Source organism: Antedon mediterranea, chromosome 1, assembly GCF_964355755.1.
Source record: "Antedon mediterranea chromosome 1, ecAntMedi1.1, whole genome shotgun sequence".
Classification (NCBI taxonomy): Eukaryota; Metazoa; Echinodermata; class Crinoidea; order Comatulida; family Antedonidae; genus Antedon; species Antedon mediterranea.
In genome coordinates, this window is record NC_092670.1 from 21784260 (window position 1) to 22028052 (window position 243793).

The window sequence follows — 243793 nt, forward strand, 5'->3', positions numbered from 1 at the left end:
AAAACATGACATTTGATCATTATGTAATCATACTAAAGTTGAAACTACACTTGTACTATTACTAATACCATGGAGCTATAAATTTATTCTAATTTATAGGTCCATGCTGCTGCTACAGTAATACTGTACTACAAGTGTAGTTTCAGCTTTTTTAATGCCATTTTTACTGCCATTAGAAGACACATCAACTAATGTGCTTCTGTTATAACATTGGGCTACATGTACTTTTAGGCATTGCGTTGTTATTATTAATTTTCAAAACAATAGAAAAGATTTTTTTTAATGATTTGGAGTCTAGACAATCTGTAAAATGAGAGGAACTCTGGAACCACTAGTTGTTCTTGCAAGGTCTTAAATGAAACCTGATTGACTGACAGGTCAATGGAAGAGGGCGCCACATGCAGAGGAAAGCGTGCCTAGTTTGATGTTTACCAACATAGCAATCACTCCAGAATGAAACTTCATCTCAACAAATGTTTCTATTTATAAAGTTTGATCAGATGAAATGTCAGGCACGCTCTAATAAGGTTTACGACTTAAATCGGTTTGCAAATCTATTTATGATAAGTTATGCCAACGATGTTACCATGGCAATGACACAGTTACAACATCTGGAACTGATTAATTAAAGATATTTGCAAATAAGTTTATTTTCAAACATTTTAACACTAGCAAATAGTATTTCCTGTAAACAGAGTGTGGCATTATCTTTGTAACACACTCTGTTTAAAATCAAAGGAACTTCTAATATAAGAAGATTTGGTTTCTAATAGAAATTGTTATTTTTAGTTAATAAGTTATTAGTTAGTTCTTTGTGCATTTTCATAATAGAGTTTAAATTCTTTTTGAGAAAGATTACCTTTTGCTTAAAGCAAATCTATTTTCAAAATACCGCTGGTGGAACAAGGGAATAAACTTTTGAATTAAAGTGTTAATTTGAAAACAATTTCGGCGAAATTGTTGAAGCAGAAAATTGCTTGTCGATTAGGTACAGATGTCACTAAAGGTTGTTTCCAATGACCAGAAAAAAAAGTCAAAAGGGATTATTTAAGAGGGCAATGACAAATTTACAAGTACATTTATCTCTTTTGCATCTGTTCTTTATTATCTTCGTTGTCAGAAATACTGAAAAATACAAGTTTTTTTTTTATTGCAATTACTGTACTTTATTGGCTGTGTAGCCCTACTGAGCCCTCCTGCATGAATATTTAGTATACTGTAGTAAGACCAAATTTGATTAGCCTAAAGGAATCGCACAAACAAATTATTATTTGTTGTATAGTTTTATTTACAAATTTGTTAAAGCACTTTACACCAAAAAACATAAGCTGTAGACCAAAAAAAAAAAACTCCTGAATTTATTTTATAAGTAAAGTTATAATTCTTGAAAATGAAAGAATTAAGTCTATTACATGCTTCACATAACTAATTACTCAGTTTATTTTGTTGACTTTTAACAGTAATTTACTTAAATTTCTCTTTACCTATGGATATTATTAAAACTCAAAAGAAGGATTAAAAAGGCTAATTGTTCTACTATAATCTACTTATAAGTAAAGTCATTCCGGATACTTCCCTCACATTCTTTACTCTCGTTTTTTTCATTAAGTTGCAAGATTTTTCGCTCAAACAATTTGTAATTGCTTGTTTGAGTTCAGTGCAATGTGGTAGAAAAGTTTATTGGCCTAAAAATTCAGTGCAGGTGTGTTTGAGTGATAGGTTAATCTACCAATTTTCCTTTGCACTTTTGGAATAATTAGAAATAAAATGATGTCACTGAGATCATGTTTCTTATTTTCTATTTCAATAGTTTCTTTATCAATTTTGTTAGAACTACTGCTGGTTTGGTTATTTTTAGAATCAGTTACAATTGATTTAATAAAACTGTATTTCACATTTGTTCGATTTTTAATATTACTTTAAAAGAAATGTTTCACAAGCAAAACATAAAAAAACTAAATTTAAAATTATTAAAAATAATATCTCCAATTTCTTTAATACAATGATTATTAACAGCAAATTCTTTGCTCAAAATCAATCCCTTCTATTACTTAGCCTTGAGGAAATGAACAAGAAGCCAGACTTATTGGCTAGAAGAGTGTGTTCTGTAAGCCTGATTGTAGGCCTGACAAACCCAATTACAATCAGCCTAGGAAGTTCATAAAACAAGGGAAGGAGTAGTCTGAAAATGGCATAAGAATTTCCTTTCATACAGTATAACATATGAATGAAATTTCTCATAAGTAATTTAAAGAAAATGGTATTTTTGGTACTGTTTACTTTCCTTGTTATAGACTAGACAAAAATGTTATCAATTTCCTTGTAAACATGAACATGTTCCCATTGAATGTTCACATTAATATTTAATAACAAAATGATACCGAGCCATAACCAAGTCATTTACAACTTTCACTGGGGAAAAAACAACTACTGTACATGTATGTCAGAAACTTTATTCTAAAGAATAAATTAACAAAACAAATGCTGTTTTAATAAACAAAATTTAATTGCATCTTTTCATTTAACAATAAATTTCACTATAATATAATAGTTATGATTATAATTATTAATTAATTATTTTAATTTAACTTCATGTGACAATAAAAATATTTTTGTTCTATTTCTGTAATACCTGGTGGGAATATACATTTATTTTGAGAGAAAACTAATTGTTTTGATAAGATTTTTCTCAAGATTGTTGATATCTCTGTTGATCAACTTTCAATAGAACTCCTGCTAATGGGAACCTTGTTTCTAACCTTTGACATTTACTGTACCAAAATCTAAATGTCAACGTTTTTTTTAAATTTGTCAATTGTTTGATGACACTTGCATCATATAATGATCAGTTTCTGTTGTCCATCATTTATTCATACCTTTCTGTAAATTCTTTCACTTCGTCAACTAAGAAGACTTTGTAACAGCCGCAAAGTGTTGTCTAATGACATTGTTTCCTGGAAAGGATTCTTCCGTCACTTTGCCATTCTTTCGCTTTATCAAAAAAGTGACATTTCATAAAGTGAATTTTTGATTTTCTGTCAACTAATTTATATCAGTCTTCTTCCAGTAATTGTCACCTTTTAAAAATGACATTTTTCATAAAGAGTGGTTCTGTAGAATACTGTTGAATTTTTCACTTATTCATATGTTAGATTTTCATAAAAATTGATACTTTTATTGTGTTTTTTTATTCCATTAATTAGTGCCACTTTGTTAAAAATGCTGAAATTGTGTAACTGTGATTATTTTGTATTGCATTCATACCACATTGTTGGCAGTTTATCAAAGGATGACATATTTTGAGTCACAATATTGGCTGGTCTTCCTATGTCATTTGCATTCAATTTCCATTCTATTTCGGTCATTTTGTCAGAAATATGGCATGTATGTTTTTGAGTCAGCACGTTGGCTGTGCCACCTGTAGTGTCATTGATTGTTCTCTTTGTGGATTGTTTTTACTGTATAAACAATCTTATTGATTCTAGTTTTTAAGTTTGCATAGACAATTATTTATCTATATATTTTTATACGTTTTTTCATTCAGTTTTTATTCTACAAATTTCCGTTTTACTTTTGGTTTTAAAGATTTTTTTCTTAGGATTTACTGAGGCTAAAATTGAACAAAAAATATTTGTTGGAATAAATGTAAATCTTATGAAGATGTTATTTACTGTACAACAAAAGAAAAAGATCCCCCCCCCCCCCCCCCCCCAAAAAAAAACAAAACCACAAAAAAAAACCAAATAATATCATATCTGAGTATGGAGGAATTATAAAAAAAATCCTTGATGAAAAATGTAAGTGTTTATATTATTGTAATCTTACTAGGACTTCAGTTGGTTGGCCGGTGGATTTTTACCTATTGTTCTTTTATTACACTATCTAAGTACTTCCTAACGATAGTATCATCATACGCGACATAATCACTATAATATTCTGCCTTAGGCCTCAATCCATTTACCAATTTCCTCTCTACGGATATACCTCTTCCTTAACGTCTTTTATACAGGATCTCAATTGTTATTCTTTGCAATAAAACTAGACATTGAGCCGTGGACAAACACTTACTTAACACTGTCTCGTTTAGTCACAATACCTCATAAAATATAAATGTTAAACAATGAAGCAATTATGACGAACATGTGTTATTACAATGCAATTAAACACGGTATCTTTATACTACTTGTTACTGTAATGTCAATGATTGACTTATCAAGTTCGATACTTTAGTTATTATTATTATACTGTAGTACATGATTGATATATAATTTTAAAAGATATTGATATGCAATTTGTTTTACTGACTTATCACCAACATAAAGTCAATTCTTTGCAAACCACTTGACTGTCCTAAAAGCTTGAATTTCAGAACACATTAGTCATGTGTTGAATAAGAAAAAATTTATTTGGAAAAGGCAAAACCATTTGTAAAATCACTGATTTTGAGATAGTTCATATTAATCATATATATTTACATTTTTTTCTTCGATAGATTGCCGGCCTTGCAACGATACAGAGTTGATTCGGGCATTCTGCTCCAGCGATTTTGGTAAGATTTTAGTTTCCCATACATATTCATCATATCAATCATAAATCTTAACAAATTCCGTCTGGAAAATTCCAGAGTTTATTTTGCTTCAGATTCATGATATTAAAAAAATAAAAAATGTTGGATATAACAATTTTTAAAAGGCCCTTAAAAAAATAAAAGTGTAGTACAGTACAGCACCACACAAAAGATTAAATTAACAAAGGACATGCATTTTTCGATTTTGTACACATGAATTTTACTAAAACCGACGCTTGGTGTCACTTTGTAGTCATCCACTCAATATTACTGTTAACAATGCCCTTGGCTTTCTAGTTTTGTTGGGGTTGAGTTATGGGGGTGTTTACACTAGATATTGGTACGCTCAATTCCCATGCAATCTAATTCAATGTTGCATAAATTAGGTCACAACAGCATTGTTTAACTTTTTTGCTAGAGAAAAAAGGTATTTAAATAAATGCTATGGTAGCTTTAGAGCATGTCATATACAAAGAAATCCTTGGTTGGTTATTGAATGAGTTTGTTTAGTACGGTAGTGAGCTCACAGTAAAAAATAATTCACAAATATCACATCTTTTGTTAAGAGTTGTCTGAGAAAGCTACTATTCTAAAAAAAAATATACTGTACAAAAACAAGTTATGAATGAATTTAAAATTATGAAAAGCTTTAAAGAAGAAGGCGAATTTATTTTGAGTTTAATAATCTTTGCAACTTATGACTCGAGATTTTCTTACTGTACTTTTGGTATAGCATTACTTCAAAATTAATTCTCTTTATTTTAATTGAAATCCAATGAAACTTTCCCCAAGTTAAATTTTAATACACTGTACGTTAAAAATCTTTACATAATTTGTTAAAATGGTCCAGGACAGTTGATAAGAGTCAGAAAATGTGATTATTAATGCCCCAATGGGGATGGTGATGACAAACAAAGTTGTCTACCAGGGTTTCAGATTATGTTCAGCTGTCGAAAAATAGAAAGAATGCAGAATTCTGTCACCAAATTCAAGTTGAATCATAGTTGCTAGTCAATTAAAACATAAAGTCATTGCATTAGTAGGTTTTGCATAGAATTGATTTGACATTCCCATATTTAACCATAGCATTACCAAATATGGGTTGGTTATTGCTATATATGGTAATTTATAACAGATATTTATTCATTTTTTTACAGTTATCAAAAGCCAAATGCGAGAGGTCGCACACGATAAATTTTCAAAGGAGTCTTTCATTGACTTAGGAGTAAGTCATGTCTTTCGGCAGCGTGATGAAGTGTTCAGACCGGCGAAACACAGCCGCTACAGCGGTGTTGTCGTCACTCCACTCAAATGCGGAGTAAGACAAGGAGAGGGACATTTCTTAATGACCGGTTCTATTGTACTTGGAAGAGCACGTCTGGGATGCGCACCAAGATTCTCGCAGTTCAGACGTATCGCAAAAGAAATGACAGAAAGAGGACTAAATGACTGCGACTTATCGGCTATTATCATGGGTTAAAGATTCACTCACATGGTCATTATTATTAAGATACTGCTATCTTCAGCTATGTATTGGACCACTATGCTATTTACTGCCTAATGTCATCGTTATGACAAAAATATTTCAGTACTCAAAACTGTTGATCAAATATTTTTTTATTCAAAATTGTGCATTCCAAAATGAAATGTGTTTATACTAAGTGTCTATGCACATTGAATGTTTGTTTTTAAAATGTTCTCTGGTAGTCAAAATATAAAACAAAATGTATAAAAGAATAAATTATCTTACCAAAAAAAGTTTGGAAAGATTTTTACAAAGCCATATATTATAATAACTTTTTTATTTACTTTTAAAGAACAATTTATTTATTATTTTTTTATGAGATATTAAAGTAAAAACGTAAATTCATAAAATATTGTATTAGACAATGTTATTATAATTTACATGCGATCAAAATCATCATATAAAGTCTTCCATTTTTAATTTTGTTATTATTTTATGTGTAAAATTATTCTATTACAAAATGTAAATGAGTTGTTTTAGCAACTTAACTATTGTAATGTAAGTCAAGTTTTAGATTTAACCCAGCCAAGACTACTATTTTATTTGTAAAAATACAGTAAGTTGGCCTGAAATTTGTTTCTAGCGACTACAGTTTCAGTCTTTTTGATGTGTATTACTATATTCAGGTAGTACTGTAGTTACAAACTCTGGTATATATGATCCATCCTTCAAGCCTTCTGTTTACAGTAATGAGAACAAACGAAATGTTTACTGTTCCAGGGACTTCAGAGAACACTTGTGTTACATACAGCCCACCCTTGCTGACACTTCCCATGGGTCACTTGTGCTCGTAAAATTAATTAAATAAAAATGTCCGCATCACAATGATGTTATTGTCATTTATTTCGTTCTATTCAATTGTGAATTATCATGTGATCATGTTAAAAAACAATTAGAATTGGAAGTATTTAATTAATTGAAGATTAATTACCATCCACCTTCTCATTAATAGGTGTCTGTGAATTAATTATTTTATGTTTTATTTGGTAATGATGGATGCTAGCTGTGAACTCAAGGATTTCTTGATAAAAGTCTTTAAAACCACAGCTTGATGGACTTAATTATTTCTAAGATTCACATCATACCATCTGTAAACTAATTCCTCCATTCTATAACTTTTGAAAGGACTTATTTCTACTAAAATCTGGATGATTTTTATCCTCATTTTGAGAGAATTAAAATATTCACCCTCAGAATATCCATTTGTTTGGTCTATTTCGTGCCTAGCTTACCTAGGATAAACCGACAATTTGTTTCTCCAAAGAGAGGATACAATTACGAAAAAGAAGAAATTCCCTTGAGCATCCCTATCGGATAATGGTAGCAACCTATTCAGGGTATGAGTACTTTTTAGTTTTCAGTAGGAGCAGGTTCCTGGGCAAAAAATGTGTTACTTGCGGTACTCTTCTTGGAAGAACTTGGAAAAACCTCATTTTGACAGAATTAAAATATTCACCCTCAGAATATCCATTTGTTTGGTCTATTTCGTGCCTAGCTTACCTAGGATAAACCGACAATTTGTTTCTCCAAAGAGAGGATACAATTACGAAAAAGAAGAAATTCCCTTGAGCATCCCTATCGGATAATGGTAGCAACCTATTCAGGGTATGAGTACTTTTTAGTTTTCAGTAGGAGCAGGTTCCTGGGCAAAAAATGTGTTACTTGCGGTACTCTTCTTGGAAGAACTTGTAAAAAAAACACAACCCGGCTGTTTGAACATAAAGGGTTGATTGATTGAACATATTTACTGTTGTGTATTTTATCATACAACTTTTACTGTTTAAAACTTGTGTTATTATTTTAACTGCGTTTTAATTTAAAGTTGATACATAGAAATGCTTGCAATGTTTGTTTATGTAGTTTATATATTTGTTATAAAGGTCTTTCTCCGATTAAACACAATAGGATCTTTAGCAGTTTTGGTGTCTTAAAAAATCACCAAGAACCAAATGATCTGAACCATACAGTAAATGTGGCGGTTTTTAATTGAAGAAAGACCAGGCAATTTTAAGTTGTTGTATTCATTCTTTATGTTACTGTAGTTTACTCAGCACATGTATTCATTTACAATACAAGGATATAATATTTGTTGTTTTCATTTAATAAATGTTAAAGTATATATAACATTTATTTTTAATTTGGTTTTAAAAGTTGTAACTGGAGAGTACTTTTATATTTTATGCTATGAAAAATAAGGTTTTTGTTTATATGCTACTCTCTTATTTTAAACTAATTTTGTTTGGTGTTTTTACATATGAACAATAAAAACAACTCAATCTTTTTTTAAATTTTAATTTTAAAACGTTGTATTCATTTAAAAATTGTGTTTTATTATATTAGCTACGACTATAACTATTTTTGTTTAGCTGTTAAACAATTATAATTTCCAAATTTTATTTTTCAAATATATACAGTATACAGTACAATCTATAAATATATGATTTTTCTATGTAGTCATAAAAAAGCACAATCATTGTATTTTACTTCAAAAAACATTTTAATTATTATAAAATTGTGTATAAATGATAAAGGTGAAAAAGTTTTAATTAAGAGATTTAAAAACAGTTGCCCACCCTGAGATTTTAATATTCATATATGATTTTTATATATGAAATTGACATACATACACATGATGTTATGTTGTATGTTATAAGTCCATAGATATATTATAGTTCACTATAATATCTGTATGGTTAATCATACTGTACACTTCTTGAATTGAGGTTTGTGGCATATACATGCGTTATCATGGTAGTAACCTTAACAGTAGAGTATTCAATCTGCTTGTAGGGGAAGTGTAAACAGGTTGCCTTAGTACTATCAACTTCCCTTAAGGCTATCTGATAGCAGAAAATGACCTGTTTGCCCATTGCCTCTTCCGCTCTGTTACACCATACATGTGTTACTAAACAAAGAAAAGAAATGCTTCATATTTGTCTATACGTAGTTCTTGTCCATTTTTATACGCTATTTTATATAGGATAGTTTTTACAACAGCTGGTGCAAAGAGACTAATATTGTAAGATTATCATGCTATGACTTTAATTAATATGTAATTAAAAATGTAGTAATAATAATTATTAATTTTATGCTTCACTGACTCCACTAAAACCCCATCCCCTACCATGACATTGGAGGTGCGGGCACGAGGATTGAAAATATGGTAATTATTATAAATAAATACAGTATGTATACATATTCGTTTATTTCATTGGGCTATTCCCAAGAAGGTACTGTATTTAGATATTTTGTAAATTTATTAAAATATATTTTTAATACAGAACTTCACTACTTAATCTAAATCTAAGATAGTACTTTGTTGTTAAAAAGAGTACGGTAGCAGTGAGATATATATTTCTTAAAAATTTACTTAATTTCAAAGACTGTATTTTGTTATTAATTAATCTCCAAGTGTTAATTGTTCTACTTGAGAATCTCAGTACAGCATCTTTCCCACAACGATTTAAGTATTATTTTCGTGAGAATTAAAAATCTTATTGTTTTGTTGAACTGATTAATTTCAGTAATTATCAAATCTCATCTAGTTCTCACCAGAAAATCAATAATTGACGTCAAAAGTCATTGTGTGTTTTATTATTTGTTATAGGCCTAAGTCTCTTTATTCAAAATACTCCCCTACAATATTTACTTAATTTACTGCAGTATTGTCATAATTTACTGCAGTTTGTATCGTAATATCAACGAAATTTTTAATAATCCGGCCATAGTAAGCATTAAATTCAATTAATAATTAATAGGTACTTACTGTACACTCAGGATACTAATAATACAATTGTCTTATACCGACCATTAAATAATCAAGTAGGCCTATATTTGTACTTATAAATCATACTGTAATTTTGATTATTTTGCTGTTTTATGGGTTACTTTTGTATTAAGATGTGTTTATTCCATTTTAAGACCAAATTCCGTGATGGGAAATTAAAATGATTTTTTTTTTATTTTTATGACTTGAACAAAATGGGATATATTTACTAAGATTACGTTATGGTGTTGTAAAAATTGTATATTATTAATTTTATTTTCAAGAGTATTATCTGTAAATGAGCAATAAAAAAACAATAACAAATGAATTTATGTATTGTTTTTCTTGTTTGTCAATGAGCAATTGTTGTCCCATGCACAATGATGCTGGACTGGCACAGTTTTGAGACATGGATATGCCCTACAATACAGGTTTCTGAGAAGATGACCATCATGATTAATGTCAGATTTTTCCACACATTTAGAGATACAAATAAAAAATAAATTGTTATAGCTAACATTATGTATTCTAACTATTTCATTCTTTAAAATAGAACAAAGTTTTGGCCATTATTAAAAATCAAAAATTAATGTGTCCATTAATTCATTAACCAATCAGAACACTTTAATTGTAATGTTACCAGAGTTTGGAAGAATCATGAGCTGGGTGGATGGTGCATGGCGGTAATGGATGACATCTTACAAAAAACGTAAGCATCTCATTAAATCTATTAAATAATAATGATATTAATAATGCCTTAGTATTTAAGACTATTTCTATGAAATGGAAGCACTATTGTAACTTCATTTGTTGACGTAAAAAGAAATCAAATTTCCTAGGCTAAGCATCTTCTTAAAAAATGACAGGAATCAGTCTGGTAGGAGCAGGAGGGTCCCTTCGTTTTCTTTCACCGTGATACTACAGCTACTACCACGTGGGCTAGGCCTACATGGTACTGGTGATTGGTCATCACATGGCCAAAATTTCACAGAAATAACTTGTACATTGTCATCATAATTATGCAAAATTAGTTAACTTAAATGCACTGGAGCTACAAAAGTAGCCTAACTACCAATTATAGGTAACATACTTAAAGACTTCGATAGTATTAGTAGATGATGGATAACTCACACCATCATGACAAGTAAGTATGATATCTAATGGGTATCTTATTTTGTAGAAACTGGTAAAAATTGATTGTTTATTTATTTCGCAATTTAATATTAACAACTTCCGAGAGATGTGCTGTAAATGATTAAATTACAAAAAAGGGAATTTAAGTGGAATTAAGCACTTTCTTGATGATGCGTTAAAAACTGAATTCTTATTTACTTTATCAGACTACGTGTCGTCAGTCAAGGCAAAGGGCTATTTTTGACAAAGACAACAAGTAACGTCTACTGATATATGACCTGTTGATTTCTGCATGACTTCATCATTTTACCCCAGATTTAACTCTGTATAGTACAAAATGATTTTATCAGACCGTACCTTTTATTGACCAAACCATCTTGTAGGCCTAAATAATAACTATCATTCATAGGAGATAAAGAGGGTCGAAACTAAGTATGCAAGGAGTGCTTAGGGAGGCATGATGTGTCGACCTCACATACATTGTTTATATTGTAACCTTTGACATTCAAGATGGAAGTGGTGGGTTAAGTGAATAAAAGTTTACATTACAACAATTCTCTAGAATTAATAGAATTCTCTATATTCAACTCATAAACATTTATTATTTTAATATTAGGCCTATATACTTATGCCATAAATACTGTACTGTATACCAAATTGCTCGGCCATCACATGACCAATGGATTATTCTTCATAAAAAGAATAAAATATATTGAGTATAACATTTTCCATTTCTGTGTAATTTATTTGTGCAAATTACTTTATGTTTTTGATTATTTCTGCTTCATTTATTCCTTTCCATTTTGAGGGTGTACTTTGTTCAAGCATGGAGGAACTAAGTAAGTGAACTCTTTGCCTCTGGCTTTATCTTTTAGTGTGTTTTCCACAAGACTGAACATCTATTATGGAGTGTCGGTTTGTGTTAGGTTTACGAATTTTATACTTAAAGACCCTTAGGTTTTGTCTGAATATAGGCTATTTAATTGTGTAGGTTTTATACAATTACACAAAAAGTCGGTTAAATTTTTTTATTAAATGAATTTTTATTGCTTTTTCGATTTAAACCCCAACAGATTAGGATTTTTTAATTGTGTTGGTTATACAATAACATAAAGAGGTTAACAATGCAGTTTTTCACTTTAAAAAAACCTAAACTATTTAAAATATATGCTATTGGTTTATACGAATAAACTAAGTTTGTGTGATGTTTTGAATTCATAATTTTAATAAAGGTTAAAAGTTAAGGTCAGGTTTAGCTATCACTGATTTAAAGTTCATTTCCTACCCCTTCCCTTAGACAACCACAAAGATCTGATTTCAGTTAGTTTTGCTGTCTTCACTTCAACAATTTAATTCTCAATAGTAATAATTGAGGTGAATTTTAAATCAATGTACTTTTATAAAATTATAAAATTCTTTATACCTACCTTTCACTTTGCAGTTAAGTGTATAATAACATTTTTTTATATTTTGTGTGGCATTTAAGCTGCTTTCAAACCATATTCTATCACGTTTATACTCATCACTTTATCAAAATTTGTAAAAACTTTAATGAAGAAATATCAATTAGAGGTTGGAATGTTTAAAGCTTAATAATCCAACCCCCGGAAGACTTGATTCAATCCTGATGCATGCCTAAATCCTTTAACAAGTCAGGGTCTTTTTCCCTTGTAATCCACCCCCAAAGAGCCTCATGTTTCCCTAATCCTTTACAAAACTCTACCACCTTGAAAGAGAAGGAAGATGCAAAGAATGTTAGTTGGTATAATCCAACACTTTGTATCTGTCGCAAGCTTTAAGAAGGACAAATAGTTTAACACTTAGTTTTATGCTCGTGTGGAGCTTTGGGCGGACTTTTGTACCGGTTTCAATAGTTTATTATTAACATTTGTCATACTATTATCATTTTTTAGTTCTCGTACTGATTTTGAAGGACTTTTATCATTGTTTGATTTTGGTAGAGTTGGTAATAATCCACAGCTTTGTACCTCTCACACACGAGAGAGATCAAAATGTTGACTACTTAACAGTAGTCTTTTATAAGATTGTGTTTCTACTGATTTTGAAGGACTAAGAATATTGGTCAATCTGGACAGCAAACAGAAAACAAAAAGTGTCTTTATACTTTTCAGGGACTTGCTTAATCACACACCTAGCTTTAATTGTTTACTTTCAAGTAACTGATGTAAGCAACCTGGTATTTGGTCCCTGGATTCAAAACAATTGCTGATGGTGTATTTAGAGATGGGAGAATCTGGGCTTGAAGTTCTAGATTAATCTTTTTGAAAAGTTTTAGGTATAATAAAACTAGTGAAATGTAAGTGTTGTTGTTGTCATCCACTATAATAAGTAAGATATAATCATGTCAGGAAGAAGCCCACAGTTCAATTGAAGGCAAGCTGTATGAACCAAAAAAAAAATTATTTGGGCTTTATAGTATGAAATTTGTGTGCTGGTTTGGTAGAATTGGCCACAAAACACCAGGAGCTGCACCAATTTATTAGCAATTTTTGGTCAGTCATCTGAAGTTTGAAAGGGCACTTTAGGGGAAAGAGTGTTCATTCGAAACCCTTAAAGCTACGTGCTTGTGAAGAAAATGTATGTATTTACTACTGTATAATCAACTCAGCTACTTTCAAAGGCCAGAAGGTGTTTTCACAAGCACATTATTGTAGATATTTAATAGTCTGTAGAGTTTGTAAAGTTTTTTCCAAAGTCCTTGGCTATAGGAAGACAACACAGGCTGTGTGACTTACAAATTGAGCTTTACGTCCTATCTCATTAGCATTAAATCTATATATAGTTCAATAATTCAATATTACATTATATACAGTACTTTATAGACTTTGTAATTGTTGAGTATGTTGTAGAAGGTAGAGGGGAAAGAAAGATGATGACAGAAAGATCATGCTACAGAAAAGAGAAATTGGAAGGGGAGAGAACTAGAGAATGGAGCAAAGAAAAAGAGAGATAGATAAGTTTAAATATTGAAAATATTAAAATTTATGATAATATCTTGAAGGTAGATTAAGTACAGAGTGGATGAGTAATAAAATAATTTTATCAATATAACATAAAAAGGGAAATGAACGTACAGCATGAACCCAACCTAGTTCACTCTGATATGTGGTTTAATATTGGAGGACTTGTCTGCAGAATGGTTAAGAATGCTTGTGTTGCTCCTATTTTAGCTGTATCGTTCCTTTCCGAGAGAGGGCATATGTAAATAGGATCCATGTTATAAGTTTCGCATTGACTACATGTGTTCTAGAGTTCGGCTTCTAAATGTCTTATTGTGCCGAGATAGTGTGTAATTTACTAAACTAGTAGGCCGCACATTGCTTGTAAGTTGTTAGAGTATTAAATTACAATAATTAGCCATGGTGAGTTACAAGAATGATGTCATTATAAACTTTTAAATGTTGGAATGGTTGGCAATAGGGTCCAACCGGTTAATCACCCATCCCGTTTGAAGAAACCTTAAACCTAGAAACGGACAAGGATTGATAATGTAGATAGAGGTACACTTTTTTAAGGCAATACATGCATATATAGGCTACTGTGCTACGATTTGTCTTAATGTTTGTAAAACATTTTGGCATACATGTCATCGCGTCATAATTATACTCGAGCTAAAAAATTATTTTTAAATAAATCAAATCGCCCACTGTTGGTGCTACATAGAAGAAACAACAAGAGACATGTGGGTATACAGTATCTGGGAATCTTTTTCAACAAAATATGAAAAATAGTCATGTTATAAAAAATAAAATTCTTTTTATTTTTTTTAGGAACAGTAGATGGTAGGGAAAGAAATTGTGGTATGATGTAGGACATGGTTGTTAACCTTTCATATAAAAGACTTACTAGCTGCCATGAGAAGTTGGTTATTTTTTTAATGACTTCCAATTCTTTCAGAGGTAAAGTTATGGTACAGTACTTTTATAATTGTAACAATTATAATTGACCAATCAGATTTAAGAATGGAAAGTATACATTTTATTGCTATGGTTATAGAACCCATGTGGTAACGCTTGGTTTTTTTTTTTGTCATGCTTCAATGAATAATGTTCCACTTATTTCCAAAATTGACCAATCAAAACTTAGTTTAAGGGTGACTTTTCTTGAGTTATGTTATTTCATCCAATTAGAAGCAAGTTCACTTAACATTCTTTTTAGTTATTGATCCACAACAATAATAAATGAACTCCCCAGGTATCATTATATTATTTATGCATTTTTATACATGGAAACCTGTTATTTGATATTAATGTTTTCCCACAACATCTAAGAAAACAAAACAACAATTAAGTATAAATATAAACACTATATATATCACAATTTTTTTTACACACCCTTTTTTACATAAGTTTGTTCTCCATCCAGATCCACACACTAATTACTTTTAATTGTACAACTTGTATAATGAGCTCCTATAACAACAGTATTAATTATATTGAATGAAGAACTATCTGCTATAGTTTCATTTCATTTATTTCGTCAGAAACAACAAATACATAACAAAACAAAAGAAAAAGAGTTCAAACAAATAATTTAACAAAAAGGCGAAATAAATCACTGTAAAGTGGCTCACCAAAATGGAAATAGAAAAGAGTTATATACTGTACAATTATAATTAAAATACTAATATTAGTTAAAGAGCTCCTGAGTAATGCTATAGTTTAACACTAAAATATTGTTTTTACAGACTACAAGGCACCCATATTTTTTTCATAATCATAATTGTATTTCAATAACTCAATTCAATTCAATTCAAAGCAACATTTATTTTCTCTTTTCATATACAAAATAGATTTCAATGAACAATATATATGTAAACAAAATTTTGAAAGAAGAAGGTACACGCCCAGAAAAATGAAAAACACATCTTGTGGAGGACGTACCTATTACAGACACAGACAATGAAAATTTAAAAAAAAATAAATAATAAATAAAAAAAAATTTTAAAAACCCGACCGAGGAAAAGTTAATATTTGGAAATAAGGTGACTTTTAAGTTTAGATAAAAATGATTTGCTAGAAACAGAGTTTAAGATGGGGAGTGGCAGATCGTTCCAAAAAGTGGGTCCGGAATACCTAATGTTGTGTTGAAAGTGGTTGGTTTTATGGGTTGGAATATGTAATTTTGAACAAATACGGGTATGAAGATAATGAATTGAAGAATTTGGAGTGAACATGGAGCAGAGATATTTGTGAAGGTTAGAATTAATAGAAGAAAAGATGAAAGAACCTTGTTGGGTTAGATTGATATCAGAGACTTTGAGAAGATGGAGCTTTGAAAAAAGATGAGATGAATGAGACAGGTGAAATTGTCTCGTGAACATATTTTCGGCCTTTTTATTGTCCAATATACTATAGTTATACATTAGAGTCACTATAAAATATTATGTCTGCCAGTATCCCATAAAATAATGAACTAGTTAATTAGTGGTCAGTAACAAGTTAACAAAGTTTAATATAAAACATATGAAATATGTTTAAAGGGTGGTATTGTTTAACACCTATGGTATTGTTCTGGCCAATGGGAAAAGGGTATACAGTGTTGTGTAATATATAATCATAAATTGTGTATGGCACCTGTTGATGAAGTATAATGAATGAAACTATAACTAGAGTGAACTGTTACTAGGATATATAGCCAGCTATAATTTTACTAAAATAGGTTTAGCATATGACCAGGCTGGCTATAAAAGTTTACCTAAAACAAAAACATTAAACTTTAAGATATATACATTTTAACTTATTTTTCTTTGCTTTTAAAACATACAAAATGTAACCAGCTAGTCAGTTATTGATTAGTCCATACTTTTAATAGTTTTATTTATTGTCAGTATATTACCATCAGTAAAAAATAAAGAATGTCTTCATTTGACTGTCAGTAGTACCATATTGGTTTGTTTGATAGTGTAGACAGAGAATTAGATGAAAAAAAGAATGATTGAATGCTTCAAGCAGAGAAAGAAAAATGGGGAATGGAAGGGGGACTTCTCTGTTTCAACTTCTGGGAAATTTAGACATCCCACAACAGTAATACTAATAGTGTATAAACAGGTGTTGGTAGTAATACTATGGAACTTGGCAAAATAGTAGTTGGATTGGGTTATTAACCAATCAGAATTGATTGTTGACATGCTAACTAATTATATAGGTACCTTGAACCATTTCTTTTTTAGTGGTTTTATTTCTTTAAATGAAACTCAATTTAAACTAAATAAGCTGGAGTCGTGTCAATTATGGGGCAACTGTATAAATTGAACTTTTTTTAAACTTTTCTATTAAAAAAAAATATTGATACAGAAAAATACCAAATACTGTATGTGCTCACTGGTTAATTTTAAATTGTTTTTATGCTACATGATGAAGTAACTATTACATTAGGGCAATTTGTGCACATGATTAGTTTTTACGTTTACGATATATTTGGATATGTACAGTCAAACCTGCACTTTTTTTTTGCAATAGATTTTTTTTACATTTTTGTGGAGTTTACAGAATATTTGTGGAGTTTGTGTTGGTTACTTTAAATATTACTACTACCATTCTTTGAGTAAACATGATATCTCTAAATCATTTGTATGTACATTCCAGGTTTAATTTGAGACAACATTGAATGTACTATAGTTTTGTATGATATCGTCTAAGATTACGAAATCTCATGCAATATTCAACCCGCTGTGAGCATCTTTTCATTTTCTCATTTCTTTATTTTGAAAAAAATGTCCTCGCAATAATTGTAACAAATAAAATCAAAAAGTTCAACGAAATATATATAGGATATGATCACTAACAAGGTCACATCCTACATTGCATTCAAACACCCAGAGGTTAAATTAGCCTCAAGGCATGATGGGAAAATAAATATCCACCAATCAGAAGCACCCGTTCCTGTACTTTTTATGTCTGCTAATGAAATTTGACAAATTGAATTTTGCCAGATGCATTGGATTCCGGAAAAGACAGCGTCAACAATTATTTTTATAAATGTAATCGCATCGAAAAGTTTCATATTTAATTCGTCATAGGACTCAAAATAAATTTGATAAAATAGAAATTAACTCGACTCATTTTGTACTGCACAACTTTATTATGTATGAGTTTGGTATGATAACTGCTAATGTCTCTGTAAAGTAATAATTCTGCAAGGGCATGTTTCCACTGAAGAATCTGTTTTTGTTTGTTTTTTTTTTGCATAATAATAACAACATTTATTTAACATCATCGGACAGTTTACATTGTTTATGGTCAAGACACACAGAAGCCAAAGTGGCTTGTCTTTGTAGTTCCTAAGCATAAAACATAGACGGACGCATTACAATTACAAAAAAATGACATTTTAAGACAGAAAAAGAAAAAATAGAAAGTACAAAGTAGTTATATCATCACGTTGTAACCTAATTTTACTCAGAATAAAACTTTACAGTATTTATTTATTTATACACATCCAACAGCGAGCACAAACTCGCCAATTACAGGATGACATAAACGATTCTATAATTTATTGTGCTTATAAACTCCTTAAGTCTCATTTGAGGCTTTGGGAGTCGTGTTGAACGAGTCATGAGTTACACTCCTGGCACTAGGTCAGGATTGAACCCTGGACTTTGACCTAACACAACAAACGTTCAGTTTCGATAGTCGCCTTTGAAAAATCCTAGCCAGCCCACAAGTGGTCTATTTTTACATTCTTGTTTCAAATTCTTCTCTAGTAAAATTTGGAGTATTTTCGTATGCACCTTTGATCTGATTTGCTGCTTAATCGACATTAAGCTAAATTTCATGTCAATTCACTTAATCTAACGTATTATCTCTCTTTGATCTTAAGACACTAGAAAATGTCTGTAGGCCGAGATTTTAAAGTATTTCACTTTGGTGAGAAGTTCAATTTTCGGAATTAACAGGTTTAACCGCATAACGGCACCAGTGTTATGCTCTATAAGACAAAAGTAAAGATTTATCCATTATATTCTTATCTTAAAAGGATTTATGAAAACATTCCAAAGAATTGGCATATGCAAGTCATCATATAATAAGTTAAAGAAGGCCAAATACTGTGTGCAAGTCATCATGTAATAGTTAAGAAAGGGCGACTGCTAACATGCGCCCCCTGTGGTTTAAACATTGAGGTCCAGGCCCTGTTGTTGGTAGGTTAATCGATATGGGGTACATGCTGTGGAGAGTGCTAGATTCTTGACCAACCAGCATGAAAGCGGGAGTTTATGTGTGGCTAACCCGTTGTTTCCTATCAAAAATATGTACTATTTATGTCAAAATTTGGACGTTAATGATTTTACAAGTATGGTGAAGTTGTGCAGAATTAGGGTATGTTCAGACTCACGGAGTTACGGTGGAGTTATCTACGCAAGGCGTACGGTAATCCGTGGCGTTAAAAGCCAAGGTGTTCAGACACAACGATCAACATTCCAATGCCTTGCGTTTAAACACTCTGATCAGGTCAAAGCAGATAGAACTATATGTATACATTCATGACAATGCATGAAAGTTTACATCGTTTACATTGTTTTTTTAATTTTTATTTATATAATCTTTACCTTCAAATATACTGATTTGTTCTTACTACTTGTAGAATTGCATTTTAATTCAAAATAATTTAAAACGTAATTGTTACATGGACAATTATCCGATTAATTGATATAATTTATGAAAATATCATATTACTGATGCCAACTTTACTGTTCTTTAAAATCTGAACCTGAAAATACATTTGTCATAGCTAATTCGCTGTCGTATCATAGGGTACGGGTATGTAGTTGCTGTCTGCTAATCATGGTCGTGTATTTTCATTGGTTAAGGTTAAAATCACTGATGCATCACTGGATTAGCGTTATGAAATCTACCCTCTCCCGCTAGAGTTATTAACGCCACTGGCGCGGAGTAACAGCTTCCTAACGCTAATCCGCGGCATGGTTCAGACACAAAAATATGTACGCCGCTTACATAACTCCACCGTAACTCCGTGAGTCTGAACATACCCTAAGATTAACATTTTTAGGGTGTGTTTTGGTTTAATATGGAGTTTATTTTAATATATAGGCCTACTTTATATTATTTTTAATTGCTGTATTGGGTGTCATGGGATATTAACATTATAGGGCCTGTTTCTATAGAGCAGAGAATACGGTTTTGAATACCGTTCTTTTCAAGAACCGTTTTTTCTTGCCAGCAGAAATGGGTCCCCACAAAAAACCACAAAAAAGAACCGATCTTAAAAACGGTTTCAAAAACCCCAATTGATTGCGGTCTCGATCGCAAAGAACCGTTCTGAAACCGGTTTCCGCGGAGCAATTTTTAGCTGCAACACAATCGCGGTCTCAATTTGACCCCAAAAACTGAACTCTGCAGTGTGCTGCACTGGGATGATTGCGGTCATCTCGCAGTCAAACTCGCGCGATAGGACCTAGGCCTAAGTCATTTTTATTTCTCTAGATAGTGAGTATTTTATTTAACTAAAAAATGTTGACCGATGCCATTACGAGGTTCGTAAAAAATATGTGAAGGAAAGAAGATGAGGGGACTTGTCGGGAGTCGGAAGAAAGACTCGCGTATAGGCCTACATGTTTTTAAGAATATTGTAAAGCGTGTGAAAAATAGACGAGTTCAACTTGACAATATCAGAGGGTGCGACGTACCTATACTTTAACCAAGGACCACAATAACGTTTCAGGTAATAATTCCCCCTTCTATGATGAAATGGATGCTATTTCTTGGGGATCGCGCTATGCGAAAAAAAGTAAACATGACCTCGATCAAATCGCGCTTCCGCCTAACGAACTGCATTGTGGTGTATATAATGACGTCATTCATAACGAACGCACATGGACGGAACCGGTTTTATTGGAGTAAAAATTGAGCTGCAACGCGATCTTTATTTATAAACAACAGCCGAAACCGGTTTCCAAAAAACCGTTCTTTTTTTATTTTTCAATAGAAACAGGCCCATAGAATAATATCAAATAACAGGTTTCCCTGTATAAAAATACATAAATAATAATACTCTCTGTGGAATTCATTTAAAAACCATTGTGGGTGATTAACTGAGAAATAAAATTGTTTCCAATTGGCTGAAAGGTTACAATTATAAAGTAACCATTAAACTAAGTTCTGATTGGTCAGTTCTTAAATATAGGAAAAAAAGAAAGTTTTACCACATGGGTTCTATAACCATGGCAATCAATTGTGTACTGTACTTCCTGAAGTCAGATTGGTCTGTTTATAATTATTGAGAAAATGCTGAAATATATATAGTGCATATATTTAAAAAACGTTTTATACATATTGCTTACCTGGATAAACCAACAATAGCCTATATGCCTCGAAGATATAACATGGACAGTAAAACATTCATTGAACAATGGTATAGATTAAACAGATTGCACATTCACATACAACATTGCAACAAAACTAAACTTACACATGTTTGCAATGAATATTATTATGTCCATGGTATTACCATCACATTTGTAAAACCATTTTAAAATATAATTTTTTCTTTTAAAAGAATTCCAGACATTTAATAATCAATTCAACAACCTGTCATGAAGTTTAAAACATTTCACACCTTTCTACATTTTAACACTACAATCACACAAGCAAATCACGATTTGAGGTATTCCTTTACATGTCAGATCTGTTGAAAGATTTTTTGACAATTTAGTCTATTCTGTCTAAACATATTAAGCTCACTACCCATCATATGTATAGTGCATGTCCATTATCTTTTATTGGCAGTTGCCCTACTGCCTACTCCACAGGTCAATGTTTACATTACAGAATAAAATACAAACATTAACTTGACACATATCCCAACAGCCAATCACAATTAGTCGTTATAAGAGTGATAGTTAATCCTTGAAAGTTCATCTGATGAACTCACAAGAATTTTGTTTTATGGAGAACACAACAAAGTGTGTATGTGCTGCTCAGTCTAGCTAGGGTTCAACCAGGGAGTACAACTCCCTGGTTCAACCTACTCAGTCTAGGTTGAACCTTTTTTATGTGGTGTACTAGAACATCCCCCTTTTTTAGTTATTTAAATCTATATATAGTTTTTTTCAAGCAAAACTTGGTTTGATTTAAAACTTTCCACTCAATTTCTCAATTCATTTATAGCACATTCTTCTAGAAATCATAGAATATGGTAAACAGCTTCAACACAAAAAAAGGGGCAAAAGAGAAAATATAAGTAAAAAACCACAAATTGAGGATGTTACATTGTTGTTTTATTATTTTTGTTTTCTTTTAAAATTTCTCATTGCTAAAATCTCTGTTATACAAAATAAGTCCTTGACTAACTTTCTATTTATAAGTACCTTGTATAGTGTCTATTTACTGCAGCAATCTTTTTATTTACCAACCTGACTTACAAGGATAAGTTTGAACAATAGGTGTATTACGAGACAAGAACAACACGCTTCACGGTATTGTTCTGATGGAATGCAGCACACGCAACATGTAAATAGGCAATAGCACGAGTACAAACATCACACGTCAGTCTTCTGATACGATCTTTTATCTATTGTTTGTTTATCTCGTGTTGTGGCAACAACCGAAAAGTTGTCTTTTTGGACAAACATGTTACTTCATAATCATGACTTCATATTCAAGTTTCCTACCATATCAAATATATCTTTAGAATAACCATTCTTCTGGTTGAGTAGTAACATATAACATCTAACATGGTATATTGAAACTATTATGAATATGCCTTGATTTGAACCTAATCATCGACTTGATATAGGTTGGCAAGTTGACCACCAAACCACATTGAATAACCATTCTTCTGGTTGAGTAGCAACACATCATCTAACATGTTATATATTGCAAATGAATATGCCTTGATTTGAACATACAGTAATCATCGACTTGATATAGGTTGGCAAGTTGGCCACCAAACCATATTGAATATATCTTTGAGAAACATTCTTCTGGTTGAGTAGCAACACATAAACATGTTTCCAGGGTACGTATCCCAGGGTGCTCATCAAATTTTAGACTCTCAGAAAGAGGTTAATTAAGGTCACACCATGAGGGATTTCTAGCGTTAAACGCCATGTTTATAGTGTCAAAGAATTAGCATGCAGACAAGATCAATTTAAATGGGAGACATATAACAACATATTACCTAAAACTTAATTATAGTTTAACAGTGATAATTTAATTTTTGAAGCGGGGTTAATTTGGGAGAGAATTTAAAAGATGCAAGCGTGTTTGTCGTGTCAATCAAAATGTGAATCTTTGTGTCGTCTAATTTTAGATCAATTCAGATATTAATCAATTAAATAATTTGTATTTGTTTGTTTAATCTTTCTTGAATTTCCATGTAGAATATCAAAATGTTTACCACAGTGTAAACCAGAAATTGGCCTATAGATATAAACATAATTCAGTTTAGAAATTATACTGTATAATAAATACCTGTATCTCACTTTAATGACATTTTTAGTACCCTGGATATTACAAATATTATATGCATTAGACCACATGACAATTGTGATTCCCAGGGTAGTTTAAATAACCCCAGGCAATGCTGATGATGCAGCATTTTCAGTAGGCTGCAAGTTGTGCTGTCAAAGCATGACCTCAAGCCCAACATGGATAGATAAGATATCCCAAGGGAAAAGTTGAGTAAGGGTGCTGAGCCCACATTCAATGCAGGAGGTGTGCTGATGTTATCCAGGCTAGGCTAGACATCCCCTATGCACTGGTGTCATGGCACCAATTAAATGCCTTTATATTGTATAACTTCCAGCTTTTTCAGATGTTACCTGCAGCATTGATTTTGCCAACCTGTCTGTAATATGTGCTAAAAAATAATTTATCTCTTAAATCTCATTGCTTGCTCATTTATAAAATGTCTTTATTAAAAAATTATAATAAGATATTGTACTTGTACGATAGTTGTGTAGCTGCTAACATAAAAAACATAGTACAGGATAGTTATTTATAATATATTATTTAGGTTTATTACTGATAATACATTTTACATGATATAAAAGTGCTCTGTTCCATATTATATATAATACATAAATAATTATTAGCCATATGTTTTATACAATAGTAAGGAATTCGCTCATGATCTGTATCCTCTTTGTTAGTGACCCAACTAGGATACATATTTTATTATCTATAAAATATTTATTCTATTTTAAGATTTTCAGCAAGCATAAACAATTTTGATTACTAGGTTATGGTAATACAAGGTTCAAGTTTTCCCAATATTCCGGTAGCATAAAAAAGAAGAATCCAAAATTCATCCATGAGACAGGAAGGAGCCATTATTTTCCATTGGGATCTGGCAGCTGTTTTCCCAGTTCTTAGTGCTCTTTTCCAAAAGACTTGTTTTAGGTTAATAATTCTTTCTGCAAGATCCAAAATACCTCCCTTTGGATCCCCCTTCAATGCCTTTCCAATATGTTATTGACTGTGTTAGTACATCTCCCTGGTTACAGTACCTTATATCTTAGCTTGTTTCTTCTCTCTGATAGTCACAGCTTTTCAATGGGGCATCTACTTAATAATAATAGTTATCAGCACCTCATAATATACTATTATTGCCAATTGTTCCTTCTCTTCTGATAGTGCAGTATAAGTTGATAGTGACAGTCCTTCTGTCTCTTGTCAGTCAACTATCCACCTGACAACCTTACTCTTGACTTTCAGTAATGCAGACTTTTTCCAACAGAGGTCATAGGCCTACAGTACCTCCTACCACGGAGAATCCTATTTCTCCATGCTCCTACAAATCACTGCCATCATTTCACAAACCAGCCTGACAAACCAGATTAGTTACAAGTAATTTGGAAGCTATTACACCAGTAATTATTGCTTTAAATGAATACATCTTTTATTTAGTAACAGTATGTAATCATACAATGTAAATGCCCTTGTATGTTTATTTCTTCAGTTAAAAAATACACAAATGCACAGTAAAATACTTTTTGTTGATATAAAGTTTGCAGTACACCACATATATTAGTTTTGAAAAGAACTCAATGTTTTGACGTTCTGAGGACGATCAAAGCATATTGATCGAAATGTCAAGTAACTCAACAGAACTATAAATAATATACATGGTGTACCGAAAACTTTATATCAACATTTTATTTCGCCATGCAAACCTTCAAACAATATATTTAAAAAAAATAAAAACATGTGTTGCTGTATTTAAATTATGCCTTCTGCTTATAGCATTATTGATATTAGTTATTAATATTTTTTTAATAAATGAAAATATTAAAAACAAAAATATAAGCAATATCTTTAAAAGTAATTTAAACATTAAACTTTAGACAACATTTGGTTCTTTCATGTAAATTTCAATAAACATTAAATATTGCTTCAAGCCAACTAAAAAGTAAAATATGTAACTACCCACAAACAAAAATTAAATATACAGAAAGTTCACTGTTATTAATAGTGATAATTCAATTTATTTTCACATCAGAACAAAGAAAAAAATGAAACTGTGACGTTTTCCCGCTTAAAATGTAATTGGTATTTTATTTGCAGATACAGGGTAATTAACTAACTTGATGTTCTTGAATTTCAATAAAAAAAAACTTAATGAAGTAGGCCTACATTGCCAGAAGATATAAAACAAATAATGACTTTGCAATATGTAACATCAAATTTGAATCTATTATTGGTTGCCAAGAGCTTGTATTGACAGATATTGTAGCCAGATTGAAGGAACAAATATTTTGTTTGTGACCAAGTTAATGAAATTGGTGAACTTCTGATTTGTATAGACATAGAACCTAGGGCGTCGTCTGGACCAAGAACCTAGGAGGACCTAGACATATTTGGGGTTTTCTGGACCAAGAATCTGCCAAAACTCTGTCGAGGAATCAAGTGAGTGAGAAAGCTGTGCCAATGTCCTCACATGTACACACTGATTTAACATAACTAACTCTTTGGTTCTAAGACATCGCAATTCAAAAGCTCCCTCTTACTATTACTAAGTGACGACCAATGACATCGAGTTTGCCTATGCATAGGTCAATTAGGTCATTCATTGAAAATTGAAAGTTCCTATGGTAAATTATTTCCTATATTTTAAAATGGTGAATTTCATTGGTGGTTTGTGGGGATGCTCCCATTGAGGGCATGGTTTGTGGACTGTACCATTCATGGAGAGGGATGTTCAATGAATTTTGGTAGAAAGGATAAGAATAAGGCTATTGTTGGTTTATCCATGTAAGCGGCACTTATAGACTATCAACACCAATTCTAGTTTGCGTAATTTCAATATATTTAGGTCTTATAAATGCAAATTTTTAACCATTTGATTTTTCCACCATATTAGATGGTAATATGATCAACAATCATGGTATGCAAAGACCATAAAAAATTCCACTATATAGATTACATTCTCCCCTGGCAACCAAATGTCACAATGCTCTGGGGCGTGTGATTGAAACGCACTAGGGGCATAAAGAGTGAATTGTTTGTCTCATAGAGTCATATGTATTACAAAAAAACATGTCATATCCATTCATAATATTTTAAAGCGTGCTTTGTTGTTTTGGAGAATGTGCTTAAGGGTCTGGGGAGATTTTCTCGTTACCTGATAGTAGAAGTAAAATTTATTTAAATCTGGTTTATAGATTTCAACAATATGGCTTTGTCTGTGGCATAAATATTTGATCAAGAATCATGAAAAATTAAGAAGATTTAACATTTTTATCGTTTATTGAACTTTATTTTTATATGCAACGTTACTTTGTATTTTGTGGAATGTAATCGTACAATAGAATATACCTATATGTTGTACCAGCTAGACAACAACTGTCATATGGTACAATTCCAACCACTTATGTGCCACATTCTAATCGTAATATTCCCTTAATCCCATACTTCCTTTATTATCACTTTCCACATGTTTAACATTCTCTTCCCCATTGGATTACCAACACAATCTGCTCAAAATCGTTTGCTACCAATAACTGTCACATGCAAGATTGGCTCTTTATATCCCAAAAGTCCTCCTACATGTCACAACGAGATCTTGGATTAAGCTTCGTAATCTGTTATTCCGTTTTTTATATCTTTTAAGTCTGCCATATCTTGTCCTCCTGAGATCTTACTGATCTCTTACAACTAATTGTACAAAGTATAAAAATATATTGCTGTAATAAGTTTAAACTCCTCAAACTTTGACACAAACATTAATAGAGTAATAATGTAATACTATAGTTACCTAAGAACGTATTACATTCTCTTTACAGTCTGCAGTGAAAATCTAACTGATTGCACAAATATAATTTATTAAATTCACTACTTCATAAAAGCTAAAAAATAACAGATTTTAAACTTTATAATATGAAATCAAATATATAATAATTATGAAATAATTGTCAACCAAACTATCTTCATTTTTTTTAATCATCGTTAGTACATCTTGTCCTAGTTTTCTGGAGCATCAGATTAGACATTAAAGTTTTGTTGTCTGAGTCATACCAAACATCAGTCCAATTCATCCTATCTTACTTGAAATCTCTCATTCTGATTGGTTGATAAATACAAGGATTAGATTGCAATTGGCTGAAGATCCAACATAAGCTAAGAATGATTGTGTTTCCAAGCCGACCACTGAATTTATTGCTGTGGGGCATAAATATGACCAAATACACTCACAGAACTCAACTTGATGAAAAACATATTTAGAAGATTGTGTAGGCTTGTGCAAGAATTGAGGTTGGCATTTCTGCCCTAGGAACTATTTATTCAGCCTATTGTTTAGTTGGTTTATAACCAAGCTGGCCTAAGAAATCAATGGGCAAACTCCCAATTTGTATTTAAAGGTAACATCTATTGCATAAACTACTACAGCAAGTATAGTGAACACACTGGTATGATGTCTAAGAGACCACCCTCAACATCTCAATAAAACAATAAAGTATTGTTTCCATCTGTCTTCATTATTTTGTAAATACAGTGCATACCCAACAGTGAATTTATAATTATAAGATGATTGCCAAAATAGTCTTTTTAAAGACTAAAAGTCGTGTTAAAAAAAAAATTATTTCATAAGCATCCAACAGCAAGCAACTCGCCAATTACAGGATGGATAAACTATTTTATAATTTATCATGCTAAAAAACGTCTCATTTGAGGCTTATTATAGGGAGTGGAGTTAAAAGAGTTTCAACCCTGGCACTCGGTCATGATTGAACCATGGACCTTGGGATTGGAAGGCAAGCAAGTTAACCACCAAGCTACAACTCTAGTACTACTATGATACAATTACCTATTTTGGCCCGGTAAAAATAATTCTTTTTATTTGAATCTAGCACTTTTTTCAAGACTATTGAACAATCAAAACACAAGAATAATGTCACGTTCATATTTATTCGTTGTCACAGTCGCTGTTTCAATTGTCACATTGATTTCAGTTACAAGTGTCCTGAACAATCCCAACACATGTTTTACAAGACAAATTGTCACTTTTAATCTATACAAATTTACCGGTTCCCAAATTAAATTTTCCTACTGATGATGTTTGACTTTATCTGCTAGAGTCTTGTTTCATCAATAACTAGGTCTGGTAAATTGTCACCAAATTCCCGTTCTGTCATTGGAAACTATCCGTTGGTATGCGATAAAAATCAATGTAGATGTTCATGTTGATAGTTGATTCAGAAGATAATCTAGTTACAATTCATGAGGATTCTTGATTTTACTCATAGAAATAATAACCATGATTATTATATGTTATCTTATTACCTTTTTACATATTATATAAGATCTATATGTTACTTTGAGAGTAGAAGTAGAGTTGTTATACCTCAAATAAGTTTCAAATATAAAATTCAAACATCTAGCCATCTTCATCATCTTTAATTATTTCTAAATATTTTTCTTAAAAAGCATATTAAATATCTAGAAAAGCATCTTATTTTCATTTTTAATAGATTAATGCTTATTAGAAACTAAATTTAGTTATTTAATTAATCTTTTGGGGGAGTATTTTTCATTGAAAATAAAGCATTATGTGCCATAACGATAAACTACTAGGACGGTTAACTCTCTAGTTAATTATATAACCTCTTTGGTCTATACAGTTTGGCAACAAAATAGGTTTCTCTGCCAAAAGTAAAATCTTTATAGGGTCTGTTTCTGCTGAAAAAATCAAAATAATCGATTTTTTCCAGTCACCGCAAACCACAAAAATAATCGCGTTGCAATTGAAAATTGCTACGACTTTAATCGGTTATTCAGGTAATCGGTTTTTAAAATCACGTCATCATTCCCCCACAGCGGAGTTCAAGTTATGAAAGGCCGATGAGAGTTGGTTTGTTTTAACATCGTATCGCTGCCTAAAACTCTCACATGTAGGATTAAAAAAATTACTCTTACGTAAAGCTATATTATTTGTAAAATAAACATCTAGGCCTACTACCGTACCACATACAACAGAATAATGATGTTATATTAATAAGGACACGTCGGCGAAAAAAGTTCGTTTCGCCGTTCGTTGGTTCTACCTTCGGCCTGCTAGGCCTATAGGCTATATATTTCTACCGAAACAAGTCAACAGACAACAGGCCTAAAAAATGACATGTAAAACATCGTTAGCCTGGACTGGTGGTATGTAACGGGTGTACTTGTAACACAGAATCCTGGAGTCTCTCGGTATAATTCTCCCCCACAAAATAATACAAATCAAATGTTTAACATTTGATTGTTATTCGGTATACTGTACATCGCGATCGTGGTTTTGCTGATCGTCGTCGATATCGCGCAAAACAGCATGCTTTGTTACGTGAATAAGTTTGTCATACTCTAGAGGTCAAAGTGAGGTCAATAATCGCTATTTGTGTTGCAGCTCAAAACTGCTCCGCAATAATCGGTTAAAACAAGAAATAATCGATTAAAACACGCAATGGATTGAGTGTTTTTAATCGGTTATTTTTAATCGGTTATTTTATTTTGCGCCGTTTCTGCTGCCCAAAAATAATCGATTAAAAAAATAAACGGTTAATAATCGATTATTTCTGCTCAGCAGAAACAGGCCCAAAAACTCGGAAATTGTTAAATCTATAATATATTACAGAATTGATTTATGTTGTCATACCATTGTATGTTAGTCACATTTTATGTTTAATGTACAAAAGATAAGAATATACCATATGACATTAATACTGCAATTAGTCACCTGAATGTTAACAAGTTTGTTTCTTTATACTGAAAAGTTTACATTTTAGTCACAAATAAAGTAATTTGATTATAATTCAGGTTGGCAGATGTTTATACCAATGTTGAAAGTAAAATGTTATCAGTTTGATTAATTTTATAGAAAAAAGACCTTCTGAACTAACAATTTGTATGCACCACTAAACATGGGGGAGGGATCCAAAAACCCATATTTGTTCTTTTAGTAATTTAAAGCATAATCTGGGCCGTAGCCACCAGTACGGTTGGTAAGGTTTCGACAACTTTTTGACCGAGGCCTTTGAAAACCCAGTGGCTTGAACAGAGATTGTTCACTTTTCTTGCGGCAGTCATACTACTGATAATTGATGTAAAATAAAACCTTGTCTATACTATCAAACTTTATGTGACAAAAAAATGTGATGTGCCCATATATGTACATGATGATGTCATATCACTACCATATTTGGGCATATCACTACCATATCTGGGCACAGAACAATTTTTTTTGTGTCAAACTAGTTTGATAATAGACAGAGCTTAAGATATGTTGTAGTATGCTTGATGATCTAAACAATTTATTTTTGCACGAGTGTAAATGTTCACCTGGTTTTTACATGAATATAGTTACTTTTTTTTATCAAACCAATGGAACAACGAAACTGTCAGGAAGGTACAGTATTTACCATCAAATTTTGTATTTTACCATTGGTTTGATAACAAAGAAATTTCTATATTAATTTATTTTTGCTTTGTGTTATGATGAGAGTGATTAATGATAGTTAATTTTTATAGAAATGGTACAATATCTTTATTACCTCAATATCGTTAATACCTCAATCGAAATTACTTACCTACTATATAACCGAATGCCCTGTACGCCTTCTCCTAATAATCTTAATCGTTGTGAATTCATTAAGAATTTCAAGAATGAAATTGAAGACAAGTTGACTATAGCTTCAATTAAAAGACACTTACCAATACTAATTTCTGATCACTTCAATTATAGATCTTGCGATAACATACATTTTATATTTCATAGGTTAAATCTTTTGCAGTAAAGGTTGAAGATCGTCTTGCAAGAATTTTGATCAATTTCATTGCTGTATTAGTTAATTTGATAGTGTATCATTTATTAATAAGACAAAGACGACCGCTTCTAAAAACAAACTGTGTTTCGTCTGCACCCATGCGGAGATGGGTTTGCATAAAAATTAAAACCTGATTCAAGATGCCGCATTATCACAGGAGGGTTTTGCGTTATGACAGGGATAACATCTTTGTAACCAATAGGAGTTCGCGTTAAAACAGGTTGTAAGACAGCGATGAAACAGTATAAAACTGCGAAATTTGAAATTTAATTAGATAGAATTTGATAATTTGTTTAATATTTTACTATCTCTTAGCTCTCTGTTGGTGTTGTACTCCTATAGGGTAGGTTTTAACATTGAAATGTAATTATATCATAGGATGAATTTGTTGCATTTTTAATAGGTAAATCTACCATGTTATTACTGCATATCATGGTTCCCTGTTGCTATTGTTCTTCAAGAGGTTTATAACTTCAATTTTGTATCCATTTCAAAACAATTGCATTTGAGATATATAATAATTTTTAGAAAATTTCTAACTGACGATAGTAGATTCAAAGAATTCCTGGCACGAATCACTTCTAAATTTAAAATGTCAAGTGTTTAAATTTAGGCAATAAAAAAACTTTGAAGCAACTGTGAATTCCAGACTAAATTTCATATAATATAATTGTATTTTTGTTAGCTTAGCCAAGCCCGTAGCCAGAAGTACTGTTTTAAACAAAAGCGTCCGTCCAACATAAATGACAAATCATTAGGGTTAGAAATGTACTTGTCCACTAGTAAAACCTTTGCTATGTTGTACAAAACTCAACTAGCAAGCAAGCACATTTTTGGCGAATAATTAAATTTACAGAGATTGGCAGATTATACCTAATAGTATTGTCCCTTTGCTAGACGGAAATGTAAAAAAAGTCACAACCAGCTATATATGCAGTACTATCCCGGGGGGGTCACTCTTAAATATTTCCATACAGGGAGGTGCCGCATTTACGGGTATATTTTCGAGGGCCTGGTAGCACAAGTGTGGGTAAATATGAAGAGTTGGTAGCACAAGTGTGGGAAATGACTGGGTGAAATTAGTAGTTTTTGCAGGTATTTAAGCATACTGGATGCTATAAGCCCATCGCGGGGCCTATCGCTAAATACCTTTGAATAGGCCTAGAGTTTTCGCATCAGCAGAAGAACACGAAACATCCAGCCTACGACAAAATCATTCAACTGTGACCACTCTTGATCATTGTCGTCATGCACCCCGCGGATGCGCGATAAACTTTCAAAACACGTTCGTGATTTTTTCATGAACGGTCTCTTTGGCCATGCGCAGATCATGCTATTGGGAACCAGTACAAATTTTGCGCCCTCTCTGGCGTGGCCTTGTTTCTGCCGTCTTTTTAGAGAACACTGGATTTTGGTAAATGGTAGTTCAAGTCCGTAGTATTTTTCAGTAAAACAGGTAGCGCAAGTGCCTCATGTCTTGAAGTGGCTGCTGCACCCCCCCCCCCCCCCTTCCCCCCGTTTGGTTTATATACAAGTGACCCCCCCGGGAGTACTATACTAGTTTTGAAATTTTCAACTAGCAATTGAAATTGCGCTTTGAAAAGTGGATTGGAGATCACTTGAAATTTCGGAAAACAAACTCCTGCAATTATTTAGAAACTTGGGAGGTCTGATTTATATTATTAAAAAAAAACCTTAAACTAATAGATTGTGATTCTTGCCAATTTCCATCAGCCGGTTGAATGTATATTACAACACTATACTAATTCTACAAATTGTTACACTATGTATTTCATTCCAAAGAATCTGTCTTTACATTCACGTCTTCAATTTATACTGGTTACCTACAATAACACAGACGGCATTCTCAATTCTGTTGAGTTTCGTCGGCCTGTTTTCACACCTGAAACAGTCTAAAGTTTCAGTGTAACAAGATGCTTTTGATTTATTGAATAATAATTTAGAAACATAACATTAAATTTGTTCAATTTGTATGTTATTAACAATAACATACTTCTACAACATGTTTTTTGATTTAGGAGATTAAAATCTTCTATCTTTGATAACATGCCCCAATTTAAACAAGTTATGGAGTAAGAAAGTGTTGTGCCAGTATTGGTACTTTTCTGTTATTACCTACAGTAGACCCGTCTACCAAGCTCATAGCCAGGATTTTTACAGGCTGGAGGTTTTGTGTTTCCACAAAAGTGGTAAAATTATCACAATCTAGGCCTATTTACCATTTAATATTTCCACTGCTGGTCTCCAGTCGAAAAAGGCTACGATGGGCTTGCCTACTAACTTTTTCAAGAAGTGTCAGATTGTAAATAAGATAAGATAATAAGATTTATAAAGCGCACATATCCACAAAGTGCTCAAGGCGCTTAAAAAAAAAAGGATCCTCCAATTAAAACCCATCCATTAACAGAATTTTTCAAATTAAATTTTATTTGACCATAAAATGAACATTCATGAAACCTAAATAAACATTGAATGTGGTACTATATACTGTTAAATCAAACCAATTCACATGTGTTGTGTCAATGGATGTTGATAAAGCAGATCCATTTAAGATAGAAAATTGTTTCAATCTATAAATTTATGCCAAATTGTCAATCTAATCTTGTGCATATGCGTTCCTTCCAATTTAGAGAACTTATTTTTTATAGTAAACATCCGTAATTATACTCTTATTAGAACGAGGCCTACAGTATAAGGATTGAATTAAGATTCTTGTTACCAATAGCAACTAGAGATTGATGCATAGTTCAACACAGATGGATGGATATAAATTAAGAAAGATAAACATGAGTATATGAAATCAACTTAATTTTGATTGTCCTAGGGCCTGGTAGGTCACGACCGCGGAGTCACCATAAAGGTCAAGCCTAAGGGACATTATTGCAGAGGAGTGTGCTTTTCATGTGTACCTGTGGCAGTGGTGGCCACTAAACGTGCCTTGACTTGGAACTTCTTGATTAACTACCTATTGAGTAAGGCTACGAGGGCTATCTCCTGCCGACACACGCTCATATCAACTGACGTTATTTTCCTTCCAGGTTTCTGGCTCGGAATCAAAGTAGTTTTTGTTTTGAGAAGGTTATTGACTTTCTTTATTGATAAAAACAAATGATAAAATGTATTTCTTTTATGTGTAGTTTAAATTGTACTCTTTATTAATAATGGTTAATAGTTTTATCGATTTTGTTGATTAGTTATAATGAGAATAGGTCCACTTAATTGTTACAATTTAAATACCTTACTGTGGTTATAAATTCTCAAAGTGTTTTTTAATTTTCAACATATTAAAGCTTTTAACATAATGTACTATTTATATATTAACTCTTTCTCTCCCCGTGTAGTAGAGCCTACTTCTTGTTTTGGGCTGCAGTCGCTGCCTCTGTCCACGTCCTGTACCCTAGGCTAGCCTAGCTAATATTTCGCTTTTTCCACAGTTCTTTGGTTTTCTTTATGTCTTCCCACTCTTCGCTTCCATAGGTGTCAGTGCTATTCTTGGTGTATCATTCCAAGTCGTTCTCAATACATGTCCTATCCGTCTCCTGCTCACTCACTCTTCTCTTCGATAGGTGTCAGTGCTATTCTTGGTGTATCATTCCAAGTCGTTCTCAATACATGTCCTATCCGTCTCCTGCTCACTCACTCTTCTCTTCGATAGGTGTCAGTGCTATTCTTCGTGTATCATTCCAAGTCGTTCTCAATACTTGTCCTATCCATCTCCCGCTCACTCTTTCACCTATGTGTTAGCCTGACTCATAATATGAGTGCTTTTATAACCAATGACCAGAACTTATGTTTGAGTGTATTTATTGTCTGCATAGAGATAAGGAGAGCAATTATACCAATGTGTGTCTCTATAAACAAACCTTTCTATAATTGCTCATATAATGCATGGGTTCAAAGCCTATAGGTATGAACCAGAAGCGCCGTATTACGCCCCAAATTCACCTGTCGATTGGAGTGGAATTTGAAATATGATAAGCAGCCTATAGACTGACAGGGACAAGGAGAGATTTGATAGGGTTCAATTAGAGCCCAGTAGGGCTACTAGTGACCTAGCTCGGTAACTGTCCATGAAACGAACGAGTATAACGTTTTCTCAATCTTTAGAAGACGCTTGCACCCTGCGGGATCCTTGACATAACAGTGAGTTACACCAACAATGGATGCTATGCTCCTAATATAGACATATGTACACCATATTTGGAAACGCTTATGAATATTCAACATGAGAACGAAAGCAAAACTAAATTTGTAGTGACGAGAGCAATTGGGTTATTGCTTGGTTGATGTCAACTGGGAAAACAGATCATGTTCATTTTATCAATGTTCAAGTTTGAATGAATTTCTAAACTAAACAAAATGTGAAAGTGAATCCTGAGAACATGTGGAATATATGAGTTATATATTGATAATGATAATTCCCATAATTATAAATAAATAGATAAGATCAGTTTTACAACAAGGATGGGTTTGGTGTCTATGATTTTTCTACAAAAACGTAATCTGAATTTGTCATGTTTTATTTATAGATGAAACTTTGAAGATTGCAGAGGACAATATTTTGATTGATGCATATCAATGTGTCATTTGTATACATTTATTACGTGTCAATCAACGTCAAATAATATTTTTTTTTAACAAATTTATTAACTATGCTTCCAATGATTGTGAAAGATTATTTAAAATATTATATAACTATGAACGATATAAATAAAAATTAATTTTTATTGTTATTTTTAAATACAAGGCAATGTTTGTTTGTTTCTTTATTTCCATTCACAAAATCATAAACATACATAAATAATCATTATAAAACAAAAGAATAGAAAGGGGGAATCTCTGAAGCACGGCTTACCCCCTGTTACAAAACAATATATCTGCATATCAAGCAGGCGGTCCGAGTTCGAGTCTCGGTTGGGGCGACTTGTTCTCATTCTCACAGATTTCATTTCATCTTTATCGTTTCAAATTAATTAATTAAATTTCAGTATATCACCGGGCGGTTTAGAATTAATGTTCTTTGCCTCTTGTGTAAATATATAAATAGAAATATGTTCTGTTTTAATCAGAGTATTACAAAAGTAATTTATTTTTGTATTTTATTTTAAAAGTTATAAGATTCTTATTGATTTTTCACGCCAAAGTTCAACCCCTTTTACTGACTAAACTTCTTTTAAATTGTGGGTAGAAATAACTAAAAAAATAACAATGATGTGTGTATCAGTTGCTGGATATTAATGTAGATACAAATAAAAAGCAAAAAGTAAAATAAACAGTAAAGTAAAACAGCCAAAAATTGCTAAACTTTTGGAAAATACTATTCATTCGTCAGGGCTAATTGCAATTTTTAGTGCATTATTCAGAATTCCGGTCATCTTGATGAATAAATTATGTTTAATGTGATTACACAGTTCATATAATATATCATTGTCTCCAGTGCACAAACTCGAGACGTCATCTCCCAGCATGCAATCGCCTTGTTTAATGCGAAACAGGTCCTTAAAGAAATGATAATTGGATGAAATGACAGGGTTCTCAAACTAAACTTTTACATTGAAAGTGAAGTGAAGTCTGTCAAAACTCATCATCATTCATTTATATAATTTTTAATTCAATTTAAAATTCACTTAATTCATAAATTATTAAACTAAATTTTCCTATAAAATTACTTGATTTTGATGAACCAGATTCATGGTAACTTGAATAAAAAATTAATTATCAAACTAAATTCTCCTATAAAATCTCTTAATTTTGATAAACCAGATAATGCTAGCATGATGAGAATATGAAACAATGTGCACAATCTTGAAATAAAAATTATGATTGAGAAATTTAAATAACTTCTTGTATAAACCCTTTAATTTTTGATCAACCAGATATTACATGTTAGCATGGTATAATGAAATCATTCCCAAAATCAATCAGGACTGCAAAATTAAATGGCTTTACAGATAGGTATCTTATAAGTCTGTACATTAAAGATTAATCTTAAAAGTGTGAAAATGTCAATCATGGTAAACACTTATTTATGTACACCGTCCCCAAGGGCAATTAGAGAACTTAATACTAATTGGTTTGTTCAATTAAGCGCATGATTATCTCCACACAGAATCATGTTTCTAATCTCAACAAGATTGACGGATTTTGAAGTTAATGTATTGTAATTTTATAAATTGTTTCATTTTTCGTAGATAAAAATAGAATCTACATCTTGTCTTATTTTGCTTCCAATTGGGTACTCCTCACAATCACATCAATCACTTTATGCAGTTCTTTTTCCAACAAACCAAAAAAAATAAAATGATAGACAATAACAGTTTTAGTTTTAATAGATGTTTTATTTTATTTCTGCAATTTAAACTATTGCAATTGTAATAATTATTAAAAAGTTAACAACAAATATTTATTATTAGGTGATCATTTAGAATAAAATAATCATCTATTGTTATTGTATGAAATCTTTATTCTTAGGTGATCATTTAGAATAAAATGATCACCTATTGTTATTGTTTGAAATCTTTATTCTTAGGTGATCATTTAGAATAAAATGATCACCTATTGTTATTGCAGGGAGTTGTAAATTACAACTCCCTGGTTATTTTATGAAATCTTTATTATTAGGTGATCATTTAGAATAAAATAATCACCTATTGTTATTGTATGAAATCTTTATTCTTAGGTGATCATTTAGAATAAAATGATCACCTATTGTTATTGTTTGAAATCTTTATTCATAGATGATCATTTAGAATAAAATGATCACCTATTGTTATTACATGAAATCTAAGTTTATTAATAGGTGATCATTAAGAATAAAATGATCACCTATTGTTATTGTATGTTTTTTATTAATTATTTCTCTCTGTACAAAAAATATCTCAAAAAGTTAATTGCCAATATCACAAACATTTCACAATATCTTTTGAATAGTTAAATTAAATTATTATCATTGTTATGTCATGGTGTAACTTTTTCCATTCCATATTAGTGTAGGAGTACTAATCATTATGGTCTACTTTAGATGACAAAACATGATACCAAAGAATCAAAATAATATGTCAAGAATTAATGGAATTTTGAAATAAAAATATTTTCATATAATTTAAAGTTTATTTAAAGATACTTTTGTTTCATTACAGAAAATGCCAGTAAAGGTTTTTTGATTACAATACGAGAAATCACAGTATGACTGATAGACGCCACGACAGACACACAAGGTACCACACAAGGAATGAAATGTAAAAATAACAACAAGTGATGCTAAATAACAGAATTGAAGATTATTCAACATTATCAATTGTAATATCTCAATTCATTAGCAACAGTTTGCTAAACGGACCCCAGGCAGGTTTTCGTTAGATCTCACCAGGAAGACGTTTATGCAAAAATAGTAATAGCTGGATCTGTTGGGATTCCGTGATACTGTAAGTTTTTATTTGTATCTGGTTGTCTGCTACTGGGTTGGACGTTGGGTGGAAAGACAACAATTGTGCGTGGTTGTAGAGACTGGATCGCTGTGAAATATAAGTAGCGTAGCAAGGCCACTGTGTGGTGCCCTGGGAATTTTGAAAGTAGTAATATTAATAGCTCTTAATGAATAATTGGGTCTATATTTATTGAATACTGTTATAGTCAATATTTGTATTCATAAATATGATGTGTGTACACTAACTTTGACAAATTGGTATTAACTCAAAATGTACTTTGCCATTAATGTGGCAGGTGAGGGTTTTTTCAACAGTGTTTTACAGCATCAACAACATTTCTATGAAAATGATTTTGATAGTGTCATTGGTTGAACCAGGATTTAACCAGGAAGGTATACTGATCTACCTACCATACCTGAATAACCTTTAAAAGGGAATACATCAGCCACCTTGTCTGACTTTGAAAGGTGGTTGTGGCAAATGTAGAAACAATAAACAAAGCCTTTTGGCAGTGTATCTTATATAAACAACATTACCAGTGGGGATAAACAGTAAACAGGTCAAACTTGGCAGAGAGGTAATAGTCATAGCAACAACATGCTACATCAACTCACAGGAGGTAAAATGTTTGGACATTAAAACATTTAAAACAAGAATAAACGTCAGAATTGAAGAAAACAAATTTAGATGAAAAAATATTTTATTTAGTTGTCTGTCATATGTTGGAAGAATGAATGTTACCAGAAGGGATAAAACAATTAATATAACAGTGTTGATGTATTATGTGTGTATTATTCCCTCAATTGTCAAGATACTTTTTGACATCAGTATAAGATTAAAATACATTAATTAATATAAATGAGGTTGTTAATTCAAACTATTTTTAATTTTTTTGTAGATTATTGGAACAACTAGAGGTGGAGATTATTAAAGACGTTTTACCAGAGGGGAGAGAACTACAATTAAGATATCAATGTTGAGCAGGCACCCATCTCCATGGCAACTACAGGAACATCATCTTAGAGGAGGTAAAACTATGGTCATTGAGAACATGCATATATTCATGTTGGTTAGATAGAGCAAAACGCTTTATGAGTGGTGGTTGAAATAACAGCAATTAAAAACTTATAACTTAAACAAATTCTTGTTTTTGTAAAATATCAATCACGGTTTAACAAAATATAAAAGTCATGGATGACCATGATGATCTAGTGTTAATGATTCCTTGCCTGATTATTATTACGACCAATGATGCCCTACAGTGTGAAAACACACTTAAATAAACCATTATCATTATCCTAGCGGGCAACGAAGTGCATTCTGATTTATTTCAAGATAAAGGAATCGTTTTGAAACTAAACAATAATTGAGTTAATTGTTGCTGAATGTTGATAATATCTTTTTAAAAACTGGTAGAGTAATATTATTCTAAAGCTCTGTCTACACTATCAAACTTTATGTGCCAAAAAAATGTGATGTGGCCATACATGGACATGATGATTTTTTGTCAAACTAGTGTGATAGTGTAGACAGAGCTTTACCATTAAGCTCTATAATACTATGGAGAGCCATTGGGGTCTTTATGCCAATTTCTTATGGCACAAGTGGCTGTTCATAGAATAAAAACATTGCAACATTTTTAAACCTTTGGGGTAAATTTTACCGCCAAATGAAATGGAATGCATCGCTCTCTTTCGTTTCTATCTATGTGCTCAGTAAATCATCTTAAATCATGTGTGGTTATAGAACTTACAACTTGCAGCATGCATTGTACGCTTAACTGAAGGGATGGCACTCTGTTTTTAATTGGTTTTTGATTGGATGTAAAGTGTTTGTATGGGTCGCCCTGTTGTGCGTCAAAGTATTTGTTAAGTTTGCAATTTAGTGCTAAGTAGGATTCACAGTGATATGCTAGATAGTCTAGCTAAAAACAACCCATTGAGGGGATTAACTTTTCATCAGCAATGGGCTTACTTACACTTACTTACTTACAAAATAATATTCACTTAATAGAGTGCGTTGTGGCTAACTCTCCAATCAGATGAAATCAATTTAAAGTAAATAATTAGTAATGATGGAACTTGCTTGTTCTTATAATAAGTACTGTAATTTTTAGGTAAATCCAACCTTGCTTGTATTCGCATTCATATTTGCCATTTATCTATCTGCAGGAAACTTTGTCAGAAATGATGCCATAACGAAAATTTTTAATGCAAATGTAAGTAAGAATTTACCTTTAAAATTAAATCTTCTTACTATAGCATATTTTGGTGTATATCGTGTGATATTAATTATTGCAAAACCTTTAACAGAAATAGAGTATAGAAAGAATCATATTTTATATTGAAAACGTGTTTTTGATTCATTGAAATCATATGATACTTTTCTAACCCATTAATTTATTTCTGTGTGAATTAAATTATAAGCCCGATTGAACCTTACCGAAATGCCATTGTCTACACACTTTATTCGTGCCCTGCACACCTCGCGATGTGTGTTTTGATGATGGAAATGTATAGTTTTGGCGGCTGGTTAGCTAAACTAAGTAAACAAACAAAGCTATTGAAAAGAAGGTATTCTCTTAACTTGTGTGTTGAAAGACTGGATTGTATAGCGTTCAAGGAACAGGCTCTGTTTTGTATATATGAAAATAAACAATTATTGGTAATAGAAAAACAATGACAATTCCACAGTATGTAGGTAGTTTATATACCTCCGTGTCAGAGGATTTAAAAATCATTGCTAAAATATGTTATTATTTTAATTGAACAACAACATTTATTTCATTAATTTATAAGTATTATTTTTTTTTATTTATCACTATTCCAATTATTTATTTTTTAATTTATAGAAACGTAGAGTTCTACATAGATAGATGATACCATGGCCATGAAGGCTAGACAATTTAAAAACATGCTGTAAATTGAAAATTGAAATACTAGGGCAATTTTACAGTGTGACCACCAACAAAAAACATTATGCAATAGGCTCTAGAAAATGAATGCTTTGATGCAAAAGGTGGTGTGAGTGCTGTACAATGACAGTTGAAACCAAATAAGATAAAACAAACCAACAAAATGAAATTATTTGTCTTTTTTCTTCTAATTAAAAATTCAACATACACCAGTGCAGAAAAAAACACATTTGATCTGATTGCTGTTAATTCCCCATTATTAACATTATGCCTGAATTTTGTCAAATTATCTATCTGATGTCGGATGTTAAATGAGACCAAGCTACAGTATGTCAGAAAGCATAAATGCCAGATTTGGTCACTATGGCTATGTGTGTCTGTGTTTATGCATCTTGCAACATTACCAGCCTTGAACAAGTATCTGGCGCCAACGCTGTTTTTGTACTAATCAAGAAAAGTTTGTATTAATAGCATACAGCTAAGAACTGAAGCCAATCAGTTACTGATACCATGTCGGGGGTCAAGCAGACCCCCTTAGGGGACTTGTACGCTAATTGTTCTAATCTTGTTTTCATTGGTTTAGGGGCATGGATCACCCCTATGCTTGTTATCAAATGTTTATTTTGACAGTCAAAGAGAAATAAGCTGGTCAATTATAATTATCTGACCATATCTTTCCTATGTTTAATAATGCAAATACTATTATTGTTCAAATTTTATTTTATAAAGCTCTGTCTATATGAAACTAGTTTGACAAAAAAAGTGTAATGTGCCCAAATATGGTAGTGATATGCCCAAATATGTTAGTGATATGATATCATCATGTCCATATATGGGCACCTTACATTTTGTGTCACATAAAATTTGATAGTGTAGACAAAGCTTAAGAAAAAAGAAAGGAAATAAATTTGAATATATATATATATAAATCATACCCGCCAGAGACATTTTTTCATACAACTAAAAAACGGAACTTTCGCCAATGAGCTATTCTCGACGCGATTATGAGATCATGTTCCGAATATGAGCACTGTTTCTATAATTTACAGTATGATTTATATATAATTTACACAGTGCTACACAACATCATTGATTTATATATATATATATATATATCATACTAATTTTATTTCTCTCTTTACTTTTTTTTTCAATGGAAATATAATTTTTAATATTTAGCATTTGTTTGGTTTGTATTCAACCAATCAAATTGCTGTATAATAATTCAAAATGGTGTACAAATGTGTCGGTAGGAGGTTTGGAGAAGTCATCTTTAAAATATTGAACACATAAACATATAAATCCAAGTTTACACAGTATTACAATCTGGTAAGCGAAATACAACTAGTATTTTTATCGTAATATGCACATTAAAAATATGAGCAGACGTAAGAAATGACTGCTTTGGCTTGAAATTGGGTGGATATCAGGAAACAGATTATGATAGCCAAAAATAAATAAATAAAGTTGTCGACTTAACGTAGGATATGACACTTAAATATTTCCTTCAATCCAAATCAATATAGTATTTCATTTACAAGTGACATTTATTTTAATGTTTAAGAAATGCAATAGCACTGCTATTTAATTCAATGCAAAATACTAATCTTTGACGTCTGTTATTCACCTTAAAACGTTGTGATAATTAAAACAAAACTTTCAGTTATAATTTCATAGAAAACTCAAACAAATCTTTTACCTCAGCCTGGTTTAAAAGCACGTTTTAAACAAACATTTTAATTAAAACAAACTTTTTTTGAGTTAAAATTGACATCCAAACATAAACCGAACCTCCCCCAGGCTATTTATATTACAACTTGAGTTGACCAGGAGAACAGCCAATCACCTTCTGACCAATGGTCAAGCATGGGCCCACTAGGAGTCAAAATGTGACCCACTAGGTGTCAACATTTGACCCAGAAATAATTTTAAAAGGTTTTCTCTCACAGAGAGTGATATTCTAAAGATCATGGTATAAACAATTAATAATTTTCTGGTTTGTTTTTAAATTCGTGATTTTCATTCCATTTCCCTATCCCATACTCACCCATTCAATACATCTTGAAAATTTCAAATAATGGGATAGGAAATTTTAAAGATAACGCGTACAAGATAATATACTTTTTCCTTAAAAAATAGATGTGGGTCACATTTTTGGTTAAGATTTTTTATGTTAAAAAAAAAAGAGATGCAGTGTAAAAACCACGACCACCTTCAATTACAGCTTATATTTGTTCCTGGGTCAACATTTTTCTATAATTTCTAACATGACGATTAAATTAAACGAAAATTTCAATCAATAAAACGAGTTGGATTGTTGCCCTCGGGCAAAATACTTGTCAATTTCAAGCAGATAATGTTAAAATTAGCCAAATATTCTGTTACTGTCACGAAATTCCGTGAATCTTTTGCAAACTTCTCAACACAAAATAATTTTTTCGTGCCTTGCCCGCGGGTGAATTTAAGATTCAATTGGATAGTGCGGATCAAGTGGCAAGATACTTTACGCATTCGACCAATGGACGCGCAATGAGGTAACCATACACCGTGGTTTTGTTTGTATTAGGAATATGTCAAGTAAACAGAGTCCAACTCATAAGCTGTGAAAACATTACGATTATACAGAATGAAGTACTGTATTATGATTTTTTTGTTTATATCATAACAAGTGTTTGATAAGAATGTATTGTCCATTGTTTTTATTTCAAACAGTAGGCCTAATGTTATTGATAATACAGAGTACAGTAATACTGTACTATCATCAAAATGATACAATTGCTAAATTCGATTGGTACTGTATGTCTTTAACATGACTATAGTTTTTTCATTGAGTACTTTTTAATTGAATGGTAAATGTAGAATCGTTCTGTTCAGTACTTTTTTCATTTGTTGAGTACTAAATCAATCAACTTCAGCAAATTTTATCAGTACGGTATACATTTCAAAATATGAAATATAGAGGGCAGCATAGTAGTTTTCTAATTGTTCACACATAAAATGAAAATAAGACTTGCTTTTGTTTATAATTTTATTTTGAACAACATTTTACATTACAGAATTTAATTGAGTAAATTTATCAAATAATTAAAAGAAATTATGTTTCTGAGTATGAAGCACACTTAGTGGTTTTATGATAATTACCCCTGCAAAAAAAATAAATTATTAACATCCAGATTTTCAAAATTTTAAATAGCACCCTATATGTTTGGTTGCGTTTTTCTAAAAATCTAGCGGCCTCTATGGTTTGGCCATGCTTTTATAAAATCTCCCAATACTTAATTTTTCCAAATTAGGACCAGATTATTTATTCCTCTTACGGCTATATTTATGCATCCAAAAATGCTTACAAATTATGTGATTAGGAATAAACCAATGCTTTTGATATTAATGTTGAGCATTAGCTGTAATGCCATTTGCCGAGAGAGTACCTTAAACTCAGTGTGTATGTTTGGTTAATATGTAACAGCGATTTACAACACATAATTATACAATATACCTACATATATGGAAACAGTATTATTCTAAAATATATGGATAATTTGAGAATTATATACAATATAAGGACATTTTTTAACATTTTTCTAAAGGAGACAGTTGATAATGACATTGTGTTTCAAATTTCTCTTAAAATAAAATTTAAATAAGCTCCATAATATCAGTATTAAAATTGGAATGAATATTTTTACAATCCCTGAACATTAAATCACTAATAAATATATTTTACAAAGGGCCCAAGGGAGACAACTGTCAAAAAAACAAAAAAAAACAAACATATGTGGAAATCATTCTATAAAACTTTGTTCGAAGATATATCATCCCCCAAAACATTTAATATAAAAGTGATTATTTTTCGATCCAATTTTTAAAATGTGAATAGTCAATATGTGACATTTTTCATGGGGAAAATATATCTTTAAATCTTCTATTTTGTTTGTATTTTTGTGTTATATAAAATACTGTTCATTTAGTACCACAAAACCAATGGCGTCACTGTATAATATTAAAACAAATGTCCTTATTAAAATTTCAGTTGTCTTCAATTTATAATAAATATAATTAATTATAATAATAACATTTCAAAGTATTTTGTTGCTATTTCTTGTTTCCCCATTACTACTGTCTCTTAATTTTTTGATATTTGATTAGTGTGGACATGATTTAATGGAATGATTAATTATTAAAGGCAATCTTAAGCCCTATTCACATTAGATTAATTTTACCAAATCATACTCTGGTATATTTTGCAAGGTTATAAAGCATTGTACAAATTTATAAAATGATTACAAAATCTGTTGTACCAAAATTATGAATAAAAGAATATTACCTTCTTTATGTATAAATGTAACAAAAACATAACATTAGCGTGATAAATTCTACTTAACATAAATATCAAATTTGCATGATACATTTAGAACCATAAAAATATAAAGTCTTTACCAGCATTCAATTTCTTATATTATCTTTAGGTATAACCAAAGAATACCCATTGATTACAAGAATTGCAAAGAGTTACTTCACCGCTACTAGTTGCATTGGCTTAGAGGGGTGAGGCTGCATATGTTATGCATACATTTGAGTTATATCAACCCTCTATTAAGGGTGAGTATTTTCATGTTCAATATGGCAACTTGAAAATAGCCACTACATATTTTAGTTTTTGGCCTGCAACAACCACATAAACTACTAAATTCAGTAGGCTTATAAAAACCGATAAATAATAAGGATAGGGAACGTTGATATACCTACAACCATTCATATCAATGGTGCTGTGTAACTGCAGTACACATTAATATTCACTTCTTTTAAGCATCAATGCTTGGTTGCTATGATTAATAGTGATTGTTGATGCCCCTTGTTTCCATGGTTCTCCGTCTACTTGTACAGGAACTGGGAATTTCTTTATTGTTATCTGAAAAATAATTAGTTATACTGTAATATAATAAAAAATAATTTTTTTTTTTTTTTAAACTTCTGTGATTAAAAATGGTATTTCTACTTGGGTAGTTTGGACTGATTTACACAAAATCTGATCCATCTAGTGACAGGATGCACACACAACACTGGAGGGCCTCGGGTTGTACATACTTTTTCTCGTCTTATTTAGATATTCTTAGTTATTGAAAGAAATAGTTGTTGTACAGCAGGCTTACTGTCTTCTTATCTGTGAGAAGGCATGTTTGTAGTTTGAGTTTTAACCATTCATCTTAAGTTTAGCTACTGAGAGCAGGTTAGTGCTTGTTCTTAAAGATGTATGACTACGTAAGTAAGTAAGTACTGGCCAGATATTTGTTAATGGAAATATAATTTTAGTTTTACCTTTACTGTCTTAGCTTGTCCAAGTCTGACCGGGTCTGCGAGTCCACCCTGAATTCTGGCCATGTGGAATGAAGAGTAGAAACCAGCAATTTCTACCAGATTGTCACTATGACTACATACAAACAAAGAAATCATATTGAATGTTGTACCTTAATAGTATACAAGAATAGGTCAACTCTCACGCTACCTGGCCTAATTTGATCATATTGAATGTTGTACCTTAATAGTATACAAGAATCGGTCAACTCTCACGCTACCTGGCCTAATTTGATCATATTGAATGTTGTACCTTAATAGTATACAAGAATCGGTCAACTCTCACGCTACCTGGCCTAATTTGATCATATTGAATGTTGTACCTTAATAGTATACAAGAATCGGTCAACTCTTACGCTACCTGGCCTAATTTGATCATATTGAATGTTGTACCTTAATAGTATACAAGAATCGGTCAACTCTCACGCTACCTGGCCTAATTTGATCATATTGAATGTTGTACCTTAATAGTATACAAGAATCGGTCAACTCTCACGCTACCTGGCCTAATTTGATCATATTGAATGTTGTACCTTAATAGTATACAAGAATCGGTCAACTCTCACGCTACCTGGCCTAATTTGATCATATTGAATGTTGTACCTTAATAGTATACAAGAATCGGTCAACTCTCACGTTACCTGGCCTAATTTGATCATATTGAATGTTGTACCTTAATGATATACAAGAATCGGTCAACTCTCACGCTACCTGGCCTAATTTGATCATATTGAATGTTGTACCTTAATAGTATACAAGAATCGGTCAACTCTCACGCTACCTGGCCTAATTTGATCATATTGAATGTTGTACCTTAATAGTATACAAGAATCGGTCAACTCTCACGCTACCTGGCCTAATTTGATCATATTGAATGTTGTACCTTAATAGTATACAAGAATCGGTCAACTCTCACGTTACCTGGCCTAATTTGATCATATTGAATGTTGTACCTTAATGATATACAAGAATCGGTCAACTCTCACGCTACCTGGCCTAATTTGATCATATTGAATGTTGTACCTTAATAGTATACAAGAATTGGTCAACTCTCACGCTACCTGGCCTAATTTGATCATATTGAATGTTGTACCTTAATAGTATACAAGAATCGGTCAACTCTCACGCTACCTGGCCTAATTTGATCATATTGAATGTTGTACCTTAATAGTATACAAGAATCGGTCAACTCTCACGCTACCTGGCCTAATTTGATCATATTGAATGTTGTACCTTAATAGTATTCAAGAATCGGTCAACTCTCACGCTACCTGGCCTAATTTGATCATATTGAATGTTGTACCTTAATAGTATACAAGAATCGGTCAACTCTCACGCTACCTGGCCTAATTTGAACATATTGAATGTTGTACCTTAATAGTATACAAGAATCGGTCAACTGTCACGCTACCTGGCCTAATTTGTCCGGTTTTGGGAGAGTTTATTTTATTGTAGGCTTACTACGAATGTTCAAGTAATACATACCTAGCTGGCGCATACTTCTGTTGACCTGTTCCTTTCCAGAGTTCTACACCAGCACCCCAACTAGAAATGTTTAAAACTACAATACCCTCCAAGTCTGGTAAATCAATCTTCTGTCCATCCAACTCCAACTAAATTCACAACAAAATTAAATTACTACATACACTTTATATTAGGAGCTTTTGTTATTGAAGATTTGTTTGCTTATAGCCCTCATTCAAGAAGAGTGACATTTCTTAAGTCTACAGCTCAAACCAAAACGGATCTATGGCCACTACTACTACTAGGTAAGAAAAAGAAAATATTGGTATTCTAGTATTTCTAATAAGGACTGAATATAATCCTGTACAAATAACAAGTATTTTCTGAAAATATATATCTAACCTCAATTTTTTTCTGTAGGTTCTTGCATCCTTGCTCCAATACATCCTTAGCACCAAAGATCAAATACCAAGCCTTATTAATGACTCGGTTTGTGAACCAATGAGGTTTACTTTCTCGCTGTCGATGAAAATTCAAAGCAAGAAGCGCATCACAACCAACAGAGAAGTAGTTATTCATTGTAACCACCTGCAAAAGAAAATATTCAAATTTCATGTCTGCATATTTGATTATGCAAAATGGATTTAGTTTGAGGTATAGAATTTTGTTTTAAAGTAACCTACCTTATCAGGTCGTCTAATTTTGAACTTTGGTTGATATCTGATTGTTGTTGTCCACCTGATAACAATAAAAAATAGAAATGTAAGTTGCTTGACTATCAAATTAATACGCATAATTTATTTAACTAGTAATTTATATATTAGTACAGTAATGCCAATCATTTACGTCCCCTTAATATGGTTTTCCTTAAACAGGTTTCTGAGAAAATTACCCCTTTATAGGGGTGTCCCGAAAGAGGTGTTCTACTTTATTGAGCTACTACTAACTCTTTTATACTTCTTAACGTTCTCCGTCTTCCGACATTACGCTTCCAGAAAGTGTTTCCATTTTTTTCTGTTTAGGCCAGTATTCCTTTATCCACTTATTTTTCCCCTTTTATACACCATTACTATTAACATTATTGTTCTTACCTGTCCAGATATGATACTGTTGCTTTTTCTACATCATTCATCCATTGCAGAATATTTTCACCATCGTAGCATTTTCCCCATCCAAGCACACGGGCAAGGTCATTTCCTGTACCAAGTGGTAGAATGGCTACCTTTGGTCGTGTCTGTAAAATTAAGATAGGTAAGTGAGTATACAGTCATAGGTTCTCACATGGGCAATATGGCTACCTTTGGTCATGTCTGTCAAATTAAGATAGGTAAGCGAGTATGCAGTCATAGGTTCTCACATGGGCATTATGGCTACCTTTGGTCATGTCTGTAAAATTAAGATAGGTATTAGTGAGTATGCAGTCATAGGTTCTCACATGGGCAATATGGCTACCTTTGGTCATGTCTGTCAAATTAAGATAGGTAAGTGAGTATGCAGTCATAGGTTCTCACATGGGCAATATGGCTACCTTTGGTCATGTCTGTCAAATTAAGATAGGTAAGTGAGTATGCAGTCATAGGTTCTCACATGGGCATTATGGCTACCTTTGGTCATGTCTGTCAAATTAAGATAGGTAAGTGAGTATGCAGTCATAGGTTCTCACATGGGCATTATGGCTACCTTTGGTCATGTCTGTAAAATTAAGATAGGTATTAGTGAGTATGCAGTCATAGGTTCTCACATGGGCAATATGGCTACCTTTGGTCATGTCTGTAAAATTAAGATAGGTATTAGTGAGTATGCAGTCATAGGTTCTCACATGGGCAATATGGCTTGAGGGTGATCCATCCAGCAATTGCTGATCATTAGGGACCCTCAGAGGTTCACAAGACAAACATATACACAAGATGCTCTACTTAAACAAAGTCTTATTACAAGTCTTTGGGAGTGGAGTTGTAATTTTGACATGTGACAGGACTTAAACCCAGGACCCTTGGAGTGGTAGCCAAGCATCATAACCACCAAGCCACAATTCCACTCCATGGCTACCTTTGGCCATGCCTTTAAGACTAATTATACCTCTATATATTTGTAATGATGCTACTGGTTCGCATACAATTATTTTAATAATCAAGCAGGGGATGTGGGTGATAGGTAGATAAATTAATACATTTTGTACAGTACCTGTAGTTGTAGCTTGTCTATAGCATTTAAAACCCAACCAATTGTACCATCTCCACCACATGCAAGAATACGAAATGTCCTCTCGGGTAGTAAATGGCAAATTTGAAGTGCCCTCTCTGGTGGAAGCTCACTCAAATCAATCACCTGAAACAAACAAAACAGAAAATAAATATTCATTAATATTTACCAGTTTGAAAGTTACTGAGTAAAGGTTTTTTTTTATGGTTGACTTTAAGCATTGTAAATCAATAACAAAGCAATTTCATCTTAAAGGGGGGTTCCGGGTTTAAAATGAATAGTAAAAAATGGAAAATATATTTGTTTGTCTCTTGAACGGTAAAAGTTTCAATTTATATAAGCGCCCAGTGAAGCAGAACGAAGGCTGTGAAATCAGGCCAGATTACAAGTGCAGCTACGGCAAAATCACACTGTGGTTACAAAATAGGAAATTCGTGAAATGGTCCATCTTCCGACGACTCGTTATCATTAACCATATCAATTACTTTTGTAAAATTATACTTATCTGATGTAATTTTAGTCGGTCTTCCCATTTATAAAGTCAATTTTTTATGAAAATTCATCAAAACAGTGAAAAATTAGATATGTTTGCACTTTACGTTTGCCGATTTTCGCACCGACTTAGGGAAAAATCAAAATCAATGAAGCGTAACGTATACTGTACATTCCTGCTGAGGATCGAGCGAGACGACGATACACGTGCTCTCTCTGCTGCCCATGCCTGGCATCATCACGTGATAAGCAGATACAACAATACCAAACTGGTCGGGTCGAGTATACCCCGTCTATAATCACAACATGAACGATGTACAGTATTTGATTGAAGGTCGACTCGACCTACCGGAATGGTATAGATAATATAGCTCGAATGAGAGAGTTGGAATATTTGTGTAGTGCAGCCTATAGTAAAAGGCCTGGTAGTATCAATTCGCATAGGGTCTACTACACTAGCTAGCTCAATTTTTAACTGGGCCGGATCGGCTAGGTCTCCTTCCTACTACCTGGTCTACTTGCTTGATGCATGAGTATCCGCTTTTTTGGAGAGTAAACTAAGCCTATTTTATTTTAGGCCTACTTAGACGATCGGGACACCATACGTGTGGACGGCGATCGGACCTTGTTTTGCTTCAATATTTACAGCCGATTTTGTAGAACGTTTTAGGTTTAGATTGTTTAGGAGTTTGGTTGATAGGATGGGTTTGTTATTTATGGGCCAAACGTCTAGTAGTAGGCTAGCTCTAGGCCCATGGGCCCCATTGTTTTAACGTAGCCATCGTGGCATGGAATCCCTAGTCAGAATGGCTCTCGCCCATTAGGCTAGGCCTAGAGTAGTATTGTACGTGAAGCCGATAATACGATCTGTACTATAGAGGTATAAAAATAGTATAATTTATGACTCCGTAATCTGTACTAAATTTTGTATTTCATTAAATGTCAAATAAATATATGCTACTAGTACTACTGTTATTATTACACTTTAGGCCTAGCTTAGAAAATCTAAAAAAAATGTATTTCACAATGATCGGGTGGTCGTCGTTTGACAGGGGAGAGAGATGTAAATTAGTTGACAAACACAACGTACATGACGTCGCGAGTTTGGAATACGTGATTTTGTGAATATCTCATGAATATTAATGAGCTTCCCTAAGCTGCTGAAAAACAGATTTTCCATGAAATTTAATTTTTTTAATTTCTCGTTATTACTTCTTCATTCTGACATGTCTATATTGTTATAATATTTTTTATTTAATAAATAAACGATATTTAAAAGCAATTTTAAACCCAGAATCCCCCTTTAAATATGACTATATAAAGAAAGAGCCGTGGCTAAAGATACGGTACTGTAACCTAACTTCCGTTTGCTAAATGTACGGTAAAATTGCCTTCCTATATAAAACTTGTTTCTAAATATAAAACTCGCCCTAAATATTAAAACTCGTCCTAAATATTAAAAACAGATGGCTTGCAGAAACCATTTCCATAACCTATTAAATTAACATCTATGCCTACATAGCGCCCGCTATAATTCCCGTACCTTTAGTGTTTAGAAGTATGGATACGGTACCGTAACTTTAGAAAAATACTCTGATAAAAAAAATAATCTTTACAAACAGATTAACTCTGAAGGTCAAAGGGTCACAAACAATGGATTAGAAATCATGCCAAGTTAAAGTACTGTATTAGTAAACATATTTTTATGTATTGTAAAAAAATCACAATACATTATACTGCACAGGTCACCCATACTGGAGAAGAATGCTTGCACCAGTATGTGTATTATTTTAAAGAGTAAATTAAAAAATATTTAATACAACTGAAACTTTACTGATTACTGGTATGAACAATGGGTAAGAGGTTAAAGGTTTAAATTAACACTTAAACAGGATACATGTTTATAAGGTTTTATTAATTTAATTAAGTAGATTGAAAATATGTTATTGTTCATGTTACTATATTAATGACAACAACATGAAAGGTATGGTGACAAAAAAGCTTGGCAATTGATTTGGAGGAAAATGAAGCAATGCAAAATGTACCTGTACAGGATTGAGAAGAGAACGAAATGTTCGTAAGATCAGTTCCCCTTCCTGGTTTCCACTTTTCCTGTTTGCTAATATTACAAGTGGATTCCACTCACGAAATAACGGTGGGTCAACTATTTCACTCGCACTCCAATGGCGCCGACCTCTCCAGCCAACCAAATCAAGGCGCAAACAGTTTGGTGGTATTACACTATTACTAAACTTTCCAAAATCGCAATTGTCATACTTTATTTTTTCGCATTCATCATGTATAGTCCGTTGACACCACGTACAACGAAGGCCACACAGACGTGGCTCCGCTCCACAGAGTTTTTTACAAACCTCACAGTAACTACTAGCAGGAAGATTACCACGAACCCATTGGTGTTTAAACATTGCGTTATTCCCACGATGTTGAATTCCATAATGCTTGCTTCTATTTGGTAAACAAGAATGTAATTTACAAGGAAAGACTCGGTTCGCGACTTGTACACAAGTATCATCCGCACAAATCCCGCAGGAATCACAATACCCACCATGCATGATGCTGCTTTCACATACCGTACAATAAGTCGTCCGCGTAAATGCTTCTAGCATCACCCATCTGTGACCTCTTGTTACGTCAAACACAGGCAGGTCTACTTTCTTTCGTAAAACAAAACGATACCGTTTTGAAAATTTCGACCACAGGTAAATTAATATGAGGAATATAATAACAATAATTATTATTTGAAAAGCGTCTCCTCGCCATTGTAATATACTACTACTCATGCTTGAGGATCGTTTAGTTGATGTGCCAGTACCAGTCGGGTTTTGAGATGTATCCAGCCCTGATAACCTGGGCAATGCGCTGTTATTCATCACTGAAAAAAAAGACTCAAATGACATAGTGAGAATGATTTTAATAAAGGTTAGGCCTATTTAAATTAATTCAATTAAAGTTAGGCCTACAGGCTACCGGAACTGTTGAACGTGATTTGAACAATTTAATTAATCAATGTCAATGATTGTGCAATTTTCATTAGTTTAGTTTAGTCTCTCTGTGTATCACAAACTGTACATCGCTGAAAATAAGCCGTTATATTAACTTCAGCTAGCCCTAGCTAGTTGGTCAGCATTTATCATCTAGCCTAGGCCTAGCCCCGCCCCTCTCGACAGTCGAACCGCACAGATTCCATGAGATCGAAATGGACCTCAGTGGGCCTAGTATTTAACTTCTTTTATGATGTACTCTTACATTGGTATTGTCTATTACAAAACAGTTAATGAAACAACAAACCTTTCAAGAATATTGTTATCACAACATACTCATTTCTTCCCTATATAGTTACGACAACAGGTAAATTAACAACTCTCTGCTCTCTCTTCTATTTTGCCCTCTTTTTTTCTGATTATTGTTTGTCGTCTTTAATTATATGTTGACGCCCTCAATATGCGATCGATTTCGTCATCATAAATTAAAAATTAATATACACAGTACTGTACATTGATAATTGATATGTGGATGGCACGTGGAAAACAATTAGCCAATGACAGCCGTTGAGCCCGGCCGTACCAACAGAAACCGGAATTATATCGGATTTGTTTCACCTAATTATTTTTTATGTTATCTTTTGAGTTATGTAAACAATCAATCAGATAATTTTAGCCAAAAATAAACATATATTCATGGAGTAAAGATCTTTACTCCATGATATATTCTAGTTAAAGTTAAAGTAAGTTTTTTTTATTTCTGTTTTAATTCTTCGGAATAGAAAACAACTGTGTCCATGATGGAGGTATCCTCATGCTCCGTCCTTGTATACAGTATGACCGGAAAGTTTCAATCAATTACCCATAGTAATTTAATCCGTTTTCTAGACGCCTATTTTTAGCATTACTAGTGGCACTGAAATATATTTAATATATCGTAGCCAAATTGACATGAATATAAAATCCACGTGGAATGGCAATGGGGTCAGGACAAAATCAGTCCGTGGATATGAATCGTTTATAAATAATGTGTTAACGGACTTAAATTTTTTTAAAGGGCCAAATACTAATTATTAATTAATTTCATTACCATATTAAATAAAGTTCAATATAGATTTTTTTCTATATTTAATTATTTTTTAAAGTAAATTCATTCATATACAATTGAGCATTATATTGAACCTACGCTAACTTTTTAGATTCTTATGTAAAGTCGTTACGTTTCTGCAGTCTCATCTCAACTTATAAATACAACGATTTCAATACAACAACATCGATGACCTATCACAGTCGTTTGTTTACAGCGTGGATTTGTTTACATTCAGGGACAAACCCCATTCCACGTATGCATAATTACGTTTTCTAGAAACTGCCCTTTATAAAGATATATAAACAACGCAATGCATTGTGGGATTGTCTATGTTATTTTGAAAGAAGGTACAGCGCTGTTATTTTACTTGTCGGCCATTTTGTTACCCTCGGGGACGGTGGTAGGAATGGCGAGCTTCAGACCAGCCTCTGATAACGATGCATGGGCACTTTTAGCCCTAAAATCTGCTCCTGCAAGCCCTACAAGGCTAAATTGGGCAGACGATGAAGAGAAGGGTCCTATCCTCGCTAAACTAGAGGGTCGAGAATTTGAGTTTGTGATGAGGAAAACTCGTGTTTCGATCGGACGGAACAGCAGACAAGGCGAGGTGGATGTAAACATGGGGCATTCGAGTTTCATATCTCGTAAACATGTGGAGATTGTTTACGAACCCCCTAATTTCTTTATGAACTGTAATGGTAAAAACGGCATATTTGTTGATGGTTCTTTTCAGAGAAGGGGTGCACCACCTTTACAATTACCTAAAACGTAAGTATCATTTGTGCTTTTGCCTAAATTTGAACGTTTTAAATGGTATATTTTTGCCGAATGTGTGTTCACACCACGCTGTGTGTGCGGGAAGCGATCAGAAGGTAGAAGAGATAGCAAAATAGTATAAAATATAATCGTTTCTGAACGCATACTACGAAACTGAACGTGTCACATATTGATTTCATTTATAATATAAACAGTATTCTCATTTTCAGTCTGAATAGATAGTTGTACTTTGATATTTCCAGATTTGTTGAGGGGGCAATTTCACCACCATGTGTTGTTGGGCTTCGGATGTGGTCATTTGCATCACAATGCACCCTGAGAATTCGCCTAATAAAGACTTAAGTGTTGTTTATAAATACTAGCCGCCTCTCATGGCCTAAAGTCTGGCTTAATATTTGTGTTAACCATTCTAATATCAAATAGTTCTTGTTCATTAAATTCTCTACCAATCAACATATATGATATTGTTAATTATTGTAGTTGAATATTTTATGTTTTCAAATTAAAAAATTGAAGACGCAATTGATCTTTTTTGTTAATAATAATAGCTCTACAGGAGGTCCTTTACTCATCAATCGTGCGATCCCACATTGTACATTCATGTGGGCTTGTTTTTCAGCGTTTCGGTGCATTTAATAATTTTTAAATACCATCCATGTCATTTTCGTGGCACAAGCAGATAGACTAAAGTTATTATACTATTATTAAATTGAAGTATAGTACATGCACTGTATACGGTAGAATCTAATAAAAATTAAATATGATATTGTGCATCCAATTTCAGGAAGTCAGTCTGCACACAAATTTATGACTTTGAAACCAGAAGACATATTTTACATGTCATACAAATAGTACATTTATTATACCATATACAACATAAAAGTATAATAATAAAAATCGCTCATCTTTACTGTAGCAAGCGATAATGAAGATTAGAAAAAAAAGTAAATGGTTTAAAAATCTTTATTTGTATATTTTACTGTACATGAAGCATTTGTGAAATTCAAGTGTATGATAACTTCTCAGAATACTTGAAAACAAGCCATCATGCATCTAGTACAATATTATCTATTTAATGATGTAGAGTATATAATTACTGTTTTACAGACCTGTTTGTGTATCAACATGAAATAACCTTTGAACTCATCCCAGCAATGATGCTGTTAATTATTCATTTGTTTAATTTATACGTTCTTCCTGTTGAAGAATGCACTTTTTTTAGTGACGTCATTGCATCCACAATAATGGAAATAGAACTGCAATAACAAGTAACATGATTTAAATGAATGTGTAACTATTTACACTGTAATTATTCATTGAAGTAAGTATAAGATAAAAACAAGGATGTGTAAGGTTGAATATATATTAATGGCTGTGTGGTAATAACTGTGTAAAGTATTACAGGTACTTAAATATATTAATAGATTACTCAGGGTAGTTTATTCTTTATTTAAGTGATGCAAGTCCACAGTGCTAAGAGCTGGCTAAGATCTCCAATTGAAGACCACCTGAGAATAGTGTCATAAATTTTGAATAATTATCAAATAATTTATTAGGAATAAAAAATAAGTAAATAAAATAATACTATACACGTTAACAATGTTTGTAATTAACATAGATCTTATAAATATTCAAAAGTAAAAAAGTACATTTAACCAATAATACTAACAGTGACTCATGGTGCTTTCCACGTGGATTGAAACCGGTATTCATTATGTTGTATCTCGGGAATACCGACCGGCAAGCATGGTGATGTAAAGGTCATTGGGGTCATGGCTGTAGGTTAGTTCATGAACACAGTTGTTTTCCTGTTTTCTTTAGGTCTTTCCCCTGCTACTCAAAATATGTTGCTTACTACTACTAGATACAGTACTGCTAGCTAAGATATTATTATAAGACTAGTGTGTTCTATTGTAGAGTTACCATCAAGATGCAACATACTGTGTAAGAATAAATATCTAGCTGTTGTTTAATTAACAATATATTTAATATTGTTTACAACAGCAATAAAATAACCTATTTAATATTAACTGGCAAATTTTCCACCTTGACTTCAAAATGAACCTCAATCCGCTTACTGTAATTAATAAAATAAAGACATTTTATTTTATCTAAAAAACAATTTTTAAAAACAAACTATGGTTTTTAGGTTTTATAAGCCTTTCCTATGTTTTACAGGCCAGTGAATCTGTACTGCAGTAAATTGAATAAATATTGTACTGTAGATTATTTATTGTACACAAGATAATATTCTACTTCTCTAATTATTGTTTTTAAAACACGATTATACAGCAAGGATTTGACAGTAAAATTGCAACCTGATTCTTGCTATGGACCTTGGCCTATCAAGTTTGTTGAATCACTAACCAATTAATCTAATAAAAAAACATACCTTAGCAATGTTGTAATTAACAGAACTAACATAGCGATCTGAATGAATATTTTTGTTTGAATTTCCTATGTAATGAATGATGACATTTCAATAAAATTAGAAAAAAAAACAACAATTTTTTTACTTTTTTCACCAATAGTAGAGTAATCCATATACTTTACAGAAGGAAACCGAAACCTATATTATAAGAAAATAATTCTTTGTCATGTCTATTAGAATGGCTATTACAGAACAGTAAAGAGAGTGTACAAGTTTAAAAATAAATTTACTCTGATTACTGTAGTACTTGGATAATACAGTAATTTATATTCTGGTCATGGATGGGTGTATAATATTTTAAGCTAGTATTACTATTGATATTAAATAATGCGTACTTCCTCATGTTGTTCCGGTACCGGTAAAATACAGAATTGCTTTCCCTTTATTGCAAAAGTCCAGATTCAATTCAATCTGAATCAAGGACTGATGATGCACGAACCAATTCACTTCACATTCATCCATATAGAGAATAACATATTTGATTTGAATCCAGGTCTTGACGGAACTTGAAAAAAAAAAGTTCAATGGCCTTGTGGTGGCTCCCTTTGGAAGTTAAAAAACGGAAGATACAGGGGCACGGAATGAATCATGATAACTGTGATTATGATACAGGAAGTTGAACAGAAGTACAGTTGTGTTGATATCAAAAGTAATATAGTACGTGCTATTAAACACGTGTATCATACTAGGCCTGTTATAAATAGTAAAGTGTATAGCATAATGCTTAGATACTGTACGGTATTACTATACTGTACGGTATTACTATACAGTAACTACTACTGTACTAACTAGTTAGTGTGTGTGGCACTATATGTAAATTGTATTTTCAATTTTTTTTTGCAATTTCTTTGTAAATCAGACTCATCTACAATACAGTACTGATAGAGGTATATTCCATCTACCCTCTAGTAGTACACCAATAATCCTCCTACATACTGTACGGTAATCTATGCATCATCTGTATCATCATTCTCTCTTTCTATCTATAATCTCCCATCTTTTATCTCATAATATTAATGTATAGTACAGTAGTTTTTTATTACTGTTATTAAGTAATTTTGCTTCATCAAATTATACCCATTAGTTAGCTAATATAAACTGTATGTTGTGTTTGATAAATGTAAAGATTCATGAGATCTGCATTGATGGTCAGAAACATTGTTTTGATACAATGTTTGCATAATTAATGCATCCTGTGCTGAAAAACATAATCTCGAGAGATGGCTTCTTAAACAACAATCCAACATAATTAATCGGTTAGATTGTATCCAGTCATTGTTGTTCTATTGTGCAGAATGTAAAATAGTACTGGGATGGATCCAATTTTCACAATGTAAAATAGTACTACTGGGATGGATTCAATTTTCACAATGTAAAATAGTACTGGGATGGATCCAATTTTCACAATGTAAAATAGTACTACTGGGATGGATTCAATTTTCACAATGTAAAATAGTACTACTGGGATGGATCCAATTTTCACAATGTAAAATAGTACTGGGATGGATCCAATTTTCACAATGTAAAATAGTACTGGGATGGATTCAATTTTCACAATGTAAAATAGTACTGGGATGGATCCAATTTTCACAATGTAAAATAGTACTGGGATGTATCCAATTTTCACAATGTAAAATACAGTAGTACTGGGATGGATCCAATTTAAAATTTTCTTTATTGCGTGTATACAGTATGTTGGATTCTTTCCAATGCAAATTGAGATCAAACCAAATGTCATTATATTGTATCCACTTTTCAATGTATGTTTAGGCTTCTGAGAAGGAAATTTAATTGTTTTTAGTTAAATTCAATGTTCAACAACAAGGACAATGATTGGTCAGTTCATGACATTGAGGTTTGTGATTGGTTAGTGAAGTCCCTAACAAAGATTAAGTGACATGAAGGGGGAAGTCGAAAACTCCGGTCTGTGCTCTATGCAGCATGGTACATTCCTTTAAAATATTAATTCATACATGACTGGTGTTCAACCTTCATTATGCGCGCAACTGTCTATGTTGTCAGACATTTTTAGTTTTCTTATATTGATTTCTCCACATGTGTGGAACTTTTCTTGCACCACATTCGATGATATTGAGAATTTTGTAGCCCAGGGAATTGAATTATTACTGAACTAGGACAACTATATTATATATATGTGGCTCATCTGGGCGTAAAAAAGGCAGTTAGTGTGTATGTTAAGGATGCAGATATACAGATGCTGTAGTAAAAGTAGAAATAATGTATCCTACAATACGTGTAATAGAAATATTTTATCCTAATATCCACATTGGGTAGTAGAGACATTATCTGACCAAAATCATCCATGATATGTTTATATTGATTTATCTGAATATAGTTCTAATTCTAAGTTAGAAAAATATACAATACATTCATTTAAACAATGAGTCTATTGATATAAGACCCAGCCCAAAAGATATAAAATATATTATTTATTTCATAATAATAGAAACAGATCTATAGAGAGTAAGAGAAAGAAAGATGTTTATTCAAGATTGTTGATTTAGCAACTGAAAGTGCTACGGTAGCCGGCTACTGTACATTAGCAGTAATGCTGCAGCACACGTTAATTTAGCATTCAAATGACCGATATCTCAACCGGTTTAAATGCATACCTTATATGGAATGTAATTGATGATGTCATTGCCTATTCACCATGGAGTTGTTATGTAGTGAAAGTACTTGCATTTAAATGAACTACTGTCAAAACAAAACTAATTGCATCGGTTAGAGCACTGATGAAAACAAGGATATTTTATGTAAAGTGTGATTTATGAAGATGTACATTATAAGGGTGTATTGTCTTTTCATGATGTAAAAATTGTAAAAAACAAAAATTATTTTTGTTATTAAAGTAATTTACTGTACCATGTATTTAACAACAGAAATTTATATGGCGCCAATTCAAACATTTATCAAAGGCGCTGTGTATAATAAATAATTTTTATAAACATATGAATAAAGCAAGGTTAATAACAATTCTGAAAAAGGTGTGTACTACAGTATTTAACATGATATTGCATGGCTCGTCTTTTGAAAATTACAGATGTGCAACAAATTGCACTCCACCTACACACAGGTACTATATGTTGTAGGTATCTAAATTGTGTGTTAAAGTTAACCAAATTTAAGTGTGCTGTAAATGGCACACCTCAGGGATTTTAGGTGTGTGGTAGGTGAGTGACCGTGCTCCCACGCCAAAAAGGCGAGGCCTGTATATATACTGTATTTGAATTATTTAATAATTAATTTGTCAAATGTACATTGTATTTTTCAGATGTTTGTTGCGTTTTCCTAGTACAAACATCAAGGTAATGTTCAAAGCTTATGTAGATGAAAATTCGCCAGTGCCACCAGTACCAAAAAATAAAAGCCCAACCAAGAAACGAATACCACCACTTAAAATTGACATACCACCCCCTGAAGTTCGGTTTGGTAGCCCGATGCCATCACCCACAGGAACGATAAGGTAATGTGCGATTGAACTGCTAAACAAAATAATTAATAATATATCACTACAATGCACAGTGTGAACTAATCCTGATCATAAGACCTTGATTGGAAGCTGATGGATGGCAATATCAACCTCATTTCCTTAAGCTAGATGAAAAGCATAAATAATTTAAAAAAACAAAATTAAATTAAAAAACAAAATTTTAGCTGAAAAGTTACGGTTTTTTATTTGGTTACCCTTTCACGCAATCGATAGAAGTGGGTACATTGCAATACGAAAATATCAATCCGCTCGCGATGCATGTTCGGATTCATAGCGGGCCGCTAAAATTATTATAATAGAATTAATTTTTACATTTTTAATTTAAATTATCGCAATAGGTCCATATAGTATTTACTTTTACATAAAATGTAGTGTGACCTTAAACTAGGTCAAACAAATGTAGGTCTAGTGTCTTTAACAAATCTTATTATTGGTAAATCTTCAAATTTTTGCCTATAGGTATTACCATCTCTAGTTTGTAAATTACAAACACAACAACGCAATATGTATAATCATTTCTTTTTTTCTTTATAGTGCTGTTAATTCATGTCCTACAAGTCCAAGATCCGGTTCTACTCACAGACACAGTCTTACTCCTGACCTGCGTGCTGTTGCACTAGCAGCTGCAGCGGCTACGGAAGAGAAATCCGAGAGCCCTGTATCAGGGGCTGATATGGGAAGCCCACGCGAGGATACAAAACCACCATATTCGTATGCTCAACTTATTGTACAAGCCATCACGTCGATGCAGGATAAACAGTTAACACTAAGTGGCATTTATGCATATATTACAAAAACGTATCCATACTATAGGACTGCAGATAAAGGGTGGCAGGTAATAAGTTGTTTCAAAATCTTTCTCTTAGCCATCTATGCTATTATACTACAGTAATATATTAATATCATTACACACTGATTTTTTTTTTTCTCCAGAATTCTATTCGGCATAATTTGTCCTTAAATCGATACTTCCTAAAAGTTCCAAGATCTCAAGAGGAACCTGGTAAAGGATCATTCTGGCGTTTAGATCCAGCTTCAGAAGCAAAGCTAACGGAACAAGCATGGAGGCGGCGTAGGCAACGAGGGGTACCCTGCTTTAGAACACCATTTGGAGGCGTTTCTTCCAGGTAAATGTCACCAATTTACAGTAAAACCTTCGTTTTACGTACCCTGATTTTACTTACGCATAAAATGACCGGTTTTTAGTAATTTTTTGATATATTTATATTATTTTCTTACATTGAGGGTACAATTTAACAACAAACATGACACAGCGTCGACTGTTTTTAAATTGAACATTGATTTTTTTATTTAAACATCGTACAGCCTGCATATACGTTTCTAGTAGGCTAGACCTAGATAAGTCTAGGCCTAGCTAGTGACAGCTGCATGCTGTAAGTAAAGTAGGCAAACAAGGCAGCCTGGTCTCGTACTGTAAAATGTAGGTTCTACTGTACTGCAAGACCTCATGTATTCCAATCATGCCCTTGTGTATTTACCAATAATGCCTCATTTATTTACCAATAATATGTAATGTGTAGTGACCCATAATGCCTCATGTATTTACCTATAATAATTTAATATGTATTTATCAGGTCAGCACCAGTTTCACCGACACACCACACTAATTTCCCAGGTACGTTTACACCTGATAGCCTATCAAGGGAAGGATCACCTGTCTTGTTGCCAGTAGCAACTAGAGAAGAGACTGTGGAAAACATTGCTCCTTTAGATCATCAAAGAATAACTGCATCCGTTCAGGAGGTTAGTATTGTAGTTCTCATCATAATTAATTAAACAAATATGTGTAGAGTGAAGCTGCAGCTAGATGTGCTATAAATACTGCTGCGTGTGCTCCCTAAATTTATATTTTAATGTTGTGCTTTCAGCGAATGAAGGCAAGTAATGTATTAAGTCCAGTAAGTACAGCCACGCAACCAGTGCTACAGGCCCAGCATCAACACACGACACCAGTGATAGCAACAAGCGTAGTCAGTCACCCGCTAAATATGGCCACGCATGTCATGCCTGCTGTTGCACCCATGATATCAAGAACGACGTTTATTGCACCGAGCACTGCCACCAACGGCTACCCAAGTCATGTGATTGTTGCTAGTTCAGAGTCGGCAAATGGTACACCGCAGCAATTCAAGGTTGAAGAGAAAGGTAAGTAGATATACGTTAAGTGATTTAAGTGTAAATACACTCTTTGAGCTCAAAATCTGGTTGTATAGAATTTTCAAAGGTGTGTGTGTGTGTGTGAGTTTTAACTAAAACGGAAAAATTACTAACATTTATAAATTTTTGTTCAGAATTATCGAAGGAGGAAATAATGAAATCAGTGATTGTGCAGCAAGCCATACCCACACTGAAAGAAAAGCAGCAAATAACACAGGTGGTGCAAGCAGTACCAACACTGCTTAATCAAGCCCAGCCAACCCACACACAGACCCTATCACAACCACATCTGGTGCTGGCAACGAATTATCAGCATCAATCTATAATCTCGCAGCAGCAGCAACCTATAATTACACAGCAGCCGAATATCTCGCAACAACTGCCAACCATCTCGCAGCAACTGCCTATCATCTCACAGCCATTTACAGCCCAGACGAGCTCATCCTTAGTTATGTTGGCTCAGTCAGCTACAGATACAGGCTCACAGCAGACGTCGAAACGACCTTTCAATGGAGGTCAAGACATAGAGATGAGTGACGAAACAAAGAAATTTAAGGTTGATAACCAAGAATGAGCAACGAAAGAAGCATGTGATTGAATAGGGAAGAAAGAGGAAAACCTCTACAGCAACGTGCGTGTTGTAGTGTATAGTTCCCGCGTCTTGCTTTATGTCATCTACCACCCTTAAATTAATCTAGGCCGGCGGCACGTTAACTCGCTACTGACTAAAATTTGGCTGAAATACAAGGTTACAAGGCGTGTACGAACAAAAACGTCTTGTGATGTGATTTAATTTAATCTTGTGGTAATCAATACACATTGTACAATTTGTCCATTGAAATACAAACTTCAAGATTTTATGGTGATCTTGATTTAAAACGTTTGAATTTAATTTTCTTTTCGTTTATGAAGTGGTTTATGCGTTATAGCTGTTGAAAATTCAAAATATACACTGGGAGGTACATCAAATTAAAGTCATGTAAGCTCAAATAGTAATCCATCGGAAAAAAAGTCATCGCTCATTGCTTGCTATAATATTGATTTCAAATGCAAACCTATGTAAATTTATTAAAGTACCGTATCTATTATAAATATTGCCCTCTTTAGTATTAAACTCTGTAGTTGCCTCTTTGGTATTACACTCTCTAGTTCCCTTTGTGGTATAACTCTTGCGCTTTTTGTAGTACGACTTTCTCTAGCAGCTGGTAATTTGCTGACAATTGTAACCAAATTTTGATGAATTTTGAAGTAATTAAGGTGAAATATATACTAATTTAAATAGTATATTTATGTAAATGTATGATGGTGGTCTAAATTATCCCGTTTTAAATGTTTTGTTTAGGTGATTTTGTTGAAACATCAGCTTGGGTATTTATATACTGTTACATTAGTTGCGACAATTTTTATTTCTGATTATCATAAAGATTGGATAGTCTACAAAACGCTTGTGTTCTACATTCCGAGCAATACAAAGAATTTAATTTGATACTGATTTCTATTCTAAAAGAAACAAGGTCAGGATGTTTTTATAAGGGAAAATACAATTTACAAAGCATAGCTTTGGGATGAGTGAAATGATTTTGGATGGCAAGTCTTTCTTTTTTTTAAATAAACTTGCATACTATATAAAAAAAATATGAATATCCAGTATATTAGGGGTGTTTTTTTTTAAAGAAGCTAGTTAGCTATAGTAAGCACATTGCAGAATATTTTGTTCCCAGTCAACTGTGTTATGGTGCATGTTGGATTGATGTAACTAGGTCATAATGAAAGTAAATATTGTATGCCTAACAAGTGACATACAAATCATGTTGGTATCATACTGTAAACACGTGTTCTACTGCAGGTAACTGCAGTAACTAGATTTTGTTTACTCTTTTAATCATCACACTGTTTATTGCAGTGACTGACCAGTATAATTCTACATTGAAACAACATCATAAAGTTGCAGTAATAAAATGCAATTACTGCAGTAAATGTAGTAAAATAATTTGACATGAACCCATAGTTAAATGTATAAATTATTTAAAGAGGTGTTAAATTTGTTTACGACTTCTGTGGTTTTTTTTTATATTGGTTGTTTTATATTGTTTTGCTAGGGAGGTGAGTTTATAGTATTACTAACACATATTATATAAAATATACATTAGACCCAGATGAATAATTTGTCTGGAATAAATCCAAATGTAAACAATAAGAAAGCAAGTAATCTTTACAAATCAATCCGACTGAAATCCTTTCAAAATATTTATTAATAATACTTTACTTTTTGTAACTTAATTGAATCCTGATTTAAAAATCAATATATAATCTTGTTTTGGTACCTGAAAATGAAATAAACGATCTTCAACAGTTTTTTTTTCTCATCGTAATGGTGAATCAGATGATTTAATTTACAAATATTTTACTGCCACTATGTGGCTGCATTGTAATTTTAAAATTAGTTTAAAAAACAATTTTAAAAAAATTGTGGAATCAAATGAGTTTGAAAATTATAATTTTTTATATAATATTAAAATTCTATTGGATGGATTTGTTTTTCTTTTTTAAAGAATGTGCTATGGTACTTTTTGTCTGGGATGTTTGAAAATTGTTAAATATGATTTTAGAAAAGGAAAATGTTAATAATGTATAGAGTATTAATACCCTTTGTACCATTTGCCTCCCAATTTAATAGTAAACTGGTCTCTGTTTTGATTTATTTTGTTCCCTTCCTGTTTTCTATATATTTTTTAAAGAAACGAAAGAAAATAATTACTTGTGATTTTCATACCTAATGCCAGGTTTCTGTAAGGTAACAAATGTTCACCTCAAACAACAATTGATTCGAAAATAGTACATATTAATGATGTATGTATTTTAAACAATGAATGTAAATTTGAAAATGGTAATGTTGCAATTTGGGTTGTGCAGCCGCCGTTAAATTGGGGTACTTCTTCAATGACTTACTGTTAATCCTTACTGATATAGGAATATTAACTAGTGTGATTATGGACCTATTAAATTTACTCTTATGACCTTAACTATGTTTGTTTCCCACAAGGACACAACGCAATGACTTGTGACGTACCGCAAGTAACGGTTTGAATAATCCATTGCTTGTGATTTGTCAAGTCACTTGCATTGCGCGACGTTTTTTCGTTGCGTCCTAGTGGGAACCAATCTTCGTACGCCATTCTTTTATTACCGTAGGAGGCATCTCGTTATAAAAGTGTTACACAACAAATGTAAACGATTAGAGAGTGTAATACAATAATACAAAGTGTAGTATTGTAATATGAATTAAAGTGAATTAAATCGAAAAGGGACAATTTTGAAATATTTACACCCTTGTAGGCCTAAAGTCAGTGGACAATATTTTATTAAAAAATTAAAATATAATTTTTAAAATTTTATGTTAAAGGTAACTAATTGTTATTACAATTGTAAAGTTCAATCCCCAGTTGTTGCCATTTATCCTCGCATTCAATTGTACAAAGTGTACTAAATGCATGGATGTTTCTTCTGTGGTTTTGACCCAGCCACCGCCCGCACCTTATTAATGGTTTACAATAGAAGGTTGTCTATTTTAAATGGAGGGAAACTATAAATATAGTTGTAGAACTATGCTATTGAGGCTTATTGGTTTAAATTTATTTGTGTTTATAAATTTATTTTGGTATTATTCTTCTTAATCCAGTGTTTTGTATACTAATGCAACTTTGAGATGATTTATTGTTGTATAAAGATAAAAATAATGAAACAACCAAATCTTGCAGTCACCATTATTAATATTAAATGGACATTATAACCTTGTATAGTTGTTGTATACATTCCTTTCGTTAAAGATTGAGGGATTTAAAGATGTTTTAGCAAAATATAGACTTTAAACTTTTTATGTCATAATATTGCTATATATCCATATATATTGCGTTATCATGTTATAGTGCCATAGTAATCAGTTATCAATAATGAACTTGTTTAAAAAGAAAAGTAATTGCACAAGGATTTTTAAAATCGATATTTTGGCGATTTTTTAGGAAAAAAATCCATGTACTGTATATAGTACAGAAAATTGGCAAAATTTGGACTCTTTAATTAGTTATTATGCATGCGCGTAATAAAAAAATGGGCAAATTTCGACCCTTTAATTTTTTAACATAACTAGTTCCTATGGCTCTATAAGATGATGATAACACAATATATACGCATATATGGCAATATTATCACATAATTATTGAATTTTAAAAAGTGGATATTTTGGCCATTTTTCGAAAAAATTCCTGCCCTGTCATGAAAGAACGACTCAACTGACACATTTTTCAAAAATCACTTTTTTAGCATTTTGGACTATTTAGGGAATGATGCACCTTGTGATATTAAAAATTTTAACTAGAAATATGAAATTCAAAAATCAAAATACCACTCAATTATAAGTGTGTGTTACCAGGGAGTTGTACAACTCCCTGGTGTTACTATTGTCACCAAAGACTAACTCAACTACAAATGCCATGAAAGACTCACTCAATTGACATATTAACACCTATTATGTCATAGGAAACCCATTCAAGTGCACAACAATGGTGTTAATTGCACAGCAAGCTGTGTAATGTTGTTGTTTTAAACATAAAATAATTTGGTACTGCCCTACGAATAATTGTCAATAATTATTTTATTCAATACTCACATAAACTTGTTTAGTTATTAATTTTATTTCTGGAATATTTAGAGAGAGACTATGTGAACACCGTAATGATATTATTATTGAATATTCTCCCTCTTAAATTAATACTTAAAACTTAAGTAAAAATACAAGAACCAATTTTATCGAAAAATAAAAAGGTCGAAAATTGGTCAAATATGGTTATGATAACTGACATGCGCAGAACCCATTATTCAACTCTGCGCATGTTTATTATGCAATAGTAACCATTTATGTCAAAAAATAAAAGGGTCGAAAATCGGCCATTTTACGAAAATTTCCCTGCGCAAAGGGTACAGCTCAATCTTCTCACTCGAAACGGTAAAGAACGCAAAAATAAATGGACAAGAAATGGACAGAGCCATGTGGGGTCATTAAAACTGAATTGGACTGGGTCATTAGATAATGAGGAAACTAGACAATTGGCCAATGGGACCCAAGAATCTAGGAGGTTGTTTTGAATACCGGCATACTAAAAACTGTCAATTTTAGGGGTTTATCACATGATCGATGTATTAAATGAATAAAAATATTAAATAATAGAATAATAAGACTTAAATTTTTTGTTAAAAGTTGAGAAAGTCGACATTTTTTTTATCCAATTTTCGAAAAATCCTTGTACTACAGTACATGAATTTTGTTTTTTAAAACACGGTAAATTCGACTACAATATGTATGTTGTATTAATTGTTAGTTCTTTTAATATGACGAGACGTTTTTTGTTGTGTTTTTAGGGTGTGAACAATTGTCAATCAAAATTGTATATATATGTTAAATACTATGTAACTATTTAAAAAACCCACCCTGACTTCTGATTGGCCAACCATATTCCAAGTAGTTTGATAAGTTAGCCTTTTTCAAAAATTTAGACAAAATTACCGTTAACTTTGTCTGGGGCTTTTTTTCTAGGCCACATGGTATCATAGGATATGTGTAACTGTAAGAGGAGTAACTGAAGGTTACTGGATAATAACCTCTATAGTATGAGTTATTATCAAAATATATTATTAGAATTGGTGGAATGAATTATTTGATTCACATCAAAATGAATTGTAGTGGAATTGCTCTTGAAATAAATATAAAATAGTTGAGAATTTACACTACTAAGGAAATAGTCTTGACAAGAATATAGAATTCACCATTTAATGTACACTCAACTGCAAAAGTTTCCCCTCTGCTTTTTTTGTAAGGGCTTGGGACCTTCAAATACAAAGTGCAATGAATGGTATAATGTAAATTATAATGTAATAATTAAAACTGAATGTAATTTATAAAAATTACAAAATAATTTACAACATTAATCATTGCTCTTTGGATTTGGCAGCATTAAAAACTTTTTTTTTTTTATTATTATTATTAACTTTACTGCACATTCAGAATACCATTAGATATGGTGGCCCAATGGCCAAATTGCATAAAATACAAATATTTTGTAAAAAGTGAATATAAAATCACAGAACAAATAAAAATTGAAGATATACGAAACAGTATAAAAACTATCCATGGCTACAACAATCATTTGGAATCATTCTTTTTGCTGCTTTTTTTTCCTCTCTTGACGAAGGCGACGGATGGCAACCATAGCCGATTTCCATTCTTTAAAAGTCACATCAGATGTTGCAGCACAATACCAATTTCCATAGTACTGAGTGTGGTTCTTATTTAATCTTGGTTGCTTACACTTTGAGCACACAATCGCAGACGTTCTTGGTTTGTATATTTTGATCGGTTTCCCTTCCGATATGTCTTTAGCCACTCGTTTTCTGTACAAGAGGGTAGTTCTAGGAATACGAGTACTGCTAGCCTCAGGGACTGATGGTGGTGGTTTTGCTATCTCGCCAGGAACTGGGATCGACGGTCTGTTTCCTAGAGTCGCTAGGCCGGAAGTGTTTTTCGGTAGGACAAATGTGAAAGATGGAGCGCTTGTATGAACGTTTAGCACCGCTGGCTTGGTTAAAGGTTCAAGTTTGGGTATTGTTGCTGAGATGCCAGATTCCAACACTTGCCGCTCTTGCTTCTTTGACGTTCTGTTGTACCTGTTGAAAATAAATCAAACACAGTATTTATAAACTTTAATGTATTTACTGTAGCGTAAAATAACAATCAATAACAAGTAAAAACTCACCACTGGATGAGTGTCGTACGATTTATCTCCATCAACTGAAGCTTAGCAAACAACATCAGGTGTCCATTCGATAGCACTTTCCGACGAATGTTCTTGTAGCCTTTGGTAATGAGCGGCCAGCGCTGGAAACGTTTACCTTCGATAGATACGGTAGATGGATACGCTTCACATAGTTTTGTAATAATGCACTCCATATATCGATTGCAGTCCGGCCACTGAGCTGGCCCGGTGTTCTGACCTAAGAAGCATCTTTTTAAAAAAAAACAAAGAAACAAGTTAGATTTAAGACACATCATGCAACAAAGTAAAAAACGCTGGAAACTGCCTTACCGTCGAGTGCTTTCGACACCAGGTATTACGGAAGTAGTTTTACTTTTCTTGAACCTGCCTTTCGTCAGGTAATCTTGATGCCGTGCTTTGCGCTTAATGGTTTTGTCATAAGCATCCAGGTTGTTCCACAACTTTGCGACATGTTCAGCATGACTTTGACTTATCACTCCACTGTCTTCCTTAAACTGTCAAAAAATAAAAGGGTCGGAAATCGGCCATGTTTCGAAAATTTCCCTGTACTATAGTACAGTACAGGGATTTTTCAAAAAATGGCAAATTTTCGACCTTTTTATTTTTCGATAAAACTGGTTACTATAGCACAATTGACATGCGCAGAATCCATTATTCGACTCTGCGCATGTTTATTATGCAATAGTAACCATTTACGTCAAAAAATAAAAGGGTCGAAAATCGGCCATGTTTCGAAAATTTCCCTGTACTATATATAGTACAGGGATTTTTCAAAAAAATTGCCAATTTTCGACCTTTTTATTTTTCGATAAAACTGGTTACTATAGCACAATTGACATGCGCAGAACTCATTATTCGCCTCTGCGCATGTTTATTATGCTATAGTAACCATTTATATCAAATATCGTCATGATAGCACAACTGACATGCGCAGAACACATTATTCGACTCTGCGAATGTTTATTATGCTATAGTAACCATTTATGTCAAATATGGTTATGATAGCACAACTGACATGCGCAGAACCCATTATTCGCCTCTGCGCATGTTTATTATGCTATAGTAACCATTTATGTCAAATATGGTTATGATAGCACAACTGACATGCGCAGAACCCATTATTCAACTCTGCGCATGTTTATTATGCAATAGTTACCATTTATGTCAAAAAATAAAAGGGTCGAAAATCGGCCATTTACGAAAATTTCCCTGTACTATAGTACAGGGATTTTTAAAAAAATTGCAAATTTTCGACCTTTTTATTTTTTGATAAAACTGGTTACTATAGCACAATTGACATGCGCAGAATCCATTATTCGACTCTGCGCATGTTTATTATGCAATAGTAACCACTTATGTCAAATATGGTTATGATAGCACAACTGACATGCGCAGAACCCATTATTCAACTCTGCGCATGTTTATTATGCAATAGTAACCATTTATGTCAAAAAATAAAACGGTCGAAAATCGGCCATTTTACGAAAATTTCCCTGTACTATAGTACAGGGATTTTTCAAAAAATGGCAAATTTTCGATCTTTTTATTTTTCGATAAAACTGGTTACTATAGCACAATTGACATGCGCAGAATCCATTATTCGACTCTGCGCATGTTTATTATGCAATAGTAACCATTTACGTCAAAAAATAAAAGGGTCGAAAATCGGCCATGTTTCGAAAATTTCCCTGTACTATATATAGTACAGGGATTTTTAAAAAAAATTGCCAATTTTCGACCTTTTTATTTTTCGATAAAACTGGTTACTATAGCACAATTGACATGCGCAGAACCCATTATTCGCCTCTGCGCATGTTTATTAGGCTATAATAACCATTTATGTCAAATATGGTTATGATAGCACAACTGACATGCGCAGAACACATTATTCGACTCTGCGCATGTTTATTATGCTATAGTAACCATTTATGTCAAATATGGTTATGATAGCACAACTGACATGCGCAGAACCCATTATTCAACTCTGCGCATGTTTATTATGCAATAGTTACCATTTATGTCAAAAAATAAAAGGGTCGAAAATCGGCCATGTTTCGAAAATTTCCCTGTACTATATATAGTACAGGGATTTTTCAAAAAAATTGCCAATTTTCGACCTTTTTATTTTTCGATAAAACTGGTTACTATAGCACAATTGACATGCGCAGAACCCATTATTCGCCTCTGCGCATGTTTATTATGCTATAGTAACCATTTATGTCAAATATCGTCATGATAGCACAACTGACATGCGCAGAACACATTATTCGACTCTGCGAATGTTTATTATGCTATAGTAACCATTTATGTCAAATATGGTTATGATAGCACAACTGACATGCGCAGAACCCATTATTCGCCTCTGCGCATGTTTATTATGCTATAGTAACCATTTATGTCAAATATGGTTATGATAGCACAACTGACATGCGCAGAACCCATTATTCAACTCTGCGCATGTTTATTATGCAATAGTTACCATTTATGTCAAAAAATAAAAGGGTCGAAAATCGGCCATTTACGAAAATTTCCCTGTACTATAGTACAGGGATTTTTAAAAAAATTGCAAATTTTCGACCTTTTTATTTTTTGATAAAACTGGTTACTATAGCACAATTGAAATGCGCAGAACCCATTATTCGGATCTGCATATGTTTATTATGCTATAGTAACCATTTATGTCAAATATGGTTATGATAGCACAACTGACATGCGCATGAGAACCCATTATTCAACTCTGTGCATATTTATTATGCAATAGTAACCATTTATGTCAAAAAATAAAAGGGTCGAAAATCGGCCATTTTTCTAAAATTTCCCTGTACTTTAGTACAGGGATTTTTCAAAAAATGGCAAATTTTCGACCTTTTTATTTTTCGATAAAACTGGTTACTCATAGCACAATTGACATGCGCAGAATCCATTATTCGACTCTGCGCATGTTTATTATGCAATAGTTACCATTTACGTCAAAAAATAAAAGGGTTGAAAATCGGCCATGTTTCGAAAATTTCCCTGTACTATATATAGTACAGGGATTTTTCAAAAAAATTGCCAATTTTCGACCTTTTTATTTTTCGATAAAACTGGTTACTATAGCACAATTGACATGCGCAGAACCCATTATTCGCCTCTGCGAATGTTTATTATGCTATAGTAACCATTTATGTCAAATATGGTTATGATAGCACAACTGACATGCGCAGAACCCATTATTCGCCTCTGCGCATGTTTATTATGCTATAGTAACCATTTATGTCAAATATGGTTATGATAGCACAACTGACATGCGCATGTTTATTATGCAATAGTAACCATTTATGTCAAAAAATAAAAGGGTCGAAAATCGGCCATTTTTCGAAAATTTCCCTGTACTATAGTACTGTACAGGGATTTTTCGAAAAATGGCAAATTTTCGACCTTTTTATTTTTCGATAAAACTGGTTACTATAGCAGAATTGAAATGCGCAGAACCCATTATTCGCCTCTGCATATGTTTATTATGCTATAGTAACCATTTATGTCAAATATGGTTATGATAGCACAACTGACATGCGCATGAGAACCCATTATTCAACTCTGTGCATGTTTATTATGCAATAGTAACCATTTACGTCAAAAAATAAAACGGTTGAAAATTGGCCATGTTTCGAAAATTTCCCTAGTACAGGGATTTTTTTTTTAAATGGCCAATTTTCGACCTTTTTATTTTTCGATAAAACTGGTTACTATAGCACAATTGACATGCGCAGAACCCATTATTCGCCTCTGCATATGTTTATTATGCTATAGTAACCATTTATGTCAAAAAAAAGGGTCGAAAATCGGCCATTTTTCGAAAATGTTCATGTACCGGTACTGTAGTACAGGGATTTGTCCAAAAATGGCAAATTTTCGACCTTTTTATTTTTCGATAAAACTGGTTACTATAGCACAATTGACATGCGCAGAACCCATTATTCGCCTCTGCGCATGTTTATTATGCTATAGTAACCATTTCTGTCAAATATGGTTATGATAGCACAACTGACATGCGCAGAACCCATTATTCAACTCTACGCATGTTTATTATGCAATAGTTACCATTTATGTCAAAAAATAAAAGGGTCGAAAATCGGCCATTTTACGAAAATTTCCCTGTACTATAGTACAGGGATTTTTCAAAAAATGGCCAATTTTCGACCTTTTTATTTTTTGATAAAACTGGTTACTATAGCACAATTGACATGCGCAGAATCCATTATTCGACTCTGCGCATGTTTATTATGCAATAGTAACCATTTCTGTCAAATATGGTTATGATAGCACAACTGACATGCGCAGAACCCATTATTCAACTCTGCGCATGTTTATTATGCAATAGCAACCATTTTACGAAAATTTCCCTGTACTATAGTACTGTCAGGGATTTTTCAAAAAATGGCAAATTTTCGACCTTTTTATTTTTCGATAAAACTGGTTACTATAGCACAATTGACATGCGCAGAACCCATTATTCGCCTCTGCGCTTGTTTATTATGCTATAGTAACCATTTATGTCAAATATGGTTATGATAGCACAACTGAAATGCGCATAACCCATTATTCAACTCTGTGCATATTTATTATGCAATAGTAACCATTTATATCAAAAAATAAAAGGGTCGAAAATCGGCCATTTTTCGAAAATTTCCCTTTACAGGGATTTTTCAAAAAATGGCAAATTTCGACCTTTTTATTTTTCGATAAAACTGGTTACTATAGCACAATTGACATGCGCAGAATCCATTATTCGACTCTGCGCATGTTTATTATGCTAATCAAAATAATATTATCTACACACGTGAAGAGCTAAAACAAGAACACGTTTTGTTGATTATCTCAAAACTTTTCTTTATGCAGTTTAGTCGTTCTTTCATGGGCAAATTTCTTGCCATAACTAGTTACTATGGCTCTATAAAATGATAACACAATGCGCATATATGACAATATTATCACATAATTATTGAATTTTAAAAAGTGGATATTTTGGCAATTTCTGTAAAATAATTTGCAAATTTCCAAAAAATGTACTATATAGTGCCATAGTAACAATTATGTCAACGATAAAATGATAGATGAAGACTTAAAATTAAATAATTATACTATATATGCATGTACACATAGCAAATAATTATTTTTATTTACTATAACATTTATTTAATACAATAACAAGGCTACATTTGGTCACATTATTCTAAAATAAATGAAGCCAACATAATAGGTTATACATATAATGCACTACATAATTAAGTGCTCCAAATTCAATGCATTATAAATAAAATACAAATTAATATATTACAGAAAAAATATAAACAAAAATAACATATGTTCATGACTACAATAAAATAATATTACTAAACTATATGTAAGATTCCATAAAGGAAATTCCTAGTGGGAAATCCCAAAGTTATGGTGATTCTTTACATACGTTAGTAATACTAACTGCCTGGGTATAACACTTAAATAAATAATGTTTACACAACCTACAATAGAAATGTTAATGTTAATTATGAGGTTTACAGAGACGCGTTATCGAATTAAGAAAGTAATGAAAGATATTTCTTAACCATTAATCTGGTAGAATCCATACTTTGAAATGCAAAACAACCGCATACAGAATATGTTCTCTTATATGTTTGTAGTCATGGCAATAAACAGTTATTATATCTCTTTTATTATATAGTTGCAAATAAAATAGCAGCAAAATAATATATTCTACATTCTATTGGATACAAAATATTAATAGAGTACTATATATAATATGTATTAAGTAAAAAAATGGCAAAACAAACAATGAAAAATAAATAAAAAGAATTGACACAGATGAAGTAGACTCCTCCAATACAATACTATCTCCCAAAACTTTGCTTGAGGTCTAAAACTCCACAAATTCTTATTCACATTTTGAATACAGTACCAGATGCATGTCAGAATATCTGACATATTAGGCAAGCATCTTATAATAACCTTAAATTAATTGATTTTAACTTAACTATGTTGATGCCTTGAATTTATTATAAAGGAGATTTAAATAATTTTTAAGAATTCAAATTTTTAGATTATTCACAATTTCATCTTTAAACCCTAAAAACTCAATCAGAATTTTAGCAATATAATAAATTTTCTTATCATTATTGTATGGTCATTCATTTTCCCCATCTTAGGATATATAAATATCACCTAAACAGATGGATAGTTTATAAACAATTTTACTAGAAAAAAGTACAAATATATTTATTTATCTTGCAAAAATTCACTTATTATTTACTAAATCTACTCAATATTGAATTTAGCAAGCGCTTTCATCAATATCTTTCTTTACTGTTTTACGCGCTTGTAGTCGTTCAAAACGGAAGTTCTCGTAGTGTATGCTATGTGTAACTTCCTTTAAGTCTTGCAGGTGAGTGCGGATTAACATGTCACGAAGGTCGGGAAACTCGCAGTGATGCCGATTTTCAACTAAAAAGAAATGGAAAAGACATTAAATGATAAGTACATATTATGATAGTGATGATGACAATGATAATATGGTGATAAACACAACGATAATGATAATGATGATGATAATGATAACAATGGTGATGCAGACAATGATAATAGGTATCCCAACGAAAAAATTCAGATTAATTTTTTTACTTTTTCTTTCAGTTAACCATAAAGAACTTAATGTAATTAGCATTTTGCAATTTAAATGATTGAAATCCGATTACCCGTTCTAAAGTTATGGTTATTTAGAGTGGTAAAAAATATACGATTTTTTGCCTAAAAATTGTGTTTTTTGCAGTTAAAATTGGAAGCATTTTTAAAAGGTTATAACTTTTACAATAATTAGTTAAAAGTTTTGAATTTTGTTAAACCTATAGATATCACAGAGTTGTACAACTCTATTTTTTTTGGAGCCTCAACGAAACCTATTTTTAAAATTATTGGTCCGCAAAGTGGTAGGAAAGCATTTAGCGCCCATTTTTGCTGGAATTCCCTAAAAAAATGTGAAAACTGCAATTTTTCAATGATCTGTAACTTTTGAACTACTGTACTAATTCATTTAATTTTTTTTGTACTTGTTAGAATGTAGTGTATATTTCATTAATAAATATATTTTAGATGTGTATATAAAAAAAAATATTTTTTAATGGTGAAATTTAAAATTAACAAAAAAAAAATTAAAAAGTATGTTAAAAACTGTGTGTACTGTTTCCTTTCTTTTACACAAATTTTCGGTAAGTATAATTATTAGAATATTTTAATATACTTTATATTTATAATTTCAATCATAAATACTATTATATATAACTTTTGAATACGTAAAACAAGATTTTAGGCCCGTATGATTATGACACCAAATCTAAGCTGGGCTAACTGCTAAGATATGCTCTTTTAAGGCAAACACATAATGGGTCAAAATAAACTCATTTAAAATAATCAATGTTAATTTAAACAATTAATTGTTTACCTGAATAGTATATATAACATTATAAAAATTGTTTTCTTTTGTATTTCTAACCGTAAGTACGTTATTAAATTGAAATACGGAGCTAAAGTTTAGGCCAAGTCACGGCTTACTCGCGATCAGCAGTCGCTCCCGTTAAAGTATTTCGGTCGCAGTTAATGACTTTCGACCGCCGTATACAGAGTCAAATGTAACGTTGGTAAATTAGCTTAATAAATTTCTTCGGTACATTTTAACCTAACGCATTTGCATTGTATACTTGCATAATAAATCTTCCGCACATTACATCAATTTTAAGTTGTTAAATTAATGTGTAAAACCAGATATTCTACGACGGAATATGTCAATCTCCAACATCCCTGCTGTCACACATCTCGCGTCGAGCCGGCCGAAGTCGAGCGAGGAAAACTAAACAACGTGTTCAAAATATGGAACGTACCATTCGCTGATAGGGTGCATTGATGTATTAAACGGAAAACGTCACAACAAACTAGCGCGTACTTTACAGTACAATATTTTACTCACTACAATATTCACCGGATTATAATGGTTCAATCTTCAAAATTGTGAACGGGATTTACGCCTCATGCACCATTTTAAAATGTAGTTCGCACAATTACCATGAACAATACGTTTGTAATCTATGTTTTATCAATTTCAATGTAGATTTAGCTATAATTTAATACCAAAATCCATAAAATTTTTCCATAAACGGTGATTCAAAATTGGGTTTTTGTTACCAAAATTGATCTTTCGTTACGAAAAACCTATTTATAGAAGACGATTTTCACATCAAATTAAAGCTCATTTAAAGCCTGATAACATACAACAAAAATTAATCCGCTAGCTTCAATGGTAATCGTGCGATCGTGTTTTGAAAATTGATGGGGATTTTCCGATGAGGTTTTCAACGCGCGGAAATCGGCTCGACGGGATTTCCGAACAGTTTTAAAATTGCATTTTCTCGGCAACTACTTCATTAATTTTAATTGTAAACACACTTATACATAGATTAAAACAAGTACTTTCAAACAATATAAATTTTTTAAGTATTAATTAAGAGTCAAAGTCATACTACTTATTCGAATTTTTTTAATATTTCAAAAGTGATACCCCTCTGTACGCTTTCATTGGGATACCTAATGATAATGATAACAATGGTGGTGATGATGACAATGATAATGATGACAATGATAATGATGACAATGATAATGATGACAATGATAATGATGACAATGATAATGATGACAATGATAATGATGACAATGATAATGATGACAATGATAATGAGAATTGTGATATCACAATGGTAATGACAATAGTGATGACATTGATAATGATGAGGGGTGATGATCACAATGATGATGACGATAATAGTGATGATGACAATGATAATGACGAAAATAGCGATGATCACAATAATGATGATGTAATTACGGTTTCTGTTTATATATTTTTGTTCTCTAATTTGTTATTTTTAAAATTTATTTTAAAATTTGTATTGTATTACTGTTAGTTGATCACGGCCTTGTAGAAGAACACCTTTATGGTGAAACAAGCTTTTCCGTGTTAAAATATAGTATTTATTATTATTATTATGATCACTTTATGTCAATGGTAACCATGGTGATGACAATGATAATGATGACAATGGTGATAATGGTGATAATAATAATGATGACAATGATAATGTTATAATGACAATGATAATGCTATAATGACAATGACGATGATCACAATGATAATGAAAATGGTTATAATAATGATGACAATGATAATGACAATGGTGATGTTCACAATAATAATGACAATGGTGAGGATCACAATGATGATGATGACAATTGATAATGATGACAATGATAATGATGACAATAGTGATGACAATAATGACAATGGTGATGATAATGATGACAATGGTGATTATAATGATGACAATGATAATGACAACAAATATTGACAATGGTAATGGTCACAATGATTATGAAAACAGTGATGACAATGGTGATGATCACAATTGATAATGATGACAATGATAATGATGACGACAAGTGATGATCACAATGATAATGACAATGGGGATGATCACAATGATAATGACAATGGGGATGATCCCAATGATAGTGAAAACAGTGATAACAATGATGATGACAATGGTGATGATCACAATTGATAATGATGACAATGCTGATGATGACAATGATAATGACAAGTGATGATCACAATGATAATGACAATGGTGATATCACAATGATAATGACAATAGTGATGACAATGGTGATGAAAATGATGACAATGGTGATTAAAATGGCAATGGTGATGATCACAATAATAATGATCACAATGGTATGATCACAATGATGATAACAATGGTGGTGATAACAATGGTGGTGATCACAATGATGATAACAATGACTTGGCTGTTAAGCATTATATTTTACTATTTTGAGCATGGAGTTACTACTAACAACCAAGCTTCCATTAGTTAATGTTAATTAATGTTTACTATACTTAAAGAATGAAAAAAGATTTTCTGTTAAGCACAAAGGTTTCCGAATGAAATACACTAAATAGTAAGTACATGTTGGACTATATTTATACAATAACTCACCTTCAATTAGTCCCCAGTTTGTTTTTCTACCAAGCACTTCCTTGCCTTCAACTTTATGTGCCTTGTCACTGCCAACTACAGCAAACGGCATTTTTTCCTAAAAATTACAAACAGAATATAAAATATTTTATACAGCAGGTAAAGTATACAAAAACAATATAAATAGGGGTTACAGTAATCATTTAATATGTTTAGCTATTCATATATTGCCACTGGTACGTTTCATGAGAAAGAGTCCTCTTAATAGGGGTTCTTCTATACCCAAATACTTGCATACTATTACAGGTAGTGATTGTTGTTCTTACTCTGAGGGCAGCATTAATGGCCGAGTCTTCTGCATCTACATCCAGGTCCTTCATTGGGTAAGTGCTTACTTTCTCAGAATTCAATTCATCTCTTATCTATATAAAAAAAATTCATTTTTATTATCTTCAAAGAATCAATCTTGCGTAATGTCATGCACACAAAACATGTCATCCAACATCCAACGGAGGAGGAAATGCATCTTTGTACAGAGAGGTCTTTAAAGATGTATTGTCCCCAAAAATCATGAAAAATAAAGATTTTTAAAATCGGACTTTGAATAGGCCATTTTGCAGTTTTAATGAAGTTGTTCACTTCCATAAGAAAAAAAACGGGGGGAAAAAATTATTTCACCTATAAAAAGACTAAATAAACAGTTAAATTATCCAAAAACTAATTATTTTTTGCTTTAAATTACATTTTTCTCAGGTAAATAAAATTTTTTCAGACCCAATTTTTTGTGAGAGTGAATAACTATTATGTGACATTAAAATAACATATTCAACAAAAAAATTTTTTAAAATATTTTTTTTAGGGGGACAATATATCTTTAATTAGTAATGTATGTTTTATGATGTATGTATTGTGTTTCCAAAAAGAAAATACAGTAAACCTCTGTCTACACTATCAAACTTTATGTGCCAAAAAACATGTGATGTGCCCATATATGGACTAGTTTGATACTGTGGACAGAGCTTTAAGTTCAGTATGACTTTGGTTGTTGCTAGAAAGAGGAGTAATGTAGAAACAGAAACATACAAATATAGGTGTAATATTTTGCAACCTAAAGGCCAATTTACACAGAAGAGCAGTAATGGTAAAAAAATATAGAATCTATGTTATTCTTTATGACCATTTACACACAACGTGGAGCGGACAGGCGGGTGGGTTCTTTCCGCCCAGGACAGATACAGATTTTATGTGGGAGAAGCTATGCGGTTTTCCGCTTACCGTTAAAGTTCGTCTGTGTAAACTTGCCTTTACTCTATATTACATTAAATATTAAGGTTTAATTTGTTGTATTTATTGATGTGTTTTATCTATTTACCCTTTTCTTAAACGCATCCCTTTCCTCAACAGTGAGTGTGTCTGACTTTGCTATCACTGGTACAATGTTTACTATCTTGTCAAGTCGTTTCATAAACTCTACGTCCAATGGTTTCAAACTGAAATGATAAAGTAAACAAGTCACATAAAAGGTGAAAAACAAATGGACAACATTTAAAATTTTAATTAAGATGCTAAGAGATTAAAAAATGTTTAATTACTTTGTTAATCTTCAGTGTGTAGGCCTAAGCTGAGTCGGGCCTACAGCTTTGTGCCTTTCAATTGATTTTGAATTTATTAGGAAAATCATCATAAACAATATACAAAGCTTATAACATAAATAGCTGACATCACAAATAAATACATTTATAAAAGATTTTCCAGGATAGCCCAAAAAGCTTATTATTTATTTCCATTGGGATCCTATAGTTATACTTTTCTTGTATCCTTTATTTAAACATTATGTAAACATTTATTGGAACATATTTCATTATTTATCATCTTCTTTATTAACAATATTATTAACTAACATAATTTAATTCATTCTGCACACATTCTGCAGTAACTGCAGTAATTATTCACCTGTGACCTGTGGGTGCAATGAAGTAGAGACAACAATGTACTCTGGTGTCTGGAATGTGTTTCTTTCGACTTGTGTTAATTTCTTCTGACAAATATTTCTCATATTGATCGTTAATGTATTCTATTATGGGCAACCAACTATAGAAAAAAAAGTGATTTCATTATTAAAACATCATAATTAAATTAAATAAAATATTATGCATATGTTCTTTCAAGAGGGAAGTATAGACAAAGGATTAGGTTCAGGAACAAAAAAGTCTTACTTACTCTTTATACGATAATAATCTATGAATATTCATTAATGGCCATAATGACACCTATCTACTATGAATAGGGTGTCTCTGTATATAGGCATATCCATTTAATTTAGATTCTCTTCACCTTTGTTTATTGATACAGATACAGATTCATTTATTGTCCAAAATAATAATGGAAATTACAGTGCTCATAAACCTTGGCTTGCCTAAAATAAATATAACGGGGACTATCTAACAAATGTTTTGTTATAATGCCTTATCCCAGCTGGGTAGTACTTGTAACGGTCCGTCTGCGCATTCACCGTCCTCATCCTACCACTTCTAACGATAACGGAGCCGATAATGTCCTTATGAAGAGGATGGTTGGTGTCTTCCAATATAGTATGGAACACATCGGCAAGACGTCGCTGTAGAAAGAGTCGAGCGTTTGCACAGACGAACCAATTACTTTCCCCGCTCTACCCAGCACCTTTTCAATTCGGTCTTTATCCCCTTTACTGATATTCCCAGCCCAGCCCAACATACAATAACCCCAAATAGATAACATCACTGCTGATGAGTAAAACATTTTACAAATATCCAGCTTTACTCCAAACGAACCGAGTTTCCTCAGGCAGTACAGCCTTGTATTTAACTTGGTCAACATGATCCCCCCATTTAAGCTTACAGTCAAATACTACTCCCAGGTACTTATAATTATTAACAATCTCTATTTCCTTTCCTTTAATGTATACCGGGTCCATACTGTCAGACCTATTGTGTTTTCGAAAATCAATCCGCATTTCTTTCGTTTTATTTATGTTTAGTTCAAGAAAATTATTGCCACAGTAATCGGTGAATCGAATAACCTCAGTAGAAAGGTATAGAGAAGAATTGTTATTATTAATAAGTCCTACTATAGCCGAGTCGTCCGCAAATGTTATCATTGGACAACTCGGAGATACCGACCTAAAGTCTGAAGTGTACAGAGAAAATACCAATACGGTACCTTGTGGTGCCCCAGTACTAGTACGCACAGTATCGGAAAAAATATTATTCTGTAACTTAACAAACTGGCTACGTTCGACTAAAAAATTAAACACAAACGAAATTAAAACACTTGGAACATTCATATCAAATAATTTATGAACTAATATGTGTGGCTGAATTGTGTTAAATGCAGAACTATTGGCTACAATAATAGCTACTACAATAATGTATTGGTAACCAAATAGTCCTCAGATTTATTTATTACTTTTAAGAGAAATTTTTCTTGCTTAGGGACACCTAAATAGGTCTAATGTACAGATATTTCTATTTTAAAATATATATATATATATAATTTATTCACAAAATAATAACTCAAAGATTTCAACTACAGTCAGAAATATAACACACAAATTCAAAGCTTTAGTAGGATATTAATATGAAAGTTCATTAAAATAATTATGACTTCCCTGAGGTGGTAGGCATCTGTGGCTGCTAAAGGAAGCATGTAGTGGGCCTGACATACTGCCTCATGCCACATCCTGCCTAGGATAACACCCTATTTCCTACTGGGTCAGCGTAATGGCTTTCATGCTAATGTTTAGCATATCAAACTATGAAATATAGTTGTACAGTAGTTTTCATATATTTATGAAGCTTGAAACTACAAAAAAATATTTGGTTTCAATCGGTTTTTTATGAGAATGAAAAAAATGAATAAATAAGACAATTTTCTGGTGATGAAACGTAACCATGAAAGTGTTAATTACCATTGATAAAAACAGTAATGATAATAATAATGATGTGAGGGAGAGATGATGTGGATGAAAACAAATGACTACAAAACCTATTGACAAATTATCTACCGAAAAAACTATTTTAAATAAATTGTTAAAAAGTTTATTGAACTAGTATAAATCTCCAACATCAAGTGGATTGTAGTAGAAGCTTCATATAGTCATCTTAAGTTACTTGTAGTAAGAGGGTCAGAAGGGTAAGCAATGCTCCTGGCATCCTCTGCCACTTGATACCAAGTGCTCACTTAACTCAGTACTTAAGTACTGTAGTTACCAGGTGTCAAAAATCTAGGCCTAGAAAATTATACATGGCTACATACATTGAACTAGAGTAAGTTAACCCTTTCAAGCGGAAGAGATTAAACTAGGTATTTCAAATTAGCTAGGGAAATTAGGAAGTAAAACATGTGCTTATCTAGTGCTCTTATCTGTGCTAATCTTACTAGATTATAGACAAAGATAAATATACATGTATATAGATAAAGTGGGAGATTCATAAGAAAAGGCCTATTAATGAGATGGGCATTTTCGACTGGGTTCTTTTAAGCAGATATCAGCAGATGTAGCTCCTCAAAATCATAGCTGTTATGTGAGCACTGCAAGTAGATTACTGCAAAGTATTTGCGAGTGACCAGTCTAATACGTCTATTGTTAACCCAAGTTACTCAAAAGATGTCTTAAACCCAGGGTGGGCTTAAAACTGCATGAGTATGTTATACTTACCAGTTTTCATTATTAATATGATCACCAAATCCTGGGGTATCCGTGACTGTTAACTTCAACCTCACACCTTTCTCTTCAATTACTATAAAAAAGATTAAAAGAAAAAAATATATACTTAAATAGTAGTATCAATAGTATATTGAAACCACAAGATTGATTAAAAAGACACTTTTAATACAAACATTACATTTCACTTTAGCTGTGCATAAATATGTACCAACTTGTATGGATGAGTGTGCAATGAACAGAGGGTTTGTTATACTGTGTATTCTGACCAAGTGGTAACACATTTATTGTTATTTACCTATACATAGAAGAAATCTGCTTGCATATTTTTACCCATTACTAACAAAACCCCTGCTATGCCCTTGACTTAATGCTAAACAAAAGAAACCAAGTGAAAGACGACAGTAAATATAATACAAGTTTTAAACCACTTCCTTTTGCTGTAACATTTACTTTTAACGAAATACAGGTGTTTTTTAATTCTTCTCCTAGATAAATATTCCCAGGTATACTAATACAAGTACAACAGTGTTCTTACATCCTGCTACTGTAGATCACACCCTTTCCTTTTATTTTATTCATTTTTTGTTTTTTTCACTACCTTACATTACAAACAGTACTTTTTCTTACCATGACTTATAGCTTTAACCTCTACAGTTTTTGGAATGATAGGTTCTTTATTGGTTTCTGGTAAACATGAACGTCTAGCGATTTTGGCTTTAAAAAGTGTGTTCACTAATGTAGATTTACCAAGACCACTGGCACCTGCGAATAAAACAAAAACATTTTTAATTTGTAAGAGTTTCCTAATAACCATTTTCAACAAGACCCAAATCCCAGTGCATCTTTTTTACTATGGTAGTCTCACCGCAATGTATGTATACCTACCAAAGCAGTTTGAACTGATTTTTTAGATAACCCGGTTTGAATCTATATCTAATCTTTCTTTTGTGAATTTTTTACCCAATTACTCATACTTTGATAACGTTTTTTTATATGAAACAACGCCAGAGGTCTGTGACCTGGAACAGTCAAACGTGAAGATCAGGGAAGCGTGCGTACAGTAATAAAACTACAGTTGTTATTGTATGAAAAAGAAGGTTAATAATACACCCTAAAATTAAATGTACAATATTCATAACCGAAAGAAAGTGCAATGGTTGGGAAACTTTTCATTGTATTTATAAACAGATAAATTGCTTGAAATACAATCAAAATGATAGAAACTAATCTATTCAAAAGTTGTTGAGGTTCAATCGTGTTCAGGTTGTCAGGATTAGTTAATAGAAAATAAAAAAAGTCATGTCAGTATTTGGGATGCAGTATTAGGACTTGCCGACGCCTACATTGTAATTGTTCTTACAATCTATTATTAGATTAGATAGAAGGAAAATCTTTGATTAATTAAAGTTGGTGAAACTTTAGGTTTCTTTAAGCTTCTATTGGCCACTAGGGTTTTACTGGAGCTTTTCTTGGAATAAGGCTGAATCAAACGAATTAATTCCATGAAAATTTTAATTTAGTTGAATGATACAGCACATTTGGTAAATCTGATGTAGCCTTTGTGACCCAATTTGAGTATGACTCTGTGTCTAATATTGACTTCCAACCGTATAGTAGCACAACTACAACTAGCATGATGCTTGTAGCTTCTGATATCCTCAAGAACCAACAAATTGTCCCTTTAAGAGGGGTTGGATGTAGTGTTAAAATACATCGTCATCTCACGGAAAGGTGTCCCCTTAATAGAGGCGTCTAAAAAGGGGCTCTCAGTAAATAGGTTTTAATTGGGTTTCAAGCGTTTGTTTAACACTGCAAATTAGGGTATAATAACCGTAACATCTTCAACATACTACAAACTATTATTACTTACCAACCATCATAATATTAAACTCAAATCCTCGTTTCAGTGCCTTGCGTCTGATCTGTTCTTGAATTGTATCGATTCCTACGTAGCCAGTTACTTCTGTCTTGAGGGCGCCCCATTCTGTTGTCTGAGCCATCGTCTCTGACATGATTGTTACAAAATCAACAAATTTCAAATCCCCTGCAAATATATAAATAATATCATAATTTATAATGGGCTGTACAGTAGGTACAGAAGGCAAGAAGATTGTGGTAAGGAAAAAGAGATGAAACCTCAACCACAGCATCTTGGGGCAAAGGGCAACACTTCAACACTTTATTCACGATTTCTGAAAGGTTTAATAGTGTACAGTTGCTTTAATAACAGGATACATATTAATGGTGCATCCATATTTACAGTAAAAAAATATTATGATTTAATATAAAAAAAAAATTATTAAAGATGTATTGTCTCCCAAAAACATGAAAAATGAAAATTAATAAAAAAAAAAAGTTGTTGGCCTAGGAGTAGGCCATTTTGAAGTTTTAATAAAAAGGTTATTATTTCTGTAGCAAAAAAGAAAAAGACCCTAAAATAGTTGAATTCAGTTTTTTCAGTAAAATAATTTTTTTCTTTGATCCCATATTTGGTCAAAGTGAATAACTATTATAAAAATATTTTTTCAGGGGACAATATATCTTTAAAAAGGGAATGTTTTCATTTACCTTTACACAATAAATACAGTAGGGAATATTATTTATTATCTATACCTATGTTTCCTGTGACATAATATTTTTGTTTTTTTCAAGGCAAAATTTCAATTGGTGGAAATTTCAAAGGTACAAATGGAAATGGAAAGTCATTATGGAAAGCAATACAGTGTCATGTGATAATATAAACTTTTGAGAACAATAGGAATACTTGGAAATGATGATGTTCAACAACGCATGAATTATACATATGGACAAATATTTACAATTTGTAGGTCACTTCGATCCCACTTAGGCTTAAAAAGTGTAATGCTTTGTTTTAACATAGAGGAAATAAATCTATCTATAAACCTTACCAGGACCAACATTAGTTGTTTTGCTCAGTAGGCAAAAGCTAAACAATATTTTTCAAGCTAAAGCTCTATCTACACTATCAAACTATGCGACAAAACACATGTGATGTGCCCTATGCGACAGATGTCATATCACTACCAAATTTGGGTGCATTGCTACCATATTTGGGCACATCACACTTTTTGTGACATATACTTTAATAGTGTAAATAAAGTAATTTTGTGATATGATGAACATTGCTAAATGAAAGAAAGCTGCACTTAACAAAAAAACATTTTTCTGCACTTTAAACTCACCCGCCTTTAAAAATATTTTAAGGTTTAAAAAAATTTGAACACCACACAAAATGAAAGTATAATAAAGTTAGAATGTTTATGTTATGTGCCGAAAAAGGGGTGAAGTTACTCTTTGCTGAACTATTAACCCTAATATTGCCTTAAGTCACAATATACTCATCCCTGGATAACATGACTTGTAAGAACCTGTACTAATTATGTGAGATTTAGCAGCAAATTCCATGTAACATAATATGCTAATCATAAAATGTGTTGCTAGCCGCTCATTGCCACAGGCAACTAGAAATTGAGAAATTCTACAAATTCATATTTGCAACTATGATGACCAGAAAATTAAAATACCATTAGAATTACCTATTGATCATTATAAAATGTAATCTTAAAAGCAAACTCTCCAGACTGGACATCAATGACCAGTCCAAGGGTGTCCAGTTTATAAAGTTCACTGTACTATGATCAAATGGCATTCTGTAATTTCATAATATTATTTTAGCATACAGGTGTTTGTAGAAAAATCCAAGTGTGGGTGGCAGTTTGAAAATACTGTAGAATTTGGATTTATGTATGGAGCGGCAAACATGACAAACTGTAATGTAACTTCTATTAGTAGGCATGTTAAGGAGCATATTTTAGGCAAATCCTTCAAATTGTGATAACATTTTGAAACTTTGCACAGTTATTCATTAGGGTGTCAAAAATATGAAATGGAAGGGTTGCACAAAATTTGGTCAGGGGAAAGCCGCCATTTTGGATTTCAAAATGGCGCACCTCAAATTTTCACTTGTCAGGTATATCTCTGCTAAAGAGGCACCTTGAGTTCTGATTTTACCTGCAAAATATATGGTAGCGGGGTCACCAAACATATTGGTATAATTAACATTTGATTGCATGGCGGCCATGTTGGATTTCAAAATGGCGGATTTCAAATTTTCACTTTTCAGGTATATCTCTGCTAAAAAGGCACCTAGAATTCTGATTTTAGGTGCAAATTATAATTATGGTAATGGGGTCACCAAACATATTGGTATAACTAACATTTTGATTGCATGGCGGCCATGTTGGATTTTAAAATGGCGGACTCCAATAACTTTTCAGGTATATCTCTGCTAAAAAGGTACACAGTGCTCTGATTTTAGGTGCAAATTATGTGGTAATGGGTCACCAAATATATTGCTATTTAACTAACATTTTGATTGCATGGCCAAAATGTTTCAGTACGGTGCCTACAGTTATAATTTTAGGTACAAAGTATAATATGGTATTGAGGTCAACAAACATATTGGTATAACGTCTTTGATTGCATGGCGGCCATTTTGAATGTAGCTCAAACCTGGTAACCACACAGCTCTGTACATCATAAATCACTCTTTCTGCATTTACAGCGTCCAAGATCACAGTCGGTGTGTCACAGCGATTTGTGACATCTGAAAGTTCCGGCAATAAACTCCAAACTGGACTAAATTTGTTGCCGTCCTTCCTTCATCCCCAGTTTGCTGGTTCCTGTTCAACCCTGAATGCATCTAGACAGTTGTACCACTTTCTGGCTTGTAGAAAAGACTGTTTCACATGTTCTCTTAATGCCGCAGATGTTGGGGGGATATTTTCAATAGTCTGTAGTAAAAAGATATCGTCTTGCATCATTTACCTTCTTTCTACATAGTTACAACAAACTGTTCTAGATAATCTGTGTCACTAACATCCCCTACAGACAATGACATCGTCTCAAATTCCTTTCCTTGAACAGATGAAGTTGTATCACAACTGCTAAAGGAATGAAAGAACAAGTAAGCGGCTGATGCTTGTGATCCAAGAGAAGTAATCTTGTGTATTGAGATATACTTCAAGTGCTTCCCCACTCCAAACTCGATCCAAAGCTCGTGGATGCCAGGTATTCTGTGGAAAGTTGACAATGAAATAACAACAACATCACTGTCTACAGTCTTGACAAGAATGCACGGACAAATTTTAGCGGCATGTTTAACATGAACAAACATACGTTCATCTGCCTCTTCTATGTTACATGGCATCAGCGGTTTTATATTTACAGACTGGTTTGTTACAGCTCTGTCTCTCAGAGACCCTACAAACATTCCGTGATTTGTGTCAATGTTCTCTACTACTTCAGTTACAATTAATGAAACAACTCTGATTTGTTGTCATCATATCTCGAATATGTGGTCCAATTGTTGGGCATGCTCCCACTGGCTTTGACGCCCTCCTTACACCAGAGCCGCGATTTGAACGCGTACTAGACTTTAAACCGTCGTTAGAGTATTTATCGAAAACCAAATCTGGTCACGTCACTGATCGAAGTTGATGGTCTATATATGGTTGTACGACAAAATGAAGCACCATTAGTTGCTGCCAAGGTGTTAGATGGACCAGCAATAATCAATATGCTCAGGCCCAATGATTCGAAGACATTCATTGAGTATATATCAAGTAGCATACAACCATCAACTTCGATCAGTGACACGACTAGATTTGTTTTTCGATAGATACTTTAACGACAGTTTAAAGTCTGGTACGCGTTCAAACCGCGTCTCTGGTGTAAGGAGGGTCGTTAAAGCCAGCGGGAGCTTGCCCAACAATTGGACCACATTTTTTAGATTTGATGACAACAAATCAGAGTTGTTTTCATAACTGAAGTAGTAGAGAACATTGGCACAAATCACGGAATGTTTGTAGGGTCTTTGGGAGACAGAGCTGTAACAAACCAGTAAATATACAATCGCTGATGCCATGTAACATAGAAGAGGCAGATGAACGTATGTTTGTTCACGTTAAACTTGCCGCTGAAATTTTCCACGCATTGTCAAGACTGTACACAGTGATGTTGTTGTCAGCTTTCCACAGAATACCTGGCATCCACGAGCTTCGGATCGAGTTTGGAGTGGGGAAGCACTTGAAGTACATCCCAATACACGAGATTGCTTCTTCTCTTGGATCACAAGCATCAGCCGCTTACTTGTTCTTTCATACCATTAGCGGTTGTGATAGAACTTCATCTGTTTAAGGAAAAGGTAAAGCTACATTTAACGAGACTTTGAAAAAGATGCCATGTATGAATCCAGTTTTTGAGAGGATGTCATTGTCTGTAGGGCATGTTAGTGAAACAGACACAGATTATCTAGAACAGTTTGTTGTAACTATGTCTACTGCAGAACATTTAATGATGCAAGACGATATCTTTTTACAACAAGAGAAAGACTATTGAAAATATCCCCCAACATCTGCGGCATTAAGAGAACATGTGAAACGGAAGCCAGGAAGTGGTACGACTGTCTAGATGCATTCAGGGTTGAACAGGACCCAGCGAACTGGGGATAGAGGAAGGACGGCAACAAATTTTGTCTAGCTTGGAGTTCATTGCCGGAACTTTCAGATGTCACAAAGGTTTTAATTCGCTGTGGACACACCGACTGTGATCTTGGATGCTGTAAATGCAGAAAGAGTGATTTACGATTCACAGAGCTGTGTGGTTGCCAGGGAAAATGTGACCTGCAATAAGTGTCCGTGTTAAATGCATGTAATTATGAACATAAACAAATAGTGTAAAGCCAGTACGGGTTGAGCTACATTCAAAATGGCCGCCATGCAATCAAAGACGTTATACCAATATGTTTGTTGACCTCAATACTATATTATACTTTGTACCTAAAATTATAACTGTAGGTACCGTACTGAAACATTTTGAGTTCGCCATTTTGAAATTCAAAATGGCCGCCATGCAATAAAAATGTCAGTTAAATACCAATATGTTTGGTTACCCATTACCATATAATTGGCACCTAAAATCAGAACTCTGTGTACCTTTTTAGCAGAGATACCTGAAAAGTGAAAATTTGAAGTCCGCCATTTTGAAATCCAAAATGGCCACCATGCAATCAAAATGTTAGTTATACCAATATGTTTGGTGACCCCATTAACATATAATTTGCACCTAAAATCAGAACTCTAGGTGCCTTTTTAGCAGAGATATGCCTGAAAAATGAAAATTTGAAATCCGCCATTTTAAAATCCAACATGGCCGCCACGAAATCAAAATGTTAGTTATACCAGTATGTTTGGTGACCCCGCTACCATATAATTTGCACCTAAAATCAGAACTCTAGGTGCCTCTTTAGCAGAGATATACCTAAAAAGTGAAAATTTGAAGTCCGCCATTTTGAAATCCAAAATGGCCGCCATGCAATTAAAATGTTAGTTATACCAATATCTTTGGTGACCCCATTACCATATAATTTGCACCTAAATTCAGAACTCTAGGTGCCTATTTAGCAGAGATATACCTGAAAAGTGAACAATTTGGGTCCGCCATTTTGAAATCCAAAATGGCGGCTTTCCCCTGACCAAATTTTGTGCAACCCTTCCATTTCATATTTTTGACACCCTAATGAATAACTGTGCAAAGTTTCAGAATGTTATCACAATTTGAAGGATTGGGTCACTTAACAGGCCTACTATATTAGGTAAGGTAAAATAAGTTAAAATATACTGTACATTCATGAATACTGGCCAGAGTTTCTTATATCCACATGATACTACTATGCATCAATCCTGAACTTCAAGTATGGCTTAATATATCCACATCATTAAAGCAATACTGCCCTGTCAAATTCACAGATTTTGTTCAGACTTCTTATTTTTATGATAATGATATGTAATCTGTGAAATTCTTGCGAGTATTGAATCAATTATCCGAGCCTTCATGAGTCATAATGAATCCCTTTGGTTTGATCTAGCTTGACAAGTTAAACGAGGGGTATTTGCTACACTTAGTATTCACTTTCATATTTCATTGCCCATGGCACTAACTTCTTTAGTTGCATTTCAATTATTCTGTACTTGGGTATCACATTTGTAAGTAGTTAAAATAGCAATATGCCAACTGTTAGGTACTGTAGGCGTGTATGTGCATTTATATATGAAGATACAGTACGGTAGATCCTATATTAAGGAGACAGATTTGGAAACCAACGAAATCGTCCCATTAATAAATAGGGGTGTCCTTTGAACAGGGGTGGGCAGTAGTGTTAAAGAATATATTGTCTCTCATTCACGTCACACAAAAGGGTTCCCTTGATAGCCATGTCCTAAATGGTTTAATGTGATATTTTATTGTAAAACATAAGCTCAAATCAAATGCAGGTGTAGTTCTCAAATATAAGCCCATGCTGACACAAGTCTCCAGATCTACTACTCTGCCAACAACAAATCACTGACAATTGATAACTGAACAAAAGAAAGTCAGGCATGAACGGTTTGCCGTGTAATTGATTCTGAACACTGGGAAAATGGGAAGAGCTTCATATGGGATAATATGGATGAGAAAGGGTAAACAGAAATAGTTAGGCAGCTGACATAACATTAAATACAATGTTGCAAAATTATTGATTTATTAATTAATCCGCATCAATAAACATTATGATTTAATTAACTGATTATCATCATAATAATAATAAAGAAACCTATACTATGATTTGAGATAGGCTTCTTTTCAAGATTACTTTTGTAAAACACAGGCTAATTTTATACCTCCATGTACAGAGGGCTTCTTTTCAAGGTGGGCTTCTTTTCGAGGTTGGCTTCTTTTCGAGGTTGGCTTCTTTTCGAGGTGGGTTTCTTTTCGAGGTGGGCTTCTTTTCAAGGTAGGCTTCTTTTCGAGTTTGTATAGAGTTGATGTGAAAAACAACATTGTAATAATCCAAAATAGTAATAGTAGTACTAAAAAGTACAAACACAGCTTCGTTAATTGTCATTGTCCTCATCTGTGACAATCATCACACAAGTGACTCACTTAACACACACATGTGCTCAACTCACGCAACAAATTTCCACATCCTTGTCTCTCAATAAGTACTGTACACACAGTCATGATATGAGTAAACTTGTATCAATGCTTGTATCAATGGCTATCTGTTATGTAGCTTCACAAACACTTCTAATAGTAAATCTTAGAAAACCCTAATTTTTTATGAAACAAAGTGGTTTTATTACCGACTACCTCCAATTAAGGACCACTATAATTATAGTATTATTACTATAATTAATATAATCAATTCTGTTCTGGACCATCTAATTGAGGTACCGGTATTCTAAATCACTGGAAAACAATTAATACCAGCTTCAACTATTGGCCAGGAAGGCGTTTTTACCACCACAAAGTGATAATTCACAACTCTGTTTTATCTTAACCAGTCTGACAACACATGATCATCAACAACACCACTAAACATTAGTTTAGCTTCCCTGCCTGCCATTTCAGAAGCCCAGTCTAAAAATGTCTTGCTTTACCTGTACAGTAATTCCGCTATGTCTAAACTCAATATGAACATCTGTTTCAGGCGAGTTAATAATAAATACTCATATTCAATTCTCACTAAATCCTTTTACAAGTAAATCTCAAGATGTACTTGTGTTTGCAATGACAGATTCCTCAATTAAAATATGTGGATTAAGTCAGTCGGCAAATAAACTGTAAATAAGTATAAATATTTTAGGATATATTGAAAGTCATATGCCTGGTATTCCTATAAAACTATATTTGACATTCTCTCTTAGCTTTGGTTATAGTCGGCTCTCCCAACTTCAAATTCTTGAAAAAACTGGAAACTTTCCCTAAACAAGACTTCTTGATGTTCAAAAGGTCCAAATTATTTTTTTACACATTTGAAATACCAGAATTTCTGGAAAATGAAACCAATTAGACTAGCCCTGGGTGTATTGGGAATTGACTATATTCTGCTGAAGTTAAACGATGAGGGATGCAAATACTATAGAAAAATCAGGATGAAGGGAAAGTTGAAAAAGAAAGAAAAAAAAAAAAGTATTTAAAACATTCAATATAATTTGGCCGTCTTTCTTCTCAACTACATCAAGTATGTTTATGCTCGAATACACTAAAAAAAAATGTTTTTTCCCATAGATAATTACAAAACATATCAAGAAACATTAGTTTCATTATTAGCTGAGTCACTTAAGGTTCTAAGGTTACAACCTTGTAATAAACACAGTGTCATCAGTAGATAAATGAGATTCTTTGAAATGTCACCATAAGTGACATCTATTTAGCCATGACAATACTAATTGAATTACTGTATATACACTAGTAGTACTTTATCTCATCTTGAAGATTGACTTGGATTTTACAATCTAATCTATTTTTATAGATCTCTATATCCACGCTGATAATAATGCTGGTATTAGTTTTAAAGCACACAATGTAAAACCAGTGTTTGTTGGTGTTTTTCTTGACATTGGAACTTTGAGTAAACAACAGTTGGAAAACACAAAGTGGCTTAATAAATACAGTACAATATGAAGTAACCAAGTTTTCTGCTGTTATTTTATTTGTTTATGCTCTACCTTGGTATTGAGCACTCTATCCTAACGGTCTGATAATTTCAACCTAAATAAATATATATATATATATAAATAATGAAAAAAATATGGATGTAAATAATGTCAGACTAACTAGAGAATAAAACCACTTTTTTTGGTTTCTCACACAAACATTTTGAATACAAAAGAATTACATACATAAATGAATGAATTAAAGTTAAACAATTTTTTAAATATCCCGTTCCAGTAGAAGTCGCTAACGTGACATCACACAAACCATAAAGTAAACAAAATGTTCAACTTTAAAACAAAGGATGTGGTTATTTGTTAAAAGTTCAACACCATCAAACTTTCAATTAATTAAATATTTAATATTAAAATATTCAAATTATGAAAATTAATATACAACTAAGACATTATTCACTGATGTGACACATTCAGTTTTTACTTTATACCTCAATGCACCTACAGACCTACAAAATGATTCACATAATAATATTATATAAATCAATGACAAAATTATGTAGATATTGCTGTACATACATCACACATCTTCCCTATATTATAGCATTTTTTTTATTTATTTATTTTTTGCATACTGTATTTCAACATAAAATGACTTAATTATAAAGATACAAAATTGAAAGACTCACCAGTTAAGAGGATACTGTAAAAACTATTCTCAGAAATCAGTCAGGGGTGTTGGCTTTAGAAACTGTATGGTAAAAAGTAGTACAACTTATACACAGCAGATGGAAACAGTCTGGCTAGCCAAGCCTTCTGGTGAATCACAAATCCACAGATATGACTGAATGCTTGAGTGAGCAGAGTCATGCATGATCGACTAATCATGGGCTAGTTCATTTAAAGAGTTATTACAAAGTGTGTCAAGAGAAATAAAAAAACTCCAGGTTCACATGGATCGTTAAAAAAAACACGATAAAAAACAAGAGAGAATTATAGTAAAAATCTTTTTAATGAAAAATTTATTTTAAATCGTGATTTTCAATTTTATGTGGCATGATTGAAGAGTTGCTGACACTTTACATAAATAATTTAGGACATTTAGCATCACAGGATTGGAATCTAGGACCATGGGAATGTATCGTACCGACCAAGCACTCCATGGATAGAAATGTACTTATTTGTACAAATAATCAATGTATACGCACTGTAACAATACTATATTCAAATGACATGGTTTAGATCTTGGTTATACTAATATTACAGTAAAATAAGTGTCATTGTTAACTCTCTATTGACATTTAAAAAGATCCATTGGGAATGTTTTACTATGGCAACTTCATCACCCTGCATGACACAAGAGAGTAGATTTTTGCAAGTAGATTTATATTCATACATATTTCTATACTGTCAATTTAATATGTTTATGAAAGAAAAAAAAATCTGCTTTCTAGCTCAAATGTATTGTTATTTTATTTTCTCCCTATACATTTAGCTAAGCTTACAGCATCAGCAATGTGTAGATTAATTTTTTATTTTTTTTTATTTATTTATTTTTTTTATTCACACTCATCCAACAGCGAGTAACTCGCCAATTACAGGATGGATAAACTATTTAATAATTTATCGTGCTTATAAACTAAGTCTCATTTGAGGCTTAGGGAGTGGAGTTGAAAGAGTCATGAGTTACAATTAACAACAAAATTACATACAACAAAATTCATACATTTCTAAGTCTATAGTAGAGTCAATTTGATATTATACAGTAACTGTTTATAGAAGAAAAAAGAATCTGTTTTCTAGCTCAAATGTACTGTTATTTTATTTTCTCTCGCTATACATTTAGCTAAGCCTACAGCGCATCAGTAATGTGTTTATACAAGCTTACAACTCAATCATTCATCAATAAGACATGACTGCCTAGATGGTGTTGTTTCTACCCCCACAAACCACATCCCATCAGGCAAGGTTACAGGTGTTCTCATCTGGCTCAAGGGTCTTACCACCAACAATATTGTTTATAATCACAATTTTAAAATGCTTCCTTATGGCCATCTCATCACCTAATCATAAATTTTAAACAACAACAACAAAATCGCAATCACGATTCATAAAATCTTCCTTCTAGGAAATTCACACTGGATGGCAAAATGAAAGAAAAAAAAAATTCAATAATAAAGATTTTCCTTGTGTTTTGAGCAAGCTAATGGTTTTGGTATATTTTCCATCCCCACCATAATCCTCATGCAGTGATCTAAATGTTTACAAATCTTATATAGTTTACTTGAAATCAAATACCATTTCTAACTAAGGGACTTTGAAAGAATTATTGTACTGTACTTTTTCCCAAGGACATTGCTATAAATGTATACATATTTCAATGTGTAAATTTCACTTGTGATAAAAAAAAAGGTTGGCATTTAAACCAAAATATTGATTTAATAGACAAGAAACCAAGTGTTTCGATGCTGTATAAAAATGTATGTCAACTATATGTTCAGTAAAATAGACTCCTCCGGAACAGCTTCAAAATCCATTGACCTTTTTAAATTGTGCAAATTATCAATATTTAATGGAGCATTTGTAGTTGATTACATTTTAATTCTTTAAGTGTTTCAATTGGTTTCCATTGAATGTCTCATTCTTTGAGGTTTTTATATTTCATTTCAACACATAACCTTTGAGGTTTTAAGATTTCCGGTTCATTCCTTAAATACCTTTTTAAAATTATTTTTTAATTATTTTAATTTAGCAACGGTAAATCAAAAAATTTAAATAATTTGTGTAAAGTGTCACCCTAACAGGGTGTCCTCCTGAATAAGGGTATTTAAAGAAGGAGTTCTGTAGAATTATAGTACAGTGGTAGTGTGTCTTCTCATACATGTATCTTGGGTGAACACATAGTAACTTGAGACGGTACTGCATTGTATTCAGGGGGAGTTTATATGATTCTGTTTCACACTTAAATATAGGGGATAACTCCAGTTCTAAGACCCATATGGTTTGAACAAGATTTTGAATTATACCTCTAGGAGTAGGAATTAGAAAATCCAGGAAGAGCCAGGCCAGCTAATATTAAGCAAAGTAGACAAGGAAGTGGTTGTTCCTGTTTTTAATTCATTTTAGGAAATATTAAATACTGCAGTAAATATATTGTAATCTTTAAGGAAAAGTGAGCATGTTGTTTTTAAATGAAATGCTCAGTAAAGAACATTCTTGTGATATCACCAGAGACCTGTAAAAAGCAGCATAGAGATTTGATGAAGATTATAGACTTTGTCTCGGCTTATAATAAATAGTTCCTTGGGTTTATTACATGACTGATAGGGACATTAATGTTACTGTACTTTGCTAAATAAAGCTCAATAAAAATGTACTTACCGTTCTTTCCGTTACGGTGTACGTGAAAAGTGATATTATTATTGTCAAACGGAACCGGTTGAATACCGAGTAACTTGCGGACAAGCTGCGGTACAAGATTAACGTCAATAACACCTTTTTTTTCCTCGTCTGCCTCAAGAAACGATGCTTTCAGAACTGTTGGAGAAAACAAATATTACATCATTACCAAAAATTTAATCTTGAAAATTGTTAGTATTATCAGTTTTGTGCAAATGACATCTTTCTTTTCCAACTCGATCTAAATACCACAACGGCACCCTAAAAAATCACAGTACTATACCACAATGACATGTGGTTCACTATTAGAGTAAGAAGATGTGAACACAGTACAGATAATACGATGAGCTGTTAAAAGAAATTAAATGAAGAATATAACTCATTGAAACTGACCATCTCTATGGATTGATGCCTTTGTAAAACTCAAGTATGGTACAACAATACACAAGATACAAATGATACCAGCACAATGAAAGCAACTTGGTTATGATATCTAAAGTATTAATAAATATGATTCATGCAGATAAACCACCTCCACACATAACCTTCTAATGTTATTCATCATTTGTGGTTTTCCAGAAACATGGTTTACTCAGCGAGAAGAAAACACAGTTATTATCATGTAATTCATATTTTATGAGTTTAATTTTGTTTGCCTCCAAGGACCTGGTTTTAAGTCTTGTGGTCTACCGATACAGATTTTGTGAACTTTGTTGTATCATTTTGACATTGAAATAATTGAATATAAATACACACTGGGGTAAATATCACAGGAATGATTTGTAAGCAATCATTTTAACAAAGAAAACGCATTTTAAACCAAGAGGTAAAATATCAATTAAGCCTACTAATATACTATGCCGCACAACATCAACATGGAGTAAGTCAGCCACTGTAGGCACGTAACTGCTGCACAACATCAACATGGAGTAAGTCAGCCACTGTAGGCACGTAATTGTTGCCGCACAACATCAACATGGAGGAAGTCAGCCACTGTAGGCATGTAACTGTTGCGTCAAAAAGTCGAGGAGCGTTTTTTGTAAGAAATATTTCTTGTTTTACTATGGATACTCCATAATAATTCTGAACTAAAAATTAAATGTAAAAAGTACTGTACATACAGTTAGTTATTAAACTAACCAATTTAGTATTGTCAATTAATAGTAACACACAGCTCAATAAGGAATATGGGTGATTCTAAATTATCATTTAATTTTCATTCTACAATTAAGTGATACTTGTGATCAACTTTTAGTTTCAGAAATTTTATATATGGTGAAGTCAAGTAATAAGGGATAATGTTTTACTTCCTCAAAAAAAACGGAAATAAATAGTTTTACTTTATTGAGTTGAGAAGTTGAAGTGAGTCAGATTATGCATAGTAGGAAACTGAAATTAAGCACAAAAAAAAAATTATATTGAAAGTGGGTAAAAAGGCAACGCTGTCAATAATTTGATGTTTTGCCCAAGAATGCTGTAAGAATTAGGACTAACACACGACTTAGAGATCAGGTTTAAGTCTAACATTGCATAAATTAAAGCCTCGGTGCCTGCAAAGTTGAAATTGTGCTTCATTTATTGGGTTAAACATGAATAATGTTTAATGCAAGTGTGGTATACAACATGAATTTAGCTGCAGAGCTTGAAGAAAAAACGAAATGCATCTTTAGTCTTCTATGGACAAGACAACCTTCCTCGTATGCATAGATGTTCTCTTTGGACCTGTCAACCTCAAAAATCAAAACACTGCAGCAAGGATGCTGCTTATGAAGTGTAAGCATTGGCGCATTAATTTAAATCATGTATTCTGGTACAAAAAAATATATATTTTCAAAATAATGCATAGAAGAGATGTTTAAAATGGAAATTGGGTTTTTAATATTTGATTGTAACCTATTTACTACACTCAAACTATTTTTAATTTCAAAGGTACTAGGACTTGAAGTTTTGCCCAAAATTCTTTTGGAATTAAGGCGAACACACGACTTGGGGATCAAATTAAATCTAACATGGTTTACGGAAAAAGGATAGGAATATTATTTCATTATGTTTTGAATCACGTTCTTCACAGAATCAGTTTTACTTCAACATGAACCTACATGTATATTTTTTTTAATTCATGATTTATAATCAGTTGAATGTTGCACTAATGGAGTCAAAATCGCTTTTAAATACCAAATTTAACATCTATACAATACATCAATCAATTTAGATAGCAAATCCATTAATTTATATAATGTATGACAGCTTTTACACAACTTGATTTGCTAATAATAAGTAAATTGTGTAAATGTAAAATATTTAAACAACTTTATTAAAACTTACAGTGGTGTACTATACTATAGGTAGTAAAATAAGTGACTACTAGGTAACTCCCAACAAATTCTTATTCTAATTGTAAAAGAGATACAACCGAGGTTGAGGGGAACACCTTAGGGGATCATTGGGGAAGTGGAGGGAAAGAAACACTACACCACCTTTGTTTTTTAAACACATCATCTTGACATACCCTGATCACTGTGGTGTGTTGGGATGCTGCCGCCAGTTGATGGCATGGTTCAATTCACAAAATGTAATAAGTACTGTAATACCTCTAAAGAACTCAAACTTTACAGTATTGTATATCTTTAATATTAGCATTTAATATATTTTATTTTATAAATATTAAAACTTGATGTTTAATATAAGGTCATACACTTCATATACTTCCTCTTATTATTAAACCTAAAGCTTGACTGTACGGTCATAAATCTTTGCAAAGTGAAACAAAATGGATAATACAGCTCTTTGATGATCTCTTCATAAAGATCACTAGGGACTAAGCACAACTCAGCACCACTTATGTCTTGATCAGCTTGAAAAGAAAGACTTCTAACAAAGCGCTTAATAAATCATTTTATTATCAACATAAGAGATGTAAAGAGCATTTATCAAGGCCTTTGTTTGCTTCATGGTAACATTTTAATGTTCAGTATCAACATAATACATCATAGAACATTATGTACATTCAGGCATTTGATTGATTTGTATTTAACATTTTAAAGAAGTTTGTTTATATCAAAATAGAATATAAAACATACTGTAAGTAAGCATTAAGACACATACAGTAGACACATTAATATATCAACATTTTAAATCCACCAATGAGGATAGGTATCTTTGACTGGAATTTTATCAAATCTTTTTAGAAATATTAATAAATGTTTCATGCTTAACATGTTAAAAGCTATAAAATTTTGCTAAAAATAATTTAGTGGTGTAAGCCTTTAAACAGTGGACTATCAATCATTCACTTTATAGTTTTATTGCTTGCAGTGCATGTATAAATTACTCTGTATATGCGAATATCATGGCTTTTCAATTGCAATTCAACCTATATTGCTTGTTTTATTTTAATAGCAGGCAAATGGCTTAAGGAACACTTGTCTGACCACAACATACATGAAGTTTTTCCTTACTTATTAATTAGTTTATTCATGGAAGGGATGGACGCATATACGCAGCACAGCATCAAATGTCTTAAGATCAAAGTACAGACTTATTATATATCAACGTAAAAGACAAGGATATGATACTATAAAGGAAGAAGTAAACTATATTGTAAGGCATTCCAACTAAAGGTTACATTTCAATAAAGCACCCAAAGACCACTTGTTACAGTATGTAAAGATGTTTATCACTTATACTTTTATTGTTATACTTTAAACCTAAATTAACATATCTGTACTACTGTATTCCTTGCAGTACTTTTAGTGTTTCTTTATAAATTAAAATGTATTATAGCAAAATCACTATTAAATCTAGAGCTTTCATAGGACAGCCTACAATGCAACTATTTAATATAAAGTATGCCATCTATTGAATAAATAAGCCCCAGGCTGTCATTATTTGCATGGTGTATAAACTAGACAGAGATTTAATCAGGTTTTTTTCAGATTTACTGATGATAGATAGCATTGATATCACACTGGCAGGTAAAGGTGTGTAAAGTCATAGTCATTTGTTTACATACAAAGTATAGCACACAATTTGCAGAGAGTTAATTACTTAATAATCACTAAGAACCTTAGAGATAAATGAAAATGTATTTACCATATAAAATGTTCTTTACATTCCCAGGTACCTCAAATACGCTGACTAAGGAAGCTATATAAATTGATACCAACCCTCTTTTATGAACGTTTTTTTCCAGGGTTAACTTTACACTATCTAGTTAGTAGTACACTGAAAACTTACAATTTAGAGAAATGCAGGATAGTATAGAACGAAAGAACCAACCTAATCCAAGCACAATGTAGTCAATATAGGGCATTTGTTAAATCACACTGTACTTTATTTGAAAATAGATTTTAAAATATCAGGGGCAGATCCAGGATTTAACAAAGAAAGAGAGGGGGAGGGGGGAGGGGGTGTTCTCATTTAATACCAGGTATTTGAACCACAGACACCTCATGTGGAGAAGTAGTGAATTTTGTTAAATTACTGTACACCCCTAGATGGCCAGAAATGGTACAGTACTTTCGCACATAAAAGTCATGGTAAATTGCACCTCTACTAGTTGGCTGGAAATTACACTATTATGTGTTACACCAACAGCACAACGGTCATACTTTTTCCACCGATATGCATGCAAAGCTGCCATGTTTTCCTCAATCTTAACAAATGGACGCTGATAGTAGTAGACTAAGACTATATTTTATAAATCATACAAAGTATAAATCTGTAAAATCATTCAATATTATTGCAATTTTAATCTCTAAACGTATCAAACAATATACCACCTCCTCCTACATCTTGTATCTTTTGCTAATCCATTAATCCTAAACTTTCATGCGTTAACTCTGTGACAATAGCGTGTTTGACTTCTTTCAAGTTTGTGTGTTCAGTATATCAAGCATGATATTTTTCACCTATGATACACTATAGATGTACCCAACCGGAAAATGCCAACTCTGCGGACCTTTTTGGAACGTGGATCTTAAATCTATCTACTACTAATATACCAAGTTATAACAATAACCTTTTTAAAAAAAATGTGGGTCAAATTGGGTTTGGATTATTTGGTTTGTTAACTCCAAAAATAACCCTAGTGACCTTCTTTTTCAGTAGGGTCATTTTGGTTGTGAACACAGTGTAGACACACATCCCTTATTTCCTTTTGAGAACACTTCAACTTGGCATAATTCTCAGGATATCTACTTATAATTATATGTTCCATGCAAACAAAATTAATATAGTTTTAAATGTTTGCAAGTCTTAAATCAAGAATATGGCAAGAAAAGGTCAGTTACAACCAAACTTCTACAAAATCTGCAAAGTATAGCAAAAAAAAAAACAAACTTGAAACTGAACTTTAACCTTAGTAACATACAGTTCATTATTGCCTGACCAATCATTAAATGTCAAAGAAGGATGATGTAATTAACAAGCATCCAATGACAGATAGCATATCATATAGCTCATTGAAACTAATCTAATTGACTCATCACCAATAGACAACTTTGTATAGTGGTCTACTGTATTAATATTCAATAGACTTTTAAAGACATATAAATCAATTGATAGGTAGATCTCACATTTAAAGCAATAACTGTGGCCCTCACTATGTATAAGTATGGGTTTTAATTTAATTACATTTTTTAAATAACAGGTAAAACTTTACTGACCTGATGAAATAGACCTTGAAACAGAACTTTAACCTTGGTGACCTATACTTCCTTATTATCTGACCAATCATCATTAAGATTAATTGATTCATCACCATTGAAATAACCAACTTACTGTACCACCCAAATTGCCTCTTTTTTTACAAAAAACTTGGAACAAATATAACTAACTAAAGGTAAAAATATAAAATTGTGATGATTATCTGATGAAATACTTGTTGTATAATTACACATTCCAAACTGTATTGTTAATTGAACAGGTCTAAATCTCAATATGAACCCTGGATTTCACTTTTAATAATAAGTTGACCTAAAATATGGCTTTTCAAGAGAGTTTTCATTGAAATATGATCTTCTACGGGTTATATGAACCTGTTATTAAAAGGGATAAAGCAATCTCAACCAAATCCAGAATACATACTGTACAATAGGCATATTGGTCACTAAAACCTTGAACGTTTTTGATGACCACTGGAGATATGAGGAATGGCATAACCTCACCAGACTAGACTGCAGCTATAAGCAGAAGTGGAATTTGCCGGAGACCCCAACATCATCATGAAAAAACTAAAACTATAAGGCGTTAATTTTCTTTTTTACAGTAATAAATAGCTCACTTTTATCTATATTTTGTTTGTATACCCTAAGCTATTTCTGTACAGTTAGTTTGTACTTGGTAGAATCATGGATGGAGTTATCAATTAATTAATACATTAACTCTATGGTACTGTAGAACAGCATATCTATTATTGCTGGCCATTATTCTGTAGACTTTGAAGTAAAAATATGACAAACCTATTGCTGTAACCAGAAATAAAAAAAATATTTCCCGTCTGCAAAAAGATTCATGATAGGCCTATCTCTTTTAACTTAGTAGTAATACAACCATCCTGAAATAACTCACAACTTTCCGTTTTTTTAATTAAAAATAACTCCATAATAAACCAAAGTAAATGCCCTAGTTTACGAATATTATTTCTTGCTTTTTCTTCTTTTTATCTTTATTTTTTCACAATTGCAACTGTATCATATAATGTGGTTTTTTTGTTGCAACACAGAAATAGTTCCAGACATAATAACAGGAAAAGGTGTGCTTTAGTAACCTGTTGGATAAGGATAGAGGCACTAACATTCCTACCTGTCGCATTCAATTCAATTCATTTTTAAATACAACCAGTTAACATAATTTATTATTAAAAATGAAATTTTCCTGGCAAGGTAAACTGTAGTTAATATTTCAAGATATTGTTGGAATACAATAACAGAATTTTATCTTTCAATATATTTAGAAATTTGTAAATTATTATTTTAAAATAAAAATAATAATTTCAACAACAAATTTCCCTGTAAACATACATTAATCACATATCTAATAAATTTTAATAGACATTTTGTTTCCTGCTAGTGAGCCTCCTGTTATTTTCATTGAAAATTGTGTTCATTTTTTGATTTACATTTAATCTACAAATTCTATGCAATAATATCATATTTGCAATCCATGCTTCCCATAGTTTATGGGGGTGGATTCCATCTGAAACATTGAAGGTAAACCGGCATCACCCATTTACGTCCATACAAACTTAATTATTTTATTAAAACAAATTAAAACTAAAGAACAAAATTTATGGTTATTGGATATTACAACAAATAATAGTCAACATTTAGAAAGTAAAAAGCTAAAAATACCTTTTCCTAGGCCTACCTGAAGAGATTAGAATAAGGCGTGGATAGAGTAGCTAGTAGCTCTGACTTGCTGCATAACATCCGCACTCTGTCCTTTACACTTCCTTCCATATATTATCAGCACATGGTTCTAAGACACGCCTCCATTGACTTATTGGACTCTACCATTTTTTCAAAAGGGGTAATTACTTTGAAATAGTGTGCAAGATATATGTTATTATAACATGGATCAATTCCATTGTTATTATTAACAAAAATTAGGAGTTATTTATTGAAATAATACTAATGAAGAATTCATTAGTAAAAACGAACAATTATATTTAATGAAAGAAACAAAAAGGAAAAAAAAAACAATTGAATTTACATTACTTCAGTAAATTACAAATAAACTTCTTTTTAAGTACAAAATAAAATGTTTTTAATTTACAGTCAATAAAAACAAATGAATGATAACACTTGACCACTTATTAGGTTTCCATAGAAATAGCCGCAAACTTTTATAGGTTTTGAGAAGCAGCATATGGAACAAGTGTAACACTGTCTGCCAAAAAGATAATTTTATTATTTTTTTTATTCTTTCTAGGCCTCAGTCAATGTTTCCTGTAAGTGTAGGCCGTAAACGACACCTTGGGGAGTATTCTGTACACTTGTAGCCTTGTTTGGCGGCTTATACTTAATCTTTTTGTTTCCCTACTAGCTTAATATTTAAAACACTCTAAATCGGTACTACTCTAAAGTAAAACACTAATATTTCTAATCTAAATTTGATATTTACAGTACATAGTTTCCACTCATTAAATAATATGATAATAGATGTTCTTGTTTCAAAACTCTCATTGCTTAACTAAAGAATAGATAGGCCTTTCTTTCAAAGTTGTTTCTTGTTTATGGCATTGGTATTGGCTGTACAAATATAATTATTTTACATGCATCAATTGTAAAGAGTATAGTTTATTAGTAGTGGATGGTAATGGTACAGTGATTGTTGGCTACTTTTGCCTCAGAAACTGGATAAATTTATTTCATATTCTGTATGAGTGACAAATGACAAATCAGTAAATATCAAGAAGTATCAAGTGACATTCCAAGGGGTACAATTTACACCTGAAGGGGACCACATCACAAATATAATACATCTGACCCAACAGGTGCCATAGGCTTGCTAAATTTGGACATAATAAAGTAATAAATTAACCAAATTAAGACCAATGGACAAAAGTTAATTTATTATGAGGAAAAAGTGTGTTTTTTCACTATATTTAATGATGGCGAACACCAGTTATTATTAATTTTAAGGAATGGATTAAAAAAAAGAAAGCAACTAGTTTTATTTCCTCAAATTTTGCAGGGAAAGTCCTACAAAAATTGTTTAATAATATAGCAAGTATAAATTCTTTTGAAATTGAACTTACGAAAATGTTCAGTTCAGGAGTTTTACTATACAATGTACAGTAATAATAGTAAAATATAGCTATTTACAAAGACACAATAAAGTGTTTTAAATGTTGAGGTTTAGCTACTTCAAATAATCTATTAATACTTCCTACTGGAAACATATGGAATATTAGACAGATTATTGATTGTGGCTGACTGACACCAGTAATTAAGGAAGGGATAGAGACTGCATACCATGTTGAAAAATGTACAGTAGGCACACTTTATACAATTCAATCATCCAGTTTAATAATTGCTAATTTTTAAATAGATAGACATTTTATAGACCACAATTACTACTAGGATGGTATAGGAGAGCCTATGGGCACAGGTTAGGAGAACTGTGCATTACAGTACAATGGCTCATAAACCTACATGTGATGAACCACATACCTCCTAGAAATATGGAATACATACAGTTTACAAAATATGTATGTACATACATTTGATATACAGAAATACAGTAAATAATAAAACTGTAAATTCTATGAAGTGAGGAGAGATTGATGATTTACTGCAACATACAGAGAATGCATTGAGTTATTAGAGACAAATTCTCTCAATACATTACTAAACACCCCTGGACTGGCCTAACTGACCCTTTTCCCCCAGAAATTCTGGTGTTCTAAAAGTTTTTTAAATTTTAAGGGTAAGAGAGTTTTCCGATAGTTAGGCATTGAGAGGCTGCACATGGATAGATTACATAATAACATAGCAGTAGCACTAAAGTAGTAATAAAGTGTTTTTTGATTTACTTAGTACAAAGTGATAGTATTTTATTTAATTGGAAGATCTTACTCTATGCGCTCTCATAGTTTTATTTTACAACCTATAGAAAGTTGCATCTTACAATTAGAATACAGCATCCACTCAATATGGGTCAGCATTAGTCCGTTCAAGGTCATTAATGTATCATGTAGGCGGTATAATGTACTAGCCCACCACATGCTATTAATATCAACACAACATCACTACAGGAAAATCACAAAGATTGAAATGACTATGCCACACATAGAGAGTATTAATTTATATCAAAAAGAAGGAATTGTAATTGTTAATATATTGTCTTGTTGGGCGATAATTGTAACTAATTGAGCACTAATTAAGCAGACATCAATACTAATGATATTATTGCACTGATAATGAGAATGGGCTTATTGAATGATCTCACTAATTGGAAGATGAAAATAAATTGATAAAATTAAGGAATTTATTAGTATTGACAATAAGAAATACTGTAGGTGTTTGATAATGATCAATACATTACTGTAGCTTGATTTTCGTTTTTCGCTGGAAAGGCCTGTCACTGCAGGCCTAGAAAATATGTTACTTGTCTCTCAATGCTAGTCCCTAAAGCCCATTGGGCTACTATAAATTGATCCAAATATTACAATTTTAAGGGTTTGTTCTGCTGCATGGCACCGATTAAACTGTTTATTTCAAAATAGACTTAAAATGTAATTTTTATATTCACTACATTTCTGCTTAATTTTTGCTCCAAAGTAACCGTTTAAATCAGTGGATGGTCTTTGACAAAAACTGTTTACCGAATTACTCAAAATGCAATTGGTCTTGGCGGTTAATTCAAACGTTACTGCAGTGTAGTTGACTCGAGGTTAGGAGCTGTCATGTCAATCAAATAACCTTTATTTTGTGTTGCAGTAATAAACTGGTTACTAAAAAATTTTCCTCTTTCTGCTCCCAAGAATTTGGGGTTAATTTATTTACACCGTTTTTAACCGGTTATTTTTATTCAGCAGGAACAGGACCTATCTCAAAAGTTTTTAATTTCAGTTTAATTTATTCATGTCAAACGTACATGGCTTAAAAGTGTTCTAGTTAGCATTGCTCTGATGTGCACCATGTGTTACCGTGGCGATTACAATAGACCAAAATGAATCATGTTGGCCTTCCTATCATTTAGTACTTTTACAAGTATGTGTGAAAATAGACTGTACTTCAGAAAATTGAAATAAACAACTTAAGTATATAAACCAATGTCAGTAATCTATTACAAATACACTTTGATGTTTGAATAGTGTTCATTTCATTTACTATAAAAGATATACTTGATAAATACGTACCATTCTGTATTGAATCCAATGTCAATGATAATAATAGTTATACAGAAGTACTCTGTAACTAATAATATACTGAGTAATGGAATATTTGTATAGTAGTAGTAATACAAGTGAGGTGTGTTTACTGTACTAGTGTTACCCCCAAAAACGGTGTCTATTGTTGGGAATCAGAATGAAAATAAAATGCAAATATTGCTATTAAGGTACTAATTAACAAGATGTTTATATTAAACAATAATATAATAATAGGTAACTTTACTTACTAAAATGATGATGCAAAATAAAAGAGAATGTATAAATAATGCGGTATTTTCCTATTCTTTTATCCCCTGGCAGGCAAACAATTCCAAGTCCTTACTTGGCAAATTCCTTATACAACAGTATAAACTATATATTCAAATTGAAAACCACCAAAAAGACAATTTAAAAGGTTTGATAACAATCTTTGATAACAAACTACTTCTGGGGTCATTGAACTAATAGCCTATGTGGGCTTTTTGTATACTGTATTAAAATCCTAACTTCAATTTATTAAAGTACTTTATTTATTTGCTTCTGTGGTTTTAGGTGCTATATTGAACAGTGTGTGCAATATTGATTGCAAGGTGTAGTACTTATTATTGTGGTAAAATGTGTGAAAGAAATAGATTGGTTTGATCAGAACCATAACATAACATACTTTGCTTTACAGTTTGATAACAACAACCTTTTATGTCATGTCATTATTGCAATACCTGATTTGAACTATGAATTGAAAAGAAATTTTCTCAAATGACAAAAAAAAAAAACCAACTAGGAAATGAACATTTTCGTGCATAGTATAATTATATATCCTTATTCAAGAACATCTCTACATTATATAATTTAGAAATGATACAGAGATGAGGAAATCTATGGAAGAAGAAAAAGCAGTACCAACTGAGATTTGAACTCTGAACTTTCAGCTTCATATTCAGATCTACTAACTTTTAGACCACTGGAGGTTTCATATTAAAATTCAGTTGGATATCAACTATTTTTCTATTTGATTTGATATTTTTGGGATGCATTAGGTTTTTATACCTGCATGTAAAGAATTCTTTACTCCATGATGTTAGTTAAACTTAGAAAATTCAAGCAGTGAATTGGCAAGTCTTAATTCAAATTGCTCGTCAATAAAGTTTTTTTTCTTTAAATGAAGCTTATATGTAGAAAAATTATGTCCACAATTAAATGGGTCAAATATAGGAAATGTAAAATAGGTCAAATATGCAAGTTCTAGCATAGTAATTATTTCAAAGAATACTAATTTACCTACGGTTGAAAGGGAATTAAAATATATGAATTTACTTCCTAGAAAAATTTTTTAAATCATTGTCATGTTTCCTATTGATTAGTAATACACAATAATTGCAGAATGTAGTTCTAGAATTCATATAAAATACATTTACCTACCTTGATATTGTTTGAAAGACAATGAAACACCCTAAGTAGAGAAACAAATAAAACAAATAATGAAATGAAAATAAAAACACTGTAGTCTGTATTCATGGAACTAATTCCTTCATGGTAATACTACCTACCTAGTTAGTAGGGCTATATTCATACAAAGCTTGAAAGCAGGACTGGCCTCATATCATAATTAATATAGGCTACGTAACTACTACTAGGCCTACTATAATATTATTAGGCCTAGCCTACTAACTAAGGTAGGCCAAGGCATCTACATGAAAAGGCCAGGCTCCTGAAATAAAAACATTTATGAATCGGTTTGTTTAGGACAAAGTTTCTACTTATTTCATGGCATTCAACAATCACGACACAAAATTCCATTTAATAATAACATTTATCAATAACATGTGTGTAGATTCAATTTACAAATATCCCGCTAAGCCACTTAGAAACTAAGACAATCAGCTCGCAACACGAACATCTAACAGGTTCACCCTCTCCTCCTCCTCTGCATCATCTCTGCGCTCTCTCGACTCCTCTTTCTCAACAATCCTAGCCTAGCCTAGGCCCAGCCTAAATTAACTAAAATATCAAAACTTACATCCGAAAATGCCATATTGAAATAGAAGATAATGAACAACACTTTCGTAACGTCCACAAAATAGTATAAATACCCCGGAACCAACTTACCAGCTAAACTTTCAATCCAAATTTTGAGTATCGTCTGACGTTCACTTACCGCACATGCTTCCCCGACGAAAAGTAAAAACACACAACGTGCTTGGATTCGTTCATTGTGAAAGCGGGGGTGGTCTTAACGTTCTAAAGTAATTGGGGGCCCCATGAGAGCCGACGTGACGCGTGCCGATGTGACAAACGCAAATATTTAGATTCATTCATACGGTAACTCACTAAAGTAGATATTTAGATAACAACTCAATAAATTGTGTAAACATTAATTGAATTATCGTAGTATGATAATAGTGATACAAATTAATGGCATAAATCACAGGTTCTTTGTTCATTTTTTTCCAATATATATGTAAATGGTCACAATATCCAGATGGACATTCTATGTAGGCCTACTATCAAGAGAAACAAATAAAATGCAATTACCTTATAATGTAATATTCATTTCCAGGAGAACAACATTTTTGCATTGCAAGTATAATTAATTGAGCTTCTCCATGATAATAAATAAACTACTATATATCAGTTGGCTGCACCAATCCAGAGTGAACCCCAGATTTTATAGTGCTGTAATGGGATTTCCCCTTTTAAAATCAACCATTTATCTAAAGCTGTTCTAAATAAGGCATAAAGTAGAACAGCCCAATGTACTAAATCATGCAGAATGAAGATTTCCATTAATTAATATCTTGTCCTATTATTGATGACCTTTTTGTTCAACAATAACATCAACTTCTATCATAAACAGTACATTTGGGATTATACATTACCTTCAAACAAAGGCCACTTTAATGCTGTTGTTTATAGCATAGAACACATTCGTGTTGTGTGATGTCGTGGTAATGGACTGTATTAATCAATCCAAAATCACTTTAAAATCTCTAAAGCTCTGTCTACACTACATGATGATGTCATATCACTACCATAATTGGGCATATCACAACCATATTTGGGCACATCACACTTTTTTTTGTCAAAGTAGCTTGATAGTGTGGACAGAGCTTTACAGAGAAATTCTGTGGTGTACAGATTTAATTTGAAAGAAAAACTATAGCATGAGAACTAAACAATCACCACTATTAATATTTGTTGCACTTTATTATTCTATATTACATACATTATTTAAATAAAACAATATTTAATATAGTACTGTACTGAATAAAACCTGGCACACACTAGAGCTTTCGGCTGAGCCAACTGGCACGAGTAACAATTGGCTCACTAAAAAATTTGCCGCAAACTGTGATCGCGTTCTATCGGACGCACACTAAGCGCCTTCAGTACGCGATTTTCTGATTGGATAATTACTTGCTACGCTATACGGCACGCGCTGAAATATTATAATAAATCAGAACATGTCATGCGCAGTGGATTTTTTTAGTGAGCTATCTGCTCACGTTCGGCGCACACTTGAGAAAATGGCACGCGTGCCAAAAAATATTAAACACGATAGATATTTTCCTCAGTGGCCGATTCCTCACGAAATCCCCGGTGCACACTGTGAGGCAAGTGTTACTCGTGCCAGTTGGCTCAGCCGGAAGCTCTAGTGTGCACCAGGCTTTAGGTAGTGGATGTCGGCTTGCATAGTTTAAGTTTGTCATGGAATCTGATGGCTAGCTGACTAAGCAGCTAAGTTCTTGCAAGTTATAAGAATAAATATGCAAATCTGTCAGGAACCATTTCCTAAGGTACGGTACATATGTAACCTTATATGTTGTGCTTACAAAATGCTGCTGGCACCACCAGAAAACTAGAAATTCATTGAATCTAGTTTACTGTTCACATAAACAATTTAAGTTTTTGCGCGAACATAGTACGATTTGCTTAGAATTCTCATAAAATCCTTTTGTTATATCTGAATATATCTACACTGTCCCGAAGGACCGGTGCATACCAAGCAAATTTGCTGGGTCAATTCCGCCCTCCAAAGGCCTGCTAAATCCTGATAGACAGCCATTAAAATGTGTTAAGGAATTATTAACTAGTACATGTACTGTACTATCACAGTTGTGACACTGTCCACATACATTTACAGAATGTAAATACCTTTAATAATTACTAATACCTCTCTAAAATAGATGAATAGATAAAAAGATATATCAATAACCATCATCATCATCATCACATGTTGATTCAGTTTCCCCAATATCATCAACGATCATTGTTGGAAATTGCTCTCCACGATGGCACAGCAACCCATAAGTTAAACGATAACACTGAACGAATCTTGGATCATTCTTATCCATCTCTGATAATAATGGCAAAAACTCTGCTGCAAGCAACTACAATGAATAACAATATTACATGTATGTTGCTTGTTGAAACAGTATAACTATTGTAATGAGAGATTTTAAATAACACCAGTACAAAAGTATACTACATTACTATATGTATCAAGGCAAAGTTGGGCAATGAAGTATGTATGCCTACTTCTGTTGGGATCAGATTCATCAAACCAGGGAAGAGTGTAATCTTACTCTTCCCTGATCAAACCTGTTTAGCAAAATGAAATCATCTTAACTCTGTTTTAAAACGATGGTTTGTTAGTTTTCAAAATAATTTAAGCTAGTATTTTTTTCCTTAAATATGAAATTCCAAAAGAAAAATAAACTGGTTTGATAAATAAAGCCTCATTTTTGTACTTAACCACTTAGCTATCATTGTACTTAAGAAAAGGGATTGATAACTGCCCAGATATTTGAGAATTTAGAAATATATAATATTGAGACAGAACATAGGAATTGGTAATAGAAATAATTATATATACCTTTTGTGTCTGTTCTTCCACTTCAAGAATCTGTAACTCTAGTTGTAAACCAACTAGCCTTTGCAATTCATTCAACTTGCTATACTCTATTCTTACAGGTAAAATACTTTGTGGGTAAATATCATCTAAAACATCTGCAAATGTAACGTGGTAAAGACTAGTTAATTGAAAATGTGAAATTAGCCATAGAACTGTCTAAAATGAGCTAAGATAGCCCTGTCTCAGACTTAAGTTTTAAAGATGTATTGTCCCCCAAAAACATGAAAAATGGAGATTAATTAAATCAGACTTAGAATATGTTATTTTGTAGTTTTAATAAAGTTAATCACTTCTATAGAAAAATAATGGTTTCACCTATAAATTGACAAAATAAATAGTTAAATTCAACCAAAACCCCACTGGCTGGCAGCCAATTTGGCCATTTTTTGCTTTAAATTACAGTTGTTTCAGGTAAATACATTTTTTTTCGATCCAATTTTTGGTCAAAGTGGATAATTATTATGTTACATTAAAATGGCATATTCAACCAAAATTTTGTTAAGAATTATTTTTTCAGGGGGACAATACATCTTTAAGCCTATTCAAAGTTACATTTATTACTTAGGCACAAAACAATTTCACAAGCATCTACAGTAGAACACTAGACTAATAAGGAGATACCTTCAAGACTAAAGAGTCCTATTAATAGGTTGTAACCTGAATAACGGTTATGGTATTATAACATTATTATATTCACCTTTTTTATTTTCCAGGGAGAGTGTCCCCTTAATAGGGTGTACCCTCCCTTAATAGGGTGTACCCTCCCTTAATAGGGTGTACCCTCCCTTAATAGGGTGTACCCTCCCTTAATAGAGTGTACAGATACAGATACAGATACAGATACAGATAACTTTTATTGTCCAAATAAACTGGAAATTGCATTTGCTCACTTATCACATAAAAATATCGTATAAAAATATCGTATAAAAATAAAGTATAAAATGTAGAATAACAATATAAAAATACACAATGATTAAAAAAGTACATCATAAAATTACAGCTCAAAAATATTTAAGTTAAAAATACAGATCATTACAAAACGGTTTAAAAAGTGTCTTATATTTCATTATTAATTATTATATTATATTATTTATTATTGTTATCAAAATTATTGTAGTTACCTCTTAAAGTCATCGTTAAATTTTTTAATCCCAGCTGGGAGAAACGAATTTGAGTATCGACCCGTCCGCGCCAACACCGGCCTCAGTCTACCACTTCTACCAATGTGGCAGCGAAGAAGATCCGAATGAAGGGGGTGGCTTTCCTCCTCCATGACCGCCTGTAAACCATTTTTCAATCGTTCTCCGTAGTGACAATCGTAGACTGAGTCCGCTGTCAGCGCCGACGAGCCAATCACTCTTAATGCCCTTTCTAACACTTTACATATGCGGCCCTTATCTCCTTTGTTTATGTTCCCACCCCAGCCTAATAGGCAATAATCCCAGATTGAAAAAATAACAGATGAATAAAACATAGTAAGTATCTCTTCCCTTACCCTAAAAACGTTCATTTTCCTCAAACAGTACAGTCTAGTATTTAATTTTTTAATTAGTTGATCTACATGCTCTCCCCATGATAAATTATTGTCATACGTTACCCCAAGATACTTATATGTTTTAACGATTTCTCCCTCATGTCCTTTAATCTGGACAGGCTCAATTTCCCTTCTTTTTTTACGGCGGAAATCTATTCGCATTTCTTTGGTTTTTGCTACATTAAGTTCCAGGAAATTTTCATCACAGTATTTCGTAAACCTAACTATTTCAGATTTGAAATTTGTATCGTCATCCTCTTTTATTAAACCTATCATAGCAGAATCATCTGCAAATTTAATTACTGGACAGTCCGGGAATCTAGGTTGGAAATCTGACGTATACAATGTGAACAAAAACGGTGCAAGTACAGTACCTTGTGGTGCTCCCGTATTTGTCCGAATAATGTCCGATCTGACATTTTGATTTAGCCTAACAAACTGGAGACGTCCAACGAGGAAGTTAAAAACGAACGAAATTAGTAAATTGGGGATATTCATGCCGAACAACTTATTAATTAAAATGTGTGGTACCCTCCCTTAATAGGGTGTACCCTCCCTTAATAGGGTGTACCCTCCCTTCATAGGGTGTACCCTCCCTTAATAGGGTGTACCCTCCCTTAATAGGGTGTACCCTCCCTTCATAGGGTGTACCCTCCCTTAATAGGGTGTACCCTCCCTTAATAGGGTGTACCCTCCCTTAATAGGGTGTACTCTCCCTTAATAGAGTGTCCCCTTAATAGGGTGTACCCTCACTAAGTTTGTCCCAAAAGAGAGGCACTTATTTGTGCTACTTCTTCCACATATGTCTCAATATTATCTATTATATCTGTCTATAAGCATATGTTTAGCTTCATGGTGTGATTGTTTGGAACATGAATGAATGTAGTAAACCAGACTCACCTTGGTTATCTGGTGAAAGAAAAAAAGTTGATGGAAGTTTACTACTTGTGTCATTTTTAACTGCTGTCTTCAATTTCATTGCTTCAGTAATTTCACAATATTTTGCTTCTTCTGTTGGTAAAAATAAAGGAAATTCACTCATCTAATCCTGAGAACTTAACACCACAGTTGTGAATCCGTAAACATAATGGGCCAATTAAGGCTTAATTATTTACTATGCAAGTTGGTGACCCACCTAGCAAAGTTAGCAAGCCCATAAAACCACTTACTCAAAAGGCCCATTACTGTGGTGTAATGGCTATAAGCACTCACTGCCTGAACCAAAGGGTCCCAGACCAGGAATACTAAACCAGGGGCCTTAGCCCTGTGTTTTATGCCACTGGGCCAATGACTGGTAACTACTCTTACTTAGTCCTAAACAAGCCCATGTCTATTCAGTAGACTTACTTACGTTGTTCAAAGTCTTTTATTTCTGTCAGTAGTTGTTGAGATCTGTTATGAATTGCCTCCATAGTTACCTTAATCCGGTAAAGATCTTGCCAATTTGATTCATCTGCATTATGGGTAAAACAAGAGTATGGTACTAATAAACATTATCATTATAAAATACAGTAGATTGAATGCAAAAGGAACACAAATATCGATTGAAACTGGCTAGGCATTACAACAATACTGAGATAAGGCTGTATATCGTAAGCGGCCGGGTGTACAACTCAATAGGTCTGAACATAGATAAGTAAAGGTATTTATTCTGGTCCTCAAGCCTATATTGGTGATCTCATGTTGTATACTGTAAGCCTTCAAGATGTTACCTGATATTTGTGCCAGTGACAGTAATTGTTGGTCTGCTTTGCCAATTAACTCCTCATATTCTTGTTCTAACCTTCGATACCTTAAATCATGATCATAAAATGAGAAACCTCCATTGGTTCTTAATAACTGCAGAGAAACCATAATGAAAATCGTTTAACAATCGATAGATTACTCTTGAAATGGAGCATTAAAGCTCTTACTCTTTTGCACTTTTTAAGTTCACACAAGGCAGTGGTGAACTTACAAATTATAGTCCATATTCAAGGATCATATGCTAATATGACTGTTTGCAATTTTATACATTTTTAAGCGTGGTTCCCACTAGAACACAATGCAAAGTAATGCAGCGACATATCGACGCAAAGTGTGTGGGAACCGACGACGCAACATTGCTGCAAACATCGCTACAGGAAATAAAATCAGTTCAATTTCACGCAACAACGCAAAGGCAAAAGAACACGGGAAAACATAGTACAGCGCGTACTCAAAAGTATGCAGGTTAACCATGCTAACGTTGACGTGCAACAAGCAGGTTTGATTTCACGCAGGCGAGGGAAAACACAATTATTGGAAGGGCATTTCCTTATGTTGTGTCGGTTGCGTTGTGTTGCTAGTGGGAACCAAGCTTTATATACCTTTGTGTTTACACGATCAAGGAAATACTGACATTCAGGTGTCTGCTCTGATCTTGACATGACCTCTAACACTTTGTTTATAAGACGCTCATGAGCATTGAAGGTTTTTCGGAAATGCGATGGAAACTTTAATTTTGATCTGAAAAATATGAATACTTTATATCGTTTATTCATTTCCAAATTATGATGCTTGCTTATAAAAATAATCCTAGATTCAATGATCGGTTTATATTTGAATCATTAAAGGTGATGTGCTTTGGTTAAATTTATTATTTGTTGATTCTTACCCATCTGTTTTTAATAAAAATGGTACCTCCTCTTCTTCCTCCGTTTCATCAACTTCACCTCTTTTGTCACTTAATTGAGGTGTTAAATTCTTGGCAGAATTTTCTGATTTCACATCAGATTTCAGATGAGGCTTGGACCTGCAATCACTCAATCTAGGGTTTTTCGCATCATCAATATCTGTGTTTGTGACATCATTACTTATGCTGTTTGTAGCATCAGTCTTTGTGCTGCTTACATCATCAACATCTGTGCTTCTGACATCATCAGTGTGATTCTGACTGGAACTTGCATTACTTTTTAACATTTTTCTAGCAAGTATCTATAAAACAAAGGAAAACATAATTTGTAAACATGTATACAATTTGCACCTAGTTAAAATGATTAAAGGATGGGGGAAATATTTTTATCACAAATGAAAATGAGTGTTTTATTACCTGAACATTTTGAGCAGTCCTGTTTCCTCTTGTTGAATGCTGTCTCTTAGAAGCACTATTTCTCGTCCTCTCATTGGCTGATTTTACTGTTGGATGTTGCCTGTTTGCGTTAGCAGAACCAATCTTCTTTCTCTCATTGGCTGATGCTGACAAAGCTTTCTGAGAATAACTACTTGTAACCTTTGAACTTGGACGTTTACTATATCTACCTATTTCAGAAGCTGATGTTGAATATTGTTTCCTAGTAACTGGAGGAATTTTAACCAATGGTTTACTTTTTGATTGTTTTGTTTGAGTTATTGCTGCCTTCTTTGCTCCTTCTTTTACCGTTACTTTTCTTTCCTTTTTTTCTGAAGTTCCTTTTTTATGAATTCCAGAAAGTGAGATTGTGGATGTATCGCTAATTAATTTAGTGAGGTCTGATTGACTGATTACCCCAGTTTGTGATGTTTCATGAGCAGCACTCTGAACTCTATTCTTACGGTCTTGTTTATCATTGCTTTCTTTCTGTCTGGCATTAGGGGGTGTATCTTGTGATTTACCCACACATTTCTTGTTTTTTGGTTGAACAGCCTGAACAAAATGATGTAATACATTATTTCAGAACCCAACAACAGGAAATGTGTTTATATTTATAACATTACATTGTGATACATTACCTTAGCAAGAACATCCCTGGCTGCTTGTGCTTTAGTCAACATTTCTTCAACCTCATTCAACATCTGTGTTTCAATTTTATCTTTCTTCTTCTCTTTCACATCTTCCTTTTTATCATCCCTGGCTTTATCATTCTTTCCAGTTTCTGTACTTTTCTTCTTTTTAGGCCATGGTTTCAGTAGCTCCTTGCATTGTTGAATGACCTGTGATTCAAATTCTTTTTTTTCTTTAGCAAGAGTGTATATACCAACTAGGTAATCTAACACCCTAAAAGAATTCATAGACAAATTCATCTGAAATTGTTGTATTATACAGTAATATTTTAACTAAATTAATCTAGGCCTAGTAGTAACCTCTATAGTATGGCCTCTATTAATTATTATGACTAGTTTAGTAATTGTCGGCGCAACGGTAAAATAAAACAACTACTAAATGTATAAAGTAAGTACTGCGGTAAAAGCTATGTGGTAGGTCTGCTACACTAGTATTGTGCGACTATTAGTATTAGATAACAATGAGGCTTGTTGGATATATTAGAGAACAATAATTAATAATAATATGAATACAGGTGATTGTGTGGCGCTAACAAAAATATTTACAAAAGAACTTTTATTATTTTTAAATAATATTTATTATTAATTTCTAATATATTATTACTAGGCCTAGGCCTACAGTACTTACTACTGACTGAAAGTAGGCTCAACTACAAAGATACTAGGCTAGAGGCCTATAGGCCTAGTAGACTAGCCAGGGTAGTCCTTCTTAGTCTTACAGCCAAGAAGTCCTACCCAGATACATACATTCTACTACACTCGCCATTTTGACTAGGCCTAGAGCTATAAACATGTTACATTTTACCGACAGGAGGGGGGTAGGCTAGGCAGCCGGCTGAACGCAGCCTCTCTTTTTTATTTTAGGCCTACCTAGCTAGCCTACTGCAATAAAAACGGGGAGACCTGGGGATAGGCTAGCTAGCATATCCTTCTAGGTTCGATAGTAGTCTAGTGAACAAACGTAATATACATTTACGATCAAATAAATCCTAATCAACTAGGTTATTTACCCAGACAGTTGATTGAACGTCCCGCTACTGGGCGCAGCCATCTTGTTCTTACCAATAATAATATGACGTAACACAAAATTGACCAATCGAAATAAACCTTTCATTCAGGGTGCAAAGGTCATACGCGTTCGAAGTTTTATACTGTAGAGTGTACCTGTGAGCGCGCATGGAGAAATAATATAACTTATTTCACCATGCTGTGTAATTGAATGCTTTACACTAGATATTAGTATATATTATATATAAACTATATCTATATAGGTCTAGCAGGACATACAGTAGTGAATTTAATATACAGTAATTAGTTTTATGTAAAGCCATATTGCATTATTAAGTCACAACTATCAATGGTAATTGCAAGTAAGTTTTGCAAACGAACAAAGAATAAAAAACAAAATTGTACTTTTTAATTATTTTTATTTTGAATGCTACTTGCATTTAAAACAGGATGACATTATCAAAACCTGTACTAACTGGATTAAACATTTAAAAATAATTTTGTTGTTGTTGTATTATTGTTGACTTTGGTTATCAGTTATGTATATTTTTTCTTTCATGGTTCTAAATATATTAGAAATGATGTATAGTATTAGTTGTTCCAGTTTATGCAGTCCAGTCCTTGGTGACGGCACCACCCCAGTCAGTTGAAGGGGCTGGATTAGCCCAGTCCTGAGTGGCTGCGGGATCAGCAGCAGCCCAATCTTGAGATGGTGCTGGCTTGGATTTATCAGCAGCGGCCGGGGCGGCAGTTGCAGACCAGTCATCAGCTACGGGTTCGCCTGTAGACCAGTCACCAGTGGTTGCCGCACCAAATGGTGTTGGCATCATGCCGCTGGCAGCAACAGGAGCAGCTGGATCAGCGCCCCACTGTGGAGAGAATAGTACTATTAACAACAACGAAGACACTTCAGAAATATGCTTTTCAACAAGCTGTTATAAATCGAAAGCAAGTAGGCATATCATGGGTTGTTACAACACATTTTTAGAACATGTTTGACATCTAAAAATGTATCATGGTAAATACCTATGCATGATGTCGCACAAAGATTATTCAATGTTTCTGGCTTTTCAGCACAACCAGACCACTATTTTCTAGCCTGGCTGCTTCCTATTAAACCAGATGGGTTTACTCTTTGCCCGCTACTGGCATCTCATCTTCATCATTAACTGATGAGCGGATGTGGCGAGTGGGCAATAATATTGCAACATTAACGAAAAAATTTAAATTATACTTATTCTTACTTCCTCTACAGCAGGCTGAATAGTGTCTGGCTGTCCACCCCACTGTTCCTGGTATCCAACATTGACAGAAGGCTCCTCTTTAGCTTGAGCCCTCTCGCGGGCATCTTGTTCATCCTTCTCAGCCTATTAAAAAAACACAATTATAAGTTGTTTGGTACTACTTCAGTTGAAAAAGAACAAAACTAATGTGCAGTGTTTCTGGCTTTTCAGCACAACCAGACCACTGTTTTCTAGCCTGGCTGCTTCCTATTAAACCAGATGGGTTTATTCTTTGCCTGCTACTGGCATCTCATCTTCATCATTAACTGATGAGCGGATGTGGCGAGTGGGCAAAACAAGTTCAACATTGGTAAAGTTTATTTAATTGAACTAGAGTGGCTATAAAGTTTTGGATGCTTCAAGTTCCATTGGTAGATACTTACATCTTCTGGATCACGGTAAAAGTACAGATCAGGCATAATCTCCCACTGAATTTCACGACTAATGGTTCCACGGAGACGGAGCACTTCACGAGCAAGCATCCACCACATCAGGCCGATAGAATGGATACCCTGGAGGAACAAATTTAACATAAATATGCGATACCTTAGAAGTACAAACATTCTATTATTGAGTAAACATACTAAATAGAATGGATACACTAGGTGAAGATACCTCAATGAGCAATTAAGATGCTATTTTGTTTTGTAAAAAATGAAATTTGCATATCTTAATTATTGTTTCTGGCTTTTCAGCACAACCAGACCACTGTTTTCTAGCCTGGCTGCTTCCTATTAAACCAGATGGGTTTATTCTTTGCCCGCTACTGGCATCTCATCTTCATCATTAACTGATGAGCGGATGTGGCGAGTGGGCAAATTTGTGTAATATTTCTGTTTTTCTTACTGAAAAACAACTCTGTCATAAACAAATTAAGTAATTTTACCTTATTGTTACACGGAATGGCAATATCAATGTGACGTAATGGAGCATCAGTGTTGCAGAGAGCAATAACTGGTATATTCACATACGACGCTTCGATTATCGGTTGGTGATCGGTGCGAGGGTCGGTCACGACCAAAAGACGTGGCTCACGGAATGCAGATTGAATCTGATTGGTGAATGTACCAGGAGTGAAACGCCCAGCAACTGGCGTGCTTCCAGTTGCCATAGCGAATTTCAACACAGCTCGCTGAAAATTAATTTAAGAAAGAAAATTAATCATTTTCAATTACACTAGTTAGCGATTTTTTTTAATGCACTGCCAGTTTACTTTTTTTAAACTAGAACACTTAGATGCACGTTTTCTAGCCAACAAAAATACCTTGAATCAGCCTTGTGTAGTACAATAGACAAAACCACTCTTAGGTCAGTGTATCAGCAAATATCTATTAAATTTAAAAGCATGTTTCTGGCTTTTCAGCACAACCAGACCACTGTTTGTAGCCTGGCTGCTTCCTATTAAACCAGATGGGTTTATTCTTTGCCCGCTACTGGCATCTCATCTTCATCATCAACTGATGAGCGGATGTGGCGAGTGGGCATAAATTATTTTTTATGTTTCATTACTTTGTACATCTAAATATACACTTTCTATAAGCATACCTGGCCATATGGACGAGCTGAAATGACACAAACATCAGCTGGGTTCTCTACTGCCACGATGGCTCTAGCTGCTAGTAGGAGCTTCTCCCAGGTGCGACGAAGATTAACAATGTAACCCCCTAAAATGATAAACAATACAATTTTATATTACAGACCAAAAATGTTATTCCATCTTGAGTAAAAGTTGTTATTGTTAGCACAGCCAGTATGAATCAAAACTTTAAATAGAAAAATAACAAGAGGGAAAATTTACCATCGCTCTTTCTTTTGTAGATGTACTGCATCATCTGAAAATCAACATTTTGTGCTCCAATATGAACACCAGAAGCAAGGAATTTGGTAACATCATCCTCTTTGAGGGATAGAATATCATGATTTCCGGACATTTTTTATTGTCGATCGTTAAAGTTACGGGGATCAACCTGAAAAGTACAGTAGTAGTTTTAAAATTTATTCCAGAAACCTACACTACATACAGTTATACCTATAATTATATTTTAATCGGCATATATTATATATTATGCATATTTATTAATGATGTATTGTCCTCCAAAAAACATGAAGAAGATTAATAAAATCAGACTTTGAATAGGCCATTTTGCAGCTTTAATAAAGTTTCCATTCAAAAATGAGAAAAAATAACATTTTAACTTATAAAAAGACAAGATAAACGGTTAAATTCAACCAAAAACCAATTGGCTCCAGTCAATTTGACTAGAGTATTTTTTGCTTTTAAGTTTCAGTTTTTTAATGACATATTTTTGGTTGGTAACTAAAAGTGAATAATATGTAACATTAAAAATGCATTATTATTCAATAATTTTTTAACAATATTTTTGCAGGAAAATACACCTTTATTAATTACACAATCCATGTGGCACAATATTATAATGAACTAAAATTAATTATCTTTTTTGTATATTGCATTATTTATTATTATTAGTGTGCTGGACTGCTGAAAAAAAACTTAAGCACTTGGTCGGCTCATAACTTCATCCAGCAAGTCACTTGGTCTAGGCCTCGCCTACTACCGTATTGTGGCGAGTAGGCTACCTACTCGCACCACCACATAATTGACGATTATTTTCACCCGACACGTCACACATGGCATGTCTGGCCTAGAAACTTTATTAAAATTAACGTTTTAAAACTCCAATTTTCAACCTAATTTATGACTACATAGTTTCTTAAACACTTATTGCTTATAATGTTTTAGGAAAGAATGAATATTTCTTTTAAAAATTAACAAATATCATCAGTTTTGTCAGTGCCAACCTACAGAGTTGTAACGCCAAATGGAGATCGTGAAGAAAGGCCGAACATCGTGCTCGTGTTCAGAAAGTCGAGCGGGAAAAGAATTGCCAGATATTTTATATAATTTATCTACCCAATATTTTTCAATTTTCAAAAATACATTGGTACATATCTCTACCAAAAGAGATTCCAGTCACTCTTGACTGCTTCGACTACACGCAAAAAATGAACAATAATATTTCCTATCTTTGGTCATTCTGATTTAGTCTGTTAGTTGTTCATCAATCAGTTATAAATAGACATGGTCATTCACTCAATTAGGAAGGTAAATGACAATGTACTGGACGACGAGTCAAGGAGTAAGAATACTTGGACAAGTGTATGATTTTAAACAAAACACCACAAACTGCTAGTTTCAATTACCATAATAAAATAACTGACCACAATGTTTAAACAATAGTTTTATTGTAAGGATTTCCACTCTATAATATATTTACCGTACTTCATCAGAATTGCAACGTGAGAAACTAAAAAAATCTATCTAGATTCCCGCCAATTAAATCTTAAATACCAATCAGCCCTTAAATTATTATATCACATTATTTATTTTCTTTAAATAATATTTTTATAATCAAAAATTTATAATGTACACATTTTAATGTTGAAAATTAACCATTTATAATATTATATATTCAGTTTGTCAGCATTTGCTTAAAAAATTGTATTTACTAAAATAATACTAAGGTAAATCTTAAATTAGAAATAATCTGATTTTATACAGATAACAGACAATTTATAAAATATAAAACAGAACTATAAAATATATTAGATTAAGAAAAACCTGTAATAGAAACTTGGTAAATAATTTGGCTTGTAGGGTGGGTTAAAGGGAGAATATCCAGAGAGAAAATGAAGCAAAGGAGATCTGCTTAAAAACATTATAAAACAATAAAAAATGTACTACTACTTCTTGTACATTTCTCTGAAGTTGATGATATAAAATACCAATACATATACCCCTTTCTTTAGAGTGGGTTACAGATTATTACATAAGGAGAATAATAATAAGTTTCTATTACAGGTTTTACAGTAAATTATAATACAGAGCATTAACATAATATTTCTTTAATACAATAACTAAATCCCAACCACCAGCAGCATTCAGAAACCCCAACCAACAGAGGGCAGAACCCCCAAGCAACAGAGGGCGGTAGATTACACAAAACTAATTATATGAAATTTATAAAACAACTGGGCGTCATACTGACATGATTGATGATTTTTCATTTAAATTACATACTGTACATATACTGTACTAGAGCTATACTTGAAGATAAGCTCAAATTATAAAATAAAATATGTAATAAATCTTCTTTAAAAGAATTCCAAACATCATTTTTATAACTTATTTAAAACAACACCATACTAAAATATGAATAATAAAATATAAACATGAATGTGTAGGTTACTTGAGGTCACCTAGATCTGTATCCAATTCTTTTGTATCAAGTTCTTGAAAGCTGCTGAAATAAAAAGAATTATCATTATAAAAATAAATTGTTCTACAAAAAGAGGCAAAATCGTCCTTAAAGCTCAAGTACAGGCATGAATTTTAAAATAATATTTGGTTAATTCTACATAAATCAAATATGTGCAAACATATATCGTGACAAAAAAACATGAATTTCGCTTAAAATGGTAAAATACAAAATTTGGAAAAATTCTGCTATAAAAACTTTATAACTTTTTTTTTCAGTAGTTACTGGTTAGGTAGTTTAACCAAACCTAATGTAATAACATAAATATACATAAAAATCGAAGTTGAATAAAAACACCAGAAACGTAAAAGTTATATTACAGTACTACCTATATTAAGCCATCTGATAACATTTTTTACCACATAGTTTATTTTTCATAGTATTTTGAAAATGCCTCTCTATTCACAACATTTGTGTACAAAGAAATAGAGATTTTACTGTGTAATTTGAACTATCCCCTCACTGATAAGAAAGTGCTTATTATCAACAAGATCATGGAACACAAATAAAATTCCAAAAAGATATGAAACATAGAGAAAACTATAGATTGATAATTATTGGAATGTATGATCAGTAGAAATGTTTTGCCTGCATCTGGCCTTTAACTAAGCTAGTTTAAGGCTTGGTTTACCTTGCTGTAGTGCTATCACTGGTTCCTGATTTCTGATCTTGGTTCAAAGACAACGGATCTTGTTCACCTGCTTGAGGGCTCTCTTCTAGAATGGATGTCTCTTCCTGAGCCAAATCTTCCATAACTTCTAAGTCTTTCTTCTGGATAGGTTTCTGTGGTGTTGTCGTAGGGGTTTGTAAGGGTGAGGCTAGGCTACTTGTATCTGACTTCATAGATGGTGACGGAGAAGGTAGAGGGGAGCCTTCTTGTACCTGCATGTGATATTTGTAAGTGGTCTCTGTGCTAGCAAGCTGGCCTAAAAAAATAAACAGTCAAAATAGTTTAAATATCTCCTGTAGGGGCAATTATTTATAAGATTTTTTAACTTTGCTTCAAGGGGTTACTTGAATTGTGGAAGTCATGCATCAAGTACAGTTTTGAGGGTAGAGGTTCAAATCCAACTGTCTTCTAAAGTCATTTTCTTTAATGATTGCCTAGGTAATGATTTTCTCACCTGACTGTAGATTAAGAGAACGCCCTCGCATGCTAGGTTCTTTCGGAAGAGGAGACCACCAATTGACGAAAGATGCTACTATTGGAACCTGTCGCAGCACACCCTAAAAAACATAAAATGAATATAGCATTTATAGATATATTTCTATAATTTAAATCATTTTGAATATTAGTCAGGAATTTTAAAGGAATTCAATAATGTTATTACTTGATTACCTCTTCAAGAAGACGTTTATCATTTTCTTTGCGAAGTTCTTCCTGGGCTTCTTCAATCTTTTTCTGAATCATCTCTTTCATAACTTCCAAAAACTATAAAACAAAACATTTTTCATAAAATTTACAACATAATATTCTTGTTAATACATAGATTGCCAGAAACAGAATTATCAGCAGAATATTTTAATCCAACACTGTTGAATTCATAGAATTAAAAGCAAATCAATACAGTACAAAATATGATGAACTATACAAGTTCTTACTTTGGATGAGTCTTCCAGATCTTTTCCAATGTTAGAAATTGCCTGCACAATATCCACAAGACTTGTGCCTTCCTTAATCATGCCAACATTCACACAAGCTGTACCATCATCTGGATTTACCCCCTCTGTATATGTGATGGCATTATTGTTTGCTTTTAGACGTTCTAACAAGTCTCTGTTGATCTTGTTCAACTCTTTCTCTGCTTGATCTTTGTTATCGTGTAAGTGTCCTGATATGTAGGAAGGAATGTATCTAAAAGAAGCAGGAATTAGCTAGCTATTATTATTTAAACTAGCTATTCATCACCAATGCTGAACAAATTAATCAGGATATGTATAAAGTGTCATTTCAATCCATTTTAGTTTAAATAATTTGCACACAATTTTAAGCTCTGTCTACACTATCTGATCAAACTTTATGTGACAGAAATATGTGATAAGCCCATATATAGATATGATGATGTCATATCACTACTATATTTGAGCATATCACTACACCAAATTTGGGTACATCAGAATTTGTTTGTGGAACTAGTTTGATAGTGTAGATAGAGCTTTAAATTGGGTAATTGTACTTGAAATACTAAGTAGAGTAGAAGAAATATGGATGCAAGAAAGGAAGGAATGGAGAGAATTTAGAGAGTACTTGGACAAATAAGCTACTGTCAGTGTGCCACTAAACGTATACTTACTGCACAGTGCCCAAGCCAGCTTGGTATGGTAGGTCAATGAACCTCAACAGCTCATCAGCTTCAACAAGATCCTTGAAAGCAATCCTTTCTTTTAGTGTGTGATTTAGAATAGCCTAGAAAATAAAAATAAAATAAATTGAAAAAACTGTATCACTTTATTATTTCATCACACATGTGATGTACTCAAGATACAGTAGAATCCCTCCTTTCAGACACCCTTATTAAGAGGACACTACTGTCGAATACCGTAAATCTTCTAATAGTAACCCACACTCTAATAGTAACCCACCTTATAAGTCAATCTATAATAATAACCCACTACTCTAATAGTAATCCATGGGGGTTAATATTAGTCACAAAAACTTATGATGCAGCCGTATTTTGAAAATAAGGAGATAATACATGTTGACCTTAGGAGTCGGGGGAAGATTGAGTGTTTTTTTTAGTTTATAAAATAAAGTTAGAGTTCAACCAAATTTGTTTATTCGTACTGTTTATTATTTTTCTATGAGTTGCTGACTGGAAAAGTTGGGGGTGGGTAACTATTACTAATCTTAAATTAGGCACCTGAAAATAGTTACCCACCCCCAACTTTTCCAGTCAGCAACTCATAGAAAAATAATAAACAGTACGAATAAACAAATTTGGTACTCTAATAGTGACCCCCTTCTAATAGTAACCCACTCTAAAAAACAATCAAAGAATAATAACCCAGGGTTACAATTAGAAGATTTACGGTAAGGGGAAACAGATTTTAACACTTCGGCTAATTCCTAATTACACTACACCAATTCCTATTCAGAGGACCCCTCGAATAATGGGATACTATGTTGAGTTCCGAAGGTGTCTCCTTAAATTTTATACTGTATTCCAATATCTAGTCATAATTTCAACTTACTATCTGCTTTTGAAGACATTCCACAAATGCATTAATGTCATCAGTTGTTGTTTTATGATCTACAAGATAAAATAACAAAAATGTAAGTATTTATTAAGTAAATAGTAATTAGTACTATGATGTAGCCTCACTGAAACTTATTATTTATTACTATAAGAACCTTTCAACTTACATGGTGCTGACTGCATCGGACTGAACCGTAGACACACGCCCTCAACATCACCCCTTACAACCTCAATGTACACGTTTGGTATTAACTTGTTCATTCTAGCACCAAGCTGTAAAATAAGTGTTACTGTTAATGATGCAAAACAAAAAAAGATGATGTGGTTGACTGACTTCATTAAATCTTCAGACACCCTTTCACACAAGTTAGGATTTACATCAACTAACTACTGTAATTTCTGTATCTTTTGAATCCTCTCTTTTACTTTCCTATTTTAAGTTACAATTATGTAATATTATACCTCAACCTCACTTACCCATGTGTTAAGAGCATCATATAATTCTTTGTCTAAATCATCCTCTTCAGGTACAGAGGTTTCGCTGTATGGGGCAACAGGCAAAGTTTCTGTCCTGTCTTTATCAAATTTAAATAAAACAACAGGTGATACTGTATCCACTTGTATCTAAATAAAAAAACATTAAAAATACATTAAATCAATCAATTAATGTAATGTTTGCCTAGAGTACAACTTGCACCTTTGGAACACAGGACACACAAGCTTATTGCCATAGGAAATAATTGATTTGTCATGACCAATGGTGGCCAAGAAAGCTATGTTAATTGTGGTTCCTAGGGATGACTGATGACACATCAGTTCATAGATCATAGGTTGTCAAAAAATCAAAGCTCTCTATTAACAATTGATGGTAACAAGTGAAAATGATATACTCACCAACACTGATATAACATTTTTCACTATATCCATAACTGTGCCTTCAAACTTAATTTGTTTCTCTTTACCAGTCTTCGGTCGTTCCTGACAAAACAAGTTATATTATATAGTTTATTCTATAAATTAATAGATTATTGTTACAGATTCAAAGCATGCATAAACACTCAAATTTACTTTATCTTTCTTTCTTTATGTTTCAACATACAAACTCTAAACAGTGAATTATTTTGAGATAAAATATATCAAATTTGTCAACTTACAGAGAGCTGAATTGGTCCAAACTGACTCAATTTCTGTTGCATCATTTGGCTCTGAAAATTAAGGAATTCTCCATAAAACATACTGAATACAGAAATCAATTAGCATCTTATCTTAAAATGGCAATCAAAATTAAAATGAGATTTGAAACTTAAAACGCTGGCAAGAATGAAATATACAGTATACTGTATGTAGTATACACTATTATATAAAAGTTTTAATTAAAGTGCATGTATTGTTTTTTTTTCTATCTCAGACATCATCATATTTATTGTTTGTTTTATCTGGAGGTTTAGACTTAAAGCCATTATGGCCAGGCCTGATGATGGCTTATTGAAATCTCCAAGCACAATCAAATGTATTATTATTTAATATTTATCATTACAAATGTATATATAATATGTTGTGTGAAATAAACTAAACTAAAAATATTATTGATGCAAGTACAAGACTAAGACCAGCTTTTCAGCAAATTCTGGTTATGGACTTTAAAGACAAATTTAAATTGTACTTACCAGTTCTGCAGCAGACCTTATGGTGTTCACAATGCCTTCCTGACCCATGTACTGCAAGGCCAGCCAGAGTGGTAAAGCACAGAGCCGCTCATGCACCTGAGAATGACAGAGCTCAGCTGCTAGGCTCATAGAAGGATCAGAAGTCTTATAGAGTGTGACAGCTGGAGTGCCTGGAAGACCCAGCCATACACCAGGTTCAAGGGTCAAACTGTTAACTTTCTTTGCAGACTGTAAAAAAGATACAATATTTTATTGTATACTACTTGTTTTCAGTTAAACTTTATTGACATTATTATTAGTAATTTTGATTTTTATTTAAATATTATACTCGGACAGGTTGTTTACCATTCTAAATTTATAATTAAATATCTATTTATGCAATTTATATATAAATAAATTGATCTTTACCAATACTGATGTCGGTACAGAGTTCAAGGCCAAAGTTGATAGGTTATGTCTGCAATACAAACAAATACAACATAAGTTTAAAACAGTTATCTACACTACTACAAAATTTAGCATCACCAAAACAAAGGTAATTTGCTTACCCTTCTATGTGTAGCCACGCACCATACTCGTCACAGATTGACCGCAACCGTGTTAAATTGTCGGTATGCCCTGCCATCGGTGTACCAGCATTGGCAACCACAAGAAGCGGTGTCTTTGAGGTTGCTTCGTCGTCTTTTATGAGTCGTTCTAGTGATGCAATGTCCATAGTGTGTGTTGAGCCAAACACAGTGTTGCATGGAACAGTACACAGACTGGACAATGGTAGACCAAGCTGTAAAAGAACATAACTATTTAAATACAGTTAAACCCTTAGTCTAGTGAAGAGGGGTTGGCTGAAGTGTTAAATCATCTGCCGTAATTCATCATCTGCCAAAATATTAAAAAAGTTGTATAAAAATAATTTGTTCTTAACCTATCAATGAGTGTTACAAATATGTTTACATTTACATTGTTCTTTTGCTTTTTTTTGTTTTATCTCACTATTCTTGAGTTCATATGCCAACATGTTTAGCTAGTATTGTCTCGTCCTGTGCTTCAATTATGTTTGTATCATGTATTAATTATTTTGTTAAGGTGGCCAAATACTGTAGGAGCTTTGCTCTTTTTTTGGTCATCCTTCCATTTTTAATGCATATATTTATTTACACTATGTTTTATATTGGAAAATAAAAACTGAAACTGAAAACATATACTGTATTGCTGCTCATTCACTTGAAGGGAAGGTGTTCCCTGAATAGGACATGTTCTATTGTATAGTATTACTGGCAATGTATCATACCCTACCTAAGTTAAGGCCAGTTTACACAGACGAGAGGTAACGGTAAAGCTTGGTTCCCACTAGAACGAACGCAAGGACGTAAACGCAACGCAAGTGTTTTAACCAATGACAAGCGAAGTTATAGACACTTGTGATTGGTCAATTCACTTGCGTTGCGTTACGTCCTTGTGTTGCGTCGCTAGTGGGAACCACGCTTTAGCGTTAAACCGTGTAGCTTGTTCCACATAGTATCTATCCTGAGTGGAAACCGCTCGTCCGCTTTTGTGTAAATGGTCATAACGAACATAGATTCTATATTTTTATTACCGTTACCACTCTTCTGTGTAAATTGGCCTTTAGTTGCTATTCATCAACCTGTTGACCACTATAAGTAATGTGGGAAATACCCTCTTTATTGGTTACTACAGTATACAATATATTCTCACACTTTTATTGAAATCAAAATGCAAAATCTCTGATACAAACCTGAGTGCATATATATTGACCTAGTCCAGTTCGACTCGCGGCACTTATATAAATAACTGGAGGTTTGGTATAGAGCGAGTTGAAACCTTCTGTACCATACTTCTCGTACTTGGTGCTTAAAGCTAAACGACAAACACGTACTAGACCATCACGGTCGTCAGAGTGGTAGAAAGCTGAAGAGTCATTGAACCTAAAGGTAGAAATAATCAAATATTGTATTTAGAGAGAGTAATCCCATATTAAGGTTAAGCATCAAGCCTGCACTACTCAAATTATGTTTGAATCTCCGTCTACACTATAAAACTGGGTTGACAAAAAAAGTGTGATGTGTTCAAATATGGTAGTGCTATTCCCAAATACGGTCCATATATGGGCACATCACCTTGTTTATGTCAAACTAGTTGGTTGTGTTGGTAGTGTAGACAGAGCTTAATATTTTAACTATACCTAAATATTCTTGAAAGCCATAGGGTAACATCAGAAACAATTCTCGTTGATAGTTTCTTCAGGTGTGGAGGATCCAGCGTAGCCATGTAGGCTGCTAGCGTCTGGCCCAGCATGGCGATGTGGGCGACATCCTCTAGCTTGCTAGGCTGCACCATACTGAAAGACAGAAAACAGATATATCAAATCATATATATACACACATTAGGTAATGAACATTAATTCGAAACCGCCCGGTGATATAGTGAAATTTATTTAATAAATTTCAAACGATAAAGATGAGGAAATCTGTGAGAATGAGTATATATGGAGCTATAGCAGGGTACTGCTACCAAATTCGCACAGTGCATTCAAATTGTTGATTCGTTATAAAGCATGTACTATATACAGGATCAATTCCTCACAAAGAAGTCCCTAACAAACCACCAATCAATCACTAGTAATTCTGCTATAAAGTGAGTGCACCAGAAAGTGGCATTAGATATGTCTAGCAGGACAATCAAAATAAAATTTCTTACGGTTCCTTTTTATCTGATGTTCCATCACCATACAAAATCAAGTCTTGCAATTTCTTTACTATATCTTCAATCTTCTGGCCACTAGAAAGAAACAAAATTAAATCGTCAATAATGTTATTAACAAATTCAAACAAGTTTTCTATGCACTAAGTAGCACAGCAACCAGTGTGCTGTTAGTTTGGGACGATGTCACCACGTTGATTCTGAAATACAATAACTGTGTCAACAAAATCAGAAACTTTCAAGTTGTTATTACTGTTACGTACATTGATGACATCATCACATTACCAACTAATACCACATCAAAATTGTGAATAGCGGTCTTTTTTAGCGCAAGTTAAAATTTACATTGAATAAAGAATTATAGATCAGTAGATGACATACATTTTAGTTATAGTTCTGTATCTGTGACATAAAAACACCATTGCTGGTGCATTGGTCAGGGGTCAAGTGCAGAAAGATCAATTAAATAGCAAAGTGTGCTTAACAGAATTAGAATATAATAGTTATAGTATTATTAAAGAAAACCCACAAACAAAGCACACAACAGTTTTGATAAGATCACAACTACACATCGGGGTAAATCATTTTACCTGGCCTCAATCTCCACTGGAAGATTACGTATTTCTCGTATACGTTTCTTCCAATTTTCCTCGCGCTCTTGTTCCAATTCCCTAGAAATGCAAGGTATAGGGTAAAACATAGAAAGCGAGGTAGGTTTACTCATCAGTGAACTTCTGAGCCATTCATGTGTATCATTAAAACCAATTTAGCACCATAATGTAAATAGTAGATTTACTGACTTGGGTAATGTAGAAAAAACAAAATGTGATAAGTTTTAAGGATGACCCATTAATATGGTAATTAAAAGATATTAATAAAGTAAAAAACAAACAAATAAACAGGAATAAATGGAAAAAGAATTTTACAGATAGGTGCCCATATCATGCTATGAGTATGATTAACAAATTTGATTAATTTATTGTATATAAGTATCTCTCCAATTTTAAGACCACATTGACATTTTAGTTTTCATTAATATAATAATAATAGGAACACTTTTTTAAGGTCAGTTATATTATTTTTATAGTATAGTGCACTCAGTAATACTAAGTGGGTTTATGTCTATGCAATATAAATAAAGTGGTCTCTTGTTGGAGCGAGTCATTAATTTGATGGTCTGTTATTGGAAAGAAACCTGGATGTACTCATTTTTTTAAACCTACTTGTTATATTCTTCAATAGCTTTTAAAGACTCATCCATCTGCTCTGAGAGTTCCTTAAGTCCAGGCTCAAAAAATGTCTGTATTTCAAAATAATAAACATGTATATTATCAGAATAGTATTATTAATAACAGAGTTCAATATACTAGTACAGTATTACTAGGCCTATGCCTAGTTACAATAGGCCTAGTTACATAATAAATACAAGTTAAATAAAATTAACACCAAAAAACAAAGATCTTATAATGATGAAATGTTATTTCGACCGGCAGTACAAGAAGAGTAGACACTACTACTACAAATTTATTTATTTATACAAATGTTTCTCTTTAACAGACAATTATGTAACTTTGTAAATGAGTTTTGTAAGGCAGTACGAAACGACCAACGACAAGTCTATAGTGACCTTGAGCTTATCAAGTTCACTTGGCTAGTCAAAGTTTAGGCCCAAATATTGCCGACTGACTGAATAAACCCCTCCCAATAAGCAATTTGTAAAGTCAAATTTGGGGCTTTATGTATAAACAATCTTAAAGTAAATGCCTAGATTATTACCTTCCTAAATCCTTCTTCCATTGAAAGAGCTTTTTTAGCTTTGGGAACTGCTGGGTTTTCTGGAATTTCTGGTGTTTTGACAACATCTTCCCCGAGGCTCATCTTCGCTGCCATCTTTTCGTTTCCACGCTGGCACATTACAAATCACCAACAAAACCCCCCAAGTTAACGAAATTGTATACACATGACGCGCCATAGGTGCATTTAGTGTTCGAATCATTAGTGTATGGGATAAGACGAGCAACGTACAGTATGTTCATACGTGTGTACATACAACCGCGTATCCTCTAACTTTCAGGAAAAAGAAAATTGTTTTTGTTGTATGCGGACAAAGTGCCAACCATTAAGAGTCGGTATCACTGAAGAATGTGTATGTACAGTTAAGTTTACAGCACTGTATTTGTTTGGGCTCTCGTATGTGCGTATTATAATATTACTTGCTGCTACTGTAAATAAATGTACTATACCTGTTTAACTAGACTAGCCTAAGAAATGTATTATAAGTACAGTCCAATGGCGTTATTAATATTGGCTAAAATAGTTGTTGTAGTACTGATTGTAAATTCTATAAAAAAAATATATTTAAAGATGTTAATCCTTAAAATGTTAAGATGTTAATCCTAATTTACATAGATCTGCGTTTAAGATTCTAAAAACAGTTATACTAAGCCTAGTCTACACTAGCAAACTTTGTGTGTAAGTTTAATAGCAAAATCTGAATAAGTTAGGCAACACTGAAGTGTTCTAAAGTTTGCTAGAGGAAGACCAGACTAATACAGTATATTTTTTATAGACGCTTTTGGCAAACCATACTAATAATATTTTTTAATAGCTTGGGGAGAGATAACAAAATTCTAAAGATGACGTCATCCATCACGAAAACATAACCGACTTTTCTCGACGACGCACCGCGGTTCATTCAAATTCTTCGTGATAAAGATAGTAAAACACTTTATTCATTGTGATTTTTCCTGTTTTTTTGACCAAATAATTTGACAGTATTGTTAAAAATTGTTAAAGTTTGTTTTCAGGAAATCATGGAATAAAATTATGCTAAAAATACGTAAGTTTAATTAATTATAATCTAGCCTAGCCTAGGCCCTACTGTTGTGTGTGTGTGGAGATAAAACTGTGAATGCATAGGCCGGTAGGAGGACAATTTCCTGGGTACGGTGAGGATGTTTTCGGCGGGGCATTGGCCTAGCCCAGGATTATCATTTTCAAACCAGCCAAAATTCTATGCTATACGATTCGTCGTGATTATAACATACCATGAGTTTAAAATTAGTAATGTGTGTGAAATATTGATTATTTAAAACTTTCAGAAGAAGGTTGACACTGACAGTGACAGGCAGGGAGGGACCGGGTTCACATAAACATAAATTGAAAAAGAATAATGCTCGATTAAATTGCCGTAGTCATTTTTTTACCCAACGAGTCGTAAATTCATGGAATGCTCTCCCTGCCAGTACAGTAGAAGTTGACACAACCATACTATTTAAAAGAAAATTTCAGAAGACGAGGGGGGCTAATAGAGGGCCACGACCGGCCCACCAGCCTCTTGCACCACTCATTTAGTGTGGTGTACGGTGAGTTACGGTGAGTGAGTTACATCCATGATCCACCCAGCAGCCCATCCCAAACTCTTTTATTATCCGGAATTAATAATACTACTACTAGAAGCCTTGGCCTAATGACTGTATTCACTTTTTTTCTTTCAGATTAATAATGGAGTCTGAATATGGTAAGTGGGTTCAATGTCTCCACCTACTAGTAGAGCGAGGCTACTAACCTAACTAGACTACGCCTAGGCTAGTCTAGATTATATTTAAATAATGACATATACTAGCGTAACTAGCGCCTACAGTATGCCAAGGGCAGGAGGTCTGCATGGCATATTTAAACAAAAATATGAAAATGATTTAAAATCTTTTTGTAGGTTTTGTTGCGATGACCAATGAATTATTGCAGAGGTTTCAACTGCCAGTTATCACAGATCTTGGTGAATGTACATCGCAAATGTTTGTCACCCTCTATGAGGGTATTCTTGGCGAAAAACATCCACGTAAGTTTTAATAGTGAAAATAACAATACAGTCTGAGTAGGTGTAAGTCTGTATAGTATTCACTCGCAAAACAACTTGCGGTAATTCAGCAAACAGTGAAAACTTTGATGAAAAAATCTGCTGATTACTTTTAAGAAAAGATAAAATTAGATTTATAAAAAAAAATATTCATTTTTTATAAGACTCACTGTAAAATAAATATACTAAAAATAAAATGTTTACCTTCTAGATATTGTCTCTGTAAGAAACAAACAGGATGAACTTACCAATATACAGATAACAATAGACACTCTGGCCCGAGATGTTCTCCACGCTGACCTTTCACATATCTCAGGTGAAGCAATCATTGACAGAGATCATGTCACCATTCGGTACTTGCTTGAGATATTTATTGGATTGATGGAGTATGTTATGGAACAGATAACAAGTGGTGAATCTACTGAGGTCGAAGGTCTGAACATCTATTTTGTCTTTTTAAGCTTTGTTTACACTATCAAACTTTATGTGATGCCCATATATGGACATCACACTTTTTTTTGTCAAACTAGTTTGATAGTGTAGACAGAGCTTTAGTTATCTGATTATATTTGTTTAGCACAAGGTTGTGTCCCGACGAAAATCCAAAACTATGAGTAAATTGGGAAACTTTAACTCTGGTCTTCTCCTATATCTATATAGGCCTAGAAATATACAAAAAACTTTAATGAATGGAAAATTACAAAAAACAACTAAAACGGCACTCTGAGACTGAGAGAGACCTTCTACTGTAATATTCTCCTACATAAGATTTCACCGAAAAATTTATTTTTTATTTTTTGTGTCTTAATGATGTGTGTGATTAGGCTAATTTCACTACAACCATGTGTATGCGAATGTCGTGTAATGGTTATGTAACAAGCCTTTCAACTAACAATAGTTTAACTTGACTAACAATAGAACAGCACTGCCAAAAACAACAGGGGCGAATTTGAAAAGAAATAGGTTTTTTTAAACTACTCGTATCAATAAACCTGTACATTAAATCAAATTATGTTTTGACATTACAAATCACAAATTATAACTCTTGTACAAAATTGAATTTTTGGACAAGTATTGTTCGAGAAAATGCAATTTCTGTTTACTTGTTACTTTAATACTGCTCGCCAGCTTTTAAAAATTAACACTTAATGGTTTGAAAATAATACTAAAAAGTGTTCCAGAATTGAGACCTTGGTCCGGATTGGAGTGGTCTGTGACCACATATTTATCTGTATTTTCATTTTGGTAAAGATCTTGCAATAACTTTTTGATTAATCCTACTAACAGACAGACACACGCCATTGACTACATACATACCTTGGCGGAGGTAAACAAAAATGTACTTTTATGTATTAAATTACAAAACATGACATCATCAGTCATTTTATGCGTACATAAAATCCAGGGAATGTAAAATGTAGGTTTCACTGTAATTGATAATTAAATTACATTCATGCACATTTAGATGAGCAAAGTGCAATTGACCCAGATGTTTTGACACAAGGGACGATCTCAACAATCTCAGATATCCTTCAAGAGGAACTTGGAACAAGGGATCACAGTTATGGAACCAGATCAAGAAATAAGACTCGTTCAGTTCAAAAGTAAGCGTCTGCCTTGTTCAAATGCATACATTATTCATCATATGCATATTATTTGGGCGGTAGTTGTGCTTGTGTAGATAGTGTATATAATTATGTGTATACAGCTTTCTACTCAACTAGATTTGTTACCCACTAAGCATCCACTACAAGAATCCTCTTCTAGTAACACCCTTTATGTATTGACACCCACTGGAATCAGTTTCTATAATTCTTAAGCTCTCTCTACACTATCAAAAATATATGCCCATATATGGATATGATGTCATCACTACCATATTTAGGTATATCACTACCATATTTGGGCATATCACACTTTTTTTGTCAAACTAGTTTGTTGTGTAGAGAGAGCTTTAGATGATGTACATCTTGATCTCTAAAATAGAATTGCATGCTCTTACGTTGAAAGAAGAACTGTATTGATACCATTGTGTTCATTAATACATTTATTAATGCTTTTGTATATGTTAAGGGTGAAGCAGAATGATGTTAGTTTACCAAGTACAATCTCCAACGTTGAAAGTCTGTATGATAGCGAGTACAGCAGCGACTCCACCATCGAGCTTCCTCACCATGCCCTTGCGCGTAACACAGTCGCCATTCTACCTCAAGATGCGTTGACCATTTCTGGTAGTCAGTTGCCTTCTAGAAATGTGGGCGAGTTGATGAGAGCTGCAGAAGAATCCTCCACTGGTCAAAAAACTGGCCTACCATCAAGATCTACTGGAAAACTATCAAGAACCACTGGCCAGCCATCAAGCACAACTAAACCAGCACCAAGAACCACATGGTCACCATCAAAGACAGGACCACCTTCCACGGCAGGATTAAGAAGCACAGAGTCACAATCAAGGTTATTAAAAGCACATGAAATGCCATTTGGTGCTTATTCAAAAGCTCCAGAGTCAGATGTGCCTTCAAGAGACATTGAGTCACCATCACGGTCTTTAGAATCGGAAGAAAGTCAAGGAGAGAAGATAAAGCAAAGAGTTTTAGAAAATGAATCAATTGAAAAGCTTCGAGTGATAGAAACACTTAGAAGCACTGGCACAGGTAATGTCCTCATTTTCTTATATAATATATATATATAAGTATTTATCTGGCATCTATTTCATTTATTTTATTTATTTCTACTTATTTTCAATAATGTATTCTTCATATTGCAGATATCAGCTCTACCAAAGACCTTTTCAAAAGAAGTTCTGACCATGGTAATTTGCAAGTTGAGGTTAGAAATAGATTTATGGTTTATTATTCAGTTTAGTACTAATCATCGAGAACGGTGTATACCTGTACTCCCTTAAGCTCTGTATAAAATAAATGTGTGATGTGCCCAAATATGGTAGTGATATGATGTACTGTATGGGCACATCACATTTTTTTTTCACATCAAGTTTGATAGTGATGGACAGATCTTTACACCTATAGACATTTACAATACTTGATTTGGTCTTTTTTTAGGAAGTATCCAGTTCTCTGTCATCACCACCATCAGCCACCAAGCACCGTCCTAAACCATCAGGAATGAGGTCAGAAGAGAATGCTTTTGCAAGCCTAGGTGTCCGACCAAAACCTGCTTCCCATCCACACTTTCGAAGAGAGCATCAAGATGGGAGATTAAGAAAGACTGAAGGAGACACTACAGTTAGGCATCATCTACATACTCACCATCATTACCATGTGTCAGATGGTATGAATATTGTTCTTTAATTTGCCATAGCTTGGAATTGGAATTTCCTATCGTCATGGGCAACTGTGCATCTAATGCCAAGTTATCTATGGGCAAGTTCGACCATGTTCCTTCATTCTGTTATATCAGCACATGGAACTAGCTGCATAGTAGACTGTGCCAATAGAAAATAATAAAATTACATACCCAGTTAACTGTACTAATAGTCACTTCCTGAGAAAACAGTAGGTAAAAACATATAATAATCATTGAATAGAAGTAACAATTATTTTATTCTATTTGTACAGACCATCAGCCTACTGAAAAGCAAACAAACGCTGGTGGAAGAAATCAAAAGATTGCGCATACCTTATCACATCCACCATCTGATGATGATGATGAGGAAGATCAACTTGCTGCCTCTAGGGTTGGCAAGCTTAGAGAAACAAGGAGAGACAGGCCTACCCCTGGACATAATAGGCTTAGCAATATTCATAGCTCTTCGGACGTATACTCTGACATAGAAAGGCCTGGAACCAGTGAAGCAGCATCATCCACATTACATAGACACAGAGATGTAGGCTTGGACAAGCATAGACATTCCCGATACATAGCCCATGAGGATGTCAGCTCCAGCCTAGGTCAGTCAATGCCATTACCACACAACACTATAGATGGCATGTACAATTTAAGAAGTCGTCAGAAGGTTAGTAAACAATTATTTCAATGTTCTTTTTACGAACAGCTTCTTTGTAACTAAATAGGCTGACCTCTAGAGGGCTAATTCTCCTTAATTAGAGGACCATATGTAACTTAGTTGGTGGTTTGTACTCTCTATCCTTTTCTTGTCTCCAAGATCCAATTTGTTTTGTTTTATATTTGTGTTGTCTTGTTACCAGGGAGTTCCTTCAGCTAAAAGAACGACAACCACCTCTTCACCAAGAAAAGTTGCATTTGATGGACATGATGAGTTTGATGATGAAAATGAACTAATAGACAATGAGGAATTTGAAAGTGATAAAAATTATATATTGAACCAGTTGAAGAAAAGGCTTGTAGACAAAAAAGCTGTAAAAAGGTACAGTAGTAATAATTAATAAATTACACTTTTAAACGTCTAATACAAGTCTCCCTCTAAAGTCCTCTCTCTAGGTTTTCCAGTAGACGAAATTATTTGCGCGAATTGAAAGTGTCAGCTTATAAGCATGCGTAGAGAGGGATTTGGAAGATGGAAACATGAATATGCATGCGTATAAGCTCGTGCTATTTTTTTTCGTGAACACAGTTGCCTAGTGGAAAATAGGCTTAATGAATAACTTTTTGCCACAGGGATCTCTTCTGTGGTTTCGTTTTTAGATAAAGAGTAACTGACCAGGGAGTTGTAAACACAACTCTCTGAACTGACTATTGATATTGATTTCAGGATTGCTGGCGATTTGTCTGAAGATTCAGACTCTGACATATCATTACATAGCGACAGCATCGTTGACTACGATCCCACACCACGTGTTAAGCGACACCGGGTGTACTCACCCAAGCGTGAAAACAAACCAAAGAGCTCGGTTGTTAAACCTGTGCTCAAGAAAAATCATGTGCACTTTGACGATGCCTTGGACATAGAGGCTAAAGGTCAATTCAGTAAGATTCGACGAAGCATCAGAGAAGAAGGGTCAGGTCATGAACGAAAGACTAAGGTGAGGAATTTCAAATAGTTAAAATATATAACATTACAGTACTCTATCTAGAAAGACTTGTTTTGAGTTCTCAACATGCATTTTATAAATTTAGAATATTTAGAACCTAGACAAATACTCTTGTTCTTGCATTTCTTTAAGGCAATGAAAGATGTCTATGCTAAACACCTAGACCAGTTGCAGTCAGGACAGAAAGAACTTATAGATAAGAAGAAGAAAGCGTCTGAGTTACTGGTAAGGAAAGACCAGGCCTAGTGTCCATTTCAATATTCAAATCATATTATTTGATAGTACTACTTTTTTACCATTTTTTTGTGTTGATATAATAATTGAATGAGCACCTTGATTGAATTTTACTTTGTTTTGTTTAATTTCAGGATAAAAAATACAGGAAAATACATCAAATTCCAAAAATGAAAAGATACACTGCTGCCAACAAATATACAAGTAAGATTATTCAAGTATCATTGTTGTAAAATGATATAATGAATATAGTGAATAGTTTTAAGTGTACTAATGGAATGGAGCTAATAAATGTTTGTTTTATATGCCAGCTTCATCTGTGGTTACTAACCGTGAACGAAGCAAGGTCAAAGGTCCTGTTGGAAAGCGTAAACGTAGTGCATCCTCAAGCCCGGTTCTGGTTAGAAACAGACGACCACGTAAGTTACCATAATTTGTTTTCAACCAAAATTCTAGTTCGAGAGCAGATCTTATTGTAATTCAACGCCATTATGTTTTTGCTCTAGTTGTGATCGAAGACGATGAAATGTTACCTACCGTGATGTCAGAGTTTCCCATGTTACATGTATCACCGCACACTGCACACAACATGTGGTCCAGGCAGATGCGGCAACTTGAACAACTTACAAAATCTGGCTTTAACCAATCGAGGAAAACCAAAACCCAGAGGAAGGTATGTCAATGTTAGCTTTTATTTTGCAGGGCCCTAGAAGTCAACAGTATCGTAACAAACTACAGTAAAACAGAGTGGAAGCATGCAATTCATATGGACACATGAGCTGTATATCAACAAGAAAGTATTTATGCTTTTATTATTTTATTAGATGGAAGAAGCAGAGAAACGTCAAGAATTACTGTTGAGCATCATGCGGAAAGAGCTAGCACACAACAGACGTATGGTAAGTAGATAATTAATAAATATTGTGCTATTTGAAATATTGAGAATGTTTAGTAAGGCAACTAGAAGGTTTCATAAAATATATTTGTAACCATTGTCTCAAGACTCAAAGTATTGGATTATTTGCAGAAAGATATTAAAGAGAAGAGGGAGCATGAAAAAGCAATGAAAGCCAAGATTCAAGAACAGCGGCAGACAACAGCCAGGGCCCGTCGCTACTATGACCAGTTCAAGGGTCGTTCAAGTGCCAGGATGTTGAAAAGGAAAAACAGAGAGGAACAGGTAATTTAATTGATTCAACACTATTACATCATTGCCTTCTAGTTATTAGGTTTTTTATGATTTTCATTGGCAGCTCTGTTATATCTCAAATATTCTTGGTTTATTAAAAATATTGAGAACAAATTCATTTTATAAACAATTTTTTTAATAGATTTTTAAGAAATTGTTTGAAGACGGTTTACAGATTCAGAAGAACAGAATAAGAGAACTTCGCAAATATGCAAAAGAAAAGCGAGAAGAAATGGCAGAACAGCAGCAAAATGAAATAGAATCACTTGAGAACTAGTATCCTTTGACTTTCAGTATTAAAACAGAGAAGAGACATTCGGACAAATGACTTCTCTATCTGTTGTGAAAGGTGTTCCCGAGCTGTGTAGTACATAATTTAAAGCTCTGTCTACACTATCAAACTAGTTCTGTGATGTGCCTAAATATGGTAGTGACATCATTATGTCCATATATGGACATAATGTTTGATAGTTAGAGGATTACTTAATATTGTACACAAGTTCCTTAACATGTTTCTTTCAGCTATAGCAACCAGTTTGCAATGCTGGCAGAAGCGATTGGTCAAGAGAGGCATGACTTAGTAGTACGGGACAATGCCCAGGCAAAGGTAAAATTGACTACATTGCTTGTTACTTTCAATTTTAAAAGTAAACAACATCATATCAATCGTTAAATAACTTTCTTATCTTGAAGGTCATGGCAAAAATGAAACGTGAACTTCGTCGAAAGATGGAAACTGAAATTAAGGAATTTCAAGAAAATTTGTACAATGATGAAGATAGAGAATACTTCCGGCAGGTGGAAGCTGATAGAATGAAGAGAGAGTTGCAATTGGCAGCTTATAAAACAACACTGTGAAATTTAAATAAAGCGAGATGGTGAAAGATGAAAGAAAATAGTGTTGCAATTGGCAGCTTATAAAACAACACTGTGAAATTTAAATAAAGCGAGATGAGAAAGAAAATAGTGTTGCAATTGGCAGTTTATAAAACACTGTGAAATTTGAATAAATCAAGTTGCAAACTATTGTATTTAAAGCGGTATGGTGAAACCTGAAGAAAAATGGAAGCTGATCGAATGAAGAGAGAGTTGTAATTGACAGCTTATAAAACACTGTGAAATTTGAATAAATCAAGTTGCAAACTATTGTATTTAAAGCGGTATGGTGAAACCTGAAGAAAAATGGAAGCTGATCGAATGAAGAGAGAGTAGTAATTGACAGCTTATAAAACACTGAGTTGCAAACTATTGCATATAAAGCAGTGGTGAAACATTAAGACAAGTAGAGTTGCAATTGGCAGCTTTTAAAACAACACTGTGAAATTTAAATAAAGCGAGATGGTGAAAGATGAAAGAAAATAGTGTTGCAATTGGCAGCTTATAAAACAACACTGTGAAATTTAAATAAAGCAAGCTTCAAACTATTGCGTCTATTATGTATGGTGGAACTTGTTGGAAAGTTTAGTTGTGCATGACAGCTTATAAAAAAAACATTGTGAAATTTGAATAAAATAAAACAGGTTGCAAACTATTGCATATAAAGTGGTATTATGGTGAAACATGGAACTCTTTCAACAATTTAGTAGATTGACATTCATTTGGTTAAATTTGTATTTATTTTAATTTACAATATGCCTCATAATTTATACTTACATGTGACAGGATCTTCTTAAAATGTATTACTATATAGTATACTGCTGTTTTGCCTAATAATAATAAGTGAAAACTAGACATGACATTTGTCCCTGTCAATAGTATACACAGACCCATTACAGTATACAGTACCGTACTTCGTTTAAAAAACTAATGAATAATTTTATAGTCGTCAATGTATTTATTTTGTATACAATAATTCTGTTTGGTATGTTAGAATAACATGTTAATGATTATATACTACTGTATTTTGTTTTTGCTTTTAACTTTCATTTTCAGCTGCTGTTTTTGAAATGTTTCAAACTAGAGTATTTAGTTAGAATACTTGCACTCAAGTACCTCTGGAGATGGATTCATAACTTAAAATTATTAATATTTCTCAGATATATGCACAATTCAAGTGCTTAAGGGGTTTGAAAAAGGCATGTGTACCAGTAATAATTCCAAATACCCTGAATGTGGGTTTTCCCAGATAGTTCTGACATACTTCAGGAGTCTGTATAGGCTTTGGATCAACTGGTTTGTCTATCCCCGTGTCTGGGACCAGCTTCCCAGACCATTGACATATGCTGCAGTCCTAGAAAGCCCATCAGCCTTCATTAGAAAAGTTCATATTATTTGATTCGCTGTAACTGTATTTTGTCTTTACGTCTTTTATGTGTAAACTGACTTTGGGGTTGGGTCAACCGGCTCAGCTACAGTGATTAAGTTCACTTAGCTTGACCTTGGTCTCCCCAATTTCAGTTTTTTTTTGTTTTGTATATACTTAAATAGACCAAATAAATAATGAAATGTGTACCAGTAACAACTCCAAAATACCCTGATTGTGGGTTTTCCCAGATAGTTCTGACATACTTCAGGAGTCTGCATAGGCTTTTGATCAACTGGTTTGTCTATCCATGTGTACCAGTAACAACTCCAAAATACCCTGAATGTGGGTTTTCCCAGATAGTTACCACATACTTCAGGAGTCTGCATAGGCTTTGGATCAACTGGTTTATCTATCCATGTGTATCAGTAACAACTCCAAAATACCCTGAATGTGGGTTTTCCCAGATAGTTATGACATACTTCAGGAGTCTGTATAGGCTTTGGATCAACTGGTTTGTCTATCCATGTGTACCAGTAACAACTCCAAAATACCCTGATTGTGGGTTTCGCAGATCTACTCATGATTAGTTGTTATGGGTTTCCCGAGGTGCTTTTGAAGTGCTATCTGTTAAATTCCAGCCTCTCGTTTGCTCATCAAGCCTTCATCAACTTGGAACAGTTCCTTTCAAATACCAGAATTGACCTCTGTGTACACACAATGACTACAAATAAATTAAATAAAACTTTCTTAAAAATAAAAAAAAAACAATGTACTTTATGTATGTGACATTGATTGATGTTTGTACTCTACACATTTTAATTAATTATGTACCTTCACAACCTTGTCCAGCTCAGCCTTGGTGGATGGTTCTTCACCTAAAATTTCTTTGAACTTTTCTGCAATACTGTTTTTACGATATTTGAATTGTACTGCAAACATATCTATCAATACTTCTCTGAACTACAAGGAAATATTTGTTATTTAATTTAATTCATAATTGATTTCATTATATTTTAATAATTTGTTACAACCGTACCAAAATTTAATTCTTTTTGTAATTATGATTTACACTGTACTATTTCAGTAAAATCGGTAGAGCCTGACTGCATGGCAACTTTGGAAGTAGCACAATACAGATTTTTTTTTTTGTTAGATATAATGTTGAAAAGAACTTTCATACTTACTATATCAAGGTCATTTCCTATAGATCTTATTGTAAATAACTTGCAATTTCCTTTTGAATTTGGTGGCCACTGGAAAATAAATATAATCCGCATTTATATATTATGGAATTTTGTATTTTACCAACACTATATACTATTTATAAAATCTATATGATAAAAGTGATTTTATTTTCACGCCATTCAGGATGGAAAAAACTTTGAGAGGATTTGAACAAACTACACTGGGATTGGTAATTTTATTTTATTCCTTTCAGTAAAGACAATACAAACATAACATAAAACGTAAAAGTGGAGCACTGAGGAGAGACAGAAGCTGTCAAAGACTATCGCCAAAGGGCGTGCCTCTCCAACTCCAACATTCATACAGCATGAATAAATCAAAATCAAGCATTAATAAATCAAAATCCAACTTACTGCAACTTTCATCTGTATAGCGCCCCCTTGAATTGCACACTGCTCTACCTGATAATCTGACAAACTTGAGGTCATTTCTCCGGGTGAGCACTCTGCGACTTTTAGCTGCGCCATTTTCTTTAAATCGTTCAACGACAAAACAGAATTTACAAGAAGCTTCTTTCGTATAAAGTTTTGAAGCTTGATTTGCTGTGCCTCAGCATCAGTTGCTGTGCTCTCTGTTGAATTGTTCTCTGTTGCTGTGCTCTCTGCTGCTGTGTTCTCTGCTGCTGTGTTCTTTTCTGTTGTGTTCTCTACTGCTGTGTTCTTTTCTGCTGTGTTCACTGTTGATGTGTTGGCAATATCAGTTTTCTCTTGTGACTCTGTTTTAATTTTGGTTGTCTTTTGTGTGTTGACTCGACTGCTGACCTCCATTGGTTCTGATTTTGATTGTGACTTTGTTCGTGAACGGGAGCGATTTCCTGTAATTCAGTAGATGATAAATAAACTTTTAATAATCTATATATAATAAAAACTTTGATTTTGATTATGTTTATAGTTACAAAATGTCCGCTGTAAGGTCTCAAATTATGTCATGCATTGTTCTTGCTTTCTGCCTTAACATGATGTGAAAAAATGTAGCCCATTGAGCAATTTTATTCCCTAGTTTGATTAAAATATACAAAGTTTATAATAAAATACCTTGGGATTCTTTAGACTTTTTCTTGTCGGCATCTTTTGAGAACTTCAAAACTTTTTGAAGTCTGTGATAGCAAAATAACAATAAAAATCACATTATGAATGATATAACAAGCAATGTTCTGTACAACCTCAATTCTTTTCTTTTTTATTTGTACAATAAATGATTTCTTAGATTAAGCTTCTTTTTTGCTATGGATTTATTATGTCATCATGGTATTCCTAAATAAATGATGAATGAATGAATGTTTAAAAAGGTTTTGTAGTGATTTATGGGTTTTGGCCAGCATGAAGAAATTAACATTTTATTATCCCATCCCGTTTTGGGAAAAGTTTATTTTGCACTGTGCATTATACTATCACACATACTGTTGAAGTTTGGCATCCCAAAGCATTCGTTGCCTCTGTACAACATCAGGGTTCGAATTGATAAAGTGCTCGTCCTTTATGTACGCAAACTCCCAGCCGAGGCGGGTTACAGGTTTTGAGACTTGAGATAAGATCTCTTTAACATCGTCATCAGGAAGCTATAAATGGACAAATATAAAAAACAAACATTTTGCTATAAAAAGTTATGGAGTCTATCATGCGGCAACTATTAAGAACAATATGGAAACATGATGGTAGGCTTGGCGGTTATAATGCTTTGTTATTAACTTATGGGTTCTGGGTACGAATCTTGTCTAGTGCTAGAATTTGGCTGTAGAAACTTAAGAACAGTATGGGAAAATGATGGTAGGCTTGGCGGTTATAATGCTTTGTTATTAACTTATGGGTTCTGGGTACGAATCTTGTCTAGTGCTAGAATTTGGCTGTAGAAACTTAAGAACAGTATGGGAAAATTATGGTAGGCTTGACGGTTATAATGCTTTGTTATTAACTTATGGGTTCTGGGTACGAATCTTGTCTAGTGCTAGAATTTGGCTTTAGAAACATACGAAACAGCAATTTATAGCGAAGTATTTGAGTGAGTATTTGCTTGATATTGCTAGCATGCCTGGGTGTTAGGTGACAAGACTTGGAAAAAATCTATATTATAACTAGAATTTAATTCGTCACTTTGACGAATTATAGGTGATCATTTTTATCCTTTTAATGAAATTAACACTTTTTAAACATGCACGTACGTTAACATACGATCGTTAAAAGTTGATGTACGCCATCCTATGACATGATGCATACACTTATAGTGCTGAGTTGTGCCTATTATATGCCATATGTACAGTATTATACTGTATATCTATATACAGTGTAGCATAGGTGAAATTACGGAACACACATCATGTTCTAATTTGTTGGTATGATGGAATTATCAAAATAAACTCAAAGATGACAATTTCGAAAGATAATGAATTGAGCAAATAAATATAAGAATTTGAAGAGAATCTGGCACGTAGAAGCGCTGTGCGCGCTCTTTGAAATTTGTATAACTTTGACGAAAAAGATCAAAAAACTACTTTTTAACTTCATCTGGCCATATTTTAACGTCACAACATCCGATAGGCTTGGTTTTTATATGAATTCATATCTACATTTCATCAGCTTTCATAATAAATTATAATCATCAAGATAACCTTCAATTCTGAAGAGCTGTAAGATATTCAAATTTACGGCGAAGGTGAAATTACACGACCTACGTTATTAAGTTTTTACGCGTGATGACGTCATCAAAATGAAAATGTTGACAACATATGAGAAAGATAAATAATTAAGCAAGCACACACTGAAATTTGTGCAAAAATCGAGCTCAAATAGCGGAGATGCGCGCAATTGAATGTGATAACCTACACAAAACGGAAAAAAATCCTAATTTTTAAATTCAAGTGGCCATTTGATGACGTAATACTATTTTGTACGTCTAATGTGTATATACATTTATATCTACAACTCATTTGCTTCCATATTAAGTTAAAAAAATTGGGGGTCATCTTTCATTCTGAAGAGTTATATTCATTTTAAAAAGGCCCTACTTTTTACCATTTTTAGCACTTTTGTACAATTAATGTGCGCATTTTGTCATTTTTAACGTGCTCGTATAGCGTTATTTTAAGTCTGAATGGACTCAAAGTCGGAGATTGTACTAAGGATTATGAGTAGAATGTGATGTATACATCAAATTTTATTTTTTACGCTTTTTAAAAATCCCGTGCGCAAAAATATATTTTTGCGCAGTAATTTTTTAAAACACGCAAATGGCCTATTTCATGCTCTAAATTGATCAAAACTTAATTTTGAGCTTTTTAAAATTTTAACGCGCGATTTCACGTGCATAACCTTGAAACACGTAAGTTTTTATTTGTTAATATTTTTACCCTTCACCTGAAGTTTACGTATAGTGAATTTTATTGATATGTGATAAAGAGTTATGGAGATATGATTGATAATGTGATTTCACAAAATCGCGTATACGTGACGTCACGGTTGAGTGATCACGCTGAAAAGCTTATTATGGCTAAGTTAAAGTATTTGAAAGACATTGTGAAATTTTTGTGATCATTGTTATTCAACTTTTTGAGATAATTGCTAAACAAAAAGTGTACAGAAAGAAGAATAATAACAATAATAACTAGAATTTAATTCGTCACTTTGACGAATTATAGGTGATCATTTTTATCGCTTTACTGACATTAATATTTTTTAAACATGCACGTACGTTAACATACAATAGGAAAATGTTGATGTATACCATCCTGTTATACGCTTATAGTGCGGAGTTGTGCCTATTATGTGTCATATACAATATGTACAGTATATACTGTATATCTATATACAGTGTAGCATAGGTGAAATTACGGGACCCACATCATGTTCAAATTTTTTGGTATGATGGAATTATCAAAATAAACTCGAAGATGACAATTTCGAAAGATAATGAATTGAGCAAATAAATATAAGGATTGGAAGAGAATTTGACACGTAGAAGCGTAATGCACGCTCTTTGAAATTTGTATAACTTTGACTAAAGAAATTTAAAAACAACGTTTTAACTTCAACTGGCCATATGATAACATCACAACATCCGATAGGCTTAATTTTTATATGAATTCATATCTACATTTAATCAGCTTTCATAATAAATTATAATCTTCAAGGTCACCTTTAATTCTGAAGAGCTATAACATATTCAAATGTATGGTGTAGCTGAAATTACACGACCTTGGTTATTAAAGTTTTTACACATGATGACGTCATCAAAATAAAAATGTTGACAACTCTTGAGAAAGATAATTAATTGAGCAAGCACATACTAAAATTTCGGCGAAAATCGGGCTCAAATAACGGAGATGCGCTCTATTGAATGTGATAACCCACACAAAAAGATAAAAATTACTAATTTTTAAATTGAAGTGGCCATTTGATGACGTCATACCATTTTGTACGTCTAATGTGTACATGAATATGTATCTACATCCCAATGGCTTCCCGAATAAGTTAAAAAAATTGGGGGTCACCTGCCATTCTGAAGAGTTATATTCATTTTAAAAAGGCCTTATTTTTCACCATTTTCAGCACTTTGATGCAATTAATTTGCGCATTTTGTTATTTTTAACCTGCTCGTATAGCGTTATTTTCAGTCGGAACCTACTCAAATTTGGTGAATGTACTAAGGATGGTGAGTAGAACGCGATTTGTATAAAAAAATTGCAATTTTTACGCTTTGTAAGTATCGCGCGCGCAAAATATTTTTTTTGCGCAGTAATTTTTTGAAACACGCAAATGGCCTAATTCATGCTCTAAATTGATTAAAACGTAATTTTGAGCTTTTTAAATTTTTACTGCGCGATTCCACACGCATGACCCTACGTGCGCGCGCATTTTTACTTGCTAATATTTTTACCCTTGACCTGAAGTTTACGTGTAGTGAATTTCATAAATATGTGATAATAAATTATGGATATATGATTGATAATGTGATTTCACAAAATGGCGTATACGTGACGCCACGGATGAGTGATCACGCTGAAAAGCTTATTATGGCTAAGTTAAAATATTTGAAAGACATTGTGAATTTTTTGTGATCATTGCTATTCAACTTTTTGAGATAGTTGACGAACAAAAAGTGTACAGAAAGAAGAATAATAATAACAATAAAGATTTTGTACAATAACAATAGGTGATCATTTTATTCTAAATGATCACCTAATAAAGATTTTGTACAATAACAATAGGTGATCATTTTATTCTAAATGATCACCTAATTATATAAAAGGACTATGGGAAAATAGTGGAATTACGTTTAATGGTTGTGGTGCTCTTCCACTTATCCATAGGTTTTGGGTTCAAATCTAGTAAGATCTCCTTGGAATTAAGAAATGTCTTTTTAGAACCTACCCTACCCCAATTTCAATGTTCCTTTAATATGGGTGTCAAAAGGAAGAGTTCTTTTGTTTTATAGATTTAATGGCTAGATTTTAGTTACAAACAATAATGTGGTTTCAAATACAGAGGAACCCAACAAAGTTATAAATAACAATGTATATTTTAAGGTTAGACAATGTTGCCTTATATGAAAAATATGTTCAACTCTATAAAACCATATGTATACCTTTATAACTCCAGCTAGTTCCTTCCTTACGACTATTGAATTCTGGGTAAAACGCCATAGCTGAAATAAAACGTTTAAAATTGTATATAATATAGAAATCAATCAATAGTTAACTGCTTCGGTGCCGAATAAAACTTTAAAATCAAAAATTTGATTGTAAAAGTCAGGCGGTATAAAGAGAGATTGAATGAACAAACTAAAATAAAAAGACGGTACTTAAATTTTATGTTATTATAAAATTTCAAACAAAGTGCACATGATCGTGAAAAATACCAGCATTTGTTTGATGAAATCAGAACTTGTAATAAAATAAAAAAAATAAATAAAAAGAGTTAAAGTTTTCAAGGACTGTATGTAGAAAATGTTACTTTAGAAGTCATGTTGAGGGTAAGAATTGTTTAAAGTTTTTTAAGACAATGATGGTAAAAATCTATGCAGTGGCGGATCTAGGATTTTGATATAGGAGCCCAGGACCTACAAGTAGTGAAAGTGAAGTGCTGAACTTAATTTGATGTCCTTTCTTTTGCATTACTTTTTGTAAAATTTAGAGGTGCCGGGCCGGCTGGGCCCTCTTGAATCTGCCCCTGTTATGCTTAAATTAAAATTATTTAACATTTAGAATTAGAACTGTTAAAAGTTTAGTATTTTCTGTGGTTATATGCACAGCAGCTGTGTCTATAGTGACAGACAATTGTACTACAGTATATAACAGCTTTTTGCAACAGGTGAATAGGTTCCCTCCTCAGCCAATGGTCCTTAAGTTACCCTAAATAAAATGACCAACCACCTTCAATTTTCAAGTTCATTAGATCTATAGTACACTATGATAGCATAACAAAACAAAGGATTTCAGTTGTATACATTATATAACTTTCAAGAATGTTTTTTTTTTCTTTATATTTAAATGTTTTAAATATTAAATGTATATTTTGGTTTGGGCTATTTAGGATTATTCATGGCTGTCTTATCCAAAACTGGATGTGTGATGTTCCTGAATATGGTAGTAAAATGCCCAAATATGGTAGTGATATGACATCATCATGTCTATAGGCACATTACATTTTTTTGTCACATAAAGTTTGATAGCGTAGACAAAGCTTAATACTTGTTACCTATACACCTTATCGTAGTAGTTTTGGTTTGATAACAATTTTGCAATATTAACAAAAAACACACAAACTTCTAATCTTATCAAAGGATTTATTTTTTTGTTTGTTGGTCTTTAATGATACAATATAAAAAAAAATAATAATAAATCACTCACAGTAAAATCACAAGATGGTTTTGATTTTAATATAAGTTTATGTGTTGGGGCAACAACCAATCATAAGGCTACTAAAAACAATAATATTGTATATATTTTTATTGATGTTATTTTTTCTCAATCATAAATAATTTTCCTGTATGTGAATGGATGTACCAAATGCAAGGAATAAACCTTGATATAGTGGCCTTAAGCTTAGAAATTGCTTCACGAATTGAATCCTAGTGAAGATATACTAATTGTTAAAACAGATTAGAGATTTAGTAGTTATCTATTTTACCAGTTGTTACAACATACCATATAGTCTCGTCCTCTGCACAGAATATCAGCAGCAATGCCTGTTAGTGGACTGGTTGTATCTTTAGGGTAGAGTACTTCACTATGGAAACAAAAGCCAGATCATCATCAATTCCAAAAAGATGTATTGTAACTAATTTTCTAAATAAATTAGTTTTTTAAATTAATTTTAAATGAGTGGATGAAAGTTTGATAAAAGATGGGAGTTCATTAACATACCTTTTTACAACCCAGCATCCTTGAACTAACACAGCCACCGTCTGTAAGGTTTTAATAACAGATGTTGAGTCGGGGGAACCATGCAAAAACCTCTGAAGGTCGCTGAACCTCAGTAACTTAGCTGGCAAACAAAAAAAAACAATTGTGTTAATATACTTTTTTACATACTAGTGAATTAAAAAGTTCATAACACTAACAGGTCAGATTATATTTTTTACAAAAGAGTAACCAATACTCTTTTCCTCATCCTTTGGAAGGAACATTAAGATGTTGGTACTGCATACATAAATCTATAGGTATACACTAAAAAATGTTTAATTAATGGTGTGCAGCATACATAGTATAGCTTTAAAAAAAACAAAAAACTAACCATTTACTAATAGCAGACGAACTTGGTCAGCCAATCCCAATTCCTGAAGCTGTACAAGAGAAAGTTCTTCATTGTTGGATTGTTTTTCTGGCTGTGATAACAATGTTGACAAATAATCTCTGGAAAGAAGAAGTAAAAACTTATTTATGTTGCATTTAATTATTAATTTAATTAATGTTGTAATTACCAAACAAACATCTAGTTCTCTGCTCTGCTATAAAGTTAGATTGTTTTAGTATTTGTTCAAACTTCCTCTGTACATTTTTGTACACAATTCGTTTTTCTATTGGATGAATAAATTAAATCAAGATATCTTATACCGACACACTCAAATTTAGAGTACCTAAAAAAAATGATCGTATAATTGTGTCTCCTGTACACTGTATGTTCCAAATTGGATTTCACGTTGCAGTCAGTAGTACGGTGTATAACTTCATTTAAATTTCTTTTTCTACATAAATAGTACAACATTTCATACAATTCTAACTAAATTTAATCGAAATATTACAGTGTTTCATTTTAAGTAACTGAATTCAATCACAAATCCCATTAATCTCTTACTTATAAAAGAAACTTAGTTATGAAAACGAAAACATTTCTTTTTTATGCTTTATATATATCGTTTTCAATTTCATAAAAAAATATTAAAACTGTGTTATTAATTGCATGTTATTTGGTTTAGAAATGCTTATAATTGGTTCTCATTTCCAAACTATTTTCTTGTAATTGAATATCACATTTTAAAAATGTTTTAAATCATTTCAATTTTAAATTTGGAATTTTCAAAGCTGTAGATATAGTCAAGTCAATAACAGCAAATGATGAATATTATTTAAAGAGAAATTCACATCTTAATTCTGTCATTTTTTAGGTGAATTTTAAAAACCAATATGTTTTGCATCATCAAATTCATTTATGGATATGAATAAGAATTTCACGCTTTATCGATTTGAACTAGTTATAAATTTTAAACCGTGTTCCATTTTGCGGCTCGACATGACAAAATGCATTTAAATGTCAAACTAGAAATGTATAATGGTAAAATAGAAGCATCTTTTTTTAATCATTAATCATGAGTTTCACAATTCAATGTTTCTAGTATTAACCAAGATATTTAGTGGTGCTTTAGGTTGCTGTTGCTTTTGAATATCAGGGTTCTGGGTTCAAAGCTGGTTCAAGTCAGCAATTTTTGGAAGCCAAGATAGCATTCTAAAGTGTTATGGCTGAATACTTTTAACTTGTTTTAATTTGCTATTTGTAATCGATCCCTTTAATTTCTACAGTATCATAGACAAGTTCTATGATACAGTGTCATATATGTATCTCATGTATCATTGGTCTAAAGCCTATCATAATGCGGAGCCACATGTGATACATATGTGTTACTGTATTACAGAATTTTCCTATGATACAGTACATAATGCCCTACGTGAAGGGATTTGGGTGTTATTTGGAAAACAACATTTCCATTAAGATGTTTAAAAAATAGGGGTGTCTCAGAGAGGTTTAGAAAAAAGGGGTGATTGTGTATAATAATTATTTGAAAATATCTGTTGATTTATTCATTCAGTGCTGCTTTGAAAAGGACTCAATCCAATTTAATCAAATCAAAAAGTGAAAGAAATATTAATTATTAAATCTAACAAATGCAAAATTGTGCAAAAAATGTAATTAAAAAACAATCTGTTGTAATAAAACTGTAAAATGATATAAATTATTAAAAACAATTTGATAAATTTAAATGCAGCATTACGTGAAGAGTTTTATAAAAATGGTAAATCTATCTAAAGTGTTGGGTCACGTACACGTGAACTAACACTTGTACAACCTAATAAATTTACTATATTACAGTGATGGGTATTGCAATTTTATTGAATTTAATATTCTATATGCTGTATCATCTTTGGTGTATATATTATTATATTAGTACACGCAATAGTTAATACAGGAAGTCAGCTTCTATGAAACTTTTCTTTTACATTTAAAACCTTTTTATTTTGTAATTAATGCCAGTAAATATAAAATTAAATCACATATAGGTGACATACACATACAAATGTTAGGTTTGAATTCTTCTAACATCAGTTTATACTCAACTATATGTATCAAATTACACAAAGTTTTAAGTCTTGTCTACACTATCAAACTTTGTGACAAAAAAAAAGTGATGTGCCCATATATGGACACGATAATGTCATATCACTACCATATTTGGACACATCACACTTTTTTTGTCAAACTAGTTTGATAGTATAGACAGAGTGTATATACAGTATGATGTCATTGGGAGTGGAGTCGTTTTATCACGATAACAAATGCATTAGATAGGATTTGTACCTAGGATACAGATATTGATAGGCAAAAATACATGGTCATTGGGTGAAAGTCTATGGTGACTACTCAATCTGTCCCGTATCAGAATACTAAAAATCTCACTGTTTTATCATGTTTGCTTTTCTACACAGACCTAGAGTTGAAAGTTCAAACTTTCTTTTTTAATTTGTGTTATCAACCTATCAACCTTACCTGTGAGATAAGTAGAGTTGGGACACTTCTTGTCCTTCTGTCTGGCATAACAACTCGTTCCGATCAGTGGCACTCTCCTTACTCTATGCAAACACATGAAATACTAGTTAAAATATCAACACAAAAAATGATAACAATAACTAGAATCTAATAACAATAGGATTCATAGCCATATGCCATCAAATATCAACTGACAGGTTATATATATATATCATATATTAATATTCTGTCAAAAATAGATATCAAAGGAAATTTCATTTTAGCAGTCAAAAGGGGGAGAGCATCTGGATATACCCTAGCTGGGTAGAAATACAACATCAAGGAGCTATGTTTTTTTTTAAAGATGTCTGACCTTGTTGTCAGGAGCAATGATGGCAGTTCTATTATTGTGTTACCCTTAAAAAGAACTCACATCACTTGTCTGATATTCAACGGTAGTCCACGCCTCTTGCGCCCTCTTTTCTTCAATATACTGGTAAGACGCTTCTCTACGCGCCTTTGATTCCTCCGTCTCTGCTCGAATGTAGCGAACTGTCACTGCTTTCGGTTTGGATTCTTCTTCCTCTTGTGAAGACTCACCTGTTATGTAAAAATAATTTCAGTTGCTGGAGTATTCTAAAGTTACTGCAGCAATTCAACTATTCACTTATTGTACTGCATTTACTGTTTTTCTTTTTTAATGTGCATTTACTAATATTAATTACTTGTATTAATAATATGTCATGACATGAAATGATGATCGTGGTTTGTGGGGATGTACCATTGATGGAGAGGGTTTTTTTTCCAAGTTATATCTCTATTTGATGAGAATAGGGTATTATTGGTTTATCCAAGTAAGCTAGGCACAAAATAGACCACTGTATTTGAATGAAAAAATGGTTTATAAGCAAATTTCAGTTTCTTTTTATACACATTACCTTTTTTTTTTATTTTAGGCGTTATTATCTACATGATGTTGACCTTTGAAACAGCATTGTAAACAGATCTGCCTAAAAAAATTCCTTTGTAAATTTCAAGGTAATTAACCACACAATTGTAAAATAAAAACACTGGACCGATCAACCAATTGTAAATAAACACAGTTGATTTGCTGAGTTTTGGTCAATAAACACATCCTTTTGGTTCAAGTTTGTAAATAAAACATCTGATTGGGTAACCCTTTTTTTAATAAATTATCAGTTGATTGCCTGATGTTTGGTTGCACAATCTGATTGGTCAACCGTTTAATTTGGAAATAAACAAATTTGATTAGGCAATTCACCTTCCATATCTAGTTTTTCTTGTTTCAATCTGTTGTCTGCTTTATCTAGATATTTGAAACTAGGTCGAAGTTGAACAATTCCATGAAGGGGCGTCAGGTGCAACTCACCTAGGGGGGAACAATAAACTGTTAGAGAATGTACAGGGAGGGGGAAAAGACATGTGGTAAAGGGGGAAATAAAAACAGGGCAATTAATGAAAGCTGAGCAATGTAGATCAAATAAGGTTTTAATCTTTGTTTGAGAAAGTACATGCATCTCATAAATATAGACAAGATGGAAAAATAGGTCAAACATTCATCCTTAGGCAAAGAAGGGAGGAGGAACATGAAAAATAACGAAATCAATTCATTATGTAGAGTTGTGGTAGGACACTTAACTATCATACAGAACGGGTTCAATTCCTGAAAATGGAGGATAAGGCAGCATGGAAAGGAACTGACCACCTTATTAAAAAATTCCAATTCTTCTATGTTCAGAATGAATATGGGACATTACCAATACCAATACTTGAATACATTTTTTTTAAAGTTCTTTTTTTGTTTTAATTAGTGTTTATGTATGTAAATGCTTTAGTTATGTTTTGAATATTGATTTTGTACCTTCTTGTATGATACCAACTGCGTAGCGATGTATCTCAGATGACATCACAGCCTGGGAGGACGTTAAAAAATGCCTATTCATGACTCCACTGAAACAAACATAACTTGAATCATTAGTACAACAAAGGGAGGAATTCTAATGTATTCATATTTTACAATATAATCTACATACCCATCTTACATACTTTCCTGGCACTAAAACTCTGCCTACACTATCAAACTTTATGTGACAAAAAAAAAGTGATGTGCTCATATAATGGACATGATGATGTCATATCACTACCATATTTGGGCACATCACACTTTTTTTGATAGTATAAATACGTCAGCTTAAGAAATTTTAACGAAAACTATATTATCATCACAGAAAGAACCTTTAAAAATGCACCATTTTATTATGTACCATTGTAAACAAAATAAACAAGTCTCAAATATATATAATAATTTATCATACTTTTTGAAAACAGAAGTCTCGCCTGGAAAAGCGCCATCAACGTTACGAGCAATCTGTTCTCCTTTGCTTCTTGAAAAGTGTTTATCGGTTGTATCCAGAGCCAACTCCATCTCAATCTATTGGATGCAACATAAACATAATATATGTGGAAATGTTATTGCAACCTTTCATTTGTGTTCATAATGGGGTAGGGTGGGGAGGGTTAGTGGGGTATCAAAATGGCGGAAATTGTACTGGAAAGGGTTTTTTAACTACATTTGAACCTCCACGGGGATAGTATTGGGTGGGAGGAGGGTAGGGGTTATAGTCACTGTGGGGTGGATATATAGTTAGTTATGTGAATTAAACTGTTGTACAATGTTTATTTTGCACACTGAAAGATTTTTCATATTACTATATGCAAAGAAGATAACAAACCTAATACTGAAGGTCAGTCATTTAATTGGTGATGCATTTTATTTTATTCCAACCACAAATGGTTATAACTTTCATACATAGGTATAGGTATTATGTTGCTAATTATAATTATGCTGTTTAATATGCTAATTATAGCTGATGCTAAGTATACTATGTTAATTGAATCATGCTAATTATACTAATGCTGGTGTCAATTTAGTTTAGTAAGAACTTATTCAAATTAGCCACAAAACAAATTCTGTGGCATGTTTTAGCCTAGAATTTATTATTTTGGCACAAGATAACAACAGGTTTTGTGTCTTATTATTACAGCTAACTAGCCTACTGTACCATTATAAATAAAAGTTAAAGCAAACTCTTTGTTATTTCTAATAATATATAATTTAGGTCTTTGATTTTATCATTGTCAAAGACAAACATGAAATTGGGGTAAATATTTATCTGGTTACATAAACCGATCACCTCGTTAATCACGTTACCAGTGATTAAACAATAACGTTGCAAAAATAAAACCGTTTTGTATTTTTTATCTCCAGTTTCAAAATGACCTCTTCAAAATGTATTTCAGAATGTATTATCAAAGTCCCAGTGACCTTTTGGGTTTACTTAAGTGTTAGGCTTCAAGATCTGGACAGAAAAACAAACACCAGCCTGGTTAATAGCCAACTGAGGGTATATAAAATCAGATTTTTATTGGCTTAAGATTTTAGCAGGCTTTTTATCATGTGTGTCAAAGATAAACAAAAGCCAGAGAGGTCAGTTTCTTTGTGTATTTTATTTTACCTTTTGCTGTTTTGGTTTGATTCTTACAAGTTCATGCTCAAGGTCATCGGGCATGGACGCTGGACGCACTGGATACTGAAAATTAAAAATCACCAAAATAGTTTAAAATCATCATTTTATATTTAAATAATAACTGAATTTACACAATAAATAATATGATACATTTATTTATCAAGTCCAAAAAAGTAACAGTCAATAAATTTAACCACCAATCTACCCATGCAATTCAAAATAAATAAAGTACATTTTAATTAAAGTGCACAAAATATTTTCACTTTTATTTTGTCTATATATTTTATTGATATTAGTCCATAAACGCAATTGGCCTAAACTCAGTGTGGATAGAGTTGAAGCATCAACCTAAATAAAAACCATATGCAACAGTTATATTCTTGACAGAGCTATTTTTACTTTCAAACCATAAAAATACAGTGTACAGATGTATATATCATTTCCACTTTAAATTTTTTATAAAATGTATTATGATATTATTTATTTATTTAATGCATTGGTAAGGTAAACTACACGGTATTATTTATTGATTGAATGCATTACAACTTAGTGATGAACCTGGCTAATACTCATTAACCTCTTGGATTATGTTAATAATATATTGTTTTTTAAATGGTTGGTATTTTTTAGAAAAAGGTTGCTGTTTTAGTCAGTTACCCTACAAGCTACAATATCAGCTTACTGTAATCTATTTATAAAGAGTTACAGTGGCCACTGCAAACTATGGATATTTCAATTCAATTCAATTTATTTCGTCAAGCACTCTGGCTCAAGAAGTGTCTTGCTTGTCACGTAAAAATATAAACGCCATAGAAATAACAATAACGTAATATAATGTGATAACATGGGTAAAACGTCGTGAGGTGGTTTCCCAAATGATCGTAAAATCCAAAACGGTACTGGGTATGACCAACTAGCGTTCTTGTCATCAACTAGTCATCCATTCATAGAAGTACTGATGTAGTAGCCTACCTGTACGGTGACCATAGAATGTGACCCGAGACATGACTAACTACGACTTTTAGTTGATAGAAGATTGAAAAAATTGTTAAGAAGAGTTGTACTGTATGTGGATGTATAATGAAATTATGTCAATAATGTTTACACACTAGCCTAGTAGGCATATAAATAGTAATGTTTGTTAATAAAAATAATTTTGAGTTAATAAGAATAAGATATAAGAAAAACAAAGAGAATTTGGAGCGGCTATTCCTGAATATACAATACTAAGTATGGTAGTTTTAAATTATAAATTTTAGGCGATCTTGTCAAAGGTCAAGCGCCTATAGCCTGCCACGTTTCGATATTCAATATTGAACTTGACCTGACGTTACAACACCAAGAGGATGTAAAATACAAATGCAACAAATATATATAAATGTTTTATAAAAAGGGTAAAAAAACAGGCAAGTAGTAAAATATCATAAAATGGAAAGGAAACAAACATTTGGCATAAAAATTGGGTAAAATTATGGTCATCTGACAAAGTTTACAGTAGGAGGCTACATATGTTTTAAATCTATGGGCAACGCCTAATCAGGGACACCCCTATTTTGGAGAAATGTTCATGTGAAACAAATGATGAGAAAAATAAGGAGTCCCAGAGATATCTCCTTAATAGGGATTCTACTGTAGTATGATAATACAAACAAACTGTGTACATGCAATTAAATCTGTTTTACATAAACATATTATACACATGTTATTTTCACTTAGTTTTGTTATTTATTCAAAGTATAAAGTACTTTGCCTACTTTTGAGATTATAAAAATTAATAAAATATGATCTTCAAAATCAATCTAGTAGTACATAAATTACACTCTCTTAAATATTACACTGATTTTTTTTATACCATTTATTTCAACCTAGTTGGTTTTATTATCTAATAAACTGAAGATAAATATTTATGAAGTTTATTTGCGTTCAATTTTCTATTAAAAAAGGAGACTAACAAAGAAATCGAATATTCCGATTGTACAATTAAATGTACAATGTTTGAAAAAAGTACAGAAACGAAAGTGGGATATGGTTGTGATGAGATGGTTTATTGGGTGAATTTCCATTTTTTCTTCTTTTTTTTTTGAAAACATCAAAACTACATTGCAAACAACAACAAATATTTTTTAATTGAAACAAACTCACTGGTGATAAATTATATAAATAAAATAAACGAAAAATTATATTTAAATAAAACCGTACCTGGAATAGATACAGGCTCTCTGCTAAACTCTTGGTTAGGAAGACGTCAACCTGCAAAATAAATTTTAAAATTTGATGAGAATTACATCTTCTACTTTCTCTCCTCAAGATGAATGTTTATGCAAAGAAATATTATGAAAAAAATCCTGGGCTTTAACCTTCCAGTTACCAAGCAAGCGTGTCAACAACCAAGCCAAAGTGCCATTACCAACAATATTTTTACTCGGGGTACCCGAGTCTAGTACTTACTCATTTTCTCCTTCTCTTCCTCCATCTGGACACTATTGAGTAAAAAGTGCGATTTTTAAAGTACTACTCCTCCCTTATTCGTTATAGTATTGAGCTGGGATTTGGCATGAACATACTACAGGGACATGTCCTCAAAGCTATAGAGCCGGATTTTTAATTTTTTGTTAATTAATTTGTTTAATTAAGAAGCCACAATGTGTGACAAACACCACAGCGTTATGTAGTTATATGGTTATATGCGGATTCTTGGCGTAGTGGTTATCACGTTTGCTTAACACGCAGAAGGTACCTGGTTCGAGCCCGGACGAAACCTTTTTTTTTTTAATTTATGGTGAAAAGTACTGTATACGCAATATGATAATTATACAGAGTATATCTTATTTTTATTATTTTTTAAAATACTTATTTTGTGTAATCGGTAATTATCACTTTTACACATGTTTATTTTGCTTCGTGCTTATTACCATTTATTTGTAATTTAAATGGATTAAAAAACTTTCTGTAACCCACATTTTTAATGTAAGAGGTTTCGTAGTGTAGCGGTTGTCAAGTCTGCTTAACACGCAGAAGGTCCCGGTTCGAGCCCTGGCGAAACCTATTTTCTTTACTTTCTAACTGTATACGTCTGTATACAGCTTCTTTCGCTGTACCCCGAGTATTGCACATTCGTGCTTGTTATAATCAGTAAAAACAGTCATGTTTACCACCACAACTAATTGTTATATAGTTCTGACACAGGTGAATTGTTCTGTAGCTTGGTAGATAATGCACTTGCTTTTAATACCACAGGTACTTGGTTCAAGCCCTGATTAATACTAGGATTTTTTTCATGCCAATAAAATGTGATTATACTGTACTATTCACTATCACTATAATATCTCTATGATTACTGTAAAGGCAACCAAGTCTCCATCTCATTTAGATTCATGTTATAATTATAATGTACTCTCTATACTGTTAATCAGTATTTCTAGTGAAATAAATGAGTATTTTTTTTCCAGAAAATAATCAGTGTTATATTAACCTATATTCACTTCTGTTCTTTTTATCTCATAAACCATAAATAAGCAGACATTCAACTTTTAACTAAACTATAGTTTACCTTTGACCTCGTACACTGCAAAGAATCTTAGAATTTAACAGGACAGTATTATAAAATTAATATTTATATTCTAAGAATATTAATATACATATGATAAAACTAACCAGAGTAATTAAATTTTAATATACCATAAAAAATACGATCTATTAATAATGATGGTGTGTTCTGCTTTCATGTTTTCTCTTTTGTTATTTTTTTTTTGGATTAACAAAATCAATTTAAAAAGCTACAGTACTATGCTTATCCTAGTACTAGAAATTAAATATCAGTAAAAACGTTTTAAAGATCACATTTTCAATTCATATACTGTACTGTTACCACTTGGTCCTAGCTCTTTGCATTAATTAGCAAACAGCTTGTATTTGATGCGATAATCATCTTTTAATTTAGTAGATAGTACATAAAATAGAATGTGTTGAAAAAACTATTAGCATAAGAAGGCCCTAATGAATGAGGCTCTAATTTAGCCTATTCTAGGCCTAGCCTATACTACTACATACAGTTCAACAAAATAATTTTTTGCATATCAATTTTATTATTATCATATATTATTATGAGCACCATATTTTCTTTTAATTTCTGGATTTATACACATATTTCATCGTTTTAGTTGATAAATTACAGTTTTCTGTTCAAAATATAGATCTATATTTTCTCTAGGCCCATTAAAAAAACTAGGGCAATACACCGGTAGAAAATTACAGGGACACGACCGCATGCGTTCATCAACGAACTCATTATAAAGTCGATTCACATGGGCCTAGCACAAAAGACGTTTTAAATGCACAAAGGTGAATAAAATAACGGGATGCTGCAATTCAAAATAGATGAAATATTAAGTACACATATACTAGCAAAAATATATATATATAAAAAGCATAGAAGTGGGTAGCGTGGTAATTGTGTACCTCTTCGACAACGGGATCGTCTTCGTCCATGACTAATTTTGAGGAAAGCCTGTTGTGAAATATTTGTTGTGTGAGGGCACCCTCATGGAATTTCTGTTAAAAATAAGTCACTGGCGAACTTAGTGTTGTAGGCATGGCTTACAAAAGAAAGTGCAACGCCAAGTACTTCCGGGGGTTAAACAGCATTGTTTACATTACGTTAAAAAGGCGAGCACGAAGCGATAAATGAGCGCTGAGCGACCAAAATCAACATTTTAGCTGGGCGTTTTGAAACACTTGGTTGTTTTCCAGCAGACTTTTAAATGCCGAGTGCAGTATAGGACTTTGTAATCATGTTGCTGTCAGTTGAAATAGTTTTTGGAGAACAAAAACTAAGAGAATTCGCACTGCATGAAGCTAATCCTGTTTGCACTGTATACGAGCTTTTTAAATCCATTGTCACCGGGCAAAATACGTCGGCTGAAACCTTTGTCTTACCGCCTGAGTTACGGCATTTACCTGTCGTCGCCGCCGTCGGAAATTCAATGGAAGTTTCCGCTTTTCAGAATCTGCCGTTACATAGTTTAATCGGTGATGTATGTGAATTTGGCAAATATTTTCGTTTTTCAGTGAAAGCGATTTCCCAGTCGCCGCAACCGTCTACTGTTGACATTTTTGATTGCATAATAAACGACTGTCATAATATGAAAGACGTCCGACGGGCGGCGGAAAGGAGTCCAGCATTCCGGGAAGCGATCCAACATGTTTTGAACGATGCAGGTAGGAGGGAAAAAAGACATGAAAGAGAACATCCATCAGTTCGACTACTATCAAGTGCTTGCAGTACACCGAGACTGCAGTACGAAGTTGTCGAACCGACAATGCCGTGTCCTATTCCAATGCAGCAAGAAGATCCGAAAACGCCGCCAACTGCACCTCAATCTACCGGTACAACCGATATTGAAATTGAAAAATTTGAACGAGATAGAGAGCGGGACCGAGATGTACCGGTGGTGACAACCGGTAACGGTTCTGAGGACAGTGTACAGAGTACCAATGGTGCAATAAATTTGGTGACCATGAACCATTATATCGAAGCATACCACAATGCCAATTCACCCCCAAATATGCCAAAGATCGCTGTGCACGGGATGCCATTTAACCCATCCGCACAAACCTGTAAAACTGTACAACGTGTTATAAAATGCGTCGAATGTGGTAAACCTCGCTGTCTTTATGCGCAAAAAAAAGTAACAGATGAGCAAAAAGTTCAATTGGAAGAAGCATTGGATGGATTGCAATACACATGCGGGTCGAGCCTCCAGGACTTTGCCGATGTCGATGACGAAAACCACATCTTTAGTCGCGTGTATGTGCGGAAAAACTTAATGTGCGAGGATCCCGTTGAGGTCCCGTACTACGTTAGTGGACTTTTCCCAGAAGTTTGCCTTCATTGCGTTGCTACGGAAGATCTCGTTCACGACGAAGGTGAGACAGAACTACATCCTGTTTGCAGGAAGTGCTACACAGATCCAAACAAAAAAAAAGTTCCTGTTATGCGGTGGAAGCGTCGCCGATCCGGCCATGAAGAACCATATTTTTCCATGATGATGCCCGGACTAAACCCTGGTTTGGCACTCGGATTTCGACCACCTCAAGAATTTTTGACAGAGTTCAAGCAGATTCCGATTGCAATTTCACAGATGCACTAATTCATAGGTGGGTGTGTCTATATGGTATCAAACATTAGTTTCACACTTTTTTTTATATTTCTCCATTAATGAAACTTTTTATAAACCATACTGATTTAGGATTTGATTTGACTCTTGCCCAGCATGCAGTGGCTAGTAAACTCTGCTCCAGGTTAGCTGATTAATATTACTTTGTACCAAATGGGCTAGTGAAATTCAGCCATGGCAACTTCCACCAAAACTATTTAATGAGTTTACATTAAATATGGCATGTGGGCTAGTAAAATCTACCACTAGCCCAGGGCCAAGTGAGAAAAATCAAAAGCCCTGGTACTTTAAAGTTAATGGAGAAATAATGAATTGTGGTGTTTGTTTGCAGTTGAATCAAAATGTACTTTTAACTCTGAACTGTTAAAAACTAATTAACATTGTTTTATCGTGAATTACTAACAATTATACGATAATTGAATAATGATAATTGTTGTTACCTTACATAACTTAGCATTATAATTGATGTATTAGTCAATTGTGCCCCAAAATGAAGGTACCCTTATAATTTAAGATATATCGCATAACAATCTATAGTATTTAAATCTACGCAACTCATAATCAGTATTTTTGATTCAGCTGTTTTTTTGTTTTTTTTTATATTTTACTTTTAGTATATTAGAAATAGTTTATATACATACACCATAGAACAAAGAGCATAAACTAGTATGTCCCCTTAAAAGTGTGAAACTACACAGTGTGCTAAATTTATAGTATGGATACTTGACTAGTTTTTCATACACTAATTCTCTACCCTCTACTCTACTTCATTTTCACCACATTTTTTTTGTATTTAAAAAAAATTTAAAATTCTTTCAATTTAAATAAACAGTAAAATACAATCATTACTGTATCTACACACTAATATCATCTTCTTCAGTATACAGATTTTTTCATATAAACCCCAAAAAAAATGTATTTTCAACACAATTGGGTGTTTTGTTCCACAATAATTATCAGTTTTCCACACACTTTCTATACACTAATTTGTCTTTAATATATGACAATATTATATTTCTTTACATTTTATTTTAAATAATTGAAAGTTAAAGTTTTGATTGCGTGTTAGACATTGAACCCAAAGATAAAAGACATATCTGTTAAAAAGATAATAATATAAATAGGCCAAGGGAAGATGACAAACTACAGGTGTGCTATTTAAAATTGATAATTATAATAAAAAATACATTATAATTATTATTTTATAGATTTTAAAAAAATACAATATACAGGATTATGAATGTGTTTTATATACAGTAGTTTAAAAAATAAAAAATATGTTTTAAAAAAAGGGTTTAATACATGATTTTTTTAAATAACAATATTGTAATTGTTCTACTTGATTACAATATGTTTAGATAGATGAGTGCAATAGATAAAAACTAAGGGTCAATTTTGTTTATTTTAAGTCATTGTATTATCTTATTTTTCCTTACTAGTTATTGCTTTATAATATTGCTTTTAATCAAACAATGTGAAAAACAGAAATTCAATGCCTCTTTGAAATGTTATTATCATTTCTTTCGGTAAATCTGTACTGTGTATATAAAATTTCACTTGAAAGCAATCATTTTTCTTGACCTATCAAATTTAATGAATTGCTTGTATTTTATAAATTCGTTTCTCAATCAGAATGTGGAACAATTTGGCTATTCACTAAAAATATTACCATTGATTGGCGAGTATGTTTCTAGGTTATTAGATTAAACCAAGTAATTGGATCCCATACATTAGATTAATATCCAAAAAATTACTGCTTTTACTAACATTTATTTGTCTGGCTGGTACAGTTAATGCTCAACATTTTATTTTTAGCAGGGTATATTTAAAATGTTATTCGCTTAGCAGTTTTATCTGGTAATATTCCTTCATAATTTAATAGCGTAGACGGTGGAATACACAATGTCTTCAGAAACCTGATAACCACACAAAATTCCAATTACTCCCGTCTCTATAGGCAAATGTGAAAAAATCAATTATATGTACATTAGTCTATTTGAAAGCATAGTTAATTCTATACCTAGTGTTTCCAATATTACATCATACATTTGTAATGATTTTTTAGATTTTTTTTTTTGTTGCCACTAATTAACAGATAAGTGTATTTGACATAGACAGGTTTGTCTCTGGTCCTTCATCCAATTATTGACTACCATCCCATAATAATGTGGACTTCTTTTAGCTTCATTAATTATTGATTACAGAGATCTAATTTATGCTGTAAGAAGCGAACACTGTGACTTCACCCGTTTTCTAATCCTTTTGTGGAACCGAAAGACGTAATTTATTTTAATAATTCCAGATTGTGATTTAATGAAAGTATATCTACGACTGAGATAGTATTAGTTGGTATTTTAGCCACACATTTTTATCTTTGTAAATGTTTCTTCCACCAACAAACCAAATTACTATTGTCGAGTGTCATTCGTCTTTTTTTTTACATCATGCTTAGTTTTCCAGCGGGTAGTATTTTAAAGTTGAGACAAATTTATTTGATTATTGACAAGAAAAAAAATGAATAACACGGTTGTACTCACAATTATTGAACTATGCTGAAGCCAGCTGCCAAAGTGTTGTTTAATAATTTTAGAGTTTCAAGTTGCAAACATTGCTATAATGAAAATATTTTCAGGCAAAAAAAGATTTGATATATTATTGCATACAAACAGTGTAACAAACAATACCTGCAATAAGTGTTCTAATTAAAAACATTTTCAGAAAAGAAATATTATCTATGTACAAACAGGTGAATCATTATGTGTAGCCTAAGTGGAATTAATATCTATTTTAAATGTAATATTATTATTACTTTAATTAATTTAGGTATTGGAGACTATCTTCTATTAATAATGTCCTATAACATAGCTTTTTAAAGATTTCTATAGACATGACTACAGCCTAGGAAAAATAAACATTAGCCAGGCTTACAGTAGGTACCAGCACTGGTCATGAAAACAATTCTGAATACAGATTTGATTTGAACCAAAGACCTTGGAATTTGTAAGCAAGCTGTTAACCTGTGCCAAGCTATCATGCCACTTTAATATAAACATCCATTAATCACCACAAGTCTTGTTTATTTATTATTACTATTATGACTACCACCAATTCCTTCACACTTCTAATTTTTCTTGGCAGATTATTTTCAAATTATTATGAACTTTTTGATTAATTATTAGTAAGAGTATTTTATTTGGGTGGTCTTCGATTAGTTAGTTCTAATATAGGAATTTCTCATGGGAGACCATCATAATATAGATAACTCTACTCGCTGTATTTCCATATTAAGTACGCGCATGAAGAAATTTTATCATTTCGTAGACGGTATTAAGCATGATTTGAAAAAAATGTCAATGTAACACGTTAATCATTTATTATTGCTTCAATTTACAACATTTTATCCGATGTCAGCGCGGTAAAAGTTTTTTTAAAAAACAGAACATACAACTGCTTCAAATCAAAACTGATGGTTGTATTTGTTAAAAATTTAAATAAATGACAGTTTGGATATTTTTTTTTGCAACAAAAAACAGTATGTACACAAATTATTTTTAAATAAAATTGTAATTCCTCGATCAAAGAATTTCATTTGTAAACTTCCAAAATTTAAAGTAATTTAGATTTTATGTTTAAGTTGGACAATAATAGAATTAATATAAGCTTTAACATTGCTAAGACTCTTCCAGATATATATACATACTGTGTATATATCTTTTTTCATCTTCCTTCGTTATTCATAATATCGATGTATTCAAAAATAAAAAAAAATTCTAATCTATAGGTCTTCTATCAATGAGATTTTATGCTTTAATATGATTTAAGTATTAGAAACATTTAATGTTCTTTAGTGCGTACTTTAATCTTAATAAGATTGGCTGTAGACTCTATGTAATGACGTTATTAAATTTTCAATATTTTCCACCAGAATTTTACTAAATAAATATTAAATTAAGAAGAATGGATTGAATCATTTAATATTTGCCGATGATATATTGTGACATTATTATTTAATTTAGCCAATCTTATTTTTATAGAACTTGACAATGACGTACAACTTTTCCAATATAATTCTATATTTAGAAATGTAATTTTTAATATAGATTTCTACCAAATCAATATTATTGGAAATTCAGATAATGAATAATTCTGAAATGTTTACCACTTCTTTCTATTCTTAAAATACACAGAGATTTTTAATTTGTAATCAACTTTAGTTTCAACTTTTTTCTGCACCATTTACTGCATTGCCGCATATAATCCCACCCTCTATTCTATGTTTTATTCAGACACTATTTTTGATTCAATTACTGTAGTACCAACGTGAACTTTGAACTGCTTTTAGTCCATCAGCGGCCTGACTGTCAATGAACATACAACTTAATGGCCTTTATTCATAAGATAAGTTCAATTTAGACACCATGTTTGATTCAAGTATAGTCCCATGGTGAAATGTTGGCTGTTTTGACCAGCAACAACCTGGCGATCAGTAAAAAGCTATAGTATATAGCCTAAATTCATAGGATAGGTTCCACACCATGTTTGATTTAAAGGATAGTTGCAAAGTGAACTTTGGACTGACAGAGGCCTGATGGTCAGTGAACAACTTTATGTCCCAAATTCATAGGATTATTGTGGATCAATAAAATAATCTATAATGAGTATGTTTATTATCTGTATTCGGGAAAAAAAATTATTTGACAAAATGTTTATCTTAAATTATGACACAGCTGAATATTTTGCCTATAATTGTATTTCTCATTATTTTGCTAATTTTGAGTGAGGCTTAAGGGAACCGTATAAGTTTAATTTATAAAAATTAACTCTGGATCATAAATTTTACAGCTATACAATAATAATGATAAACCTCATTTATGTACATATTCACAAACTTTTATTATCAAATTATAACTAGTAGGTTTATCTACCTTAACAAGAAAAATAATTTATTTTCTAATAAATAGGTTTTAATTTTTTTTACTATTATTTTTTTATTATTAATGCATATATAATCAATAAAATTACTCTAATTTCTTTTTATTAAAAAATTGCACATAGATCAATTCATTTTTATTACACTTTGGGTTTTTGAAAATTCTCTTTCTTAAAATGTTATTTATGTATTGCTTTGTATTTCAATAACAGCCAAAATGTAGCTAAAATTAGGTAATAATTTTGAAATAAGAAAACCATATTAAATACTAATTTATTTAAAAACATCTCTATATTAAACTTATGAAGATCCTGCAACACTTTATAAAATATCAGTTTGTATATTAAATATACAGTAGTAACCCTAGGTTTTATATTCCTATGTTCTTATTATGTTATGTTTGAACATATCAGTACACTTTGTTTTCACAATCAAATACTAAAACACTTACTGGGAAAATGGTTAATACCTCAATATATTGATAATCTATTTTTGATTGCACATATAGGAATAACAAAAGGATGTTAGAGCCAGGTACAGTAGAGTTTGAAGAATACAATATTTCTATTGTATAGCTTATGACTGCTTTTTAGTCGCGTGGACACGACTCTATAGTTCACTATGTCGGTCGGTCTGTCGGTCCGGTATCACTATGCGTTTTAGCACGCGACTTATGGCTGTTGGCCTTGTTAATTCTTATTTCCCTCCAATTACTATCATTAACCCTTTTATATAATACTGTTTTTTTTTAATTTGACATTTTATTTCTGGCTGTTTTGCTTTATCATTTTGATTAATAAGTTTCTGCTTATTTTTTATTTTGTATCTCCATTGAGATCCAGCCACTGATACCCACAACATCTTCCAGTAATTTGCCTTTGAATTTAACTAAATTTAATGGAATTACTGGCTGGCATAAAATAATATTTATTTTCTTTCATTTCAACAAGACAATTATTATCACAGTTAAATTATTCATAAGTAGTTTTTTCATTGTGATTATTTACTTAAGATTTAATTGTTTTCTATGTACATTTTTAGTCTCTCAGCAAATTCCAATCTCTGCTTTTGTTAGTGATGTTATGTAAACTAAAAGACCTATTCTGCTCTTGTTATTTCCCCTAATCGTTTAACAACAGATTGTCATAGTCGACATTGGATATAAAAGAGATATAGTTCTCACACGAGAAATATCTTCATAGTTGTTATTGCAATTATTTCACCGTTGGTAGAACTGCATTAATTGATTGAACCCGTTCGAGCGAACATTATGTCCGTCCAAGCTGAAAATATTCAAAACAAGACAAATAATCTTTTTTCTTCTTTTTATTATGCGTATCATACAGCAATGCTCAAATTTTAAGATATTTAGACGTAAATATAAAATAACAAACACCAGTTACCGAATGTATGGGAAAGTTTGATACCGCCTCAGTTGCATATTTATTCTCAAAATATAAATTTGCAATACGCTGTTTTGCTCAAAATATTTTCATTACTAAAATTTATTTTTATGGATACTTTTAGAAATTACGACTTTTTTAAATGTCATGATTGATTTATGGCATATTAAAAATAAGATAATATTATTGAAAATGAAATTACTTGATTTTATCTAAATACTTGAACAATATTTTTTTGTAACATAACATAATATTATTATTAAAGTAAAATATTTATTTAAAATGAAATTTATTTATTTTTCCAAACTATTAAAAGCAAAATACTAAATTAATTTTTTTTATATTCGTTTTATAGGTAATTATAACATTTTCTGCATATATTTAATTGCGTTCTTTACCATTAGTACGCATACAATGAAGTGGTTGAATATTATCTTTCACTCTTTGTTTCGGACGTCAACATTTTATCCAAACTACACTCTCATAAACTCAACTTTTATTACATCTTTTATTAGTAATTATAAAGAGTTCTGATAAAATGTAATTGATACATATATACCACCGATAATTGGTAGAAAACCATCTCCCTTTGTTTCCATGATAAGATGAACATTAACATTTTTCAGACAAAAAAAAATAGTTGGATGTTAAAATTGGCATGATCGCGGTAACACGGTCGTAGTGTAAATTGATATAGTGTCGGAGCGCTTCGGTTTGTTTACATAGCAGTAATGAAGAAAACGACAACTCGCTTCTTGCTAAGTTCATCACTCCGACTTCATTTATAAAGGCTGTGTTTTTAATCCGTAACAAACCTCTGGCCCATATTCAATCTTACCTCATATAAACAATCGCATTGCATTCTTCTAGTTAATTACAAATCTTAGAAAGCATAAATTATCTATTGTGTTTTTCCTTTTACCGCGCTGATGTTTTTATGCAAATTACTCAAATCTGATTAGAATTACACAGTATATTCTCAACCATTAATTACGTTTCGTATTAATTAAAAACGTTAATTTATCCGCGTCCTCTGTATGTAAAAGTTCATTCAATTAAACCAATCAATATTCTATGACGTATAACAACAGAGTTACTGATTTATTCTGCGCAGACAACGCCAAGTAAAACCAGCTCAAATTTAATTTTCAATATTTTAATACAATCCGTCTCAAACCGATTAAATGTAATGAAAAGGTGGTTTTATTTTACATAAATCTCGTTCTTTATTGGCCAGAATAGTACGTGGTTCAAACTTTACAATCAACGAACCATAATTATTGTATGGAAATAGAACACTGCAGCTTAATCCTATTTTTATTTCTGTGTCATTGACAAATTGTTGTACGTTCTTCGATGTTAGTGTACTCGACGACAATGTATACTCACGAAGTGTGAATTGTCATTATTTTTAATAAAATAATCGATAATACAATTTTGAAAAGGGAGTTTTGTAACGCATTAAATGGTGTATATGTCGATGCAAAATAGGACTTTATGAAATAGCGCTCAACACCATCATAAACATCGTGTATGAGGAGAGTCAATCCGCAAAATATAGGTTTTTATGAAGTATAGTGCCGATAAAAGGTCTATGCAAATTTAGATCTTATCGTATGATATGATAAGCCTACGGTGGCCTTTATAGCTCTTATAGTTCATTGATAATGCTAAAAATCATATTTCAACATACATGAAAAATAATAACTATATTTAGAGCACATTTTGCAACCGTAGGTTTGTGCTTCAATGGGTCTATCATAATATTTGAATACCTGCGCTGTTTGTAAATAATAGCGTTTCATTACTTGGACACCAACTTATAACGGATATACCGTTATAATTATAATCGCTGCAAAGAGTTATTATTATCAATAGGCCTAAACGTGAAGATGATCTAGATTAGACTGCAGATTTAATGTCATATTTTATCAAATTTAGCATGCAAATTACAGCAATGATGACGATGTACCGTTACAAAAACATGTTCATCGTCGACAAAACGTGGGAAAAATTTCTAACGCAATAAATGAAACAATTTTTTTTTTTCAACTCTTAACGATGAGGAAACGTTTACAATTTTTCACTTTTGTTTATCTTAGGTTTAAACTTAAAAGATAAATATTTATGTTTTATGATGTCGTTTATAAAATAATTATAATTTTGCGTGTTAAGAATCAAAGCAGCTTTTAAATTTATATTCAAGTTTTAATTTGATTCTCTGAATTCATCGGGCCAGTATTTGTTTTCTTTTAATTTCCGTTGGAAAAAACCTTCAAATTTTACTACCTGTTTTTACGCTATTTTTATAACACAGGGTATTTTGCAGTATCGAATTTCCTGACTCCAACTGCGTGTGCTGACTTTTATTTATTGGATAAATACGGTTACTACGGTACATCAATAATGTGTGCTAAATAAAAAAAAGGGCATATTTTTATGCCAAATTGCCAAAAAAAACACCCCCGTGGAATTTAATTAAAAACACATGTTTACAGCTGAGCAAATTTGTGACATCACGACAGTTGACGCGCGCGTCCAATAATGGACTACCGCGTACAAACCCTGTTAATAAAATACTGTAACAAGATTTGTACGCGGGCGTGATTATTTTGTTACGCAGGACAAAATGGTTACTAGATAACGGCCAGTTTTATGTAAAAGAGCCCGGTTAATAATCATGATAAAAAGACACATCTGGCGGCTGGACAAACATTTGTTAAATGAAACACTCCATACAAACGTATGACTTTATGTATGCACTTGCCATTGTATTAATAATAATTATCATACAACTATTGTAGGCCTATCATCATATTCCCATGCCTATCCTTGTACGAACAAATGGTATAATAAAAGACACAATCAAATGTACTTTCTATAAAATAATATATACATTTTAATGTACATGTTGAGTAAACATTAAATGTGTTATATATTAACTGATAAACAATTTCGTCTGATGCATTGCTGCTGCTACACTACCGACGCGTAGATTTAAACTCTGGGGGTAGACTGAGATTTTTTATATGGTAGGACATCCGTTAGTTGCCATATTTTCTACCGGTTCAGTTTTATATTGTTTTTATTATTGCCGGAATTCCACGTTTCCTAATCCTCATAATTTATGACATATTACCGAACTATTACTTTTCATATCATTTTAGTGGACAGTGTTATTGGTTATTCCATGGCGATACTACTTAGGTATTGTACAACGAAAGAATAACCACAAGACTAATCTTTTCGGTTGAGGGGAATCCCCCATCTTCTTAATTTTTAAAGATCTTTGTCGTCACGAATAAATACAAAGTATACGCGCGCGTACAACTTATGTTGTATTTTATCAACTTTTCAACGCTTGACGTCAAAGCATGTAATTATAGAATTATATTACGCGCGCGTGCAATTAAACTGTTCCATCATTTAGACGCGCGTACAAAATGTCATTCTCTTCTGTTTATTAATTTTACGCCCCCCCCCCCTGAACTTTATAAAATATAATACATGTGCCAAAAAGTATCATATAAAGCCTAGGGTTATAGGTCAATCTATTCCGCCAGGGCTGTTAGTCCGCCCCATGCTGGCTACCCGCTCTCTACACCTCCTGATTTCAAGCCATGTGTTTTCAATTCCCCACAGAATTATTTTTATTACTGAATTTTATAATTTAATGTTCTATCCATGTTTCCACTTATCTTAAAATCATTTTGCAGAAAAGTTTGCAATTAATGTCGTTGGGATTTTTGCGGAATTTTAACTCGTATGTTTATTACGGTTTGTCTCGTATAAATTTAATTTGACATTTTTCCTTATAAATAATATATCTCTACTTGCTATAAAAACTAAAAACAATAAAATACAAAAACGATAATATTCAATAAATTCATGATTCTAGTATTTATGACAATACAATTTACTAACGTACTAAAGTAGTATTGTCACGCTTGGTTTCTCTAGTGTGGTCGTGCTCGGGTGTGAACGATTTATAAACATAAAAATTGCCCTATTTTAATATTATATAAATGAACTATTTAGTGATAGGACCGGCTTTTCTTTTTGCTGTTCCCTTAAGCAGAGATTTACTTAATCACTTTAAAATACTACTACTCGTCTTCAATAGTGCTATTGCATTAACCACGTGACTGAATTCGGCGACCTATATACATGCAAATTAATGGGAGTCGCTTAATCAATTCGAGATTGAATAAAAATAGTAGCCAAATTATGAGTCAATTTTCTAGACTCGCGAGTTTGTCCAAATTGGATTTGGGGCTCGGGTAATGCGAGATTCGCAGCGTGTATTTATGTTCACGGGAGGCAGTTCATATTGTCTTTAAAACCGTTTAAATTGCTTGAAAATAAGACGGCTTAGAAGAAAAAATTAAGGAATCTAGTTTATGATATCCGGAACGGCGGCAAAAAATGGCGCGTAATATCTTGCTGCCTCATAGTGATCATATATATTTTAAAATCTTAAATAATGTGCGTACGTGAAAATGTGTTTTTATCTTTGATCTAAATAAGCGCTGACATGTTTCTTTCCATAGGTTGCCAAACGAAATTAAAATGAAATTGGATATTTTTACGAATCGATTTTCTAAAAGTGTAGACAGATGTGTCATTATTTTAGGTAAACATTATAATGTCGATTTTTAGCACTTTTCAATTGATTGAATCTACATTTAATTACGATGCGTCCTTAGCCGGGGCTTTAATTTAACGGAAAACAAAGACATCGCTTTATGAATTGTATTGTTTCGATACTCCTGGTAGGCCGTTGTGTTGGTTTTTAATCTAATGGTGAATACCCTTATTTATTCTGTAGCTTTATAAACACGCAGTGCCCATAAAAAGTCATGCGAGTAATTTGTTTGGAGAAATTAAATTTTAACAACCAGAAATCGGTTATATCGTATGTCACAGTGTTAGTCAGTTTACGTGTTAAAATGGTTGAAAAATTGAAAACAGCTTTTTTTATGTTATCGGGATTAGCGGGCTTACATCATGGCCTGTTCAAGATTATTTCAAGCATAGAAATATGTTCACCAAAACTATTCCTCTCTTCATAGACATATTATTCATTAATTTTCCAATACCTATACTTTTATTTAACTCTTTTTCTGATTGTTCCTTCATGTTTTCCGGCTTTTCTGTCTTATAGTACAAATCGTACCATGATCATCGTGTGACGTGTCGACGATAACTCATTCGACGCGCGCGTTCAAAAACTGATAATAATACTACAGTTTTTGTACGCGCGCGTCTATTTCATGTCGTTATTCAGTCTCCATGGATATGGTCCCAAGTCGTTCTTTCACTGGTTCACATTGTATGCACAGTTTAGTTTAAATTAGGTGAATTACAGTGCCGTACATATCGAATACGCTATAGCATTAAGCTATCTTTGCAATGGGTTATAATTAGACCATTAGAATATAATTTCTTCTTTGGAGTGATTCTATATCTCTGTCAGTGTGCTACGGTAATGTCTTCTATAACGTTTGTTGGCTGAATATGTCCCACCTCCTTCTCATTCGTGTTGATCGTGCTTGGTTTTCTCTCATTTAAAAACATACTTATCCTCATTTTTAAGAGCACAGTTTCATACAGATACAACTTGTTTGCCTTTTATTTCTGACTGGTCTGAAAGCATAATCACTACACGACTAAATAAATTGTAAATTAATTGTTAAACAAAATAAATACAATTTTAATTGTACTTATCAATAATTTTAACCTTGAAGATTTGTCACTTAGTGTATGGGGAGTTTTCGATTTGAGACGGCCTATGTACGCATTTTGTGTCGTTGGTCGTCTGTACCTTGATTCTCCCAAAACTGTGGCAAGGAATCGAGGGAGAGGGAATACGTCCCAATCCCCACGCATGCGTACAATGAATTAACATGACGTAACTAGTTCCTCTGTTGTCGCAAATCAAAAACTCCATATTATTTACATTTATTTCATTAATATAGTTTGTAAGTATCATTTATTATTTAAGTTTATTATTAATGTAAAAAAAAAATGGTTTATGAAAATTGTATATCAATTTTGTTATAGAACGAGGCTTCGTATCTAACGGTCCAACGCCATCTATAGTGATTCGATAAACTGTGGCGGAAATACAACTCCACATGTTATTGAGAAATATTAATTTTTTTTGTATATTATTGTTTTCTTTGAATTTCTATATTAGTATTACCATAAAATGTACAAATCTTGGAACAATCAATTACTATTTTGAAGTAATTATATTATTTATTTATAAACGATGTAAAGATATCTCCCTCTAATTAAAGACCATGGGTTGGCTGTTGGTATTCGTTGGTTAAGTAGCTATAGGCCTAGGTGTTAATATGGGAGAGGTGTTTTTTTGTATGGTCCTTAATTAGAGGGATATCTATAATGTGATAAATTTATATAATACCGTGTACAGATTCTGCAGTCTTTTATTTATTTAAAATGATTATTAGTTTATCGATCATAATTCATTAACAGATTATTTAAGTATAAATCGATTATTGTAATTATTGATTATATTGATCAAGTATTAACTGATTTTTCATAAATTATTGTATAGTGTAGTAAGAACTTATATGTCTCTGTTTAATATGTGTTGTATTAAATATGAAGTGCTTCCCGCACCGTTTTTCTATAGTTATTTGACGTTACGTATCATAATATAGTTTTCTAATATATAATAAACATTTTTAGATAGTTCGATATAATTATTATATGTGTATTTGTGATGAGATAGAATAGGCTAACTAAACGCTGTTGTAGCGTTTAATGATTTTGTAAGTAAAAACAACTGTAGATAACAAATGATTGAAGTGTCCGAACTTGTAATTACTAATTGGTATTTTAATGATGTTTTTATACTTTTTAATTACTATTGCAGTAGTTTAATTAAATAATTATTGTGATGACGCATTATTGCGTTACCTATCCGTTTGGTGACATTATCAAACGCGTAGAAATGGATATGGTGTTGAGCATGTGTCGTATTGTAAACCGGTTCCATTGTACGCCCTGTGTGCCGCTATTGAAGAGTTTCAGACGAAATATCTTAGTCACATTTGAGCTACCATGAGAGGGGTTGAGGAAGGTTGGATGGAGTTTGCTAAAATGAATTATTTAAACAAAATTAAGCTCTACCCATCTTTCCATCGCCGACCCTGGTAGGTTCATGACTTAAGTCAAATTCTTAAGTTAGTATTAGGTAGACAAAGTAAGTCGGTGCTTCGAATAAGGAGATACAACTAAATAAATCTTCTTCCTTCGTATCTTCCCAGTATTTACAAATTATTTCCCTATTGGTTTTTAAGTGTTTCTTTCTATTGCTATCTGAAACCTGTTGATTGAATACTTTTACCCACAAACCGAACTGGGAACACCCTAAAAGAGTTGTAATCTTCTGGGTAACTCACGTGATTATAGCAGCAGACGATAACTTATCGAATGTGAAAGTAGAACATTGTTTGGATATAATTCTGAAAGTGATTTTGAGTTATTGAATGTATAATCGTTCTCGATTATTGTCAATTACATCATTGTTCTTGTCAATCTAGATAATTGAGCCGTCGATGCACAGTTAACTAATTTAAAACTGCAATGTTCACAGTAGGAAAGTTCAGAAAATAAGTTTTAACATTCTGAGGATTTAAATAAGATAGTGTAAACAGTCAGTTTTCAGAAAGTCACTTTCCTCCAGAAATCTATCTGCATTTTCATAAAAAACTTCAGAATGTGCATCGTTTGAAGGTTGTTGTCTGCATATCTTTGTTATTTTCTGAATATTTTTCTTAATTCATATATCGTCTGCCTTTTCAAAAAGTGATATCTGTTCCTTCCCCTTTCCCGCTCTTTTTTTAGACTAGGCCTATTTACTGTACCAAAGCCGTGTGAATTGGAGTGCGATTGATCTGAACTTGTATCAAGCTAACTACCAAAGTCGATAAAACATGCGAACTAGCTTTAAAAAATACATGATGGCGATTCGGTTGTATTGTAGTATCGTGATCAACCGACCGATTCATGTATTTTGTCGTTAATTCGAATTAAAACACGAACTAATTACAGAAAAAAAAGTTGCTTTATTGTTTTTTATTTCTTCTCTTTGATGATTGAATGTTACAAATAATATACTATAATACACAGTTCTCAACCTTTTGTGAACTAAAGGCTTCTTTCAATACACGCAACGTAACGGTTTTATTGGTTACGCAAGCGCACGTACAAGTTTTATATCATTTTATTCAACTAAATTATGTAATCCATTTGGCGGTTGCACTATTGTGTTCGCGAAACAATCATCTATTTTTCGTTCAATGAGTAATTATAAAACGTGCCTTAGTTTTGCAATCGCTTGTTTAATTTAAGTAAAAAGATCCAAAGTCCAAATTCTTATTGTTTATTTGCAGATACTCTAACTTGCGGGTTTATTCTATCAAAATATATCTTTATTTGAAGAGATATGTTAACAGACGACATAGCACGCAATCAAAAACTAAACACAATTGAAAGATATCTAGCGATAAGTACGAGAGAATATGGCCTGCTGAAATTTTAACCCGTTTGTAATATTAGCGCAGTGTTCGTCAGCATATTTTATTTGCTTTATTTAAAAGTGTTGTAGAGCATTATTTTATATATAATGAACGCGTAAATATTACTGGTAGTATACACGCACTTTATAGCATACTTACGTTGTCTAAGTTGTTCTCGTTCAATGTACACCACAAACGTATACGCGCCAACGCAAGCAAGGAGGATGTGGTAGGTATCGTGTGCAACAACTCATTACCAAGTCAACAATATTGTATTGCAGTACCAATAACGAATACCAGATATTATGCAGTAATAACCTCAATGCTATTTTATAATAATATAAACAATTGATATAATTTGAACAAAGAAAATATTGTACCAAAGTAATCGAAATTAGAAAACAAGATCTAAATTAAGTAGCGACTGAGTGTTCCTAAGAGAAAAGAAATAACTTTATCTGGAGGAGCTTGTGGCGATTCCTGTCCACGACACATGGCCATGGCCAGACCAGAATAATAGCTCTCAAAAGAGCAATCTTAATACAGTTTTAACGCATGTGAATTTTATATCCAGTATAATAAAATACTCACTTGGGGACAAAATAATAGTCCCACACTCTATTTCTAAAGAATGATTTCAAAGACGTATCTCTTTCTTTACAATGGAAATTACTATAAATTTTATATCATTATGTTTCGGTGTGGAATTATAAATTCGATGATGGACATGCTGGGAAATGTTTTGATTTGAAAAAACAAGAGATCTTTAGGGAAAAAATGCAGAATGTCATCAGTTTCGTCGTTATAGACAATCTCCTTTACGTCCAACAAAAGCTGATAGAATTCAATTCCACCATGCACATCTACATCAATGACGCTCAAAGGAGATTCGGGTGGGTCACCCTGTTTAAATATTGTAAATATATAAAATGACTTTATGAATGTGGTGTGGGTATGAACCGGGAAATCCGCCTTCTCGATTACTTTATATAATTCGAGGATTTGTTACGCCCATGTCCATTATTATTTATATTTTCAACCACTATTTTAATTATTATTATCATCATTATCATTACTCATCAAATACTATTATAAATATTAACATCATTGTCATCAAACCAAATAATATTTATGTTTTATTTATTTTTTTTATTTTATTCAATCTAAACCAACAGCGATAATTACCGCCACTAACAGGTTTGATACAAACAAAGCCAGGACTGTTTTATTAAAGCACCTTGATTGGTCCTAACATTGATCAAGGGCTTCTCTCGTCCAGTGCCCACCTTGACCAGAGTATAATCAAAGTACAATCAACAATAAATTAATATAGATGTATCCTTTAAAAGATAAATAGGAAGAACTTACAAAAGATGGGACAGAAAAAGTAAAAAATCAAAATCATAACCAATTTAACATTCATTATCAATTTTTCCTCCAACCTCAACATTGATAATGACCTCATCGTGTCATTATCATCATTCGCTCGAGTGCACAAGATCACCAAATGGTAAAGCATAATTGGTCAAATAAAACTAAACCCAAATTTTAATTTTAAATCATTCATTATCAATTATTCTTTTACCCTCTCAACGTTAATGATCTCATCATCATCCAATGAAGCGCCGGCCTAATCCGCTCGAGTGTGCTATACCACTATAATGAAATGTAATTGGTCAAGTAAACCCGAACGCCATTTTAAACTTTGAATCTAGACAGGTAAGAAAAGATTAAGAAATGTGACGATTCTAAATCACACGATTAAACGTTTCATTATGTTACACATAGAGATTATCAATATGATGGATAAGATGGTTTTTATTTTGCAAATTCCAAATGATTAAGAAATCAATTTAAAATTTAATTTTCGAAAAGATAAATACGTCGAAAAAACGCATCGAAAGAGTTAATTATGGAAATTTAAAGTCAATTTTGACATTATAAGTAAATTGAAAAACAAAAATATATTGAAATTCAATAAATAGAGATTGAAATACAGTTGTAAATAAGATATAAGACAGACAAAAGTATTTAGTGCGAAGTGTGAAAATAACGAAAGTCGCTGAACCAAAGCATACATCGAGTTTAGTTATGTTTGGGAAAATAAAATATATCGAATATAATCTTAATATGCATAGTAGGCCTCTGATTAAATCTAATAAGTGAAATCAAATAGAAAAGTCCTAGGATTAATTAAATGTAATATATAGTGAAAAGCACAAAAGAAGCCCACTGAATATAATATGAAATACGCCATCGTGCTAAGGATTCAATATTTCGACTAATTATAATCTGTACTATTTTACTATAGTGTGTTAGTGTTTGCTTTTGTTGTCAGCTAGGAATAGGATGATGAACGTACTGTTAATGGTATCATAATGGTGGTGGTACAGATACACCTGCATTTTGATTATGATGGCGGGGAGTAAAAGATGCAAATTTGGGAAAGCTACATAACCGAATGACACTGATCACAAAATCAGAAATTATAAATATAAACCTACAATCCAATCGTAAGGAGTCGGTAATAAAATTATTCTATTAATAACATAAAAGTATTCAGCATTGAAATGATTGCTAATAAAAAAGAAGAAAAAACACAAACGAAGCTATAAGTAGCGATAGGCCTAGTTAATCAAATTTGATCTTTATTCAGCGAAATATAACCTGGATGAAATCTCTTAAAATCTACTTGTAGAAAATCATTTGAATTATTCAACTAATTAATAACGACAAGCTAACGGACTAATCAACACTTATCGCTATTGAATCAAGATCACTCCATTGAACCGAACAATATGATAATCATTTTTTACGATCACAAATAATATAAAGCGTTTAGACGTCTGGTGACTCAAGTCTAGGCAACATGATAGAGACACAAAGTTCACGCGCGCGTACAAAAACCGAACCGGTACGCGTATATCTATATCATAGTTTGACGCGCGCGTCAACGTTGTGGTGCAGGTTTATACGCGGTGGACCGCTGAAGTGTGTCTTATTAATATAATATTACACTATTTTGCATAATAATACGCGCTTGATTCAAACTTTAAAATTAAGCTAACTAACGTACGTAGCTATGGTGCTTAGTTACAGTGATCTAAAAGTTACAAAATTAGGTTGCACTTAAAATGAAATGACTCAAAATGTCAACTTAAAAAAATATCACACGCGATGTGTAACGCATTCGTGTTTTAGCCTCGCACTTCAGGTGAGAATATTGAGTAATAGGGCTAAAATTCGCACTACTTTGTCGTGAAAAGATTTCTAAGCTAACACGCTTCGTGTCTCCACGGTTTCATCGACAGCATAATAAAAATTTGCATAAAACATAATTCTAATTGGATTTTCTTAAATGCAGTCTTTATATAATTATTTAGCTGTTTTAATCGTGTTGTCATTACGTTAAATGGTTGACGTGTGTGTCACAAAAAATGAGGAAACACGTTCCATTTGTACTCGCGCCAGTTGGAAAAAAAAACAATGTGAAATAAATGTACGATTAACGACTCGAATGTACTTTAAATTTAACTCACAAATGAGTCACTCAACTAGATTGTCTTATGTTATATACTGCGTTAACTAGGTCACTTAATTCAATAGTCCTACATATTTCTTGAACATTTTCTCACGTGACTTAAAAACTGCAAACGACGATCCGCGGGAATCAGAGTTAGTTAATCGCAATAACGCATGCGCAGTATCACATCAAAATGAGAAGAAGGGGTAAAGTACCCTACAAAATGTGAGTTATTGAGCAATGAGTAATATAACGTTTGGTTTGGTTTGTCATCTTGCTAATTTTCTTGAAAGTAGTACTTCTGTGACCATACGCAACGCACAAAGAGTGTAGGTCTTTCTACGCATGCGTTGCTCGTGCATGTTTTCTACGCACATGCATTCAAGATATTGAGAACAAAACAATAAAGGCTTATACATAATAAATCTGCTTTATAGGACAAATTTTATCATGTAGACTTGAGGACTTATTGGTAATATCCAAACACATTTTTATACTAGGTCGTAAAATTGCTTTAATATATAACTTAATAGGGCGGCAACGGTAAAGGAAAACATGATTTTTCTTACAAATATGGTTTTGTCTCAAATTTCTATGCGATATAAATCTTGAAAAAAATGTGTCAAATATTTCTCTTCAATCAGGCGAATTATTTTAAAGAAGTTTTTACGAAACATTTTTTTTTCTCGAGTAAACTTCAAATTCGGTGACGAGATATTCATGAATTACATATAAACTAATAATCGTTTTAAGACAAACACATATCCATCTGTAAATGAATTAGTTCTAAATGAAATGTATATATCACACCACCGATATCTCAGTAGTGTCCATGGTATACATTATTACAACAATAATAATTTTGCATTATAATTTCAAGTAAATATTTCTGACTGCAGATTTGTAATCAACCTAAAATTAAAAACGAATATGAGGTATATTTCGTTTGCGCTCGTGGATTTAAACGCGTCATATATCCTATTATAATTCGACGTTTGACGCAACGTTCGTTTAACAAAACGAGTAGGCACTGAAAACAACAAAGCTTTATAGTCGGTACCGTAAGTTTAATTAAACAATCAGCACTGATTTAATTATTTTTGTTTTTATTGGAAAACAGAGAATCAAAAGTATTGATTCGATTGCTTCTACTTGTCTATCAAACGCATGCGTTTGTATATTAAAATTTAATTATGCATCATAAAGTATTGTCTTTTGACTCGTTCGCTCTGTGGATAGATACACTCTATGATGTTTTAATATTTGTAATGTGGTGGAAGTCCTCTATAATGTGGGTTATTGAGATATGTAATAACGTTTGGTTTGGTTTGTCATGCTTAATTTTCCTGAAAGTCTATTTGCGAAATACGCGTGCGCAATTGTGAGGTTTGTTGATTCGGACTACAGCTTTGAATATTCACATTTCACATCCAAATGAGACCACCAAATTTCCTTGAAGACTTCTTTCGACTATTTTAAAAAACATTCTGTAAAATACAAATTACTAAGTAGTCACTAGGTCAAAGCGAATGCGAACAGAGACCCCTAAAAATGATCGCCATAGCTGTTTGTTTAAAGACAATAAAATTAACTATTATTGTGGTTATAGCCTAAAATGAATCAAATCTTTCTTTAGTTTTTCTTATAAATATGTTTATGGTAAAATAGAAAGTGATAACACTATTAAATACGCCTTAAAAAGAAACAATCGTTCATTTATAATATACCGTATAAGCCTATATCAATTGGGATAATTCACAAAACACATTGTATTACAAGATATGGATTCCTTTCAGGTTTCGTGGTTTATATTTATCCGGGTAAACCGATAACAAGACGATATACACCAGATAAATAATTAATTAGCATAATTGTATCCGTTTAAGAAGTAATTAGGCCTACTATAGACATAGGTCAATGTATAATTAACATAACATCGAGTTTGTACAAAAGTATAAATATACAAAATGAAAATAAAGTGGAATCCCTTCTTTATGACACTCTTAGGGGACACGTTCCCGTCAAACAATAATGAGGGGTGATACATATTTCCAATGGTATACCCCTATTCAAAGGATACTTATATTTAAAGAATACTTTGTTGGGTCCCGGGTTCTAATGTTATGAAAATGAATAATCTTGCTTTCTTTTGATGATGAACTTTTTAGGCCAATTTACACAGACGAGCGGTAACGGCAAGCGCAAAACCGCGTAGCTGGTCCCATGTAGAATCTGTATCTATCCTGAGCGGAAACGCCCGTTGCTCCGCGTTTTATTGTGTGTAATGATCAAAAGGAATAGCATAGATTCTATATTAAATATATATGTTATTCCTTTTGAATCACCGCTCGTCTGTGTAAATTGGCCTTAAGTAGTTCGGTCTTAATATTGTTTTTTGCAATAAAATATGCACCGTTACCTAATTCCATCATTGTTGCTTCTCTACGCTATAAATTAATTATTTGCAATGTATTGTTTTTACTTTCGCCTTTTTAATTCCACCAGCATTGAACAGACAATCAACTTAAAAGTTAAATAAATAGACCAAAATTCTGAATAATAATTGTGGATAAAATACGGATCACTTCTATACACATTACCAGCATTATATACAAAAACAACACTCTAATGCAACCAGAGCGTTTGTACAAGATTACTTGAACATCTAATGTTATTTACAAACGAGTTTAACGCAACCATTACAAGAAAAGAAGAATTATTATTCAAATTAAATGAAAAATCAATGCAAATACTAATAAAAACTACTGGTATGAATTGGCTGGTATTATGACTGTGTTTTGTCAAAGGAGATATTGTTGGAAAACAGGCCTCCAAGATTATTATACGAATTTTATAAAACTGTCTATGTTTTTAATTATTAATAACTGTGTTAATATAAGAAATTTAAAAAGAATGATAAAAAAGATAAACATTTCTTATAGACTAATACAAATTACTGGTATGATTGGCTGACCTTTATGACTGTGTTTTGCCAAAGGAGATATTATTGGAAACCAGACCTACAGGATTATTATATGCATTTTATAAACTGCCTATGTTTTTAATGCAATTATTAATAAATGTGTTAACATAAGAAATGTAAAAAGAATGAGAAAAAGATAGATATGCTTAATGTGACCTTAATTTAAGTTGTTTTTGGAAACTGGAATACATATCTTATTGTTTTTAATTTTTTATGACCTTTTTAATCTGATGAACATGACTTTAAAAAGTGGTTTATCTTGGCCGAGCCTCCTTCTGCACTCTCAGTTCTGTTTATCTTATCCTGTAAAATTGTGTATGTGCAAAACAATAAAAACAAACAAATCGCTATCACAAAGCATTAAATGCAATTTATTCTAATAAAAATATATGTGTGCTACAAAAGAATACGCGTTAGAAATGAAGAAAACAAATTTAATTTAATGTTGTATTGTTATCAACACAATTGTTGATTGCAATTACATTGGATGGAGACAACCCCATGTGTATACAGGTGTCATACCACGTACTAAGTCAGGTGAAGAAAAACTCACACGTGGTGCACGAACAATCTGTTTTTCTATGTGAACGAAACCCACAGTCCGTACTCTCGAATTGAAAATCCTAAAAAAAATCGTGATTTTAAATTAATCTTAATGATTGATAAATGAATAAATATTGGAATGAGAATATAGAGAGTAAACTGCATTGTGAAAAATTAGTGGTATTAATTAGTACATTAATTTACTCCATATTTGCCAGGCCTACTACATACAGATTCGAATTTTTAACGATATTGTTAATTGTTCTAGGCATAATTAAAATGTTATTAGTACTCTAACATTCGCACCCATACTATTATGCCTCATTGTAGGCCTGCAGTAGACTGTACAAAGTACAGTGTGCTATACCACCTAGGCTATCGATTTATATTTTGCCTTAAAAAAATCATTTAATAAATCATCTTCATCAAATTACTTTTGCTTTTAACCGTCTTCGATTGAAATACCAACATGACGTCATCGTTCCAATTTACCTAATTAATATATTATTTACCTAGTAACTTAATAAAATTGCAATTAATGATTCGTTGTATGGGCGAGTGAGTGCATTGTGATATCATAACACGGCTCTATCCGATTTTGCTGTTGACAAGATAAACATAGAGGTCAAAATGTAAATGTACTTTTTTTTTTAAATACCGCAAATGTTTCTGTGGTCGCGATAGTATAGGCCTATTATTTATGTAAATATTTGTTAAATGCTGTTCACACGACCGTACATAAACTAATATGTAGGCCATAACATTGTCATGTTTAAATGGCAAGTAGAGCTGAAGAGGTTTTGAAGGAGCTTATTGTTGTAGTTCTGTAGGCCTATAGAGGGTAGAGGGGCCTGTTTAATTTAATTATGATAAGAGTGGGCTAGCAGAATAAAGTTCCTACTCCTCTCTAAAGTGTCCTGGTTCATGTACGATCTTTTACCGAGTCAGCACCAGGATTCGTCTTGCACAAACAGTTCTACAACCTAAACCTGATAACAAGATCAACGGTTTCTTTATATGAAAGACAAATAGAAAAAAAAGGCTCTTTTCAATGTTGATTTGTTGAAATAAAATCGTTTCCCAAACAATGTATGTACATTTTAAAATTTGCAAATAAATGTGTTAGATTTAATTCGTTCAGCTTGGCATGGTGTATTACTGACCATTCGCGCTAGTGGTACTTTATTGTAGAAAAAGTGTAGGTCTACGTTGTAAATTTTAATCAATTAAAACTTCAAGAAATGAAGGATAAATGGTATGATTGTTTATCTAGGTCTTGTTGACATCCTGTTCCATATAGTATTGTGATTTTACTTACATTAAAAATACCATGTGATGTGTTGTACACGATGAACAATGAATGGAAGTGACTATAAAAAAGGCCTATACAATGTGATAAATATAATTTTCTAGTCCGTCGATCAATACATAATTTGTCAATACTAGTCTACGTTGCCTTATAGTTCACACCAGCATGTAAAAAAAAAGCCTATAACATAGTTAAATTTTAAGGTGCTACAAAGTCAATTTCAATTTTTTTTTCCTGGACAGAGCAGGAGTTTTGGTAAAGTATCAACAGAATTGGTGTAGTTCAGGTTTTATTCATTTCTGCGTTGGCCATATAAAATCACTTAGTAATAATAATAACATTACGTTCACAACCCGAATAATGGGGATTAACTCACATTTTGATTTAGGCCAATTTTCAAAGATTATCCCCTCCCTAGGCCTAATTGTGAAATGTGAACGGATTAATGTAAGATCTCCAATTCGGACAAAGCCTAACTTGAACCGCTGGCAGATGGAGCTTCTGCCATCACAATGAGCAGATGTTAGTGACTGCTTTAATCTATTTAAACAATGAATTTTACAATTACGATTAATTATTCATAACTCATGCTTTGAAACGTTTTTTTTAAAGCAATACTAATCAGTAGTTTCTATCGACCAGTTATTTTTAATCACCTTAATTCAATTCGTTCAATTCTATCATCACGGCGCCGATGCTGAATTAGCCTATTTTATAGTTTGCTTTTGTAGGCTGAATGTTTTAGCCTTTTTTTTCATGTCTCTAGATTGATATAAACGAAGCTTTGTTGATTTTCATCATTTACATAGCAAAGTGCATGAAACACATTTTGCAAGTAGGCCTACTTACAAGCTATGTTTGTCTGTATGTAAGTTTGTTTGTTTGTCCATGTTCTTTCTGATTTTTTTTGCAAATAGGCATCCAACACCATGTCGATTAATTTTCTGGACAATCGATATATTAGTGACGTCACAAAAGCTTATGGAAATCTCGAGTTATCTGTATCTTCAATATGGGCAGAATATAAAATATCACGCCCTCTGTCGCTGCATTTTTCAAATATCCCGTTGTTTGGCTATTAATGGTGTACTGTCTTAACAGAGAGGAGTGCATTCTGTTAAATGTGCCTATCGACGAACCCTGCATCAGGTGCCACCTCAATATCTAAATTGTTTTCTCATTTATTATGCAATTATGTAAATTTTGAAGTAACTACAATTTGTGTTTGTTATACATACAAAACAAGGAGGATCCAACAAACCTCTTTCCACTTTTTATGGCACTCAATCATTTCGTTTTAGGTTTATACATTATACACATGCTGCAACGATTGGACCTATATAGTATAAGTTGGTAGTTGTATGCAAGAAGTTGGTCAGCAATGTGTGTTTAGCAATAACGGAATTATATATGTATATATACTTAAGATTCGTTTTAGATAACGAAATGTAAATTGCAACAGCAGGCAGTGAAGAAGTGACCAGTTTCTACATATTTTATTTCTTTTTTGTGTGGAACGTTTCGCGGCATGTAAAAGCGGTTATATAGGCTACTTTATGAAAGCACGATAACTACAAAACATTACATTAAACAAATGAGTGTTCTGGGGCCTTATTGTAATAAAGAATCAGGGGGAACATTAAAGAAAGAAGAAAACATCAGGTCAAAGGTTAATTCACATGACGATGTCTTGAGTGGCACCGCCGACAGTTGCTAAGCAACGACATCTGTGTTAGTAGAGCCACGGAAACCCGGCGGAATAGACAAGACACGTATTACCGAAGGAAGGTCAAAGGTCAAAGTAATTCTCGTTATTACGCGGTTGTTACTATAATACGTATAGGAATTATGAATGATAAACGACTTCGCTTCTTTTTGTTATTTTTATCGCCATTTAATTGGTTTTTAGTTTTATTGCATACTGTAATTTTGTCGATAGCAAGAGGTTGGGACATCCATTTTAAAAAGAAAATTACTTTCATTAAAATAACAGCAGTGGCCTACAGGTCTGCATCAGACCCACGTACTATTATACTACAAATTAGATTAAATTATACAACATACATATAGACCTAGTGTAGGCATATATATGTACACGATGATTCAATACACAAAATGAAACATATTTTTATTATTTACATTACACCATTTTTATGCTACACGGACTGTGACTCGAGTAAACACTGATGGCTCGGATGGCGCTGTAAATTTATAAATTAAACACATTCTTTGATTTAATTTTATTCGTGTTAAAATGCAAATTGAAAAAAAAAACGGGAATAAGTTTATTATCTCCGTAATAGTTACACGTATAAGCTATTACGCAGTTTGCTCCAATTAAAAAAACACGATCATGATTTAATATTTTACGACAGCCTGTTCGTGGATGATGAGAATTTAATTTTTAAAAATATGTCGTGTTTTTACATTTTCTTACGCGATATAAGAAAATCAGTAACAACTTAGTAATTGAATCACGATCGTTACCATAGGAACGACACGCTAGAATGCGTGTAGTATTCGTGGGACTCCTCGCGATTACAGAGCTAGGATATGATGGTAAGATGATTTTACACTTACGTTGCACGTGAGTAACCCAAAATATTGATAGCCAACAAGAGACAAAAACATATTATATTTTGAAAGCACAGAAATGGTATATCAGCTTTTTTTCCACGCTTACTTAGAATTTTACGATTCTCAGTGTTGGTGCAATAAATGCTAATTAATTTTTTTTATTTAATTATTTCTTCCATTTTATCTCCAAGCATGAATTTTAATTCGTGTTTAAAATAATAATATCTGAATTTATAATCAGAATCCTATTAAAATATACATAATTAAATATTTATTATTCATTAAATTATACTACCTGCTTCTAATAAAGTACACAGGACTGTTGTTTAGTGGCACTATTGAGGTTCACTTTGAGAACCAGGCAAAAGTTATTTCTAATTGGATTATCTTAAATAACCAACAAAACGAGATACATTATCCTATTCCTTTAGGACCGAACAAAGTGTCACCTTAATGAGTGTCCCCTAAATAGGGGCTGGTCATAGTGTTGAATATCTCGTTCGTTTTACGAGAAAGTGTTCCCTTAATTATATGAATTTCCCGGTCCCTCTCAAACAGGTTTATATGCTTGTGTCTATCCAGGCCACATACAATGTTTGATGTATGCAGAAATACCCATGTGATGCCTTAACTTTTTTTATTTAACTTTTGACAACATTAGCTGAAATGCATTTATATACAGTAAATATTCCATACACGGGTACAATATTTATCATTTTCTCTTTTATGATAGTCATATTAAAATAACATCATTATACAATTTACATGTTTTTTTTTTGTAAATACATATTCATGCATTAATAAACATTGTATGGAAGAGATTATTCAGTGCTTTTATGCAATTTACTCTATCACCGCAATTATAAACATTTTTCACAAATCCATTATTCTGATGTCTCCATTGTTTTTAACACATTTTGCAAACAGCAAGTGTTTCACCGCCATGCCGCTAAATACATATATTACCAAACAAAAACACATTTTAAAACTAATGATATTCAATTCCATTAACCAAATATTAAACCTGAGTTTGTGATTATATTTTTATGTTTTATTCTTGTCCATGATACCACTATTTTACATTGCATCGCATCATTCAACAGCTAATCGTGCGCATGCGTGGATATTGTGTATACGCAGAAAAAAAATCAGACAAGCGTATAGTCATTTTATTTAATTGGATTTTAAAAGCCACAAATGAATAGGTTTATCACCTGCCTGTCTGTAAAACAAACTGAATTTCATCAATCTACAAAGATATCAAAATGTTCTGCAGAGTACAGCAACATCGTAACGTAAATTTAAGACGTCCGGGACATGTTAATATCATTTACCAGCGCGTGAGCACGCGCGCGTGGAAGTTTATAACATATTAGACGCGTGCGTTGAAATACTGATGAAAATATTTACGGACTGTACGCTCGTGACTAATTGTGACTGATTGTGCGCGTTTTAAGATAATACGCGCGCGTCAACTTCGTGGCGTCACTGGCAATCATAGTCTCTTGATTTTATCAAATAGAAAATAACTATAAGGCTGATAGAGCGAAAAAAATAATTTTGCCAGGAAAAATCGATGGGGCGCGAGAGGCGGAGTTGGTTCATTTATTCTGTTAGTGCGAACAGCCGTAAACTCTCTCGGGTTTATAATTACAAATCGAAAATACAAAAATATAATTGGCATAAAAGGCTCAGTCTGCTACGTATTGTTTGTATAGGTAAAATTAAAGCGGGCTCCATTCGTTTTTTTTCTGCAGAAGAATCGATTGATGCGGCAAATTACATTCAAGTTTATTTTGTTAGTGCGAAGAGCCGTAAGGCCTTCAGGGAAAATGTATAAGATAGAAAAAACAGCTATATTCGATGTGTTGTTACTGTTTTCCATATCTGTGCTATGGATAAAGAACATCAGATAGAAGTATGTCTAATGCTCGACTATGTGTCAATACCTGTCGTTGAATATCCTATAGGCCTTGCACACCTGCCAGTTAGTATAATATATGTGGGGACAACTCATATCCATTATTTAAGACTATTACAATCATATAAGCCTACTATTTATTTATCATCATGTAAGTGTTCACCCGGCGGAAGCTCACAACCCAGAAACCCATTTTCTAATATAGTTCTTTATACTACAATCTGTTACGATTTGTGTGATTTAGGCCCGCATTGATCTCGTTTTTAACTCGATGATTGTAAACTTTGTTGTCGGTTTGTCTGTCTGTTCGCATTTCCCATTAATATCTAATTACAGTAAAAACAAGTAAACTTAATAATAAAAAATGCCTAATAGAAATATGGAAATTGTAAAATAGTGCTAGGACAAAAGGTGGATTATTTTACTTACTGTATATTATATTTTTCACCACCAGATTAAATTTGTTCCCCTTTCTCCCACTCCCTCAAATCTACTCCTTATAATTATATGGTTTAATTGTATTTTTAGAAAAACAAAACTGGGTGCTATCACTACATATATATGTTTCTACTTATTATTAATATTACAGTGTAATCATTATACAAGCATCATTTTTTCTTGGCCTGATTTCCTTTAAGTAAAAATGTCGGCGGCACTTCAAAAACAGATATCCATGACATTTTGTCGGAAACATCTGTCGACCGAGTAGTAATACTTACATTGTTAAATTAACATTAATAAATTTGATAGTCTGCGGGGTTTTGTATGTATAGAGAGGGTTTATTGGGTTTTTTTCTTTCCGTTAACTACTATTTCTCCTCCTACGAATTAGTAACACTCAGTAATTCGGTTTGTTTATAAAAGGGCTAATAATACACAAGCGTACATTATGAAAATCGATTAGAAGTCCTCCAAATTCTTCTTTATTAAAATTACATCGCAGTCTTTGTTCGCGTTTGACAAACAAAAAATATACCGTCTACACATGACGACATACCATCATTCCATGCAAAAATAATTATTTGGTGAGGGCGCTATTCTTTCTCTTGAAACCCATACTGTACTCGTTAATAATTATGATATACGTCGTTATCTCTCAAACGCGGGCGCAGATATTTTATGCGAAAATTGGAGTGCTCTTTTTAAAGCGCGCTTTGTGCACGTATTATCACGCAACGATATCAAGACATTTAATACGTTTTTATGTCTTTGTATATATTACACACAGTAGACACATGTTCTTTAAACACTAGATTTAAAACCCTCAAATGTTTGCAACGTAAAATCTAGGTCACCGCCTTTTAACAAGTGCATTTTACAATTTGCACTTTACTAAAAAAGTTCACCTTTATAAAAACATATATTTAACACAGCGAAATAAGTCCACATACTCGCATAAAAAAGAGCTTTTATTACTTTAATACATTTAATCTATTTTCAGAGAACAGTGCACATAAAATATATAAAATGAAATGCATAAATATATTTCGGTTTAAAACACATTTTAACAATGACAAATTTTAAAATAGACAATAATCTCGTTTTTCTCAATTGACATTGGATTCAGTTGTAGAAAATAAATTAAAATATTATATTCTTTGTTTAATTATATTAACATGATATCTGCGGGGATCGTGGTCCCTAACCGTATAAGACACCAAGGCAAGAGGGGAAGCATTACGCGCGCGTACAAAATATGTCATTACCGTTTAAACACGCATAATACATCTCGTCTTCCAAAATAAGATTTAGTTAAAGATGAAAACTCTTAAAAGTGGAAAATCACCCAACCATGACTCGGATGAATAAATTCCTGTTACGTAAATGTTACAAAACAAGAACTATTCCACATTGCGGAATCCTTTTCATGTTAACCCTGCCGGTTCAAAGGTCATTTTGTGGCTGTTAACACATTGGAAACCCCACATAAATCTAAAGGTCATACAAACAACACAATACTCATGTTTATTCGTATACAATATTCATAGTTTTAAAGATATTAATAAATACTATTAGACTTAATTGAATCTTGTAAAAAGACATAATAAACATTATTATTTCCTTTTGACCACCTGCTGTTCATTGCCAAAAGGTCAATTTAATGTTTCTAAAAATATACAGACATTTTATAGGCATTTTATACAGTTTAATTACAAGTTATAAAATTGTGAGAAAAACTTATCATCGATATGTTAACAAGTTGTAAGGATACCTGTCTCTTCCAAAGCAGTTAGTCTGTCTGCGTTTTTAAAGTAATATATGGCATCTGCTGCTTAAAGGTTTTTTTTTTATCTTGTCTGCTTGTGTGTCCTATAATAAAGTTACATTTTTTGATAACTTATATAAAACGGATTTATATGTGGGGGACAGTGTTTTAACCAATTTTCGTAAAACAATCACATTTCTTTGGGTATTCTGTGGCTCAGCCGCTCTATAAGTTGATTCCTACTGTACCACCAGAATTAGCGATTGCACACATGGAACCAACCAACCCTGGTAATTAACTTAACCTGAACGGTTAATGTCATAAATAAAACCTAACAACAGCATGATGAGCTCCGGAGATCAAATGGTTCATCTGTGGCTGCGACACAACCAGTCGCGTCACGGAGAATGTACATAGTAAAGTATAAGATTGTATTTGTCGCAGCCGGACATAAGATCAAAGGACTGTTACGAGTTCCTATCTTGACAAGGCGAGCTCAGCGTCCTTTTGTTAGATTGCCTTGATTAAACTCACAATTTTATCCTGGTATGTACTTTTTGTATTTCATTAATAAAATAATGCTGTCTTATAAATGCAACAATACAATACGATACAATCCAATCACGCATGCTTCAGTCCATTAACCGTTGCTATTTATTGAGAGCATATCAAGAATCGTTCTACATAACCAATAGGTAAACTGCACTTTTCACAATTTTATAGTTTTCACTCAAAATATTTCGAACACAATAATGAAAACGTATATCAGTGAATTTCTTTTCAAGTGATTTTTTTCTTATGACGTCATTATTGAAGATCATTTCTGTTGTACTATTTCGTGAAAATAATTTTTTTTTCTGCACTCGACATCTTTCGGTTAATGAGTATTATTATGTGACGTGACCGCGGCGGATGGCATAAAGGGAAATTTTTTTTTTTTTTCAACATTAACTAATATCATTACGTTAATAAGTAATGAACTGCGTACACATCTTCTTTGTGTTGGCAACATCAATCCGTTGTTGTTATAGACCTGCTCGATAACATACTTCATAAATAAGTGATAAAAAAACGTATAACATTTAGACTTATTCTTCCATATTTTACTAAAAATCATTTTTCATTGAAATTTCTCTACTAATACTATTGTTAATTTAATTTAAGTATGTTAAGTAGCTGGTGGTACCATAGTTTTACAAATTAATTTTTCTTGTCTAAATTATTGGACGACATACCATAAAAAAAGAAAATACCACCGTATATCATACCGTACTATACTTTTATAAGTACTCAAATAATTAATAGATACAGTAGTTGATGTCTTTTTAAGCTGCAACAAGAGAAGAAATCTCGAAAAATTACTGTTTTACGAATCGGTGTCTTAGTTAGTACTGTGCGTGGTTGTTATTTTCGCATTCAATTCGTTTAAACTCCCTATTGATTTATGTGCAGTAATCTATTTAAAGTATTATTTAATTAATGATTACATAAATTCGTAATACTGTATATAAAATATCATCAACTAAATTTACTGATCTATTTGTGTTTATTTTCTCAGCGAATCGTTATTAATGTCATTAGTTAATTAATAGTTATCATAATAAGTTTATGATCTGACCTTTTTGGCCTCCAGGATTTGACATACTTAACTTGTCTAAAATGTAGATACATGAATTATGGGAATATATTTTCTCGTCTGCTATTTTTGACGTCACAAATCACATGTTAGTGATCGTTTATTTAGGTCTCTGAGGAATTCAATCGGATCTGTTGAAAGCACACGACTTGAACCCAGTCTACCCCGTGTGCCGTAAGTTAAGTAGGCCATACTTTGTCTCTGATAGTATTCCTTTCATGCACAACAATTGTTTTTGTTCAACGCGGTTTTTTTGTAATCGACGGTAAACATTGCGGTTGTTCTGAGAGACAATTACCGTAAAACAAGCTGTATTTTAGGCAGATACATAAATTACAAAATGCCAAAAATAAAACACGTCAATATTCTTAAAAGCAGATTAAAAAAAATATCGGACAAATAATACATTAATCGATAGAATACAGAATTATTACAGAAAAAACGAATAAATAAATAAAATTAAACTAACAATTTAAATACACAATCCCAAGACACATCAAGCAATAAGCAATTCCGTATGTAACATTATTAGTAGTTTAGTAAAATGACTATGTATTCTATGTTTGTGTTGTGCTTATGTTTACTGTTGGCCGAGAAAAAAGAAAAATGGAGAAAATAAATACAAATTAATTTTTGTTTTCTGAAAATATTGAATTATGATACATATTTATTAGTGTTATATTCATTCAAGAACTAGGTCTATATTATCTCTTATATAATAATAGTAAAGCTATATCAGGTCCTTGTGAACGGGTGATGGGAGGTTTTTTTTCTCCGCACACAACTTATTCTCATGAACTTCAAGTTCTCCATTTATTGGAGACGATAACATATCTTTACAAAGCCTTTTCCTCCCATTTTAAAAATCTCTTTGGAAGCTGCTCTTTTAAATGCTATTTGGGTTACTATTTTACACAGATGTGGAATTAAAAGGAGGGTTGATTTTGCTTCTTTAACAGATGTATGATTGTAACCTGCATTTTTCTTGTTAAGTCGGGTTCACTAATACAACTGACAGTTTCCACATCACACTCAGAAAGAAGCCTGTCCTCCGAGGATTTAATATTACTGTAATGTAAATGTTAGTCATAACGATTTTACTTGGATCAATAATCGCTCCGTATTCAATACACACATATCAAGAAAAATGTGTCAAAATACAATAAAACTAAGCATATATGATAAATGAAGCAGACGGCATATCCCAGTTACCCGGATCACGCGTGTACACACGCAGACGGTAAATCAGGACATGCGATTTAAAAAAAAACGGTTATGCAATTTGCAAAATAAATGGTGGCCAGCTCTTTAATATGTCTGTTTCCCCCGGGGGTCTCAACTCGGCTATAAGACATTAGTTTAGTAAATTAAAATCTATAATAAATGAGGCGTGTAATAGAGTGTGACCTGAAATTGCAAGTGATTATATCTATCAATTTTTATTAGACCTTTTTAAATAAAATGCTAATTCCTGCAATATGGATACATCAGTACAGTATTTGATGATGTATGCAAATCTGAAAGTAGTGTGTATTTAATATAGTAAAATATGTTATTTTTACAATACACACAATTACCGCGTTCTATATCTGTAGTTTTTAAAGAGACAGTAAATAGAAGTGAGCTAAAACATGATAGGCCTAATTCTTCTTTTTCTATGTGGTAGTTGGTTCAGAGTGATGATAGAAGGATGTTGTTTCTGATTGGTCTTTAGTTTATTCGAAACCAAATCTTTATGAATTGGATTACGCATGCTCAAAACACACTAGTCAACAGCTGTGACGGTTTTCATACGCGCGCGTCAACTTTATGTCTCTGCGCGCATGTGTACCACTACATGTTGCGCGCACTACGCACATACTATTCCATTCTCTCCATCATACAAAAAACTACATTTTGGTTTGAATCTGCCTTACAACTCTCGTTACATTCATTACATGTTGAAGTGACAGACACCATTGCTCTAGTGTTTTAAGTTGCCGCTCAACTAAAACTTAACTTATGTTATTTAAGTTAGAGCGGTTAAACTATCAAAAGCACTAATAACTTACAATTGTATAAAATAAATCGTCACGATAATGGAATACTTATCTTTTATACATCATTTCAGACGATTATGTAGTAGTCAGACAAGAAATTAAACCTGCATTATTGGCCCGCAAAATTATAGTCGGATTGAATTTCGCACATACGTAAAACCACTCACATACATTTATAAGAAGATAAATTTTGCATCATCAATGTACAACCAAAAGATTAAAACCACTATAAATTATTTAAGATACACTTTGTTTATTCTGCCAAATCCGAGTTTAAATCTTAAATCAAGAAAATAATTAAGGAATGATTCGACTCCATAAACTTTTGTTGACCAAGTATATTTTACCATCCCATGGGTAGTGCTTCAAGGACCTGTCTTCAAGGGCCTATCGCTGATGTAATACACAGAAGAGAAAGTTAATGAGTTTTGCTTGAAGTTTGAAATTTAATACGAGGTCGTTGTAGATTTCAAAATTAATGTATGTAATACATTTTTGATAATATTATGCTGACAATAATGACCACTTTCATTGATTTAATATATAATAATTCTTTAATTCCGCAGGAAATATTCATTAAGAAGTTTGGGTATTCCCAAGAGAAGCGCACATCAACTCAATTTATTGAGACGGAATATGAATGTCATTTTTAAAGTGACGTTTCCAGTTGTTCCGTAAAAAAGTACGAAACGTATCCATAGACACGAACTACGTAACGCATTTATGGTTACAGTAACTAATGTCAGCTTACAATACGCAACGATACGCGCAATGACGCAGCCAATTTCATGTCCAGAAACAAGGCAACCGCTGATTATTTTATTTTTTAAGAATTAAAAATATATAGTTCTCTACACACCGCTCCTTTAAGTATACATTTATGATGTAATGTTTATTGGCGGTAATAATAATATATTATTGTATAAATATAATTATTATGATTGTGTAATTATTATTAATAATAATTAAAACAATAATAAGACCAAAAGATATACACTCCAGGGAGAAGCACAACAGATCAGGGGAGTCGTTAAAAGAGTGGTAGGTGTTGGAAGAAAGGGGTGTAATATTAACCCAGCTTCAGATCGTAATGAGGTAAATTATATTCCAAAATTAAAAGTCAATGGATTGTGTCCACACCAAATGTATTTGGCCAACACGCATGTCTCTTGAGGAAGATGTGTTAAACAAGTTAAATAATGAAAATAAAACTTTCCGGTCGCCAGGCCAATCTAAAGTTGTATTCTTTCTTTTGAAATTTACTGAAAACAGATTAAAACTGTCGTGTAACTTACAAACCTATAAGAAGTTATTAGTTATCAAAGGAATTTGTGAAATTAACTATGTAGAAAATTAAGATAATATATAATAAATAATTAATAATAATGTAGATTAATATTAATGCTCTCACAACGCACTGTTTTTGTATTATACGCGCGCATACTAATCTCGATTACGCGCGCGTAGTTATCTTGACATGGTCTTGTTGTTTGATGGTTGATGGTTGATGGTTTGATAACTACTTATTTCAAGATTTGACACACACACAGAAATACGATTGATTATGTTGATAGTTATCATACTAATTGCATTTTTTTCAAATAACGATTGTAATACAGACGTTTTAAACATTGAATTTGATATTTAATAGATTTTTAATGTTCTTTTTATTGTTCGATTTATTATAACTTTATGATGTGTTTATTGCACACTATTTATTGATTTTGAATGTCTTCATTGCAATATAAGTAAAGATTTTTCATAGCTACAATTTTGTGTTATTTTTATTGTGATTTATATATTTTAAACAGACCATAAAATTCAGTGAGGAGTCATCACGACAAAGATGTAATAATACGGGCAAAGAGAAAAATCTTGGTTTTTAGCCATCAATATACTCTTAAGCTCTGTCCACACTATCAAACTTTATGTGACAAAAAAAAGTGTGCCCATGCCCATATATGGGTATGATGATGTCATATCACTACCATATTTAAGTATATCACTACCATATTTGGGCACATTAAACTTTTGTCAAACAATTAATTTTATAGTGTAGACAGAGCTGTATGAAACCTAACCCATGCTATCATAGGAACATATCTTCATTGGATTGCTCCTCTGACCCTTTACCCTCAACATAATGTTAAATCTGAATTCTAAAAAAAGACAAATTACTTTTTAAATATTGTAATCATCAGACACAATGTTCGATGCGCGACTGCAGACAACATTTTATAATGTAAACGTAAAATCATTATCTAAAACACGTGTTCACATACTATGTTTCTTTATATAGTGGACTCAATACATTATTAATATTGAACCGGATGTTGTGTTTAAACGTCGGAAATATCGCTGTAATTACTATAATTTATAGTAATTAATTTAATGACAAATACTTGTCTGTACTTTTACCTTACAACAAATTTTCCCCTTACTCTTATCATTGTAATTATTTCTATAGAATTAATCATGTTTTTTTAGCAATGTATATTCTGTCCGCCCAGATGTAATTTAACTAACCTATTTAATAAAATAAGTCTCGTCTATGAATGATTCCGTACACGAACGGAAGCCCCCTCCTCGATCAATTCATATTATGTTTCGTTTTCCGTTTAAAGATGTCATTGAAATCTACTAATGTTTTAATAATCAGTCTGTAATACTCTTTAGAAACTAGAGCAATATTATTTGAATTATATAATATTGAACCGCCGAGATCATTAAAAAGATAGGCAGATGTATCGTTTTTCTTTATCTGTCAGATTGAACACTAGAGTAACTTTTTTGCTGGAAGATCGGATAGAGTTTCCATTCTATTATTTATGACGAGCAATGGTGAATAAACCAAACATCATGAGACACAGCATGGCGTTTTCTCAACAATTAGGTATGATTGGGGTTTGGGTGTGGAACGCGATTTCCATTTCATCGTAGTGTATTTTTGTTGGTTAACATTTGCAATGTGGGAAGAATTAATTCACATCATGATTGATGAAAAGTTCACGTGAAACGAATGTTAAGAACCATAATACAGCACTATAATACAACATTGGGAAGTCTAATTAATTACCACCTGTTAATTAACGTTAATTAATTTACGTATGTGAGACAATTGTACAAATTTAAATAATTAAGGAGACAATTTGTCAGTGACACGGTTAACGCATGCGCACAAAAAGCGTACTACCATCGGGCCTATATTTTCAGCCTATCAACGCACACAAATTACTTTTTCTTGAAATATGTGGTCATGTACGGTATTATAGTCAACGGAATACACAATTCAACCACATTAAAGTATACTTCATAATTATTGTTCCTTGTTCTCTCATTTCAATAGTCTTCTATTCTTTCTTTTTATCCTATATTTCAATGAGAAATTGAAAATACAATATTCTAAAATACCGCGTACTAATTCGCAAGTTACCTTTCATTTCAATTTTGTATTTTATTTAAAACAACAGTTGAAGAGAAATAGTCGGCATATCACAGGACGGTGTTTTAGCTATAGAGATAAATTTGATTGCTAGAAAAATATAATAAACGATAATGTGTTATGATGGGGATCAGAGGTCAGTGGGTTATTTGCATAACATGTGAATATTATACTTATAAGTGAAAAATACTCATATGAGAAAACACTCCACTTCAACCCTGTATTATTTATTGGTTTGCTATCTACTTCAGATGACTCAAAACAACGACAATTAACGGCAAATTTAAATAAGTATACTATCGATAAATAAATAACCAAAAAGTAGTATGAAATTATATGGTTTTAACCTATCTTTTTGAATACCATTCATGTAATAATATTCTACAAATTCAGTTGATTTTGACTTATTTTCTGTATTTCCTTTCGTTTCTTTTTTATAATTCTAGGCCTAAACTTTCTCCAATAATAAAATACATTTGAAGAAAATATAATAATGATGACAATACATATTGTTAACACTATAACAACAGTACAACGTTCATTCTTGTCCTATAGCATTGTGCAAAATTCCTAGGCCGAATTGACAGAAAACCTGGTACCTGGAAATCGACAGCATAAAAGAAGTACAGTAGCAGCGGGGAGTTGTCCCTGGTAGCAGATTGTTAGTTGTTTATGAAACAGTAGTAACAAGTAATATCAGCAGTAGTACTAGAGCAGAGAAGCAACACTTTCTATTACAACAGCAATGTTTCAGCAAAAGAAGAAAGTGGCAACCATCTCACAGATCAGCTAACATTGTAATAGCAGCATTTGCAGAACATGAGCAAAGCCTGCAAGTGGAAGTTGTAGTGGTGGTGTATTCTTGCAGCTGCAGCATGGCACCAATAAATGTAGCAGCAACAGTTGTATAATAGTAGTATAATATTATGTACGACGATAAAATCACGTTATGCATTACCACGCTATCTTTTTTTCTCTCTCTCTCTTTATCTGTGCTTAAAGAATTTGCATTCGAATTTATTGCGTTTCTAAATTATCAGTATTTTTTCTCTTAATCAGAAGGTTTAAGATTCTGGAGCAACGTTCTCGCTCATATTATCTCCTCCTGTTTACATTATTACATTATTACCTGAAACATAATGAACGCTCGTCGGCGCCTTTGATCTTAAAAATCTCTATCTTACCCGATTAAAGTACCCGGTCAGGCTGAAACGAAATTTACAATTTTTAATGTTAAAACGGAGTGTTTTATGCTGTACACACTTTTATAGATTGTAATGACGTACTTATACAAATTTTGCCGTGGGGAAGATCGGTAATTCTTTACTTCGGATAGCTTTAGCAGCGATTTATATAATTAGCAGTAATTGTTAAGTTCTATATGTCAGAGATTGGCTATTGAGTGGAATAATGATATAGATACACTGGTAATGAGGTCCATGAAAATATTTATTATGGCTGAAATAAAAAACGTTTTGTAGATAATTTTAGCGGAGATGTACAATGGTTCTTATTATAAGTCGTTTAACTTATTAAATATTACAATCAAGAAAATAAATTATTTGTTATCAATAATTATGGCCCTAATAATTAGTAATTCTGAGATTAAATATTTCAAAATTTGAAAAATATTTGAAAATTTTCATCTTAAATTGATGAATAAACATTGTACCCTGACAATGGATCTTATTTAACATTATGTTGTAAAATTTTAAAGTTCAAAGTTGATTATTTTCATCAAAAATTCATTCAAAAGAATTATTACTATATATATATATATATAACCATTTTGAAAATATAAAAACGTTTATTAATATTAGTGACAATGTTGCTTAGTGGTTTATGCTTGTTTAATAATCCAAGGGCCCTAGTTCAAATCCTGGCATTGTCATTTTTCTCATATCCGAAAAACAGCATAACTACATAATTTCAACTACTCTTCTAAAACATTTTTATTCATTAGCTTAAAATAATTGGCTGTTAGATGTAAATAAATGTTAAAAACTTTAATAATCTTGAATAACTTTACTTTCACCGAGACCTACATCACTGAAAATGAAATAGATGTCGCCTTGTGACGTCATAGTGTACCGGTAAAATTTAAAAAGTATGCCGGTTGTACATTAAGTTGTTTATTAATAGATAATGGTATGAAACGATAATGGTATAAATAGGAATAATTATTAATATGACCATAAATTAAGAGAATTAATTATTATAGCGGCATTTATGCCAGATTAATGCTCAAAGTAGCCACTTTGTGATACAATTTTGCGGCATGTACAATCGCTATAAAAGGATGTCATGATTATTATGAACCCATTTTTTTGTTCTTCAAACAATATTGTGTCATTTTATGCAAAACACTTATCAGTACGCCTACATACTGGTTTTCGGAATGAGGCGGTCGATTCTTGTAATCAGTAAATGAAGTTTACTATGTGAATTCACATGTCCTTGTTGCCATTCTGTTTTTGAGAATTAAGATTTTTATAATGAAAACTTGCAAACAATCAATTATGCAACTACTTCTTCCATAAGCAGTACCGGGTGATAAATGTAATCAGTACCATTTATATCTATATTTTGAGGATAAACTTATATTAAGATTATAGGCCGGAGAATGCAGAGGATGTGCTTTCTAAATCCAAAATAAATCTAAAACCAATATAATATAATAACTTAGTGATTCCATTTGTTGATCTCCGTGGTAAACATCATTTTGAAATAATTTTCCCACTTTCTTTCAGTAGCAAGAATTTCTTTCTTAGGAAAGAAAACTTTATTGAAACAGAATCTATATCGAAAGGGCGCCACCACTCAATTATAGTTTTGGCATTCTTCGCAATGTTAATAATATTCATTAATTTCTGATAAGAATCCCGGGTTCAAATCCTACGGGACCCAAAATATAGTTTAAATTTTGTTTTGAACTGAACTGAATTCGTGTCTAAAATAAATTCATCTACAAACTTGCTACTTTTGATTATAGTTTTCATTTAGTTTCTTAATTACTGTATGTACATTGTATACCAAATCCTTTTTGAATACGTGAACATCTACAGATATGTTTTGAACGGGTGTTATTAACAACATTAAAAGAGTATGTGTAATATAGGATGACATACGGTTTAAATGTTGCTTTGTTAGGCCCACTGGGACAAACCGTCCCACATAGTACGCACCGAATAACCATACACAATCAATATAGGCATTATAAAGAGACAGTTTATAGTCGAAGTAGCCTAGCATAATTAAATTATTTCCTTTATTAACTTTTATTCTGACAATAAAGAAATACAGTATAGTATAATACTTGAAAATCGACGACATATACATATAAGAAGCTACTACGAAAACCTACTGTAAATTATTTGAAATAAAAGTTCCAAATAGCAATAATGATAGGGCCTACATAGTTTAGGCCTACGAAATTTACCAATAAACCAAGTCGTAGGATAGAATTCGTTAATTTATTTATAAGATCATCAGTGCCGTAAACCTACGGTACTTTAAACAAACTGAATCAGACTAAAGATTGGAATTTGAGGCCAGAACTTTGCAAATGTTAACACCGAAGTTATCAAAGAAGCATTTTCTCTCCAGTATGTCTAACTTATACCTTTTGATTTTGAATTCATAAAATGCAGTAGGCCTACAAAAACTATGTTTCTCCATATACTAGTATTCAGTTTAATCAAAACATGGTACTACTCATGAATGTTCCACCATGTTCGCTTATTACTAACTTTATGAACGATGTTTGCAGGAAAAAATGGTACTTATTATCAATGTGAGTTCATCTTTATCCACGGCTCGTTATGCTGTACTTTGAACAATCCAAACTCGATTAATTACTTTACTTCAAAGGACAATTGAACTCTTTGTAATCAACCAAAATCAATTATTTTAATTTTTTTTTATTATTAATTTACCATAATTGGCGATTTGCAATAAATAGCGTCTTTAATGAGACAATCACTGTGTAAAACCATGTTCTAGTTTCACTGCCAGACATTTCTGAATTTATTTCCGTCTTAATGTGATTTTTCGTCTACGAAAACCCACTAATAATTAGGCGGTGATATCAAAGAGAAATATTATCTAGGAAAACAATCTGTTTTTGCTCCATTGTGTTTTTTTTACTAGTTAGAGATTATGTTTTGCTATTATCGAACAAGTTGAATATCCGATGGGAAAAAAATATTATCACAATTACGACACAACTTATGAAATTCCACATTGATAATAATTATTTAAAACATAACGAATAACAAAAGATATATATATTATTACATTGTTAATTTCTAATGTTTCGAGTATTTTCTACCTATAGTCTTATACATACATATCGACACAATAGAAAAAACGTACGGTATTTAGGCCTATTACTGTAACAATCTTTATAATTGCTACTACTATCCACAAAATATATCCACCATTTCTTTCATTTCTTCCCTGATCCAAATCTATTATTTTTTCCACATTGAAGGTAAGCGATAGAGACTGATAATTTGCTATTTTTTTTACTATGCGCATGTAACACACGTGAATCACGTGAATCGAAAACTCCATTTAAAAGAACTTTAATGCGACGCATTTAACAAAGCGGCTACTAAAAGTGGGTGTAAAATAATAAACCTAAATTGAATGATCTCTACAGTTAATAATAACGAATACTAATAATATTTATGTATTTGAAATGAATGTAGAGACACATTAATGTTATGAGTTTAATAAAAGCTACCACTTAACTATAATATCGTATCATATAAAACAATAATAAATTTTACTTTATATAAATAACGGACATCTGCTCTAACGTCATAGATTTAAAATAACAAGAAGTTCTTTGATTGGTTAAGAAATTAATTGTTTTTATGACCCATAATAGATAATTAGAAATGATCAAACGAGATATGACATTGTGAACATAAATCGTAGTGTTCGTTTGTCGCCTGTTCCTTCGGTGTATAAGGCAGCGATGTACTAGACCTAGTAGAACCGACACAAAAGCTACGCACGCGTCAAAACATTGATGAAAATGTGGTTAGGATTTTGTACGCGTGCGTAAACTTTCTATCTTTCTATGTTTATACGCGCGCGTATACTTTCTGTCTCTCCATAGTGTATATGCGCGCGCGTGCACTTTCTGTCTCTCCATTGTGTTTTCCGCGTGCATGCACTTTCTATGTCTTCGTAGTGTTAGTACGCGTGCGTTCACTTTCCGTCTTTTCGTAGTGTTGCTAATAAATTGAAGAATATCCATTCATTTATCTTGGTGGGTCAAAAATTGTGTTTTATTTCTTTTTCTTTCTTCTATTTATTTATTAGTTCGATTGTTCGTTTAGAGTCATTATTAGAGAAAATAACGATTTTTTCTTATAGTTTAGCATATATATTTTTAATAAGAGTATTATAAAACTTTCAGCTAAGTACAACAAAAAGACAGTAATATTGAAAATATGAAACTATACGTTTAAGTAAACGGTGTTTGATATATACAAACAAAACCAATATATGAATACAGTGTGGTTATCTATTCAAGCCGTCAATTAAACCTTTTTCTAATCCATATCCATATATTTTCTTTTCGATTTACTTGTTAATTTTCATAAGACGACACGATGCAATTCAAAGACCTATATTATCTAATAAGAACAATAAATGGTTGTAAGAGCCGATAAAAGCTACAAGTAGGGCACAATCAATCAATATTTCGCCGGCTAAGATAGTTGAATGTTGTTTTATATGTCAAAGTAAATTTGCCTCTAGTACCTATATAGGAAGTTAGTGAATGTTCTCAAACCATTCAAGATACAGTATACAGGGAAATGATGTATGTGTAAAACGTTATTTCATTGACAGTGTTTACAAGGTTATGATTGATATATATTACTCTTTTTTTTATAGAAATAAAAGTACGAAGAACGTAATAAAACAAAGAAAAAATGAATATGCCATGTTTATATCACATACCATATAGTTATTCGCTTTGACTAAAAATTGAATTGGAAAAAATATATATTCACCTATAAACATACATACAGTACAACACATAAAATATTAAATACTCAAATGACATAATATAGGCCGATAAAATTAACTGACTTTTTCATAATCGAAATATTATTTTTTTAATTACAAAATATTCATCTTTATTTTTCGTAAAAACATTTAGTAATTTACCGTACTTTAGATACTGACAAAAGGCATCATAAAGAGGTAGCTTATCAATGAGAAATGGTCGCTCACGAAAGAAGTAAACTCACAAAGCAAATTTTCCAACTTCATAAAAAGTTCGAAATTTTCGATAATAGGCCTATACTTATTAAACTTTACTGGGCAAATCTAATTTAATCAATGGACTTGTAACAACCAAGACAAAAATCTACATTAATCAACACTACGTCTACAAAATTACCGTTTCGACTCAACAACAGTGCAGGCAACAATAAACTTTATGCTATAACATTTATATGTTTCAAGTATTATACATTACAATCGTCTACATTATTAAAGACTTTAAATTACTCATACACTACAGGGACAACTTCTCACACGATAAAAATTACTCGTTTTAATGACGTGGAAATAAATGAATTTCTTCAGCAGCAATATGATTATTAATAGAAGAAGAATAATTCTACATGATATAAATTTCCATCAAATCTCGGCTGGGAGACTTTTTCACTCTCTACGTACATTTTGTAATCTTTAAAGTTTCACACTCTACACGTGATACATGGAAACAACTTTTCAGTGAAATCGAAACATTATTTTGTAAGATATATTGTGCAGTTAATTTGCAGCGAATAATTCATTTTTTAAATGAATATAATGTAATTAAGATGATTTATCGATGAAATAAACTGTACTGTATTTCAGGATGTCAGATAAACTAAATACGATTTATTTAAGAGAAGATTTATTACAAAACTGAAATATTAAAGATGGCCAGGATTAACGCCGTGGTTAATTCGTCAGTGACAAGACGAAGGTGCCGCGCGTACAAATGTGGATACTCTATTATCGACGCACGTACGTGACGTCAGTGTCTCCGTCTCACATTTTATTTCAATTTCCAACAATTTTGAAGCTCTTTAAAAAGTGAAGCTGTAGTCTCACATTGGAATCATCCATGCGTTGAAGAACTATCTATAAGTGTCAATAAAGAGCACTTTTGGTACCAGTTTTTATGCAAGCGGAAAGTTTGAAACATGACAAACAAGACCCAAACGAACTTCACTTAAATCACTGGTGAATAAAATTGAGAAACTACAACAATATACTTATATAATTACATTAGTTAGATCTTCAGTTGGAATTGGTCCTTTAGAGATTCGTGATTGGAGCACAAGTGTAGTAATATGAAGCTTTAGGGTGGGCCTACATGCATATAAAATGTTACCTACTGTATAGTTTATTTAAAATTCACATCCGAACGACGGGGAGTAACTTACAGAATGAAAAATTACGTTAAGTGGCATACAAAGAAGTAAAAATAGTTTCAGTTTTTATATTTGCAAAAACTTTGGGAATTCATGATGATAACTTGAGAATGTAAATTAATATAGCAAATTGACATGCACACTTACTCATACTGAAAAATAATAATAGAGAAAACCGTTATTAACTAAGTCACCGTTTGATGTTGCAACCTCCTTTCAAATAGGTGTGAAGATGATTGGCAGCGATTTGTTACAAATCGCATCGGACTGCACTATTATGTAATTTATAATTGTGTCTGTGCTGCATATTGATATCAAGTCCCTTATTAAAGGATGTTAATTGATGAATTTGATGATCATGAAGGGTACCACAAAATCCCTTGACCTTTCAGCTGCTGATTCAAAACTTCATCACGAATAGCGCGCGCTACCAGATGCTGGTACAGTACTACAAAGTATGGACACTAGGGGCCTACATATATACCTACTCATTACCTCAAATTAAACGAGCAGTAACAATTAAAAACAAATAATAAATCAAAACAAAAATTACTTGAAAATGTTTTTTTATCGTCACAATTAGGCCTATCCATTTTTCTTTATTGTTTGATTTCGCAATACTTGATATTATGCGTAGGTAATTTAACGTTGGCTAATCGTAGGCCTACCCAAAGTACACCAAAAACACCTTTTTTTAACCTTACAATTATCAAAGTAAGTGACATGCAGGGAGGAATTCCAAATAATCCTCCATGGTAAAACTAAATAAAATCGGAATAAGCGATTAGAAAATTAAGTTCAAATAACTAAAAATATAAGTAAAATATGACCAAGTCATGATACCTTTGATACAAGAATTTATCAATTTTTAATTATACATCAACTCCGGTGTCGATACACAGTAGGCCTAAGTATGCGATAAGAATTACAAAAATCTTAAAATGTGTTATAAGTTTTCATTTGGGAATTACCCAATTTATGGAAATAATCATTGCATAATATCCTATTAATTTAAAAGCGTATTTATACATCATACATTTACTTAAATGTGAGATTTAGAAACACGGATTAATTGCCTTGACAGCGTAAAACATTTAATTGTAGTTCATTAAATTTTACTAGGAAAACTCACTCAATTTTCTAGGTTACATTTAATTGCAGCATTGGCGTCGATTTTTAGATCGTGCCAGTATACTGTGCGGAGTTAGTTCCGTTGTTTAACCAGCATGCTGAGCTAGACTTTTGCTGCAGCTAATGCATGTAAACACGAAGAAACCAATCATTGTTTTACTAAAATAAAGTAGTCTATTTTCAATTATTTATCACCATTTTAGAAATTAACAAGAATATAATCATTTGTGTATGTATCAATGGTAAATAATTTGTAACAGACGAAATGCATCATGTTGTTTAGCTGACTGTTAGTTAGGCCTCAATAAAACTAGTAAAAGCATTTCATTACATAGGGGTGAAGTCAGCCAGTTCCCTTGATGCGTTGTTGAGTTCGATGGGAGGAAGTGATCTTAGCTAGGCCTAGACCATCTGCAATTTTAAGATGCTAGGCTGGTACTTTACCATGACATATAGGCCTAATTTTCTTTGGAATACTGCTATGCTAACTACTATATATTCCTTTTTGCAGACAAACCTGGTGTTTTTGTTCATTTCATTCCAATTAATAATGTTCATTTTATTTAAATTTTATAACATTTCTTTTATTTTAAAATTAATAATACTGCAAATATATATATATATATATATCTTATGTCAATTCAAATAAATAAATTTCAGTTTAGTTTTTTGAGTTCATAATAAAATTTGCTTGTTTGGTATTTAATAACAAATGCACTGATTTGAAATGTGCATGTACTGTAGTGTACTGTACTGTATTTAAAAAAAAAGTCTTTTTTATTATAAGAAAGAGTTTGGAAACTTTTTGAAAATTCTTAGTTTGAGAGAACATTACTTGTGTTCAGGGAATTTGATTTGTGTAACTTGGTGTGGTGAACCTATTATTAAAATTATCTTCAAATATTTCAATGATTTTAATATCTTGCAGGTATAAAAATGGTTATTTAAGTACTTACTTACCGAACTAATCTTCTGTTAAAATGGTGTCCTTTGCACACTGTACTATCACTGTGTATATATTGGCGATGTATTGCTTAGTATCTTCTTTTCAACTTGATACCAAATCAGAACAAATTCTAGATGATCTAAGGAAAAGTAAGTATTTAGATTTAGAAATGCTGATTGTGGGTTATTACAAGATTTGTGTTTTCCATATTGTGTATTTTGTGATTTTTTGTTATAATAACAATTTAGGTACTGCCAACCACTATTCAGGACAAATCCCAATCAAGGGGACACTTTCTTGGGTTCCAAAACTGATGTGTGTGTTACAAGTAGGTCATAGCCAACAATTTCTTTTCCACCCACAATGCGTTGGATTCCAACTGCCAAACATAGGCTACAAAATGCAGTGTTCATGCATAAAGATATACTGTATATTATGCATAATGATATGTACTCATACTGTATGTAATTACTATAAAAATCACATAGTTAAATGTATGAAATAATGTATCAAGAAAAATCTGCACAACTGTTTCCTCAGGTATAGTCCCCTTTTTTGTCATCATCATTCCTTTCTCAAACATTACCATTTGGATATATTTATTTTTTCCCTAATAATGCTGTAGTTAAGTATATTATTAGCAAAATGGGTTTTAATGTTCAAACTACTTACAGAGCCACAGAAGGCAAGATAATTAGAAATGCATTTTGTTTATGAGGGCTTAACTACCCTATCATTACTGTAGCTCTTTTAGTGAATGCCTTAAGAATTTTGAAAATTACCTGACAATTATTTGGCAGAAAGTAGGGCACATGAAATGTGCTATGAAGATACAGCATATGTTTATCTGAACGGTATTGGTCCAAATCATTTTATTCAAGAGTAAAATGCTTAAGATTGATTTTGTCGTTGCCTACCAATTATTTTCCAGAATTGTGTTCACAGAAAAGCTGGTTATAAATGTGGTACAGTGAAGGAGTATGCATGTTTGATTATGTGAATAGTATTGGCTTTTTAATTACAAATGAAAAGTTTCTGATTTTTGTGTATTTTCTCAACAATTCAAGTACTGTCAACCCCTATGCAAGGGACATCCCAATCAAGTGCTCCCAACAAATGTGTCCCCTTTGGTGGTTCTACTGTGTGTAACATGTGCTGTGAAACACAGAAACATGTGCTATGATACAGTGAAACACAGCAACATGTGCTATGATACAGTGAAACACAGCAACATGTGCTATGATACAGTGAAACACAGCATTTTACAAGTAGTTCATAGCAAAAGCTTTCCTTTCCTTACAGTTAAACATCTCTTATTATTTATATACCATCTTAGTGATAATAGACAATTATTATTGTTACAATAATTTTTATTTTTAAAACGTTACGTTGTTAAAACCATATATATCCAATGCCTAATATACCAAAAATATTTCTATTATTCAAACTTAGTAGTTATTTCAAAATAAATGCACCAATAACATTTGCTTATTGTTATTTCAAAATCTAAATTATTAAATAATATTTATTGATGAATATGTACATCAATTGCTACCAATCAATCAATATAAATGATTTAATACTCTGTCAATACTATATTATACAGTTGCTCCAACCGCCATGGAATTTTTATGAACATTTATTTACAACAATAACAAATAAAATTTATACATATTATTTTTGAAAATATTCAACTATTAATGTGAAATCTGTAAACGTAAAAATAATAAAAGTGTATCGTCAATTATATTTCTTTCCATTTCGCAAAACAAATTTAGTATACCAGTAAAACTATAATACCAGTCTCATATTATTAATATATGTTTATTATTTAATGAATAAACATGCTTTTTACATTAATTTTTATTAGGCTAATGAATAAGTCTGTGTGTAATCTCATGAAGACCAAAAAACGAATATTGAATACATTTTTTTGGTTGATGTCGGGTTTAGTTTTTGCTAAGGTGCTGTACTGTACTTTGTATGTTTAATTTAAAATTAAACTATAATACCACCAGTTTCTTGTCGTATATTTATTTTATATTTTATTGATATTCTAATTATGATTATTTATTTATTACATTAGGTTTTATCTATTACTGTATCTTCACTTTCTGGTACAATTATATCATTTATTTCGTTTCACTTCATTGGTTTTATTTATTTGTTATTTACAGTAGCCCATAATCAGTTCAAAATACTGGTCTCCCTTGGGGCCCTGTGTACAATAGTACTTTTAACTCATCCTGAAATTAGAAATCATCATCCTTGAATTAGAAATCATCTACTAGAAATAATCTTTGCCATCCCCTCCACCCATCTTCAAGAAAAGAAATTTATTGTTTTAACAGAAACCCATGAAAATGATTTTATTTGTATAATTTATTATTTAATGATATTGATAATTTATATAATTTAAATTACAATTTTAATAATAAATAATATTGTTTTAACAAAATAAAGTAATGATTATAACATGTTTAAATTAAAGATACTATGTTATACAGTAGATCTGTATAATATACTGTTTTTTATTTATTTATTATTTTATTAGGAGTTATTTCATTTTGAACATTTATGAAAACCGTACAGTAATAATAAACAACAACAATAATTAGTTTTAATTATAATAAATAATGTTAAAATGTTATAATGAAATAAATATTAGCAAAAATATTAGCTGTTATGAACTAATTGGTTATTTGAGAACAAATATTAATAATTTATTTTAAATTAGAGTAACATTTGAATAAATAATTATTTTGTTTTAAGAAAATTAAGTAATGATTATAACATGTTTATTAAAATAAAATAAACATACTCTGTTTTGGTGTAAACAGTAGATAGTGTATTTACAGTAATTATTCTATTTTGTCTGATAAAATATGTTATAAAATCACTAAATATTATATAATTTATTCATACTATTTATGATTAATTAATTTTAATAATTAACCATATTTAATGATGTTAATCCAAAAATTACTCAGAAATAATGAGTAAAAATATTTAGTATCAAATTAATTTCGAAAGTATAATTCTGTAATACAAGAATGATTTGTTGTTTAATGTTGTTTGTATGCAGGTACTATTGATTATTAATTTAAACCATATTTATTTTAATGAATTTCATTAAACTAATTTACAGTTCATGTGGGACAATATATAATAATCCACAACTGTTTTATTATATAAATGGTTGTGTTTTTCAAAGTACAATGCCACCTTTCTATTTTCCAATTAAATCGTCCTCATTTCACGTCAGTTAATTGAAAATTATCAGTCTACTTCAACACCAATTTTTAATACTCTGTAAAATCTCATTTTTTCTAAGAATTTAATATATTTTTTTCGCCCAAGGCTCTTTGATTATTACCGCGCAAGAAAATTAATTTGCGATTTATTTAAAATCTGCCAAGTTGCACTTTTGCGCGGGTTTTGTCGTTAACGGTAAAATCAAATGATCTTTAGATACAAAATACATTGTACTATTGAATATGCGTTGAACCAAAGCGTTAGCATACAAAAAAAAAAACCAATGACACGATTCTCAAGAAAAGAACATAGCAATGTATTGTCAGATTATAAGGAATTAATTCTACGTCTGTGGATCTATTGGGAGAAAGATTTAGAGATTGTATACAATAATTTGTGACTACTTAACGCCAAATTGCTAGGTGTGTTGTATCATGAAGGAATAATTGTCATTAACTAGTGTTGTGTTTGCCTAGCTTACATTTAGAACTAAATAATGTTTTTTGATAATGTCAAATAAAAAAAATAAATGCATGTGGAATAAGTTTTCGAATACTTAAAATGGCCAATATTGAGATGCGAAAACACATAGTGAATGGTGAGGAGTGGGAATAAGACTTCCTTTTTTAAATTTTTTTTTTCATGTATAAACAGCCAAGGATCATCATGAGTGAATTCATCCACTGTTTTTCATAAGACAAAAACACACAAGGTGTTCTGTGTAAATAAAGTCCTAAACAAATCTTTTTCTTTTATTTAAGATTCCAGTATAAAACTTAATTTTAAGTATAAACTTTAGGGTCAAATTTCAAGCCATTAACAATCATTCATGAGATTAAAACAAATGCAAAAAAAAAAAATTAAACCATGCAGATATTTCAACCTGGTAATTTTTGAATAGTGAGATTACAATACTACTCAATAACTCATTTTGAAAAACGTTACTAATTCCAAATCCATTGACGAGACGTACGTAACATAGACACGCCAGATTCAATTAATACATGGTGATGTTCTTGCTTGTCACCATTCCAACAATGCAACTTTTAACTGTGTGACAATATTATCTTCAGTTCATAATACTCAGGCATAAAGGATTATAATGCTTAATAATTCGCAGGAAATAAATCTGTAAAATAGATATTTTAGATTTATGTATTTAGTGTTCGTGTTAATATGTAGTTCAAGTGTTATCCAATGAGTTATGATGCGTTATGTAGGTTTTCAGGTTTTACAGATAATTTATTGACAGTTCTTATTTTACCAGAAGATATTTCAACACCATGGATACTAATCTAAAAGAAAGATTATGTAACAAAGAAAAACAAATTATACTTTACACTGTATTAATAAGTAAAAATGGTTAGGTTTTGAAGAATGAGGGTTTGATATTATTTTTATTTTTCACCATATTCAAAAAAACAATTTTCTTGTTTTGCAATAAATGCAGCATATCGAAAAATAGATTTCCGAAAAAAAAAATGTTTTTAGGAAATTAAATTCTTACTGTATTCAGTGTTATAGATAACAATATATTTAATCTTTAAATAATTTTTGTAGACCCAATCAAAAGTAGAGAAATAACTTGTATTGTAGAAAGATAATGAAAGTTTGTAAATACTATATTTTGTACTTTTATTATTTGGACATTATTACTGTATGATACTAATTAATTAAACCAAGCAAGTTGTTTGTTGTTATAAAAAAATAATTTTTATAATAACAGAAATTGGAAATCAAATAGATGAAGAGAGACTTGTTGCTATAGATGTCGCTAATGCAGAAGTTTCAAGACTTATACAACAAAGAGGCTTCCACAGGTACTGTATAAATATTTGTATTTTTTTTGTTTTTTAACCATATTTAATGAGGATGATCCATCCAGCTATTGCTGATCATTAGGGACCCTCAGAGGTTCACAAGATACAAGATGCTCTACATAAACAAAGTCTTTGGGAGTGGAGTAATTTGGTCCTTAGAAAAAATCCTGACATGTGACGGGACTTGAACCCAGGATCCTTGGAGTGGTAGCCAAGCATCATAACCACCAAGCCACAACTCCACTTATGAATGCATGTACAGTACAAACAATTTGACAAATATCAAACATTAATTAATATTACTATTATAAATGTATACTATATATTAAAATACCAAATACAGTTAAACCTCTCCTTTGGGTGGGACATGCCTATTCAGGGAACAGCCTTTTTAAGGGAAAATTTTCTTTACTATTTTACTGTTCAAAATGATAAAAAGTGCAATACAGATTACGTACCATTGTACTTTTGCCTTAGTTTGATTTACTATTTTCAATTTTACTGTAATGTAAATTATAATCTTCTCAGGTCTACCTAGCACTTGATTCTTGTTAGCAAATATATTAATATAATCAATCAATTGTGTCAATTTTCTGTATTAACATTTTGTTCAATTAAGGTGTTTTTTTTTTCTCTTTGTACTCTTTAGGTATATTTAGTGTGTTGTCTATATTACTGCTGTGAAATTTGCATTAAGACCAATTTACACAAACGAACAGTAATGGTAAACGGATATCTGCATGCTTGTCCCATGTAGAATCTGTTTCTATCCTGAACTGGTTTCCGCTCAACCGCCCGTCCGCTCCGCGTTTTGTGTAAATGGAATAAGAAATAACATGGATTCTATTTTTTTTTTACCGCTACCGCTTGTCTGTGTAAATTGGCCTTTAGTGTATTATGGAATCAAACTGGGTACGAAAGAATACTCGAGTACAATTATAAGGAAAAACAAGAAATATTATATAATAACGAAAGTTTCATGAGTTGAATAGGGAGAATATTTTAATGAAGATTGACTGCTCAGTCTGAGCCAAGTTAAATAGTTATGTATGCACCAAGTTTGAATTTTATGTTCAGTTCAGTATAGATTCAATATTACACACAAAATCCTAAGGTCCTAACAAAATATCACGACAATTTATAAAAGCCATAAAGGGCGTTATAATTGGTTTTAAATTCATACACACATAGAGGGTGCTATTTAAAAAATTGTCAGGCTTCAGTATCTATGGTAAAAATGATAGATGTACAGTCTGGACTATCAAGATGTTTGTTGTACAATATTCAAATCAAAAGAAAGCGCAGCTTTGGTGCAAGATTACTCATAATATTTAAACTACTGTGATTAGGGAGAGACTTGATACAGTACAAACACCAACAAAAACATAGATAGTTATTGTTTTAAAAGTTTTCAATACAGAGTACAGTATCTTCCACAGTAAATTGTATGTGAAAATGCACGTAGTTTACTTTATAGCACAAAGTCACAATCGCACATACTTACAAAAACTAATAGGCCTACATAAGAAGACATTCATGTCGATGAAATCTAATCAAAATTAATTTAAGATTATTTAAAATAATGTTTTTTGTTTGGAATGTTTCAATTAGAGACATGTTCTATTTCTGCATATGAATAATAATATAAATATCTATTTGTAATCAATTCTGAATTATCATGTCCTACTTTTGATGTTGCTAATTAACAACATAATATTATAGTCATCATTAAAATTAATTTATAACTAATATTTAATACTTTCTCTATTTGAGATACCTGTGATAATTATCAAAACATTTTTAATGGCTTTCATTTGTATGAAAATACCGCATTAAACAAGGTGTTTTAATTTCTTTTGTTCTGCAATTTAGTTTAAGCGGTATTTATAGAAGCGATGTTTCTACTAATCCTTTGTTAATTCTATGAAAACAATCTGTTTAAAAATCGCAGAACTTGCATTTGAATTTATTTTAAGTAACATCAGCTAGATCATCAGACCTAAACCCACGCATTTTACTACAATTTGTAATGAAGCAGTGACGCTATTGTTGTGAGAAAAAGCCTGGTATTGTTCCATGATTTGAACCCATGCCCCATGATTTAGTAAGCAAGCATGTTTACCACCAAGCTGAAATGCCACTACTAATTTATAAACTTAAAATAAAACAGAACATGTTTACTAATAAAGTATTTTACGATTAATTAACTGTTTCTATAGATAAAAAAGTATTGTGTAGTGTGTATTTAATACTTGTATGAGTATAAAAATAAGTTGCAATTGATGTATTAAAGTAGATAAGAACCAAGAGGACAATTCACATGCCATTCCTAGCCTACTATAATGGTAGTCAATAGCCCAGATCATTCCTAGACAGTGACATGAGAAATTGGTCTGGAGATTGCAAGAAAAGAGGACAATCTCTGTGCGGGCCATAGGGTTGTCAAAGGCCTTTGAGAAAAAGTAGTCGGTTAAAACCCTACCAACAGTGACTGGTAACTACTGTACAGTTCTGTCAGACTGCCACATGATAAAATAATATCACTGTGAACATAATTTGTTTATTTACAGAAATGTAACAACAACGGTGAGATTAAATATGATGGACAATATTTCATCTAATTTTACCTGTCATATTCTAATGATAGATCACATACCTAGTGGGGCTTTTGTAGATCCTGACCAATTAAAAAACAGAATAGACTTTGGAGGTCCTCAGGTAAGTGAAAAGTGACACTTATATTGAGTTATGGTATTATGCACAGTATCTCAATTCTGAGAAAAACTGAATTTAAATGAATTAATCATGTAGGTAAAAGTATCAGTTCAATTCATTGTATGGTTTACAAGGCTTTGGTTAACAAAGCGTTGGAGAACCTTGTAGTATGCTACCAAGAAATAATAATTGTATTCTATTGAGATTTAACCCAAGTCATTGAATATATAAATGATAATGAAATTGTCTAGGTTGCTAATGAAATTGGCTGTAATGAGTGTCTATGATTATTATTATATTATCATTGATGAGTTAATATTAGACTTAAATTGTCTTTCTCTTCTTTGTTAATCCTCGTGAGACAAAACTATGCTACTTTTTTTAAGAAGTGGCGGGAAAGGTTATGAAGTTAAAAATTAACTACTATTCTGAAATAAAGTTCAAGATCATCTTTTCCTTTAGTGATTTTTGTTTTGCTTAAATAATTTATAATTAACATTACATACAAAGGCAACATTTTACATAAATCATGCAGTATCTGAACTATAACAATTTTATTATTTTATGTTTTTATACTGATAAAAAACGGGTGTCACGAAACCTAAGACCACGAAAGCTAAGACCCCCCTAAGACCAAGATCACGAAACCTAAGACCCAAGACCTAAGATTACAAATTCTAAGATATACTACAGCTTAAAAACAATACTTGTTTATCCATACATAATTTTAAACACAGTAGGTTTCATTTATTACCATAAATATAATTTAATACTACCGCAAAACATAGATAAACTCACATTATTCTCGCCCGTTGAGTAAATGTATATTTTTTCTTTACAACAAACAAACTTGACGGGTTGTTTGTTGGTATATATTTACTCCAATGTGTTGGTTCAGAGGATGTTTTTCTTACGCACCTGCCTTTCTTGTATTTTGACTCCAAATTTGTTGACTAACTTTATCCTGAATACCACACTTTAAAATTAGGACTTATAAGTATTTTCAGAAGGAGAAACACATAATAACAAATAAATAAATCCTTTAAATTGATGATTTTACAGACGTGTTTCTTTGTATTCTGTAATGTAACTCCTCGAGCTCCCCATGCTCAATGTTTTTGTTTCTATGGAGCGCCAAAAGAGCAACAATAATAGTACAAATATAAAAACAGAAAGAAAACGAAACAAAAAAACTTATAATTTTTAAGTTAAAATTTATTTGCCAGTATTTATTTCTTCGTACTTGCATGATTATACTATTATCATTACAATTTTAATTTTACATTGTTTCATCCACACTGTAGATGGACTCCACAGAGTTTTCAGCCCTCTATATAATTTTTGCTCTTTTGACGTTCCATAGAAACAAAAACATTGAACATGGGGTAGGCCTACTTCTAGTGTGCTGTAGGCTAGTCATTTTGTGTGCGAGAAAAACGTCTGTAAAATCATCAATTTAAAAATGTATTTGTTACTTTTTATGTGATTCTTTTTCATGAAAGTGCCAATTCTAAGGTGTGGTATTCAGAATAAATGTTGGGAGTTAAAATACAAGGCAGGTGCGAAAGATAAATATTTGTAATCTTAGGTCTTGGGTCTTAGCTTTCGTGATCTTAGGTCTTAGGGGGTCTTAGCTTTCGTGGTCTTAGGTTTCGTGACACCCGATAAAAAACAGTTATGAATTGAATATTACTAATGCCTTCAGTTTAAACAAATTGCAAGATTTATCTTTGACAAGATTTGTACACCTTATCTTCACGTATAACAAACAATGCCTTCTTTCTTCTTTTTTGTTTCAACATTAATAAGAGTTTTATGCTAAAAATTAAACACATTACAAACCGTCAAAATTATGACGTGAAATAAGATTTATTTATGACAACATTATGAATCCATAAAAATCATCTGCAAATATTACAACAATGCTTTCTTTCTTCTTTTTTGTATTGTCATGTACGACATTTACAACTTACTCTTTTTCTTGACCCCTTTTTACAATTTTTTATTACTTAATTCTGATTGATAATACAATGGTGTTTTATCTTGATTTGTTTTATTTATTTTCGGAGCCCTATAATTTCGCGATTAGACAAATCAAAGTATTTTACAAACTTGCACATTTTGTGGTGAAAATTAATTGATTAATCAACTCTGTGAAGAAGATTATTCTACCAGGGAGTTGTATTTACTTATTTTACAACTCCCTGATTCTACAATAGTTATTTTTAGATTGTGTTATCATAAACATCACAAATATTACTGGATGTTAAAATAAATGGTTTGCGAAAATAAAGGTATTCTCAGTAATGTGATATTTATACAACATACTGTCGCACATTTTAAATGGTAATAATAATTCTTTTGGTAAAAATATAATCTGTAGTAATTTCAATAAAATTTGGTTGATTTGAAGTTTCTGAGGATTTGATAAAATGACCTAGATTTGTGAGTTTGTATCTACCTAGTATGTTATTAGTAGTTAGAGATTTTACATTATTTTGTATAATAAAAAATAATGGTTTTACTGTATACCACTTAAGGTAGGCTTATAATATGTCGACCAACATCATTGGGATGATTTTTACAGATTTTATCATTATTAACATTTTATTATTTATTTCATAATTATTGCTGGGTGCTTAAAATTAAATCTATACACAAAAAAAACCACATAATATTATAAAGATATGGATATGAGGAATGCAGTACTAGTAGAAAATTATGTAGGAAAAGATAAAAACAAAAACCAATAGAAAATGTAAGCAGATGATAAAAACATTGTTAATAGAATAATATGCATAGTGTCCTGAAATTAAAATGTTTTTAGAGAAAAAAAAATATATAATGATCTTATGCATGGAAATAAAAGATACACATAAGATAAAAGAAATAAGATAAAGATATCAGCTATCTATAATATATAGAAATTATAAACATTTCAAAATATCTATTTTTTTTAAACACATAAACATGTCAGTTATCTAATCTATAAAGAAAAATATTGCATTCAAAAATATTCATAGAATATACAAATAAAGATGTAAGCAGCGTTTCTACTATTATACAAAACGACTGTCACGACTGAAAGGTTTTTATTTGTGAATGTTTTGCTCAAAAAAGACATCAACCATTAGATTGTTTTTTGAATTATGTATAAATTTTACATTATTTGGCGATTACGAGAGTTAAAAAACACTTTATAGATTAGCTATTGCTATTTTGGCATATAAACAACTCATTTTAGTGTCGATCTTATTTTAAAATTGCATGAATTATATAAAAGTAGAGTTGTAATGCCCATAGCAAAGTAAAGTAATTGCATTTACAGATGTCGAGACAGACCGTGCGTTCATTTTGGAATGAAATATAAGTTCAGAAAATACATATTTTTTATTATTGCTCGCAAATGATTACAAATGTTTTACCAGGATTATGAACATCGACAGGGATTTATTACATTAAAAGCTCTTTTAATAGAAGTATTATATCATTTATTATTATCTTTCATTATGTTTTATGCTGTATGGCAGTATACCATACTGTAATCATTCTATTTTGAAGATATTTTTTTTGTGTTATTTATTTCTGTACAAAAAATCAACTCAATATGTCGAGTAAATTCATTATTTCAATCATTTACTTCATTCATTCATCTATTAATATATCAGGTCATTCATTAACCCTTCATTCATTCTTGATACCATTCATTTGTTTTTTAATTGATTCATTCATCCTTATTATATTATACTGTACTCAATTAATTTCTTCCATAACTCATTCTTCAGCCAATTTATTCCTCAAATCATTTTCCTTTATTCATTTGTTTTATTCCATTTAGTCTTTCTCATTTTCTTAATTATTTAATTTATCCTATACTTTAACTCAATCATTTATTTTTTACATTACAGTACACTACACTGTTTTGTTCTTTAATATATTTTCATCATTTTTCAGTCTTTTCTTCATCCTGTAATTCATTTATTCTATTGTCTGCCGTAGTGTACCATATATCCATCAGCTCATATCATTTTTGTTTGCTCTTTGAAAATTTACCAATCAGCGGATTCATTTATTTGTACATCAGATTCTTAATTTATTTATCTACAAATTCATCTATTTCCAATTCATTTTTTTTTCTAATTTAAATAACGAGAAGGTTTACATTATCAAGTTAATTTAATATCCCCTTTGTACTAGTTTACCCCACTAAGTATTTACCAAACTCCCCACTGAACAAACTCAGCCTCAGGAACTACATACCTCCACAGTAAACACCATCAATCCAATGATTATAACAAAATATAATAGCTAAACCCAAATGATCATCATGGTTACTTATATCAGATCTTGTTAACAACTATACATAAACAATCATCATCATCTGATTAATGATTTAAATTTTCTAATTCTTCGGCCCTTGCGAATTTTATCCTCTCCTATAATAAGCTAGATTAAATGAAGTAAACGAGGCATAGATTGTTTCAATTATTAAGAGTAATTACGTTTGTTTTATACTGTGTATTTTTGTGCATTTCGCTGGAAGGTAAATTACTCTTGAATTTAATTGCCCTGTTCATTGTACTTTTGATAACATTAAAAATGAGAGTTTTGAAATTAAACCAGTTTTGGGAAATCCCCTAATGAGTTGCTACATGGCCAGGGAGAAAGTGAAAGTTGAAACTCTCAGAAGAGGTGAAAGTCTACACAAAAAAGTTTTGACCAATTGTTTCAATAGGACTGTTGAAATTACACTTTTAAATTTCAATTTTTAAAGGTTTTGGCAATATTTGGTTAAATATTATTTTGAAATTTAAATTATACTGATAATTGTGTAGTACTGTTTTTTAATTTTTCTGTTAAAACAGTAAAATTACAATGCTGAAAAAATAATAATTTGTAAAAATTTCCTGCTTGATATTAGGCAACCTACCATTAGACCACTCTAACTGGGACCATATTCCTTTTAATAATAAATAAATATACTGTATTTATTTTAATCAGAAATGACAGGAGTAATAAATACTGAACATTAAACATTTCAATTCATTTACCTTTGTTATTTGTTTTTTTGTAGGTTGTTATTTTGGATGAGATTGATATTGAGAAGCCTGAGTACATGTCAGAAGAAATTTCAATTATAAGTTTCCAAACTTTTAAATCGTTATCATCATCAACATCTTGTCAAATAAATTTAACAATATCATTTCCGCTTCATCTTCGTTACCACAGACCATCAAACGAATCAACTATAAATTTCGCAAATGTTACGATACATCCCCCAGATACGTTTATACGCTGCATTCCAGGTAGGTCAAATCATTTTGAAAATTTAATGCTCGTGGGTAATTTCAATGAACAAATACGAATTGACTCTCCGATGCGAACATTAAAAATAAATCTTGACGAAGGTTATTAAGACGACGATAACATTTCTGTAAATTCAAAATGAAAAATATAAACTAGATCACTACAGCCTCAGTGGTTAAATTCATTTGGGATGAAAGATCCCCAATTTCCCTAATACACTTAATGCCTATGTCAATAGCAGTAATATCATAGATCTTTGTCTTAATGATATAAATACTAAGTTTCGGCTTTGTACAACTATCTATGACAGTGTAACGATAATGGTTATTTGTAGTGCGCCAGTTTTGATGAACACCTTACAGGCATAGGAGGCATTCTAATAGGTAATCGACATCATGTCTTCGCATCAACAATGAAATGATTTACTTTAGTCATCAGCTTTTACACTGTTAGTGTAGGAAAGATCTACGCAATAGAGAGACATGGAATAGCAAAAAGAGACATGGAATAGCAAAAAGAGACATGGAATAGCAAAAGATATGCAGTTGGGATCAGAGACATGTAATAGGGAAAGATGTGCAGTTGGGATCAGATACATGTAATAGGGAAAAGAGACATTGAATAGGGGAAAAGTAGGCATGCTAAAAAGAAGTGACATGCAAATAGGAACTAGATCCATGGAATTTTTAAATGAAAGGAAGGAAAGGACAAAGAGGCATGGAATAGAGAAAAAAATCACATGCAATAGGGAAAAGAGACATGTATGCTATAGAGAAGAGAGACATACATGCTATAGAGAAGAGAGGCATGTATGGAAAAAAGTTATCCATGGAATTGAGAAATGATCTATACAGGTTGACAAGCCAATAGGAAGAAACATACAATAGTGAAACAAGTTTAAATTCAATTTAAACTTTCATTTCTCATCATTTTTCCATTCTTTACACACACTTTTTGTTTGTCATTTATCATGCATTCCTTCATTAGCAATTTATTCTTTCATTGCATCATTCACCATACATGCATGCCAACCACACTTTAATTCTTTCATTTGTCATTCATTCTATGATTCCATACAATATATTTCTGAAACTAAAACTCATTGAAAGTTTTCAATCAGAAAAATTTACATCAAGTTCATCTGTCATCCTGTATCGAGATCGTATAAACGTTAATTTAAATTATTGATTTTAACAAATGTGTTCATGTAATTCATTTATTTACTTCATTTTATTGATCAATAAACTAAATGACAGTTCTGATCGGCTCAATAATGAGAAAAAATAACAATTAGAATTTACGTAGATTAGGTGTGTTTCGATTAAAGTATTAGACGATGTTGCAAGAAAACAGTTACAAGGTTATGTATTTAAGATATTGCATTAATATAATAAATGACAAAGAAAAGAATATTTTAATTGTAAACATATATGTATACATATTCCTGTAGAGAAGAGATAGAAAAACTGTTTGTAGTTAAGTAATGAAAAGTCAATTAAATACAGAAACCAAAAATGTGTTTATTTCAAGAACCTGTCTAGGGAAGAAGCAGCATGTGAATACAATTAAAACACACACAATAAAATGTTAAAAGCATTAAAGTCTACAGACTTGATAACAATAGGACTGATATGAACAAACTATAGGAATATTAAAGCTCTGTCTACACTATCAAACTAGTTTGATGTGCCCAAATATGGTAGTGGTATGACATCATTTGTGTTCATGTATGAGTACATCACATTTTTCTGTCTAACTAGTTCTTTAGTGTAGAAAGTGCTTTAGATTTGAACATTATGAACTTTCTGGTCACTTGGCTCCTAAAATGTATAACTCATTTTAAAACACAGTCATTATTCTCAATAGTGTACATTTAATTACAAAGAAATTTTAAACAGACTAAACAACTAAGATATATATCAAAAGCATCAAGTGATGATGGATGTGTGATTTTTTAGAAAAATGTCAAACAGATGTTGCCGAGATAAACAGAAGTAGTGTGTCTTTCTGCATAGTTGTATCATTGCAAAAATTATCTTAAATGTGGTTTGAGTAATATTTTTATGTCTTAAGTACATTATATAAAATGCCCGATTAATATTTTCTGGCATTGGAAATTGTTTGGCCTTGATTTTCTTAGAAACTATAGGATACTTGACAAAATACATAAATAGGCAAGTCATACTTTGGCCATCTTATTAAAAAAACCACACCCTCTTTCAAATGTTTTATTTTTATCATTCGATAATTTTTATTTATTTTTTTTTTTTTTATTTATTTCAATCCACAATCAACAGAGGGGAGCCCATCATTTACAGACTTACATAAAACACAAGACAAAAGAAAATCGACAGGGTCCATAAAGAACCAATTAACAAAGATTTCTTAATTAATTTACATATTGATCAAATTTGATCAATTTCGATTATTTTTTGGTTATAATAACTATAATAAATATTTGTTCTACATTCTGTAGATGATACAGATTCATCTAACATAAATCAAGACTGCAAGCTTATCCTTGCTCCATGTAGCTATACTAAAACGAAACTGTGTCATTGGCAAAGTATAAGAAAAAATGTGAGTATCATTTTTGCTATATCACTATGTTCATTGAGCTTTTAATAAACTTTACTTGAAAATGTTATTTAAAACACAGTACTGTAGTTTCAATTCAAATTTATTCTGCAGTACAAATAATTACTGTATAGTATAGTAAATTGTTTGTGGGGCTTCTATTAAAAACAAATTATTATTATACAGAATATACAGAAGACAACTTTTGTGAGTTTTAGCGTTTTTTTTCTCTATATGTTGAATACATGAAGAAGTTTATAATTTACTTTGAGGATCATTGTAAATTTCAGATAGCCATTGAAGGCTACCTGGCACAGTACCTGAGTATTCATATCCCATTCCATAGGAAACTTTGTTTTATATGCCATTCTCATCATTAATACATGTACATTTCAGTTGTTACAAAGCACGTCTAGTTCTTGGTATATCGACCACTATGCTATGAGCAATAACCATTAACAAAACAGTTCCACGTTTAAAGAGATAATTCAATTTTATGTTTTTATTTGCGAAAATTGGTTTTAATATTTTTGTAGTCATTAATGTTATGCTAAATCTGTTAATAAAATAACATTTTGAAAAAGTTGGACTCAAAACAATGATTTTGTAATACTTAAAGTGTAGATTTACCTAATAAAAATAAATGATTTGATTGATGGTTATAAATATCGACGACCTTCACAGCAATTACTCTATTTTTATACTATATTTAAATCTGTACTTCAACTATATTAAAAACAATACTGAAAGAGAAGATAATAAAAAATGTTGCGTGTACTTTTGGAAAAACAGTTCATCAACCTCTCTCTAAAAATAATAATGTGGCTTTATTAATTCTTAATATTGACCTTCTAAATTTTAAAAAAGTATATAATAATAGTAAATTATTTAGTATTATTACTATATTAGGCACGTTTCCGTAAATGGTTTTGAATCGTAAATGTTCGTACTAAAGATGAGTTCATGAAGGATATTTCAAGGATAAGACAAATTTTTCTATAAACACAGTCCATCGTGCATAAACTACTGTCTATCAGCATGGTTGACTGTGCCGATAGTCAATATTTGGTGTGGTTAATATCAGCACCATGTCAATTGTTAACTTTCCTTCTGTACAATATTGACTTACTTGGTACTGTAGAAAAGTTATTTGAAGATGAGGTAAATCAATGGGTTGGGATAATCAACTCAGTTTAATTAAACCTTAAAAAAGTAAAACAAATGAATTACTACTGTACATAATACTAATCTGAATATTTATGAGGTTCTCTTTACCAAGGTCTCACAACGCTTACAGAAAATAATAAAAAAGGTTAGTTTTTCAGAACAAATTTAAACTGCCTCATCGTTAACGAATGATGTATTGTGCAGCGGCAAAAAATGCCCTTTGATTCCAGAAAGTGAATTTATTAGTGGATGAACAGATACAGCACTATTTACTGTTTTACTTCACTTTAAAATTTACTATTATACAAGATAACAGCAATAACACTTTTTTTTTCATTAGAATATTCTATAAATCCTGGTATTATGTTTTCTAACGCACAGAATAATTTAGTGATTTATTAATATTGATTGATTGATTATCGTTATTTCCTAATGTTAATGCAAGAAATATAATAATTAATTTTAATAGTTGAAAATCCAAAACAAAACTAAATTAAAGTTGTTTATTTATCATAATATTTGACTATTCCTGGTGCTTTAAAAAGATCAGGTAATATGAATTGATATATTAATTATAATATTTGATAGTAAATGTCATACAATGTAAACCTAATTTTAATATATAATGAAAAATAATAAAAAAATATTCAAATTTATTAAGATACAATATTCAAATAGTCCTGGTACATAACCTTGTATTTCAAGATAAATATAATTATATCAATTAATTGATAAACTAATGAATAATATTATTGTTATGTACAAATTAACTTTGTTAAATATATTTGACTTATATTTGTGTAAAAGTTTTAATTATTATGGAACTATAGAGGGTGATATTTAATTATAAATGATAATATTTGATTGCTTTGAAAAACTTAACTGTTAGTGTTATTGTTATTATCATTATTTCATTGTATTACCTCACGACGTTAGTATCATTATTGTTTGTGTTGGTAAAGCCTAATTGTATAATATTTAAATGTGAACTCTTAATATGTGTTGAGTCCCATAGGGGACACTTAGTTGGTAGGTGTTTATTATTCTAAAACTTTTTTTTTATTCAAAGTAGAAAAGAAAAGTTTAATTATTTTAATAATTTTTTATAAAGGTGTGTGTCAATTGTGTTAAACATCAAAGCGGATAAACATCAATGTTCTTGTACATCATATGTGACAGGTCATCAAATATTGCCATGGTAATTAAACCTGACCTCTGTTTCCTATAATCATCAGTACATTTAGTTTCTAGAGGTTTGAACAATTTTAAATATGTCTGGTAATTTAGCCACTGTCATTTGGCTATCTTCAACTCTTCGTCCCCCCTTCCTAAAAAAGCCTCTCCGGGACATTCTGATCAATTTCTGCTGACGCATATTACAATTTAATAAAAAAAAAAGAAAACTGATGTAAGACATTTCAGTAAGATATCCATATTTGTCAAGTTACCTTTCTGGTATTAATTTTCTGAATTTGTCCTTGGAGGGCAGCTAAGTTTAACCGTAGTCCATTCTCTCATGAATCTTAATTTATATGACCCAGAAAAATATGCAAGAATTTACCATATTTATTAATGAAATACTCGGCAATCCAATTCCCCAAACAATTTCTCACTCGCTCCCTCACTGGCTTGTCGAAATTAACGTGAAGGGAAAAATGAGTATGAACTAGTTTTCCAGTACATCTGTTTCGTAACAGCCATGTCGAATACCTACCATCAGATTTCCTTGTTGGTCATTAGGGAGATTTACACTTTTTTCATAGAATTGATTTAATTTGAAGGGGGTAATGCCTTGTTTGATCCGTGCTTGCCTTCTCAATTTACAGTGTCGCTTTCGATAAACTTTTTTCATGTCCATCAAACGGTTAATAAGTTTTCTTCCCCAGGCGAATGTTTCAGAATTAAAATCTTGTCAAAACAAAGTTTAAAGCGTGTAAAAAATTTTAAATGTAAGCAAAAATGACAAGGTAAAGTGTTAAAATGCTAGGAATTTATTGATACTTGTTGCATAGTTATTTTAGTTAAGTGCTGATAAAATTCAATCATCCTTTTATTATTTTGTTAAATATACTTAGAAATTATTAATCAATCAATGTCTATCAACCATATTACGTTATTTTCCATTAAAAAAAAAATAGCTTTACGTGTCTAATGTGCTCTTTTTTAATATTAATATTATTGTATTGTTTGAATTTTATTATTTGTTATACTTTTGGTATATTTATCTTGTCTTTGTAAATGTTAATGTTCACAAGTTTGTTTTTAATGTTGTGGGTTTGGTCCTTATACCTTCTTGTGCTGTTTATCTTTAATTGTATTATATTCATCATTTATGTCATACAGTAGAATAATGGATGTTCATAATGTAATATATTATTATTTCAAAAAGGTACACCATATTGGTTAAACTAATCATTGGCACATGCAAAGAGGGGCTTATTCAGAAAACTCTTTTTTTACCATACTATAATATAATTAATTCTCAATTAAAATAAGGAGTAGAAAACAGATGATATTTTGGTTATTATTTTTGTTATTAATTCATTGTTTTATTTTCAATGAACATTTGCTTCTTATTGTACATCTGGGAAACTATATATTTTGAAATAAAACAAATATTCTAAAAGCAGGGCTCATTTTCTAAAAAGCATAATTTGCCAAGAAGGAACATTCACTTAATTTTGCCTATCATGTGTATTGTCACTAATGTAACACAAGTTGGTATTTAGCTCAGTAATAACGTACAAATTATATTAAATTTTAGATCAAGGCCTTAAGCATGACATTAATGTATACTGTATTTACCAGCGATTGTAGAAAACAGAAACAAAATCCCTCGTTGATTGGATAACTTCCTTCCAACTCAAAGACATTATAAAGAACATCAGACTGAAATTTGATCGTCATATCAGAACATTTGTAGCATCATCGCAAAATGACAACAATTGCATTTATTTAATTTAAGTATGCAATAAGTCGGTAAAACTTCTTCTAAAAGACCGCAAGATTTGAAAGATTCCGACATACTTTACAATTAAGTACATACTTATATACAACAAACCAGTACTTCTTTGAAAAATTATATCAAAATATGTGAACAGCACCCTTAAATATTTAAGTTTAATTTAAGTATGTACCTTATTATCAAGATATTCAAATACTCTGTGTTATTAGTAGTCTTTTTACAATTTGTCTTTTTTAACTAAACTTAAACTATAGAAGTGTATCTGAATATAAACCTACTTAAATAGATAATGTTAAAAGGACTTACTTATTCTCTATTTGAGTAAGTATGTTATATAGTGCACTTAATCACAAAACAGTAGTACACAAATTGATTTTTCTTTCACATTTTATTTAAAAAAATGTTTCTTAAACAAACTTTAAACCTTATACTTCCTACTGTATGGATTATATTTTTTCCTTCGTTGTTTTAATCGTAAATTAAATAATTTCCCTTGGGAAATAACTTTTTATGTACTTGTACAGAAATTATTTTAAAAATGTTTAAACGATACTGTTGATTCGCCGATTAAACGATTTCCCGGTGCAAAAGTTCATTCAGGAAAAATGTAATAAGTTAGGAAGAAAAAATTGCCAAGTCCGTCAGAATTCAATTAGCATTAAGTAAGAAGTGAATTTCGTGGGTGCATGTACCGCCAGTGCGTATCAAATCAAGTCTAGCAGCGTATAGTAATTAAGAGAAATTTGCGAAGTAATCCCACTGGGAGAATACACCCTCGTACTTAAAAACACGATAAGAAGTTATTTGACAGAAAATCATGAGGCTGGTATATTTAAGAACGTGGTATTCTATAGTTACTATGTTCCACCACATGTTCAATGTCGGTGTTAATTAAATTTTAAAGCTTTTAATAATTATGTTATGTTATTTATTATATAGCCTGCCAAGTTTATTGAATTTCAGCTGTTTTTGAGTTTCCTAAAAATGACCATTGATTACTAGCTGTGAAAGACGGCATTTAAGTTATAGTATCATGGTTTTACTTTTGTATTTGATATAAAAGTTTAGCATAAATGTTTAATGGTAAAAAAAAAATTGGGGTCGTAATATTAGCTTAAAAACAATTTATGGGAATTTACATACAAGTACTGTACTGAACAAAAAGTGTAATTGTAGTGGTAGACTTTTAGAATTAATTCAGCAATAGCTCTTATGTGGTTATATTAAACACAATTAATTTAATTTTTTGTGGTTTAAATGTTTAACTTCCACCCAGTTCCCACTCAAAGAAACTTTGTGAAGGCAACAAAAGCTTGTCACAACCCTAATCCTTTTGTCCATCTTAGCCATTTGTCCCCCACCCCTAGCCATTTGTCACCGACCCTTAATGTTTTGCCATAATGTCACTTTTGGATTCATCCTTTGTAATGATAATATAATATCTATAGAAATATTTCCACAAACAATATTACTGTATCATCATTTTAGTAATGCAAAATATAAAGATACTATTATGAAACATAAATTCTTTATATTTTAGAATTTTTTATGGCTTAATTATGTTTTTATTAAGTTCTTCCTCATCTCCGTCATCTTCCGTAAACATCAGACAAATTATATAAATCATTTTAGCGTTAAGAATCAAATTAGATTTACAGTTTCGTCAACAGACATTTCACATTAAGCCAAGTATGTCGTTTACTAATGTGTTTTCTTTGTATGCTAATTAAGACCGGATAACAATTCCTAACAATTTTTTTAGATATCCAGAACAAATATCAATGCAGGAAATATGTTGGCTATAGCATTTAATTTCTATTTTAAAATAACAAAACTTTGAAAACCAAAAATTGTATTATTTATACCATAATTAAGGTAAAAATATTTTGTCCTCAGGGTCTTGGCAAACTTTAACATTGATAAATAGCCCTACTTACCTTTCCATCGTTGGTAAACCAAAACGTCATGACATAAGTCACTTTCTAAAAAAATGATGCTACACCTTTAATTTTATAGGCTGGGTCTGAATCTGAATCTCTATCAATTGTTCTATTTCTGTTTATTTATTTATGTTTGTACTATATACTGTACTATATACCTTCTACTTTTATGTATTTTTTATTTCGGAAATTTAACAGTATTGAAATCTCCACATCACTTTCCTGACACCACCAAGGTGGTCACAATGAAATGACTATGGTTATTACTACTCTATATAATAATGATATACCATAGTTTTATGGTAAAACTACATGTCTACACAAACACATTTCACTTTTCAAAAAGAATCTTGTTATTAAAATGAAATAATTAGTTGTCTACGACATTTAAATAATTTTGACAGCGTGATGAGTGAAAGAAATCCATTTCGTTTTTCTCAAAGAAATGCAACAGAGATGTTTTTTAAAAATAAATGAAATGACTGCAAGATATTTGCCAGATGTTTGTAATAATATTTATATGTGATTGTAAATTGAAAACTTTATATTTTTCAAGCAAATCATCATTATAGCAACATATACTCGAGTTATTTTCAGAACCAATATACGTGATCAACATATTGATTTCGCCATGCAAATTTCAAACAATATAGTAAACATTACCAAAAAGAACATTAATACATTAAACATTACTGAAATATGTATCGCTTTTGAATGTACTTTTTTTTAATGGGGATTAAGAAACATGAATAAAGATTGATTTTAGAGTATTAAATCCACATGGATTAAGGTTGATTTATTGAGATTTATTTTAGGTGGAAAAACTTTAAAGTTGATCTAGATTAACGACACTGTCCATCTAACCTAGAGGTGTTGAATCAATTTTCTGGGATGAAAATACTTGAAATAGGATTATTGAATTAAGTCTGGGATTAGAATGGATTAATTCCATGCAGATTAAACCAATTTTAATTTTGGATTTAGGGGTTTTCGCTATCGAATAACATGCCTAAGGATATATGAGATGTTGAAAGATTACTACATAGCATTTAATTCAAACTGTTTGGAAATTTGATTCTAAAGACATCGTTTTATGATATAAACTTAATTTCTTTGCAGTATTTGAACTTTTTTATGTTGTAAGAGTGGTTGTTCCCATTTAAACTTCTTTTTTGTTTTCAGAATGGTTGTTCAAATACATTTGTTTTTAATGAAATAAATTAACGTCTCCCTCTAATTAAAGACCACATGAAGAAATAAAGAAACAATTTCTCTATCTAGCATATACTAATTGTTTCGATTTGATTTATTTATTTATCAGTGGTCCAATGGTACATGTAATACCTTTCGATTGATGTATTTACTTTTTTGAGTTCATCTCTTTATTAGGCAGCTGAGTATAAGCACAAACCAATTCTTAATTTAAAGTGATTCTAATCAACCTACATAATCATGCAGTTTCTTTATTTCTTTAAGTATGATGCCAGTTATACTGTAGATGCAAAGTAGTAAATTTTTTAAATAAAAATATTTTAAGAATTGTGAAAAGTTTGCCATTTTTCCTGATTGTATATTAAATTACTGTAACATATTGAAAATTTAGGTGATAGTGTAATAATTGTATTTGTATATTAAAAACAATTACTATACAGTAAAACTACACCGGTTGTCTTGGATGCATTATGTGCCAGTTGTAGCATAATCACATAATATACAAATCAACAGATTACGTATAATCGGCAAGAGTTTTAAAACTCGCATCATCTCATAAACCGCCATTATTCAAAAGATTAAAAACAATTACCGTAAAAACTAGACAAATTTTGATAGCCGATATCATCCGCGGATCGACGCTAGTTGAAAATTAATTAATTTTTATGTTCAAATGTTATTTTGTTCCATCGCCTGTTTTGACAGGTGTGTGATTGATGATAAATTAATTTCGCAACATTTTTTAATATCATTACAGGAGGGCATGTCAATCATTCTGCAAGTTCCCGTCGGACAACAGAACGACTTCGTTGTCGTGTTCCTTGGAACAGTGTTATGTGTGATCGCAAGCGTTTTATACATCCTCTATGTTCTGTTTAAATCAAGTAAAGACGTAGTAACCTAGTGTGAAGCTATTTTGGATGTGCTGTACATTTTCATGGTGTTTCATAAATACATATTCCAATCATACGATTAGTGCAGTCTCCTCCCAAAGCCAGTTTTGCCAGCAAGATTTAAAGAATAAACTAGCTCCCTACCCGTTTAAAAATTATGTAAGAAAATATTTATACATACAATAAACACATTTTGTCATAGTGATATGCTAGGCCTATTGTAGCCATGTTAAACATATTAAACAAGAGCAATCAGAGACTATACTCTGTCAATTGTATTGATAAAAAATACAATATATTTTTACTTTCTTTGTATTTATTATTAGTCAGTAAGTATCCTAAATTTGGAAAACTCTCATGTATTGACACACTGTTTTAACACCATGATTAGTGTCGTGTTTTCTATAGTCTTTCAGTCAATTTATTTTTTTAATGTATTTAAGTTGTAACAAACCTAATCTGGTTTACAGTACTATTAGTAGTATTTGTGTTCTATTGAAAGATATATACAAATTATATTTAAATTTTTGTTTTTCTATTATTTATTCAATGATTTATTCACATGGAATAATAAACAAATTCAAGCTACGGTGTTTGTAAATTGTTGTTTGTTTTTTATAATAATATAGTGACAAATTGTAAATATGTGGCTAGTCAATATCATATATTGTCAACTTAAGCTGTATTTTTAGTTTGAAAAAAAAAAAATATATATGTTGAAGATGCTTTCGACTGGGATGCATGTTGGTATTAACTATGCTAAATTTAATTATATTACACATTAAAATGTAACCCTACTACCATGCTCTAAAAACATGAACAAAAATCCAACATGTAAATATTATTGTTAAAGGTTGATTGAGTATTTTAAACTAATGAATTCAATTTAAAATGTCATTAATATCTTGTAGAAAACGAGTTTTTGATGAACGGCGCGGTAGATTGATTTCAAAAGCGAATTTCATTTTTATGTGAAAACACGGTCAAACGATGTTTGGATGATTCACAGTCCCGTTATCTGACCACTGCACCTCGGTGTCCATAAAAGTATTTCACTTTGAAGAAATAATTGAATAAAATGATTAAAATTAAATTAAGTTTGAGGGTTGCGAATGGGTATTCGTATCTGTAGCACTTCCTCTTTCTCCACCCTATAGGGTAGGCATTTAATCAATACAATTTTAATTCAATTCAATTTCGTTTTTATTCCAAATCAAACTATAAAATTGTGCAAACCAAAGGTAATACTGTATGACCAGGTTTAATCCCAGGTACAAAAAGTACCAAATTTAGCCTAAATTAGGGAGTGGGATTAGACCCAAGCATGGGATTATACTCGGTAATATACAGTATTATTAATGGGCACTCACAGGCTATATAATAGTTTGGGCAACTATGGTACCCCAAACACAAAAATGACTTTAATAAACAAAATTAAAAGTAGGGTACATTAAATTTGTATGTAACATTTAAAAGAGTATTTGAAGTATGTTTGCTCTGTATAGTGGACTCATGTGATTGGGTAACATTTGAAAAAATATTAATATCAAATGGACCATTTACTTGATACTTGATACTTGACTTGATTTTGATTGAAAGTTTATTATAGATTTAGAGATGGGCTTATACCATGTTTATGTAAGTCTTTATTCTTTACTGCTATTTCCTGAAACATTTATTTTATTGAAAGGTTACCCACCTTTAAACTGGTCGAAATTGCCAAGTTATTGGTGAAAATATTACTAAAACTTAAAAGCGAAAATTCTTGACGTCATTCATCAAAAGTTTTGTACGTCGGTCTTGACGTTGATCTCCGTCTACACGCAGCTAAACACCATCCCTCAAGACTATTTTAACTTATCTGTCAATTTTTTTGCCCTATTAAAACCTTCCCATAAGACCTGCGTTTTCTGCGTCAAACTTGGTGAAAGATGCGTGAAGACAGGTGTCGCTGAACACGATGGTTCAAATCGGCAATAGACCACTTGGCAGAAATGACAAGGAAACGAGAAATTGTTTATTCCCTAACAATCAAAACTAATTTTAATCAGTAAAATTATGAATGCTGTTTTTGCTAAACTGCAATTAATGTAGTGGTAAGATTTTGATAGCTATATAAAATGACATCAGCGCCCTACTTAATTCTGCCCTACTTCTCGAAAAACAAAGTATTATTACCAGTAATTAAGTATACACACTCATATAAGAAAATTGCTATACTTAATACATTTAAGATAAAAACAATTATGTGCTCTCTATATAAAAAAACACCTCAATTTTTACTGCTGTAATAATTCGATTATTAGCCCACCCTGGTATAAGCCCAAATATAAACATTTTTTGATAGAATTTTTTTTTAGTATGTTTGTCAGCCCAAATTTTGCTGATTAACAGATATATGATCATGATCAAGGTCACACTGTGAGTTTCTGAGCCTATACATACATAATAATACATAAATTTACGTTCATCTTTTTTAACCCCACTGTAAGGAATATTGGTAATTTATGGTATTTTACTGTATTATACAATTTTATACAGAATTTGTTCTATTTGATATTAATATAGATGACTATCTTTGTTTACTGTCTCATAGAAACAGTTTGCAAATAAACGAACAAGTGAAAGGAATCTGGAAGGAAACACTAGAGAAGGCCAAACAATATTTAGATTATTTTATATCAGAATTATTCAACAAAACATTAAAATTTTAACCTGGTAGGCCTAAGTAATCAGGAACATGTATGTACTTAGGCCCATTCATTATGACTTTCCTGCTTGTAAATATATAGCTAATTATTAATCTATGTCTGTCCTGTACATGATTGAAAGTGAAATGTTTCTTATTTAATAATATTCTTTAAACAATCATAACAGTAGGATGTATACAGTACTACTGTCTCTGTACATACATGTACTGGATGGAAATTAATGCTTCAGAGGGCGCTGTTCATATAGCAGTTGAGAATGCATTCCCATTTTTTTACTTTCCATCAATCACCATCCAGCGCGCGTGATCCAAATGATGGCTGATGATCGTCAGACGATAATTTCGTCGGCGAACAACAAATTGAAATGTACATTAAAAACATCCTAAAGTCGCTCCTATCTAGAATATCATGTATTTGAGCGTACCTCTTGGCACAAAAATGATACTTATACTAGCAAACCACCCACAAATAATTTTTTATTTTATCAGGCTAGCTAGGACTAAGACTTAAGTTCGTCTACTAGACGTACAGAAGTCTACCTGCTGCTGGACAGACATGTAAAGTGTTGGCTGACACTGTGCTGTCTAATTTTTGGAATGGTAGTCTACCCTAGATCAACCAGGACCAATTTTGTTGTGGATTCATATGATATGCTTAAACATACTTACGTTGTTGCATTGATTTTGTCGATTGGCTCCATTAATCTGATATTATTTGCGTTTTTTAACACGCTATTTCCAAGATTTTACATCCTCGATCACAGCAAAACGTCATAGAAAAGTTTTTTGAATAATTACGCATGCGCGTTATGCAAACTGGTGGTGGATGATGGGTATAAAAGATTAAGTTACTACTCTTTTTCTTACACACCATTCTTGCTTGTATTTTGTATTTTAAACGATGTTTTTTATCTGAATTTTTGTATTTTAAACGATGTATTTTACCAAATTTTAACCTTTTTAACTCATTTTAAAGTTTTTTTTAAAGAATTTTTAAGTTTGAACAAACGAAAATAATTTCAAATCATGTACTATATTTTACTGTGTTTGATCATTAATAAATTAAATGAGAAACTAAACTAAAGAATGATGATATTATACGATCGAGTTGAAGTTGCACGGCTGGGTTGAAGTTTTGAAAACCGGGCGAATTCACGATAAAGTCAACCTTCTAAGGAGATCATTTTGGCGTTGTTGAAATATAAATAGCGTGTTTATATTTCCGGTAGTTATTCGTATACGCAAAGCGCGTAAATAAATTAAAAAGTTGCGTGTGTAGGCCTAAATTTTCCTCCATCGTGTAAACAACCCTCGAAAAGAGACGAGAGTATCCTGCGTTTATTGTTAAAAAACTCACGTGCAATATGTTGCGTTTATGGTGTAAACAATAAACGCACGCGTAGCCTTTTGATTATAATGAAAGCAACCGCTTACGTTACTATGAAAAAACCTGCATGTGTTCTTGTAATTCTTTACAATACAGTACATTGTTAATAATGTTACAACATCCAATGGAATTGTTTCTGCAAATATCATTTAAAATAATATAGGCTTTTATCGAGTGCCGTAACATCGCTTCGCGTCATAAATAAGTCACTAGCTTAGGTTATGTTTCTGACGTCCTCGTCTCCGATTACCAACGGTGTAATTTTCTTTTAGGCTAATTGAATCGTAGCTCTGTATAAAGATGATGAACAACGCACTTTGTAAAAGTAGACTAACCTTTGTGTCTAAATATTTCATTGCAAAATGTCTGACTGAAATTAAAAGATGAAATAAATGGATGGATGTTTATATATAATGTGTTTTATATTAAAAGGTGAATGAAAATGAGTGTCTCTTCTCTTGAAAGGGTTGTATTAATACAATAGAGATGAGTTAATCATATTTATAGATATGTAGTTTAACATATTGTTTGTGGTATCCACGCCATCGAAAATGATATTAATGTTAATTAATTAATTAATTAATTATTGATAACGGCTGG

The 243793-nt window shown here is 32.0% G+C and overlaps 12 protein-coding genes and 2 long non-coding RNA genes across 22 annotated transcripts in view; 7 read left to right on the plus strand and 7 right to left on the minus strand.

Moving 5' to 3' along the window:
- Positions 1-10180, plus strand: part of LOC140062646 (meteorin-like protein) — an 18793-nt gene extending 8613 nt beyond the window's left edge. Inside the window, exons 3-4 of the mRNA XM_072108952.1 lie at positions 4493-4549; positions 5725-10180. Coding sequence (XP_071965053.1) covers positions 4493-4549; positions 5725-6047 — 380 coding nt within the window. The 3' untranslated portion in view covers positions 6048-10180. The remainder of the gene's footprint in view (positions 1-4492; positions 4550-5724) is intronic.
- A 29144-nt stretch (positions 10181-39324) lies between these two features.
- On the plus strand, positions 39325-46125 carry LOC140062684 (uncharacterized). The gene is made up of 4 exons (XR_011847519.1): positions 39325-39340; positions 39620-39749; positions 40893-40939; positions 46102-46125. It is a non-coding gene; the product is annotated as an uncharacterized lncRNA (long non-coding RNA).
- On the minus strand, positions 44660-54563 carry LOC140062666 (diacylglycerol kinase epsilon-like). Its single transcript, XM_072108976.1, has 9 exons — positions 54455-54563; positions 53191-54038; positions 50636-50779; positions 49543-49685; positions 49135-49189; positions 48854-49039; positions 48473-48600; positions 46952-47063; positions 44660-46544 (listed from the first exon to the last, which is right to left on the minus strand). Exons 2-9 carry the CDS (start codon positions 54034-54036, stop codon positions 46422-46424), a joined length of 1737 nt encoding a protein of 578 aa, XP_071965077.1. The 5' UTR covers positions 54037-54038; positions 54455-54563; the 3' UTR covers positions 44660-46421.
- LOC140062677 (uncharacterized) lies at positions 46140-48989 on the plus strand. Its single transcript, XR_011847518.1, has 3 exons — positions 46140-46234; positions 48680-48756; positions 48872-48989. It is a non-coding gene; the product is annotated as an uncharacterized lncRNA (long non-coding RNA).
- Positions 54564-55606: 1043 nt separating the features above from the next.
- On the plus strand, positions 55607-65772 carry LOC140062691 (forkhead box protein K1-like). The gene is made up of 7 exons (XM_072108998.1): positions 55607-56005; positions 61741-61932; positions 62494-62794; positions 62893-63086; positions 63555-63723; positions 63849-64125; positions 64272-65772. The coding sequence occupies exons 1-7, from the start codon at positions 55644-55646 to the stop codon at positions 64709-64711; spliced, it is 1935 nt and encodes a 644-aa protein (XP_071965099.1). The 5' UTR covers positions 55607-55643; the 3' UTR covers positions 64712-65772.
- Positions 65773-70343: 4571 nt separating this feature from the next.
- LOC140042910 (uncharacterized) lies at positions 70344-71905 on the minus strand. Its single transcript, XM_072087729.1, has 4 exons — positions 71891-71905; positions 71274-71458; positions 70944-71192; positions 70344-70854 (listed from the first exon to the last, which is right to left on the minus strand). Exons 1-4 carry the CDS (start codon positions 71903-71905, stop codon positions 70344-70346), a joined length of 960 nt encoding a protein of 319 aa, XP_071943830.1.
- Positions 71906-75819: 3914 nt separating this feature from the next.
- LOC140062699 (neuronal-specific septin-3-like) lies at positions 75820-112684 on the minus strand. 5 transcript variants are annotated; one of them, XM_072109025.1, is made up of 11 exons: positions 112623-112684; positions 111936-111966; positions 99620-99775; positions 87598-87771; positions 86355-86489; positions 85719-85800; positions 82976-83113; positions 82395-82512; positions 81349-81444; positions 81044-81140; positions 75820-77444 (listed from the first exon to the last, which is right to left on the minus strand). In XM_072109025.1, the coding sequence occupies exons 4-11, from the start codon at positions 87737-87739 to the stop codon at positions 77275-77277; spliced, it is 978 nt and encodes a 325-aa protein (XP_071965126.1). In that variant the 5' UTR covers positions 87740-87771; positions 99620-99775; positions 111936-111966; positions 112623-112684; the 3' UTR covers positions 75820-77274. The 5 variants fall into 5 exon arrangements, with proteins under 5 accessions (XP_071965126.1, XP_071965111.1, XP_071965143.1 ...); XM_072109010.1 differs by having other exon boundaries at positions 112534-112677; XM_072109042.1 differs by lacking the exons at positions 111936-111966; positions 112623-112684 and adding exons at positions 96928-96989; positions 107006-107097.
- Positions 112685-113776: 1092 nt separating this feature from the next.
- On the minus strand, positions 113777-121863 carry LOC140048089 (uncharacterized). The gene is made up of 10 exons (XM_072093099.1): positions 121753-121863; positions 120692-120956; positions 120033-120605; positions 119598-119917; positions 119311-119449; positions 118675-118801; positions 118314-118415; positions 117863-117973; positions 115390-115523; positions 113777-114904 (listed from the first exon to the last, which is right to left on the minus strand). The coding sequence occupies exons 1-10, from the start codon at positions 121854-121856 to the stop codon at positions 114722-114724; spliced, it is 2058 nt and encodes a 685-aa protein (XP_071949200.1). The 5' UTR covers positions 121857-121863; the 3' UTR covers positions 113777-114721.
- A 286-nt stretch (positions 121864-122149) lies between these two features.
- On the minus strand, positions 122150-125930 carry LOC140062780 (small ribosomal subunit protein uS2-like). Its single transcript, XM_072109110.1, has 7 exons — positions 125858-125930; positions 124832-125000; positions 124579-124697; positions 123920-124165; positions 123417-123545; positions 122995-123117; positions 122150-122619 (listed from the first exon to the last, which is right to left on the minus strand). The coding sequence occupies exons 2-7, from the start codon at positions 124962-124964 to the stop codon at positions 122356-122358; spliced, it is 1014 nt and encodes a 337-aa protein (XP_071965211.1). The 5' UTR covers positions 124965-125000; positions 125858-125930; the 3' UTR covers positions 122150-122355.
- A 356-nt stretch (positions 125931-126286) lies between these two features.
- LOC140062728 (putative pyridoxal-dependent decarboxylase domain-containing protein 2) lies at positions 126287-137087 on the minus strand. 3 transcript variants are annotated; one of them, XM_072109061.1, is made up of 20 exons: positions 136729-137087; positions 136176-136252; positions 135543-135623; positions 134950-135030; positions 134435-134590; positions 133988-134177; positions 132783-133015; positions 132643-132691; positions 132235-132462; positions 131722-131772; positions 131462-131545; positions 131045-131191; positions 130735-130840; positions 130563-130621; positions 129665-129777; positions 128973-129225; positions 128710-128802; positions 128495-128597; positions 128002-128296; positions 126287-127352 (listed from the first exon to the last, which is right to left on the minus strand). In XM_072109061.1, exons 1-20 carry the CDS (start codon positions 136864-136866, stop codon positions 127298-127300), a joined length of 2592 nt encoding a protein of 863 aa, XP_071965162.1. In that variant the 5' UTR covers positions 136867-137087; the 3' UTR covers positions 126287-127297. The 3 variants fall into 3 exon arrangements, with proteins under 3 accessions (XP_071965162.1, XP_071965155.1, XP_071965170.1); XM_072109054.1 differs by having other exon boundaries at positions 126287-127355; XM_072109069.1 differs by lacking the exon at positions 135543-135623 and having other exon boundaries at positions 126287-127355.
- A 539-nt stretch (positions 137088-137626) lies between these two features.
- On the plus strand, positions 137627-146866 carry LOC140062750 (uncharacterized). The gene is made up of 20 exons (XM_072109077.1): positions 137627-137791; positions 138450-138472; positions 138668-138793; positions 139023-139244; positions 140277-140415; positions 140885-141465; positions 141579-141640; positions 141874-142102; positions 142390-142787; positions 142981-143159; positions 143505-143775; positions 143917-144009; positions 144153-144222; positions 144330-144437; positions 144525-144691; positions 144843-144917; positions 145046-145198; positions 145350-145483; positions 145730-145814; positions 145901-146866. Exons 2-20 carry the CDS (start codon positions 138457-138459, stop codon positions 146063-146065), a joined length of 3273 nt encoding a protein of 1090 aa, XP_071965178.1. The 5' UTR covers positions 137627-137791; positions 138450-138456; the 3' UTR covers positions 146066-146866.
- Positions 146867-147745: 879 nt separating this feature from the next.
- Positions 147746-167045, minus strand: LOC140062760 (DNA-directed RNA polymerase III subunit RPC5-like). The gene is made up of 18 exons (XM_072109089.1): positions 166936-167045; positions 164677-164727; positions 162466-162540; positions 161266-161381; positions 160812-160900; positions 160212-160319; positions 159363-159529; positions 158951-159033; positions 156425-156543; positions 156055-156175; positions 155836-155917; positions 154275-154334; positions 150098-150255; positions 149732-149793; positions 149051-149511; positions 148637-148705; positions 148284-148412; positions 147746-148173 (listed from the first exon to the last, which is right to left on the minus strand). The coding sequence occupies exons 1-18, from the start codon at positions 166963-166965 to the stop codon at positions 148117-148119; spliced, it is 2037 nt and encodes a 678-aa protein (XP_071965190.1). The 5' UTR covers positions 166966-167045; the 3' UTR covers positions 147746-148116.
- Positions 167046-167267: 222 nt separating this feature from the next.
- LOC140062769 (uncharacterized) lies at positions 167268-202882 on the plus strand. The gene is made up of 2 exons (XM_072109101.1): positions 167268-168633; positions 202842-202882. The coding sequence occupies exon 1, from the start codon at positions 167268-167270 to the stop codon at positions 168624-168626; it is 1359 nt and encodes a 452-aa protein (XP_071965202.1). The 3' UTR covers positions 168627-168633; positions 202842-202882.
- Positions 202883-214421: 11539 nt separating this feature from the next.
- Positions 214422-239561, plus strand: LOC140048096 (phosphatidylinositol-glycan biosynthesis class X protein-like). Of its 3 annotated transcripts, none has more exons than XM_072093129.1 (7): positions 214422-214468; positions 215228-215394; positions 220227-220320; positions 222891-223038; positions 228110-228341; positions 230819-230922; positions 238961-239561. In XM_072093129.1, the coding sequence occupies exons 2-7, from the start codon at positions 215280-215282 to the stop codon at positions 239105-239107; spliced, it is 840 nt and encodes a 279-aa protein (XP_071949230.1). In that variant the 5' UTR covers positions 214422-214468; positions 215228-215279; the 3' UTR covers positions 239108-239561. The 3 variants fall into 3 exon arrangements, with proteins under 3 accessions (XP_071949230.1, XP_071949221.1, XP_071949213.1); XM_072093120.1 differs by having other exon boundaries at positions 214426-214541; XM_072093112.1 differs by having other exon boundaries at positions 214426-214528.
- The last annotated feature ends 4232 nt before the right edge of the window (positions 239562-243793 follow it).

Bases quoted from the DNA above. Each gene is read 5' to 3' on its own strand.
- LOC140062666 (XM_072108976.1), bottom strand. From the start codon at position 54,036: ATGAATAACAGCGCATTGCCCAGGTTATCAGGGCTGGATACATCTCAA. The intron at 50,780-53,190 runs GTACATTTTGCA...TGTTTGTTTCAG, and splicing joins CTCTTCTCAATCCTGTACAG to GTGATTGATTTGAGTGAGCT. The intron at 47,064-48,472 runs GTATGTATTACT...GTTTGTATGTAG, and splicing joins CAGAAGTATGCGCCAGCTAG to TCATAGTGACAATCTGGTAG.
- LOC140062691 (XM_072108998.1), top strand. From the start codon at position 55,644: ATGGCGAGCTTCAGACCAGCCTCTGATAACGATGCATGGGCACTTTTA. The intron at 63,087-63,554 runs GTAAATGTCACC...TGTATTTATCAG, and splicing joins TTTGGAGGCGTTTCTTCCAG to GTCAGCACCAGTTTCACCGA. The intron at 64,126-64,271 runs GTAAGTAGATAT...ATTTTTGTTCAG, and splicing joins ATTCAAGGTTGAAGAGAAAG to AATTATCGAAGGAGGAAATA.
- LOC140042910 (XM_072087729.1), bottom strand. The intron at 71,193-71,273 runs GTAAGGCAGTTT...TTTTTTAAAAAG, and splicing joins GGTGTCGAAAGCACTCGACG to ATGCTTCTTAGGTCAGAACA. The intron at 70,855-70,943 runs GTGAGTTTTTAC...TATTTTCAACAG, and splicing joins CGTACGACACTCATCCAGTG to GTACAACAGAACGTCAAAGA.
- LOC140062699 (XM_072109010.1), bottom strand. The intron at 86,490-87,597 runs GTAAGTAATAAT...TTTTATTCGCAG, and splicing joins GTTTAATATTATGATGGTTG to GTGCCAGTGGTCTTGGTAAA. The intron at 77,445-81,043 runs GTGAGTTATTGT...ATTTCTTTTTAG, and splicing joins AAACTGGGGACTAATTGAAG to TTGAAAATCGGCATCACTGC.
- LOC140048089 (XM_072093099.1), bottom strand. From the start codon at position 121,856: ATGAAAGGTTTATTTCGATTGGTCAATTTTGTGTTACGTCATATTATT. The intron at 115,524-117,862 runs GTGAGTCTGGTT...TTACATTTGCAG, and splicing joins TCTTTCACCAGATAACCAAG to ATGTTTTAGATGATATTTAC. The intron at 114,905-115,389 runs GTATATATAATT...TATTCATTGTAG, and splicing joins TGGAAGAACAGACACAAAAG to TTGCTTGCAGCAGAGTTTTT.
- LOC140062780 (XM_072109110.1), bottom strand. From the start codon at position 124,964: ATGTCCGGAAATCATGATATTCTATCCCTCAAAGAGGATGATGTTACC. The intron at 124,166-124,578 runs GTATGCTTATAG...ATTAATTTTCAG, and splicing joins CAGCTCGTCCATATGGCCAG to CGAGCTGTGTTGAAATTCGC. The intron at 123,546-123,919 runs GTAAAATTACTT...TTGTTCCTCCAG, and splicing joins CCATTCCGTGTAACAATAAG to GGTATCCATTCTATCGGCCT.
- LOC140062728 (XM_072109054.1), bottom strand. From the start codon at position 136,866: ATGTGCCAGCGTGGAAACGAAAAGATGGCAGCGAAGATGAGCCTCGGG. The intron at 134,178-134,434 runs GTATAGTTAAAA...TTCTACCTTTAG, and splicing joins TGGCTTTCAAGAATATTTAG to GTTCAATGACTCTTCAGCTT. The intron at 132,692-132,782 runs GTAAGCAAATTA...TTTGTATTGCAG, and splicing joins GCGTGGCTACACATAGAAGG to ACATAACCTATCAACTTTGG.
- LOC140062750 (XM_072109077.1), top strand. The intron at 142,103-142,389 runs GTATGAATATTG...CTATTTGTACAG, and splicing joins TCATTACCATGTGTCAGATG to ACCATCAGCCTACTGAAAAG. The intron at 142,788-142,980 runs GTTAGTAAACAA...TCTTGTTACCAG, and splicing joins ATTTAAGAAGTCGTCAGAAG to GGAGTTCCTTCAGCTAAAAG.
- LOC140062760 (XM_072109089.1), bottom strand. From the start codon at position 166,965: ATGGACGAAGACGATCCCGTTGTCGAAGAG. The intron at 160,901-161,265 runs GTATGATAAATT...TGTTTGTTTCAG, and splicing joins GAGACTTCTGTTTTCAAAAA to TGGAGTCATGAATAGGCATT. The intron at 155,918-156,054 runs GTATGTTAATGA...TTGTTTCCATAG, and splicing joins GGATGCTGGGTTGTAAAAAG to TGAAGTACTCTACCCTAAAG.
- LOC140062769 (XM_072109101.1), top strand. From the start codon at position 167,268: ATGTTGCTGTCAGTTGAAATAGTTTTTGGAGAACAAAAACTAAGAGAA.
- LOC140048096 (XM_072093129.1), top strand. From the start codon at position 215,280: ATGGTGTCCTTTGCACACTGTACTATCACTGTGTATATATTGGCGATG. The intron at 228,342-230,818 runs GTAGGTCAAATC...TACATTCTGTAG, and splicing joins GTTTATACGCTGCATTCCAG to ATGATACAGATTCATCTAAC. The intron at 230,923-238,960 runs GTGAGTATCATT...ATATCATTACAG, and splicing joins GGCAAAGTATAAGAAAAAAT to GAGGGCATGTCAATCATTCT.